The sequence below is a fragment of the Saccoglossus kowalevskii genome, chromosome 9 (genome assembly GCF_978046115.1).
Source record: "Saccoglossus kowalevskii chromosome 9, keSacKowa6.1, whole genome shotgun sequence".
In the NCBI taxonomy this organism is placed as follows: domain Eukaryota; kingdom Metazoa; phylum Hemichordata; class Enteropneusta; family Harrimaniidae; genus Saccoglossus; species Saccoglossus kowalevskii.
Window position 1 is genome coordinate 5,266,596 of NC_140649.1, and position 288,358 is coordinate 5,554,953.

The following is a 288,358-nucleotide window of genomic DNA, read 5'->3' on the forward strand; positions in this document are numbered from 1 at the left end:
ATAGACAGGCAACTTGTTGTCATCAACCCTGATTTAACAAAACATGAAGTGTCGCAGCTTCCAGGATCATATAATGATGTACAACCCGTCTTTCTTGCAAAGGGGAACCAGTATGACCCTATGATTTTGGTCCAGTAAAACCCCAAACTCTTCCACAGAACTGCACATTCGCCAGCAATGATGCTGCACTCAATGAAAGTCATAAAAAACTCAGTGGAATACCTCAACCCTGGACAGACTCCTGTTGTGGTCATGGATCAACCACTGTTTGCCACTGGACTCTTTTCGCAACCAGATTTTCTCGGCCAAATTTGTCTGCGCTACATTGCAATACATTTTCCGGTACATGGTTAATCAAAAATACTGATTTTAGCGACCATTCCTGACCATAAATAGAGTTTATCCAGTGAGTGCCACGGTAATTGGGATTACAAAATTCATTAAAATGCTTGATGTTATTAAATAGAATATTTCATTTATGGTTTAAATCTTGGTGTATAAATATCCATAAACCTGGAAATGTTTTATTCATTTTTTGCTGAGTAATCGAAAGCATACATTATGTTTTGAAATCAAGTGTGTGTGTGGGTAAATACACCTATAAACATGACTGGGATGCTGCTCAAATCGCATAGTCAGGCAGAAACAAGATAAACTGAGTGTTTGGACATAGATGGCGCTATGCTACTCACCTGTATTGGCAATTTGTCTCGTGTCACCAACTAGCCTATCAGAGTTGGTTCAAATATTATGGTGGTTGTTAGCCACTTTATGGTGGTTGTTAGGTTTTCTTTTGCCGATTTTATTGAGAAACTCTCAATTAAACACTTCCAAAATGACTGCGTGTCTGAGAATATTAAAGGTAGAAAGACTGACAAATGCTGTATGATTTGTTTACATCCATTTTGTAGGAGTTTGAGTTGGCTATTATGTGTTTTACTGGCCAGAATTATATTACATACATATGGTTTCAACAAAATAAAACAATACTTTATTCTTTGTAACTCTTGTTTTTGGCAGAAATTTACCCAAACGCTAACATTGTCGCCCATAGAGTTCTAGTTTGTGATATGAGACCTTAGTAGCAGAATTCAAGTTGGCTGCTATGAAATTTACTGAAAACGCAAAAAAGACATAAAACTTTAACCAGTCAAGATTAACTATCGAATACCCATACTCTCGCTCAAATCGACAATATCGATCATCACCAACACGACAAATACGGACTTCTTATAACGAACGAATGTGTAATCCTTTGGGTCGTATCTGGTATCTCTACGTGTAAGTGTTATCAGCTAATTGAGTCACAGTTCTCGGACACAACGCTAGTGTTCACTATAGTGGGGCGGGCTTGGGAGTGCGTAGTTAGTTCTGAGATGCAGTTATGTATTTCCGCTGCATTTAATGCAATTAAATATAATTTAGTCTGGCATGATCTTTATGCCAACGTCTATTTCACAAAAAGCTCTTCGTGGATGCGACATATTTACAACATATATTTGCATATGGATGACTGTAACACTGACACCCTGATATGAATGGTCCTCGGGGTTACAAAATCTAAGACAGTACAGTTCTAAGATAGTACAGTTTTGGAAAGGATTGGCTAGAAGGTATAGCTTAGTAATATATTAATTTAGTATACTCGATATTATGGGGGGTTACTTGAATACAAAAAGGTGAGAAGTTGTAATTAGAACAACTTAATAAAAAGCTGTTGCAAGTAAAATGTACAAGAACTCATAGAATGGCGTCCAGGTACACGCATTTACCGTTAAAATTGCATGAAAATTTGTCATTTTCTAAGCATTTCATCCTGTGTCATGACAACCGGGTCAAATCTTATCCAAAATGTGATCTACTGGTCCTCATGTCTAGGACACCCACTAATAAAACGTTTACGAAAGGTAGTTTTTGTATAGTTTTCCTGCTCATGAAGATCCGAAACAAAATATACCGTGATAGTGTTTAGAACATAGTGAGTATCTCATCGAATATGATTCGGCAGATTTGTTCATTAAAGTCAGAAAACTATTTCTGAAAAAAACAACACATTATTAATTGTTTCATTTGGGTGTTACGCCAAGTGTTCAAATTCTGTTAATAGGATAAAGTTTTCACTTGATTAATATATTTCCATTAAATCATAAATGTTGCATCGGTATACACTTGAATATCACTTGAATGATAAATGTCAAGTTTATATATTCTGATTCAACCATTCTTTCAAGATAACGACGTACTATGATATGGTAGCGTCACTTCATGACAATACTAGCTTTTGATAAATCACTTTAATCCGGTATATTTCACGGTGAAACGACACTTTGGCAAAATTTGCAGGAACACAAAATTTAACAGTATTTGGTATATCGTTAGAATGTATTCTGCAAAAGATAATCTCCATAATCTATTCAATTTGAGTTTGTGTTAAATTCACTGAAAGCGAGTGGGGACAAATTATCCAAAACGAATTCAACCCCATCCCACCATATCTGCCATCTATCGCCACCAAGCACAGCGTTCGATAAGCCTCAATAAAAAGCAGGAGACGTTATTTATGTATGGTAATCAAACCTCATTTATTTATAGGTATGAATATAAATGTCTTGTACTACAACGTTACGCGGGAATGTCAAGTACACGCTATTGTTATTGTGGAGCTCTTGCGCCCCAGCGATCAAATAAAGAAAAATAATCAGTATGGCATTGAGGGCGGTGTGTCTAGTACTGTATTATAATAATATAATCAAAACAAATATTTATATTTAAATTGCAAACAAACATCCCATTATGGTACATTAATATAGAGATTTATTTATTAAAGGGTGAGATATGTTTCAATTGTTTTGTCAAGTACATTTTCAGGAAATGAATTTCTACTCAAAGAAAATACATGTGGTAGAAAACTTTCTTTGTAGTATCAGGAAATATAAGTTGAAATAAAATGTTCGTCTCTCTCTGCAAACATGAATCTAAGCTGATATTAATGTCATGAGTCTTCTACAACATACGGATTAGTTGCTGAGCTGATAACTTCAATTGCAGACGTTGTATGTTCCCCACGTTTTCCAATTAACCAATAAGTACGCATATTTCCTTTACCCTGTTGAAAGAAAATATATTCATTTTCAAATTAGTAAAAAGTCTTTTTTTATAAGTCGAAGGTAGCAATCTATTATGCTGCTTTTACTTAAGCCGTTTTTCCGAAAACAAGTGTCTCTTCCTTTTACGAAAACTAGCTATATATCATATTATGCGTCGTTTATTTAGTTCGTTTTCCAAGCATAAAACAGAAATGTGGCTAATTTTCGATATTGTCTATAGTTTATATTCACAGTCTGGGGCTTTACTATTCATATTCACAGTCTGGGGCTTTACTATTCATATTCACAGTCTGGGGCTTTACTATTCATATTCACAGTCTGGGGCTTTACTATTCATATTCACAGTCTGGGGCTTTACTATTCATATTCACAGTCTGGGGCTTTACTATTCATATTCACAGTCTGGGGCTTTACTATTCATATTCACAGTCTGGGGCTTTACTATTCATATTCACAGTCTGGGGCTTTACTATTCATATTCACAGTCTGGGGATTTACTATTCATATTCACAGTCTGGGGCTTTACTATTCATATTCACAGTCTGGGGCTTTACTATTCATATTCACAGTCTGGGGCTTTACTATTCATATTCACAGTCTGGGGCTTTACTATTCATATTCACAGTCTGGGGCTTTACTATTCATATTCACAGTCTGGGGCTTTACTATTCATATTCACAGTCTGGGGCTTTACTATTCATATTCACAGTCTGGGGCTTTACTATTCATATTCACAGTCTGGGGCTTTACTATTCATATTCACAGTCTGGGGCTTTACTATTCATATTCACAGTCTGGGGCTTTACTATTCATATTCACAGTCTGGGGCTTTACTATTCATATTCACAGTCTGGGGCTTTACTATTCATATTCACAGTCTGGGGCTTTACTATTCATATTCACAGTCTGGGGCTTTACTATTCATATTCACAGTCTGGGGCTTTACTATTCATATTCACAGTCTGGGGCTTTACTATTCATATTCACAGTCTGGGGCTTTACTATTCATATTCATAACTTAAAGAAGCATAATTCATGGCAACAGTGCCCGACGGCGTATAATGATTTATTCAATAATTACTTTCAATTAAAATCAATCTAATGTATTCATGACATCGATACACTGGTATTATATAAAATTATATAACATATTTAACATAATAATAACAGAAAGTATTATACTTTTTTGGAATTATCTATATATAAGATCAAAGGTCGGGAATCCGATTGAGCAATATATAAAGACGAAAAGCTCGCAAATCAAATGAAGCAACTTATTATTATATGGTTGATTACCGTTTTTTGCAGATTGTGAACTTAATTTGAATGATTTAGAGATTTAGAGAATATCAAACATGCGTAATTAGGGATTAATATTCAGGATGGCAACCCCAAAAACTCATATTATATGGTATGATAAAATTGCTAGTGAAATGTGTACGTTAATTTATAATTACGTATGTCCGTCTGCTCGGGCGTTTATGTGTCGCAACATCATTTCTCTAACATGTTGCTTTTTCTGGGACTAAAATGGTTCACATTTGACAACAAATCAAAGAAAGAACTCCCGTGTGCGGAGTATTTGAGACATATAAAAAATAATTAAACATTTAAGATTTGCTTTTCAAACAAGAAGCTTGGCAACTAATATTTTTCTGCTATTTGAGATGCATAATATGAAAACAATGTGAACCACATTAACATAATGTATGATACTTACAAAGAATACATTTGGTTTTACACCTGATGTCTTGCCTTTGTGCGAAATTTGTGATTCAGAAGTAATGGTACTGCCACTATTGAGATTTGGGGGAATTGAAGACTCCTTATATTCCGTTACAAGTAATCTTCGATTCGATCGTCATATCCGCGAAGGCACAAAAGCTGATAGCACTGGTGGTCACTAGCTAAATATATTGACTGGCGAATTTGTAAAATGATTGACTGATAAAAAATGACATAATACCTTTACTTCTAGTACTCCTCTTTCTTCGAGCATAAATCCACCAAACGTATCAAGTAATTCTTTACTGTCTTCACTGATATGTATTTGCAGAGCTAGCAATGTGAACACAAAATTTACATTAATAACAAAAACAGAATACACCATAAACTATATTGGTGCCGGGAATTGTATTGTATTGCCATGAATATATACAACATGATCTTCCTTGTTTCTTTCACTTTTCTGCTAATGATTGCAGAGTATAATTTATTTTCTACTCTGGTAAAGCCACATTGTGATTTGAATGTTTAAATAGTATATTATTCAACATTCATACTAATCATCGGGTGTATGGGAATTACTGATTAATTCATGTTATCTCAAAAGCTTCTATGAAATATTAATCCACGTATAGAGTAATGCTCGGTATAAAAATTGAAGTGAAGAATACTCTAATTGTTAATAATAGTTTTGATACGGGAGATTGTGGTACACAATGGCTGTTCGGAAATTCGCGATTGATTGATTGACTTTATTTATTTTTCCGATCCCAGAAACGGTTTAGCTTTAGGTGGGCCGCGGATAAACTCATCGAACGGGGTTGTTGTTATCACAATGAAGCAGGTCAACTGTATGCGTAAATTCAATCAGATTTGTGTTCTATGTTATGACATGTTATGTCAAATCGACTTTTTATTAGATTGCTAATCCGATTTCATCGTTTAATTTCTTTTATAAATGCCGTGTCATTCATAATAAACCAGACAGATACACATTTGAAATAGGCATCATTCCAGATAATTGCATCGCGTAGTTTACAGGTTCTAAAGCAGAACTATATTACCGGTATACAATTCAACGAAATAGTACGACCCATAGTGATAGGAGCAAAATAGTGGTAATAGTGGTAATAGTGTATTAGCGGTATTAATCCCTGACAAGTATATATGGTGTAACAAGACGTTTTACGCAAATGTCATTTGTTCTGGATAGAAGTGTATGCACCATCGGCCTCGCCTATACTTGCTTAGTAATACATAACGAACTTTTAAATTCAATGGCCTGCAAGTTCGATGCATTTTTTGAACCATGATTTATTCTTGTTTAGCAAATCGATATTTAATTTATCTGCGGTCTCCAACCTGGGATTAAGCTGATGATTTTGGGGCAATGCATTATCGGTCGCCATGGTTACACGTCACAGTTTATTATTTAAGCATGATTGGCATTTATCATATGATACTTCGTTTTGTCCGCTCTCGAACAATATAACCAGATTTGCGAGCCAAGCAATAATTTACCTTACCATATCATATACCTGGCCCTGTTTGAGGGCCATATTTAAACAAACGTACAATTTGTATCCAACGCGCGTACACGCCAACTAACGGTACATGGTGTCACTGGGGGTTTCTCAGTACAAAATGTCGGCGTCATATTATTTGATTCACATTTGTAAAACATCAGTCACATTACATGCTCACTAGGTTTCAGTGACAGAAATATATACTCAGAGTTCAAGGTCGCTATACTGGATCAGATTTATTGAACCAAACTGCATCCGATTTTGTTGGTGGTATAATGATGTTTACAAGACCTGATTTGTCTGATTTAATTGAGCATGTCTAATTGCGATTTAAATAATCAAATGTATAACAGACTATTCTAATTGTCGTACACTACGGCCTTTTAACATCAAGTTTTATCGCAAGACTACGTCGTTTCGCGGAGTCTCGAAGCGGAAATAATAAGCTCTGGCGACGAAGGTGAAATCGACATACTACTACGAGAGTAGCGAACAAATGTTCGACGGGTCAGCGCGTTTTGTTAAGTGTGCACTCAAATATCAATGACCCACACGATATACAGTACACGTGTGAATAAACGGCAACTGAAATAAATGAAACAGTATATGTAGTTCTAAACAACTCTACATCATTCTTTTAGCAATAAAGTATTGTTGCTATCGTATATGATAAAAAAATAGTGTACACTGCTTTTCACGACCCTCGGCCTTGTGGCTATGCGCACCCTTGCCAGGTATGATGCTTCGCCGTACGACCTCGGGTTGCAAATGCCGTATTACTCATTCCATACAGATCAGTGTTCTACCACCACATATACATTACGTACGTCTGCCTGTTGACTCCATGCGCGAGGCTGTGTTAACCGTGTCACCGAACAGACAATATCTAGGCATCTTCGCTCCAACTACGCCAGCTACACACGAGCCTGTAAGTAAAGAAACACGATGTAGTTTATGTGTAGTCATGGTTACGTAATTTATCCGAACATATAATTACCTATTTTACCACCGTCAAATATTTTTTGTATTGTTACCAACATTGTTGTGAATTTTGAAATTCATTTATATTTTAGAATATTAATATTATTAAAATTAGAATTTTCAAAATAAAAACGATCTTCATTATAAATGTTTTTTATGAAGTGCCTCATATTCCAATGTTTGTTCACAGTCTAGGGACTGTGGGTTGTTTCTAAATGTAAGCCGTATCACCATATATTTCTAGCTATTTTCGATAATATTTTACACAGAATTGAATTCCTCGCTTTTTTCATGATTAATACATTGCGGAGCTTAGGATCTGCGATTCGCTGGCTCCCGGCGTCCATCATTGTGAACGTCATGTCCCCTGTGAATGCCATGTGGGCGTAGCTTATTCATTATCAAGGCAACGCCTTGGGGTGGTTCATGTGACTAGTGACGTAATTTAAAGATATCCATTCAGCGTGCCTGCTTAGACGTGATACTTACAATGGTTTCTAGTAATGTTTATGAAATAATAACGTTTGAGAGTGTAAACCCCACCTTCATATATAGCGCGCCCTCTGACGACGGGTAACGAAGGAACATATATAGAACCCCCGGGGGGGTCACTCTATATGCTGTTACTACCCCATGTGCGTTCCAAATTTAGCGGGAAGGGATGCTGTTTTTCACTTTCTAAAGCGGGCCCGCGCGGGAAGCAAATTGGCACCCTTTAAAATGCTAATGTCTGCAATTGGCCCCCAGAAATAAACTCACAGGGTTGCTGCGCCAGCTGTAGTCCCCTCTTGCAATAACCACTCCCATACACGGCCCTAGGCCCCGAATTGGCGGACCCATAGCCCCGACCATGCCGCAAACGTCCGCCTGAACTTTCCCACCGAGACTTTCCTGTCACTTCCAACACAAACATACGGAGGAGGCTTATTGTAATCGAAGAAACGAAACGAAACGAAACAGGATAACACACATAATAAAAATTAAACTGTATTCAGTGAATATGGGTTGTATATGCACAATATTTACAAAATATTTGCCGAAAATAGTATTTAATACGTATATGGCTCGTTTCGCTAATTACAGATAATCACAAATCGAAACAAGGTTCTTACACGTACAATATGTATTGTATTGTATTTATTTATTTACCCTTTTACATCAGGAGCTCACTAATTAGGAGCTGCAATAAAATTATTGGAAAAAGCACATACTAAATAAATGAAAAAAGAAGCAGAAAGAAAATACAAAATTAAAGAAAATACAAAATAATCTTAATTACAGGTACTTGACCTTTCAGTCGTGTATAAAACTTCATAAAACAATTATCTATAATTAGCGAAACTAAACATTCACTAATTAAAATCCCGTTAGTTTCGGCAAATGTTTTATGGTGTCATATACACGACTGAAAGGTAAATATACTGGTCAAGTTTTGACCGAAAATTGTGAATATTGTACGTGTCAGACCCTTGTTTCGCTGATTACAGATTTTCAATTATCTGTAATTAGCGAAACGAGCCATTTACTGATTATATTGTTATTTTCGGCAAATGTTTTATGTTGTTATATATACACTACTGAAAGGTGAATATACTGGTCAAGTTTCAACCGATGGCTGTTAATATTGTACGTGTATTCGCTGATTACAGATTTTTGATTATCTGTAATTAGCGAAACGAGCCATATACGTATTAAATATTATTATTTTCGGCAAATATTTTGTAAATATTGTGCGTATAAAACCCATTTTCCCTGATTACAGTTTAATTTTCATTATGTGTGTTATCTTGTTTCGTTTCGTTCGTCGATTACAATAAGCCGCATACAGAAAGTCATCCGCCGGAGTCATCCACACTTCCAAAACTCCTTTCGCGCCTCGGCCTCATTCGTATTCAGCTCCTGCTTTTTTCTGGGTTTTCTGCCCTGTATTCATGCCAAAGTCACTCGGAGCTGAACATAAAATTGCGTAATGGTATATGATGGAATAAGAATCATGGCAAAGTTGTGTGCATTGTGTATTAAACTATAAAATAAATGATCATATTCACAATCATGTCAATAGTTCTGATCTTTCTTCATCAAACAACGAATGACACCAACAGGAGTTGCATACATAGTAACTTGTTTGAGTTGATCACACTCCACTTGAGTGTAAAAACGGCAGCGAATGCTCGCAATAGGAGTAGGATGTTCTCAAAACATGTCTGTAATAGGGTGTGTGTTTTTTTCTTCAATATGTTAGCTCTAGGGGGTACTAAATTTACATTGCGTCCGCAATAGGGGGTATGGTTTGCCAATGTGCTGCCAGCCCTAGGGGCCTATTATCTTTAGCAAGAACGCACATGGTGTAAGGTTTTAATATAGAGTATAGAACACAAAATGAGAACGTGATTAACCAATGGCAATGCTGCTACTGTAATATCCATGTATTGGGACGACCCCTTATTTACCTGAATGTACTCCAATTCGTAGGAGGAGTCTTTCCTCCGGCAGATGAGGTACACTGAAGTCTTGAATAGAGATAAGCAAGTCTATCGCCAATATTGCAATTTCCGGTGCGTGTTTGATACCGTTTCGATGTGGCAGGCCGCTGACTACCATGTACGCATCACCTATCGTCTCTACTTTATATACGTCATACATATCAATCCGCTTGTCAAATGATGTGTACAGATTGTTGAGTAAGTCGACCACCTACACAAACAAATTTACAGAGTTTAAAGTCTGATCAAAATTAATAAAGCAAACAAACGGCAAACAAACATACTATTACATATTAAACAATTATAATGTAGTGCTAATGTTAATAGTAAAAGTTATTGGGTTAATCACGGTTAGTAACCGTGGGTTAATTGAATGAGTTTAACCGCCATATCGAGCGAACTCGAGTAGGAAATGCCACAGTGTTGCAACGTATCTAATAATATTCGCAGTTTATATATTGAGAAAAAGACCTTGAATAATATTATGAGGTAATGTCCATGTTGCAGGTCAGTCCATGTGTATAGTGCCCTTACAAGTACAGTCTGGTATAACTTACACGTGGCAATTGCGGGAATATCGCAAATGTGTAATTAGCATAAGTTACCATCCAACGATCTAACATTACTGTTTAAAATTCCCATTTTAGGTCATAATGTGGGTATCCAACTAATTTCAACTGTATCGCAAACGATAATTTCCGCATCCCGAACTTTCCGCATTGCAAAGTGTTTTTTTTAATGTTATTCGTTACTGTTACAACATACAACAAGCCTAGTCAAAAAACACCCGAGGCATTGGCACGCAAACGATAAATGACAAAAAACACGAACAGTACAAAATATCATAACCTAAAAAACAACAACTAGTAAATAAGTTAAACAATTTTTTTTAAGCAAAGAGGGTATCCATAAGACAAAGAATTGTCAACAAAGCTCACGCACACGTGTTAAAAACAAGTATTTACTTATATTATTACTGGGGAATTCCCGATTTAATATAGACATTATTTCTGAGAACGCGCCTAAAACACGAAAAGAATGCGATGAGTCGTATATTTTATTATTATATTTGAATAAAAATATTAGGTCTAGAACATGCATACGAGATTCAAGTGTAGCAACATTATTTGATAAATTCAATTAGTGCCCGTACAAGTTTAACTATTTAGTATTTTTATGACGATGTCCAGACATGAAAGCAGTATTCAATGTTACTGCGCATAATAGAAATGTACAGTGACTTTAAAACTCTTAATATCACCAATAAGAGAACATGCACGCCCAAGGAGACCTTGTAGTTTAAACACTTTGGTAATAATAACACTAATGTGCATATCGAAATTGAGATTCTGGGATACACAGGTCTTCACAGGACAGAGTTCTGTCATTGGGCGAACCATTAAAGAAGTAATTTTTAACAATTAAAAATTCTTAAGAATAATATTTATTACATTACATTTGTTCATATTGAGTTTCAGTTTCTTTCGCCAACGAACACTGTGATATGGTCGAATGCGTAGTCAGTCTTACTAATTATGATTGAATAATTAAGAATCGTCCATATAAAGTGAGATATTTGCCTACTTAACACATATAATAATGTCATTGAAAAAAACCTTGTGGTATTTCAGATGTTACTCTACCCCTTGCTGATTCGTGGTCACGTATAGCGATTCTTTGCTGGCGGTCAAAGAGGTACGAACACAACTAACTGACGTTACTGGTAGACACAAATGCATTGTGTACACCCAGTTTTGGTTATAGTTCAAGGTAAATCACAGTACGCTTATAAAATTAAGAGTATTTGCTTCGTGTTACATTTCATAGTAACACATTTCACATTTATCACTATGCGAAATTAGTTTTGCCTCAATTTACTAGTCTCGTAAAACGGAGCATAAACATAAAAATCACTGGGGATTAATCATCAATGGACTATCATCTGATCAGCTGTCAACCTTTTAATGTCTTAAGGATGAGTTACATCCTTTAAACAATGCTATTTAAAAAGCCTATAGATAATGAAGATGACATTTAAGGCATGTATACACCTGTGCATCAATTGTGTAGGCAATACTGTAAAACATGTCTTTTTAGCTAGCATGTATTTTAGCTAATTTAGCTAATCTGTAATTCAACAGAGTTTAACAGAAATTATATTCTTACAGGGAGATAGTCGACACTAAATTACGATTCTGGTAATTCATGCCAAGAGTCAAATCCGCTAAAATTGCATGCAGCTATTTCAACGTGTTCTACAGTATTTAACAAAGTTATCAACGCACACAAATATTATATACATACATTTTTGTATTACAGCATATCAAGAATGTTATTTTTTCTCCAAAAAATCATTATGAATTTTGTCTGAAAAACTTTAAAAAATAACTTGATGTTAACATTTGTATCTGTTTTTGAGCTAACTGATGTTATTCAACATTTTCGAAGATCAAAACCAGGCAAGGATAAGTTTGTATTGTTCGTCATTTCTATTCTGTTTAGGTTGTCAAATAAAAATACAAAAAGTCAGTCTGAATAGATATACCATATGGTAATCGCTAGACCATTTTAATACTCTTTCTCTTGACCACCAATTGTCATAATCACCACGTTTGCCAAATATTATAATTCTATAATTATAGTTAACGAAGCTTATTTATTTATTTATTTATTTATTTATTTATTTATTTATTTATTTATTTATTTATTTATTTATTTATTTATTTATTTATTTATTTATTTATTTATTTATTTATTTATTTATTTATTTATTTATTTATTTATTTATTGTGTTCAATATTTGCACGATTTCCATTGGGCGCACGCTACTACAATAAGATAATTGTAATTTGCATGGGGGTGACTAATACACAGGTCAAGGATAAAACAGATTTTCGTTCGTGATAACAAAATAAATAGTACATCGTAAACTCTTAGTTTCGATTGTCAAATTAAGCGTGCGAAGTTGTTATTTCCAGTTCATACTGAATAATCAATTAAAACACAATTTAATTTGATGCGATCAAAGTGAAAGAATTGTATGGCTTAATGACGTCATTCATGCATACGGTCATTTGTTTACGAATTGTTAAAAGGAAGTTGCGAATAAATCTGTCATTAACCAATTTCCTAAATCTTCCCCTCCGACAATGCAAATATTTTTTTTTGTAATGATCTCAAAGTAGTGCTTTCCATACTAGTAGCGCTAACATGCTAGTATTATTTACTACGAATTTCTTGAATTAGAAAATTATCGGAAAACCAAACAGAGAGGTAGTAACACGCCAATGTGAAGTTTATGTTTCCGTGAAATTGTACTTTATTATAGACGGTATAGTTATCTATTTCAACGCAGACCACTAAACGCAATTTTTTATTTGGCTGAGATCTGAACGATTTTTCCTTTGTTCATAGAGGGTGGACATATAGACTAAAACTTCGTATTTATGTGCTCTTTTATAAATATTTATTTTTTTCAAAATCAAACAAAACACATTTTAGCATTTGCCTTATGTACTGTCATGTATATTTTGGTTTAAAATGTTGTTGTTTTTATAAAGAAATTATGTTTTTTACTTTCATATCAAATTCACACGTTTATGTTACATCGTGGTACATTTTGTAAGTACTGAATTATCATTATTCGTTTTTGCACATAACTAGAAGAAGTTCAAGTAGGTGTGACTGATGATTAGCCTCCATGTTTGCCAATTACAAACACCTAATGATAGAATATAAACAATTGCCGTTTTCAGAGGAAGAAATCGTGAAATCGACCAAAAATACTGTCAAACTGAAATATCAACAGAAATGTTTATCTTCCATTCATGTTAACGTTTCACATTATTTATTTATCATTAACCTAACTAATTGTATGTGTGTTACAACAAGAGATAGCCTTGTTGAAAGTACAGATTCACAAAAAATGCCGTTTTATTTATTTTTGATTCTGAACAACCTCGGTTCGGTGAAATCCAAATAGCGACCCGGTTGGTAATACTACGATCATGCTGCTTGGTTGTTGAGAATATTAGCTCCCAAGTCGTATTTTGATTTTGTATTAGCCTTTGTATTCATGTAAATCATTTACTGCTTCTGTTTATTGTTAGAGTCATGTGACTCCAAAACAAACTAAATCTACGCACACAAACAATAATTTTCGGGACTTTCAGGCCAAATGTTTTTTACAAATGTATAGTTTTGATAGGATTTGGCCATTATTGGTTTTGTTACAATCGTCAACCTTTTTCTAGCAAAACGATTATCATGCTACCTTGACTATCACGTTTGAACCTATTTCAAATATGAAATATATATATCGAGATTTCACGATTAGAAATAAAAACGTGTTGTGCGTCATACTAGTGTATGTATATTACTAATGCACGTTTTTCAAATTGAATTTGGGTTTGATAAAATCAAAATCTGTTATCTGAAATGGTTACCGTATTCAATACATGATCAAGGCGTTTTTTCATTAAAACGCAATAGCACGGAATGGAAATTGATCATTATTTATATAAATACTGACGTTTTTTATCAGCTGATTTCATGGATTATACATGACTATAATATATAAGTACTGAGTATAGATAAATCATGATCACATAATTGTGTCGCTGGATAAACACTTTACTCGTAATTGTGGTTTATATGCCGTAACTACCCAGTGACCACGATTTAGCAAATTTGCTTCATCGAGATTATTTAAGACATTTTGTTGTTTAAGTATAACATAGAGAGGACCAAATGTCACCAAACTATTGTTCTAGACACAATTGCATGTACACAACTGACCGTACACAAGGCACATAAAATGCGATGTGAAAACAAACGGTCGAGTAATCGGTCACGTGATGAGGACCGTAGAAAATAATGACGTAGGACTCAAACTATTATGATGAGTGACACGTGACATCATTAGCGATAGGATACAAGAGATAAATATTTGACATGGTTTCCTTGTCACCTTGTACCGTAAACTCTAATGTATATTTGACAAAACTGAAATTCAATAGATGGCGCCCTCTAGCGAATTCGACGCAATCAAGCGGCCATTTTTCACTTACGTGTGTATTTCTGATTTCAGTGTTCACATTTCGACATAGGCGGCGGCACCAAATTTTGCATGGGGGAGGGATCTGCTCACCATTATTTGCAATGGGTCAAGCATTTATGGGGGGAGAGGAGGGGCGCCCCCCCCCGGTGCCCGGAAAATGTTTTATTAAAAAGGAAAATAGGTTTATAACATATTTGCGTATAAACATTTCGTAGAATACTTACTGTGTGGAAATAATGTGCCTGAAAAATACTAGTAGGTACATTCATCCGCGACAGTAAACTACATCTGAGTTAAAGCGGGTGAGTCGTTACCTACGAATGTGGCAGACGACTATAGCGAATCGTTGTTTACAAACAAGCGTCTACCCATGAGCCTGTGCGTTTTAGCGTGCGTTGTTATCGTCGCTTAGGACTCAATTACCGCGCGTGCGCAGGTGACGACCCCTACGCCTTAACAGTTACTGGCATGACGGCGAATTCATTCAGTCTCAAATGCGGTATCCTTTCTTGAGCCTGAACTTGAATGCCTGCAACATGCTTGAAAATTACTACACTCGTTGAGATAAATATAGTATCACAAGTCTACAGGGAAGAAATGCAATTTGTGGGGGATAAAGGAACATGGCGATCTCGTTTTAAAGTAATTCAAGCTATTAATGTGTTCCTGGAATAACGAGTTAGGCGGATTATTGCTCGTTAAGACTATTAACTCTATGTTTCCATGACTACTATAGTTCGCGTGTCTGTTGTATGTAGAGCTCCATGCTACAAACAACCCCTAAACAACTTTCTGGGCCGATCAACACCGTTCTGTATACTTAGATGTTAACAGATATGTTACAATATAATATATTCACAATATGGAGTTCATAATGGAAAAAAAATATCAAAATGTAAAATGAAACAGAGCATCGTGTGTGGATATTTTCTAGTTATTTTGAAGTTAATTTAAAGAATGAATTTTAGTTTTCTGTGACTATAAAAATGGGTGTTTTGTTTATGTTTGAAATTAACTTAAAGACAGTTAGAGACACAAAGAATTTCACATTTTACTCGTCGCTATTTAATGTTACATATCACATTTCCCGTAACCAGTTTTGTGATTGGTTCTTGCGAAACGCCTCCAATTGTGCTGAACTGTGCCCTGCTTTCTGTATAACCGTTAGTTGTTCGTAAACGCATATTTTCGTGGATTTATTCTACCGATATCGGCTTGAAACACACCAATAAATAAGAAATACTCAAAGGATAGCTTATATTCACCAATAATCGTCCAGTGTTCCATGTGCATATCATAATGTCCACAGTTTCGGTTCACGCATATGCCGATTTTTAATGGAAAACACTTTTAATTACTAATAGTGTCAGACATTGCTGAACGAAGAAATTGACTAAGTGTATAGATTCTTTCTCAAATATTGAAAAAGTTGTCCAAACTTGATTAGACCCATGTATTGGTATAATTGATTTGTCGTGGTATAAGTCGTTAATCGAACTCGTTGCCATGGTGTAGCAAGCACATGCAGAGTGTAATCTATTTACAAAATACTGATTATTTGTGACGTTGCCGTGATTTGATGTTTGTGATGTCATGTAGTAACGCCGTAACTTTGTTGATCACTACAACGAATATACCACAGAATAGAAAGATAAAACGTACTACTTGATATTCACTATGACGAACATACGAATGTTGGCTCTATGAGTCATTGTACTCAATTAAACCAAGTTGACGTCGTGATAGCGTATTGATTTGCCATGACAGTAAGACGGTCAAATAACATAGTTCCAAGCGTTGGAACTTGGTTTCTGTGATGTGACGCATTGTACGTACTATCAGCACCTGCGCTTACAATTCCAGCATAGTTGACTGTCGCCTAGCAACAACAGCTCAAAAGTAGTGTGACTTCAAAACCAACAAAGCAAGCAACATTGCTGTTCAAGAAGTTGTGACGTAACAACAAATTGAGATTTCGCACGAAAAATACACACTAGGTTGTATATAAACTTCTCATCAGATATGTCACTCTTGTCAGTTCATCACTGCATCTCCGATGTCGCCATTCATTAATAAGCAAATTAGGGCTTTAAAGATCTGAAAGTGAATTAGCTTGAAATTGCGAAACGTTATTATAAGTTAATCTATTCTCGCATTTACCACAAGGTTTATCAACACTGAATGCATTATTATCACTATCAATGTATACGTGCAATCAAGTTAGGCCCATTAGGCCCATTTAAGTACACGTGTGTGTATATTAGTATATACAATTGAATATTTTAAATACCTTGTTCGACAATGCATATGATTACAATTATTTATGGATTAACGCGGCACATGCGGCACTTATAATAATATAATCAGTTCGACGCAATACTGATCAACACAGATAATCATCTCCATTGAATTATTGGTATGTATCAGAAAGTCAAGGCACATGCGCACACGTGTGCCAAATGAATTGCCAAGGATCAATCTCGATAGTATATGTTGACAAACTAACATGTTTGTTACAGGTCACTGAATAAATACTGGCAGAACGATTTATGTATATGTTTATTGTAGATGGGAGATTCACTTGAATTCACGTGATTGTAGAAGTGATTAATGTTACGTAATCATTGACTTAGCATAATTTGTATGCATACATCCACCTATGAGACAATAATGTGTTGTTTGAATCACTTAATTACTCTATCAACTGGCAATTTAATTTGCTATCCTTGCTTCACCAAGGCCCGGCGCAGGGGCGGATCTAGGATTCTGGAATAGGGGGGTGATAAGTTGGCCGAAGGCCAAGTTCGCGAGCGCCGATGGCGCGAAGCCCCGCTTGGTTGTTAAAAACAGGCCCCCGGCCCCCTCTAAATCCACCCATGTGGCGACACATATGAGAATTTCTTAACCAAGCTGCGTTCATATGTAAGTGAACGAATCTCACCCAGTGGATTTGACCTTCATATGAAGTCCGTGGCATGCTTACCCGGGGTAACTTTTACTTTCGTCTCAAATTACGTAATCCATAATGCGACATGTATCCCATTATAATCTCATATACATCCTGATATTTATATAATAGTTGGATCGAGGTGTTATTCCTAGTAACTGCCAGATTACGTCTATATTGCATCATATTAATCAAACACACTTTCTTCCTTACCTTTATACTTTATTAAACATGAGGAATTTTCGGAATTGCATATATAATGGTTACCAACAGTCACAATACAACTATGAACGTTGCTATGCAATGTCTGGTGTGATGGATGATATAATTAAGTTTATAAAATATGAATTAAGGTATAAATACTGGTTAGTCCTATAATTATGTTTTCGCATATCCCTATACGTTAACAGTCTTGGCTTCACGCTTTACAACAAGTACAGTATACGTTTAAAAGCGGTCAATTGAAAATCGCAATGACGCTTAAAAAGTCTGCATAATTTGCAAGACTCTACGTGAATTGTGAAGTATAATTTGGTTGTGAAAGTGCTGCCAGAATCTTCATATAATTTACTAATAATAACGTTTTTTAAAAAAAATAGGAGTTATAACCACTTTATCGTAAATGCCTGTAAATTGTCACTGGGTGAATAATGTTGCAATAAAACATTCTTTCAACTTGAGTTTCATAGTTCAATCGGTCACCAAAGTTCAAATTTAAATAGCTACTTGTGTTACAGTATAACTTTGTTTCGTGTAAAACTGTACACTATGCTGGCTCCTTGTTTATCTACGAAAGAGCGTATGGGATTGTTAAATGTGTGTTTAGTTCTCTTGTAGCACTGTGTAAAAATAAGTTGTTAGCCACGTAATTAAAGTGGAGTATATAACATTCTATCATCATTATCTGAAACCAATACACAATTTAAAAAAAATCGGAATGTTAGTTTTTTGGGGAACCCAGCACCTACTACGTAGTCTGAAATTTCAAAACCAATGGTTACAATGATTATTCCTCTCACCAACTGAAGATCCAAAACGTAGATAAAACCCATTTGAAATTCTAAGCAATCATGTATACTAATAAGTATTTAATATTTTTAATAATCAATAGAATTGTACCGCGGCTCAATCGCTTTAAAACCTTTTAAAAAAATCTAAAATATATGTGTCAACCTCTGGTCAACCGTTGATGCAACATGTAATATTTGAAACGCACTGCAATAGTGACTTGCAACGAGACCCTTGATTCGACAGAAATGATGAACGAATATATGATTTGACAATTGGGCAACACTACATTGTCACAAGCACATATAGTCACTGTGCTCTAATCTTGACATTCACACATTTAAAAAGATTTATTCGAAACAAAATGTCAGCGAAAGTATTATATTGGCTCGACAATGACGTTTTGCCCGCATATAACATCGGCGATTATAAGTTGAGTCATTGAAATAAAATGAGGACATACATCGAGATAATGATGTTAATGAGTTACCACCCGGAGTGTTCAGACTCTTAAACTTGTAAGAGGAAACCATTGCTCTGACGAATTCTCTGATGATTATTCAAATAACAAGTGATGACTAATATAAATTGTTTACTAATAATTCTACAGCAGTGTTTCGATTAATTTCTGCAATATTAACTCTGCGTGACTTGGTACTCTACAATTCATTATCGACATTTGCGACGACGTTAGTACGCCATTGCGTGCGAAATAAAGATTTCAGATACCTTCGTCTCAATTTATGCAATCAATGATGCGAAAGGTATCCAGTTGTAATCTCATACGTGCTGATATTAATACAAAAGTTGAACCGAAGTATTATTCCTAGTAACTGCCAGGTTACGTCTTAATGGCAAATATATCAATCAAACACACTTTCTTCCTTATCTTTATTCTTTATTAAACATGAGGAATTTCCGAGATTGCATATATGATGGTTGCCAAAAGTCACAATACAACTATGAACTTTGCTATGCAATGTCTGGTGTGTTGGTTGATAAATACGTCTACTGGATTAACTTCGTAATCAATTTATGCAATTAATTAAATTATAGTTATATGATGCAGACAAAATAATTTTTTACTGGTGTGGTGTAAATGTAGTCAGGAAACTGCATGATACCAACTGTAATCTCGAGGTAATGACACTACATAACGTATAACTTGGGACATCACTTAGTGAGTCATTGAAATATAATGAAGGCATACATCGAAATAACGATGTTAATTTGAGTTGTTGCCCAGGGTGTTCAGACAAAAGTTCACTATTCTTTTAGAAGAATACCATTTAAGTGAGTCGATTTTTCAAATAAAAATGATCCATAGTTACAGGCATTTTATTTTATTTAATTTTTTAGCTTATTTTATTTTATTGTATAGACAAAAATAGAAATTACATACCAAACAAAACAAAAGTCACATTGACAACAATTGATTAAATAATTCACACAAAAAAACAAGACAATTGACAAATACAAACAAGTACAAATTGTAAATCACCTAACTTAAAAGCACAGCACAGTCGTACAAATAAAGTCGCATAGCACAAACGACTTACAAACAAACCACAAGCAAATACACAGGATGTCAGCCCAGTAAGAAAAAAATATATGAACCTTATGGTAAACGTTAATTGATGTCAGGTGTTTCTAAAATAATACATGTGACATTATAAATCATACTGAACCATAATTCAATGATTTTAGTTTGAAAACCTAGTAGTTACATCAGATGAGTAATATTTGTGCCATTTGGGATCATTTTAGTAACTCTTTTATTGATTAAACCACAAGCATATTATATGTGCCAGGCTTTTCCAGCAACTCAATTTAATAGTTTGGAAGAAGGCAGACAATACTTAAGTAGTTATATGCATAACATGACCATAGCAAATGAGTTTAGAAATGTATACCCCATAAGTAAATAAAGTGGGATATTGCATTGAAGGTGAACACAATTGATCATCTCTTTTGTCATGTAGTCTGGTAGAAAGCTGGCCTTCAAAGTCAAATTTAAGGCACAGACTGCACAGATCAAAGTATCATTAGAAGATAATCACTAAATTCAAAATTGTTGATTGAAAGTATCATCATCAATCATGTATCTGAATGTGAAAGTATTTGAGTTCATTGAACTTTTAAAGATAAATCAGCTTTTAATAAAACACAATTGGTTCCTATTCGAATTCCGACAGTTTTTGAGAAATATATCACCCAAACTCGACAAATATGTTGTTCAAAAGTAATTCCAGAAAACTGATAATGTTGTCTTCAGTGTAGAAATGCTACGCACTGTGTATTTGTAACGACTCGAATCATTTATATATAAAAAGGTGTGATGGATAATGTTTTTAAACTAGTAGACTTTATTTAGGGGCTTCAAAGTGAACTTCTAGCAAATGAATTTAAAACGAATGTCCAATCTAGTCATGCAGGATTGTGGCTTTTAGTATTTCCAAACGAGTAGTCCAGTGGATTTAGCTTTGAAACAGGCCGAACCGGGAAGTAAATAGTACATTAACATGTTTGGTATCAAAAGATAGGGAATCTTTTGTAGATTTACCAAAAATCCCCAAGAACTAATACACGGGTAGATGTAAGAGTTAGTGTTTTTCGTACATTTTAGATTTTTCTTACATTTATATTTTGTAATTAATATTACTTACAGCCTACACATTATTTCATATAGATATTGCTAGTGTTTTCTATACAATTTTTATTTAGATAAACTGAAGTAACTATCCGCCAGTTATAGAACAGAAATTTGCTGATGTCAGAATCTTTTTTACAATTATTTTAATCCTGTCAAGTAGTCAACCAATCTTTTGTTTTACCAGATACCTATCGGTATAACAAAATATCTTTCCTTTATTTCTAAGCACCAGCATCTAGGAAACTAAGCACTGTTTGAACTTTTAATGACTCGTTTGTAATTTCCAGGTATTTTTTAAACACCCTGTTATTCCTAAAATATAGCTGAATCCTGTTACACAAGGAAGATTGTTATGGCAAGACTTATATAAACACTTTTCTATGATTACTTCTCTTTTTCCTTTCTGTATTAATTGCTCTATTTAGAGTAATCTTATTTTAATATAGTCCTTGCATGACTGTCAATCATAATAAATTGCTCAGTTTGTAAATTAAATTTGACTTTTGATTATCATCACGTGATTTCCTTATATGGCAACCAGACGAACCTTAAGTAGCACAAAATTATGTCGCAATTTCTTTGCTTGAACACCTTCAGGCTTTCTGAATGCAAACATGACAACTTTTACCAAGATTTGAAGCCTTTGTGCGTACTAAACGCGTCTTGTTTATGCTTGTGATAAATTTAGATTCGTACAACATTGCAACAACAAAACTCAAGATCCACGAAGATGAGTGGATGCAACAGGTACAAGCCAGACTTCTCAGCATCAGCAATTTTACATGATTTCCACTATCGTGCAAAGAATGAAGACCCTGAATCCGAAAAAAATCGGCTGATTAAAACGGCTGCACAACTTATTAAAATGATATAAAGTCGTCCAGCACAACTAGTCATTTACACCCAAACACTGAAGAAATGCAATGCACTGAGAAAGAAATTCAGTACCTTCCATCCACCCTGAAAGTTTTACTTCAAGATATGTTTGTTGGAAAAAAACACTGATGTTAAGGTGGCATCCATTAGGCAGGCCATCATGCAGTCAGTTCACCCACGAGTTATAGTTACTCTACAACAAATAGGACTTGCTGTTCAAATGCATCGCCAGTTTGGCTCACGATTTCTCATTGATTCTCTCCATAATCATGGGTTTTGTTCATCATATGCAGAGGTACAGAAGTTTGAACGTAGTGCCACCTTGCACCAAGGAACTGACATTCCTGGTTTCACACCCAGACATCTTATACAACATGTAGCTGATAATGTTGACCATAATGTCCAGACCAATGACGGGCTTAACACGTTTCATGGTATGGGCATAATAACGACCATAACACCAGGGATATTGTGGAACAACACCACACCTAAAGTTCATGTCACATCCGAGGATATAGTTTCTATTGCAAAAGTCAATATTAAATATTATCAAAGGGCATGGCCAAATTAAAGTATATCTAGTTACCCAGTTTGATAGCAGGTGATGATACATTGAATGTGGATCTTCTGTGGAAAATCTCGTGGTTGTTACATCCATCTAGACCATCTTAGAATGGTTTTATGCAAATGGTACATCAAGGTCCTCATCCTGGGGTCTCATCTATAATGTTCATGCCAATTGATATGAAATCAACTAATGAAGCATGTATCTTCTCAACTATGTGCTTCATCAGTGAACAAGCCAAGAAGTATGATGTATCACCAGTGCTCACCTTAGACCAGCCTTTGTGGTGGAAATCCAACATAATGAGCCCACAAGTAGCAGTGTGAGGAATATTGTTCTCATACTGGATGGTCTGCATGTGCAGATGAGTTTTCTGGGTTGCATTGGACATTTGATGAGTGGATCTGGACTTAAGAAACTATTGGAGACAATTTATGCTGAGAATGCTACTGGACATATGTTGAGTGGCAAGGCCATTACAAGGGCTATTATGGGTCACATTTTAGTGGAAGCAGCATTATATGCATTGCTTTTGTTAATGATGTATGACCTTCCATTACCAAGAAGATCCAGGGCTAGTGAATTAACAGATATTCCAGTAATCCAAAAAAGTCACAAACAGAAGATACAACAAATGAGTTGAAAAAAGCAGGGACCATCTTAGAGAGGCTGCTTGCACACGAGACAGAGATAGAATCGGTTTGTTCGGAGGAAGTACTGACTCTAATACAAGAAAAAATCAACCAATTCAAGGAATCACTCGCTTTCCTTAGAACATCCAAGTTATGGCTACAGTACATAGAGATAATTGAAATACTCCAGCAGTTCATTAAAGCTGAAAGAACTAGTAACTGGTCTCTCCATCTAAAAGCTTTTTCAGACATGTTTCCATACTTTTCTGCATCTGGTCATAATCTTTATGCAAAGTCAGTGTACATATATCTTCAGATTATGTCAAAACTGCCAGAAAGTAATGCTGATGTATTTCGATCATTCCTTAATGGATACCATGTGGTTAGGCGGGAAGACTGGGCAGGTATATCGACTGATCTTGCAATTGAACAAGTGTTGATGTGGAGTGTCAAAACAAGTAGTGGGCTGACAAGGGGTAGAGGTATGTCAAAAATACAACGTACCGTTTGGCTACTATCAACACCTGTATTTGCAGAAGTCAATCGTGCAATGCAAGAGTTTGTGTTTCTTACATCACAAGTGAGCAACACAAAGAGAGTGCAAAGACCAGGCAAGTTAGAGCTCATAATGACCTAATGGAGTTAGTACAGTTTCTTCGTGCAAGAAACAACTCTACTGGATTTGTTGCTGATGACACAGTAAATGTCGATAATGCTAGGTTTATTGGTGCTTAAAGAATAAAGTCTATGATTGAAAAAAGCGTGAGTGATTTTTCATTCACTAAAAAAAACAGGCTGTGTGAAAACATCATTAAAGCTTGATGCAGATGAAGTTGATTCCCAGTTGATATTTCAAAGACTTGTTTCCATTGCAAGGGGAATTGTATCAACAGACAAGTTGTTCAGTCTTTTCACAAATGAGCTGTGTATTCATCCATCAGCATTGTTTGCCTCTGATGGACTGATGCGGGAAGCAAACAAGCCAGCTTTAGCCGAAGCAGTCTGGAAATGTGTTGGTCCCATTACTAGTTACATGTCCATTGAGGTTAAGTATGTTATTGATGGAGGTTCACTTTTACAGAGAATTCCATGGCCACGAGGACTAACATATAAGGGCATCAGCAAACTTTACCTTGATTACATTGACCGCAAATATGGTAAAGAATCAACAGTTGTTTTTGATGGCTATCCAGATAGACACAACTCATCTTAGGCGTTCAATAGGGAAAATGTCTGCTGGTGTTTACTTTGATTCTGACATGGTTATGAATAATGAAGAAACAACAGTTTCTTGCAAATGCAGCAAATAAGCAGCGGTTCATAATATCCTGAGAACTGAACTGGAAGTGAAGGGGAATCAAGGTTCGAAATGCTGAAGAAGATGCAGATGTCCTTATAGTGATGACAGCTGTAGACTCTGCTGTCAATGCACCAATGGTAGTTGTAGGTGAGGACACGGACTTGTTAGTGTTGCTGATCTACCATGTCAACTTAAATAGTCACAAACTGTATTTAAAACCAGAAGCAGTGCGAAATACAAAAAACGAAGTCAAAGTGTGGGATATAAACATACCAAAGACAAACTAGGACCACTTATTTGCAAAAACATATTATTTATACATGCTGTCTTGTGACACCACATACAGGATATATGACTTAGGAAAGGGTCTGTCCTTGAACAAATTCCAAACCAACAAGCAGTTTCAATGTCATGCTTCAGTGTTTGATCAAGATGATGCTTCAAAAGACGACATTGTGATTATGGAGTCAGGAGAAAAAGCTTTGGTCCTTTTATATGATGGCAAGTCCGATGAAACATTGGATTCACTCACAATGGGAAAATTCTTTCAGAAAGTTGCTACAAGCGTTACATGTGTAGGGCCTGAGAAGATTCCACCAACATCTGTAGCTGTAGGTTACCATAGTCAACAGGTATACCACCAGGTTCTGATGTGGAAAGGGCAAAATCATGTTAATCCAGAAGAATGGAGCTGGAAAGTGAAGAAGGGAAAATTGCTTGCTATCCAAACTGACAAGCCTCCTGCACCTGACAAATTACTAAAAGTTATCAGATGTAAATGTAAATGTAAAGCAGACTGTCGAACAACACGTTGCACATGTAGAAAACATGGACTAAAATGCTCTCCCATGTGTGATAAATGTAGATGTGTAAGCTGTAGAAATTCATCCAATCTGGATCTTGATGATGATGATGATGATCAACTATAATATTATAAACTTAGAATTATACTGACTTGATTTGATGATTGGCCAACCAACCAACCAGCCAACCTATTTTCATACCAATCCTAAACAGAATGAAGGTATTACAAAACACAAGTCTGATCATGTTAGTTTGAAACTGTCTCATTCTACCACAAACTTGATAAGTTGATATAATAGATACCTCACAAGTCTTGCCAATCACTCTTTTGATATTACCCATCAAACCTTGATATGAGCCCCCTTCATTATGTGATCATTGCCACATTCCACATACCTGTAACTGTGAAATGTACTTCATATATATTACGATTGTATCTTTATATGATACAATCACATATACTTTGATAAACATGATTCATTTGTATATTTTTATGCAGATGTATAATTTATGGGAGGTGCGAGTTATGGAGACCGACTGCAGCAAAGTATCATATTGATTTGGCGAATGATGGATCTAAATATGGCCCAAATATTTCTGAAATTTTGTTTTTTAATAATGAAAATGATATATGAACAATAATCGAGTTTTTCATATTGTGTAGAATTTATATTGACAAAATGCCAATGAAACTAGACTAATACCAGACCCTGTATATTTCTGAAAATATCACCACTTGGTGGCGCTGTACATGTATATAGAGGGCGCTATTTGCTTCACCATGCGCAAAAAATGTTTGGCTGACTAAATATGATAAGTGTGATAAATATGTGGATATATTGACCATTATTATCCCATATGCATTTGTATATGTACGTCTTACTGCATCAATAAAATGGCTTAATATTTCCATTATATGGGCAATATCAATACCTGAAAACAATCAACTTTCCCTTTGTCCGATTTTGGTAGACTTTTGATATCATGTTTATAGATGTCCATTGTTGCTAAATCTGCAAAGAAACTTTCTGTTGCAATTTTGTCATGGTTGACCTAAAAATCAAATTAGATTGACTGAAGGACTAGCTTTTAAAAGACATCGGCTTCACAAGGTCGACGGACTTCTGACGTCAGAAATGACGTCATCATGTATATGACGTCATTATGCATGTTGAAGTGATCTGTTACAGATGCAGATTTATATTTCATTCATTGTTTTTAAAATATTGTAGCTATACAGTAATACATTTCAATGGTAATTAGAGGTTATTGCATGGTTGGATATCTGCGGTAGGTAAAATCAGTGCTTGGGGGTTTTTTTTGGTCATTCTCAATAACCTTATCCAACTTTTGAAACAAAATTCGCTAATGTACTATTTTATTCCGGGTCAAACCCTAAATCCACTGGACTAGAGTGCGATTTCCGCCTTAACGTTAATTGACTGCAAAAAACCCTACACAATGGGTTTTATGGTAACTTGTTTTTGAGTGTGGAATTAACTCTAATAACTGGGAATGGAATGTAATGAACCATCTCCTATCGTGTTTTGCCTGTATGAACACAGAGATTACAAGCACTATAGAACACGTCATGTCGCATTGACTTCATTCAGTACGCATCGATGGAATTCATCTAATACAAACTAGTTTTGATTGTTTCCAATATCATGACCACAAAATGCATGGTAATTCAATGGCGATAGCGAGGCCGGGAGTATATTACATTAGTTTGTTATATAGTTACTGAATTTCCTGAATGTGAATCAACCATTCCCCTGACGATGATACCTCACGTACATTACAATGACAATGCACAGATCGGGTCCAAACAACGATAACAACGGTGCAAAGGTGTTGTATGCAGTTTTATCCAATAAGTTTAATAAAATATTTAGTGTAACATTATCAAATGTGACATCTGAATTTGTTATTATTAGCAGCTTACTGTTTTTTGGTTTATTGGATATTTTTTCAGCGAATCTCCTGAATATCCTTGTTCGTCGTCATATAGGAAATGCTTTCTTTTTTCTTATTGTCGTTTATAAAACGAACGATCATAATCGGGTTTAAAAATAATCTTAATACTTTCGTAAATGTTTCAATAGAAGTAATCGGGGAAAAATTGGAAATGATAATTAATCGAGTAAGCACCCTTACATATGACATGTTCAATTGCGTGCGTGTTATCTGATTGATTGATTGATTGATTAGGTTTGCATAGATGATATAAGCTTTCTTTTATTTATTTGGTGGATGAAGATGGATACATTAACTTATGTTTATCTGTCTCAGATTCAAATAGTTTCGATAACCAGGAAAGCAAATACGAATGCCTGTGCTATGAAATAATTATATTCATTTGTCAGCACGGCACGCAGTCTCTCTTACCTGCATATGATGACTCTTTAGCAGAGGACTAGCAACCACACATATTTCGAATAACCTATATTTTATTTAATTATGCAATGATTTTAAAACTTTCCCCCTAATCAGTGAGTAAACAATCAGCACTATTTTTTCTACACTTCTTGAACTTATTATGCATAGCTTTACGTCATTGATGTATATGGACGGCAAGGCATTCAATACTCTTTACAATTAATCATTTGAATCTATAAACACTTTATTTGGATAAATAGCAACATCAATTATACTGTACTCGCAAAAACCTGTCAAGCTGAGACTGGATTGAACTGGATACACACTAATATACCGTGTCATGGAGTGAAATGGGTCGGTTTTCAAATATTGGTAATGACTTCTGTATCATTAAAATGGTATGGATGTGTCCATTACTATTTCAATTTAATTGCTTAGTGCCATGAGATGAGAACATTCCCATGTGGTGCTTATCAACTACCAGTTTAATCAATAACATGGTTACCATTTCAGGGAATCTACGTCTATAGCGACGTTGCTTTATAAGAAAATCACAGAATCTGGGGTATAGTGATTTGGCGTAAACGTGGCTAAACAGTGTCTCATTGTTTCTCTGTGTAAGTTGGTGATAGTTATAAGAATATGCACTGAATATTACGACATTGATTGAACGGTTTTGGGGCTTACAAAACTGATAGTCATTGAGAATACCAAGAGGTTAATAACATACTCTTCCAATGCTGATTTCAGTTACAACGCAATAACAAAAATGACGTGTCGAGAATTCACACCACCTAGAATTGAAAAAGCAATCCTGCCATCAATGGTCTACTAAATCCACCTAAATAGAATTGCCAAAGTCTAAAATGATTGAGATAGCAGCAGGGGTAAAACGAGTTAAAATTAATCTGTGATTTACACATTCTCTACAGACAGGCTCCGACAATGGAGTGTGGGTAGTATGTCCGTAAGTTATTTGGTCATATCTTGGAAACATAAACCAGACACCATCTTCAGACCTATGCCGGTATGGGAATTATGTGAAATTAACAGAACATTCGCGTGACTAAAAGTGATCAAAAACGGTGTTTATGAAAGTCATAATAGCAAAAATGCATAACAGCGGTATTGGTCGTCATTCCCCCAGACAAATATTAATACGGCATATAAAATCTCATGTAAAACTCACAAACCTGCGTCTGTTATACATTGAGCAATATAAGTTGATGTTACATTAATTTTAAATTTCCTCACTGTCCATATATCTTTATTAGTAAAACAACATTCTGCGTATGTGTTCGACAGTTTCTATAGTTAAGTGACTCGCAAATGAACAATTTTGCATAATATTTGACAAAAAAGGTTCAGCAAATTAATAAATATGTACATCCATACACCAATAAAAGAGATATTATCGGTCCATATAAATACAATAAAATATATCAACAAATTTTACTAAATTATATAATTTTACTAAAAAAGTCGATCCAGTAAACATCATTGTATAAATATGAATTTGTAACTGGTATTTATTATGCGAGTACTGGCATAGTGATAACAACGAAGACAAAAACATAACCTTTTACATTACATTTCTCCTTGTCGAGTTAAATTTGCTGTTATTTTGAAGGGTTTGGGGGACAATACGTTCCATGCCCACGACTTGTTATGACGTCAAATTTGGATCCAAAATAGGCTTATATATTTGGGGAAGGTGTGGATTTTCATTCACAATATGATATACCACTGTTGTCGCCTTTCTACTAATAGATTGATGACTATCGTGTAGTATATAATGTAATACACAACAAATTCGTAAAAGCGATGACAAACAGACGACAAATCGTTATTTGACAAGATAACCCTGCTGCTACTTTAATTGAAAAAGCAGTGAAATAGAAAAATAATATAATAAAACCGCATGTTATGCTTTCATACCAAATGCCTAGGGGGAAAATCCATACCTGCGTGGTTGTTCGTTTTTGTGACGAAATTATATTTTTACCAAGGCTACATGCATGTTGTAAACAACGCAGGTTTAAATGAGACAAACAATTTGACGCACAAAATCCGAAATAATATATCACCACAAGATAAGGTATATTATTACCAGTAATGTGTTCCCACGTATGTAATTGTATAGTTCACTAAAATGCGTGATAACACACAACATTCGAAGCATGGGTAAAACAAATAGGAAAGATGGTATTTGTTAGGTGATGTCAGGTCATTTCATTATAGTCAATAATTATGCTTCATATCCTGTCATTATTTATGATCCTTACTAAATTTACATAATTTGTCCTTCACACTTTAAGCCGTTCGATGAACGGAAAAAAAAACACGTGAAGCATAATTACAAAAAACACAGTCCCTGTGGAAGGACTGTGCAAAAACAAATGTTCGGGGTTTCGTCATTTTCTAATTATTGTATTTATTTTGAATTAAATCTAATTATAAACCCCATCGCTCTTAAATTAATTTCGTATTAATCTACTTTATATTATTTGAATGTTTTGGAGCAGAACGCACATTTCTCACATGAGTGAATTATTCCATGGAATACACTTTTCTTAATTTAATCGTCACGCTTCTTCGCCGAAATTCAAGCACACTTTTGTCAGAATATATCAAAACATGGTAAACGTGTAATGCTCTGGGAGTAAACTAACACAGGCAGAATAGGCGTGAGAAGATTAGTCAAATGACGGGGTAAATTCCCCCTGTTAGTATAAACATTTAAACGGCATTGCTGTTAACAAGCCAGACTCGGTGATTTCCATAATACCTGTTCACACATGCCAGTCTGATAATTCCATGTCATCGCATGTACATGACCCTGGGTAATCATTAACTGCTTTCGTATAAGCATGTTATAAAGGAGCGAAGTTATATTATAATTTTCAATAATATACCCGTCTACTAATGTACGTCACGCGTTACGCTCTCTTTGTGTTGACACATTAAATTTAATGGTTCGACTTGTGCACATGTCCATTACAATAAAATGAATTATTAGTACGTTTTACCTTTGCTGGGTGTTTCTCGGACAACCCAGGGCGTTAGACGTCAGACGTAGCAATTCACAGGACTATTTATTTATTTGCTTGCCTTTGACTCGAAGTGGACATCCTAGTAATATGTGTAACAGGAATATGTTATGCCTTGTGTTCTGTGTTTATGTAAGAACATTAAAGCCAGAATGTTGTGTATGCCATGAACTCCGGCTACACGAGTAAATCTTTTTGCTCCCAGAGGGAGGAAGTTGACTAAACATGTAAGATTTTCGCCCCAGAGTAGGATTTGTTGCGCATTCGGGAATACCCTCAAGCCAGGCTTCTCCACCCCGAAGCATATAAAATTTTTCCAAAACATCTTGGATACATTGGCATTGTAAGAACAAATGGGTAAGAGAAAGTACACAGGTCAGACCCCACAATGGGAGGATTTGGTTTGGATTTGTTGTACTTGTGGTCAGAATATTTTGAGTTGAAATTCTCTGAGACGAGTGTAAATTAGTAGGGTAATTAGTAGATTGGCAACCAAGACATCAAATGTGAGATATTCAATAGTACAGTAAAATATATGTCAGATCGAGGCGAGATAAATTTATAGTTCACAATACTCTTAGCCACAGTTCTTGTAGTACAATTTTGTAAATCAGCCGATGTACTGCCGTGTAACTGGTTTATCCAAAGGGCTAACATTCTCATATCAAAATCAGAGTTGTTTAGTTTGTGAAGTACGCATTGTATTCCATACCAGTAGTTCCCCCAAAACAAAATTCCAACATTGATAAGGCCACATATTCTACCTGCTTATTTGGTGCATAGGAGTATAGAATAAAATGAATATCGGCTACCAGTGCATCGATAATCAAAATTCCACCCTCTTCATATCGGTACACATTGTTAATGTCAAAGAACCCCTCTACTATTATTTTGAACATTTGAAAAAAATCATGTCCCCTCTAATTTGCCTCTCCCAATATTTACTATTTACTGGATCATAATGATATTAGCATTCGTATTAGTTAGCCATCTAAAAGCGTTTTTTCTTTTTATGTAGTTACTCAGCCCCCTCATATTCAAAGATAAGATTTTTAGGCTAGATATAGTTTGCATAATAGTATTGTATATTCAATATCTAATAAGATGATAAAATATTTATAAATGTTTTACGTCGTATGGTGTCTAAATAAATCACAGTTGCGTAGAATACCAAATCAGAGAAATATTTGTACAGATGCCGGTTTTACCGGTGATTCAGTATGTGCTTTAGTGAAATTTTGTGTTCACGTTGTTGTAAATTATCTTGCTGGACCTGGAAATTAAGTGTCTGTTTGTCGTATACACAATTGACATGCTGCGCAAGTATTCATACTGTCTTCCATGTAGTAAATCTACATGGAATATCGATTCGATGGATTGGCTCAAGTGTAGACAAGAATGATTAAACATATGTTATGCCCACCTAGTTTTAGCTCGCTATGTGACAATAAGTGCCACAGTTTCATATATACATTCACGAGAGATGAATTCACATCAAGCTCGGTATTTTACAGTTTGTAACTGTCGTCACATGCGTGCGCGCTCAAACTTTGTCTATTTTACATACACTAGGATGCTGTGTGGCGACTTAAAGCACGATTATCGACGCATGCGCCGGCTAGTATCATGGAAAAATCGATGTTTATCCGAACCAAACTCAGGACGGGTGAACAAGATTGCCTCCTCCCAATGAAACAGTAACAGTGATAGGCATATTATACGTTTAGGTTCATAATCTGAAAATGTTATAACGATGATAATAAAATCCGTGTATGGTTAATATTCAGTATTTGTATTATCGTCATTTATACCAACAACTAAACATATATATGCAATTGGGTTATTGTTATTGTTATTGTATTAATGTGCCGATACTTGAACATCGTTGTTTACTTTCAGACATTGACGATTCACAAGGCTAACATTTCTGAATTTAATCACTGAAAATGTATTTTATTCGCACGATTTGCTAAATTTGCAACAACAAAAAATGACAGAATCCACATATACTGTATTTACAGTATACTACGAATTATTATTTCTTTTACTTAAAAAATGTAGACAAACACAATAGATTTTGAGAGCCATCCAGCTACCCGCAACTTAGCCGAAATTGCGACATATTCCTAAGTTAGACGCGACTTAGAGAGGGGGTACTCACTGTATAAATCATACATCGTAGGACATATAATTGTTATACCCGTTCTATTTACTAACGTGTGCCATTAAACTGTGCGAATGAGCTCATGATGTTCTAATTTAAATATGTCAAGTAGTTATTATGTTTTCTGTGAGACTTTCACTTTGCAGGTATATCGAAGCATAGTACTTATAGTATCATTTACCGACAACATATCCCTCTGACACAAGATCATATACTGTGAACATTTGAAATCGAATGACTCTAGGGAAGTCGTGTTTGTACTGTTGCAAACACCCGAGTCAGCCAAATAACGGAAATAATGCGAGAATTTAAAAAAAATGTGGACGATCGTGAATAGAATATGTGTGCGATTGAAGCGTAGCTTGTACTGAATATGAGGGACTGTTACTTATTTTGCTAATGGTGGTGACTATTAGAGGTCGGTTGATTCTTGATTGTTTATTTATTTAAAACATGAGTTTCAAAACAATGACTTGTGCATTTGTTTTTAATTAACGAAAATGGGTTGTCACATACTATAAAACAGCCAATACAAACACATCTATACAGCATCCCTAAAAATAATCATGCGTTGTTTGGTTTGTCTATATTATAAATTCCACGTGTGTTAGAGCAGCGGAAACATTAACAAGTGCGAAGCCAAAAACGCATAAATATCGAACAAGCGTTCGAATTTTGTTTCTGAATCAGGACTGGGTATCCACGAGACGCCATATTCATCTTGAATGAATACAGCTGTCGCGTCTGTTCCGTAAAACAGCCCTTTCCCACGAATGAGAGTTTAGTCGAAAACAATCAATCCATAACAATGAAATGGTATCGTCAAATAGCAGCATTCTCTCGTCCGTAGTTCACGTGTCTCGTTTATCTCGTCAGCGCGGTCTATTGTGGACAATTATCGAATTCCCTCTCAATTATTCATGGCACTCATGACTACAAATCGGAAATTAACATGCTACGTGTACAAGTGTACACTTAATCACGTGCTTGGAGTCACGCGTGAATAGTTTAGTTGTACACGTTATGAGAAACGATCATGCGATTTTAGATCCCTTGTATATGTGGACACGTGTTATGTTATTACCAGCAGCACATCAAATAAAATTGGAATGTAGTGTTTTAGTTAGTGAATCTCGGATCATACCACACTGCACTAGACACAAAAAGCATATAATTAGGAACATGTGTGGGGTATATTATGTGTTCACTTACCTGTAGCGGTGTGCTACTGCTTGCAAGGTCCGTAAATCCCACGATATCGCTGAACAGTATAGTGACGCTCTCGAAATACTCGGCATTCACCGTGTTGTTGCGTTTCAACTCTTCGGCCACTGTCGGTGGCAACATTTGATAAAGCAGTTTTTCGGAGCGTTTCTTTTCTTTGCTCAGCTCGGTTGTCTTTGTTGTCAGATTCAACGCATAGTGTTTGATAGCACTCGTCATTCGGTTCACGGATATAACGTACCACACGCCTATCATAGGACAGATTGTCAGCACCAAAGCCAGAATTACAAAACTTATAATGGTTTCTCGGACTGCATCGCTGACTTGCTCGTTGAACATCGCTAAGATTTGGTCTGTTACCAGTTTCTCAACTTCACCAATTATTGACATATATGATGTCATATTATAAAACCAGTATAGTCCCTGCATAACGTCCGAGCCAGATATGTTATTGGCGTAAATTTGGCTTTTCAATGAATCTAACGATTCACGTAATTGCGTAGCAGTCTCCACTGACATAAGTTCGCTGTATTTGTCTTTGACAAGATCGTAGTGCTGCATGCTGAGGCTCAACAACGTCGATGCTGAAGATGACACTTCGCAGAAAAAACGATATTCTTCCTGCGTGAAGCCACCCTTTCCAAAGTACGTCCCACCTAACGCCCTCTCAACACCAATTGCATCTTTACTGCGCAAGAAGGCATCGTAAGCGATGACTGATTGCAATAGGTCCCACTGCGCGTTCATATGGATGCTGGAGGTCACCCAGTTGATAATAATCTGGATCAGATCAGTGTAGAAGTCGATCTCGAGTTTGAAATACGTTCCGGGTTCAACTTGAGATCTATGGTTGGCCAAGAACTCTCGGAATGTTTCCTTTGTTGCAAAAACATCACCATCTTTTTGTGATCCTGGCCAAATAGTGATGTCATCGATTGCTTTGTACGTTCCCTGGTAAAATCCCAATAGTGTTTGCAACGCGTCGCTACTATTGGAGCTAACGTAAACTGAAGTCATTCCTCTTTCTTTCTGTATTTCTGTCACCAAGGCAGCGGTTTGTACGCTGATTTTAACCTCGTCATGGGCATGCTGGGCATCGTGTTTATGTCGGATTGCTTCATTCACTTGCACTCCGGTCTGAATAATGATAACAAAGATCGGGAGAAACAATATAATCAACATTTTGGCCATTCTATCTCGTCGAAATCTAGATTCTCGCCTTTCGTCCGATGTCAGATCCAGTTCTTTTGCCGTTTTCGTCATGCTGAAGAGGCTGGAGTGACTTACACGTCGACTCAGTTGTGAAGACATTTTTAGAGTTATTGTTTCCATTAGCGATGTCAAGTTATCTTTGTTTCCATTGGCAACGTTCAGTTTATGTTAGAGCTGTTTCTAAACGTTCCGCAGTGAATGTCCGTCGCTGCACACACATACACATACGCATATATATATATATATATATACATGATGCATCAAAAGTCTGAGAGCTATGTCGTGACCATGTCCACACATTGTAATACTCCCGACGAATACCATTAAGGCATGTATTCGCCTCATTGTAAAGGTATACTGTGTATCACGTGGTCGTATTCTCTGACATGCGCAGAAGGGAAAGGGGAAGAATTGAAAAACGATATGTACATGTTCACACTGTAATTATTCACGTAAACGCCTGCGATGTGAAATTGCAATTCAAAACGACGACCACGGTTAAATAAATAATTTCTTGTAACTATTCGGTGAACGAACGGTGAAGTAGCTTTTGTACTTGACATTCTTCCCATAAGCTGTAAAATAGTTCAACATAGGGGATATGATTTTATGAACTAGTGGCAGTCAAGTGATAACTTTTAATGTTATGAATGCCATTGTGGCGAAATTAACGGCAAAAGGACGATACTAATTTCATCTTAGTGCACGGATAGTAGTAAAACGTCACGGTGGGTAAAGATTAATGAATATTAGAATACGACTTGTGATTTCTGTAACTGAACGAAGGTTGTGGAGCATAGACACCTTCAGAATACCATCACAATGCGAATTATCAGTCACAGTCATATAGCCAACTTGAAACAATTAGTTATACAATTTTACACCCAGGTAAACAAAGAAATATGGAATGTTACTAAAATGGCACGATTACATGGCCCTTTTCTTATTTATTACCGTGTTTTTATTTATTATCACATTATTTAGGTAGTCTAAGAATGCCTCCCTTTAAACTGACGTGCGCTGACCCGAATCAAATATTTGTGTGGTCTCTTCCAGTATAGAGTGGGCGCTGTCATGTTAACTGTCTCAATTACATGTTTTATCACACCATTGTCTACTTCTCTTTAAAATACCAATGGTGTTTTTTTTTTTTAAATGAGAGGTACATAGCTGAAACCTACGGAGACACTATAGTAATGTATAACCACAAAGCTCTTTTTAACTCTATGATTTAATATTAATGATATTAGACAACTCGGCATTCGCAATGTCTAATTTAGCGAATTTCGCTAAACAATGTAAACCCCTTATTATAAAAAGATATGCGTACATCATCCATTAAGTGTGAAATATATAAAACAACTACATGGAAACTACGATATTTTGTGCATGCCAGAGATCTCTGCGCGAACCGCTCAGATAAACACGGAGAGACGCAAACATCCATTTTTTTTATAATTGTTGCCAGACCCAGTTTTCTCATTAAGTAACTGATCTCGGCCTTTGGCAGAGCTCCAGAAGGAGTACCTACACTTTATGCAATTTTTTTAAAATTATGCTAATTTATTCATGACGTTGCAGTTTCTGTGCTCATGAATATTCATTAATTTGTGGCTCAATACATTTTAAAAGGGGCGATATATTATTTTTGGGGGAAGAGTTAGAAAGGGGGATTAGCAATCCTTAGGGGGTCAATACAAAAGAAGGGACCCATTTGGAGAGCAGCCATGCTCCTCGTGTCTGTTGTTTCACGTGACCTACAGCTGTCAACTGTGTTCGTTCTTCGACGACTTCGACTGGCTTCCATGTGGGGTAGTATTCTTGTGTTCTGTTTTCCTGACTTGAGTTTTTGAATCCACTGTTTATGTTTTTAACGTCTTTCATGTCTTTTGTAGGAGTGTCCAATCCGTGACTCGAACTTGCGATCTTTGAGTTCCCAGCGCACTGTCTTGTCCACTGTACCACGAGTGTCTTCACACAGGAGTTAGGATTTAAGTCCTATTCATAATAGCACTGTCTTCACTAGCATTCAAAAATCTAACTAAACATACTGGATTCGAACCAGCGATCGCTCACATTGCAGACATAGTACAAATCAACTGAGCTATGTGGGTGGTCATGCAAATTAAATAATTTGTTGTCATATTTAGCTTTATTGCCAAATGGTGTTTGCGAGAAAAAGATGGGCAGGCAAGGGAATTGAACCCAGGTCCTCCTGATCACTATGTAAAGAACTGACCCACAAGACCACAATGGATTAACTGGATGTGTTTGCATTTGATAAGACTATATAGTGTGTATATATATAGAAATACAACATATTTCTATTATTGAGTTACAATTGTCCAAAAAATTGCCAATTTTGTGTTTTTACTTGTGTAAACTATATGCATGCCATAACCCGTTAGTGTACATCTTGCCAATTGGGTGTTTGCCATTTGCGTTGCCCATACCTGACCCGACCCTAACCCTAATGTCAAGACACGTTCCTGTTAATAATTCCGTTGCCCATACCTGACCCGACCCTAACCCTAATGTCAAGACACGTTCCTGTTAATAATTCCGTTGCCCATACCTGACCCGACCCTAAACCTAATGCCAAGACACGTTCCTGTTAATAATTCCGTTGCCCATACCTGACCCGACCCTAACCCTAATGCCAAGACACGTTCCTGTTTATAATTGCTCAATAATGATACTCTGTTGTGCACTGTCTGCGGGTACTGTAAAATGACTAATTTTCATTGGGTTTAATTTTCACTGATTTACCATTTCAGGCATATTAAGTGGGTTTTAAATTCACGGTTTCGTCATTTAGATAATGTGTTCTATGCTAAATTGTACATATTCACTGTGTTTTAATTTAGCGCATTTTCCAGTCAGCGAAATAAGCTAAATTAAAACCCAGTGAATAATTACCCCATTTACAGTAAGTTGCATTGATGTCAACTGATTAAACAAGTCGCATTTAAGTAATTTCCACTATTAACAAGTGGTTAAATTGTGACAATAAATGTGTGGACAAATATTTGAGATTAATTTTGGTGTAGACAACTCTCGTTTAATTATTTTACACCATTACAAGTTGTTAAATTGAGAGAATAAATGTCTCAACAAATATTAAATACTTAGTTTGATGTAAACAACTCACGTTTGATTAATTCCCACAATTACAGGTTGTTAAATTGAAAGAATAAATGTGCGGAAAAATATTTTAGACTTATTTTGGTGTAGACAGCTCTCGTTTAATTATTTTACACCATTACAAGTTGTTAAATTGAGAGAATAAGTGTGCGGACAAATATTTTAGACTTATTTTGGTGTAGACAGCTCTCGTTTGATTAATTCCCACAATTACAAGTTGTTAAATTGAGAGAATAAATATACGGACAAATATTTTAGACTTATTTTGGTGTAGACAGCTATCGTTTAATTATTTTACACCATTACAAGTTGTTAAATTGAGAGAATAAATGTGCGGACAAATATTTTAGACTTATTTTGGTGTAGACAACTCTCGTTTAATTATTTTACACCATTACAAGTTGTTAACGTGAGAGAATAAATGTATGGACAAATATTTTAGACTTATTTTGGTGTAGACAGCTATCGTTTAATTATTTTACACCATTACAAGTTGTTAAATTGAGAGAATAAATGTGCGGACAAATATTTTAGACTTATTTTGGTGTAGACAACTCTCGTTTAATTATTTTACACCATTACAAGTTGTTAACGTGAGAGAATAAATGTATGGACAAATATTTTAGACTTATTTTGGTGTAGACAGTTCTCGTTTAATTATTTTACACCATTACAAGTTGTTAAATTAAGAGAATAAATGTGCGGACAAATATTTTAGACTTATTTTGGTGTAGACAGCTCTCGTTTAATTATTTTACACCATTACAAGTTGTTAAATTGAGAGAATAAATGTGCGGACAAATATTTTAGACTTATTTTGGTGTAGACAACTCTCGTTTAATTATTTTACACCATTACAAGTTGTTAAATTGAGAGAATAAATGTATGGACAAGTATTTGAAACTTATTTTGGTGTAGACAACTCTCATTTGATTAATTCCAACAATTACAAGTTCTTAAATTGACAGAATGAATGTATGGACAAATATTGACCATTATATTTGTGAGTAAATACCTGTTGTTTAATTAATTTCCACCTCTACAAGATTGAGAGAAATAAATGTGTCGACAAATATTTGATACTTATTTAGGTGTAAGAACTCGTGTTTGACCAACTTCCACCATTGCAAGTTGTTAAAATAATGAAATAAATATACTGGTGTCATTGGATATTTGATTTAATTGTGAAACTTTCTAACAAAATGTTAACTGCTGGCTTCGAACCCTCAATCAACAATTCCGCAGACACGGTATAAATTCCACAACACCACAGAAGATATTCGTCTGTTGCCTGAATTGTTTTCGTAATATAGGGAACGCCATCGACACTTTAACAAAACTTACCTTGACTTGGGTCTTGTTTATCTCTTGTCACAATCTGGAAACTGTTGAACAAATTGCGCGTCGTCCAGTTTAAGACGTTAGTTATTTTATTATTTATTCATTCAGTTTTGTATGGTGGAGTTTTGTGAGGTTTATTATTTTTTTGCGACGTTCTTTGTTTACTTGTTTACGGTTTGAGAGATTTCAGTTTATTTGATTTACGTTTTTACGGTAGCTCTGAGCGGGACTCGAACCCACTGTCTTTTCAAGTTAATTTTGTTTTATTTTGATGGCACGCTTGTGTACCACGACACAACGTTGGTCGTTAAGTGGTGTTCATTTTTCTAACTACTCCAGTGTTCCGATGAGTTGAACGGAAAAGCCAAAACGATTGCTGGTTTCTGATTGCTTCGGTTCTGGTGAGTGTGTATCTAGTGTGATTCGAACCCATGTCGTTTGTATTGGGCGTTTTTTTATTTTCCATGTTAGCTACGCCGTAATATGCAACCACTTCCCCGTTTTATTGTGATTTTGAGTGTTTAATGATGTCTTCCTCACCCGTCATGCCATGACCCAGTTTCAACCACACGGCCATTTTGCAACACAGTTCGTGACCCTCGGCGTCACCCGACTGACTATATGAGCGTTCTGTTCAACTGTTAAGCTAGGATTTATTACCGTTATTATCATTATATTGTCACGTGATTTGTTTTACCTTATGTGTAATGTCTTAAGTATCTTTATTGTAATTTGTATATACCAATTCGTATATACCGAGGAAACGACCCCGATTGAAGGTCATGTATTTTATGACGTCACCAATTCGTGTGTAGGTACTGCTTCTAGATCTGTGCCCGGCCTTTTTATGGTGGTCGTTAATCGCCGACCGTTAACTTGACGGACCTCTCAGTCATATTTTAAGCATATGCGGTTTGTTGACTATGATGATATAACGAACGTGGTAGTAGTATGACCAACTGTCGCGCGAAATGGTATTTGCACTATTGACTTCATAATAAATAAAAATGTACCATGGCGTGTAGTATAGTAATAGTACATTGCACAATATCTTACCCTTGTTCGGATATCGGTGACTTTTGTCTTACACAAGTGGCGCTTCGTGGATATTCACGATGGTTTTTCATTACCTTCTTTTGTGTACTTTTTATTGTATTTACGCACCATTTCAGAAAAGGCAGTCAAAGTGACCTCGCGGTGATCTGCTAATCACCATGCCAAAAATGGTGGGATTACATTCACTGGGGCATGAACTACACGTATTACGCCCCTCTAGGTGTGACGCCCTTCACCAAACAGGGATTGCTACGTGCCTGGCAAGTGGGCACGCTAACTATATATTATGCCACATATCACGTATACGACAGTAATAAATATACTAATAACCATGAAGTCATGGCAGAATACATTAAACAGATATTACTCTTTTGAATAACACCTGTTTATAATATAACATCACTAACGCTGTTCAGTTTATAAAGTGCAAAATAAAACCTGTATTTTGTACGGTAATCCGTAATCCAATAAACATATGACAGAAAATGTACAACGCCCACTCAAATAATGTCTTGCGTATTTCAGATGAAATTTGTGGAGGTTGGGGGGGGGGGGGTCTTATATCCCACATTTTGTATGCATTAAACATTGGATTTTTACCAATGTTTTTTTTTTAAATTATTGGAAAAACACAATATATATATTTACTTATAATTTTGCAAATATGGTAAAATTAAATAAATACGCTAATTAAAAAAAACTTATACTAAATTTAAATAATACAATCCAATCCATCGACTTTATCTTACAGATATTAGTTTATATGTCCATGGGAAGTGATTATAATTGAATACAGTTCAAGGTTAGAATAGGAAAACAAGTAATCGAAAGAACATAAACCTTATTCCGTTACTATACAGTAAAATACATTCCTCATCCAATTATTGTTTTCATTTGCGTTTTCAAATGATTTCATCTTCTCTGGTTGATTAACTTTACAGAATTTCAATTTTCTAGATTTTTGCAACGCGTCAAAAGAGAGACAGTGCTACAGTGTCAATGTGATTTCACGTTGATAAAGTCTTACGGCTATTACATTTGTGTCAGGTGTGCTTCACGGTCATTATAACCAATGAATAAACTGTATTAAAGCTGACGTCGAAAGACAATTATTTTTTTTAGTTTATAACCACACTGCCTTACATTTGTGTACATGCAGGTAAATACAATTATTAAAAGTGTTGTTACAGAAATATAATATAATGCAGATAGGCTAGGAAGTAGAAGTTTGCTTTGCGAATTAATAAAGTAATTTCTCACAATTACAGATGTATAAATACCGGTAATTTTCCGAGATCTAAAATTCTTTTTAACACATCTGACTCATTGCTTATTACGGTACGTCGAAAATGTGTTTGTTCGAGCCAGCAAAAATAGCCGTGTATACGTTCGGCTCCAATAAACCCTCGGGGTTGCACTCCGATAGGGTTGAGCTCGACTTGGCTCCGACCGTGAATACGCGAAGGGGGCAAACTATCGGTGCCAAAATCAAACCCCCAATCGTCTTCTTCAAGTAACCTCTCATTTCAATAGAATTATGGCGGAGACAAAATCGTCTGGGAATTCGCGTAATTTCTGGCTTGACGAAAATGTACGCATCCAAATATCTATATGACAGAGTAAAGAAATAAGGCCGATAGATTGGTAGCTCAACGGGAAAAAGAAAACTGACATATAAGATTATGCAACTGAATAGATCCAATGGAAATTACAAAACGTTTTAAAAACACCGATGATAAAAATAGTAGACGCGGTCATGGGAATGTCAGACGTTTCGGCCTAAGTAGATTTTAATAGTAAGATGATCTTAGCCACAGAGTGAAAATATTCTAAATGAAAGTATAAGGGAAGGTGTTTTACAATCAATGATTTGTTTGCGTTTACATCTTCTATTCTTCTGCTCTTACATATAATAATCACAGTATCTATATCATTATTGTCGGTATACGTCAGCTTCCAGTGTGTGTTGGATTGTCGTCACCACAGACTTTTAATCTTATCTGCATTTCTCACACTCCTTTGTAGAATAACTTGAGCAGTTAACATTTAACACGGACTGATCAGAATTGATTTATCACAGCCATTTGTAAGATATTATTCGTCTATGTTGCCGATTTCACACATTCCAACCATGTTCCAACCAATCAAAGGAGTGAGCATTGTAAAAAATAGAATTTATTTATCGCATCAACTATTTCACACTTTAACATAATAGACTATGTATTAAATATTTCTGTAAACAACTGTATGCCGACATCACATAATAGACTATGTATTAAATATTTCTGTGAACAACTGTATGCCGACATCACATAATAGACTATGTATTAAATATGTCTGTAATAGATTTTGTAATAAATATTTAGAAATATAAATATATACCATTGAAAAAACAATGTATATCTAATGTGTCGATGTTTGTTGTCTACTGGCCAAAAAAATCACTATTTTTCACCCCAGAATAAACCGAGTTGACACAACAGTGCAACTACTGCCATGCATTGTATAATGCACGTCATTATCTTTACCAACAATATTTTTACCTTAGTCATTTCATTACTTTCTGTGAACAAACTTATACTGTCAACACTTATTGTTATCTTCTTCTATACATTTTCAAACAAGCCTACGTTATGTCGTCTTATGTTCATCACGTAATTAACAATAAAAGTAACCACCTATGTTTGCTTGATTTTATTGGAAAATATTCCTGTATAGCTTCACTAATGTCGGCAACATTACAGGTACCACTAATAATAATAATAATAATAATAAAAATAATAATAATAATAATAATAAAAATAATAATAATAATAATAATAATAATAATAATAATAATAATAATAATAATAATAATAATAATAAATACAAGTTTATATAGCGCCTAGTATCCATCGCAGTGATGCTCAATGACGCTTAGTTTTACAGATAGGCTTGCTGAAACAGGTAAGATTTGAGTTTGGTTTTGAAGATGTTAACATTTGGTGCAGAACAGATGTCATTTGGTAATTGATTCCATAAAGATGGCGAGGAATGTGCAAATGACTGGTCACCATAATTCTTGAGATGAGTTCTAGGCACGGCAAGTGTATGTTTCTTACTTGAGCGAAGGATTCTCTGGTTTTGCTTTTTGTGAATAAGGTCCGATATGTAGGATGGTGTCAATCTATGAACTGACTTGTACGTGAGTAGTAAAATGTTGAAGTGTATCCTATAGTGAACTGGCAGCCAATGTAATTTACAAAGAAAAGGAGTGATATGATTAAAATTTTTGGTACGTGTAATTGGACGGGCAGCACAGTTTTGATCCCTCTGAAGCAGGTGTATCTGTGATTTTGGTAAGCCATAGAGTGAGGCATTACCGTAATCTAGTTTAGCGGTTATAATAGAGTGAATGAGTTTAAGACAGGTATGCTCAGATATATGTTGGCGGATGAGTCCTATGTGTCTGATATGCATGTATATGCTCTGGCATGTACTGATGATGTGTTTACTAAACTGAAGTGAATCATCGAAGATGACACCAATGTCGTCAGTGCTTTAACCGGTTTAACGAGTGTTGATCCAATGTTGATACCATGCAAAGGGTTTGGAGATAGGTCACATTTTTTTAACGGATTAGCAATATCTCTGTTTTACCATCATTTAGCTGTAGTTTGTTGTTAACCATCCAAGCCTTGATGTCAAATAGGCAATTTTCAATTTGGGATGTGGCAGCTGAAATGTTATCCTTAGTGAAAGAAAGGTAAAGTTGATTGTCATCAGAGTATTGGTGAAAATGAAGATTGTGGTGACGAATAATTTGACCAAATGATGAGGTGTAAATTGAGAATAGTAGGAGACCGAGTACTGATCCTTGGGGAACTCCATAATGAAGGGTTGTTTCTTTAGATGAATGACCATTAATGACAATTGACAATTTAAAGTGTTGAAGATCGTTTATTTTACAGAAGAGAGCCACGGGACGATACATCCAGGCCGAAACGTCCGGGTCGAAACGTCCGTTAACCGGTCATGATACGGCGACGTGTTCCTACTAGGTTTGGGTTGATACTAGTAATTGTTACATATATCGCAACAGTTGAAAAATTACAAGATGGTTAATTTGCATGACAATAACTTATGTGAATAGGCTGTAACACATTTAGCTGCCGTATATACTGTTTATTCAAGATACCTATATCATAACACTATTACATTGTCTCAGACTAATGACTGTTCCTTTCGCTCTCCGCTCAACAGGATAATACTCTGACATGCATCGTGCCATGTAAAGAAACAACAACACAAGCACGACACCAACATCGTTTTTAGCCACGTTCAGCTCTGAACAAACTGAATGTCGGCAATAGAATGCTGCCGTGTAAACGTAGCAATATCACTTTTAGTAGTACCTTGCATGTGTATTGATTTTATTAGTTAAAATTAGATGAATCGTTGGATTGACTTAAAAGCTTGTCGTATGCATGGTCGATACTTGACACCAGTAATCGATTGACGGATTCAGGAATCGTGTCAAATTGAATTGTATTGTTCAAAAATATAAATGTTTGCACGTTGGGTCAATATTTGCCACCAGTAAGCGTATTAGTCGATTCTTTGCTGACGTTTGTAATATTGTTCAATTTCAAAATATGTCAATGTACTTTCCAACTCTTTGTCTATTTCACTCACGTTATGTAAACCTTCGTGGACAAATAAAATCGTAAATATTAACATATTCGATCTTCGTGTGAACCTTGTGTATGTATATTGTATACGTAATACCACGTCACTTTCAGTCGCACAACTACACGCAATTCATACCATATTTCTTGGTATTTGGATACTTAAATAGCGCAATGTATTCAACTTCCGACGAATTGGTGAATCGACGAAAATAACGTCCGACAAAATAGTCTTTTGAACAAATGTCGTGCATCGGATATATTGGCGATACGGCATGCAAGTGATCCGTCGGAGATTCGCTTGCACAAATTAAATGACATGTCCGTCGAAATTGCATTTTACATTGGTTTTTATTGTAAAATGATTTCTTTATATCTCAAATTACGAAAAAAGGAATGCTTATTATCGATAATATTAGTAAAACATTTCAAAAAATACATATAATTTAGTCAGTTTTAAGTATAATAGTTTTCGATTTATTACTATAGGACCTTGTTTTCTACATGTATAATGCATTGCATATATATGCACGCATGCTCAATAGTGCTAAATTTGGCCTAAATTAAATGGAATTGTGTTGCCCCTACAGATACAGCTGAGCAGTTTGACCAAAAAATCCTTTTCTGACCCACAAAGAATATTTATTTCACTTCAGTAATTTTTGTCGATATTTGTGTCTTACTATGTTTTCCATTAAAATCTTGGTAGTTTCGTGACGAGAGCAAGATTGTGGAACATGATACACTCTACAAGCGAATAAGTTCAGTCGAACAAGCGCAGGCAGATATAATGAAACATAACTAACTTTTACGGCGGTGAATAGTAGTGTACACGCATAAAGTAGTCCGGCTCTAGGTCAACGCAAAAGTGTGACGTCAAACCAACCGAGTAAGAAGCCAAAGATCGATACAAATATCGCCTGACAAAAATAAGCTAGCCGAGGGACTACAGATTTAAAGTCGAGCACCATACTGAGGCAATTAATTTTAATTTATGGTTCCAAATTTGATGATGAAAAGCTAAATGATGATATAATACAACTAAAACTATCAATGTGTAAGTATCATCAATAAAGTATCAGTATTACCATGAATATTTATACTACCTATATTTTGTATCATATGTATTAGTATGAAGAAAACAAGTACATATTGTACGTTGTCGGAATTTTAAACATCGATTCACTGGTGGCATGATTATAACCGACACCAGACACCGGCAGTAATACGGCCCCTCGGGTGAGACGCCAATCTCCAAACCGGCGAATGGCGGAATCCAAACCGGCGAATGGCGGAATCCAAACCGGCGAATGGCGGAATCCAAACCGGCGAATGGCGGAATCCAAACCGGCGAATGGCGGAATCCAAACCGGCAAATGGCGGAATCCAAACCGGCGAATGGCGGAATCCAAACCGGCGAATGGCGGAATCCAAACCGGCAAATGGCGGAATCCAAACCGGCGAATGGCGGAATCCAAACCGGCGAATGGCGGAATCCAAACCGGCAAATGGCGGAATCCAAACCGGCAAATGGCGGAATCCAAACCGGCAAATGGCGGAATGCTGAGATGACATACGGCAGTAATAAATATAATCATATTTTAATATTTTAATTTGATATATTTAATAAAAGACGAATGGTACCCATCAATAATCAACACTGTTCAATCTATTGGGTACAAAATTCGCCCAATATTTGGTGTAGTATATTTCCAAAATGAAACATTTATAGTAACTCAATTTTGTACAGTAATTCGTAATCTAACAAATTATGACAGTAAAGTTATAGTATCCAATCAAACAACTGTTTACGTGATTCCGATGTGCGTGTGTGGGTTATTGATTGGTCAGTACAATTTCAAATTGTTTAAGTATACACCATTGCATTTGTTATCAATGTATGTTATTTTTTTAAATTATTGTTGATGCACGCAATGTACATTTTTATTCAATTTCACAAAAATAGAAAATTAAAATAAATACGATAATTAGACGGTCATTTTACTTAATCCACAATATTTAATTGGTATACGGTATATATTATATCGACTTTGACTTCTGATGTTATATATGCCCAATGGGAGTGATTATACATGAATACACACAGTTCAAGTTTACAATAGAAAAGAGAGCGATTAAAAGAACATAAGCTCACTCTGTTACTATACAGGAAAGCAATTACTCCGTCTAATTGAGCACACCTGGGCGCTACATCCTCCATTGGATCATTTTTTCATTCATGTTTTCAATTGATAACACCCTCTCTAGTTAATTATATCATTCTATTTATTAGACATTTTATTAGACGATTTAACAACATAATGATATTATGCTGTTAAATGATATTTTAGGTAAATCATTTTCAAAATAATCGTCTTTCTTCATTTTTGAGAAGCAGAAAAATAGCATGTTAAACACGAGCCGACAGCGAGAAAATGTTACAATATCATCCGTGTGATTATAGGACCTATATCCTCCCGCGGCGTTATACATTTATGTCAGGTGTGTTCACGGTCATTATAACCACTGAATAGACTGAATAGTAAAGATATATGCAGCACACGTCTGATTGGTCGGGAACTTTAATTGCACGCAGCCAGAGCTTCGGCCGAATTTATCTTTACATGTCATTGTTAGCCATCCTTTCATGATTGCGGGTTCATTCCATCACGCGGCCAAAAATTTAAAAAATGGGTCACTGGACATTTTTTTTTAAGAAGAGTCCGAAATGTCATAAAAATGTCAAAATTTGAATTTAATATATCTTAAATAATGAAATTATTTCTTCGTATATTCATATCTAGGTGACATGGGTTGAAGAAGTCATACATTAGTAGTATTATGCTCAATTGCGTATATTTCGATGTATTGTGTTCTTTAAGAATTATGTGTCAAACACATTGCGGTAATTTGTTATTATTAATAAATGATAATATTTCGAATCAATTATATAGCAATCATCAATTAACTTACTTTCTTGGACTTGTGGATCACGATATTCTTTCTATAGGGTCCACGGTACAGACAGTTTGTTATTATTAATCTGTATTACGATCTCCCATTCTTACTGGAATCCAGTGCAATTGACATGTATGCGGAAGACCAAACGTTAGCATCGACTGTAAGCTTATTGGTTTTCGTTTCAGTATTCGAAGTTCCTGTACAACAAATAAACACCTGAAAATCTGCCTTAAGGAAGCACCCTTTGCTGTTGATGGCCAAGAAGAATGTCTCGGTGTTATCATCGACAACAGCCTTACCTGGGATGTCTACGTTGAGCAATTATGTAAAAGTTAGCCGGGCGTGTTGGGATTTTGTGTAAAATTTGTAATTTTTTGAGTCTGCGTTTGTACCTAAGTATGTTTCAGTCCAGTATTGACTACTGTTGCGTGTTTTGTGACAATAATTTACGTATCTGTTTTTATCTTTCTATTTAATTTCTTGTTATATTCTTTATTTGAAATGTTTATTTTCATGTTTTATTTGAATTTATGATAGAGAGTTGTAATGAACATTGCATTTGTAAATTAGAATAAATAAATAAATAAATAAATAAATAAATAAATAAATAAATAAATAAATAAATAAATAAATAAAATAAATAAATAAATAAATAAATAAATAAATAAATAAATAAATAAATAAATAAATAAATAAATAAATAAATAAAATAATTAAATAAATAAATAAATAAATAAATAAATAAATAAATAAATAAATAAAGGATTTTGAGTAAAAAGCTTTTAAGAATAAACTTCCTTAGGGATATTTCTCTGTGCATCAACATTGTTTGTACGTTACTGGAATGTGGTAAAACGTCGAAATATATAATTCCATTATGATGTGATAAGTTGGACAAACTAAACAAAATATGTAATTTGTCCTCCACTGTATTATGTGAATATGGAATGCAATATCTCGCGTCGCTTTCAATCCCACCTTCCCGACTTGTTTAAATTGCCTCGGATTGCTCAGAGGTACCAAATCTACCAGAGAGTCACTCTTGGGTGTACTTTCTCAATAAATTTCGTTTTCTATTACTTTGAAACCAAAAGCTGTATCATTTATAGACCAATCTGGATTTGTCCATTTTTAAAATGCACAGCCAATATTTAATGAAAGCAACATATTTGCCAATATTTACAGTATATAACAGTATATTCCTTGTAATTTTACCGTGTTACCGAATTCAGCTCGAATAATTTTTCATTTTTGCATTTATTTACAATGTGTAGTAACACCTCAAATGACTAATAAAAACAAGTATGAACTAACATCGACCATGTACCATACCGGTCTTTCTGCTGCACACTCCAAACACTGGCGGCGCTATCACTCACGTTTCGCTCGTTCTCGTGTCCAATGTTCTCGTTCATGAAGTGGGAACAAGTCAAACAGGAAAAAGCCTCCAGTGTTTGGTGTGATTCTGTTCCTCTGAATGAAACATACAAAAAGGCCTGTATATAAAAGATTTAGTAATAAATAAATAAATACCGTATACTGTAGTTTACTCATGTTGTTATTATTTGTGTTGGTTAAATCTCGGTGATGTGTACGATATTATTCGAACACCAGAAACGAACCATACGAAAGAACCGATGTCAGAGAACATGAAATCCCTGCTATATCAAAAATGTAAACTATAATTTTGCTAAACATAATTTTCTAAGTACATGTATATGTATTGTTTGTTTTACATATTTCTATATAATTTCATTTTTCGTAACATTAATGTCATTTTCCAATGAAGACTGTTTTATAAAAAACAAACATAGTTTTTGTTTCTTGAAGACTAGATTGTGAGCCACTCTCTGATTCTGAAAGGATGACAATATCATCAGTATACAGTGGATTGGAGTATTAAATAGTGTTAGCGGCTTGTATGTATTTAAATATATAACATTTTTGGGAAAGTGAAATAGTGTGAGGTTAGATTACAGCCTTGCTTCACTCCTATATTTGATTGACAAATTCTGCTGCCGAACCGTTTGTCTCCACTTTGTGTTTTAGTTTGCGATTCATACTTTTAATATCTTGTATAGTTTATCTGTAATCCTATATTTCAGCAATTGTAGGTATAGACCTTCATGCCAGATACTATCAAACGCGTTTTTACGTCAACAAAACAGGTATATTTCTTGTTTTTTTATAATGTTAATTCTCTAGGGGTAGTCAGTCTTTTTGGAGATATTTTTTGATAACAGTGTTAAAATGAATAGATTATCTTTAGTTATAAGATATATTCAGAAACCAAATTTAAAACTGTGAATTATAATTGTCTTATTTAGATAATTTAGCAATCCTTTAAACAGCTTTCCCAAACAAGTAGATATTCTAATTCCCCTGCAAATTTTATTTGAGCCCTGATTTGTGGATTGGAACAAAACCCGACCCGACCCGAACAAGTCAAGACCCGAACTCAGGGAATATACTTGATGAGTCGACAAAATAATGTTGAATAGTTTATGGAGAGATTCATGTAAACAATCTTTTAAATCAAGTTTAAATATATATTTACATATTCTGTCTTCGGCTGATGCCTTATTGATTGTTGTTCATTGATATTTGTCCCTCCTTATCTATTCATTAATGTGGAGTCAGTTTACGGATTGAATAATTTCTTCAATGCATAACCACACGAACAATTAGAATTTTACCCGAATTGGCTGCTATTTCATGTTTTTAAATGTTTTAAAATTCCATTTTTCAGTTCACTTTTGAGATAATCTGCACGTTTATAGGGCATTTTCTAGACATTCAGTTAATGTTTTCGAAATTTAACTGCGGGGTTGGCATGACAATGACTTAGGTTAAATATACAAGCACCTCCGCAGACTTTTCAGTCGATTTACACAATTTTGTAATATTGTTTTTCAACATTGTAGAGTAACCTAATGTGACGATCTGCTAATATAGGCTTTATTTCTCTGGATGTTATTCATTTTGTTCGACTTTACAACTGGGGGGGGGGTTAATATGCTAACAACTTGGGTCAAATATACAAATACAAATTTACCAACTTTGCAATCGTTTTGCACAACTTTGCACGGTGTACTAACGGCTTTAAGCCACTGTGTACCGACAGCATCAACAGCTTGTTATTCGATCATTAGACGGAATTTGAAAACTTTACTTGAACTTTAAAAATATATAAATTTCCATGACTTTCTGCTATGAACGATTGACATCACTGTAAGAAAGAAAGAATGCACAAAAGTTGCCTCATATCTTTTCCATGTCTGTGGTGAGACTACACAAATTCTCCAGCTTGTTTTATCAAGCGGTCTCCCATGCAAGTACTAACCATGACCGATTGAGCTAAACTTTAGACGTCGGTCGACTGCTGCATGACTATTTCATGTTTGTAAATGTTTTATAATTGATATCGTTTCACAAGTAACTTCTTGAATTTATCTTTGACCTCTACATGCTTGGAGAGACAGAACGATAATTTAACGGCAATTACCGATATATTTATTCACATTTTCGAACTTTGCAATGGCTTTGCACAACATTGTAAGCAGTTTGTCTTCCATTTTTCAGTTCTCCGTTTAGATACATATTTCTATACATTTAGTTAATGTTTTCGAAATTTAACTGCGGGGTTGGCATGACAATGACGTAGGTCAAATAAACGAGCACCTCCGCCAACTTTGCAATCACTTTGAACTCCTTTGCAAGCTTGTTTTTCGTCATTGTACAGGCACCTCATGTGACGATCTGCTAATATAAGCTGTTTCATCTTGCTTTTATTCATTTTCCGACTTTACAACAGTTGGGTTTGATATGCAAGCAACATAGGTCAAATATACAAATACATCTATAAAAATAGGGACTTACCACCTCCATAGTATTCACTCGCCGGGACGCTATTTGCTAAGCCTTCACATTAGTGACCATTCCCACATTCCCAAAGCAACAGTAATCAATGAGCCAACTATCTTAAATTCCTGCCCACATTTTATTTAACTCTTTATGTGAGAAATGTTTACGTAGAAGCATAATTACTGGTCAAAACGCGGTGCTATGAATCCCCAATCAATCAAAGCTGTACTGGCTGATGTAATATCAGGGGTAAATCTTCTTCACGGGGTTCTCCACACGTGTCAGGGGGGAATCTCGTCTCGTCTCTCTATCTCGTCCCCTTGAGGTACGGGATCGGGAAAATCACTTTAACTTTACAGTCAAATAAGGCACACACAACGAAATACGTTTCAGCTCTCGTCTTAGTCGATCTTTTGGAGCACTCTATAAGACACAGCGCCCTGGGGAAAAGTCCCCAAGACTCTCACAAGGCTGAACCAAGACTCGCCCAAGACGGGACTGCCTCAAGGCTCGCCCCTGGACTGGACTCTCGACTCGACTCGACTCTCTAGGACTGCACTCTCTCTCTACTGCATCTATCGTGGAGTATTCGCCAAGACCAACTCAAACTCTCTTTATTCATTTTCAAAACTCTAACCAATTACAAAACAGTAAAAAGACTCTAGGGCGTAACCTTCAATCATAAAGCCAATCACACTAAGTACTGAATACGTTATATCTTTTGATTAATCGTTCACTACATTAATAACTATGGATATAAACTGTCAAAATGGCGACGATTATCTCGTAATTAGTTCCAAATCACTGAGCCAAGTTCCGTCCAAAACTTCAAATAGACCTAAACGATGACAGACATAACACAGCAATTCGCTAATAATCAGTTAATTAAGTCGGTCAACAGATACGCGAAAACAAATTCATGACAGTAATGCCACTTCTAGCTTTAACAAGACACATACAAGCAATCAGCTTCTATATAGTCTATGATGCAACTAAGAAAGTCTTCAAAGATTGTTTTGTGCAAACCTGGTTGGAATAACTTGTAATTTAATGAACCTTTTCACCTCATTGTCTGGAGGTTTTTCCTTATTATATGTCCTTTAGATGGTTTAAGATGCAATGTACAAGCCTCAGATTCGACATATAGGCATAGGTTTTAGTGGTACCCTATGGACTATTCAATTCCGATAAAATTAACGGTTCCTTAGAAACCATTGTATATTGTTGAGACTAATGCCTTACAATGGCACCTAATGTCACAATTCATTCATTCAAATCACCAATTACATGTCTTACAAATGGTGTTTAAATACAAAACCTAATACCAACATCGCTGTGTGACCATGCTGCATAACACATGAAATGAACTGAAAATCACGACACATACAGCTCCAGTAAACATATCGCATATTACTCTACTAGTTTTTCATAATCTTGCAATTCGCCCGTCTCATTGTTGATGTAGTGTCATTCCACTGGTGTCTTATCTATTTATTGGCGTAGTGGCAGCAACGGAAACGAAGTCCTTCGTACGCACGAAGACATTACAGCTTTAGTATCGACCTACACGCGGCGTACTGTCTGAGTACCCCGTAAAATACCACAAAATTACGGCACGTTGTAAATTGCAGCGTCACAGATGTATAATAATAATAATAGATATACAGACAGGCTGCAAGATACATCTTACCAGTCTGAGGTTCACAATGACTGATCTAATTTTAAAACACTCTCAGAGATAGATGTAACCAACATAATATAAAAAAAGTTGTATTTAAAACAAACGGCGGATAAAACGGATTTACCAAATTGTTGCTATGGACAACGAGTATTATTCTACGTCTAGACTGTTTTACCGCCACCATTTCACGACTGGAAGTGAACAGAAGACGAGGTAATGTCGTACCTTTTTCAATTCTGTTGTTTATAATGACTTTTAAAGTGATTGTAGTATGGAATGAAAACTATTGTATGGTAGTAGGGTCTTTGGGTGTTACCGTTCAAAGCAATTATTTTGTGCTTATGTAAAATGGGTCTTATGTGTTGACTCGTGATTTATACTGAATAGCCTCTAGGGTTTGTTTGTGTGTGGTGTCTCAACTCAACCAATATTGTCGTTTAACGGAACAAATAGAACACCAATTTGACAAAAAAAGTCAATCATTAGAAAGAGAAAAGATCCCAAGATAAAATAATGCTTCGTAAGATTACTGTTCAACCATGTTTGTTAAGATTTCAAAAGTGTTCCAGTGATGAAATGTAGTAAGGGGGCTATGTCCGATGTGTATCCTATGTCACGATGTAGTAAGCCAGCACAGTGAAATGACAGCAATGCTAGCAGACACTAAACACCGAGTATATATACTTTTATAACTACTACTGCTAGAAGAAAAATATTGCACAATGTGTTGATGTAGTAATAACCTGGATTGTCTATTCATTGTTACATGATATACATTCTGAACTCGTAAATAGGAATGGGATAGAATTGTGGCGATCCCTATTAAATCCAATGCATGTCATTCTCAACAAAATGTCATTAAACTAAAACTATTTGTGGGACATTTTTGAAAACATGAGGACACTTTTTAAGGCATAATAATGTGTTCTATTCACGAACAGCTAATGATGACACTAATCAAAGTTATTAAACTACAACTATTTTGGGATACTTGAGAAGACACGGAGGCACTTTTGAAGTCATATTATTTGTTCTATTCTTATCAACTAATGTGGACATTAATGCATAATTATCAAACTAAAACTATTAAGGGACACTTTTTTAAGTCATACTAGTTTGTTTTTTATTCACGAACAACTAATGGTAGCATAATTGCAAATTCTTAAACTAAAACTATTTCTTAAACCTAATAGTAGTGTTATCCACATTGCCGTCAAGGCAGTTCGCATCAGTAGACTGATACAATGCATAATATGACATAGATTAAATTCCCAAAAGGGGTTACCACTGTAGTATCAAATAATTTGTTTGTCTGACAGGACCAGGATACATACCAAGATTAAAACACCATGTACCGCTATGCATTGTACATGTAATTTATTTCAACACTCTAAATACATGCTACATTTTAGTAGCAATACTAATTTTAGTGTCAATACTGGTATTAAAAACACAACCCAACATACATACTAGTTTAAGGTATTTTTAAACAATGGATATTCTGCCAGCATTGTAAGAATCCGATAATTGCAATTTTACTGCAAATTTACAGTTACATGTGTCTGTGTCTGAGGATATTGTACTGCTGGTCAATATCTCCCAAATCTATCGACAAATATCATAATTGGAAGATGGGGAGCGGAGATGGGTTGTAAGTATGTCTAGGTTATTGGGTACAGGAAATAATTTTGAGTTCTAATACCTTAAGTTATACAACCAAGACATACTGCACAATTTATAAATATATAAAAATAAATACTAAAACAATAGATATTGTCAGACTTGTATCTACAAGCAACCCAATCTTCACAGACTAGTGTCTCACAAAATGAACTCAGTGAGATACATATAAATAAGCATGAGGTAACTTTAATTCAATATATAAAAAAACATCTACTGATGAAATTAAAACATGTGGTAATACTCCCCAAATTAGAACTAGCTTGTGATATAATCTCATTCGAGCCTACATGTACCGGTATATGGTAGTCATCGTACTAGATTAAAAGGCAGAGCCTATCTCACACATAATACAAACAAATGTCTCTTGTTTTGTTTTTTTGTTTATGCTTGGGAAAAAAATACAGAGCATTACAAAAACTTAACCACCTGAAAATTAAATACATATTGGGGGTATCAACTTAAACGCATGTACTGAGGCTTGAACTCCAAATTTAACCCTGGTGTATTTTCTTTAATAGTAATTAGTCCTTGTTCGGACGAAGTCATTTTTTTCGTGATTCAAACAAATATAGCCGACTGGCGGCCATCTTGTTTTTCATGGTATCCATGCTGCTTTATCTTGAATGCAATGAACGTTTCTGTTTAAATTTTGTACAACGATAGTATACCAAGAGATACATCTGCATCAACATGATTTTTGTGATTCAATTCAATATGGCTGGCCGACGCCTAATTTTCATGTAAAAGTGCTAAATCATCATTTTTACATGTCCGGAGCTGTTTCTCAGAGATGACTAGGCCAATTTAGATCAAAGTTGGTATGATGATCCTACATATCGGGTTATAGTTGCATGTCATATTTTTTCTGTGATTCAAACTAATATGGCTGACTGGTGGCCATATTGTTTTTCATGATACCCATGCCTACTTTCCCATGAATGCACTAAATCATATTTTTTTTAACAAATCCATCTCCTATTAACGGTTTCAATCTAATCTCAGTGACTTCATCAGCATCAAATTGATATGTCAGATCACAAAATTTTGGACGGGGACTGTGTCATTAACAATAACTTGTTAAATCAAATTTAAACAGTGTTACACATCAAATTACAAAGTTGGTAAAAATCTGTCTGTATTCTGGACCTATTATTATGGGATATAATGGCTCAGATTAGAGAGACTGAGAGTTTGGTGAGAGGTTTTTTGAAAAGCAGCGCAATTTTATGAAAAAAATAGATAATTACATTTATGAACTGTTATTTTTATAACTAGTTGATGATCAAAGAAAGCTTAGGAAGCAAATTCTGTGTGCTGGAGACTACATAAGGGAAACATTACATTGGTCGGCCAAGATTTTAGTGAGAATTTGCGTGCAAGAATGTTACATTTACAGCTCATCTTTTGAAGTGCTTCTTAATTTATATTGTCTTCAGCCGAGTTGAGAAAATACGTTATAGGGTAAAGCGCTGTTCCACGAACTGTTTTAAAATCTATTGACTGGGATGAAAACATACAATTATATCAATCGGCCTGCATACGGTGTGCTATATATAGAATATATTTTTTGATATTTATTTAATATTGACAGTTTTTCTTTATTTTGGGTATTTTGCAGAATTTAAAACATATAAAATCAACTAAGCGATGTTGTCAGTTTCACTCCATACAGCGATAATCGGAACATGGACCCTGATCACGTGCTTTGTTTCAGTAACCCACGCATTAGGATTTCATCAATATTGCTTAATCGGCGCCGGACCAGCAGGTCTACAGATGGGTTACTTTCTGGAGAAAGATAATCGTGATTATGTAATATTTGAGAAGACAAATATGCCAGGATCCTTCTTCGAACTGTACCCAAGACATCGCAAGTTGCTAAGCATCAATAAGATTAACACTGGGAGTACAAACAAGGAGTTTAATTTCAGACATGATTGGAAATCTCTTATTGGCGATGGCGATTTATATTTCAAGTAACGTTGAATTAATTAATTAATTAATTAATTAATTAATTAATTAATTAATTAATTATTAATATTTTATTCGGGATATTCAAATCTATGAGTTTTAAATTCGTTATAATTTAAATTATATAACAGCATAACAGCAGCTACGCATCTAGTAATAACGAGCTATCAGAAAGAATGATCGCATAACAGAAATTATTCCAGTTTCTAGGTTGTACAGCATTTAATCTTGACCCAGTGTATTTTGTTTTTGTTTTATTCAACATGTTATACACCCTGTTTTATAAACAGAAAGCATGTACTATAATACAAAGAAAAGCATGGTACGCTAAACAATGGTGCGAAGACTATGTGTGATGTTAACACTAACAATTTCTGTGTGTATAAATTAAGAGTTGTCTCAATCTCCATCCCAAGCTTTTTATATTATGGATTTTGACATCCAGAGTGCCATCCAGTTCGATAGGACACCTGCTCCAATGTAAGCTATTCTATTGTGAAATGGTCGTTCTTACTGCTGAGACCAAGATAGGAGAATTATGCAAAGAAGAATCCACCAGATTGTAAACAGGGACAAGATGAAAACATATGATGAAAGGGGGTCTGAAATATACTTTTCAAATCAAAGGCTACTGACAAATTCCTGAAGGTCGTCAAATAGTCACCAAGAGTCATCATCTAAAGACGCTGCAGACAGATGAGAAGGTTGGTGTATGAACAATAAATTCCTAATCTGGCTAACAATATTAACATAGAATAGTTTCACACATACAGTGAGCACGAATCCTTTATTGTAGAGCATTGGAACAGAACATTGAAATACAAAATACTCAAGCATCTCACAGTAAACTCACACTTGGACACGTGTTTGTTTACCGTGTAGACTTAAAACACGGGTAAAATGAACCTGACATGGATGTGCTATTCTGACTCATTTAAGGAACTCGGTTTCACAGTAAAGCTTCAACGTCCGAAATTATTTTGGGCGATGAAGTTCACCTGACATTTGAGGCTATTCTGAATCCACATAACCCAACAGGTTGCCGGCTACTACAATTGACAAGAGATTTCTGTATGAAGATGCCCATTGTTTTATCAGCATCAAATACGAAACACGGTGTGAAATTCATTGGGAATCTTCATGTACAGCATCTGGGTGCTGAATGGGAGAATTAGAAATCATAAAATATCCTAAATATTCGCATCACAATTACAGGCACATAAGAACATATAAACATAACACACGAGATTCGCTGCAAATGCGCCTAACCACTGTAGGGAGATGCGCTTCCGTCACGCCACAATGCGAATTAAAGCAAATCAAAAACAACCTTCGAAGAGGTGTAGTTGAAATAAATGTCTCAAGGTTGAAATTATCCATTCATCTATTTATTGAGCGTTGGGTGATGATTATTTCTAAGCGCATGTCATGTGAACAAGTAAGTGATATAAGGGCTAACTTCATGTGAGACAAAATATCAACTTCGACTTTCGGCTTAGTCCCGAATTAGATGTTTATTTTTATTATTTCACAGGGAATTTTCAAGGGATTTTTTGCCCAACGCTGATGCTATACTAAAATATTTCCAAGCATATAAGATTAAGTGCAATATACATATACAGTGTAATACAACGATTGTGAGTGTTGGACGTGATAACACAGCTGCGGGTCTATTCTCATTAGAGACCAGAAAGATACTGTCCACATATGCAAGTTAGTCCCACCGACCATATAATATGTTATTGTTATTAGACGCCATAGTGTTTCATGTTAAATATTGGTACAACATTTTGCAACATTTTAAAATGTATTAAATGTGTGGTATATATTTTGTTATGTTTGATATCTTAGAGCCAAATGACCATAGTTTCATAATGACTTTGGGATTTGCTCAGCATTTCAAGAGAAAGTAAAAACAATTATGTGGGTTTTATACTATGAAGGATGAAACAGTTAAAAGAGTAATGAATATCCAAACCTTGTCAAGTTATTTTCTTGATTTTTATGCTTATGGTATTTTCGGATGCGATACTTTTATATTTGTATACTTTTAACCCACGGTACCAATGTTTGGCAAAATTACTGAAAATATAGCGATATAGTTTTAAGTATTCTAGATATGACGACATGGACTATTTTGGTAAGATTGTAGACCTTCACTTGTTCGCCTTTCCTGGCTGCCTTTCTGTTTGATTGGCTAGATCTTCTATGTATGCATGTTTGTCAGCCGTGGCTTTCCTTGGAACTGCTTTGTTTGTTTCTTGGAACTGTTTCTTGTATCTTTCTTCTAGCCGATTTTGTCTCGATTACTTGTTTCTTTAATGCTCTCCTGCTCTCTATGGTTTGTCATGTGTCAACGAATCCTTCTTTTTCTTCTGCTTGTACCCCAGACAGGATTTACTGGTCTTCACATAGGTTGATCTTGTTTGTTCCCACATAGCACAAATATCACTTGCATTTTGCTCTGTTTGATCCTCCATGCTGCTTGTGGTATTAGTAAACAAACTCATGCATGAGAAGATTAGATTTATATAATGGTAGCGAGAATTTCTAACATGTTCGTGTTTTGATATCTTATTTTTCAGCTCAGGCTCTTCACCGAATACTCGAATACCAGAATCACAAAAAACCGTGGCCGTCCATTAAACTGTCAATTTCGGAATTATTGAATCATATTATCAAACGAGTGAGCGAAGCATCTGGTTTGTACCAAATGTTTGGCGTATTAAGTGACGTCATGATATTATCAAGGTAGGATTTCAGCATTATAACAACCTTAGTGTAATTCCTGCACCTTTTCTTGCAGTGAATGGATTAATCTGTTTTTATTCTCAGAGATAGTTGTGACATACATTCATCATGCTTGAATTATTTCGCCGATTGTTGTCTCCAGATTTAATTATGACATTTAATACATTCAAATTAAACAAAGATTTTTTTTATTAATTTTTTGATATATCTTTGAAATATTAAGATAAACTTTTTTGTCTTGTGATTATTCTGACTTTCGCCTCTTTTACTTTCTTTTCTCCCACACAATTTTAATTATTCTTTCAATTTCAATTAGTGATGAAACATACGAATATCTGGAAGACTATCCACTACAACTGTTACCAAGATTTAGGAATATTACTGGGAAAGAAGCACAACGAATTATTGTATTCACTCTGCAGTATGGACCTTGGAAAGGTGGGGTGTGCTTACAATGTTGTTGTCGTTAATATTGATTGCTTCGTCTGTCTTATATTATATTATATTGTTTTATTATAATCTATTGACACATTGTTTGAAATTCACACTACCGGACTCTTTTTTTTGTAGAAAAACAACCAATGGTGTAAAATTTTCACACAAAACAAATTACAATTTTAATAGCTGTGTTAGTTTTAACTTGTCTGGTCTATCATAAAACTCTAGTTGTAAGGATAATGTCTAATTTGCATTCGATTGTTGCAAAATGGTATTTGTTGCGGAAACTGCATGAAGATTTTTTTGGAAATTAAACATCGTCCCTAAAGGGTTGCTTTGTATCGCATTATTTATTCAAAACAACATTGTGCAGTCACCTCAAGTGAACACAGGTTTCAGAAATATCTAGTTCCGTCATTATCGGGTATTAATCGGGATAATCAAAACTATTATAATTTGACGTGAAAGTGTAAGATAGCCTTGTATTCCCACTGGTTAGGATGATAATAATAATATTACGATCTTGGATTTTATTCAAAGTTCGTTTACTAGTAATGTTCTGCACCATACTTAATATATAGTATGTTGTATTTTCGTGGCATGGTATTTACACACTGATTACTATTTACGTGGTGTTTATCGAACCAGTATGATAGAGACAAACCTTCGGCGTTCAAAGATGGAAATAATATTATTTCACTTTCCCATTTTCTGTTGACTGTTTAATTTTTTTCTCTTTATTTTGTTGTTCTCCATATTCAGAAGTGGAATTAAGCTTAGCCAGCAAGGCGCACACGACCTTCTTTCTGCACCCGATTTTTCATTATTACGAGCAAATACCAAGAGGTAACTACCGTAACAAATGACATTCCTGACATGTACTATACAGCGTATTATGTGAAATATTTAGACTTTTTAAAAATATGTATTGTAATAGAGTAGGGTACATGCCAGTGAATAATGACGTAATTTGCTTAGAAGGTAGGAATTCTTTAGGCCACTTTCCAGTTTACTTTTGCGCTAATCGATAAAAGCATTATAGATATTATTGGTCAACAATTCAAATAAATATGTTGTTAATCCACAATTCGTTATAATTGTAGAAAATATGTGCAGCAAAGATTTCGATGTGGTGACGTAATGACAAACAAGAAAACAATTCAGCTCATCAAATGTTTCACATAACAACACTGAGACTCCAATAAGGCCATATAAATGATCCCGGAATGCAACTCTAACATTAAACTATCGTGAATATTACCTTAATTGCCAAATATGTAAAAAATAAATAAAAAATCCATCAACTGTAAACTGTAAGAGTATTTTTACCATAACTATTTGTGTATTTTGTTGATAGATATGATTATGCATAATAAGCATTTAGACAACGGACTGCCTCGGCCAACCAAAATGCACCATATAACATCAGATCTTATGACGTCATGGTCTGCACCTAACAGGTGAATTACAAATACTCTATTTATCTTACTACGCCATATATCGTAGTGCTCGAAATTTGTTTTGTGTCGGTCATTCGTGTGACAAAAATATATATTTAATGGTACAATCACATATCGACCAAATAATATCTTTACGCAACTTAGCAAGAATGTCATTTTTTCATAGTTGACGTATTAATAAAATTATTTTATCAAAGCTTAAATTCCATTATAATACAAAGAACAAGTTTGTTTATTTATTATGCGAATGGTCACAAGCTGTGGACAATTAAACTGACACGTCAGTTGAGAGAGATTCATATCAATAATAGTAAATGAATGTTTCATCAAATTTCTCCGATCAAAGTTTCGAGATGGAGAAATTAGCATAAATAGAAAAATATGTAATATTCATTTTAACAAGAACTTCTTTGGAACAAAAACAAATGTTAATTAATTTCGATTTTGGAGCAAAGGGATGAGTTTATCGGACAAATTTGGTTGTAATTTGCATCTGAATATAATTGTTATATCTTGCGTCATATTCTATCACTTCGTCGATTCCTGGAGTCCTGTGTAAGGCAGGGTCTGCGATATAATTACGACGATGAGTGTTTTCAACTGACTATAACGCACAAGAACCCACCAATCGGGTGTCAACAATCCTATGTGAGTGGTTTGAGGATTTCGAAATCAGCTGGATATAGCGAAACGAATGATACAGCTGTGTACCATGTTTCGTTAGCTTAACAATATCAAAATAAATAAATTTAATTTGATTGAAATTAATTTGCTGTATGTTGCTGTAACCCACCAATCGGGTGTCAACAATCCTATGTGAGTGGTTTGAGGATTTCCAAATCAGCTTGATATAGCGAAACGAATGATACAGCTGTGTACCATGTTTCTGCTTACAACTTTGTAAGCAGTTAGTCTTCCATTTTTCAGTTCTCTGTCGAGATATTCTGCATGTATACGGGCATTTTCTAGTCATTTATTCAATGTTTTCGAAATATAGCTGCGAGGTTGTCATGACAATGACTTAAGTCAAACATACAAGTACCTCCACCAACATTTCAATCGCTTTACACAATTTTACAACATTTTACAGTCATCTCATGTGACGATCTGCTATTATAGGCTTCTTTCCTCTGGCTTTTAATCGTTTTTTTTTATTTTACATCTGTGGGGTTTGATATGCCAACAACTGAGGTCAAATATACAAATGCATCCTACCAACTTTGCAATCGCTTTGCACAACTTTTCACGGTGTACGTATTGTCAGCTTAAAGCCACTATGTGCCGATCGCATCAAATAACTTGTTAGTTGGTCATTAGAAGATGTTTGAAAACTTGTTGATTTTTCTAACCATATCTTTTGTTATTTCGAAACAGTATTTTGCGACTAACCAACAAACATATGCAGGACACCTTTTACAACTTTCCACTCAACTTAATCATCATTCCAATCAACAATTGGGTCTTTCTAAAACGCATTTTAGATTTTTCGACCAACTTCTAATGCTTTCCAAACAACTTTTATGTCTTTCCAAGCAAAGTTTACAACTTTCTGGCCATGATTACTGACAAACCACCCAACATTTACCACTTTCTCTATATTCAACCAATCTTTTTCGTCTTTCCATTCAACTTTTTTCACACAAATTTTAAGATATTTCAATCAACTTTCATCCAACCAACTAACCACCTAAAAGTGACCACATTCAAAGGATTGTTTACATCATTATATCCTACTTTTACCATATTCACTAGCTTATCATTAAACAAATTATCACCCCCTTAACCTAAGTGCAGAAAATTTGGCAAAAGAAAGTCTGGTGGTGTGAAAAGGTTAGAAAGACAATAGTTGATCACAGCTTTCTCGACTTAAAATGTGTAGTTTCAGTACTGTACAGATGAGGTTATTATGACACTGCCAATGTCTGTATGAGCAATTAACAATGCACCGGAAATTAACACCTTATTTCATCGGCCTCGGAAACAGCTGGATCCATAGTTCTCAGGATACGATTTAACATGTCTGGCGCCTGCACACAAATGCTTCCGACTGTGGATCAAATGATACTGGTATGTGATTCACTTTAAAGGACAAAATCTGCCATTGCTAACTCAGGATGAGGTGGCTCATTACTGAATGGATTGCTCAACACTGAGGCATGAAAGCAGGACTAGCAGTGGTAGTCTCTGGCATATTAAAAGGAAATGAAATGACTTCAGAAAAGTATTGCTTATTTTTGAGTGTGGCATAGCAGAGAAACAACATATGTGGGTCATGATCGTTGTACCAATGTGTTAGAGAAAGAGTGGGCAAACTCGAGTATGCAAACTCCATGAAAACACTAGTTCTCTGGTAATGCATCATTATGAACAATCCTCTGAATTCACACTCGAAACAAGTGAACAAATTTGGTTCACACACAAAAACTTCTGGTTCAGGGAAACCATGTGGAATCCTAACTTGCTCCTCATCCAATTTCGTGATTGAATTCCTGAAGACAATAATACATACTGGTATCAAAGCCTGTATGATAGACCACAACCCATATAGAACAACAGGCATTCTCATAACAGATACAAAATGTTTGCAGCAATTCTGAGACAGTGAATCTGGTTAAACTTTGGTGGCCAGATTCTCTTCTCAAGTACATGTTTTGCAAGTGATGGAACTGTGTGATCTGACATTTAAATGGGTTTCAATAAAATTAAAAAAAACATTCACAAATCTATCCTGACAAGTTCTGGCTATTCTGGTATCGTATTAAAGTGGCAATAACTGTAAATATCGATCTTTTAATAAACCATTCTCTGTGTCATTAGTGTCAATTTGTTATGGCTATCGCAGAATTGTGGAGAATAAAAGCATAACATATACGATATATACCAACATTGTACATTAAAACACTTGCAAGTGGAAAATGATGTCCAGGTCTTCAGAGTGCATTATCTACTGAAATCCTGGGGCCCTGGGTGAAATATCAAATACCACGCCATCTTGATGGACTAAGCCTTTCTATCAAAATTTTCTGCAGTTCCCATCGCATGATTCACAAAAATAGTGACTACTCAATCTTTGGTTTTCACATTACATTTCACATTACATTAGCCTTGTGAAGGGTAACTTTGTTCATGCAATTGTGTCTAAAACAATATTTCAGTAAGACTTGATCATCTTTATGTGGTTATATTTTAACAACTAAAAATTCAAAACCACAACTATTGTCGCTTTAAATAAAACAGTTTGAAATACAACATGCCACCCATTGCAAAAAGAAGTTTTCAAAACAGAGTGGATTATATTTGTGCGTGTCCTGTTCATTGATATAAATTCTAAATATAGTGTGAAAAAGTTTACCAGTAATTCTCACATACACAGACCACATATGTTATATTAAAGGTTACTTTATTAATACGTGTATATATGTATTCTTTACACTAAAACCTGTTAACTCAATTTTTCTTCTTGGGCGGTTTCGGAGCCTTCTCTAATCCAACGATATATTTCTTCAGAATTTTGAATTCGTCTTTAAATAAAAATAAAAATTAAGTTAGAGAAAACTTTAGTTTACAATGTCTTAAGAATGGTTTAAGTACAATTGATTATCACAAACTACTGGGAGATTATTATAATCTGTGAGATTATCATGATCTTTCAGGTGATTATCCCCTACTATCACAATTTTCATGTCTTACCTAGTAAAAGCTGTGCAACATAGTTAATCTGGTTTCCTTGTATAAGAACTTGAAATCCAGCACCATTTCCTGGTAGAGGACTTATTGATGTACTTGCAGCTACATTTACTTGTACTGTACGGGCAAAGGATTTTGGATCAATGCCAAAAACCTCAAGATTCTGAACTAGTGTCACCTGAAGCAAATAAAAGGATGTGATGTTAAGCATTGTCGTAGAGGCACAGTAACTTATATTACAATCTTTGTTTCTGATAAAAGGTGATTTAGAATGAAATACTTAGCATTGATGATGGTTGAATATTACCTTTTTATTACCAGTTCTCTTTTCAACATTTATAGTAATTGAAGGCACTTTTCCTTTTTTGATTCCACTGTTTTTTGATATTGTTTGTCCAGGAAATGTCAGCTGATAACCACTCCCCATTTTTGTGTAGCATCTGAGAAAGAAAAACAAATATTTTGTATTTGAAGACAGGTAATGGTTCTTGAGGAAAATGAATAGTTTTAAACATTGGAAAAATGAAGGGAAAATGAATAGTAATAATTCTGGGTGAGTGAACAGGAAATGAAATGCTAACATTGGATGAGTGAGAGAAAACTATATATTGTTAACTTTGATCAAAAGAATGAAAATTAAGTGTTCAACAATGGCTGAATGTGGGGGAAATGAAAAGTATTAACTCTGGGTCGGTTGTGAGTGAATGAGAAATAAAATGTTAACATTGGATAAGTGAATGAAATTAAGTGTTAACATTGGGTGAGTAAGGGGGAAATGAAAAGTATTAACTCTGGGTCGGTTGTGAGTGAATGAGAAATAAAATGTTAACATTGGATAAGTGAATGAAATTAAGTGTTAACATTGGATGAGCATGGGGAAATGAATATGTGTTTGGTTTGGTTAAGTGAGGGGGAAATGGACAATGTTAATTCTGGATGAGTAAGGCTATACACAAAGTAATAAATGACAAAAGTTCTACTTGGTATTGCATACAATTGTGTGGATAGGGGCAGCGATCAATTTTTGATTTTGTAAACTTATTAAAATTATACTCATTATATATCCATGCAGTCTCGCTTACATCACTCTTGTTTATTCAAAAAAATAGCAAAAGTGTGAATACTGTGACAGACATTACCTTTGAAAGAGTGCGTCCCATTTGACATGTGATATGTGGTATTCTGATTTCTGCAGCAGAGCATCAGTTAAATGAGGATCAAGTACCACCTGACTAGGTTCAAGAACACAAAATACCAACACATCACTTTTTGAAATTTAAGTTAAAAATAATTTCCCATCATGAAAAAGTAAACAAAACAAGTAAGCAATATCCTTAGTAATGATATATAGTAGATATTTGGTAATCGTTGTCATAGGTAACCATTCAAAATAACTAAATGTTTCAAGCAATGGCTTTTTATCAAGAACACAGAAAAAAATGTTTAAATGGAATAAACTAAATATAAAATATAAAATGGAATAACTGAATAACTAGAGTATATGTGAGTTACAAAATAAATCCAGTTGTGTTATGGAACAGAATGAGGAGAAATAAGGTCCATTCATGTTCAAATCATGCAATGAAATTTGTCAATGCACGCTAATTACATATTATCTCACAATGTATGAGTACCTGCTGTAATTTTGAATAAAAGTTCTATGTAAGAACAAACTGTTTTGTATGTCACTGAATTACTGTATTTGTCCGAGTATAAATCCCTGCTCGAGAATAAGTGCCCCTCCCAATTTACAGAATTTTACAACAAGTCATTTATCCGTTTATACAAGTCTGGCAAAATTATTTGGTATGTGAATAACGGTAGTTCCCTTCCTGAAGGATGTGGTGGCCCTGAAAAAGACTGTTTGATTTGTGTTTGCACAGTATATGCAAACTTTAATGTACCTCCACTTTATAATGCGTTTCGTGTAGTACCGGTTTCTGCCGTAAATTCGCCCTGGGCCGATAAACAGCAGTTTGGGTTTTTAAAAAAATAAAATGGGACCAAGAAATATTTCGGCAGTTTTTAAAGTTGTTTTTTAAATATTTTGGCGTCATTTTTCGGACATTTCAATCTTTCCTGATGCCTAAAATGGTCTATTTAAGCTTTTATTCACGAGCTTGTTTATTGTGACTAGCGTGAATGGATAAGCTTGTTTCGACAATGAGTCGTTATCACTGTAAACAATGTTAAATTATTCTTCTAATGCTCAGTTTATCTTTTGAAAAAAAATATTTTTTATATGAATAAAAATAATCATGCCGTATTCCCATCAAAATCCAAGCCAAAAGATCATATTACAACATCGGAAAATCTCTTCTGCGTTGCGTTCAATAACATTAACATATTTAAATGAGCTATGGTAATTTGAACATGTTGGCATCATTCGGCATTTTGATTAATTAGCGGTTTGACCTATTAGGTCAACTCTGCAAGAGAAAGAACATAGCGGGTAACAACCGATCCTTTGAACAATGCTAGTCAATGAAGACGCTCGTGTACACACGACGATTTGTTTGTGAATAAATTAGCATCAATTATCACTCAGGAGAAGTTTTAACTTTTATTTGTATATAACCCCACCCCCTAATTTTTCGTGAATTTGCTGTTTTCCCCGGGGTTTATACTCGGACAACTACGATGAGTAAAAATATGCCTCTAGAGAAATACAAGGTTTATAATATAGCCTACCTTTTGTTGTTTGGATCTATCAATTCATTGCTTTTCACGTAGTCAGTCAGAGCACTGCGGACTTGTTGCTGAGTAAGCCATGAACCTTTACTGAAAATATACATAGTGACAAAACAAGAAAATAAACGTATGTTTCAAATGTCACTCAAACAAAACAAATCAACAAAACCCGTCTGCACACATGATACAAACTGACATACGAACGGAAACTAAAACATAGTTATTTTTCTTACTACGTCTGATAGGGACAAAGAATAATCATAAAACATATATCTAAGTAAGACTGTGTAGCCCATAGGAGTAAATTTTACATATGAAAATCATAACTTACAAGCATGTGATTACTAATTTTAAATAACTGCTTAATTGCATGGAAAATAAGTTGTCATGGTAACATAAATATACATTTTGATTTTGTTATCGCAAATCACACACAAAGTATACACTTAGGCAGTACAATCGATCAACACAAAGCCTGATGTATAACAATACCACATCGCTAGACATAACAAAATCATTGGAGTCCGCATAATATAGAGGAACAATACCTGTATCCTGAAGTTTGGAAGAGTGGCAAGGTAGCAGCATTCACTGCAAATAATTCTATTATCTCAGGTGAATGATATTCACCACTTGGTGGCACTATTTCTGTTTCTTCAAGAACTTCATTTGTGAAATTTGGAATCTGAAAAGCCCTCACACTGAGGAGACAGAAGATGGGAATATTAATCCTGACTTCATGAAAAAAAAACAAGTCATTGTCAATGACAAGTATTTGGCTGAAATAACAATTGAGGAACAAAATTATGTCTTGTCTACATAAAAATATTTGTAAAGAAATGACTGGGAAATTGTTAAAGGCAATATTGTAATACCATGAACAAAAAAACAAATAAACAAATAAGTTGTTCACTACTTCATGATGTATCACCTTTAAGCGAGTTACTCCAAAAAGAGAGCAACAATCCTCTGAAAATCCTTTGTGTCTCTGTGTTAAGCTCAAACATTTTAACAAAGTTCTCATTTTAATAGTGACAGAAAGCTGAAATTCAGTCTTCAAATACACCCAAACTATAACATTTTACAATGAAATACTTAATCAGAATTGTAAATGAAGGCATGTGCTTTGCATTGTGTGTGTTATAAATTGTATAAGTTTATGTTGAATGGTCGCTGGAAGGTGATTTTATTTCATTTTTCCATGATGCTCTGCTTTATTTTATATCTTGCTATTTTCTCTATGTGAACATTGTTTAATGTAGAATATCTGTGAACATATTCCCCCACTACCGCATAAGGAAAAAACAGCATTGATTGGTTCATTAAGTTATTTGGGGGGGGGGGCGCAACCTAGATCTCCATGAGTGTGTATCTTGCTGACTTGCAGTGAATGACATGCTGTTTTGTTCATGGTATTATAATGCTGGACATTGTCTTTAAGGACAATAAAATTAAAATTAACACGGCTGCCATTTTGAATATTTTGAATCCAATAATGAATGAACTACAATTAAAATCAAAGAAAGCTTAGAAAGAACTCCTGTATACTGAGAGTATTGAAGACACATCAAAAATTAATTCAAAATTACTTGTACATGAGATATTGATGGAAAAGCTGAAAACTAATTATGTAAATCAGGTAATATGAACAGAACAGAACAGAACAAAAAAATTATGAATTATTATGCTAATTAGAGAATTAATATTAATCAAAATTAATCAGGCCTGTCTATTGTCCTAGAGCATTTATGTACCAAATTTTATTCAAATGTGATGATCAGTAATTGAGATATCAGTGTTAATTAATTATGTTAATTAGGTGATTAATAAGCATAAATATTTACCAAAAACTAATTGGGTTTCTGCATAGTTCTTTTTAAAAGTTTCATTAAAATCCAATTTGTGGTTCTTAATATATCAGTGGAACATTATGCAAATTAGGTAATTAATTTCCAATTAAAACTAATCAGGTGTCTGCATAATCCTAGAAGATCTATGTACCAAATTTCATTGAAATATGATGATTACTACTTGAAATATCAAAAGCTGAAAATTAATTAATTATGTAAATTAGCTAATTAATATATACTGATATTACCCTAAAAACTATCAGGTCTGTGCAGTGTCCTATGACATCTATGTACCAAATTTCATTGAAATGTGATGATTACTACTTGAAATATCAAAAGCTGAAAATTAATTAATTATGCAAATTAGGTAATTAATATGTAATTAATATGTACTCATATTACCCTAAAAACTATTAGGTCTGTGCAGTGTCCTATGACATCTATGTACCAAGTGTCATTGAAATGTGATGATTACTACTTGAAATATCAAAAGCTGAAAATTAATTAATTATGTAAATTAGCTAATTAATATATACTGATATTACCCTAAAAACTATCAGGTCTGTGCAGTATCCTATATATATGTACCAAGTGTCATTGAAATGTGATGATTACTACTTGAAATATCAAAGCTGAAAATTAATTAATTATGCAAATTAGCTAATTAATATATACTGATATTACCCTAAAAACTATCAGGTTTGTGCAGTGTCCTATGACATCTATGTACCAAGTTTTATTGAAATGTGATGATTAGTACTTGAGATATCAGTGGAAAAGCCGAAAATTGATTAATCATTATGCAAATTAGGTTATTAATATTGCACAGATTTTTACCCAAAACTAATCAAATCTGCGCATTAGTTTGGAGCATCTGTGTGCCAAGTTTCATCTAAATCCAATGAGTGGTTCTTTAGATATCAGTGGAACAGTCATGGAACAGCTAAAAATCAGCTAATTATCATGCAAATTAGGTAATTAATATGCATGGATTTTTACCAAAACCTAATAAAATCTGCGCATTGGCCCAGAGCATCTATGCACCAAGTGTCATCAAAAACTGATGTATGGTTCTTGAGATATCAGTGAAACACAAACACACACGCACGCATGCACGCACGCACGCACGCACACAACAACACGCACACCCACCCACAAGCGCACGCACACACATATAACGCATTCCGCTTGTATAGGTAAGTAAATTTGTTATTCAATTCTTTAAAATCGTATCCATTTTGATCTTGTTTTATACAGATCTATACCATGTTTGAAAAAATGTGTGGCAGTTTAACAATTAGCCTTTAAATGCATTTAATGATAATCAAAAATAAAAGACAACTTTAATTAGTCACATGTAATGTAATGAGTCAATGATAAGTATTCAAAATGTGCAGTTGGTCACAGTAACAACATTCAGTTGTCTGTCAATGTGCTATTTTTTTTAGGAAATTGGCAAAATAGTTTCAATAACTGTGATATGAAAATAAATCCATTGAGCAAAGCAATATCTTTTATCTTCAAAAGTTTGATATAATTCGGAATTTCAAAGTACCCCATTAGTTGTGGTATATCATCGTTATGCTCTGTGTCACCACGAACTTGTTTGAGATATGGCATATATATGAAATTATATTATAGCATTATCAATGCCAGTGGATTTTATGACGTCATTGCAGCAGATTATTCGCGATAATGTATTACATTATTGAGCATCAAGGCCCTGTCCCATGGATATGAATACAATGTTGTTTTCGAAAACGAATAAAGAAGAAACTATTGAAAAAGAAGAGAAATTGTTAGATAACAAGTAATTAATACCAAAATCGGCATCAAATAAAATGGTCCATAACCAATAACAGCGGATTTCAATATCGAAATCAGACAATTGTGAGGTCATCGTCGTCGTCTGCTCTGTACGCTAACGTGCGTTCGGTCGAAGCATTCCATCTAGTATGCGCGCTTCTAGATTCCGCGACTGATGCTGGTGGCCCCCTGATTAGTTTGCCATATCGTGTTGATGAAGTGAGGTTAACCCAGGATAATTTATCCAAGCAAATGCGATAAACGAAATTGGGGTAAAATGTATGTCTACGAGTACAGAGAGATGAATTTGTTCTGTTTTTATGGTGAGTAGTACAGTTTTGCGAAACGAGATCAATGAAAGATCGATGTGACTTGTATTTCCTCGGCGTCGACTCCCGGTAAATGTAACAGTCCGGGCACAGATTGCATAAATAAATGTTTATTTATACAGTGAGATTAAGATCAATGTTGGTTCTCCTTCTAGGATGGCTAACACCCACTAGCTTTCCAATCATGTTTGTAAGTTTTGTTTGGCTAACGATGCAAGTACGTACATGTACCCCGGGTACGCACCCCTACGCACAGTCGATCCAGCTAGACCACGGCGGCAATCTAGCGTAGTGTAGTGCAAGGCCGCGGTGGACACCAATACGGCGTACCAGTCATGGTGTGCTGTTCGCTCGGGTGATCACTGCAATGCTACTCCACACCACACATCAGTCACTCATTCACTCTCAATGTAAATGAGTTCCATACAATAATATTTGATGGATTAAAACTAGTTTGCTTGCTTCGTTTGCCATATGAGATTGTGGAAACAATTTCCAGACAGACATTTTAAATTATTGAGATTCACGGGCCAGTGAATGTGAAACTATTTCGTTCACTGTAGATTTTTCTCCAATTTTTTACGCTTTTTAGAGGCAGCAAATCCACTGGTAATGACAATGCTACAAAATAATAACAACAATGAACTCCCCGACAACCCATAATGGACTCGAGCACACTTTGTGCTCCATATATGTTGCACAAAGTGAGCTTTCGCCCATTATGGGTTGGTGGGTCGTTCATTATTGTTTAAGTATTATTTAATACATGTTAAATGTAGCCCAAGTATCTTGTTGAGGTATTGAATAATTCTAATATGGAAGAAAATTTAAACTGCATCAATATAAGAAAGAAGTGTACAAATATAATAATGTTGCATGTCATGACAATCTGATGTAACTCTATGTTTTATTTGAATCTCCATTCAGATAGCAGCAAGAACATAAAGAAATACAATAATGGCTGATGACTTTCCTGAGACCTTGACCCTTCTAACAAAAAAACCTCGTCTGGTTAGTGACTGGTCTAAGTGTATAATTTGCCAGGTTTCTACACCTGAACAGCTTAGGACTGCAACTCCAGCAGGACTAAGTCTTTTCATTGTGCATATCTTGCTAAAGAGACCATGTTTATCAGAGATTACAGTCTTTGGATATTGATTCATTATTGACATTGCCACAAGTACATTATCAAGCACGATGTCACCAGTCTTACTGCAGCAAAACCAACATAAAGCCATTTATGCATCAAGGAAGAAGTTCCAGTCCATGTCCAATGGCAGAACCTAGCACATCCATGGACTCCATTCAGTGTGCAAGCTCGCACAGTCAAAGATCTACCCATCAGCCTGTTAACTGGAATGTGTGTATAATATGTCAAGAAGGAGAAGAGTCTGTCTCAAATACTAACTTTTGGAGGGCAACAAACTCTATTCGAAGCAGCTGATAACAAGGAAGATGATACTGTCCTGAAGAGGATAGCTGGATTGGACTTAATTGCATATGAAGCAAAATACCATAAAGGTTGCTTTAAGAGTTTCACCATCAAATGAAACCCAGAGTCTTAATTGTCACTTACCAGTGACAAAAAAGACGAGGATATATAACAAGAATGTTTTTGTGAACTAATTTCTGAGGTTGAAATTGACATTCTTATAAACAGAAAAGCATTTTCTATGTCCTACATGTTACAGAGATACTGTGATCTTCTGAAAGACAAAGTTACAGAAAAGAGACTTTCATACTATTTTGGTACAAACATTTTGTTTTAACAACAGCCTAACCCAAGTAAGCCTGAATTGGTCTACAGCAATAAAGTATCGCTCGAAGATGTCATAAACATTGCTGTCAAATTCCATTCTGAGTTACAAAATTAAGATGAGACTTCTGTGAACACTTCCAGGATGAGTGATATTGGTATGATTTCAACCACATCTACACTTTTCCATGAATTACAGATAATTCGCAAAGAACTCAGAAAGTGTGAGGGGTTGGAGATTAATCCAGTAGATAGTTCCACAATCACGTTAGAACAAGCAGTTAACATGATTCAAGATAATGTGTATAGATTTTTGCATTGGATCTTCAAAGGGGATGATGGTGATGAACCTATAGATGAGCACTGTCCTTTGAGAACATCCAACAACAGGAATCTACACAGATAGATATTATCAGTTGGTCAGGACATGATCCATATAGTGTCCAGAGGTGCAAAACGTACCCCTACACATGTTGGGCTAGCAATGTCCATACGACATATGACGGATCAAAGCAGGTAGTATCAATGGTACACAAGCTAGCACACTGTGTCAGTTATGAAGACCTGGAGAGAATTGACACTGCTATTGCAATGGATCAACAGAGGAAAGCAGCTGCAGATGTGTCATAAGTCCATCAAATATACAGCATGGAGATTTTGTTCAGTTTGCTGCAGACAATTATGATATCAATGAAGAAACATTAGATGGGAAACACACAACCCATGCCACAACTATGGTACTGTATCAGCGCCAGAATCCAGTAATTACGGAAGACTGTTTTGGAATAGTACCAACTGAGATGCAGGGGAAAATAATACCACCTAGACAACGAGCACTTAGTAACCCAACAATTTGTCACACAATCCTACAGTACAATCGTCATGGAAGACGTCCTAATCCTAATCTTCTTGGAAAAGTAGACAGTAAATGGTTTTCTGATATCATTGATTTACAATGGCTTATTGTTAGGTGTTGTCCTATCAAGCTATTTGAAGTTGAATTTGAAAGGCTTACTACCTCATCAGTAGGGTAAAACTAACCTGTCTCACGACGGTCTAAACCCAGCTCACGTTCCCTGTTGGTGGGTGAACAATCCAACGCTTGGCGAATTGTTAGGTGTTATCCTATCAAGCTATTTGAAGTTGAATTTGAAAGGCTTACTACCCAGCATATCCCTGGGTGGACAGCTTACAATGCAATGATTTCCTCTACAGTACCAAAAGTAACATCAATTGGGTACTGTCCAATGCTTCCAGCATCACCTACTGAATGGAGCACTGTCTATACAGTGTTGACAAATTACTGCCCAATGCTTCCAGCATCACCTACTGAATGGAGCACTGTGTATACAGTGATGACAAATGTGTGCCCAATGCTTCCAGCATCACCTACTGAATGGAGCACTGTGTATACAGTGATGACAAATGTGTGCCCAATGCTTCCAGCATCACCTACTGAATGGAGCGCTGTGTATACAGTGATGGCAAATGTGTGCCCAATGCTTCCAGCATCACCTACTGAATGGAGCACTGTGTATACAGTGATGACAAATGTGTGCCCAATGCTTCCAGCATCACCTACTGAATGGAGCACTGTCTATACAGTGTTGACAAATTACTGCCCAATGCTTCCAGCATCACCTACTGAATGGAGCACTGTGTATACAGTGATGACAAATGTGTGCCCAAAGCTTCCAGCATCACCTACTGAATGGAGCACTGTGTATACAGTGATGACAAATGTGTGCCCAATGCTTCCAGCATCACCTACTGAATGGAGCGCTGTGTATACAGTGATGGCAAATGTGTGCCCAATGCTTCCAGCATCACCTACTGAATGGAGCACTGTGTATACAGTGATGACAAATGTGTGCCCAATGCTTCCAGCATCACCTACTGAATGGAGCACTGTGTATACAGTGTTGACAAATTACTGCCCAATGCTTCCAGCATCACCTACTGAATGGAGCACTGTGTATACAGTGATGACAAATGTGTGCAAGATGACTATGATACTTGGGCAAGATTACAGTGTCCTGACATTCAATGAGGCTATATACTGTAAAGCCAAAGAAATTCAGTGGAGGTGTACTGAAGAGTTTAACAAAACAGTATTGAGAATCACAGGCATATGGCAGCAGTACAAGTAATCTACTGAAAGGCAAAACTTACAATCATGGAGTAAGAGCTCACAAACTGGTAATGGAGGCCCTGTTCAGACTGAGGTGGCAGGCATTTTGTAAGTGGATACAAGGCAATGAGATAGATTGTGATGTTGACTTCATCAACGAAAAACTTCAAGAGTGTCAGTCTGCTGTTTTGAATGATAACATACCTAGTCTGGAAGTAGTGCTCACTCAGTTTAGTGACGCCATCAATATTGTGCATGATGCACTTAGCAGATTCTGCATTACAAGAAGTGCATCATCACAAAGATTCACTTTCTGGAATGATTACATCGAAATGGTTAATATCCTATTGCGATTCATAAGAGCTGAACAAGCAAGCTAGATGGTTTATCACTGCTCATGAACGCACATCTGTTACAATATCAATGAAAGTGATGTGTGATATGGTGGGAGACACACATGCAAAGCACAAAGAAGCTACTCCAGGCCGCATACAGCGCGATGAAGGAGATGTCAATAAGATAATTAGCACTGTCACTAACTACATGGCAGACCCATTTGACATAGAAGAGAACCTGGCATGCATTGTGGTACCACCAGCAATTTCTACTCGGCTTATAAATGTCAGAGACATAGGAATGAAAGCAATGGATCAGTTTGTGGAAGACAGACTAAATACAAACAGAATAGGATAGAATAGATATAACATAAACACATTTGCATCTATGGGCAAGAAAATAAAGAAGAAGGTTGGTGGAGAGCAGACAGTGGAAGCGGAATCACAACACCAATTGCCAGCATCCAACAATCCAACAGCATGGATGATAGACGGCATGGCTATTCTGCAGATGGTTTAACAAGGAGGTGCATCCTGCTTCGGAGAACTAGCTGAGGTGCTTTTCAAAATAGTTCACCAACCTCTACAGAGATATGAATGCTGTACAAGAGTAGATATCGTTTTCGATAGATACGATGCAAAAGATTCCATCAAGGATTTTGAGAGAGCCCGAAGGCAATCCTCACAGAGCTATGAAGTTAAAATCCATGGCCCTAACACACCGATACCAACACAGTGGAGTAAGTATATTGGTAATCCTCACAGAGCTATGAAGTTAAAATCCATGGCCCTAACACACCAATACCAACACAGTGGAGTAAGTATATTGGTAATCCTAGAAATAAAGAACAACTGGTAGACTTCTTATCAGAATCATGGTGCAAAATGGCACAATTGTTACTTGAACCAGATGAGAAAATTATAGTTGCAGGAGGGTTCAAGGATGGTCTCATTGCTCGCATGGCATCTACTGGTGGAGTTGTTGATGTCGACGATCTATTCTCATCACATGAAGAAACAGATACCAGGCTTTTACTTCATGTTGCAAATGCTTCAGAATAGTCTTGAGACGTGGTGTGGTCTCCAGATACTGATGTTGCAGTCCTCTGTGTCTACTTCAATCACTCCTTGGAATCTGTCCAAGAACTATGGTTCCATACTGGTGTGAAGGATAAATCCAGATTCATACCCACCCATTCCATATCTGATGCACTAGGTCTGATGCATTGTGTAAACTGTTGCCAGCAGTACACACATTAACTGGATGTGATTCCACCAACAGTCTTGCAAGGGTTGGCAAACTTAAGCCATGGAAGCTTGTCAGGAATAACCCAGACAAGTTTGGAAGCCTTATGGACTTTGGCACACATGTTGATATACCTCTGATAGAACTGACATCAACAGAACTTCTGATAACAATTATCTATGATGCAACAGCTGACTCGGCAGATGTGAATGGTGTGCGGCATAAACTTTTCTGTCGCAGACAAGCAAAGAATGAAGCCTGACACTAATGACAGTCACCTGCCCCTGAAGATCTTCTAGAACTCATTACATGTGGGTGCAAGAAATCAAAGTGTGAGCGAAACTGCAGTTGTGCGAGACAAAGCATGGCATGCACAGATGCCTGTTTATGTATGAGTGGTGATGATTGTAATAATCCACATAAAGTCGCTATTGGTTTTGACCCAGAAGAATCAGATACAGCGGAGGACTCTGATATGGATATGGACATATAAAATACTTGTGATATTAGCTATGATGATAATGGCATTATTATATTATAGCTGTATAGTTTATAGTTTGTGTGTTATCATTTAGAATTAGAATATATCTTGTACATGAGTCATATGTATTTCCATATTGAACTGTATACAACTAATGTATTGCAGATATACACTGTCGAATTATTTTTCTATTATTTCGTGGAAATCTTTATTTTGTCATATTCTTATGTTTTGCATTTCATAACTTTACTATACCATGTAAACTATTATTTTATCATGTTTTTTTCCTTTGAAATCATTTTGCGAAATTATTCTTAAATTAGTACATAACTTGGAAAATTGTTTCTTTATTGGTATGTTAATATAGTAGTAACATAATTATGACCTGCGTAAGTTACTATCTAGAAAATCAACAAACTATGCAAAAATATATATTCAGTGCATTCTTAACCCTTTAACTAAGGGTAGACCATTAAAAACTCGGGGCGGTGATGGCAATTTTGCCAATTGGAAAAAAAATTGCACAGGAAAAAATCATTTGAAAACAAATTTTGCAAGGTTCAATAATAGGGAAAAAAGTAGCATATTGAAAAAACAAAAATTAGCACAAAACTAAGTGAAGAAAACAAATATGTTGCACAGTTGTTCTGCCAACACCCCCCCCCCCTAGCTTTTCCAATGACTCACTCCTAAGCAATACTATGTACAATAAGAAATAAATACAATACAACACCTTGATTAACAATGTTGGATGACTAGAATTTGGTTTTACTCATTAAACACAACAATATTCAAACCAGAAAATTTTCGTTATTTAACGGTGAAATTTAGAGTTTGTGTACAACAACCCTCGAAATCTACACCTTGCTACCACTTTTTAGGGACACCCCCCCAAAATAAGTTTCCAAAGGACACTTCTATGAAAAAAACATGGTTGCTGCTTTTCACAAGGGGGGTGCTATGAATTAAATACTTCCTAAACACCTTTCAAAAATTGTGAATACACAAATATAGAAAAAAAATCATGCCAATTCACCTCTAAAATCAAAGCCAACTGATTGTACTTCAATATCAGTAATTCACTTCCACATTTCCATCACCAATAATCAGAAATTCAAAGAGAACAGCGCCAATAACAACAGCATTCTGATTGGTTGATAACAATATCATGTGACCCTGACAGCCAGTTAATACTTACTCTGGATGTTCTTTATGCACATCTGTAATGCTATCGACACCTTTCTGTAACTGTTTCATTTCTATAAATTTTTTCTTTTTCATTTCTTGTAAAAATTTGGATAATTTCTTGTAACTTGATTTTTTCACATCGAGTTGTCTGCCAGCAGGACTGCAACAGAAAAAAAATTTTTTTAGGCACCATGATTCAATCATTGTTTTTTTCAAATCCAAATTCTACTTTTGAGTGGAAAACTAGTAACTATGAAAAAACATAACTATAAAAAAACACATTTGTTGAGAAAGTTGACAAAGCATAATGAAATACATGAAATTAGAACTGTCAAATCATTCATCATATTATTTTTCTACAGGGGTATTCAACATTTTCAAAATTTCTTGTGTACCATAAGTGTAAATAAATAACAAACTAATACATAGATTAACATACCAACAAGGCAAAAGGTGATTCCTAAAGAATTTACTTGTCAGTAATGGTAAATCATTTTTCTTATTAACATTAGTCTTTAAAGCATGAAGGAAACATGTTTGTAAAAGGTCATCCATTTGCTCTAGAAGAAAAATTAAAATTTGATTAGTAATGCAATGTCTTCTAAAATCTATTTTTAGGTTCTTGGAGAACAAGGTTTCAATGTGACTGACTGAATACTGTAAAATACTTTATTTTAGCTGGAATTAATTTTCGCTGAAAATACTTTTAAGGTATATTCGCTAAATTTTATTTTCACTGAATCATTCCTTCATCGAAAATAGCAAAAATTAATTCCAAGTGAAAATAAAGTATTTTACAGTATTACATGGAAAAACATAGTGAAACTATAAGAACCTTGCTATTTTTCACACTGGGAACCAAACACAAAGTATATATGCATGTATGCACCAGTGCACCCTGGATTGGATCTCTTGTTGCATACGCTTTCTAACAGTACAGTATTGGGAAAATAATAAAGTTACTGAACCTGTAAGAGTTCTGGGGTTCTCATCACCAGCCGCCTCCCACTCCTCATCAATTTCTCCCCCAACGGCGCCCTCAATATCACAATCTTCATCTTGTCCATCATCAATTCGTAAATTTTCAATCTCACTAAGTGATGTTTCTATTTTTTCTTCTGAGTCAACTTCAATATTTGGCACCTCCTCGTTATCGTCAGTTTTCAGTTCCTCTGTGTCAATCTCTGTAAATGTTTTTTCTACCATTGTGTTCATTCCAGGCACTTCCATGGGTATGACTGGTAAATGGATTTTATCTCCATGCTGCCTGAAAGTGAAACATAGCGCAATAAAAGAGGCTGTGCTCTCAATTGCACAATTGTTTCTACATGTGAATTGAGCATGCAAAACTGATTGAATGGTCTATGCAATCAACAGGTGAAAGAAGAAGATTTGCCAAAATACAATGGTGGGATGCAACTTTCAAAGTTGATGGTCGTCATGGCAATAAGCATTCAAATTTTGTGTAAATAAACAAATGATTTGATCCATAGGCGTAGTTATATGTAGTATGGGACCCACATCTAAGACTCAGTTACAATGACCATGGCACCTACACACTAACTATTATCGTCAAAAACATACCATAATTGGTCTTGATATGTATGGTACACAAATATTCCTTTTCCTCTCATTCCTGCTGCCATCATTTGACCTGTTGACATGGCAGCAGTTCCTATGGCGATAGCAGCATGGTTGCCGGCTGTGTTGATGAGGCAGACATCTCCCTTGTCAACAAGTGGAAGGCTTTGGGACTCCATCACCTTTAACACCACTCCCGGCAACATTAAATCTTATGACAAATCAGCAAAAATGTTATTATTTGAGTTTGAAATGCCCGAGGTTCACACAAGAAGGAAATATTCTCGGCTATTATCAGAAATCAATCACTGAATGCAATCTCAATCGTTCAGTAAGAACTCTATCACTTGATCATAAATCAATCACTCATAAGATACCAATCACTGAATCATCTGATAAAATACTAATCACTGAATCATCTGATAAAATACCAATCACTGAATCATCTGATAAGATACCAATCACTGAATCATCTGATAAGATACCAATCACTGAATCATCTGATAAGATACCAATCATTGAATTACCTGATAAGATACCAATCACTGAATCACCTGAAAAAATACCAATCACTGAATCACCTGATAAGATACCAATCACTGAATCACCTGGTAAAATACTAATCACTGAAGCACTGATAAAATACCAATCATTGAATCACCTAATAAGATACCAATCACTGAATCACCTGATAAGTTACTAATCCCTGAATCACCTGATAAGATACCAATCACTGAATCACCTGATAAGATACCAATCACTGAATCACCTGATAAAATACCAATCATTGAATCACCTGATAAAATACTAATCACTGAATCACCTGATAAGATATCCATCACTGAATCACCTAATAAGATACCAATCACTGAATCACCTGATAAGTTACTAATCACTGAATCACCTGATAAGATACTAATTACTTAATCACCTGATAAGATACCAATCACTGAATCACCTGATAAGATACCAATCACTGAATCACCTGATAAAATACCAATCACTGAATCACCTGATAAAATACCAATCATTGAATCACCTGATAAAATACTAATCACTGAATCACCTGATAAGATATCCATCACTGAATCACCTAATAAGATACCAATCACTATATCACCTGATAAGTTACTAATCACTGAATCACCTGATAAGATACTAATCACTTAATCACCTGATGAGATACCAATCACTGAATCACCTGATAAGATACCAATCACTGAATCACCTGATAAGATATCCATCACTGAATCACCTGATAAGATACCAATCACTGAATCACCTGATAAGATACCAATCACTGAATCACCTGATAAGATACCAATCACTGAATCACCTGATAAAATACTAATCACTGAATCACCTGATAAGATATCCATCACTGAATCACCTAATAAGATACCAATCACTATATCACCTGATAAGTTACTAATCACTGAATCACCTGATAAGATACTAATCACTTAATCACCTGATGAGATACCAATCACTGAATCACCTGATAAGATACCAATCACTGAATCACCCGATAAGATATCCATCACTGAATCACCTGATAAGATACCAATCACTTAATCACCTGATAAGATACCAATCACTGAATCACCTGATAAGATATCCATCACTGAATCACCTAATAAGATACCAATCACTGAATCACCTGATAAAATACCAAACACTTAATCACCTGATAAGATACCAATCACTGAATCACCTGATAAGATATCCATCACTGAATCACCTAATAAGATACCAATCACTTAATCACGTGATAAGATACCAATCACTGAATCACCTGATAAGATATTCATCACTGAATCACCTAATAAGATATCCATCACTGAATCACCTAATAAGATACCAATCACTGAATCACCTGATAAAATACCAAATACTTAATCACCTGATAAGATACCAATCACTGAATCACCTGATAAAATACCAAACACTTAATCACCTGATAAGATACCAATCACTTAATCACCTGATAAGATACCTATCACTGAATCACCTGATAAAAACTGAATATCGGTAGCTGTGTTCATGCAACACCAAATATGGCCTGTATGGCCTAATTTTTAGGATCATCTCGTATGTTTGCATATCGGCTAGATCCAATTGCAATCATGCATGGGATCAAATGTTGAGATTGTTGATGGGTAAAGTTGCATTCCCACTTTGCAAATCTGTGAGATACCATCTCTTAACTAATATGTGACCATAAAATGTTGAGATTGTGGATGGTCAGGTAAAAATTAGCTGCAGAGTATGAATTTAAGGTCTCCTAAATTAAGCTAAATTTGTAAACATCAGGCACCCTTTGTGTTAGAAGGATTTGTTTGTCTTTGAAGGTCAGTTACATTGTATGTATGTTTGGCTAAGATCCTCAAGTTCTCTCAAAATGAAATGAGGGAAAAGTAAGATCAGGATATCTACATTTTTTATATTATTTTTTTAGCTAAAACAAAATCATTTTACAAATGTAACACATCATGTTCTGAGAGTGATGTTTTACATAAATGCAAAGTGGGGATGAAACTTGAAATGCTATATTACTAACCTGCTCCACCAGATAGATTCCTAAATACATTTTCCCATGTTGTAAATACAGGCACAAGTGTAGGATATTTCCAAACTGTGTAAACTAGAATAAAACATTCATTTTCAAAATACTCATATTACTAATTTGACATTTATGATAATATTGAAATGTTCCCCTATCCTAGCAGGTGTATTATAAAATATTGGCATGTTTTGATGATAATTCAGGCATGTTCCTTTACAGAAGATTGAATCAAGTCAGGAAACAGGAAAATAAAACAAAAATTACTGCATGCCAATCACTCAGCACTATTTACGTTTTTAAGTGTATCAAAGGCTTAGACCTTTCAGTCAAAATTGGCTGCATACATTTATGTCAACCTTTGGGTACTGTTTGCAATAGTTCTTGTTCCAAACAAATTAATTAATGAAAGGGATTTCAATCACTATTTTCTGGACAAACAATTAAATTGTTGTTGATTAGGAAATCTACAACATAGCTCCAATATCTTCACATGTCTGATGTACATAATAAAAGTAAACGTGTAAGGTGCATACCAGTTAAACTTACCAGTTGGAAAGAGCTTTTTCTCAACTTCAAAGAAAATTGGGTTTTTATGAAGGCAATATACAATTACATTGTCTCCTGCATGAGAATATATCTTCATAACAGTCATTTCATCTTTATTAGGCACAACAACATTCAAATCATCCTCGGCTAAACGGGGAAATTGGTTTCTTACTTCAGAACGCAACTTCCGCCTGTGTTGAAAATATCAATTTTTAGCACAGATATTTTTGTGTTTGTAATCACAAGAGGATACATTAAATTTCTTACATGTGATTAAACAATTAAATGCACTTCAATCTGTCACATGGCACCAATGAAAAACTAAGTTTCATTATTATACGTTTTTCTCTGTATCATAAGTTATAGTCTACCATAATTTTGCATCGAGTATCTGCATCCCACCTTATAAAGAAATGCTAATTTTGTGGCTGTCTATCGCACACATTCGATCAGGTCCAAAAAAAACTGTAAGCACTGTGATTGTGTAATGGTAACACAAGAGACTATGGTAGACTGTAATACGTCGTTTATTTCGGAATACAAGTCTGGCATCAAAGTACAATTGGAACAATCCACACTAAACATGCACTAAAACACCCTTTATATAGGGTTAATAGGATTACACCACGGATTTTAAAATTGGAGGAAAAACGCTATGATTGGTGTGCCAAGTGAGAAGATCACTATAGAATAAACATTTCGGCTTAATCCGCTACAAAGTTGCGACTTCTCTTGCGTTCGCTGTGATAAAGGCATATTTGTGAACATTACGTAAATGGCTTACAATAAATTGATTTGTGCTTCTTTGTCATAGGAATACATGTATTGTGAGGTGAAATGAAGCATGAAACGGCTTCTAACAGACATAACTCAGAGAATAATGCTTGGAATCGAATGAAACGAAAACGAACAAATACAGAAAATGGTTGTCTATCGATACAAAGTAAATACGAATGAAAAATAATAACTATAATTAAACAACAACAAATATAATTGAATCGAGAAACACACACATGGATAAGCATCCATGATAAATTTCCATAGTGGTAGGTATGTTTAAAAAAGAAAGTTCATAAAGATCCACTAATTTTTTAAATTAACCTTGTCTATTCATAGTCTTTATATACCAAACAGTTTAATCAGAGAAATGTTTAACATTTGAGGCTTATAATACAACTTAAAGGGTGATAGTCCTTGCGCAGAGTGTGTTCTAATTTCATGTAAATAAAAACTGTATTTTACATGGGTCGTATACGTCGCTATGAGTCCCATATCGAACAGAAGGTCCACTGCCCTTTAAAAATACTGAAATGTTCAATGCACAAATATATTACAGTGCAGTATCACCTGATGTGTAATATTATTGTAGTTAAAGTAGTAGTGTTATTAGTCATTAATATTATTAAAATCATGGATTTAATAAAGTGAGGCTATGATGGTTGTGATGAAGATCTAATGACTTTGAAGATCTGGTGTAAATAGAATTTATCAAATTTACAAAGGGTCTTGTTTATATAAATACTGTAAGTTTTGTTGTCCTGAATGTTGTTGCTTTGTTTGTTGTCATTACTGGACATTACTCAAGATTTCATTGGTACGTTCCATATAAAATTCTAAATATTTAAAGGGCGGTTGCCGTAGCGTCGCGTCCTGTTCGATATGGGACTAATAGCGACGTAAAATACATTGTTTGTTTACATGAGATTCGACGACCACCCCCTTTAAAATGATTAGAATTTTTTTCCGCAAAAACAGTACCATCATCATAATTCACAAATCTTCCTATTGAGTAGTATTTTAATACAAACATCTGGCAAATGTCAGAAAGACAGTACCAACACAACAGCAGCAAGGACGAACCCGTAAATAAATAAAATGAATGTTTATACATCGCCTACCTGTCTGAACCTTTAATCGTTGTATTCGATCTTACGCGAAACGGTTTGTGGAACATTTTTGCTAAAATCTGCTTTCTTTCGTCACTAATATTACATGTGGCGGAAGTGACGTTTGACCCTTGACACTGGCCTGCTACCAACATTGTTTTTTTTTTCTGTATTTTCAATAGATTTTTCTGTTAAAGCATTCTATAAAATATTATAACAAAAATATTATAATGCATATGTAATTATTCGTTGATCCATTATGGCAATTATAATTTGCCAGAACTTACTTTATTGTACCGTAACGGGGGTCTTTAGCCTGCAACCCAATCACAACTCTGTTTAGAAACGTTTATAATTGATTGGCCAATAGAAACAGCTTTTACTTGATACGCTCAACCTCCCTTGTTGCCATGTTGATTCCGCCATCTTGGATTTTTGTTTATGTGCTGAAAAAAGTTACATCTACAGAATTGTAAAATAAAACGTTTGTACATGGATGCCAGTTACGCTATTTTGGACGTGTGATATTTTTCCGAGAGTGTAAACATCTACAATGACGCAAATACTGTGTCGCTGGCTCAACGATGAGCTCAATCTCTCAAGAAAAGTGGGTAAGTTGAGCGATCAAGCAGTCTGCCACTTACTTCAATGTACACAATTGATAGGATTCATCACAGTCCCTCAACAACGGTGTTGAGGGACTGTTGAATTATAAACTGACCGTTCATGTATCGTTCATTTAATATTTACATAGACCATAACAAGGGTTTTCACGTTCATTGTCGATTGCCATTTTGGCAAGCCACGGGTGTTACTATACACTCCTGTAATTTGTATCGTCCACTGTTACCGCACTGCATATATTCTTTGGACCCCCAGACTCACATTCCCTGTACTTTACCAGACTGTGCACACGGTTAACGTAGTAAGCATAAATAAATAAATACTTACATAAAATTAAACAATTTGCTCAAAAGACCGATTGGGCTACCAAATTGGAAAGCTGGTAGTCCATTGAGTCAATATTGGAGCCCTTCAAATGGCTTCATGCCATGACTTCATTTGACATCCACCCAGTAATGGGTCGATCTTTGCAAAAATATTGAAATCATTGTTTTCACTCTCAAAATATTATCTAGTCACAGTTTAGACCCTGTATAAATACAGTCATGTGAAAATATACAATGAAGTAAATCTTTAAAAGTCATGACATTTATTGTATGATTATTTTGAATGTTTCTAGAATATCCTGACACTGTGACAGGAGATGTGTGATAAACATAACTTTTTTTTAGAAAAGTTGTAAATAATGAGTAAAACTAAAGTCAGTTGCCAGTCCAACTTTCTGTACTGCAGTTTTACCGGTAGAATATTTTTTACAAAAAATGCTCAAAACTGTAGCCATACATGTAATTCAGGGCTTGGTATTTGCAGTCCTGCACAAAAGTATGAACACAAATAAATGGATGTCATTGCTCAATTTGTGGATAAAGAAAATAAATTTCTCTACCAAATTTGTCTGCACTATTTTTCTATAGTCTTCAATATTTCTGGAAATGAGCCATCATTTTTGAGACAACAGACATAGTTTGAATCAATTTTCAGTTTTTACACAAAAAATCTTCTGAATGAAAGTGCAGACTAAAAACGGACTGTTTTGTAAATTTGTGATGAAAAGAGGGAACTGGTGGTGAAAAGGTTAATTTTGAGCCCTGTATGGTAGTCACTAGTCTTGAATTTGTGGTTTGACTTCAAAGATATATATGTAGTAAATTATTTGAAAAGTTGAAAAAATGGTATTGTAAATAAATTGTCTTATGAAGCATGTGCATTACTTTGACTGTTTTTAAAAGAAAACAGCCTGTTTCACACAAGGTACATATGCCTTAATGCCCAATGATTCTATTTTTAGAATACAGGATCTCATTCCCAAAGACGGTTGTATTGAACCATTTTTTTTTTTAACCTGATATTAGTGCAAGTGTACTTTAACTATTTGCATTCAAATTTTAGAACTGGACAATTTTGCTCGAGAATTTTCCACTGGATATCTAGTTGGAGAAGTACTTCACAAATACCAACTGCAAGATGACTTTGACCAATTCTCACATAGCAAGTAAGTAATAGCTGCAACCATCTCTATTAAAATCACAAAAATCATGGCATGTCTTGAATTGTTATTCTGTAAGAGTCTCACTTAAAGATATCCAGCCTACCAATAACAGTGACTTTATGCTATTCAAAGTAAATCTCATGTACTGTGCTTGTATTATAATTCATATTATTATTACAGAACCACAGACTCTCGTCTCAACAACTTCACTCGTCTGGAACCCATTCTACATCTCTTGGGAGTTCCATTTGACACAAACCTTGCCCGTGACATCATGACTGAGAAGCATGGCACTGCCACAACACTCATGTACCAGCTCTATATCGCTCTGAACAACAAAACTAAGTCAAATCTAACTGGCGTTGCTATTGAGACAATGAGACCTAGTGCTCCTGTCAAACTGGAAAGTATGGAAAGACCTATTTACGTTGAGGTAACCTCTCAGTTAGTTCTTTGGTAACTGTTGATCATAATTTGTATAGTTTTTGTAGAATTTACTGTAAATCATTAATTTGTATTTACATTTAACACAATGCCTGCTGAAAACCTGCTTGGATAGCCAAAATAAAAGAGAAAAAATGATATCAGTAAACAATGTGTTAATATGAAGGCACATTTTGCGTATTGTTAATTCCTGCTTAGTGTAGGACATCTATATTTATTTGATGATTATGATGAGATTTGGTTCTCATATTCTTCCTCAGAGATTGAAAAAACTTGTACCGCGTCAAACTGATTTAGATCTGGATAACCTTGCTGGGAAGTTCCGTAACAAGAGGAACCAGCATGAAGAAGTTGAATTTCGTACACGTTACGAGGCTGAGGAGAATCTGAGAAAGTGGCAACAGGATCAAAGGCAACTGGAGCTAGAGAAGGCAAGACAAACTACAATGAGGAGAACAGAGATGGTTGCCAGAATAAAGTAAGAGTTTGTTTATTTATTTATGAAATAGTTGTGATATTTGTTTCAATTCATGTATACTAACAATGATGCATGTTTCCATAACCGACAAATAATTTCTGATTGAAGTGTTTTTTAATTTTTTTCCCACTAGGGCAGCTGCAGTGCATATACCCAAACCACCACCAAACCGAACCATAGCAGCCATCAGTTTAAGAACAGAACTGAGAAAGAAAAAAGAAGCTAAAGAGACAATGACACAAATTAGTAATTTTGAGAATAAATTAAAAAGTGTGGTACCTCCGACAGGAGATGAAATGTGAGTAATAAAGTCAAACTTTGAGATGAATGAAATAGTTTAAACTACTTTATTTTTACAAGAGAAAACATTTTCAAGAATTTTGTGATGAATGTTACGTTTAAATGATTAGGACAGTGAATACTGCCAAGTTTTGTTGTCCTAAAAACCGTAAAATTGTAAAATTTGAACAGTTTACAGTATAAACCTTCTCAGTTACCGCATCCGTGTTTAGAGTTGGTGTTTTATTATTTGCCAAGTGTGTTTTTGTATCTATTTACATGTACATGTTAGTGAAGGGTCAATTTCTGGTGGCATTGCTAATTACTTGATGCCATTCCTATATACATGAACTGTAATGCCATCAAATTGTGCCTATATTAGAGATGCCCTTCCTGTACAGCAAATATGATACGCTTCAACAGGGCTTGAAATGAATAGAGCCAATACCCAAAATTGCCCTACCTGAATGCTTTAATGCCATTCAGTACTTTCTTCACAATTTCTTCTAAATTTTGGCCTAAAAACTGAGCGCCATCAGAATACATTGTGGACATTGAAAATTACAGTTTGATTCAGACACAAAGTTTATACTCTTTTTTTTTTTTTTTTTGTTTCTTAGGGAGATAGATGAAGATCTTACACAGTATATCATTCAGGAAGCTGAAAGACCAAGATCTGAACAAATAGATCTAATAAAAGTAAATTATTTTCAATTTTTTTTTTTTTTGTCATTAAATTTAACACACATAATAACTGAGCTGATATCTTACCGGTATATGTTATTTCTTTTGTAATATTTCAGCCCGCCTCCAATGATGAGTACATCGGCAAGATTCGCAAACGACTGCAAGAAGACTCTGTTGCTCGGGAGGAAAGAGAGAAGCGTAGAAGGAAAGTGCTGGTTGATCAGCTGCAGGCACATGAAGCCCAAGAAGTGAGTTTAATTCTTTGAGTTGAATGGTGATTTTTATCATAAAAAAAGCAATTTATGGTCTCGAAAATACGGTAATAATAATAATATTATTGGGATAACATTACAGCAAAATATTTGCTTATCAAAATACAGTTTATGTACATATAGGAACTATTGTTTGGCATAAATGTTTTATTAAAGGACTGTAGTCGTCGCACCACTCTGTTGCGCAGATCATCTAGTACAAACTTAGACGTTACTTTAGCTTTAATTAGGTATTTTTGTAGATGATTGGAAGTTATCGAAGGAGTCACTGGTGGTAATTAGTGCAAGTCGCGCCCAGGTCAAACCTCATATTTGTGATTTTCATTAGAAGAGTGCATTGGATTGTGGGAAAATCAATGTTTATCAACACAAATGTCACATATGCTCAGCGCGACCACCACCGCCCTTTAAAAAAAATTACCCTGGAAGATTCTCATGCTTTATTCAGTTCCAAAGAATATGCTTCTATTGGCTTAACAAATATTTGTCTATGAGTCTTTATAAGTATCCTCAGCCACTACCTGATTTACTGCCATGCATCCATGCAATGTGTTGTGATTAGTCAGGTTGTTTTCAGTCATCATTGGAAACTTATAAACATTTTTATAAATATTTGTATAAAACACATTCTTGCCTTCATAAAATTCACTGTAGACACTGTGGAGTAGACAAAGATTTAGAATTTAATAGTTGTAAATAAGTCACCCCTCATATTACAATAAACCAGGTGCTCTTAGTAATATTTCTAATTTTGTTTATCCCATGATGTAGGAAGCCAGGCGTGAAGAAATGCTTGTTAACCGCCTCATGAGACAGTCCCAGCAGGAAAGACGTATAGCAGTCCAGCTATTACAGGCAAGACATGAGAAAGAAGTCATTCGGCAGAACAGGATATTCAGAGAAAAACAGTATGAAGAAAGACGAATGAAGGACTTCCTGGATGCTCTTGACCGAGAAGCTGTAAGTCTTCTAAAATATCTTTTCATATTTCTTTTTTGAGATTCAGTTGTAACCTATATTGTTATTATTATCATTATTAATCAAATTGTTCTTTTTCAGGAAATGGCAAGGCTAGCTAAGGTGGAGTATATGGAGCAGACTAAAAAGGATAAAGAACTTCATGACCAGATATCTGCTGAAAGAGCTGAGGCCAAGTATAGGAAACATTATGATTCCTGCATGGAGGTTTTACTGCAAATTGTTGATTTCTCTTGCAAAGTAGGAGAGTACAGGGAATTGACAGATAAGTAAGTGGTGGTTATGTTAAGCAAATAAATAACACTGAATATATTGGGAGAGTAAATACTATGTCAAATCAAAGTTGACATGTACTGAATGCATACTTGAACAAACACGTGTACGTTATCGCCTAGTTTCATGTCATGGTTGTGTTAATGTTGTTATCAAGACTCCTGGATTCTGCTATTCAATGGATACATCTCAGACTTTAAAAAATGCATTATGTATACCGGTATTGTGAATTTTAATGACTAGTTTTGGACTCTGAGAAATCTCATTATTGTGCTTATGAACACATCATATTAGAGTATTGTCACCAGCTCTATCTGGTATGTTCTGTGAGCAAAGTTGTTTTATTTTATTTTAATTTACAGATTATTACCTGAAAAATTGATGCGAGATTGGACACTGCTATTCAGAGAAGGAAATCCTATATATGAAGAAACAGATGTAAGTACAGTGTGTCGATGACTATTTTGCATTACAACCCATGGTCATTGAAAAAACAAATTGTCACAAAGTCTTGGATCTGAATATGAACTAAAGATTTAATTATTTGTTTTAATATTCACATTATTATTCTTTCCTCTCTTCTCAACCCAGGAAGAAAAAATAGAAGAAGTTAGTGAAGAGGAACAAAAACTTGAAAAAGAGCGACAACTGCTATTAAACGAGGGAGACTTTTTAGAATACAAAGTAAGAATACTTCAAATTATTAATTTTATCGTCAGATTATTATTATTTACTACAATTGAGTTCTGAACTGTTTTCATCTCCATTAATTTCAGAACCTTGTTGGCGAGTGGGAACCACCTGATGAGTGTGAAGTCAAAGAACCACCTGCAAACAACGCCATACTTGGTCATATTGTTAAAAGATTATTTGATATTGTTCATCCTCCATCGGTGAGAATTCCTTAATATTTTGTTTTTAGCTGGCGGTACCAATTCTTTTAGTTAAAGCATTTCTTTCGAATTCATCTTCAAGGATCATTTCAACCAAGTCAAAGCATGGCTAAAAACTTATTATTTTTGCATAAATGATCGCTCAGAGATACATGATCCAAACTTTAGTATCTAGAATATGACCTGTGTGGCGCTCTTTTGCTGAATCAAACGGGAAGTGGCCTATTTAATCGGTTGTAATCTTTTGATTAATGTTTGTGCATTATGAAGTGATACATTCAAGTTTAATGATGATAGTACATTGCTACCTTTTTGTATTATTTAAACTATATACAAATTTCATAACATAAATTTGTGTTCATGTTCACAGCCTCCTCCACCTGCTCCAGAATTTGCATCATTTCCGATCAAAGCTTGCTTCTTGGGGAAACTTTTCAGTGGAAAAACGACAGCGTTGCATAAAATGGCTAATGGTAAGAATTCTGTAATTTCGAATTTGATATACAAAAAAATATTATTACCAGAAACTGGTAGTTCCACTTAAAGGTGTGTGACTATATCTCACTGTGCTTTCTTCACAGAAAATGGCATACATGTACTGAACATCGATAAACTTGTTCCTGAGGCCATCGATGCTCACAAAAATGGTGAAGTTTTGGATTTACCTGATCCTAATGCAGTAAGTCTACCATGTTTAATTTTTTAACCATTTTACCACCAGTTCCCTCTTGGTCTGTACTTTCTTCAGAAGAGTGGGAAAAAAATAACCAAATTTGTTGAGTAAAAACTGAGAAATTACTTAAATTTTGTCTGTTGGCTCCAAAATTAGGGTTCATTTCCAGAAATATTGAAGAATAGAAGAAAATTTGGCCGAGAAAGTCTAGTGGTGAAAAGATTACTAACAGACTTTCAATTTTCAGTTTTTACTCAAAAAATGTGGCTATTTTTGTTCAAATCTTCTGACTATAAATAGGACTATTTTGTGAATTTGTGATGAAAGGAGGTGGTGAAAACTGGTGGTGAAATGTTAAGAATCTAAATACACAATTTTTATGTATTCCATGTTCATTTCTGCTTAAAATTTATCCAACACAGAAAGTGAATTGTGCACTATATTCGTACAGTATTAGAAAATTGCAACATCTATAATATGTGTGGCAGCGAAGTGATAAAACCATTCTACTCTGTAGACTAAATATAATTCTCATCCTATTACAGCCTGTCGAAACAGAAGAGGTTAACCCTGATGCGCAGCTGGTTGACGGATCTTCTGGACAAGAAAGTAAGTATGAATCCCTTCAGGCAAGAAACCACTCCATTCCTATATTGTTCTTAAAAATAGTTTAACCTAAATATTATACATCTAGCATGGAAAACAACATTTGGTTAAAAAGTCATATTTTCATTTGTTTGAAATGTATTTGTACATATACAATGTTTAAAATGTGCATCACACTTGAACACGTTTAAAGTTTACATTAAGTGCAACAAAAGTGTTATATTTGATGGTGATAGATTCAATTACTAAACACGGTTGATAGTACAAAAACTGGTAAGGGTTACATAAAATATATTTTTGCATTTCAGGCCAGTATCTCTTAATAAATAATGACTACAAATAAAAAAAAAGATGTATAATATTTACTAATATTACGGGATTATCACAAAGTACCTGTATGCATTCAGGCTGAAACGGGTGAATTACGCTTGATAAAATCACCGTACTACTTACTTTGTAATATACCGGTACTCATGATATCCTGAGTATAAAATATCAATAAGTTAAGACTATGAGGGTGGTGGGAGGAGTGTTGCCTGATTGCCTGTGAAATTATTTTTTTTTTTTTCATTGGATATTGAAATGCATGTTAAATTGTCTATATCGAGACTGATTTGATACAACTAATGTGCACAACTGCATTTTTATCCTGTTCTTGCTTAAATATTTTTTTTTTAGCATGATAGCATGTATCATTTAACACATAATTATAAACATACATCACTCAACGTGAATATACAATTTCATAAAGATACCAAATAATCTTCCATGAGTTCAATAAATATACATAGATAGAGAGAATAGTCTGTTGACTATAGGGGAAGTGCATGTTGTATTCTGTGCATGTTTATTGCTGTTGTTGATGTTGTTTTGTTTATTTGTTCATTTCATACCATTCTGCATATTTCTTTTATGTGAAAATTTTATTTGGTTCTACACCCAGCTCGGAAGTCGCTTGTCGGAAGTTAGTTTACCTTTCGCACATTGCATACCTTAGATAATTTCCCTTATGAGGACATTTATATTGAGTTTTAAACTGTACAAATTTAAATTTGTTTTTCAATATTTTTCAGACAAAATATTTATTTTGCCTCAGTTGTACAATCAGAGAGACTGAACAATATATAAATGTCCCAAAATTCAATTCTATTAGTTTCTTCTAAGTAGATTTAAATAAGAACCTGTCATATAAATGTGTCCATTTTTTTATCTTTAAATATATTAGAAATACTGATAATAATACCATGTATAGATAGATAAGTTATAGCAATTACTTCAAACAGTAATCAAAACCAATTTCATTTTTGTTGGAATCTTCCTCTTTTCCAGTAAATGATAACGATATACATTTTTATTTCCTCGGACTATATCCCAATTTAAAATTCTGTTAGTTAAATTTCAGGGATTGCGTTAGAATTTTTGTAGACTGTAGAGAAACTGAAAGTCTATTCATTATTCATCAATGAGTCTCACTCAAATATTGCAGCTGGGAGAGATGAGTCCATGGAGTTGAATTCAAGGTTAAATAACGCAATCCTTGAGTTTAGTTTATAAAAATAATAATAATGCCTTTATAAAAATAATAATAACATCTCATATGTCCACACTGTATATCATTAGGATATGATTAAAAAGTTTTCATCAAAATTATTTAATTTAATTTTTATGTTTATTTATTAATTATTTACACAAGACATTTATTTCCAAACTGCACATCAGTGGAAATACTTGGTTGGTGTTATTATGTTTGCAAGTTACTCCAGGTTTGTTGTATGCCTGCACTAGAGCATAAAATATAATAGCATCATTGCCTGTCATCGTTCAACTAATTTCATTATAATCATTCCCATAGCTAATGAATAACTAACCCTCTATCTTCAGTGTTTAATGTACGTGTCGGTGAATATTTCTTTTATTTTTCTGTGGTGTTACTTCTAGTTAATGTTATCCCCCCAACTCCCAGTGCTGCCGACGGGCAGCTACTGCTTCAAGACCAAGAACCAACAACAGTACAGGAAGACAGTAATAAACTACAAGAGGAGAAAGTAAAAGGTAGACTGCTGCAGTCCTCAACCTCTTACCTCCCCCGACACATGCTTTGATATTCATCATGCTTAGCTTAAGCATCTAATAAATTCACTTTTCCTGCTTTCAGTTGTACACATTGTGTTGCTTTCTTTCTTCAGTGTACTTTAGTACTAAAAATCACAGTTTTTCATTGTCAAGTTTTTTTTTTCATTTTTTAAGTTTTGAAAACATACTGATTACAGGTGGGGTAGGTAAGTTTGTGACTGACATTGTATATCTTGTTACAAACTGCTTCAATGCAGAATGTAATCTATCGTACATTGGTGTATATCACGTCGTGTATGCTTGCAAAACATGTCCATGTCTCATTTTTATAAGGATCTAAATGTAAATACCTCATTTTCATATTGATCTCATGATTGTTTTGATGAGAAAAATGTTTTTAGTTGGTTAAATTTAGGATGATGGTTCAGTGAACATCTAAAGATCTTATCATACTGAATAACTATCATTCATGATGGTAAACTGAAGTATGAAGTCATGCATGGAGATGAAGGAGAATGCTGTACTTGACGTAGATCATCCTATTAAAACTGTAAACCACTGTAATGTTAAACATTTACCAGTGAACATTTCACTGGGGTGCTCCAGTTACCCGATCTCACCCGATTTTGTCATCCTAAATGTCAGTGATTTATCAAATTACCCACATTTCTGTCAGCTAAACTACTAATTTACAACAAAACTAGACTAGCAAAATGATTTCAGTTTTCAAAAAAATGTGTTCACTTTCAAGATGGAGTGGTTCACTAATTAAAAAAATGTTGAAAATGTAAAAGTACTACAAAGTCATGATATTTTGCTGAATAAAAGGTTCCATCAAATTGACAATGAGCAAATAAAAATAGGGAGCATCAGACCCTAATTTGGTCGCCATTTTGTTTTTCAAAATAGACAAATAACATACAATCGGTAGTTATTATTTGAAATCTAGCCAGTTACAAAAAATAATTTAGTTTCAAGATATTTTTGTGTCAAAATTGTATTAGTCGTATCCACCCTCAATACAACCATGTGCCATTGTATTCAGGAATCATGAAACAAATATATCATTCTGCAATTTCAGAGGATTTATAAAGACAAGCAAAATACATGTTTGAGATTCTAAAAGTAATAACAGTGATTCATCTGTCATGTAGTCTCATTAATAATTGTAATTTATTACAGAAACAGAGAAATCAGATGCAGAAAAAAAAGAAACCGGAAGCCAAGAGGGGCTTGTGACAGAGGAAGCCAAGGAAGGTAGTGAAAATCAGACCGCTCCAAGTACCCCAGCATCACCCGCTAAATCAGGCAAGAAAACTCCTAAGAAAAAAGGCCCTCCTAAGCCAGAGGTACGTCAACTGACAGACTTACTGTGTTGTGGATCTACGACCTGTTACCAATTCAGACCCCCTAATTTTATTTTATTCATTAACTGTAACCGTTTCTGTTTAGTTTACTCCTAGAGCTAAGCTAGGGAAGAAAGCCAACACGTTCCTTCGTAAGGGGCAGCCAATCAAAGACGAACTTATGGTAGATATCATGGTTGAAGCTGTAAGGTAACACAAACATTGTGTGGTTTTTTACCTGCAATTTAATGTCTGTTTCAATCTTACGGTATATCCATTCATTTAGCATAGCAATTGCTGCACTGTGCTTTAATATCAAAATTTGAGTGTACGTTTCTCTGGGATGAATCAAACTACTAAGCACTAACCATTGGAATGAATGTTATCATATATACTGAGGAATACTGTAGGGTCCGTCCACACATGGTTGTTTTCAACTAGGTCTGTTTGATTCCTAGATAGCAAAGTGAAACATAGGAACACTGTTTGGAATTCATGAATGCTTGCATGCATCATATTTGCCATAATGCCTCCCAATATATCCAGATATTGCCCATATTCTATGCTCAATCACTTGCAAACTTATATGCTATAGTTAGTGTATGATTTTACTTTTTGCAAATGCAGCTCAAAAAATCATGAGAGACACTGCAAATCTGACACAGTAGTTGCTTACATTTCTGGGAGTACACATTTTGTTTTCTAGCAGACTCTTTTTAAAAAATTAACTTAGAGTCTCAAAAACTTTTACATGCTAGTACGGGTAGTGTTCGTTAATATATTTTTTTAAATCCATCTAGACTTAGACAATCCAAATATTTGTCTCCACTAGGCGTGTCCCAGAAGGAACAGGTTGGATCATGGATGGTTTCCCTGCAACCATCACCCAAGCTAAGCTATTAGAGAAAGCTCTGAGTGGCTACGATGCCAGCACTCGACCGTCTAGGTCTCAGACAAAGAAGAGTAGATTAGCACAGGATCCTCATCCTGCTAAGGAACCACCACCACCAACCAGTGCAATCGACGTTGTGGTGCTGTTTGACATACCAGATGAAATTGCTCTGAGAAGAGCCTCTGGACGAACATGTGAGTTTGAAGCGTAATTATGCTTCTTGTTGTATGTGAAGTTTGGGTCTTAACTGAAGGCCAGTTTGTCAAATCCCAGTCATCTAAGCATGCAAGATTTAAAATGTGTATCAGCCATAATTACTGATGTTATCACTGTATAAAAATAATTATGGGCAGTATATACATATAATATTGTGCATACTTTTGTAGATGCTTGGAACTGACAAGTGCAAATAATATTATTGCCTTTTGTTATTCCAATCTTGGATTGACTATTAATAAGCATGTTTTTTTTCTAATATGTTGTCACCTGAATGTGTGTTCTGATGTATGAGTTGTTTTCATACTGATGCATGTGTTGATTTCATTGTTTGTCAACATGTGTAATTACGAATGCATGCGTTGATTTCTTTGTTTGTTAACATGTGTAATTATGGATGCATGTGTTGATTTCATTGTTTGTTAACATGTGTAAGTACAAATGCATGCGTTGATTTCTTTGTTTGTTAACATGTGTAAGTATGGATGCATGTGTTGATTTCATTGTTAACATGTGTAAGTATGGATGCATGTGTTGATTTTATACTGATTATTTGTTGATTTCATACTGATTATTTGTTGATTTCATACTGATGCATGTGTTGATTTCATACTGATGTATGAGTTGATTTCATTGTCTTTTTTAATCTGTATGTAGGATGTCTTTGGTTGTGCACATGTATATATGCTACCAGTAGTACATATTAATGCATGTTTCATGTCTGTTTGTCCACACATATATGTATAACGTTGTTGATTTCATTGTCTTCATTATGTTCATGTACTAATAGTAATGCATGTATATGTTATTAATTTCATTGTTTGTATAATCATATGTCCTTTCTGTTTTCCTCAAATTTACCATATCCTACTTAAGGTAAGCTCATCTTTGTATTAACATCTCCACTACATTGTATCGATTGTCAGTCATCTATTATATTTATACTGTAATACTCTTTTATTGCATGTCATAGTAGTCTCCCATATGTGTGTAATACCTAAAAAAAGTTTCAGTGAATACAGTATCAACCATAGCATACTCCTTTATATACTTACATATGTACATATCATCGGCCATATTAGGGCATAGTGTTTGTTATACATCATCAGACAATAAAGTAAATATTATTCCATCGGCCCTGACTGCATACATGAAACATGTGATGGTATAATAACAATAATGAACTCCCTACAGTGTGATTTTGGATTTGGAATGAATTGTCCACTTGACAGTGTGCTTTCTCATGGCCTACACACTATCTGGCATAGAACTGTGAGTCTGTCATTATTATATAGAGTATGTGTGAATCAGTATGATTATATAATAATGGTTTAGTGACAATCCATTTCTCCTTTTAGATAATCGTTGAAGTGTTAATGCATCAGATGCACTTCTAATAGAATTACGGTAAAACTACTGGTGTTACTATTGTAGTTGTTACTGTGTAATTTAATTTGGTTTGTAACTTTTCACATCCTTAGACTCTGTGCAAACTGAAGAGGAATTCCAGCAAGAGTTCAATCCACCACCAGAGGGCAGTATAACAGGTATCGGAAAACAAGAGAAAGTCATGGCGGTGAAAGATCCGGCTCATGATCAGGAGCAAGTGCAACACAGGTGAGATGAGTTGATACATGTGAAATAAGGCAGTCAAAGATTGTTATCCGTTAGTTATCTGATGATTGGACAAGGTGGGAGATTGTGCAAGATTGTCACTGTCTTAATCACAAATTCTGCATCCTTGACCCCAAAGCGCCTTCAATTTGATTCAATTTGTGATAAAGATCAATTTAGCATTTTTTTTATGCTTTCTTGTCAGAACTCACTTTGAGAAAATAATAATGCTCTCCCTGTCTATAATGATAACTATAAAGTAATAAATTCAACTGTACTGGACATTTCTCAAACTTCTCCTTGTGACTACAGTACTGGGCAGTTAGTTCTGTTACTATGTAATACATCACTATCCTGTCCAAATAGAACATGGGATGTAGACCTGTGGAAATGATGTATCAATAAGTATTTGTAAATGTTATATGTTATATGGATATAGAGTCAAACAGTGCTCCCTCTGTTAGCATTGCATTTATAATACAACATTTGTAAATAACTACCATTGTGCAAGCCAAAAAGTGAAGAAACCGCCTTACATTTGTACGTTTTGCAAATCTCCATTGACCATGAAATTATTTCTATCGACTATGTTAAGTTATGACATTAGGTTAGGGTTGAAGAATACTGCACAGTATACTTTGAATTAAAAAAAAACTGTACACAAGTTTGTTTTTCATCTTTTCACATTTTTGTTTTTTTTGCTTTTTTCTTTCTTTCTCAGAATCACTGGGTTTTTAGATTCTTGGAAAAAACTTGAAAAATGGTTCAATGGTTTTGGTTCTTTAGTGAAAATTGATGCAAACCAAGCACGAGAGGATGTTTATAGTTCAGCCGCCCAGGCTTTGAAGGACTTCTTTGAAAAGGTGAGAGGACAATTGACATTATCGTTCATGAATGATGACAGTTAGTAGAAACAGGATGAAACCATGATAATATATTGATTTTATAAAATACTATTACTTAATCGTGATATTATAACATAGTTGTAATGAATACTTTTATTTTACTGAATAGAGAGAGGCTGCCAAGGAAGAAGAAGAGAGGAAGATAATAGAGGCAGAGGCTGCAGCAGCTGCTGCTAAAGCAGAAGCAGAGAAAGCAAGTACAGCAGCTACATCTGAGTTGCCAACAGACGGGCAAGACTCCCTTGCACCCCAGGCTTCAGAGTCTCAGGTGGTAAGATCATTTCAAATTTAAAAACTATTCTGCTTGGAAATATCTATCAGAAGCAGGATTTAGATGAGAGAGTGGTGTCCATCTAAGGCCATACTCAGCCATGATTTCATCAGAATTCACAACAACGATGATACTCAATAGTTTACTTATATCGCCTCGAGGCCAATTTATTCCAAAAAATATTTATGATTTTTGTTTATTCTACAGTTGAGTGAAACCGACAAAAGACCAGGTTCTAAGAAAGGATCCAGAGGAGGTAAAGTTTTATTCACAACTTTCATTTATTCCTGAAGTAGTAAGGTTTTGAAATTGCAACAACATGTTCACATAAAACTACACATTGACAACAATAACATAGCAAAAACATATAGAGTTTAGACCTTGTGATAAGATGTTGCTGACTAATGACAATTTAAAAGCCTTCTTGGTATCTTGATATTTTGAGTGAAAGGTCCATGAATTGAATGAACAGCAAATAAAAGGTGGTTATTTCTTGATTCATAAACCTAGTTTGGTCACCTTTACCGGTTTTGTCGCCTCAAATTCTTTTTCAAACAGCAAATAAATAGTGGTTACTAGTATTTCATAATTCATAACTCAAAACCTAGTTTGGTCACCTTGAATTCTTTTTCAAACAGCAAATAAAACGTGGTTATTTCGTAATACATAACTGAAAACCTAGTTTGGTGTTTTTTTTTAAATAGCCAAATTAGAAATGAGAAATTTATGTGTCATAAATGGCTTATCTTTGTCTTTACATCTAGTAAAGATTCATGTACTTTATTTAATCCTGTTAGGATCTCCCAAGAGAGGAGGCTCTGCTAAACGAGGCGGCTCACCGAAACGAGGTGGTTCTCCAAAAAGAACTGGTTCACCTAAACGGGAGGCATCACCCAAAGGAAGCGCCAAGGGCAAACGTGGTGGCAGTGCCAGTCCTAAAAGAGGGGGGAGTCCAAAAAGAGGAGGTTCAGCAGATAGGAAAGGTAGGCAATTTCATTTTAGCATTAAAATGATCATGACACTTTGACTAAATATATTTCTCACCTGTTATGTTGTCATACACCATTTTGCACCAATAATCTGTAATCCCACTTTCATACAATCTATACTTTAAATCATAAAGTGTAGGATACCGTGTCAGGTTTTATTCTTAAAGCTGTATTGCCTCATATATTTTATTTTGAATGACCTAATAATAATTTGCAGGTAACAGGTTATTAACAGTTATGACATTCTCAGATTTGGAGATGACTGTATATTTTACACCCATTCTGTAATCTATTGTGACACATTGTTCCTCAAGATTGGTCTGTGATAAACATCACACAATATACTTCCCATGTTAGTTAACTTTAGCAAGCATTTGGAAATTCAAAACAGGGATATACATATCAGAATTGCATGTTTGTCAAGCGAGCGACACAATGCATCAGATTTTAACATGGATTAGACGAATTACTCAAAGCCCTTGTTACAAACAAAATATAGAAGGCAATACAGCTTTAACATAATTGTATTTCAATATAATCTGCATTGACACTCACATCTAATAACACTGTATTTTTATCCCACGCATGCACCTCATAGGCAAAGACAAAAACACAGGAGCTAAGTCACGTAAGTCATTGCCATTAATCAACACAAAGGCAATAATAACTAAGTACTTAGAATACTAAATGCAGCTAACCCTCTGAAATGAATCCATTCCTGCAGCAGTTTCTTACCAAGTGTTTAGAAATGCCTCTATTCCCTCTGCTATATTTTTTTTTACATATATACTATGCAGCTGAATTTGTTTCTGATTATAACTATACTTTCCTTACACCTGTGGTGACACATCTAATTACCAATAAATAGAATTGATATCTGACACACCTGATGTGATATCAAATGGTAATGTGTTATGATAATTGAAACTGTCTGTAGTAGCCACAGCAACGACAACTATTCACCATCAACAAAATTGTAGGCCGATTTTTTTTTTCAATACCATACTGCACAGTGTCCTCAGTGGCCCTCTGTTTTTTCTAGGGTTTTTTGTGAGGCCTCAGTGGGATGAAGCAATTATATTTAAAAACGTTTTACAATCTAAACAAGTAAAAACAAATTTCTATGTTTTTTTTATCATAAATTCTTTTGTTTTTAATTTTAGTAAAAGTAATTGAGCCATAAATTTGTTTGTCCTTTTCTCTCATTTCTATGCTAATAATGAACAAAGCATACGCAATTTACTGTCATTACCAAATTGTTACAAGCACCAAAAAAGCAACATTGGGAGCTATGTTGCTAACTGGTTGCTATGTGTGTCTCAAAATCTGTGATGGAGACAAAGAAACTCAAGGAGACATCAAGCTAATATTGAGGAACACATTGAATATTTCATCATATAAATTGCTGTGTGACAAATGTGAAAGTTATTCAACGAAATTTAACAAAATACTGGTGTATGTATTGCCGCAGTCTCACATGTCATGACACATGGTTTATGTCTAATGCAAGACATAACATTAGTAATTGCACACAGGCATTTCGCCAAATGGTGGACTCGAGTGGTTTGATCTAACCAGCTTTTTTTATGATGCTTGAAATACACATAGCAAACCAGTAAGCAACTTAGTTAGAATATTTGCTGTTTGGGTGTCACTATGATTGTGACAGTAATAGAAACAATTATCTGATGTTGTGTTTGTTTGGTGATATTTATGAAATGTAAACAGCTGACAAGTTTGTTCTGTAGAGCTTCCAGTGTGTGCATTTGATCCTCCATACACCTTATATTTTGCTATTAATTTGCAGTGAATTGCTGTTTAAATACAAGTAGCTTTTCTATCAGTTGTCTACCATTTACTTGTTTCATTTCAGGTTCACCAAAGCGGGGCAAGTCTCAATCGCCGAAGCGAGGAAAGGGCTCAGGGAGAAAGTCAAAAACTCCTGAGCCTGAACCTGAACCTGAGCCTCAGGAACCACAGGGTCCACCACCACCGCTACCTGGATCAGAAGACTGGGAGTATGTGAATGAAGCACTTGCTGATGTAGGCTATTATCAACTTTTGTTGGCTCTGTCTTTTATTGAAATAATTATACACGTTTATGAAACTGCAGCAAATGAACGTCCAAATACAACACATCACCTTTGTAACACGTTTGCCTGCATATTAAATATTGTTTCATTTCATAAATATCTATGTAAATATCACCATTGTTTTGAATTTGTATCATCACAACATTTCTACATGCATATAAGAAATACCTAATCCTACAATGTTTAAATAGTTTAATATCAGAAGACTATGATAGCTTAGTGATTGGACCACCACTAAACCATGATGATTTGCGATTTGTGATTTTAAATTAAATGGCAATTCTATATAAGATTGCAATTTAATAAAACTCAATAAAAATGCAATACTATCGGTATTTAGTTGACCTAAAAAATATTTTTTTCAGTTACGCGATTCCAGTCCTAATTTTATAGACAAACTAGTTTTTGCTTTGCTTGTGAGAGGATCACAAGTCGCAAATTATACATAGCAAATGGCAATTCGTAAATCACAGTTTAATAGTGACCCAGTAGCTATGTATACTGAGATTAAACTGTAAGAAACTTTTATGCAAATCTTGTGCATTAACAGATTTTTTCATTTGCAGGAGCTTGCTAAAATCTTAGCTGATCACTGGGACACAGTGGAGAACACATACGTGGATGGATGCAAACATGTATTCCACAAGGTGCGAGATGAAAGAGAAAACATCTACCGATACTTCCACAAGATTCGCAACAATTACATAGAATATCTGAAACGACCTGACAGCAAGCAAGAATTTGTAACACAATGGCAGAAAGATTACAATGAGATACCGGATGATATGCGAGACGACGAGGAAACCAAAATGGAGCTGCATATGAGAATTGATGTAAGTTGACATGTGTTCGATTTGCAGTTATGACAGAGTAAATCGATAGGTTCTTTTCTGGGATAGCTAAAAACAAATTGATGATATACAAAAATATCACATGACACTGAAACGTACATATAGTTTATGTGATGAATGAAATGGTGGGCTTGATAATGTACTCAGACAAAAATATCACATGACACTGAAACCTACATACATGTATAGTCTATGTGATAAACAAAATGGTGGGCTTGATAATGTACTCAGACAAAATGTGATGTGAAACCTACAAATTGTTTATGGGATGAGGAATAGAAATTAAGGTTGCATCTGCATTCTGAAGTTCTTGTTTTTATAAGAAACTGTTATGTATTTCTGTGATAGGATTTGAAAGATCGATTATGGGATATATGTGACAAGCGAAAAGAAGAAGCTGAAACTGAACGCACCAATGTAATGGAAGAAGGTTGGTTAGAAGATAGGATGGGGTTGCTGACAAATCATTATGTTACATTGATACAGGTATACAAGCAATAATAAAGTAAACGACTTATGCTTACATTGTCTCCCTGCTTTATTTGTGCCTTACTGAAAAATGTCTAAAAATAATTGCATAATTGAAAAGTTTATACATTAACAATCAATTCTTTGGCCCAAAATATAGTGTAATTCATTATGTATTATTAAATTTGTTTACCAAAGGCGGAAGTTGACAGATACCAAGACACATTACGATTGTTGAAAGATTACTACACCGGTATGGAAGGGAAGATACCGGACGAATTGAATGAGGAATACGTTCGAATACCATTGATTGAACTTCCAGCTACTGAGAGACCGGAGTCGGTCGCAAAGAGTGTGACAAGCGAGTCTGAGGTACCAGGGCCACCACTGACTCCATCACAGACTTCTGCCTCTGCTAAAGGGAAGAAAGGAAAAGATGATAAAGATGATGGAAAAGATGATGATGAAGAGGATAAAAAACCAAGGTGACCATTCTCTGTTAAAGTATTATGTTGTTTCCATTATATTTTTATTGGTGCACATTTTTCTCCTGTTGAATATGCATCACATGTGCATTTACAATATAATACATTGTTTGTATTCATAGAAGTTGAACATGTGCTGTACAACAACCACCATGGTACAGATAACGCAGGAACAGTCTTCATTTTAAACTAGCTGTAACATCTCACATGCCTTTTGCCTTTTCATGCTAAGTTAGGTGGCCTTATTTCCACTGAAAATGATGACTAATTACTTTTTCATAGGATTCCTCTGGTTCCTCGTCGCCCAACTTCCTCAGAAGGATTCTTTCCTCTTCAAGCATCAGCTGGTAAAGGGGATAAAGGGAATAAAAATCGCGCTCCAAAAAAACAAGACAAGGATAAAGCAGGGATGTCTGATGAGTCTCAAGAAACTCCTCAGCCACCCAGTGATCCTGATGAAAGGGTGAGTCACTTATGTCCTTTGATGGGTGCACAGACAGACATATTATATACTGATATTGCATATTGTATTTCAAAAAATGTGGCAATGTAAATTTGAGAAAGTAGTAGAATCACACTGCTTTGAAATTTCTTGTTGATCGCTGTATAAGTTTAGAAAGTATTTATATGAGAATGTTCAAATTTGTTTTCCATTTTTTTTTTGCAGATTCTGTTTGAGGTTCACCAGTTTTCTGTCTTCAAAATCAGTGAAATGGTATGTTGTAATACCTGTTTACGTTGAATAAGTGTGAAGCTTTGTATGTTTACAAAATACTCATTTCTCTGTTAGACACTTCACTGTATGAACAAGATTTCGATTTTAAACCAGAGAAACACATTTTTTTACACTTATTCTTAAATTTGAATCAAAAAAAGCTGTCTACCATGCCTGTGTTGTAGCTTACATGTTTCCACACTATAAGTTAATGTTTTGTAGAACAATTCAACACGACCTGCCACTGTTGGGTACAGAATTGCTAACACATTGACTAGCTGCACTCTCAGATGTACCCCTATTCATCACCACTCTTCTTTCTTTTGTCTTTGTTTCTTATTTTTATTTTATCACTCTTAATGCTTGCATACTAATTCTAGTGCAGTGAGTTCAAAGCATTGTACCTGGTAAGTGCATGTGTGTTTTCTTTATGTTCAGCATTTTTTTTTTCTCTAACACCATGTTGAGTAGACTGTAATTAATTATCATATGTTTTCATTCATGATTTCCCATAGTTCCATTTCATAATCCTTGGTTACTTTTATTATTTTTTGATATTGGTAACACCATACTGGGTGATTTTATGTCATGTATTTTTTCTAAATATTGATAAGGATGGTGGTCATTGCGACCACATGCATTCAAATGAGTTTGAATTTTGCGTATATTAATAACATATTTGATTCACATGCATATATTTTGCTATGCATAGTGTGGGACCCATATTGGTCGTAATGATCACCGCCCTTTAAATGGTAGATACAAAATCAATACGTTTCTCTCATTTATTAGTATGAAAATAAAATGTATTACTCATAATTCAACTTAAACCATTTTAAGTAGTTTAAAATTATCGTAACAATTTAAAATTAAACATTTTTATTCCCATTTAAAACAATCAAATCATGGCCAAGATTTATCTTCCTTTAAGTTTCAATAGTAATCCAAATATCAAACTTATTTCACACTGTAGTAGGTTGCAACTAATAAGGCTACGTTTTTACTATTGTTAATTAATTATGTGTTTGGGACTGTAGATGAACCAAAAAACACAGCACATGAGCACAGTGTAGTTGAAGTTTAGATTGACCAGCATGGTACTGTTATCACTATGGAGAAAGAAATGTGTTTTGTGATCACTGATCACTGAAATTCAGTAAACATCCGTTTAGAATTGTTGCTTGCAGTGACAAAAATCAACCAGACAATTCCATATCTATCAATTAAGAAAGTCCAGCAGATAATAAGCGTAACATAAAAATCTTAGCTTTAAAGAATTGAAATTAAATGTTTATTTGTTTCTCTCAGCCAAAGTTTAAAACTGATGACATCATGTCAAACACTGATAAATATTTTAGAATTGAGGCTTCCAAAGTATCATTGGTGGTTGAGCTCACTCTCATAAAGCACCAGTCTTTACAACACGCTGTGAAATGAATCCCATATTACACATGCATGTGTGGGTCCCATGCAACATCTACAGCTTGTATAAATAATTATTTACACAAAATTACAATGCTTGTACAAAACTATGGCACTTTATATTGCATGCATTGAATGCTGGCTTTTGAAAACAATTGTTTGTTGTACATTTCTGATTTGGAGTGCCCTTTTTATTTGGGTTGATTTCATTTTAAAACTTTGTCTTGAAAATTCTGTTCCTGCAAGACCCGCATTTGACCAGCATCACAAACCACTAGTAGAGACGTGTGCAGATTATAAATTTACATATTGCTAATTTGCATACCTTCTCCTCCAATCAGGCTGCTGCTGAGCAAGCTGCTAAGGATGCTGAGGAAGAAGCTGAGAGACTGAAAGAACTAGAGAAGGAGAAAGAAAAAGAAAAAGCTGCTGCTACTGCCAAGAAAGGCGGTGGTGGCAAGCGTGGCAAGAGCCCTGCCGGGAAAAGAGGAAAGAGTTCCTCTCCAAGGGCAAGATCTAAATCTCCCAAGTCACCAAAGAAGGGGAAACGAGCACCATCTGCAGAACCAGCTCCAACTCCCCCACCGGGTCAGTAAGAAAATAATAGATCAATTGTCAATTCTGTAATACAAGTGGGATTGTAGTTTGTATTAGATTTCATTTCCTATTTATAATAAATTATTGTGCAGCTTCCCCTCAAAGTATTCCTGGTTCATAAATATGCATATATACCAAAATGACATCAATTTTGTTATCAATGAATAGATAGTCATTTTTCAAATGTTAATAAATTGTATCTTTTAAAGATGGATGGCATGTTCCCACAAAACTGAAATTGTTATTATGGTGAATACTCTGAGTATAGCACCCCCCTCTCCAATGAAATTGTCACTAACTGTTGCATAGCCCAGTAGCTTGCCAACTCACAATTTAGCTTTATTACTAAAAATATCCACTTTTGAATTTTTGGAGACAATCAACAAATTTTATTTTGCTTTTATTGAGTAGAAGAAAGCCCTGAAGAGAAAGCGAAGAAGGAACTGAAAGAGAAAATGAAGCAAGAATATTTTGCTGCAATCGCTGAAGAAGGTGAGATATTGTTGTGGGTAACTCATACCAATAAGTAAATAATACTTTCTTCTGTAATTCAGTGTTTATTCATGTATTTATACCAACCTTCAAAAACTTCAATTAGAACATTGACAAAGCCATACAGTAGCCTGACATGTAGGCATCAGATCCCACTCTGACAGAATAGTGTATGTCTCGTCAGAAAGTTCAATACTGCGTATTCACAAAGGTCACGCCTTCTTGCAATGAGTTTGAATGAATATTTATTTTGAATATTCAAAGCCGTGTTTGCATTGTCGGCAAAAATCACAGACTGTTTTCAACAAGATGATAAATATTAAGCGGAAATTATGAATGGTTACTCTTTGATGGCTGTCACTATCTGACATTCCTGCAATTCGATTGATAAAAAACTACATTATTCTGTCAGTTGTGTGTTGGGTTTGGAGCACCACAGAGGGCGCAACTCATGTGACCTTGTCAGGCTAGCCATACTGCAGCATTGAATATTTATTTCATACATTGTTTTCTCATCCAGAATCGGCTGTGAAAGTGCGTCTTGATGTGATTCGCGTACACGGCATTGATGTGCTACAAAACTTAAAGGGCAAAGCAGAGAGTGTCTATACCAGTATGAATGATTGGTTGGGTGCTAGATTCAATTCTGAGCATAAGAGGTAATGCATTATATCAACACTGCAAAATTGTAACTTACTTTATTTCAGTTTTCAAACATTTTCCATAATTATAATATATACTAACATAATTGTATGCATGTGAAAATTTATCTGAAATTCTGTATGACCTTTAAACGCAATAAGTACACATGTAGAATAGGTGAATATAACTACTTTTATCACATTCAACTTTGACCCTTTGAGCACCAAAGTCAACTTTTTTTCAATAACTTTGATCAAGAACTATATAGCCAATAGAAAGTTATGTCCATTTTCACCAAAATGATCAAAAAATTTATAAAAAAATATGTGAAAATTAGCCAAAGTTGTACCAAAATTTTGGCAAGGAAAAAAGATGCGATCAAAGTGTTCCATGGATTTTTGCCAGGGACACATTTTCGCAGTAAATGAAAATCATGGAATTTGCCTCACATCTTATGACACAGAATGTCATTTGCTTTCAAATGACATTAAATCCTGAAATTGCAAACATTTCTATTAGTGAAAATTAAGTGATTCATAGTATTTTATAAATACTGTAAACCATTTATTTTCACTGACATTTAATTTCACTATTTTGATATTTTGAGCAAATTCACTGTTTTATTACTGGGTTCACAAATTTGCCAGTGAAAACAGTGAGTTCTATTGTTATTTAATATTAATTAGCATATTTTACTTATTTGCTAAAATAGTGAAATAAACTAGCATATAATTGATGCATTCACAGTATAATAACATAAAGTGGTTCTATTGTTTGATTTATTGAAATTAAATTGTTTTACTCATTTGTAAATAAATACTTTATTAAGAGATAGGAAACATTTCCCCCATCATTGTGTGTTACTATGGTTACATTGGTGTGTGACATTGATTCATAGTGTGCTTGACATCATGTTTGTAATACAACAACCCTTGTTATTTGTTATTTCTTCCAGTATTGAAGACATGTGTGTCATTGCACGTGAAGCTGTAGAAGCCAAACAAAAGATGAAATCTGAATTGATAATCAAACAAGAAGATTTTATTATTGATGAGGTGAGTTTATAAACTTTGCAATCATCATAATTGGACCATGTGTTCCACTCAAATAATGTCAACCTCATGTGCCATGTTCTCTAGGCAGAGGGTCTTTACATTTGTCAAATAAATTCTTGATTATCATAAACGCTATGCAATGTAGAATTTTTCTGTACATGCAATGAATTTTTTTGCAAATGGTTATGTATTACAAGGCTATTACAAGAATATCACAAAGTATGCAAGAAGGCATCTCATCAACTGATGTGTTTTTGTGACAACATTATTATCGTACATTATTTTCCAGTTTGTAATAATAATATAATGAGAAATATCATTGACAACGTTCAGTGATGATATTTTATTTCTGTCACGCGCTATAGTACTGTGTCTGATGTGAACAAAAGAAAGTGTTCAAGCGTGATGTAAATGCGACACACATTTTCCAAATAAGGAAGACATTCAATGGCCTGCATAACACTTTCAAACACATCTGTAATGCGTTTATTATTTTTGTATTGGATGTATATTAATACCTAGTACTTCTAAATTAATAATATGTTCTAAAATTGTATTAATTCATTTGTAGAACATACGTGTATTACGAACACCTAGTCCACCACCAAGACCACCTCCGATGGAAGATGCGACGTCTGATGTATTCACTGTGGACCAAATAAAGAATTTGAGAAAGCAGTTCTTGAAAACAGCGCCCTCTGGGTTCATTTCAAACAAAGGATTCATCGATACCATGTCTGATTTGACAGCATTAACAGTACGTTATAAAAATATTCATATTGCTGTTTAAAAGTAGTAAATAAATAAACACTGCTCATACCGAAACATCTAACATATATATTAGATAATATTAGATAATTATGTTCTTAGGTAATTATTCAAAATAGCTATCTAGCTTTCTTCTATGCTGTCGATAAAATACTTGAAATTAATGTCTAGCTATTTTGAGTAGTTTCTCTGGATACCAAATATTACCTACAATATATCATATTGTCTAATTTGCTTGTTGAAAGATGTCATAGCCAACTTAACATAACACACCAAAATTGTATTACCAATTTGTTCAATGTTTGCAAGGATATGACTCATATGATCCACATTTCATGAAAGCTTGCAAATTTCTAATCAAAGCACTGATCTTTCTTACAGCACGGTATGGAGTCCCTTCCTGATATGTGGATGCATGCTTCACCATCACAGGTAAGTGTTCAACAAAACCAAAAACATTTATTTCTTTAAAAAAATATAATTTTATAGCAGCCATTAGTAATGTATGTTTGAGTTCAAGGGTATACTAATTAATGCCCTCTAACAGGACTAATTTTGTCAAAATGGAATCCCAAAAATAAAGTTCAGTCACTTTTTTACTGCTAGAGAAAAAGGTATTTAATAAAAAATTCAAGATTTTATGTAGCTGTGAGTGACTTCTAAAGACGCAAACATAAATGTTGTGGTCACCGATTCCTTCAATCTTACACTCGTTTTGTTTATAACATTTTTTTTTTTACTAAATTTCTTAATCATAGCAAGATATTTTTCTAGGTATAGTTTTCTATTGAGTCAGTGATGCACCATGGAATGAGCATGATTAGTTGTTTCATGAAAATTCTCAGTGTGTCTTGTTCATATTGACTTAGAGGGTGCACTGCTATGGATACAAGACTTGTTAATAATAATAATATTGTGTATTTGTACTTCAGCTGGAGCAGGTTGGATCGCATTTGTCACCAGACTCAGAATACATAGATTTCAGAACGTTCCTGTTGCAATGCACACATCCATGGCCACAGCCAACTCAAGCTCAGCTGCTGGAAACGCTGGAGAAATTCAGAGCTGTTGATACCTCGGGTGAAGGCAAAGTTACAAGAGAACAATTTGAAGAAGTAAGAGTTTGTGAATTTTCATAATTTAGATCATAAGAATTCTACAAATTAAAATTATATTATGAAATCATCAAAATGTTATATTCAGTATTTGTAGTAAATACTTATTTTTCTCTTTAGGTGGAACTATGGTTTGGTGCGGATGAACGACTTCCATCACCTGAAGGTCCATCTGAGCCATATCCTTATACTAGAGCAGCTAATATTAGTCGTTTGTTGTTTGATATCTTCGCTGATAACAACTCCTCACCACTAATGTTAGACTATTTAGAAATGGTAAGGAATTCCATGTTATTTATTGTTGGCTAAATTTTTCTTGAAGCCTTTGACATGACAAGTAATATGTGTACTGTAATAAATGCATCAACTCTGTGTTTTACAAGATATCGTGTAAGACGTTATATGTCAATAGCTGAACATCAAGCAGTTCTGTGTGTTCATTTGTGTTTTTAGCAACTTAGGGTGTCATCAATTCACCAAATCACATGCAGAGTTCACTACCAAACTATACAATATGCGATATGAAGCATGTTCCATTAAGATTAGTGTAAGATGCACAACTTTCAAATTCATAGAATGACTATTTTACTTGTGTTACCATTGTGTTTGAGTGAGTGCAAACATTGTGTACTTTTCAATTCCAATAATGCGTAACTTATTTATTGTAGTGAAGACAAATAATAACTTAATAACTAAAAACGATGCAATATATCAGTTGTCTTTCAGCATATTCGCAAATGCTGTAACTTTCAGATTTGTTATTGGAAGTTTTTCAAAAATGAATAGGCTTTCAACTGAGTTTTGTCGACTATACAACTGTAAGGTCAAGTCTGTTGTAATCTTGTTGATTGGTTATGAAAAATTTACACACATTCATGACATAACGTAAAGTTGATCAGTTACTCAGTTCATTCATGGATACTTCTGGACTTTTTTTCAAAAAAACTTTTGACTTATGTAGCTGCCTTGATTGTTCATGAGAAGATACCTTATGTAGACCTCAATCAGATTTGTTCATTTCATGAGAATAACTATTTTCTTAATTTTTTTTCAAAACGCCTTATTCTATTGCTCAATTTTTGTGTATGTACTGTATTTGCTGCACTAGTAGCACATCACAAAAAGGAGCACTTATACACTTTGAATTGATTTATTGTGTTCGGAATCATAAAAATATGTGATACTGATAATAAATATGTTTGTGAAGGATTACAAAAGTCAACTTTAACATTCAAATCATGAAAACAAATGATTTCAAATGATTTCTGCCATTCAAAAACTGGTGTCTTTCTAACATTGTGATTCCATAAACACTTATGTTTTTGTAGTTGTTGTACTATGCCATTGACCCTGATTACCAGATTGGTTTCTACCGAGCACTGAGCATTGCGTCCGGCACTCACATGCCAAGACCAAAGAAAGATGAACCAGAACCAGAACTGGACCAGTCACAGAATGAGAAACTAGAACATATGAAAGAGGTAAAGCATTGCTATGTGCATATTCTACTCCTTGTTATAGTGGTGAATATAGCTGCAATAATAGACATAGCACCAGGACAGTGTGCATTCCACCAGTCATATAATGTATTCTAACACTGATACACCAAGTATGATACTAGACTATTGAAATTAAAATTTTGTTTGGCATCTGCATAAGTTGAGTATCTGTTTATATAACATTTTACTATGTTTTCATTTCTAGTTTTCAAAACTGCCTCTTTGCTTCTTTTTTTGTCACAGGCTACTATTAAATTAGAGATTATGTTAAAATTAAAATAAATGTTATTCAATGTAATATTACAGGTTGTCGATGAAATTGTAGGTGAAGCTGGCGAGGTTTCTAAACCGGAAAATTTGATCAGTGAAGAAGCACCTGCACCACAGCCTTCAGAAGAAATACCTGAGTCAGCCAGTATGAGTAAAGTTCCACTTGATGCTTTGTACCGGGTAAGGTGTCACAGGCTTCTGGTGTTCTTATTTTCAACAATAAAAAAGTTGATTTCTGAAATATCATCTTGTTTGTGATTGATTATTTATGCTTGTGCAGTCCTAGTTTTTTTTTAAAAAAGATCGATGTATGCCAAGACCCTTAAGGTAGAAGTCTTATTATGATTTCAAATACATGTAGCCAAAATTTATTCATTTTCCAATAAATTGTACTTCCAGGCAATATAAGGATATTGACTTTAAAATGTTGGCAGTCACCTGCTTGATTTTCAAGAAATTATGGTTGTATTTTAGCAGATATTGGCCATTTTGGCAGTATTATAGTGTCTTTACCACAGATTCCTATGGCAGAGATAATATGTCATATCTTAAATTGTAGGCTGATGACATAGACTGAAAAATTATATATTGTGAATGATGGGGTACTTTATGTTGTTCTCAATTATTTCAAAAATCTGGGTTTTAAAAAGTGGCAATTTTTCTTCAACATTGTTTTAAAAATAGCGATTTTTGGAAAAATATTAAGACAAGTTTTTAAAAATATGTCACTATATCACACAAAAGAATGCTACCTGTATTTCATAGTTCCATTATAAGTAGGCCTCTACTTTAATTCACTTGTGTCATTTGCTAAAGCTTAACCATATTAATATTCAATATTTCCTAAATTTGTTTGACATGAATACCTCAAACATGTGTTAACAGTTGAAAATAAATTGACCTATGATACTTACTGCTGTCAACTTGTGGTCACTTCTTGGATTTGTTCACTTGGATGTGTGGGGGTGTCATGCAAGTAAAGAAATCAAGTTTCTGCGTCTGATGAAAGTAGTTTTAGTCTATATGGTGTTGCCTAGGGTGAACACTTTATATGTACATCTTTGAACACCATAATTTTTCTCATCCTTTTGTTGGGGTTACATTTTACAACATTTTTTCAAATGAACACATGTCCCCATTGATCATTTTGTGAAAGATTTATTTCCACCCCCACTCATTATAATAATGGTCTATTTTTAGGTATTACATCATGGACAGCCTCGACTAGGTGATAGCCATCGCTTTAGCATATCCTCTGATCCTCAAGATACTTTCTCTCGAGAGCGTTTAGCAGGTGTATATCAAGACTTGGGAAATGAGACTCTGGAACCAGTGTTGTTTACCACATTAATAGAACACCCTATCATCCAAGATTGCTTACAGATGTGTAAGAGATATCAAGCACCTGTAAGTAAAACCTGGATTCATTTATTGTTTTCAAAATTTCATATGACTTACATATAATGATCTATAACTTGGTTTATATTTTTACACTACAGTATAGATTCTTTAATTTGATGTTCCTTAAACTGAGATTAAATGCACTAAATTGAAACATATGTGTGTAGGTAATTATAAAATTATGCCTGTCATAAAACTACTAGTTGTGAATATAAAACATAGTGAACATTCATATAACATATAATCGACGAAACTAAACGAGCTGAACGTTTCTTTTTTTACTTTAGTTCACTGATAATTCCCATTCCCTCTAGCAACACTATAACTTTGGTTGTATTATTACATATCATTAGTTACGGTGTAAACAGCCTTCCTATCACATGTGTGATACCTAGTTTTACTCATTCTAGCAGACATTACATATATTTACTTTTATGTTTTCTAGGATCTGAAGTCAGTCTTTACCATTGGCAGTGCAGCACCGACCGCTGATATTGACACGCATAGTATGAAAACAGCGATTGAATAGATCAATTTCAATGTATAGCAATGGATTTAACCAATTTTGCTGTGTTCCGTCCATGTAAATTACGACGATTTTTTATCAGTACCGAACATTCCATCCATCCACAGTGTGTATATTGTGTATGGATTTGTATGTTATATGGTATCTATTCTGTTTTGTAAATTTTATCTTGATTTTTTTTTATCTGAATAAAAAGTATCCTCAGTGTTTATTGTATGTTTTTCTGTGATTATCTTCTCTGAAAATGCTATCCAAACAAGCTGAATGACATTCCCCCTTCCAGGCACAACTATAGAAATATGATAATGTAAACTCATAATTTAATCACACAAATTAACAAAATATTTTCCCGAAAAAATGCAAACAGTTGATATTGAGTAACACAGCAAAAATTGAGGTAGCAGTATATGCTTGTCGTTGCTCTGCTGAATTAAAATCACTCTAAGGTGCAGAGGGATTTTTTTACCCTTGTCATGTGGTTGTTATAATGGTTTAGACAATTATCTGTTTTTAGATTCAGAGTTCATAAACCACAGACTCCAAAAAGGTTCCACACAGTACAACAGGTGGTACATAACCTGATTCCATGTCCAGTTTGTCACAGTGAATGGTAATAAACAATACTATAGCAAGATAGTGAGTCTCATTATCAATATGTGAAGGTACCAGCATTAAAAGAAAAGAAGTTGACACAAATAATCCATGAGGGATGACGGAAGATCCTAAAGTTTATCTAAACTCTGATCTAAGAGACATTCTTAATTTCTTCACATACAAAACAAAAGGGATAACGTTTTGGGAGAGAGATGTCAAGGGGTGTTTTGTCTAGGTACTAAAATTCAATTTTTGTGGTTGAATTTTTCAAGAAATAAGGAGTTGTTGACAAATTAAGAATACTTGTTGAAGGCTTTAGGTGGCATGATGTTGCTCGATGTAAGACTACATAGAACAATAAATTAATATATTTCTCTCCAAAATGGCAGTGACAATTTCAAACTGAAGTGGTAGAGTTTCGACAATATTCAATATGCGACATTCTTTTAATGGAAATCTATAACTTTAACATATACAGGAGTTATTTGAAAAGTTAACTGAAATGGTACATAAAAAACAAAACACAAAACTTATTATTCTAATTTTAGTTAATTATTGAGGCTTGTTGGTAATCTCCATGTAACACACAGACATGGTTTGGTAAGTCATCTCTATATATGTTGAAGTTAATATTAAATCTGATCTTGGGAAAAAAAATTCTTTGGCCATATTGCATTGAACTAGCAAAATACATGTAGGTAGCAACTAGACTTAGATGGAATAAAAAATGTCATACTTAGAAAATAACAAACTGACCTTAGAAACTCTGGGGAGATGGTGGATTTATTTTGAAGGAAAAGTTTTTAAAAAATTATTAAAAGAAATTACACCAAAAATGTCTTATAAAATACACAGTTCAAAGCTTAAGTGAAAGAAAAATTAATATTTGTTCAGTTGTATATCATTTGTTAGCTCTAGTGAAGTGATGTGAGGTGAAGGTAATGTGCCACCCAAATGGAAATTACATCATTTTTTATTAAAAAGTATGTGTTCGTCCCAAACTATAAACATTTGTTTGTCATTTACAGACCAATCTTTTCCAAAAAACATAGTAAATGTTTTGAGTTTGGGCAGCCAATAATTTTTTTAAATTATGTTCCCAGAGGTTTTAGTAAAAAATGTATGTTTATTGTTTTGTATGAACTACTTTTATTCATCCCTTGAATATTTTTACAAATTGTTTGACTTTCTTTCGACATAGAGGGCAGTATTTCACTTTACGAGCACATCGAGTACACATACACAGGTGTTTGCAAGGCACTGTCACTATGTCTCGTTCGTGACCCATGCAGATGATACAGCGATCGCTACGAACAGTCAATATGTCGTCTTCGACTTCTTCGTCCGAGGTGGCACTGTCTGTCATTCTCTCCAAACAAGTTTCGAGGGAGTGGATTTTTAGTTGTAGAAGCTCAATTTCCCGCCATAATTTTTGGTTTTCCATCTTTAGGTAGTGCTTGTCATTTTTTAGAGCGACAGTCATTTCTCGGAAATGGCCAGATTCTTCCATCGTTGCCTCGCCTGACGCCGTTTCCATGGCTATTGAAATTTTCAAGTGCTCGCATTCCCCTTTTTTCTGCTCCAACTCCACGCAAAGATGGTAATACGACGAGGTCAAAACGCCGAGTGATGTCATGGCGATGGAAAGGCAGGAATACAGAACAACTTTGAGAAAAAACTCTTCCAGGAAAAGTGGTAGCGTGAGGTATAGCACTGCGGTCAGCGTGAACGTAAAACTTACTGTAACTAGGAACTTTCTCAGTCGATTTTCCCATTCTTGCTCCCAACTATCCGATGTTAGGATCGTTTCCTCGTAGCTAGTCTTTTGTCCGTCCCTGTGACAATCTTTGATTCTGGGTTTAACAATTGTTTCCATGTTTAGTGTGCGTGTTGTGCTGTGAAGAAATAAAATAACAGTATTGTAATTGTAATGTTCACGCATGCGTAGTTGTGGAATAGCATAATTTTCAAGTCGTTTCTAATAATAATAAATTGAATTTAGTATACTACTATCCATCATAGCTGCTATCATCAAATATTTATTTCGGTGTACTAGTATCTTTTTTTTATTGTTGGATGGTAACGTAGAAAGGCGTTTCATTCTAATGTTTTGACTGGGTTGGTGTACGTTCTTCTCGCCATATACTAGTACTAGTACTTGAAGTAAAATAAAAAAGGTCAGTGCTCGCGGAAATGTAATAACAAATCGGAGCACGTCAACTTTAGCAGATATCATTCGAAGTTGAAATTGACAGCCATAAGAAGGAAATGCAATAGCAAGTGTAACTTTCCCGGCAAAACTTCCGAAATCGAAATGCCTAGACTGAAAATCCGCCAGTTGTAATTAAGGGAAAGAAACCACCCGCGGTAAACTAGGTGTATAGTATATTGAATCACAGTTTTTAAAAAATGAAAATTCAACTTTCTTATCTTTTGATGAAACCCAAAAAAGTGTAATTGTATCACAATGGGATTTTTTGTCAATATTTGACAATTGAGAATCTAAAATGCAATAGCGATTGACAAGAGTAATTAGGACTGGTTTGCCCGAGCATGGAGTTAAAAAAGTTGTTTAGCTCCATGGCCCGAGTAAGCAAATACAGATGGAATCAACAATGCCTTCTCCCACTAACATGAACAAATAGAAAGATAAACTCTTGTTCTTAGAAAGACAATAGAATCATGTTACCCCTTTTTTGTGTTTGTATACAAACTGCTGTGAGCTAAAGCCATAGACCATGGTTTGTAGGTCTATTCTTAGGTCCATGGTCCCTAAACTATAGATTTGTTAGCTCCAATAAGTATTTGTTTACAATTCGCTACCAAGTATAAGCATAGAACTATGTTGCATAGTTGTTGCCAATAATAACAAGTCAATTTTGTTGAGTTTTTGTATGTCTTCCAGGTTCCTAGTTTAGTTTCCTCGAGGTTTCTCTGAATCATTCGTACAAAGTGCAGTCTGTGACGTCATTGACTAGCGACCCTATAGGGTACATAGTGATTCAAATAAAGAGTGCATAATGCTATGTGTACAAAACAAAGTTATAAGATGCGTCACTTACCTGCGATTATTTCGAATGCCTTTTTTCATCTATATTTAATACCAATAACGTTGTTGTGTTTTATCGGAAGACCAAGAACGATGTAGAAACTTGGAATCAATCGTTTAAATGATAATATGCACGACCACGAGTCAATGTTATCCCTTCTATACCGCTGTTAACATCCACGGTGAATATGGACTCACGAGACTGAGACGGGACTGTGGTCGACAGCAGACTACGGGTGTCCTAATCAAAGCGTCGCTTAGTTGTAATTGGACGGTGCTATTTACTCAATTATAGATGATGAGCAATGTCTTTGTTCTAGTTAGTTACACCCACTATTGTTACGTAGGGATGAGTGACTGTAGTTTATTTACCGAGATAGTATGGATTACGTTAGCCATTGGAAGAACCACAGTCCCTCTATCAGAGAGAGGTAGTGTGGAAGAACCGTGCATCCGTACATCTAAGTATATACATTGTACATGGATTTACACCGGATTTACAAAGTGTTTGTTGGCTTATGGTATATACGACTTCTCTATCCATAAATGCAACTACAACACAAATCCACGGAGCAGACATTGAGTTACATATTCAATACACAGTGAAAATTCCATTGCTGAAGTGAAACGTATGCTGTATTGGTGTTGGTTTGTTCATAGAGGGTCTATGGTTTGTTTTAATTATTTATTTGCTATTTTTTTCCAACAAATTGGCAGCTTTCTGTTAATTACCTGGAATCACAGTGGAAAAAACAATAGAAAGAAGAAACATGGAGAGAACTCAATACACATATCTAACTTGAAAACCAAAACGCACACACCACCACGCTTTTTTAGTAACCGTGCACACACAATGGTCAATCCCAAAAGAATACCCATAATGCCCGGATGTAATAACACCTTCCAAATCACGTGTATAAGCAAATTATCCAATGTTCATATTTATAGCCTCGTTGAAATGTCTTATTCCGGAATTGAACACGTGACATGTACCGTTCGTATCTGCAGCAGGGCACAATTTACAAAAGTTGCTCCCCAACCACCAATAATCTCGGACCACATGCGGACATACGTCGTTAGTTTTTTTGCTGGTACAATCACAGTCCAAGGTTCTCTAGTATTACAGGTGCATGCTCTGAATCACAAAAATTGTGCTTTCTACCGAACCCAAAACAGAGGGCGCAATTCACAATTCAAGACAACAGAAAGACTAAATATTACAATGTCAGATAAATCCTCTCCTTCAATTTGAGTTAACTAATAAAATATAGAATATTTCATCTGACTGTTTCTTTATATTCAAACATGATTACTATACCTTATTTGTTACTAATGCGCACATCAGTGTTTTCTTCTGGTAAATGGGGGGGGGGGTCTGCAGGAAGAATGTGACATGTCTGTTTTTTTCAACCATGACAAATTCCCTAGTGTATAATACATGCCAAGTGTAAATCTTGGTAGGCCTAGGATACAATCAATGTAACCATCTTTTTTGGAAGAGGAATTGGGCATACTCAAATATAGAATGGTTAATTCCTATCATTTAAAATGAATCTATATATTTATATTTACAACACAATGTACAACAATAGAAAACTTTTTTTTTTTTTCATATTTATTTGTACCTGTACAAAGTATATTAAAAAATTAAAAAACTCGTATACTACATTGTTAATAAGTAGTGAAAAACTGTCTTTAATAACAATATATACAGTATAAATGAAACAGCCTCATACCGATTACTACTCATGTAAAGCTTGACAATTAAAAATATTGTCTTGTCATACTAAATATACATTATATACACACACTTGCATGGATAGGAATTGAAGATTGAGAAAATTTTAATTATAATGTTTTAGATTCCAGAATCCACTCTAACACAAACTTTGAAATCTCACCAACATTTTTACTGAATGATCAATGGGCTGTTCAGTATTATCATCGTACTTCCCCGAGCATAAGCCCCTCCCCGAGTATAAGCACACCTCTCTGTTTTTAGGCATTTAACGAGTATCGTCCCAGAGTGTTTTTTCGAGTGTCGATGACATTTATTAAAACCCTCATGTTCCAATACTGAAGTAATCCATAAACACCAAATCATATTCATATTCTTTGAAAAGGCAAAAATGTGGTCATCAAGTCGTGAAACCTGGTCATTGAACATCGTTTTACTTTTTCAAACAATCGTGTCCATTGAGTCTATCGAGTAAACTATTCTTTGACATAACTTGTTGGCGACCGTGAAAGGTTTAAATACTTCCTCAACCATCAGTTTACCTTTCAGAAATTGTGAATCAACAGCTTTAGGGAAAAAATCACTGGTTTTTTGACGAAATCAGTGTTGACAGATTTCATTTTAACATCGCGGTAATTCAAGTAATTATCAGAAAGAAGTTTCAGAATACCTTTAATCAAACCAAAATCATCAATCACGAAATTAAAGATAGAAAATTTGAATTTAATCTCCAATTGGAATATCATTGACAGGTTGGAATTCTTGGACGGAAACAAAGAATTCAGTTGAATGCTCAGAATCAAATCTGCTTTAATTATTTTTAAATACCTTCAGTATTTTCAAAGTGAGAGTAAACAGAATATTTAAAATATTTGGAATTTGTAGAGCTTTAAAAATATTCACATTTTTTTTTACTAGTTTGCGTGTCTATCATTAATGCAGAATTGTAGAAAAAATGCAACTGTCTATGTTACATGATTTCCAATAAAAATAGTAGAAATATGAAATCTTTGAAGCCTGAATAATGTCCAGCACCTTCAGGTTTAAACAATATATTATTAAATATTACACAATTTAATAGACCATTTTAGAAAGGGTATCATGGGACTTGCATTATAAACTCTAAAATGCTTTATTTTTGCTTGGAATCAATTTTGTTATTTTCGCTGAAGGAATGATAAAATAATGGAATGAGAAAATAAAATACAGCGAATATACCTTTTTCCAATATTTTACATTCAACTTGTCAAAAATCAGTGAAAATAAATTCCAGCTAAAATAAAGTATTTTACAGTACAGAGTTTGAAGTTAGGCACAGAAAACAAAAGTCTCTGGTCAATTTGTTTCTAAAATCAACATTATTTTAAAAATATTTTGAATTATTCTTTCATTTTTCCCCAAATTCAGACAAAAGCATACACAAAAGCAGTGATGTGCATATTTTCACCTGACACAAAATGACCCAAAACAAATATAATACGTTTTCTGAGCCTAAACTGTTATCCGATAATTTTACATTTAAGAAGTGATTAATACATCTATAATTGACAGAATACTTTTCCTAATTTGGTTATATCAATCTGAGTGAACTGTTTATCATACATAATGAGAGCACATAATTCGTACACATAAATTGAATTCTTCACAGGTTTTGAAATATGGACAACCACAATTGTGAGAAGTCTATGAGACAGCTTTTCTATACAGTTTGTAGTTCTATTGTGAATTTCTTAAAAGTTCCTAATTCTTTGTTTCTATAGTTACCAATTATCTCATCATTGCTGAAAAACAAATAAAAAACATTCAAAAGTTTAAAGGTTTATCAATATCATGGACAACAGATTATTTGTTATTGATGTTTTATGCTGCTTTCCCACTCTGAAAAAAAGTGTAACATCACTCCCAGTGCAATAAAACATAAATGTGTTATGAGTAAAATGATACCGTTTCAGTTAAAATTATGATATATTAAAAGTAGATATGCTGGCTTCACTTTGTCACTCATTTCATTTTGAGAGTATTGAAAGGTCTTATCCTTTTAGACAAACATACCTACAATGTCACAGACTTTCAGGAACAAACAAAGCCTACTAACTCAGTCGCTTGAATGCAGTTAAATTCTCCATGCACCCAATCTACAATCTCATACATCCTACACATATTGGTCAGGGGAACATTTTTTGGGGGGGATGAAATAGTAATGTGCGTGTAATTTCCCTCAAAATGCATGCACATTAGCATCATTATTTTTTTTCATCAAACACATATCCTTGTGTGTGCTACAAAAATGTAATTTTTAGTTCATAATAAATCATATTGACATTAAAAAAGTACCGGTACTTAAGTTGTTAAATATTAGATTTTCAATAATAATTATGTGGATTAGAACAGATATACATGTAGTGTATTTGGTTATCCATTTTCAAAGCCTGAATTTATAAAAAAGGCCTTAGCATACAGAAATTACATAAGAATTATCCAAGGACACAAAGGCAAACTCATTAAGCCCTGATTATGAAATGTACAAAACTAACCTGAGTTCAAGTTCATTATAACTGATATGTATATTGGATACAGCAATCAGAAGGCGCACTGAAATTCTTCTTTTTAGACTCTCCACAGTGTCAACATCTTTCATACTAAATCTACCAAATAAATAGACAATAAGAAAAGTCATGTACTAGTATTTTTCATTTAACCATTTCATTGGTAAAAATTATCACAAATGTTATCATTCGGGGGCATTTATTGTAAAAACGATAAATTTCATTGAACACAGTCAAATTGTGTGAAAGAGATTTTCAAAAAACTAACCTCATATTATCAACAGTCTTGGTTCCAGACTCTTCAATATCAGTTAAATCTTCTCCTTCACTTTCCGAGTCAGACAATTCCGCTTCTAAAAGAAAATTACAAATACCCAAACAAGAGATTACAAATGTTATGCTATTAAATTAGATATTGCAACTCCACACTGAAATTTTCTAATTAAATGTTAACAAAACAACATCCAGAGGTCCAAAACCCCATGTGCTGTTGATAGTATATAAGACATATGAATTATTTGTATTTCAAGACTTGTCTATATACAAGATAAGTATTACAATTTGAAAATAAAATTTACAGTTTAAATTAAAATTCATCTTATTTTTGCATTTTTATTTACAACATTTGCTCTATTGGGAGCACATATCCAATAGAAGTGCATATAAACTAAAAATCACATTGGCTGTATACTAAATAATTAAAATATTACCTTTTTTGATCACAGAAAAATCTCTGTAATTTATGTAAGCACATGCACTACTAATAGAACAAATATAATAAAACTGACAACTGGTTGATAATAGGAAGAAATATGAGCTTGAATACTAATTACAAATATTAATTATCTCATTACAGTAGAGGGATCTTAGAGCTCCCTATTTACATTGCAGCACACAACCTGAATTCATGTAATATATTTTTCCTTACCTTGTTTAACAAAACAGAGTTCACAGTATACATGGTTTGATTTTCTGAATGAACTTGGCCATATGTATCCGTGCCCCTTGGGTCTGTAGTATGGCTTTTTAACCATCTTAGCTTGGTCTTTTGACTTCAAACCAACACCATACACATAGAACAGTCTTTTATCATTGGCTCTCTTGGGACCTTTGTAGACGTATCGATATTTGAAATTGTCCTCGGCTCGTTTTCTAGCCTCTGATGAAATAAACAGACCTTATTGATCAGTTTAATGTAGACCTAATTTACTTATTTCAATTTAGAGAGATTAACAGACAGACTGAAATACTATCTGCCTACCATATAATAAATTATTCATTTATATCTACATTCTGAATGATTTGAATAAGCAAATTGCTGCATGGTTTTAGATTTTCTCAACCTTCATTGAAAGTAACTCATCATCACACTTTACTAAACTGCACGTTAATGGTCAATTATTTACACATTTTGTGGCTGGTAACTACTGCAGACAGTTACTATGGTGTCTGATGTTTTTTTTGAAAATCGATAGAGGATATTGCTACTATACCTTCACTGTAGTCATCTAGTCGTGGGTGATAAAAGTATCCAGCTCTTAATTTATCTGGTTGGATAGATGGATTATCTTCTCTTCTGTATCTCACTGTACCATGCCCTAGATCTATCAGCGCTGGTGTATCTATCATCAAAGCCTGATCACGTAAGTAACAGTAAATGTTGAAATATATAATATTAGCCCATTGTGACTAGCCTCTAGTTCTCACACAGAGACATGATTGAGGGAATTTTGGTCAGGGAAAATGTTTCTACTCGTTTTCAGACTTGGTGATTGCATTTTGAAAATATCTGGTGAGCTAGAAATAGCTCTCCAGAACATAGTAACGTAACAGATTTTGGCAGATATGTCATTTAAAATTTCCTTAAAATGATCTGAGCAATAATCAGCTATTGCCTGACTCAAATTGGGTGAGTGATTATAGGTAAACAAATCACTCGTCTTAGTTTGTTGTCTTGTATTATAATAAATGATAGCATTAAATCTCTGCGTATGTGATGAATGAGATAAATAAATATATCGGGTTTAGTTTTCGATTAAACAACAACAAGACAGATCGGTGTATTATTATATAGATGTTGTCACTAACACCTGACCGTCATCCTCGTGTCAATAACAACACATCAATCCTTGTCATCAATTCGATCAGAGACCATCGTATACTACTGACCTGTTCTCCTTTCGGTGCGTGTTTCTCGGCAAATTCCGCTCTCGGACTCATGGGGAAGCCGACATTCTGGGTTTTACTGGCACCAGAACCCATATTTGGGCCCTGGGTACAAAACTTGAAGGTAAATCCCGAATTTCGTCAAACAGGTGTCAACACTTTCAGGGTTTCTTCTCCTCGACGTCACGAAACATACCTGCATTCGCCGTTGAGGGCGTAAACAATTGTCAAATTTGTACGTCCTTAAAACGACAATCGATATTAACAACCTCTTAAAATGTCATTTCCTAAAATCTTTGTGAAATATGAGTGTATACATTTATTTGTTAATCTATTTCATTTTACCAATGAAATCTAAAAGAAATATTTTTAAAATTGTCATATTCAATTATTTCGAACTCACAGACTGCAAATACCAAATAATTATGACTGAAATTGACTAGAGGAAAAAAGATTGCGGGATTTAGTAGCTTGTTTTGTCGCAGTATTTGTTGTCCGAGTAGTTGTAAAAATGCGTCGCCGAGGTGGTGGGGTTGGAGCCATTAATAAGAAACGATTAGCGGAAGCGAAATTCAAAGACAAGGGAACGTCGATTGCGGAAGACCAATTGGCTCAAATGTCAAAGCAACTCGAAGCTTTCCGTACCTACCTGGAGGACTTCGCTACGAAACACAAGAATGATATTCGCAAAAGCCCAGAGTTTCGAACGCAGTTTCAGGAAATGTGTGCCACGATTGGCGTCGACCCTTTGGCGTCGGGGAAAGGTTTTTGGTCTGAAATGCTCGGTGTGGGTGAATTCTACTACGAACTTGGGGTCCAAATCATCGAGGTATGCCTGGCGACACAACACAGAAATGGGGGACTGATGTATTTAAATGAGCTGCTTTTGAAAGTGAGAACAACGAGAGGAAAGTCGAAGCAAGCCCAAGACGTGAGCGCTGACGACTTGATGCGAGCTATAAAGAAACTAAAAATTCTAGGCAATGGTTTTACACTGTTGAAAGTTGGGGATGGAAATAATTATCTAGTGCAGTCTGTCCCAGCAGAACTAAACATGGATCATACAAGTGTACTGCAAGCTGCCAAGGACACGGGAAACACTTCTATACCACAATTGAAGCAAAAATTGGAATGGGAAGAAGAGAGAGCCAAGTTAGCCGTTGACTACATGGTAAAAGAAGGGCTTGCATGGGTTGATATGCAGACCAGACCTCAACTGTATTGGTTCCCTGGACTTTTTACTGAGACATCTTAAAGGTCTTGGTGATGTTTATCAGATTAATTTGTGGGGAAAACGATAATTTCTAGCAGAATACAAATCATGAAAATGTAGTAACAGTATTATTTTATAAAGAATTCCTGTGCAACGATTTAAAAATGAATTACTCTCAACATGCTAACCCATGTAATAATGTTTTTATATCAAACCAGGGAGTAAGGTGCATAAATAGGAGAAACTTAGCAAATGTACCTTGGTAAGAAAATAATTTGTTCTCCCCACGATACCAACCATGTGATGATGTCCATCTCCAGAAAAAACATACACAACAGATACAAACTGTTAATTTTGTCTTTATTATTGTAAGTACATAATAACACCAATATTTTACTAAAATACTTTACAATCTAAAAAAAATGTACATACTTGACAATTGTTAATAAATGAATGTCATTTTCAGAATGGTTTGTCTTTAATACACTGAACTGTGTGGAAGTCTATTACCACTTCACAGAGGGGAACAAATGAATTCCCACCTCCTAATTTGAAATGCATGCATGCATGTAAATATGTATATTGTCATATCAAGATTTCTCTTTAAAAAATATACTTGTACTTTTTGGAACGCAGACCAGCACAGTGGCTTTAATGTGTGCATTTACCGGTATATTGGACGTCACATGTTTATTGGAGATATAAGATTGTAAATAATATTTCTGAAAACACTTCCTTAGGCACACTGTGACTAAAGCATTAATGGCACTATTAATGGACGGTAGATTTTGTCATAGTTTGTGCTCTAGCTATCGCATAAAGAAGTCTTTGTTAGTTTAGTCCTAGTGCTTTTGCTTCCCACACAACAACTCCACATTTGATTGTGTACAGAGTATATGGTATCACTCAAATAAGGAACACCAGGGATAACAAAGAAAACATTTATCTTACTTGAAAACAAGCCATACACATTACCACAAATAAGATATATAGAATTAGCTTGATCTATCCCTTAATTTATGGAGAAAAACTTGGAAATAGGGAAATATATTCTCAAATATTGAAACTACCAGTATACCACAAGAGCTATTACATGTTTGTGACTATGCTACTGTGCAGGCAGCGTGATAACAAAACAGAAAAGCATGTATTGTAATATTGGGCATTGTGTACATCTCCCTAGTTCAGTTGATAACCATCCATACACATTGTTCACTGAAATATGCAAATGTTACAATTATAAACCTTTGAACTCTATTACTTTACCCACCAAAATATGGGTGCACCTTTTTGCACAGTTTTATTTTTCTACATCGATAATTTCTTTATTAATTTTGGTCCAAATATTTCATTAGCTGCAAGTATTGATCAAATGCAAAAATATGCATGTTTATATTGTGAGAAGTTGACTGGCATTCAAAGCGTTAAATTTAAATCAAATACACTACCACATGTTATGGTGTCAGTATTAATACACATAGATCATATTCTCTATAAACGTGAATTATTACATAAGGTTTGTTTCTACCTAAGTATGTATTAGCTCAGAATATTAGTTGATCTAAAAATTACCGAAATCTGGCGTGAAGAACTTTGAACAATTTATTCCTATCTCGTATACAAATTTGAGGTAAATTTGAGATTTAAACCCAATTGACTGTAAACTAAGTTATGATTTTATTCATTACTAATCCTTCTTAAACAAAACACCACTCATCCTATAAAAGTTATTATTATAGATCCATTACTAGTCACTTTTATAATATTTCCTTTCTCAATATGGAATGGTTTTGTTCAGAAAGAAAAGCATCATGGCCACCGTTCTTGAACTTGTTAGAACAAGAAAATCAATCAACAAAGCAAAATAACACATTTTATGAAAAATTGTTGTGATCCTTCAAGTCTTTAGCAAGGAAGTCACTGATATAAATTGTCAACCGCAGTTAAAACATTAAGTTTTTCAACATTGTGTGATGTAACACGTTTCTTTACCCTGTTCACGCAAGGTTTAATATTCACACAAACTTGGTGTAGTACTCGGCTGAATGTTCTTGCCGAGGTCTCCCAGGGACTCTCCAAAACCACTAGAAAAAATAAAAGCCATGGATGGTCTTGTAGACCAAGGATAGCGTAATGTACTCTTCAGTGCACTTATATTATAAAAGCCGCTTTAATTAAAAAAAAGACTGAAAAATAGAACATAGTACTAATTTAGTTTAAAGATAGAAGCCTCTTCTCTAACTGATTGTCCATCAGATAAGGTCATTGGTACGCCATTGTTAATGAGATATGAAACATATTCATATTTTTGTGTCAATCATTATTTTGTACCAAGCTCATTGTTTGGTTTGTGATGTTTCATGTACTGCCACATTCTTGACATCACACCATTTTGTACTCTATGAGGTAAAGCGGCAATGCTTGCGAGGCATGAAACACCACATACTCCTGGCATGGTCCACTTGATAGATCGCCTATACCACGTGATAAACGCCCAGGAGTCTAGAATAAACAATGATCAAGATGTAATAGGTGGAAAAATGAAGAAGGTTATTCTTTTCTTGTATAATAGGCGAGTGTGCTTGGGGGAAGGCGGCATTCATTAGGCTATTTGCCCTAGTTTTTTACAAGTTCAATTTCCATACATGTATGTTGTCCCAAGATATATCTTACAAAAGTATGTATGAATAGCAGAGTGGTATAAATTATACTTTATTCAACAACCTTGTGTGTGTAATAATAGCTGTTCAGCTGATTTCACTGTATGCAACAGGGAGGCCAATTTATAATTCCAAATATGCAAATATTGTCGCCATTTTGGATCCATATAAATACTAAATCATTCTAAATTTTAACTTTTTGTGAGAAATCACTAATATGGTGACTTTTGTGTAAATAAAGTGTATTTATGCAAATAAGGCATGTTCAAATGATCACATGACTGGTTAATGGACATTCCAGTATCTTTGAGCAAGAATGTGTTTTTTTCAATCACTGACAAATTTTAATTTAGAGGTGGAGATGGTTTTATGGTACTATGGTGGCCATTTTAGATTCATGCAAATTAGAAAAATTGTCTGAGGGTGACATCATGCAGGTTTATCAAATGTATGTTCTAAGAGATCAAAATCTATCAAAACAATTTGTATAGACTTCAAATTCCAAGTTGGTCCCCTTGTCTGTCAGACTAACATGGTCACTAAATCGAGATTCCAACTACTCTAAATTCTGTATTAGAAATCATGGCTTCTATAACAAGCCATGCATGGCACAGTCCCTGTTAGTTATGAAATTTAAGATATATAGTTTTGTTTATAGTAATATAGCTGGAATATAACCATATCAGGAATATTATTTTTTTAAATTAAAATGATTTACATTTGTATTAGATCGTCAAAAAAGTACTTGTCCATATTGAGAGATATTGCTCTGGAACAGCATTCAAAATCAGCCATTTTGAATACATGTATATATATAACATGATGTATAACGAATATATAAAATTTAAATATAATAAGTCAAACCAATATATCTGTTTATCTTAACATAATGTATAATGAATATTAAAAATTTGAAAATATTATCAGTGAAAACAAGTCGGAGATATGAGTCTAGAAGCCCATTCATTAAAACAAAATGGCCACCAGACAGCCATTTTGAATCCGATCTGAAAAATAAATGATGTGCATCAGGAACCTGTAATGTCTAATATATGTACCAAGTTTGAACGAAATCCATCCATAAATGCCAGAAATGCTTGATATTTGATGATTGTTTAAGCACAAAAAAGGCTACCATTTGGCCATTTTGAATAGGATCGTCAAACCAATATATCTGTCTATCTATGACATGATGTATAATGAATATTTAAAATTTGAACATAATCAGTGAAAGCAAGGCAGAGATATGGCACGAGAACCACATTCATGAATACAAAATGGCCGCCAGTCGGCCATTTTGAATCTTATCTGAAAAACAAAATTATTTGCATCAAGGTCCCATAATGTCTAATGTATATACCAAGTGTGAACAAAATCCATCTGTAAACAGCCGAGAAATGGTTTATTTTGATGATTTTCAGCACAAAAATGGCCACCATTCGGCCATCTTGAATCAGATCGTGAAACAAAATCACGTGCATATGTATAATATCATGTATGATGTATGTGTGAAGTTTGATTGTGATTGGTCCAGGCATTTCTAAGATACAGGTCCGGACGCACGCACAGACGCATGCACGTACGGACACACGGAGGTCAAAACATAAGTCTCCGTTTTCGGACTGCATCCGAACGGGGACTAAAAATGATACAATGCAACAGAGAGAATGCGACTTCTATTTGAGCATTTACACATATGAGAAATGGTCAATTTTTGGTTCTCATTATTTCAAAAAGAATAGGTATGGCTTCTATTGGGAATGCAGCCTCTAATACAGATTTTACAGTAATTCATGCATGGTATTCATTAAAACATATTCAGATACAACAGACATTTTGAAAATATGAATCAACACCATATGAACTACTAATGTTCATTAAGCGTCCCACATGACTTTTTACAATGTGTAAAAAAACATGTTTCTTTACATGAACTTTGACCCAAGTTGCATGATGACCACCAGCCTTTGAAATGTTTCTACATAAATGTGTGTGAAGGCGCTATAAAACTCACCAGTATTGAGTCGTATCCTTCCGGAGGTTTACATCGAGTCACTTCCTTGTTGATAACAGTTTCTGTTTTACCAAGACCAACCTCGGCAACTAATATTTTTCCAAGCTGTAATAAAAGTGATATTTTTGAACTTCATTCACTATTTATAAATCCTTGTCAGCAGAATAAGACAAAAGAACATTGTCTTCCCCAAAGCAGTTTAAGAACTAAACAAATTTTATTTGTTCCACACATCAATGTTCTTTTATTGTTTTTATACTATAAGTATTGAAGTTTCATTTCAAATTAGGGTTAATGGGGGGGGGGGGGGTATATACCACATAGTCTAAAATCAAACAATGTGATACCGGGGTGAGATAAGCCAACTAGAAATCAAGTTTTCAATTGGTCAATTTATTCAGTTTTTCACACATTTATTTGTAACAATACATGTTGACATTTCAAACAGTATATACTTATACGAGTGTTAATGGAACAGTCAGACACTAGAGAGGGCGCTTCAATCCAATACTTCCCAGGTACTTACTGTACTTACTTCAGAGAACTGAGCAGCTTTATACGGATACTGAGAGAAGTATAAACCAACTCCATATTTACCATGAGAAAAATCTGATGAGATATAACAATTATATTTATTTATTATAGTCACTATAATCACAATGTGTAATTCAGGCTGGATATGGTTTCTGTGCACACCTTATGTATGGAACCCCCATACATCCTATAATAGCAATAATTTATGATATTTTGACTTAATTTTTGGCAAGTTAAACTGTTTCTAACATCAGTGACTACTTATGAATAAGGGAATATTTCCAAACTTCTACGAGATGACACATTGTGCATGAATAATGTGGACTAAACATCTGCCGCAAAAATTGTATGATTTTGAATTTCTTTTTTTTTTTATATAGTTCAATGTCAAAATTCCGATCTTTCAGAGGGGAACATGGCATTGGGATGCATCAAAATTGAAAAATGCATCACATGTGTATAGCCAAAAAATTCTTTTTTTGTATTAACATCACTACTGTAACAATGCTATGAACTTTGTTTGTCTGATTTTCAAGTTTGATTTCACGAATAATGCAGGATTTCTAGAAGTTTAGAATATGCATTATTGGGGAACACTCATTAATAATGCCCACTGTGCACAATCTTTGAAAGGACATGAAACTTACCTTGCTCTGAGAATCCATTTTTGAGATTGAATTGTGTCCTATATGGTCTTTCTAAGCTTCCACAGTAGTAAAGTCTTGTACACATGCTTGGATCTACTAAACTGTTTATTCTACTCTTAAATATTGACTTTGCACTCAGTGTTAAATTGGCCTGTGAACAAAATTGAAAAAATATAAATAAAATGTTAACAACTAGAGCTTTTTTTAGACAATAAATATCAACAATCCATGCCTAGGGCATGTACGTTTCCAACAGTTAAGAGACATCGAAACAGATTTAGTCTAATTAAAATATTAAAAGAGAATGCCAAAATACAAAGCAATGTCACAATATTCAACAAGAAGCACATTGACAAGAAAGAAAACCAATTTTGTTTTTGATATAACATAAAACCTCATTTTAAATTCTTACCTTTGTTAACAAAGTAATTTCACAATCCTGCTCCACTCTCTCATCTGTTGTCATGCCGATTTTGAATTCTTCCATGACTTCCCAATCATTGGGAGAATACAACACATCATCATTAACATCTTCATCATCACCATCTTCCTCCTCTTCTTCTTCCTTCTCCTCCTCCTCTTCATCCTCCTCCTCATCTTCATCCTCCTCCTCCTCGTCATCTTCCTCTTCCTCATCCTCATCCGTGTCATTATCACCATCGTCATTTTGGTAAACTGATAACTGTTGTGCATTATCACCGATAGAGGACACTGTTCCAAATAAAGAAAGTACAATGATAAGTTCCTGTAATACGGTTAACAAACACAAATACAACTGAATACATGACATGGTAAATATTATTGAAATCAAAGTAAACATGTACTGTGTCTGCATGCATGGCTCAAACCAATGCTTGTGTAGGGCATCAATTTGCCCAGCTACAGATCATGGTGCATCTTTCCCTTGGCCACGGCGCATCACAAAAAAGGATGCCTAATAACTAAGTTTTTTACAAGCAGACTGTGACGTGCCATGTAGCTAGGCGATTTTGTGCCCATACCCAGAAAACTTTAATTCATATTTACCATTCTGTGTATTTGGTCTTATTTACTTAATTCCATTCAAAAAAAGTTCCTGTTTTAACTCATAGTTGTGGATGCTTAAATTGATTTAATTTTGTATATTTTGGGTCACTGAAATTGAACATATTTTTATATTTTTGGGGTGTCTATTATTGAATAAGCCTTTATTTAAATGTCTTGCATACCAAACATGCTTTATTAGTAGAGTAGGTGCTTACATAACAGAGCTGTGTCTGTGGTTAAAGTATTAAAGTCATGTGTTTATAATCCAGTATACAATTAATGGTGAGTACATGATTGTCACTACTCAGTGGTTATTTATTCTATAGAGTACTTACCAATGTGACTCTCATTCGCAAGTATGTGATTGTCATCGCTGTGTTTCTTGGCTATTTTCAAGACATCAACTTGTTTCTCAAGATCACTAATTAAACCTTCGCCACTCTCATCGTCTGCTGGAATTATAAAAATATTAAATTTGTCTGTCATCGGTTATTGTCATTGTTTTGCAACAAGTTTGATTAAGAGAAAACATTCATAATAATTTTGTTTTCACATAATTTTGTGCCATTTGACAGTTCCTTGACATTGAATGTCACTGTTGTCTCTCCAGCTGTTCTAACAGTAAATATAGTGATTAATACATATAAGTTATTGCACTGTGTCACTCACAGATGAACACTACTTGTAATATGCTGAGACAGTGTTACACATATACGTACATGTATATTTAATAACAACAACATTGAACGATGTCATTATTTTATCTTTTGGCTGTGAACCAGTCACTGTGCACGGAAACAAAACGTTGCGTGATGGCCTTGAATTTAGATCAACCAATCATGAGGCTGATCCGCCAACTGCTATGCTACAAGTCATACTCCAATGAGTGCAATAAAAGTGCATTAAAATAAAAACAAAATTTCATAGCAAAAACAACAAGATTGTGAAATTGATATAAGTATCAATCTCGAATAAATCCTTTACACAGTGATTTATTACTACCAAATATTACCGGGGGTATCATAGCTTTTATAGGAGAGGGGTTTGGGAGGGGTTAGAAGGGGTTGGGGGTGTACTTGAAATGATTCTTTACCATATGCATCAGCAAGAACCCCACTTAACGAGCTTGAGAGTCCTGTCTTTAATGTCAACAACCGGTATTGTAGAAATTCTTTTTCTGAGAAAAAAAAAATACAGAGAAAGAAATATATATACTGAATATTACAAAAATAACAATTTCTTTGTAATAATTTTTGTTACTTCTTTTATTTCATTTTCCATACCATATTTGTTCTATTAAAAGCCAATCTGCAACAGAAATGTGTATAAACCAAAAATTGCATTTGTTTTATACTGAATCATGAAAATATTAGTCATTTTGATAGAAACACATCTGAAATTTACATAAGCACATGTGATACTAACGGAGCAATTATTTTATAGTATATTATTTTGGAACAAAATTAATTTATTACAAGCATAGGAAAAGACTTGACAATATTACAATACTCTAAACTTTAAGCCGTGAAAGACAAATATTCAGGAATTCCATGATTCAGGGAAAATCAAAAAATCTTGTGGCAGTTGTTGTTTCTTATTTTTACATAGATTATAAAGAATGGAGAAAAATATGCAAGTTCTGCAGCACTTTCTAGCTGTCAATACATCATCTGTTGAAAGCTTCCATGGATAGCCAAAATGAATGAGAAAAATTGGCATCAGTAAGTAATGTTATTAACTTAGTATTCACACACATGACATGATTTGAACTCACCCATTTTGAATTTGGATCTCTGTAAATTTGTGACTTCACTCTGTAGGTATGATATGACGTCTTGTTGTGAAGCGGCCTAAAATTAAACACAATTACCGTAACAGATTTTGTCAGTCAATAGCATTTTTCCCAAATCATGAAGGACAAACAAAAAATAAACATTGGCAATAAATTCTGGGATAGAGACAGCAGAACTAAACTAGGGAGAATGATTTTCATTTACTGTAAGGTAAAATACTTTATTTTCGCTATTTTGCTGCTGATGATTCAAGGAAACTAGATTCCAGTGAATATACCTTTTTTTTTATACTTTGCATTCAACTTGTCAAAAATCAGTGCAAATAAATTCCATACTGAGCATGAAAAATGTCTTTTAAGCAAAAATCAATTCTGGCTGAAATATTATCAACTGAGGTTTTGTGTAAAAAATTTTGTATTTTTATATTACACATTTATTTAAAAATGAGCTTTGTGATATGAAATGAGAATAAAAAGGTTAATGTCAGGTTATATATTATCCTAATAGTGCAAATGAACATGCATAGCTAGAAATGAATTACCATTGAGTTTTACATGAATTTAAAAAATAGACAAATTTAATGGTATTCATAGTGGTAAAATTTGCTGATAGTCGCTGTGGCTCCAACTTTTTAGGACCTTTAGGTTTTTTACAAAATTTCATGATTTTTACTGACTCTCAAAAGTCAAAAAAATTGAAGCAACATGTTCACAGTGATAAACAAAAAAATGCACACCATCCCCTTTTAAAATGGTCACTGCTAAAAAATTTATTTTCACAGTATGTAAATTGGTTTAAATTAAATATTTACCAATGCTTTGAGAGCGATGACTTCATTCTTCATTCTAGCCATGCATGCATACTGTGCCTGGTACGCCTCTTTGCTTCTTTCTGACCATTTCTGCATTTCAAGATCCAACAGTTTCAGATCGAATTCATGGTCTGTTTCACCAAGCACTGTCTGGGCTGTAAGCAGAGTAAACAGAAATTAGAGAAAAAGTTGGACCCAGATAAGTGTGAATAACATTGCTCACTATTTGATGATGATAAAACTTTACTTCTGTACATAGATGCTATGAGTTACAAAGTTTAAGAATTTATTGCATGTCAAATCACCCTGAAATACACTTTAATTGGCGTGATTTCAAATTGAGCAGCTACAAAGCATAGTTCACATAGAAACTATATAGATGTTTTAAATAACTGCAGAGAACTGCTTGATCATCAGGATTTGAATAAATCATCATTTTACTTTGTTATCTATAGTGAAAGGGTGTTACCATAGCTATGCTGATAGAGGGCAGTGTTCATACTTATCTCTTAGAGAGGTTTTCATACATAGGGTCACGTGATAGAGGGAATGTGATAGAGTGAATTTTGGACGGCTAGAAATAGATGTACATTTCTTGATGAGCAAAGATAAAGATACATAGCATTTGTACATCTCTATTAGAAGGACACATGTAATACATTCAGATTATTTTAGGTGTAGAAACATTAAAATATCTGGTTTAATAGTACATGAAAAACAGATATTCACTAAAATTAGAGAATTGAAAATATCATGGAATTGACATGGTCTACTCAAAGTACACCTACATACCAAGTATTAAAGCAATCAGGATAGTATTTTTCATATTAATTTGGAATATAACTGCATCAATGACTGGATACTTAGAATTACATGCACATTTAATAAGGTCATATTTATTCATGCTGCATGAGAGAGAACAAACTGGCAATGGACTGAAAAGTAGCTGAAGACAATCAGAAGAAAACATCACACATCATGGAAAACCCCATTGACTTGCACCATGGCAACAACAGTTACTTGCACCATGGCAACAATATCATTTGTATTATGGCAGCAGTTATTTGTGTGACATGGTTATCAGCCTTCTGCAACCAGAGATGGAAGTTCAGAGAAATCAAATTATTGTATGCTGGGTAATTCAAGCACAGATACACCTATGTCATTTATAGAAGTGTACACATTACTAATAACGCAAGTATTGAAACTGTCATGTACTAATTCCACTCCAATGTACTTACTTGTAAATGGTGGAATGTAACACATTAAAGTACTATTTGTCCAGTTATCAGCAATTTCTTTATATTTACTATTAAGGACATAATCATCACTGAAACCATAGTTTGCAAAGAAATCCATCGCAGAATGGTCCGCGTAAACTACTATTGAATCGTATAAACCGACCAGTGATGTGTCTTTCATGCTCTGAAAGTAATGCAAAATTGCAGTTTTATATGAAAGTATTTTAAAGTGGCAAAATCAGGGATGAAAAGTTGATAACTCTATTCAAAATAACTAGACATTTCGAACAATGGCTCTTTATCGATGCTATTAAAGTCAAAAGTAACAAGTAACAAGTAACAGATATATGATTTTGATTTTGATTTTTTAACACAAAAACCATGATCCTTAAACTTGTTTGAGACTTGTTTGAGAAATTTTAAATAAAATCAGAACAAAAGTGAATTTTTTATAGTAAATTTCATTATAGATGCTAATAACATGCAAAATTATGCTAATTATATGCAATTATGCTAATCATGTGCATATATAAAAGAATATTGCTATATATGGCCATACCTGCAGTAAATATTTGCCAATTCCCCACTTTCTGTATCTTTTCCTCACAACTAATAAATCAATCTGGATTATTTTTTCGCCGGGTCTCCTGAAATTAAAGGTATTCATGTTAATATGAGATGATGTGAATAATTACATTATTTCTCCCAGTGAAAATTGTTTGGGAGTCATCCAACTACCTGTGACTTAGCCGAAATCACGACTTACTGAGGCATGACATAGCGAAAGGGCCCTGTATATACTAGTACATTCTTTTTAGCCTAATACCATAGGTTCTGAAAAACATAACCTTCACAAAACGTAGATAATAATACAGCAACAATTTTCAAGTGTCTTTATAAACAAAACTGATTTGTTTTTCACCTGAAAACTGCATAGTGGATTTCCTGAATAACATGAGAATTCAAAATTGTGCTTGGTACTCACACATGTGACTTTTCCCATGTTGCACACCCAACCAGTCTATTTTCAATTCCCACAAACTCTGGCTGAATATCTTGATCATGTGTTTTCCTGGAGTTTCTGTTTTTCCTTCTTTTTCTCACAACTTTTAAAAAATCCCCAATGCCTTCAGAGTAATCTTCTTCCTCACTTTCACTACAAAATTAGAGAATGTAATGAAGGATTAATGGATGATGACATATGTAACACAGACATGCACCTGGGAACACCAGAAATTGATTGATGTTCTACAGGAGAGACTATAAAATAATTCCTGACCAGCCTTGACATACATCTGCATTATCATAAATACATACATACATACATACATACATACATAGTTTATAATTTTTTCTGTTGAAAACTATATTGCAACCTAGGTATTAACATGTAGGCCTAGGTCATGTGATCACCCTGGCAGAGTCAGAGGTATCAGTGAATTAAATATCTACAAGGCAATATTTTTGTAACTTAGAAAAAACACCTGTTAGCTGAGAAAGGAGCTTGAATTGAAAATATCAGTATGTGTTGAAATGTACAATGCGATCATCATCATCATATATTACCATATCTTGTTTATTCAAAATATTTTGCTCATAATTACGATTATGCACAAGTAGGTCATATTCAGGTAATTAATTGATTTCAACCAAAAACTCAAAAGACAATGTCTTCGCTTAGGATAGTCAAAAACACAAGTCTCCAGGATTTTATTTTCAAATGAATCTCCATTCAAAATACTAAATAGATTTCAAGTAAAATTAGTTGATAACAAATCTCACCTATCATCGTCTTCTTCATCTTCACTATCAGTATCACTGAAGACATCAGCAAATCTACCGACACGTGCTTCTTCTTCTTTGTCCTCCTTTTCAACTTTCTCCTCCTTATCATCTTTCTCTATGTCTCCATTCACAATGGGTTCTTGCTCACTTTTCTCTTTCTTATCAAATTCTCGGCTATTTATCTCAGCTATTACATCTAGGAATGGTGTGAAAAATAAATAGTATTAAGTACATTTTATTCACTAGCTTTTATGTTATCATAACTATAACAAATCCATACACTGTATTTACTCTATTAGTAGTATACATTGTATAAACCTATGTAATAGACAGAGGTACGTCTATTGTTGAAATAGGTCGCATTTTAATGATCCAAACTACAATACTGTATTTTCTCTGCTTACATAAATAACAACAATTTGTCTATTGTTATAAAAAGCCATATCTGAATGATTTCAGAATACAATAAATGTCTTTGTTCTTTTATATATGCTTCTATTGAAGATACGCTAATAACGCAAATACAGTAAGCAAATACTGTAAAACCATTTGTTTTCACTGGCACTACTTTGGTACTTTGATCATGCTCACTGGGGTTTAAGTTCATCAATTTGCCAGGGAGTTCCATTGTTATTTTACATCTTCATGTGGATTCAATTTAGCAGATTTTACATATCAACAAAAATAACAAAATTAAAACCCTGTGAATAATTAATGCATATATTCTAAATATCTCAAAAATATATGATATGATATATGAAAATGGCATTATAACATATAATGCCACAGATAGATGATGTCACTGCAATACCTGGGGACACCTTCCAAGGCCATACCACTTAATGTAAAATCATTTATTTTCACTGACATTTAATTTCACTTTTGATGTTTTGAGCGTATTCACTGCGTTTTAATTCAGAGAATTTAGCAGATAAACAATGAGTTCTATAGTTATGTTCATGTGGATTTAATTTAGCAAATTTTACTTATCCGCGAAAATAGCGAAATTACAACTCAGGGAATAAGTTATGCCTATACAGTATAATTAATAACATTGTCTGTTTAATGTGATCTTAAATTGATTCCTTATTCTTAATTTCCTGATAAGATCTCATGAGGCCTACCTAATAAGACTATTTTCTTGACCTATAATGTAGATTTCTTCTCAATTTTTATTCGTTCGTTTAATTTGTTTAACTGAACAAAGTCTGGGTGTTTTTGGCCATGCTGAGTTTTGTTTCTAAAAAATCAAATTTTGTGAGGGACTGTTGCTAGATTTTTTTTTAGCAGTGAACAGGAAGTCCCTGGACAGATAGCAACTATAATGGCTATCAAAATACATTCAAGCATCCTGTAGAGAAATTTTCTTATAAAAACAGACAGCTATTATCTAATTTTAACCGTTCAACCACCAGTTCCCCCGATTTTCATCACAAAATAGTCCCATTTACTCAAATTTTGTCTGTTGGCTACAAAATTAGGGTTCAGAAGTGCAGAAAATTTTGGAAGAGAAATTCTGGGAGTGAAACACAGTTTAAGTAATGTTTTAGGCTGTATTGGTTGTTGAATTTCCAAAAATGTAAAATTTTCCTTATAATGACATAATGTTGATCCACTCTACTAGGATTGCCCTTAAAATCACTTTTGTGTGCGTGTGTTTGATTTACAGTGTCTTCATGTATTAATGTGTTTTTTTTATTTTACCCAAACTTGGCAGGCAGGTCACACCTCCACTTTAGTTAGGTGGTAAAATCTGGGGGGAAATTCTGGTCCACTGTAGCCATGGCAACAGAAAAAAAAAGAAAAAGATTTTTGAATAGCTTCGTGCCAAATGTATCCCCCCCCCCCCCACAAATCTAGGAATACAAATCTCAGACATAGCTCATTCTACTCAGCTTGAGTGTGGGAACAAAGTTACTATTTGTTTTTTTTATATCTCTTTTTCATTACCAAGAAATTTGATCTCAAAGTTGGGATAATTTTTCACCAGGAACAGCTTTTTAACTCCTCTGTGATTTTTTTGGCTGGGTCGATTTAATGTAAGTCCCAATGCAACTTTGATTGAGATGTAAATGCTGCATTCAATCACAGACAGTATACCGCGGTAGTAAGAAAGACATGCAACTGCAGCAAACATCAAAGTCAAACGCCAGATGCCAAAGCAAGCTGGGCTGGAATATTACAATGAGCAAGTAAACAATGATGTCATATTTACTTCGATGCTATGTCAGTACTTTCGTATCGAACTACAAGTATCTCTCCATAAACGATTTTTTTTCTTCCCGGAATACGCATCTTTCAAACACACAATAGTTATCAGTTGTTCTTGTGACCGTGGTCCTCTAGTAAATATTAATTTTAATATATATGTTCCTGTTTAATAAAATTGAAAGTTAGTTTCAGACAACAGTGATGTTTCGTACATGTCAACTACCGGTAAATGTGGTGGTAGCAAAATGTTACTTACAGTTTGTACCCCATTTTTGATAAAATATTTGAATATTTTTGTTTTCATGATGCATAAATCTTCTTATTATATTATTTTACACCGACTATGTTGGTGTTTATTGTTCTCTGCCTTGCAATTTTTTTCAAATGTACTTTCAATCCGTCTGTTTTCATGTCAGTAGCCATCTTGGCTACACATTCAGTCCTTAAACCGAAACGAGTGTCTAAGTTTGTACCTGTGTTTTCAACAAAATAACTCAAATACTGTTAAAAAAAGGCACGATTCTCTTTATTATGTTATTTTCACTGACACTATATTCGTTTTTTTGTTAGCATTTCAAATTGTTTCAAAGTTTTTTTTTACGTGATGATCAAGAAAACGCAAATCTCTACTACTTTCCGGGTTGCTGCTCAAGCTCTGAATCCCAAACAGGGTTGTTAGCATGAATGGCTGTGTCTACTGTGTTTGGATCTTCTTCACTGTCATTTCGACCATCATCGAACATCGAGCAAATCATCTACATATGCAAACTCATGATCAATAACCACCATTTTGTAATATATTCGCAAAGACTAGAATACCTTAGGCGACTCGTCAACCTAGCCACCTAAAAAACACGCATTTTACGAGAAATAAAAATAAAAATTTTGTTTATGCTAACAGTTAGCGTAAATCAGCTTAACTTTTTTCCAGCCCATTCTGTTACAGTAGAATCACTGGAGTTGCTTGTATTTCCTACTATACTGTCTATGATTCAATCAAAGAATCTAGAAATACAATCGCAAAACAGTCAGAAATAAAAAGTTATGCACTACCCGGTAGTAATAAAGTGAAGTGACTTCGGAAGACTGAATGTATATGGGGCCCCGGTTTTAGTTGTAAACCGACGTTAGCTTCATGTTAATGTCCTACCATGGCAACAGCCGAAAACATGTTGTTTGTATTTTGAGCGAAGCGGATCACCAATCAGCCTACCGGCTTGTCTAAGTTTTCAAAAGGCATATCCTTAAAAGATTATTTCACAAGAGCTGCCTGCATTAATTATGCAGATGCTACATTTATATACATCCCTTTTACAATTTTGATGCTATGACTCAAAAATCAGGTCTTTATTTCAAAAGTTTATATATATAAAGATGTGTCTTTGAAGGCAAAAATGACAAATCATATTTTAGACCTCATGGTCTTCCTTCGGTTATCCAATCACTGTAAACAGTAAACAATCAAATTATGACATCATAGTTGCTGATTATGACATAACTGATGACTGATTATGACATCATTGATGACTGATTATGACATCACAGTTGCCATATTGGAAGTGCAAACCAAAATCCAGTGAAAATATTTATTTTCCCTAATGATTGTAATTTATGACAAATCAGTGAAAATACCAAAACAGTGATTTTCAGCAGAAATTAAACTAGTAAAATGAAAGTAATTGGTATAGTAGTCTTAATTCTGTATTTATACAAGCAAGTAGTTCAAGACAAAAATAATTTAAAAGTTATATAATTTTCTTATTTATTTAATTTGTGTGATTTGAACCTAGCAACTGGTGCAATATTATCTCTGGTCATAAGCATAAACCACAGTTATCTTATTTGGTAACCATGCAGAAACGTAGACCCTACAAAACAGATATATGGCATGAAGTAATAAGCAATGCAATACCTTGAGTGTCCCTGAGAAGTAATAATGTCCTGGCCCATTTATCACACACTGTTGCGTATAACACTTCTGGAGTAATGTCTGGCAGACTGTTATCATATAAAGCTACTACAGTGTGTAGTAGGTGCTTATTTGAAACCTGAAAAATAGATAAATATATAAATAAACATTTATATACATGTAAATATTTATAACAAGGATCATTGGATGCACTTCTGTCCATAGCAACCAATCACAGAACTTATTGCTATATGTATACAAATTGAAAACTAGAGCTGGCGAAAAAAGTTAATGTGAAGGAAGAAAAGAAAAGCAAACATTACCATAATGACTATGCAATGTAAAAACAAATGTGAATAAAAATGTCGTCTGGCATATTTGAGTAAAATATTTGCATAAAACCTACTTCAGCAAGCCCCTCCTGATTTCAAATGAAAAAAAACCCATAATCAAGTAAAATTTTATAAAAGAATATTCTAGACTGATGCCTTGCATATTCACTGTGTTTATTCTGTCAGTGTGAAATACATGATGAAAAAAAAAGGTATTTTAAGCATTTTTGGTCATTAATTGTTTGCAGATATAGATCAATATAGAATATTAATTTTAATGACACAACATTATCGTCACATAAAGGGTCATGTTATTTGTTTCTCTATTTGGAACGAAACAAAAATTAGTTTTGCTTCTCGTTATTATACACTTCCATTTGATACCTGCACATCAACTGCGCTTTTGTGTACAGGTAAACTGCACCACATACAGCACATTGGAAAAATGTTTGTTTTCTGTTTCAAAGGAAGATTGATCGGTCGGTCCAAATAAACCATTAATCATAGTTCCTAGGGTATATGCTTTAATGCCTGTATTTGCTAAGAAGACAAGAACCAAATTTTCTTTTTTTGGCTTTAGAAAGTCTCCAATAGAGGCACCTGCCAGAAAAAAAAAAGCATTTTGGTGGCATTTCAAGTGCATCGAACCAATATGCTAACAATTTTAAGCTTGCAGCTTTTAATATAATGACCACAAACCCATTTGCTTGATTTTTATCAATATTTAAAAATTTCAATGGCAATTGGAATAAAACCAACCAACCAATCAACTACCACAGTGTGCAGTGACATCATTTGAAAATGTTCTAATGTTATTCCATTGGTCAGTTGAAATGTGAAATTTATAAATACTGATAAAAATGAAGAAAATGGGTCTGTGATCATAATAATATTTTTTTTTTCTTCAAGTACTAAAAAAACCAGTGTTCTCCCCAGGATGTAAACAGCGTGGCGGTCCCGCCACAGTGCTTCGATTTGCCGCCACACTGGTCTGACACCGCCACGGTGATTAGCAAGACCGCCACAGTGCTTTTTTCATTAGGGATCTCGTCACACTTGTCGGCCCGACCGGCACTCAAAATTAGCGACCACCACGGAAACGCTTCCGACCAGGACTATTGCCATATTGTTATTATACTTACGTACCGACCGACATGCATCCTGCCAGTCGTGGATAATAATTTGTAAACAATAGACATAGTCCCGCGATTGAACAATACAAGTCAATTTTGTAAAATTAGCACCTCTTTGTTTGTAAGTAAATACTTTCTGACGATAGACGCAGTCTTTAAATTGAAAGCTAAAATTCTTTCAAAATCAATTCCACCCGATGTAACATGGGCAAAGCGGAGTTCACGATCAGTTTACGCTACTCAAGAAAAAACAACGAATAGAATAGAATAATGCTTTATTAATACTGTAAAGAAAGATTTAACATTTCTTTTTAGGTTTTCAGATTAATAAAGTAAATAATAAAAGTACATGAAATGTTAAAATTGATTTAAAAAGAACGTGTTTATTGCGTGATTGGGTAAAATACATTTGAACTGTTATCATCGTGAATCATGTAAAAACTCTTCTTTCAAGACTTCTTTTACCTTTTAAAAATTTCTAATCACCTCTTTCGAAAACCATCATGCAGTTTTCATCTGAAATTCATACCAACACATCGTGCTACGACATCGCTTTACTTCCGCAATGTAATTTTTATGATCACGATCATTCGGAAAACTTCGGGTTCTACCGGCATTACCATGCGGCATTCTGATTCGTTAATGGCGTTTTTGACCCACCGGGTCAAAGGACACATGCCGGTCAACTAATGCGTCATAACTATCATGGCGGGTCTGTGTTTTTCACCGAAGTGATCGAGTGATCAAAAATAACTTCTCCCGATAAAACTCGTTCAAATTTTATGTTTTTCTCATATAAAAAAAAAGTATTTAATTTTTGCATGGCATCATGACTGAGTAAGAGGAATTATTGGTATAACCTGTGTATAACATCGCGAAGTAAGTTATGTCACGTCGTAATTTTGATGATCGTTTGGAAGTGTTATTTGTTCGTTGTAGAAGCTGATGATCGGAATAATAACCAGGAATCCGCCAAATAATTACGTGGTCGATTTTTTGAAGGAGAATTTTGTAGTAATTAAGATCATGAAAGTCGTGAACAATATCCTGGCTCAAACGTTTCAAATTAATTTCATTTAACCTTTTACAATTTATTTGTTTCTTTTTAGTCTGCAGCATTTGCATTTCGAGAATGTTAAATTTTTAAATTCAAACTCTTCTATATTGTGGAACGTAATATTTTGACTCCAAAAAAAAATATATTTCCACTGTGACGGAGCTCATAATATTACAAAAGTGCCCAAAATAAAAGTGTTTATAACACTGTGTGAAGCAAATAAATATCTGCCACTTTGTTTTTTAAATATATGTTGTTTATTGTGTGGGTGTGAATGTGCTTTGGTCAATTTCTATTATTATGTAAATGATATGCAAATTATATGCAAATTAGGCCGCAACAGTGGTAAAAATTCCTGGGGAGAACACTGATTTATTTGTAATTGTATAAAAACATCAAATGATGATTGAAAGCAATTGTGAATTTAACGTTACTGTATGGTTTATCAGCCCATATGCACATACTTCAATGAAATAAGTATGTCATATGACCAATCACATCGCTGTAGTTTATATAAATTGCTTATTAAATGAATAGTTAAGTAGGAAGGAGAGTAGCACATGGTGCTAGGTGGTATTGTTTATTTATATAATACCAATACATGTTATATGAATGAAACAGCTGTTCCAACTTCAACAAATGAGCAATTGAATAATTCAGACTGGATATAATGTCTCTGATTCATCACATATAATAATAAAACACAGACAAATAATAAATTTTGGAGTACAGTTGTCTCAAAATTGGCTTAAAATATTTTGTCCAAAATCGCAACTAGCATCATGGGACATTTCTAATTATTATGGATATTTGTCTACAAAGATTGAACAAATTTAGGATATTTTGTGAAAATACTATTGAATTGTTGAGGTCAAGTTAGCATCTGAATCACTGAAATGAATAAATATTTTCAGTGGCTAGTGGAATTAGACCATATATAGAGCTGTAACACACAACATGTGTTACTGTGATATATTTCTGTTTATGTACTTCTATTGGTGAGCTTCTAGTTTAAAAGGGTTGAAATAAATAAATAAATGAATAAATGAATAAATGAATGAATGAATGAATGAATGAATGAATGAATAAATAAATAAATAAATAAATAAATAAATAAATAAATAAATAAATAAATAAATAAAAATAAAAAAAATAATTAATTAAACAATTAAATAATTAATTAATTATAAACATATTTATAACAATTTGTAAATACCATATATCAGCTTTCATTCAAATCCAAATATTTCACAAGCCATGCATGGCACAGTCCCCGTTAGTTATCAAATTTAAGATATATAGTTTTATTTATAGTAATATAGCTGAAATATAACCATGTCAGGAATATGATTTTTTAACATTAATTAAAATCATTGACATTTGTATCTGATCGTCAAACAAGTACTTGTCCATATTGAGAGATATTGCTCTGGAACAGCATTCAAAATCAGCCATTTTGAATACATGTATATATATATATAACATGATGTATAATGAATATATAAAATTTGAATATATAATCAGTCAAAGCATATAAGAGATATGGCTCTAGAAGCCCAATCATTAAAACAAAATTGCCGCCAGTCGACCATTTTGAATCTTATCTGAAAAACAAAATTATTTGCATCAAGGTCCCATAATGTCTAATGTATATACTAAGTTTGAACAAAATCCATCTGTAAACAGCCGAGAAATGCTTGATTTTTAGGATTTTTTAGCACGAAAAGTCGACCATTTTGAATCTTATCTGATATAATAAAATTATTTGCATCAAGGTCCCTAATGTCTAATGTATATACCAAGTTTGAACAAAATCCATCTGTAAACAGCCGAGAAATGCTTAATTTTTAGGATTTTTTAGAACAAAAATGGCCGCCATTCGGCCATCTTGGATCAGATCGTAAAACAAAATGATGTGCATCAAGGTCCCATAATGTCTAATGTATATACCAAGTTTGAACAAAATCCATCTGTAAACAGCCGAGAAATGCTTAATTTTTAGAATTTTTAGCACAAAAATGGCCGCCATTCGACCATCTTGAATCAGATCGTGAAAGAAAATGATGTGCATCAAGGTCCTATAATGTCCAACATATATACAAGGTTTGAACAAAATCCATCTGTAAACAGCTGGAAAATGTTTGATTTTGATGATTTTTAGCACAAAAATGGCCGCCATTCGGCCATCTTGAATCAGATCGTGAAACAAATTGACATGCATATGTATAATATCATGTATGAAGTATGTGTGAAGTTTGATTGTGATTGGTCCAGGCATTTCTAAGATACAGGTCTGGACGCATGCACAGACGCACGCACACACACATGCACGCACACACGCACAGAGGTCAAAACATAAGTCCCCGTTTTCGAACTGCGTTCGAACAGTACTTACATATTGTATAGATAACTTAGATATGCTGTAGATATTTTTATGATTGGATGAAATGAACTGAAAGGTAATTGCATCATAATCTTCTATATTTGACGTGTTTGAATCTGTCACTATTAGTTTGATATCTCTGGTTGAGGTTGGTTTAACCTAACTTGTTCAAATCATGAAACTAGCTCCAGATACACACATCAAACCAGACAACAACTTAACTTGCAATGTTGCTGTTTTGGTGATCGAAACAAAATGGTGGTGACAGTAAATAGGCTATAGTTTGGATCTAGATGGTACGGAAAACAAGTCTTGATGGCTACACATCTAGATTGACATGCACTCTGCAAAGTGCAACCCCTCCTAAAAAGAAAACGCTATAACTACTATTATTAGAAGCCGCGGTTTCTATTAAAATGATATAATGCAACAGAGAGAATGCGGCTTTTATGAGAGCATCTACAAATATGAGAAATTGTAATTTCTTCTTTCTAAATTGTACAAAAAGAATGGGTTTGACTTCTAATACAGATTTTACAGTAATACAAATTCAAATACCATATTTCACCATTTTTTTTAAATTTTTCCTAAGTTATGCATGCACAAAATAGCGATGATGCTTGAAAACTGTGTAGAACTCAGCAAATTTAGGACCGGCTTTTAACACAGTGCTCAACACTGGATATTAGGCAAGTTATATAATTACAAAGAAAAGAGTAAACAAAAATTTATCACAATACTGGTAAATACAGTAACTAAAAATGAGTATGTTATTAAATGGCTCCTATAGAAAGTGAATGCATCTTCTTTGGTTTCAAATGAAGTTTGGGAGGGTGTTGTAAATTGTAAATGGCAATAAAAAAATGAAATTTAGGGTAGTTTATTTCAAATGAAACAAACTAATTTTAAGTACACCAGTAAGTGATGATATAATTTTGCATTATCAGATCTGATGTTATTTTAAAGGGTGATTATAACAAATTATTTCTTCATAACAAAAATAACTACTGCTCGATCTTCATCCCAGCACGTGGTATCGCGTCTTTTAGCATGTGGTTTCCATGGCAACATGTGTTCAGTAACTACGTCACTCACGTAATGTTTTGTGTTGTGTTATGAGAATAGTACCTCAATAAGTTACAAATACTGCCGAAAACTTACCCCTGGTATAACATCGAGGGAACTCTTGGAGCTTTGAAACAAACGACGAAAATCAACAACGACTGGCGTACATTCCATGTTGGAGGTCTTCTTTTTAGATTTTGTCTTGTCATTTTTACCGTTCTTGACCTTTCTCTGTTGGAATTTCACGCTAGATAGAGTACTTGTGATCGTTGCGTAACTATCGCTACTCGCCATTGTACTGATTGTATGGTGTTAGTGGCGGTTCCGATGTACTGGAGCTGAACGTAACTTCCGCAGATAATTTCAAGTTGTGTAAGTTTCTCGGGTGACCCAGTCAGTGTCATCGAGCAAATGCTGTTACAATTGTCTTCTGTTTTCAAATAAATCGCAGGGTATGCACGGAGTCATTTATACACGACGTTACAGTAACAAATGAATAAACTTTACCTCGCTCTGAACAGTCACTACATTTTGTCATGGTCCCAACCGGCAAAACTGAAGTCGTGGATCTATTTTGATCGAACAGGAATTCGCGAGAAAACAAAGTGGAAACAAGCAACCAATTTAGTTAACTCCCTAGCACGGTGATTATTTTGACGGACCCATTTTAGTTGCACGCCCAAGGTGTACACTTTCAACATGGCGAAGCCCACGGTGGCGTATTTTTACGACGCTGATGTCGGAAATTTTCATTACGGTGAGTTACTTTTTAAGTATATGGTGCTTTAGCTTTAAATTTGAATAGTTGAATAACCACTTGATTGTAAAATATTAAGAAATTTCCACCATTTCTAGCAGTATGAATGAAAGACGTTGCTCAAAAAAGGCTTCCGCTTTTTAAGTTTTTGCAAAAAAAGTGACCAACAGTAACAAAGGAAATTCGCCGGTTGGCGCTTGTTTATACTCTTTGTCCATCCACCGACGCGCCAACTTCTCCCAAAACAAACAATTCTAGTAAAGAATTGAATTTGTCTTAAAATGTTTGAAGATTTTTTATTTTTTTTTTCAGTAAAAAAATTAAAAAAAAAAAACATTTCGCCGATCAAATCCGGTCAAGGCCGCGCCGGTGCTATGAATGTTGCAATGGCCTTCGGCTTCCTGCTTTGAAGATGGCCTTGTTTCAGCTGTATCGTCGTCATTTGCTTCTGTAATTTCGCGATGTCTGTGTAATTTAAGTCAGTTGACATTAAATTTAACTTTTTTTTTTCTAGTTGATGCACTATCAATTTTCCATACGGTTATGTGTGACGTCACATTATTACATATTAATGCCAAAAACAAACAAAACAACGACTATGCTTTGTCTCGTATAGCAATATTTTTTCCCGGATATCGGTATTCGATAGAGTGAGATATTCAAACGCGTATAATTTTAAGTTGTTATTATTCAGACTTGAGTCATTTTTCCCATGCGATGTTATTCATAACTGATTATATACAACACAGGATCTTAGTATTGTTTTCAGATATTGTAGAAGTTATTAATAACTACAGGATTATTTTTTTTTAACAATTTTTTTTTTATTCAGTTGAGTTTTATTGCTCAATTTAACCAAAGGCAAATACTATAGACAGGGCCTCGCACCTGAGGCAAACATCAAAAAGAACATTTTGATCCCAAATTGTCTGGGTCTGTTAATTTATGCATTGAGTAATATCTGCTAAAATGTAGCATGTAACATTTAAACATGTTTCACAGTAGGTAGATGGAGTCATCGAAAACAGAGGATTTACTGTATGTGCACAATTTTCAAATCAAATTGTTATTCATCATAGTCTGCTGCATATATATTTCATTTCAAAATGAATTTTTAGTAGCATATATTCATCTATGTTAGTCATTGAGTGCATTTCTGAAGTCTTTGTTTGTCTTTTGATTTTTCAGGACCTGGTCATCCTATGAAACCTCATCGTTTAGCTTTAACACATAGTCTGGTTCTTAATTATGGATTGTACAAAAAAATGCAGGTTAGTAAATAATTTCATTTTGTCAATGTAGTCAATGAATGAATTTAGTGTTAGAACTCTTGTTAAGTCAATGTAAAAGTACATGGGTCTGCATGATGAGTTTTAAAGACCTTTATGAGATTAAGGTATTTCACAGCCATTCAAGATATTAAATATGGGAAACAATCATTTTTATATGCCATAATCATCAATTTTATATTATTTGTACTAAAGAATATTTTTGGTCGATAAACTGGGCCTTTTGAAAATATTTTCATAAGAATCCATATTGAGTAGTTTCAAGTTGAATTTAAGATTATGTCACGTTTGTCATACTTTCATTGTTATGAGTTCGTACTATCAGGATATCGAAAATGAAAACAAAAATTAGGATTGCCAGACACAAGATACAAGTGATTCAAATGTCATGGAAAATTGTCAAAATTAACATTTTTACAATGGTTTCTATGGTGGGACTATTTTTTCATATCTTCATATATATGCTGTAGGATGAAAAAGTCAGTTGGAGTACAGTGTTTGTTGTCTCTTACTAGGTATATCGTCCATACAGAGCATCACAGCATGATATGTGTCGGTTTCATTCCGAGGAGTATATAGATTTCCTATCTAGAGTAACACCACAGAATATACAGAGTTTTACTAAGAGTCTTAGTCACTTTAATGTTGGAGATGATTGTCCAGTTTTTCCAGGACTCTTTGATTTCTGTGCTATGTACACTGGTGCTTCATTAGAAGGTGCTACTAAGCTTAATAACGAGGTAAGGAGTAAAAACAATAATCACATCATTCTCTTTTACACGTAATTTATTATATTGCACTGTAGAGCTTTGTAGACAATTAAATTTATTCCTCACATGCAGAATTATAGACAGAAAAAGAAAAACACCTCTCTAAAATTCATATTTAAATTTTTGTGAAAAAAATTAAAATTTTCAATCCAAAGTTGGTAAGGTTGTGGAAATTTAGCCTTTCAAGTAAAATTTTTCACCTGTCTAAAATGACAGGGTAGACACGTGGCTGGCTAATTCCTGCTTGCAAGGCAAGTGACCTCACCAACAATGGTTTGCTCTTTATGTTCTTTAGGTATTCAAACAACTTCTTGCACATATTATAATAAAATTGTGCAATAGTGACAGATCATGTCTATGATGGTGCTTATCTGATGCTTGCACACAAGTTATTTATTGTCTCTGCACCCAATCTCTACATTGAAGAATCAAATATTATAGAATATTGCAATAACACTAAGAACTTTAATACTGTTTGAAAAAACAGACACGACTTACCTTCTTTGACATGTACATCACACTTTTTCACCTACCGGTAGGTCTTGCTTACATTATTAGTCCCCGTCCGGCAGCAGTTCGAAAACAGGACTTGAGGATTGACTTCTATCTTAGACATGCCTGGACCAATTACATTCAATCTTCACACATACATCATACATTATATTATACATATGCACATCAATTTGTTTCACGTTCTGATTCAAAATGGCCAAATGGCAGCCATTTTGGTGCTAAAAAATCATCAAATATCAAGCATTTGTGGCATTTATAGATTGATTTTGTTCAAACTTCTACATACATTAGACATTATGGGTTCCTGATGCATGTCATTTTATTTTTCAGATCAGATTCAAAATAGCTGACTGACTGCCATTTTTTTTAAATGAATGCGCTTCTAGAGCCATATCTCTGACATGCTTTGACTGATTACGTTCAAATTTTATATATTCATTATGCATTATGTTATAGATATATATATGTATTCAAAATGGCCGATTTTGTTTTAATTAATGCTGTTCAAGAGAAGTACTCGTTTGACGATCAGATACAAGATGTCAATCATTTTAATGTTAAAAAATCATGATGACATGACATGTTTGTATTCCAACTATATTACTATAAACAAAACTATATATTTTAAATTCAATAACTAACTGGGACTGTGTCATGCATGGCAAAAATGTTGTGAACATAAGTGGGTGTAATAACAGTTTAGTAACCTCAGTAGTATTGTATGTATATCTATTAGTATTGCATCTCAAATAGAACAATTGCATTTACTGTATTTGCTCTATTAGAAGTGAATCCCCAATAAAAGCGTAAACTCAGAGATGCCCCTGTTATTTATTTATGTATGTATGTATGCATGCATGCTACTAATAAAGCAAATACAGAAGTATTTTGTATCATTAAAATGTGACTTATTTTGACCGCAGATACTGTCATTTTACACTAACTGTAGTAACTATGAAGATCACCCATATGTAAAATTTGAATACACAGGCAGTGGTATTGTTTTACTTTTTTCTATAGTTATGTGACATAGCAGTTAACTGGGCTGGAGGATTGCATCATGCTAAGAAGTTTGAAGCATCAGGATTTTGTTATGTAAATGATATAGTAATATCAATCTTAGAACTCCTCAAGTAAGTAACTTATTTTCTCTATAGCCTCCACTGCTATAACACATACTGTAGGGATCAATGAGTCTAATTTAACCTTTCCACCACCAGACTTTCTTGCCCAAATTTGTATGGAGATGGGCCCTAATTTTGGAGCCAACAAACAAAATTTAGGTCAATTTTTATTTTTTATTTCATATCCTCTATTTAACCTTTTCATCAGCAGTTCCTCTTTTCATCACAAATTGGGATAAAAATAGCCTCAAAAAGCTGAAAATTGACTCAAATTTTGTCTGTTCACTTCAAAATTATGGTTCGTTTTCAGAAATGTTGAAAAATAGAGAAAAAAAACAGTGATGACTATCTTTCAGTGCCAGCCAATAAGATCCCACCAGGGTATTATCAATATTTGTTATGTTATATAATGTTTTTTTACACCATGGCAGTTCAATACAGCAAGAACGAATATAAGAATTTTGTTAAATCTGCTAGGTGTAATCACAGATTATCTCTTTTTGCATTCATACATGTACATGCTGATATCGATAATAATATTGATAGTAAACTGGTATATTGGTGTAAGAACTGGTCAGCTGTTTACATTACTTGATAGCATTTTGAACGTTGCAAATTGCTGTGTCTCATTAAACTATGTGTGCTATATTGACATCACTTTATTGTCTGAGTAGTCTATCCAAAGTTTTTTACCAGATAGTACCTGATTGACTACTCAATAAGTTCATACCAATAACAGAGCAGCTTTTAGTTGACAGGTTTAATCTACCTTGTATATATGCTTTGTCTAAACTGTATCTACCGGTAGCTACTATAAGTATTCAAAATCAGACCAGAGCAGAGCATTATTTTTAGGATTAGTACAGCTATATTTGTAAAGGGTGTAACCGTTACTGATTTGTCTGTGTAGCCTGTACTTTTAATATGCATGTTTTTCTTGATTTATTTTTGGAATTGTTTTTATCATTTCAATTCAAATTTACCTGTTATAATATAATAATTAAAGCTGTAAACAGCATCACAGGAGTTTCATATTGTGATTAATTGTTAAAGGATTCTCAAAATTTATTATAAATTAATGCACTTTAACATGCATTTTCAAATAGCCTTGAATGGGATTTTGATTTCATGACAATCTGACTAATCCTGTATTTGCATCCAGTATTCAGTAGAATACTCTTTGTCTGGCGGTTGCATACTGAAATTGAAAACTGCACTGCAGAATTTTTCATTTGAAATAGATGTTCTGACAGTTTGTCCTTTGTTATTTTAAAGACTAATGTAGTCAAAGCTCAAAATAGAAAAGCAACTAATATAAAATACATGGTGTCCAGCTGCCACAAAATCACTACCACCATCATCTGTATTGTGAATTATTCACCTGGAGCATGGATGGCAACGTCAGTGACTCTACATACTACACCCAACCACTCGCATGCAAATATCCTAATCCCATTAGTTTCAGCTCATGTTTCCAGTTGATTGCCAACACACCTTTTGATAATAAATTACACACCATGGATTGCAACATTTATTATAATTATTTAGAAAAGGAATTTAGACAACTGTAATACAAATTTTCCATCACCTGGACCACTAGAAGTATGATAGAGTAGTTCTTTTGAATTCTCATTTGCCATTAAACAATTACTATGGTAGTTGCTGAAAATTGTTCAATCTTAATGCACTTGGAAGTACATGTACTTTATTTCCTGTCACCATAAAAACAAATGTCAGCATTCCATTCAGTTCCAAACAAGCTTTCTAAAAATAATGATGGAAAGAGGAAAATCAGAACAATAACAAAATGGCTGAATGAACAAATATAATATTGTAAAATTATAATTTTAATATTTTAGGTATCACCCCAGGGTACTCTACATTGATATTGATATACATCATGGAGATGGTGTGCAAGAAGCATTTTACCTAACAGACAGAGTAATGACAGTGTCGTTTCATAAATATGGAAATCATTTCTTTCCAGGCACAGGTAAGTTTTATTTTATATGTTCTTTAATATAATTCCAATAAATGGTACTGAATTTGTATTTTAACTGTCTTCATATATCATGGGAAACATTTAGTGCTATATGATATAAAATACTGATAGTTAACTTGATCTTACGATAGTTTTTCAAGCTATGCCACTAAATACAATTGTGATGCAGTGTTTAATCCAAGCATAAATTTAAACAAGTACCGCTATCCTAGAGTATGCATGTACACAATTTACTATTGACTTTATTGATTTTATGACTATATCAACTTGTCTGTTTTTGCTGTCGTTGAACTGAACTGCAGTTTTGTAATATAACAATCTCAATCAATTACTTTCCTTATTTTGTCAAATCTATTACCAAGAATAAGTCAGAGTTCTTTATGATAGATCTGCTAAGTAAATTTCTAGAATTGTATACGATACTGTAAATTACTTGATGACTGTAACAGAACATAATTAATTACATTTATGAAATCTGATGTTGTTTTTGTAGGTGATATGTATGAAGTTGGATCAGAAAGTGGTCGTTATTATTCCTTGAATATTCCTTTGAAAGATGGTATTGATGATCATAATTATGGATTATTATTCAAACCAGTTATACAAATGGTGGTGGATTATTATCAACCAACGTGTATAGTGTTGCAGGTGAGGACAAGACTGATCCTTATCAAGACTAGTCATTCGTATTGGTTTGAATCATAGAACTAATTAAACAAATTAAAACCAAGCATGTCCATTAGACTGAATACACTCAACATGTACTGTACTGTATTTGAGTATTTGCTCTATTACTAGAGCATCTCCAATAGAAAATCACATTTGCTGTAATGTGAATCATTAAAATACAACTTATTTGGACCACCATAGAAACACCTGTAATTTATGTATGCATATTCACTGCTTTCAGAGCAAATATGTACATGCATTTACAGAAATGAGTCATTTAAATTATTAATTATTCATGTTTATTATCAATATAAGAATCCTTAGAGGTTCAGTTTAATCTGGTTTCATAGTATCGTATTTGCTCTACTAAAAGCAGATCTCCAATAGTGCACATGAAGAAAAAATTGCATTTACCCGGACCATTGAAATGTGACTTTTGATCATTGATATATACCTCTGTCATTTCACAAGTGTATGCACTACAAGAGCAAATTACAGTATACTTTGCGTTTGGGAAGCGTTAGTTTTTTTGACAATTTTTTTTCTCCCCTACTCGACAGTGTGGAGCAGACTCACTAGGCTGCGACAGATTAGGCTGTTTTAATCTCAGTATTAAAGGTCATGGCGAATGTGTGAAATTTGTTAAAGAATTTAATATACCACTACTTGTGCTTGGAGGTGGTGGATATACTGTACGTAATGTCGCCAGATGTTGGTAAGTAAATAAAATTCATTGTGATACATTTATAGCTTTCTGATACTTCCATTGTTGTGGTATTTACATGTCTTGTGCTATATTCATTGTATATTTATATACCCTCTCCATAGGACATTTGAAACTGGTTTACTATTAGACCAAAGAATCAGCAATGAACTACCATATAATGGTGTGTATATTTGTTTTACTTCACCAGCTAAACCTCAGTTTGGATAACCTTGATTAACATGTTTGAATTGTTTGCATATTTGGGGGTGATCTCATTCTGATTTGTTAATTTCTGACAATATGATCAATTTTCAATGTTTAGCAAATATTTTTAGTGTAAAATGCAATTTTTGATGACTTCTTAAAAAACTACTATCCCAATTGCTTTGATATTTCATATGTATGTACCTTCGGCGGACTTCTATTAGATCGTAACTTCTCTAATATTTAATGAATATTTTTGTCAATTATATCAAATATAAATAATTATGGACTGCTTTTTGAAAAGTAACATCAAGATTGCTGATGCTCTTCAATATTGAATTCTGGAAATCTACTGATGATAGGTTGCATGTTAGAGCCTTTAGTTGATGATTTTTTTTATTGTAAGGTTTTATTTATTGAGTAATATTTGACACATGGATTTATGTCTAAGCCAGCATTAACCAATTTATTGGGTAGATAAGGCATTCATGGACACCTAATAGAAATATCTGTTTATTCTAAAATCAGATTTACCCTTATGTGGTCAAATTAATGTAAAAGTACATGGAGCTGACAAGATCAGTTAAAAATGGCCGACTTGTGCCCAATGTCAGGCTAGCTAGTTCAAAAATAATCTCGCTTTAATCTAAATTTAATATCATGTTATAAAATCACTGCTGTTAGTATTCATAGCCACTTGTATTCAATTTAGATATATGTAGGACCTGCATGTACAATCAGACAAAAACAATTTGACCAGAACTTGATAGGAGCTAGGCTTGATCCTGAGCTTCATTGTCAGAGTTTAGTATGAACCCTAGATGGGTCCTTAACTTTTTAGTGCCAAACTTTTGTCGCCCACTCACAAAATAGTCACATAATTTTTTTTTACATCTGTTCAAAAATTTAGATCGAGACTTGTAACAAATTTGATTCAAAACAACAAAATTATAAAAAAACTACATAAAAATGTACAAAATGTTTAATTAATATTTTGGAGGAGAAAAATGTGGCCCTCAAAACATTACTTATATCCAGCATCATTGCATACATGTATGCATTGTGATTGAAAGTTTGTACATTTTGGACAAGCTCAGCTCATTAAAATGTTCGCCAAGAAACATGTGGACTAATCACAATATAATCATTATTATATACATGTAGTAATAGTATAGTAGATTTTTCATTTAGAATTTATTTTTGTGAAAGAATAGATTAATTAATACCAGTCCTGTAAAACAAGTTTCCATGCATACGAAAAGTAATCATTGGGTTTTATTTTTCATTAAAAGTGCTAAATTAAAACTTGCGACTATCGGTATTCTAAGTTAATAATGGAACATTGTTTCCTTCACAATCCATTGAATACTCATGCAACTTATTAAACCCAATGAAAATCTTTTACACAATATGCAAACAGTGCCACCAATATGCTATTTTCATTGAAAATTAATTTATGTATATTCGTTATAGCATTAGCCTTCCGTAAACATGTCGATCAGTTTTATGTAAAGTTCCCTACTCTTGTTAAACAGTTTGGTGATACTTAAAAAAAATTGAAATATTTCTTTTTTTCAGAATATTTTGAGTACTTTTCACCAGATTTCACATTACATCCCGATGTGAGCACTCGGATAGAAAATCTCAACTCTAAACAGGTAAGCTGTTATTGTCATTTGTGTAGAAAATTATTTATAATAAAATGGTACAATGCAATAGAGGGAATGTGATTTCTATTAAAGCATCTACACATATGAGAAATGATGAATTTGTGATCCTCATTTCTTCAAAAAGAATGGGTGCGACTTTTATTAGAGGTGTGGCTTCTAATACAGATTTCACAGTAGTACCGTAAAATCTGTATTAGAAGCTGCATCTCTAAGAGAAGTTGCACCCATTCTTTTTGAATAAATGTCATTAGCTCAATACCTATATCGTGACTTTGTTTTGCAGTACTTAGATCAAGTCAGGCAATCAGTGCATGACAATTTAAAAAGCTTAAACCATGCACCAAGTGTACAGATGCAAGAAGTGCCACCAGATCTACTCAGCTTAGACAGAATTGAAGAACCTGATCCAGACGTCAGAGATCCACAAATTGACCAAGATGGCAGGTAATACAAATGTTACATGTATCCTTGGTTTCCTAGTATTTGGTAGGAAAATCTTCATAATTATGAGGAAAAACTTTTTCTAGCCTTAAAGATGTTGCCCTGACGAGGACTTATAATTTGGTCTGCGTCCGTCCGGAGTCGTATCTCAGAATCCCGTGGACTGATTCCGTTCATTCTTTGCATGTGCCTAGTACTTTATGTGGGACATATGCACGTGCAGTGTTTTAGCAATTCGATTCAAAATGGCTGACTGGCAGCCATCTTGTTTTTTGAAAATGTTGTATTTTGGACATGCTTTGTCAGTTTTCATTCAAACTTGGTACATAGATTATACATGTTAGAATACATGTCCATGACAATTTATTTCACAATTGGATCAAAGATGGCCGACTGGCAGCCATCTTGTTTTTTGAAAATGTTGTATTTTGGACATGCTTTGTCAGTTTTCATTCAAATTTAGTACATAGATCATACATGTTAGGACACATGTCCTCGACTGTCCGTCCGTGCATCAGTCTGTCCAGAGTCATATTTCAGAATCCTGTGGACTGATTCCGTTCATTCTTTGCATATGCACATGCAATGGTTTAGCGATTTGATTCAAAATGGCCGACTGGCAGCCATCTTGTTTTTTGAAAATGTTGTATTCAAATTTTGGACATGCTTCGTCAGTTGTCATTCAAACTTGGTACATAGATTATACATGTTAGGATACATGTCCATGACGATTTATTTCGCAATTGGATCAAAGATGGCCGACTGGCAGGCATCTTGTTTTTTGTTTTTTATGCAGTATCTTGGACGTGCTCTGTCAGTTTTCATTCAAATTTGGCACATACATGTACTTTATACATGTTAGGATGCATGTTCATGACAATTTGTTTCAAAATCTGGTCAAGGATAGTCGATTGACAGCCATCTGACTTTTTGGCCTTACTGCTATATTTCCACAATTTATGTACCATTTTCATTCATATTTGGCACATACATCATACATATCAGTGTGTTTCATAATCAGATCAAAGATGGCTGAATAACGGCTGTTTTTATTTTTGGCCATATTACTACTACACGGAACACGAGTTTTGATGTAAATAAACAATCTGTTGTATACGCCACTTGGAACTCAAGTTTCAAGGACACGCTCGCGACAACCCCTCCGCTTTAATATGACAAGCACAAAGAGAACTTTCAAAAATTTAACGGGGACTGTGTCATTTTCAATGACTTGTTCTTTCAGTTTTTAACAATATTTTGGTAGAAACTGGTTTGTACACTGACTAACAAGTCATTTAATTTTTTTGGTGTGATAATTGATATTTATTTATTTATCATCTGAAAGCTTGTGCAGCCTTTCATTTGAAAAGGAATACAGAAAAACAAAATCACTCATAGTGGGTTACTGATGCATGTCATTTTGTTTCATTGTTTTTCAAAATAGTGATTAAAATGTAAACTAGGCATAAAGTTGATACTTTGGGATACCTTGGGATTTAACCAACAGGTGGTCATTTTAACAAAAATTAAATAAAATCACAAAACTTGTGAACATGTCATTAGCTGTTTCTCAGGCATGGCAGGACAAATTTTATTCAAACTTGACATAAATGTCACACATGATTTACTGATGCACACAAGTTTTTTTTTATTTGGTTCAAAATAGCCGACTAGCAACCCATGTTAGTTTTATTCAAGAGTCCAATCAATTTTAGACTTGCTTTAACTGTGACATTTATGTCTTGTCTTGACTACATTCTAACTTGAATTGATTTAAACTGAACTGTTTTTTTTAATTCTAGAATTGAGCCTGCCAATGAATTTTTTGAAGATGATAAAGACCAAGATAAAGACAATGAAGCTGACTTAGATGTGTGACACTTGTAATTTGTGAAATTTTTAGACACGTATAACTGCAGTGTAGATTGGTGCCTTTACAAATTTGGGATCTTGCATGTTTTGACAGGCCCATGCCACTTGTAGACAAAACAATAGTGTTGTCAAATTGTATATGCAGATACGCACAATCTAAAGATAAATTTCCTATGGTAAATTCTTATTTGCTGTTATTAATTAAACAGCTAGGACCACCAATTGACTGAAATGTTTTTGAGAAACAATTTGGAGACATACACAAGTATTGGCATGTGTATATGATAGGCTTAATATAATTGTAATTATGAGGTCTTGGTCATGGTATTGAAAGTTGCTGCTGTTTTAGAAGTATTCATAGGGATTCATAAGGATTTTTGCTTTGCCTGCTCTTATTGGACATTCACGATGTTTAAATGAGAATCAGGGGGATTTCTGTAAGCTGCCAATTTAGTTGAACAAAGACGCCAACCAATGCTGTTTGTATAATGTAGCTTGCAAATCACAATAGGACCTGATCATATTAGTCTGAAAACTGGTAAACAGTATCTAGAATGCCACACTGGTTGGTGGCACATCAGATCTTTCGGCTGTTTGTGACACATCAGGTCTCCAGTTTGATAATAAACATGAATGCCTTCAATAGAATTGATTACCTACAGGTTAGTGGCACTCTGGGCATCACTGATTTTTAAATAATTGCATGGTGATCCATCTTCAATCTGAAATGTACTGAAAAAAAATTGCTATTCAAATACAACAAATCTTTCCCGCTTGTGTCTATATTTTTCTAGAACTGCCATGTTGAGTTACTGACCATGCGTAATTTTTAACGATTTCATTCTAAAGCCTGCCATTGACTTTGCTTTTGACTTTTTTCCCGCTACCACGGCTAGATCAGAGTTGGATGTTGTATATATTATATTTCGTGTATCTTATCATGACTTTGATTCAACAAAATAGAATATTTTGATATTTAAAATAATTATGAAGACGATTGTAATCCTAAATTTTTGTAAGGGGAAGGTCATCCCTTACAAAAATTTTAGGATCTACAATCGTCTTCATAATTCATTTTATCATACTCCCCTAATGACTTCCATAGGGCTAATATTTCTTTCGACATCAAAGTCTATTACGACACCAACAAGCTGTATTTAAATTTAAAAAAAAGGTTAGGTTGAATCTGTATTGAAGTTATTGAACATACAAATTGCATTTTTAATATCAGAATTGTTGCCATGGTTATGTAGACAAAAAACGCATTTTCAAATTAAAATTATTAAAAAAAATCTTTTCAAATAAAATTAAGCCAAAAAAACCCAGATTAATCATATTCAGGGCTATAAACTTTGTATTTTTAAAAGGATTACATGTATGAATGTTGTCTTTTAGTATTATACAAATGTGTTTTGATAGGTGTTTTGTACAGAATATTTAAGGGATTTACACCAAGGGAGAATGTATTTATAGAATTAACTCTGCAGATGTACCCATAATTATTTTATTTTACAGGTCTGAAACAAATCTTGCTCTGCTCTGATTGACTACTAATATACAGTAGACTGAATACCAGTTGCATTTTTTAAAACATTTTTCATTCTTAGCTCAACTTTCAAATCACATTGTTATAGTGATGTAATGTAATGTCAATGTGGTTTGCAGTGGCCACCATCCACAACAGAATCCATGCATAGTTACATGTGAGCTGTCAAGACTAGTGGATAAGAAAATGTCAGTTGATCACATGGTGCATGAGCTTTGATGAGAACTTTACTATTTTGTGCATTATATATTGTCCCCTGAATTTGCTCTGGGAGATAGTTTGCCCATCGCTTTTAGGAGACTAGAAATGGTGTGCTTTATTTATGGTAGATCAGTAGCAAGAATCTGTTGCTTGACAACCTTTGATTTGTCAATATTTGTAGTAAAAAATGATTTTTTTTTTCAGCACTTTATCTTAACAATTAAATAACTCTGCATTTAGTGGAGAATGTGGCAACATATTATGTATTTATTTTAGTACAGTATTTCCACCCCATTATTGTATAAATTAGAACAATCCAGCTTGATTTGTTTAATGTTGGTCTTGTTTGCTTTACCATTTGTGTTTATTTTATATTTATACAAGACAAAAATGTTTTGTTTCACCCTTATTATCAGATCACATTCAATAGAAGTATCCCATGTTTTATACCTACATATATTTGCAAGCTTTAGACAATTTAATATTTTGAAAGTGGTGTAATTCTTACATTGTCAATAAAATTCTTGATTTTTTTTTTCAGTGTACATGTTGTAGAGTTTGTCTGTGCATATGGTATATATGCTTGATCACCACCAAATGATACAGGGGACACGAATATTGGCACTCTTTGAAAGCCAGTTTTGTTACCTTTCACAATATAAACCCCTTTTTAGCAATTTTGATCCAGAATTGCACCAGGGTTGTTTTTGTCCAATCATGATTGTAATTGCATGTTTGATTATGCTCAATCATGATTAAAGATGAAAAGGCAGCCCTCTATCAATAGTGCAAATATCCAAATACCTTCAAACATTTTCAATTTTTAGCTAGTGGAATACAATAATTCTGCTTTTTTTTTGCGTGATTTTGCTCATGCTTTTGACTTGTAAACTTGAATGAAATTGTGAGGGAACAAAAAATATAAATGCACCTCTGAAGGTAATGGCAAATTATTTATATTCAAATTAACCAAGAAATTGTAAAAAAAATGTTGCATCAAATATTTGCTGTATAAATAATATATACGGTATTACCAAGATTTATCAGATGCCCTACCAATAAATTCTGTCATTTGGATACAATGCTTTTTTGTGCAAAGTACACAATGCGAGTCATTGCAGTTGCCCTGTATGTGTGTATGTCTTATCTCAAGTATCAATCACATTTCAATGGAAGTTGGTGCATAGATGCTACGGGACAATGTACAAACTAGATTAATTTTTGGTTAAAATCTGTGCATATTAATTACCCAATTTGCAATAAAAATGTTTAGGGGTAATGACAAATCCTGATTAGTTTTGGGTTAATTTTAATTACCTAATTGCATAAAAGTATCAATCATTGCATTTCAATAAAACTTACAAAGCTGCTCTGAGATACTCCACAAACCTGTTTAATTTATGATTGAAATCAGATTATATTAATTGTTTAGCTTTTTCACAGTTAGGATAATCCATAAAACTGATTTGTTTAGGGTTGAAACTATGCATATTAAATGCCTTATTAAAATAAATGTGGCAAATCTCAAAAAATCCACAGATTCTTTTTTTTCTGTATTATAAACTTCAGTACTGTGGATCACATTTAGCGTCTCAATTAGAAAACCCACATGTCACCAGTATTCTTGTTTAAAAAGGCTAACAAGCTTAAATTTTTATTTCATAAGCCTCAATCAGTGCTTTCAGTTGTGTCCCCTAGTGACAAAGCCTTGCAAATATGTTGCACCCTCTAGTGACAAAGCCTAGCAAATATGGTGCGCCCTCTAGTGACAAAGCCTAGCAAATATGGTGCGCCCTCTAGTGACAAAGCCTAGCAAATATGTTGCACCCTCTAGTGACAAAGCCTAGCAAATATGTTGCGCCCTCTAATGATACAGCCTTTATTTGCATCCTGATGTTACCAGTACTTTCTTTTTGTGTATCAGAAATGTCACAAATTGGAGAAAAGCTGAGTAATTGTTCATTTAGGATACAGTAAACATTTTTGTCTTACCCTTCTTCAAAAATAGCAATAATCTGATGTGTTGATTTTACCTAATACAGTCAATTCTTTAAAAATATGGTGATGTAAAGCAACCACCCACGGGACTTTATAAAAATGTTTAGAGACATGTCTGATGGTACTGTTGCAACAATAGCACATTTTATCAGAATGAAATATGTTTGACATTCGAAAATTTAAAATGGTTTTAATAGTCTCTAAACTAAGGCAAATCTGCAAAAATTTTGCTTGTATGTTATTCTTTCAGGACTGCTTAAAAGTGGTCACTATCGAGGTGGTCACTAACACGGGTAAACCATTAGGAATTTAAACTGTTCATAAAAACTAAATTTCCCATGTTAATGTGATTTTTATAAACAAAAATAAGGGAATTTACAGATTCAAAAACCAAAACCTTCATATCATTCTAGCCATGGTTTTCACACAATGCACATTACTGCTGCTTTGAGCATCAACTGGAGATCTAAACGTTGCTGAACCAGGAACTGTCGTCAAAATCTGTCACCAGCGAGCAAATATAAAACACTTCCCATGTAAAGATTACCATGATAACTTTATTTACATGACCTTATAAAATAACCAAGTATAAATGCATTTGCTTTATTAGTAGCACATACGCTTACATAAATATTTTAATGATTTAGTATACACATGCACTTCTATGAGAGCAAATACTGTATGTATAATTTGAATTCATTCATCAATTGAATTAGGTTGCCATAACCTACTCTGTCTCATGTGTGTTGTATTCAAATTACAAAACAAGGGTAGATAAGAGTATGCAACTGTGGTGATATGCAATGAAGACCCCTCACTTGTTCACAAAATTGGTTATGTGTCGAATCTACTTGTTTTTTTGTGCACCTGTCATTGCCATTTTATCTGCTTCATAGTAATTTAAGCTGAATTCAAATTTTGCACAAATGAGCAGGTTACTGTACAAATATGTATTGCATTATGGGAGAAAAAATCCTAAATCTCATTAAACTCATTTCTGTTTCTGCAATCAAACCATCCAAGACATTCTGTAATGCTCTTGTCAGCAGTTGACACTCATGTGGAGCAGGATCTTCATCATAAAATCACCATACATTGTTATAAAAGTTGCATAGTCTTATCTCTGTATCTACCTTGGGAATAAATAAACCTGTACTTAACTTTAAATATATGATAATGGGACAAAATATTCTGTGACTTGCCAAAGATGATCTATTGGTGCACAATCCAGGTCAGAATGTTTCAATTAATTCTGTTATTGTACAACGCTTTAATACCCCTAGTCTTGGGAATATTATGTGACATATTTGATGATTTGTGAGTAATAAATATTCAAATTTTGTAATATTTTCAGCACGTCTGAAATTTGGCATTTGTTTCAGCTTCTCAATTCAGCTTAATCATGCTATTTTAGTCCCTGGATCTCATCTCGGTGAGGGCAAAGTTTGAATTCTGATGTTCAGCCTGAACACAGAGATACAGATTTGAAAAAAAATAATACCTTAGGTGATTGATTCAAATTTCATTTCAAATTAACAATTAAATTATTATTAAATAAATACTATGAGAGTTGCCTTTGTGTTGAATTTGGTGATCACTAAGTGTGTACCTTAATAATCAGTACACCTGTATGGCGTAAGTAGAATCACATGTAATAAATAGCAATTTTTTGTATAAATTAGAAAAATACATTTACCCTCATTCCTCAAACCAACATAACCTTAAATATCTCACATTCCCTCTGTACTTCTCATGATTTACCTTACCTAACTATGAATATTGAGCTTACTACATTAGCCTTGAATCTATTCACTTTCAGGGGTTGTTTGACTGCCTTATAACCCACACAAGACAAATTGCTGGTTTTACCCTATTAGCTATGCAAATATATTCAAACTACCTGTAGTTACCATTCATTGGCCAGTTTAAATACTGTATGCTGGGAATTCAGGTATGAAAATTCAGGTAAAGCCCCCTTGCATTTACATCATGCTTTTTTCCCATTTTTTTCACTAGAAATAAGTCTCAAATAAAATCATGCTATGTACAAAAAATATTTTCATCGAACAACCCTGTGTTTGTTATACCATTAATATCATGCATGAATATATGATAGCTTGACTCCTTTTTAACACTCAATTTGGGTATATTTTCTCAAATATCGTGAGTTTAAATCAGTGTTTTAAATTTCTCAAAAGGTAACTTTGCCAGCTCTGCCAGAACATTCCAATCCCTGCATTAAATAGCATTTTGAATTACCTGTGTTCCCATTGCAAGTAAGCACCACAAAATGGAACATTTTGTTGACACACATAACTGAAAATGACCAGCCTGACTTCAAAAATTTACCTGTCTTAGATGTAAAGTAATTTCAAACACTGTTTTTTTTGGTAAAAACCCCAATCTACAGTATTTGAAACCAAACAAGTGTTATGCATGCAGATGTTATGTTAGATGATACAGCTGACCAGAGACCTCATATTCCCTCCGCTAGCTGCTGGGAATCATTAAGTCTGTAAAAAAAACAAAGAATATTCAGATTACTACTAAGTACTTGTACAGGCTACAAATACTATCACTATCTCAGACTCAATTTTCTACTTGTTTGTTCTGTTTGGTGTATATGTACAGGTATGCATGGTTATTATTTGGACAAACTTGCTATGTTGCAGTCATGAATCAAAACATTGACATAAAATTTCAATAAAATAAACAACAACAATTCAAATTTATCTTGAGCAACGAATCCCTGTAAACTCCTTTAGGCCAATATTTGTGAATCTGTTTTGAATCTAGACAGCAATACCTCTGAGACACGATTGACACCTAACTTTCAAAATTCTTGGATTATCTGTCATTTTCATTTTCAATTGTTGCTTTTTCTGTGTATGTGTATTTGCTTTGTCATGATACTTTTCATGTTTTTTTTTGTTTTTGTGTATCGTATCCATTATCATCCATTCCAATGGATGTTAAGTGATTAAATAAATAAAATAATAAAGGTATCTCTGAATTTGAAGTTGCAATTAAGTTTGACAAACACTTTGCCGTTAACAGAGACAATAATTAATATGAAAAAAGTAATTCTAATACTTTATTATATAACTCACTGGATGTTTTCTTGTATATGTTGAACAGGTTTTGCAACAACCGTTTTTGCAGGCTGCATACCAACAGGTTGCACTGGTGGCAAGTTAGCAGATTGTTGCACATTGTTAGGCTGCACATTGACAGGTTTCACAGGTTGTACAAGTTTAGCGCTGTCAGGAAGCCCAGGTCCGATATTGGATGGTATTTTGACTGGTGTTTGGTCATTGTGCTGGTCAATCGGCATCCCTGGTGGTGCGAAATTTGGCTCTGTTGCATGTGCTTGTCCTTGTAGCTGCTTTGAATGTGATGGTATTACTGCAGGGTGAGTCGCTGGAATGGATGGGTGTTGAAACTCTGGTGCTTTGAAAAAGTAAAACTGTCATAGAAATAAAAAATAAAAGTTATGCTTAGATATGTACTGCAGAGTACTCAGATTTTCTAAGTGATAACGTTGTTGTTGTCTACAACTGATATGTAAATTACATAAAATAGTTGCAAAACTTGAACTATCAAGATATATTTCAGCACATGATAATTATTGTTATGCTTGTGTAATTTAAATAATAATACCTCCAAAGATAAATTCTTGTACAAACAAGAGTATTAAGATCCATGAAATAAGTATTCAAATTAGGCTCTTATCAATGTAGTATTTTCACTGCAAATTCTGCAAATATGACTCATTCACAGTCCTGGACCATACAACACAAAGTTAAACCAAAGTCAACACCAGGACGAAGAGCCACTGCTAAGATTAATCATGGTTTTCTTCCGAATTTGAGCAACAAAACAAATTAAAAATAAACTTACAAGCTTTGAAAAGCATTAAAAAGCATCAAAAGTGAACGAAAATGTTTGAAAAGTCACATTTATTCTTTGATATTGATGTCAAAAATACATACATGTCGCAAAATATGTAAATGCTGAAAAATTTAAATTTGTTTCACAGCAATGAGTTGGAGATTTTTTTCCTACCCAATTAATGCACAAATACTTTCCTGAATTGATGAGAAAAAACAGACACTATATAAAATAATGTAATAAATAATCCGAACATCAATAGATTTTCCCAAATTAGTCTAGATACTGTTTGACATACTGGTACGTGTAATTGAACACAAGAAATTTACAAATGATCGATTGATGATATGCTTTACCTTAAATCCAACAGCTAAGAGAGCATGAAAGATGAAAATACCGGCTAAGATACCAATAGCAAACTTCTTGTCATCATCCTTGACTGCCGGCCAGAATGTGAGCAATAAGACAGCCCCAGACAGTAATAACGCCAAACACATCAAAACCCACTGCACCCAGGCTACTGGTATCACATAAAGAAACTAAACGGAAACAAACAAATTATTAAACAATATTGTATTCACAGGTAGTGACATTAACTCATGCCAAAATAAAGTCATTATTACATGTTTGCAAAAAAAGAGACACCTTACAAATATGTAAAAACTTTTCAATAATACTGTAAAATACTTTATTTTGGCTGGAATAAATTTTCGCTGAAGACTTTTTGGGTGTTATATATGAAATTTCTTGTCACTGATTTTTGACGAGAATATGAGACAGTACTCAGACAGTACGCCGCGTAGTGTCAGTCGATACTCCAGCTGTACTGTCTTCGTGCATACTTCAAGGTATCCTCGTAATAACCTTATTATTATCCATCTTTTCCTTCCAAGGATACATCATGGGAATGCGAAATCCAAAACATTTAGAACAGAATCAGTGAACTTCTTTGTGTGGAGTGCGGTCAAACTCTGCTGGCAGCCATGTTTGTTTTTATTATTAGAGGATGCTTACTGCATACTGTAACTTATAGGAACAAAGGTACATTTGTTGGATTTTATTCCTTCAGGGAAATAGCGAAAATTAATTCAACAATTTTCACATGACTTAACATTTTTAACTGTTATGATATCATACTGCTGCAACACCAAACTTTGATTTAGAAAATCTGTTATAACGTACTTCCCTGGTCTTAAACCCCTCCCTGAGTATGAGCCCACCCCTCTATTTTTTGACATTTAATGAAAATAATAGTGTCAAGTAAAAATTGTATTTCATTCCATAGAAACTGTGACTTGTATGCCAGTAATTGCTTTGTGTTTTATGGTCTTGACAAGGTTAGTGTTTTTTTTTTGCATACATTTCACAGTTCATCGCGAACAATGCAACATGGTTCACACTTTTTGTGAAGTATCCCATATCCTTTAGAGTGGTAGCTTTTGAAACACCAAAAATGTGGCTGTCAAGTCATGAAATCAGGTCACTGGACCAAAGGGAGCCCAGGAACTGTAATAAACTGTACACCTAGTCTGTATGGTGGGTGGGGGACTTATCAACTGGTAACTTATGTTTAAAAATACACAAGGGCTGAAGGCTCTGACGATCCCACATTTATGAAACCTGAAGAGCCATGTTGTTTAATACCAGTTTGAAGAATATTAACGGTAGCTGCTCTTTTTGAATTTACAAATTCAAGAATGGTTTGTACAGTTAAAGGCACAGTGGAGGCGTGGCCTATTTAGAATTGTCATGCACTAATCACATGCTGAGTAACTGATTCGTGCCCATGGTTTCCAAGGTTGTGGAAATTTTGGCACATTTGCTAGTAATAACGAAACCAAAAAAACTGTCTTTGCTAGAATTAGAATTTCTCAACATCAATTATATCAATACTCACTGATACAGGAATATAAATAGCGAGGGAATAGCCATAAACACAGATAATCTCTAAATATGTATAACCAGCTTGACTTCGTCGCCATGACAACATACCCCATAATATAGAAGCTATCAACCACCAATAACAAAAGACTGCAGTAGCTGCTATTGATACTGAAAAAACATATTTCAAAAAAATGTAGACATATAATCAACTATATTTACACTTTGTATGATATTATATTGTATGTCTGCAAGTGCTAAGCACTACAATAATTGTTGTTATTGTACATCAATGAAAACACAAATAATCACGGAGGATATATGCTGAACAAACAAATTTTGGTATTTTGTAAACCTTATTACTTTTTTTAACATATTGCTTTTGTTTTTTGAGTTTGCCAACAGATGTTGACAGTGACATTTTTGAAATTTGCATAACCAATTTGTTTTTTGATGTTTTGGCCACAAAAAGGCATATAAATTTGCGTCCTCTTACATTATGCACTACAATATCAGTGTTCTCCCCAGGAATTTAAACCACTGTGGCGGACTAATTTGCATATAATTTGCATATCATTTACATAATAATAGAAATTGACCAAAGCACATTTACACCACACAATAAACAACATATATTTAAAAAACAAAGTGGCAGATATTTATTTGCTTCACACAGTGTTATAAACACTTTTATTTTGGGCACTTTTGTAATATTAATGAGCTCCGTCACAGTGCAAATATATTTCGTTTTGGAGTCAAAGTATTACGTTTCACAATTTAGAAGAATTTGAATTTAAAAATTTAACATTCTCGAAATGCAAATGCTGCAGACTAAAAAGAAACAAATAAATTGTAAAAGGTTAAATGAAACTCATTTGAAACGTTTGAGCCAGGATTATGTTCACGACTTTCATGATCTTATTTACTACAAAATTCTCCTTCGACCACGTAATTATTTGGCGGATTGCTGGTTATTATTCCAACCATCAGCTTCTACAACGAACAAATAACACTTCCAAACGATCATCAAAAGTACGACGTGACATAACTTACTTCGCGATGTTATACACCGGTTATACCAATAATTCCTGTTACTCGGTCATGATGCCATGCAAAAATTAAATACTTCTTTTTTTATATGAGAAAAACATAAAATTTGAACTAGTTTTATCTGGAGAAGTTATTTTTGGTCACTCGATCACTTCGGTGAAAAACACAGACCCGCCATGATAGTTATGACGCATTAGTTGACCGGCATGTGTCCTTTGACCCGGTGGGTCAAAAACACCATTAACGAATCAGAATGCCGCATGGTAATGCCGGTAGAACCCGAAGTTTTCCGAATGATCGTGATCATAAAAATTACATTGCGGAAGTAAAGCGATGTCGTAGCATGATGAGTTGGTATGAATTTCAGATGAAAATTGCATGATGGTTTTCGAAAGAGGTGATTAGAAATTTTTAAAAGGTAAAAGAAGTCTTGAAAGAAGAGTTTTTACATGATTCACGATGATAACAGTTCAAATGTATTTTACCCAATCACGCAATAAACTTGTTGTTTTTTTCTTGAGTAGCTTAAACTGACAGTGAACTCCGCTTTGCCCATGTTACATCGGGTGGAATTGATTTTGAAAGAATTTTAGCTTTCAATCTAAAGACTGCGTGCGTCTATCGGCAGAATGTATTTACTTACAAACAAAGAGATGCTAATTTTACCAAATTGACTTGTATTGTTCAATCGCGAGACTATGTCTATTGTTTACAAATTATTATCCACGACTGGCAGGATGCATGTCGGTCGGTACGCAAGTATAATAACAATATGGCAATAGTCCTGGTCGGAAGCGTTTTCGTGGTGGTCGCTAATTTTGAGTGCCGGTCGGGCTGACCAGCGTGATGAGATCCACTGTGGCGGTCTTGCTAATCACCGTGGCGGTGTCAGGCCGGTGTGGCGGCAAATCGAAGCACTGTGACGGGACCGCCACACTGTTTACATCCTGGGGAGAACACTGCAATATTGAATGATCACACTGAAGTAAATTCTGGTATTTTGAAAATATCATCATATTATGTGTTAGTCAAGAAGTTAATTTGTGATTGGGTACAATTTAAGTTATTCCTTTATATGATTTAATCAGAACAATCTAGTATATTTGCTAGTATGGCAACATGTTTATGTAAATGACATAAGGTACATCTATAATCAAAAGAAGTTATATGCAAAAACAGTAGATACAAATGCTGGTTTCTCATGTTTTTCACAATAAAACACATTTTCAGATTTCATATATTATTAATAATACATTTTCATCTCTAATAATATACCACAGAAAAACTTATTTCCTTCTTGGTCAGCAGATAATCAGGATATCGATTGGCCGAGGAATACATCATGCTGATAATTTTCCAAAAAAATATTTATACCTTTTCCCCACATAGTGCTCCAACTGATAGTTGCCATAGAGATGAAAGTGTGGCTATGTCATTTGATGTTACAATACATTTATATGGTAAATAAGCAAAATCTGATCAGTACCCCCGGTAGGTCAATTCTAGTGAAGAAGGGTGAAATGGTAGTCTGGCATCAAGCTTAATTATGAGATGGTTATAGTAAATTTTCATCATTTCAATTAAATAACAGTTAGGCTCACCTTTTTTAAAATCCGGCTTCCATATTAGTTGAGAGTTTTCAGTGGTTCTAAAATAGTTTGCCATATCTCCTGTGATTGCGGTTGTGAAAACTAAAGTAATACACACCCAAAATGGACCTGTGAAAGAGGCAGTCAGAGTCAGAATAAACAACTGGAAATAGGAATACTGTGTATTTATAACTCATAAAAAAACTACCACTTCAATATATTGACAAACATGGTGGGAACTGCTGGCTTTTTTAAAGGCAGGTAAATTGACATCAACAAATTTTTCAGCATATTTTTACTAAAAAACATGGTGTCTTCAACAAATGTACATACAGGTATTTCATTGAAATATAGGAGTTGCTCATGTTATCCCCAGATATCCAAGCATGTTCTTTTATTCAAAGTGATTTGAGTCAGTGAAAATACATGAATATAGAGGCCACGTAATTTATACAAGTAATTAAACAGATTCACATTGAAGGGGAAATTGACACTGCAATGTAGATTTATTGTTTTTTAGCTTATACAATTGCACTGAAATGATATACTGTAGGTCAATTTAATAGTGCAGTTCACTTGCACTGAAACAAAGATGACTAAATAGTCATTCACATGAATATTATTTTGCAAATCTCTCAGATGTCCACCAAAATAAGATGAATCACTGGAGTATCACAATGTGCATAGGGATTTCATTTTTAAAATTGTTTTACATTTAGATATCAATTTTGTATATTTTAAGTATGCAATTCTCAATATACAATGCTACTCACCATACAAATCAGGATTAGGTCTAATATCACTGATAGTACTTTTGCCAGGTTTGGGGACGAATGATGCAAGAAGCCTTCTTAAAACCTAATTGGAGAAGAGAAAAGTTTACACAAAAATTTCTACTATGTATCATGATGCAAATTGAGACCACGAAATAATTCACATCCATGTTATTGTCCGAAGACCCCAATAAAGCTACATAAATTGCTCACAAAGTACAACTTTAAAGGTACTCAAACACCAATATGTCACTGTCATCAGATGTACCCTGTAACCACTTGTTGTAGATTCATGGTAAACAAACTGAGATGATAACAATCCTTACCTGATAAGTTTCTACATCAAAGAAACTCTGATAGTATTCAAACGTCCAAAATGAATGGGACTTTTTACGACCTGTCAATAACTAGAGAAAATTTATATATTTAGTTTTAGATTAAAAGATATTATTTTACAGGAAATATAAACATAAGTTAATACGTATTATAAACATGACAGAATGCATGAATTAATAGAATGTTAATTTAGCTGAATTGCCAACAATCTCATAGTGAGAATATAATTTTTTTTAACTCGGCTACATTTTGAATTAGCGAAATTACAGATTAAAAGACAGGTTTAATGTACTGAAAGAATTGAGCACCCTCTATTTGGAACAAACATATTACAAAAGTCAAGTCAACATGGTGGAAATACCGTAACCAAGAATTCAAGTGTATGGGTAAAGTCTTACTGCAGAACTTCATTAAATCTATTTGCACAAATACTCTATTTGAAGGCATTCATTCATATTCATGTTTTTCATTATTGATTGCTAAATACATCATCAATACCGGTATGGCATTTTTTAGGGGTTCACATATCCATGGTCTTAGTTTTATGTTTAATAAACATTTTTACTATAAAAATAACCCTTCTTACATAGATAGCCACAGATAGCCGAAATGAATGGAAAACAAAGCTAGCAGGTGATGTGTTCATGTATTTTTTTATCATTTCTTAGCTGATTTGGGAAAAACAGATATAAATGTTGATTACCTGTCTTGATCAAAATTCAAAGAAATACGAGTTTATTTTGCAGTAGGTGTTGAAAGACTGGGGTTCAAAGTCAGCAACAACTGGTACATTATTATGCAAAGTAGTAATGATAAATCAGTATTAAAGTTGCCTACCTCAGTGTTGTCCTCTTCATCTTCGTTGTCGCTTGGATAATTATTAAAAGTGTGCGTCTGTCCATCTGCATCTGCTTCAATGTTACTATCACCGAAATCTGGAAAATGTATAATTTATTGTGAAACTACTGCATTGTTTGAACAAAGAATATTAATTCTTTACAATGAATGCGTATCAGTCAATGGTAACAGCTGATGAAAATAGTCTGATGCTGTAAAGTTAAAATCTTTTCCCCAAAAAATGTACACATCTGTACAGAATTATCCAAAAATGTTCAAACTACCGACATTTTGTGAACAAAGTGGATGACTGATGATTAAGTTAAATCCAGGGACAGGTCAATGATATATGCGTGCTACACACAGGAAATTTATTAATCTCAGGAGAATTTTTCAATAAATTGAATGAAAACCCTGAAACTATTGAGAAATATTTGTTATAAATATTATTAAACACATAAGGTTGGCCTTGCGTGAACATAAAATCACACAACTTACGAGCGGTAACGACAGATTATATTTTTAACACCTGTTAGTAATGTCCCTGGTATCTCCTCACTTAGTCCTAGCTCCCAAATTATTATGAAAAAGTCTTCGAATTTTGCATTTGTAAGCTTACCTTGAAATTTCAATTCTTCCCCGTCATCTCTGTCCTAAAATTAACAAAACAACACATTTTCAATTAAATTTAAGTTGTTATATTTCATTGCTACAACGCCAATATGACGTGGCAAGCAATGTGTTGCCATGTTTATTTGATGCGACGGCAATGTCGAACGTCCTCACACATGGATGGTCTATTCGGTCACAGCGTTTTTTAAAAACTTCCAGCAATATGGAGAGTGTAGTAATATACTCCAGTGTGTTAAAAACATTATTTTGAGTTTAGATAATTTAAGAAAACGATAAAAATCGGAAAATTACCTTATCAATATCGAGCACAGTATCATTCGTGAGCGCCATGATGATCTTTTAGTTCAATACTTCTCTCCTCCAGTAAGTAATAACATGCGCTTCCGTGTTTTGAGGAAATAAACAACAAACGAACGCTCGTCTCCTTGATTGTACAGTTAGCGTCAGATTCGGATTCTTCTTGAAAATGAACCAACAGAGAAATGATTCAATATCACTTGGAGGTGTACTATTCTAAATCAGCATCAAATAATGCACATGACGTAAATTACTTAAAATATATTTATGCGTTTGTTTTTGTTATCAAAAGACAACTTTCAGTTATCATTTAATTATGGATATATCTCTGAGTGTCAATCACACAGTCACTCGGGGCTGATTGAATATTAGAAAATAACTGTATTTCACGGTAGTATTCTAATTATGTATAGTGTGGACATCTACATTCCCAGCGTCAGTCACCAACATGATTGGGTTATGAAATACAATTTGACATTTTTACCATTCTACCAGAATCAACTATTTGTATGACTTGGCCGATGCTTTTCGGCGTTTTATTTAACTTTATGTCTTTAATTCAGTAATGAATACTGAAATTGCAGGTCTCTGTCATACATGCTTTTGTAAAAAAAAATGGGGAGGGGGGCTATTATATACACCTTGGCTAAAAAGGAATTATATATGGTGGCGCGTTTGTATATACAGCTTTCCAAAGACAGTACCACCCCCAAAGTTTTATCGTCCGCAGGAACCATTTTTTACATCAGCAAGACTTTTTTTACGCCCGTAAGTACGACCCACTTTTCTCATATTGTGGTCCGCACTATAAGTCCACACTATTTTCGTAATTTAGAGGTTTCGTGTCTTGCGTTCTTGTGTTCTATTCGACGGAGGTCTCGAAACTGTCGGCTGAAATAGCTCCGCTGCTTAGTTGGAATACTTTAGTAGCATTTATACCAAAATTAGCAAAAACGAAATGAATAAACCAGTCAGAGATCCACCCAAATTTAAAAGAAGAAGTCGAAAATAGCAAAACTTTAAAATGTCAAAAATTGACCTCTTGCCCACTTTTTGAAACATAATTTATCAGATTTATAGACCCTTTGGTGTCTCGATTCTCGTTGACAAGTTTGCGCAGGGGAATGTGCAATATAACACGTAACTCGTGGACATAAAACATTCGAGTAAGCGAAAAAACAAAATAACTCTTTGGAAAAAAATGTTCTTAACATTCTAATGACTTAACCATGGTTTTCATTTTTTTGATAATTATTACTCCGTCATGAAGGGCTTCGCCACATTAATACATACTAGTTCAGTCTTACTCTACCAAAACCAATTATTTCATAAGTTGAAGTTTGGCAAGTTTGTCCTTTCATGCAAACATCGTTTTGTCCATGTTTATTCGATCATGGTCCTTCTAAATTAGCCACCTATTGAAATAGTTCGCTATCATTAAAAAAATACTCAAACAATTCACGAAATCCAAACTAATTTTTATCACAAAACATCCTCGAAAATGTATCAAAAATGCGAGTTTTGAGTAGTACATGAATTCTTAATTTTTTTTTTAAAATGGCCGATTATTTTGCATATGACTTTTTCAAATCACAGCCATCTTTTTCCATACACATTTTTAATATGTATGGGAATAATCACACAATAATTTTCGAATGATCGTTTTTTCTATATTTGTACAATGGAGTTAAATAAATGAAAATAGTTCAAAGTCTAATCTGTAAGTTTCTAGTACTAGTTAAACAAGATGTCGATGTGTAATACGCCTGATTTAGTTCTCTCATGGAAGGTACTAACGGAGTACCTTACATGGTTCTCTGCAAAAAAATGCTAACAATCGCAAGACGAGTTTTGATTTCGTTTTTCTGTTTCTAAGTAAATCATATCACCCTGTGACGTCAGTAGGATTTATAGAAAGCATATTTGAAGGTGTGTCACTATGTTTTTGTTTTTCCAGTCTTACGTAATCATAATACAAATTAATTCATCACTATTGCAGAGTGGTCGTGGGTTGGAAAGGGGCGGTACTATAAGAGATTATTATACAACGTTTTGTTTAGTGCTCCATGATCTACATACCGTTCTTACAATAGAAGTTTGTTGGGCGGGGCATATTTTAATTACAGCACACAGTTAATTTTTTTCTTGGTCCTTCATATTAAATAATAATACATAAGCAGCATATGACTGGGAGTTGGGGTTATGGGTGGACATTGTGTTTATTCTTATTACAATGCATATTTTTTAGTCCAACACGTAAACCACATTACGAAGTATATTATAAACAGTACTATGATTGTGACAGAGATGAGTCATTGTCACTGTCATAATTACATAGTGGCTTTATGGCAAATCGTGCAGTAATTTATAACCAGTGCTATATAAGTGGGGTTGGTCAGAGCATGGAAGGTACTCCGTTAGTACCTTCCATGGTCGGAAGGTAAGGGTATGAAAGAACAACATACGTTTTTGAACAACATACGTTTTTTTCCTTGATTCTGTTGAAAACATGTTTAAACGATCTCATACTCATCATTTATAATACTACAAGTTGGATAGTGTGGACAGTTAATCACACTACAATTTTTTCTGGTTTATATTCAAAAAATAATACACAGTATTGACTCATAATCATTATTGTGCTAATTAGAGGATGGGCTGATGTGACGTCATCAGACATCGTGTAAGCAATCTTCACCATGCCGTTTTATCGCACAGATAGCGTCATGTAACAGACCATATAAGTTTAGGTCACTCAGGATACACATTCAGAAGCCTCGATAAAAAAAATAAAATTAGTCATTATAATTGTATGTGGACTAATAATAATTTTAAAAAAATATGGCCATAATATTATGTCTGTTCAAAATTAATGACATGCTATGTGAATTGTTATAATATGTAATGTATGTGCCCGTGATAATAGTTTATAACATAAAACACCGAATAATACGAAACAAGCCATATGATTGCGCGAGTTGCACACTGTGAAGTACTGGGGTACCTAGTTTTATAAAAATCTTCAGTTTTTCGGATTTGGGCAAATCTTCATCAATGATAACAATCAAAAACACATTCTTATCGAAAACTTCTTAAATGTTGAAATATATGTCTATTATTTGGATTAAATACTAATAATCAAAATCTGCATGCCATGTGAATTATAATGAGGTAAATACATTGGTCTTTTCCCATTGAAACATCCATTAATGATATTTCAGGGGTACGATTGGCTTGAGATACCGAGGGCAAAGAAAGTCGTGGAAAAATGGGTTCGAAACCTTTTCCGAGGTTAACCTGTTTTAATTTAATCGTGATTAATTTACCCTTTATGTTAATCAAAATTTACTTTCATTTCATTTCATTTCAACGGGTGTGCATTTTCAAATTTGATCAAGTAACTTCGTTCAGGGTCTATGGTCAAATTTATGTTGTTCTTGTCTCCTGTAAAATGATTTTCTTTAACCAAATTCCAAAATACGAAAACTCGGTGGATAGATTACATTATTATAATCGCAGAAACTCGAGGGTCCAATAAATGTCGGGTGTATCAGGATATGAAAAAGTTATGTCATTCAGTTTGAACGCAGCCGCAGCGAGATTCAGTGGCGGATGCATAGGGGGAGGCATCCCCCCCCCCCCCAAACGAATGACGATTCATATGATCTGGACACAGTCCCTCTATCATAGAGGGACTGTGATCTGGATTACGCGTAGCTTCTCTGCGATTTACTGGTATATCTTAAGCGAAGCTTGGAACCCCCCTCCCCCCCAATACATTTTGCTGGATCCGCCACTGGCGAGATTCACAATGAATTTGATTCTAATAGCCAATACGAATATCGAACTAATTCCAGGATTAAATTTTGACTTGAACTGCTTGATTCGCGTCAAATCTGCAAGTGCGCTGTGTTTACAGGACATAATTTTAACGTGTTGTTTTGGCAACCCCAATACTATTCGACTGATTGTGGCCGGAAAGAGCTGATCGTCACAATGGCTCGCCGTGGGGCTTGCAGGGCAGTTGCTGAGGCAAATAGCCAACTTCTCACGAACCAATCCTTGGCAAACAGCGAATTTGGTAAACTTCCCGATAATATTATGCTGGATATCTTTTCCTTCATGGATACACACGACAAATGCCGTGTTGCAAGGCGAGTATTTATGCACGTCATACCAACATATATGGGAGCAGTGGCTTGGCGATAGTCATCTTGTCATGGCGGCATTTTAGTGAGTGGGTGAATGAGTGGGCGACAACCGACCGATTCTAAAATATCGCCCTCTCTTGTAACGCCGCGAGTTCGAAGCCATCAACATGCACTTGATGACTGAACGTCAAATTATTTAAACAAGTACTACTATCTTATAATTTCTGAGTATACTAGGGGAAACAGCCCAACACTAACCTCCTTCATTACACTCAATCATTTGCAGTTAGTATTTTGTGATTTTAGGCACAATTTATTTGACTGAGGTCTTCATTACACCTGTTGCCTTATATTAAATCCCTGTGCAATGGATCTGTTACTGAAAAAAAAATTCAAAGGCACAGTTCCAACAAATGTCGCCAATGGTGAATTTTATTGAGATTCATTTATTTGTTATCACCCCTTTTAACCAGGGGCATTCTTTTACAACTTTTTGCAAATCATACATGAGCATCTCGGAAAGTATCAATGAGTTTGCAAAGTTCACTGCTTCTAGAGAGTATGTAGATGAGTATGTATGCATGTTTGTGACTACAAGCAAAAATGCATAATTACTATGTTTTCTTTCAATTATACAGAGTCTGCAAATCCTGGAACCGTCTCATTAATGACAAATCACTATGGCAACATGTTGATCTTCAGAATTGTCGTGTAAACTTGCGGAATGTTTGGAAAGTTGTTAGAAATCATCTCTCAACCTCCCTCAAATCATTGAAATTGAGAGGATTTTTAAATTCTGTCAAGAATACCGAGTGCCTTTCTAATGCTGTGCTTATGGATCTTAAGGAGCGCTGTCCAAATTTAAAATACTTAGAGGTTGTAGAGGCTAATTTTGGTGCACTGGAAGTGACTAGTTTACCAAAGAGTCTTGCTACCTTAGTTCTAAGATCGTGTCAGCTTCCTATGCGCTGGTTTAAAGGAATGAAAGAACACAATGCTCTCCCGGAGCTGGAGTACCTTGATTTAACCAGATGTACCCGCATAGCCCAGTTTGATCTCCGGGACATAGCTATCCGGAAACACATCAAGGTCCTGAAACTCAGCAACTGTTATCGGATAAATGACACCGGAGTGCAGCACATAACCGAAGAATTCCCAGATTTAGAAGTATTAGAGTTGAATGCCTGCGACATAACAGATCTGAGTCTCCATCACATTAGCAGACACTTGAAGAAATTAAAAATGTTGAACTTGTCACAGTGTGTCTCACTGTCAGATTCGGGCGTCGTTAGTTTGAGTACGCTGAAATCACTGCACTGGCTCAGCGTGTATCAATGTCATAAACTGTCAGAGGATGGCATAGTTCAAGTTGCTAGGTCCATGAAATCACTCACATATTTTAATGTATCCGGCGTGAAAAACGTTACAAATGAGACAAAAGAGTTGATCAAGGTGGCATTGGCAGGCTGTGAAGTCTGTGTTGATGGTGATGAATGTCCATATATACGCTGCATTTATTAAAACCTTTAAAACCGGACAGTAAATACAACAACATCAAAGCATAGTTGAATTACCAGCACCCATTAAAAAAGTTTTTGTTTTGTATTTGTTCTCCCTAAATAACAATGTTATGACTGTCTTCAACACAAAAGGGATAGGATAATAGGACTAATGCATCCTTTTGCTTATGGCTACAAACCCAGCAGTACAGTCCACTGGTCATTACTTTGATGTGGCCTAATATTTGCATGTTTCTCAATACACAAAAAGAATAACAAGTTCCAAAGTGTTTTGCAAACTCTAAGGGCCTCTCAGTAGTTTGGTGAGAATTAATGAGTGAAAATAATTGAAAAGGAGAAAAACATAAAAATCTGAATTTTAATAATGAAAAATGAACTTGATATTTGCATTAGAAATAAGAAGTCAATGTAAAGCAACTTACAACATTGTACCTGATTGGCTACCCAACCCAATCCCTAATAATCAGACCAATCACAGAGCAGCTTGTTTCTTGACAGTTTTTTTTCGACATATCAAATTAGATTGAACCTAGGATGTTAACATTTGCCAAGATGATGAGATGGCATGTCAACACACAGGGCATGCATGATTGGTATCACTAGGATGGCTTTGGGTTAAATAAAGTGTTACAGAGGGTGGTAACGAACACTGTTCTGTTTTCTGGTAATCATTACTTTGATTATTAACTGTAGCCATGTGTGCATTGTGTAACTAAATTGAGGTATGGTGCAGTGTACTCACGAGAATAACAGACGAATTACTGGTAATGCTCTAACATATGTGTGATATGGAAAATCCTATTTTTTGTGTAACATCAAAATAAAAGCACAATTTTGTTAACATGCTGTTAAATGAAATGCACCTTAGAAGGACTGCCATCTTGTAGGGTTTCATTAATAGAGAGAAGATGTCTTTGCATAAATTTTAAATGATTTTTATGCTTGCATGAACGATTCAGTGATTGATGCTGAATATGGATAAATCTTGGGTTGTCTGATTTTGGCAGTCTTGAATATTATAATTTGAATTAAACAAAAAAAAAATCAAATTGCTGCAAAATTACACAAATTATTTATCATATTTTAATTATTGCTTTAATGAGTGATTTATAAATATTACTAGAAATATATATCTTGGCATTGATAAATAAATGTATAATTAAAAATTCATAAATTGCAATAGTGTGTGGGTGGAGTAGTCTATGAGTATACTAAAACATGCCTTGTAGTCATATGGGTAATACATTTCAATCCAAACCTTGTATATATGTACAGTCATTATAGTGGAAATACTTTATTTTAGCTGGAATTAATTTTCGCTGAATTTTGATGAGTAGAATGTAAAATATAGGAAAAATATTTGCTAGATTTTATTTTCACTGAACCATAAATTCCAAGTGGAAACAAAGTATTTTACAGTAGCACATTCTATTTTTTTTCATTCCTGCCCATTTTCAGTCTTCTCACTACAACTATCAGTACTATTATATTGTACAGATACTTTATTTTGCACTATATTTTCTTATTTAAAGATTTAGTCTTTCAATATCAAACAGGATTTTGCTCAAGTTGATTACCAGTAATTTTCAATGTATCAACACAGAGATCGCACTCTTCAATATTTCTAATGAAATAAATATTGCCAATGAATTGTAAATAAATGTTATGATGTATAATTGTATACGGATATATTTCTCAATATTTGATAATCTGCATCAGATCAAAAACCTCTGCATGCGACAAATACGGTAAGCATTTACCCGCAAGTCTTTGTTATTTTTTCGCATACATTGTCATTGTTCAGGTCTCAATTCCTGTGGGTGCCTGTCAGATGATGATCCTTCTACTTTAAGCAATAGATGCTTGCTCTAACCTATCCCACTTTTATAAATTTATTCCATTCTGTCTTGTATAAATTGTACAGAGAAGTAGTAAATATTATTAATGTGTGCATAATAATGAGTTGTGAATAATTTGTTAAACTGTTGACTACTATCCAATGAAATAAAAGTGTGTGTATGCCATTGCAGCAACACATTTTGAATTTATTCCATGTTTATTACCGGTAATTAGTGTATTTTCATACCATATTTTGAAATACAAATTTTCCATTTGTTTCATACAACGGCCCAGTGATTTTACTCAGAAGTGCATGTTAGTGAATTTTACTAAAGCTATTATATGTGTTGTGTTACATCAAGATGACTTGATATCCAATTATTCAAGCAGGACTTCACAAACTGAGCATTCAGTACAAATACTTCTTACTAGTTTCTACAATATGAGTTCCTTCTATCAAACAAGATTTTAAAACTAATTCTGTTTAAATAATATTCAATTGAATGATAATCTTATCAATAACCTGTGAGTTGCCACATGTAGTTTGGGTAGTTCTGTTATATACATTAATTGCCACAAATACCACTGATTTTAATATTGTAATTGCCTTAGAACACCTGTTTATTGATATGCTGTTTGTAGCTGTATGATATTTAATCCATCAAAGATTATGTTTATCCACTGGTATTTGGAAGTGTTTCAAATTCAATAAATTGTCTTATTTTCACCAAAAGGAACAGTGTCTTCATTCTTTTACATACCTTCATTAACATTGCAACTGATCAGTTGCATCAAGGCTGATAAAATACCAGACGTGCATTTACAGGGAAAGCTAAATGTGAAGACAAGGAACTAGATACGTCCTCAAGCCATGGTTCTCTATCTCTTGTCACCATAGTGCATATTTAATGAACTGCACTGCACTGCAGGCATTGTGGATTAATAACAATCAAAGAATCATGTGTGCAGTTATGACACCATCCTTTTAAAATGAGCAATGGATGAGGCTGGGTGATTGTAAATTCACCGTCCAGTGAATATATCTGGATACTGGCCATTCTGATTTCACCTTCTGAATTGTGTAGCAGCTAGTGAATAACAACTACAGTATCATTTAAAGATCTTGTCAATAAGAAAAATGCATATGTACCAGTCGGCCTCATTATTATCTTCATTGCAGACAGAATCAATAGAAGTTACACAACTGGTAAACTTAAAGAAAAATAAAATGCACAAACGATAAGTTATATATTTGGCTGTACGTACAAACACGTACACCAAAGTTGACAAATATAAAAGTTGTAAAAATTATTACCTGCAATTAATTTATTACTCTGCGGGATACTACAAGAGAAGCCATAACTAATTTTTCTAAGTTTGTCCTCAAAACTATCCATGTACGATCTAGCAAATGTCTTGGAAATATTCAGTAAAAAAATATCCTGTTCACATGTATTTTCTGTCCCTTTAAGCCAATGAAAGAGAAAAATAAATACTGTAAAATGACTAATTTTCACTGGGTTTAAATTTCACTGATTTACCATTTCAGGCATATTTAGTGGGTTTTAAATTCACGGTTTCGTCATTTAGATAATGTGTTCTATGCTAAATTTTACATATTCACTGTGTTTTAATTTAGTGCATTTCTCCAGTCAGCGAAATAAGCTAAATTAAAACCCAGTGAATAATTACCCCCTTTACAGTACACTGGGGGGGTTAGGCCCTTTTTACAATGGGTGAACCAAAGCACATGCACAAAGAGAATCACATCACGCCTGTCAGTAATTCAGAATTCTTATATGCATCCACTGCAAGTGACAGAGAACTAAACTATTTTAGGAGGTTTTATTAAAGCAGGTAAAATTGGGTCACTGTCACTGTACGGTACATTACGTAATACTTTTTCCCCCCCCAAGGACCACTCATCATATTGAAATGATCAAAACATTATGTGACATGCATATATGCTCACCAGAACAGACGCGATTTGGCAATCTTGGATCAGATCATGAAACAAATGTATAATAGGCATCCTTCGATGGGTTTGCGCCCAGTGAGTCGCTCGTTCAGTCTTCGTGGTCTCTACAGGGCGCAGGCCTGGGCATGTGTATATGGAAACCTAGTGCTGCCCAGTCAACAAGGTTCCCCTCTCTTCCACATCGACGAAGTCCAAGGGAATGCAGAGCACCACGTTTGGAGCCGGCCAGGCGACTAGTAGTCAATCCAATTGCCTTAGGGTGTCCACTCCGGATTTCTGTGGGCTTTACTCCTTAGTCAACCCTTCTCCTCAAGACAGTGGAACTCAGTTATACCGCCGAGCACCCAGTCAGGTTCCCCCAAAGTCGCATTCGTTAGTGAATGAAACTCGGCCAGTGGAATTGGCCTTCCCACACTTACCCAGGGTAGGGGGGTCGACCCTTTTGATGATAAAATATGATAAAACTCCCAGACAACATGAATGTTTCATGTAGATGAATTTATTTTTTTATGCAAAACTGCATACATTCAAAATCACAATTGTACTTTTATAAAAAAAAACAAAAAAAACAGCATTATGGTACAAGTATACCCTGTAAAGACTGAGCTGATAGGTAGGTGAAAGTATATTCAATCACACAACTAGAAGAGAGCTCCTTTGATACAAGCAGTGCTTATTTCGGCAAAATAGCTGCATTACTAGAAGACAGATAGACTATAAATAGTTCTATGCACATTTCAATGTGGTTGTGGTACATGGCCATCTACGTAAAAATTCCTGGTGACTTTTGGGAGTGAGACTTCAAGCCCATCCAGTTCCTTTGTTAAAATAATTTGGCAGCCTGTAAATTCAAGATATCACCAGAGTTTTAATGATAAATAAAAATCTGTACAGTTCAATATTTGTACTGATATGCCAGTACTAAAACGAGATTTATCATCATCAAACTTGGAATGAGATTGGTCTGAGAGAAATGTAGACTGCCCTCTAGTGGTGTAATAAAGTGCAATAATGGGTTGGTTGACCTTTGAAGAGGTACGTATTTTTAATTCAAAAACGTGTTCATACTTGCTGTGACTAATTTTAAAAGCAAGTTGAGGGATGGTAATGTATTTTCCTCATGCACATGTATATTGACAGTCTTTAATATTCATTTTTAATATTTTTTGCCAACGCATAACAACTTTCAAGAGGAAAGGGTAATTAAGGTATAGATGTAGGTTTGTGGGCACTTGGGAGTGAAATTTTTTTTTTTTTGCTTTTTATTATCCAAACAGTATTGGCTATAGACTGTTAAAATTTTGTAGAATTGTGAATAGTGGAACATACTCAAAAAACCATTTTAAAATATAGATAACAGGTGCAAACATTATCTCTTTTGAATACTTAGCAAGATTTAGCAAGGCTGTACATAAATAATAAAAAAGAAACTTGGTGAAAAAAAGAAATGACGGGATCTCCATATTATGCACTATATTTAACTTGTAACAAAACGATAATATATTTAAATTTGGAACTGTTACAGCCATTTTAATTATGAGCATTAGCAAACTTCTTACTGAGTGAATTGTTATGCAAATTAGCAATTATCTCAGCTTTTTTTAAGTGCACATCACAGAACTTTAAAAAAAATAGCTCCTAGACGCTTTGATTCACAAATGATTGACAATGTGTTTATCTTCAGAACGCCGTCGGGACATTGTTTCTGGTTGAACAATGTTACAACAATCATACAGACAACTAGCCTTGGTGTTAATTTTTGCATAAACTTGAAGTAGTGAAATTTGAGCTGCTGCCCTGCAAAATTGACAACTGGTAGACAGTTTTCAAGACGGCAATATCTTCATAGTAAACAAATGTACCCATAAACCAATTTTGGACAGGAAACAGAAGAATGGTTTAGAAGCAAATTTTTTTAAATCACTTTTGACCAAAAAAGCACATTTTTATGCACATTTCGAACTACAGTGTCCATAAAAAAAAAATACTAACAAAATTTCAAAATTCATACAATAAGCTTTTCGAAAATATATAGTTTTGTGGATAAGGGAGGTCATCTTGGTTTCCTAATTAACTAATTAAAATACCTGTCAGATAAACTGCATCTCTACCTTAAATGGGAAAATACAAACTAACCAACAATTTCTGAATTCCAGATTTCAAAAGAATATAAAAATATTTAGATAGGTAATCATACAAATTGTACTTCATAGGTTATATGCAGCATTTACCTCTATAGTTGTAAAATGTACTTATAACTTTTTGTAATTTTTAAATATTTTTCTATTAATTATTAGTTAATTTTGCACCAAATGAACATAATTTCCCATTGGCTGCATTTTTGAAACAAATATGGAAACAATTATGCAGGTTTATTCAGTGAAAGCTGACAAAAATTGATTTGACTTCCATGTACTACAACTTTTCCCGCTGAAATTTTAGTGCAACAGTTTAGCTATTTTTTTATGGAAATAATTTCTTATGGCTACAGGTCTTTATCATAATTTTGGACATAAATAAATAATTGATGTGCTATTTAATTTATGAATAGTGGCAAAACTTGACTTTGGTGTCCAATGGGTTAACAAGAACAGGCCTGTTAGTAAATTATCATGATCATGAATGTACTTTACTTTATTATATACAAAACAATGACAAATAAACAAGGGAAGTAATCCACAAACTACCGGTAAAAACTATTCATGGAGGGTTCTGATTTATAATTTTTAAAAAAGAAATATATTTTTAGAGAGATTGAATTAGAATGATTTTTAGTCAGTGGTAATATAATTGTAAATGTCAACAGACGTGTTACTTCAGATAGAAAAGTATAGAAACAAAACACAGAAAGATTCAACGGTGTAACAAGTTGTATGTGAATAAGAAACATCAAAGTGAATTGATTGCATCTGCATGTAGTAATGGTAACCCAGGTAGTGTATGTGACAAGGCCATAGCAAAGGAAAATAGAGTTGTTTCTGGTTGGCATGTATGTCAGTTTAAAACTACCACATCTTTTTTTGCGAGTGGGGAGCAAAATTTTGTGAAAATGAAAAACAAAATTATTGCACCATTTTTTAGAACATTCTAGGACCAGAAAAAAAATATTGTTTAGAAGAGATTGCATATACTTGCCTAATCTGGATGTACTTGTTAGAAGTGGTGCCATGTCCAGCATGTCATCTTCACTGCAGACACGAAAACACACAGTATAGTCATAATTTAATTGTCATAAATCGAGTAAGCTGGCAATTTTGCTGTTTTTGTTATTCAAAACATTATGGCAATGACATCAAATTTGCCAAAATACGATTGCTGGGCCTACAATATCTTTTTTTTTTTAGAAAATACATTCAATGATGGTTTATTTGGATACTTGAAAATAGTTACTCAAATGAAAATGGTTTAAAAAATCCCCAGTGAACACTGCTGCAATGCAGTTGTCAGATAAACACCATCCTAAAAAACATATCGTACCTTTCATCGGGTTCCGGCAACTTATCATAATAATCATCATGGACAATAACATGACATGTAGAACAAGCTAAAGATGCTTCACAGGCACCTGAAACAAACAGAAATAATCAAGTTAAAACATGTGTTGAAGACTCAAAACAAAAGACACTTCAGAACTCAAAGCATTCAAGAGGCTTTAACTTTTTCACCACCAGACATCCTTGCCCAAATTTGTCTGCACTTTTTTCTTATATTCTTCAATATTTCTAGAAATGAACCCTATTTTGGAGCCAACAGACAAAATTTGAGTCATTTTTCAGTTTTTACTTTAATTTGGCTAATTTTCTCTGAATCTTCTGAAGAAAAGTAAAAACTATAAACGGAACTATTTTGTAAATTTGTGATGAAAAGTGGAAACTATTGGTGAAAAGGTTAACTCTTTAAATGCCAACTTCTGTTACCTTTCATACAATAAACCTGCACAGATTTACAAAATTGTTTCTGATTGGCTACACAACCCTAACATCTAACATTCAAACCAATCAGAAAGCAGCTTATTTGTTGAAAGGTTCTGCTACTGTAGAATACTTTATTTTCGCTTGGAATTAATTTTCGCTATTTTCGCTGAAGGGATGATTCAGTGAAAATAAAATCCAGCGAATATACATTTTTTCCTATGTATTACATTCAACTTGACAAAAATCAGTGAAAATAAATTCCATACAAAATGCTTAATCAAAGAAAGCTTAGAAAGAACTCCCATGTGCTGAGAGTATTGGAGACACATTAAATATAATTCGAAATTACTTAGCTGAAAAGTAATTATGCAAATCAGAAAATTAATATGACCAGATTTGAGTGTAAAACTAATGAGGTCTGCGCAATGTAACAGAAAATCTATGTCTCCAAGTTTAATTGAAATGTGATTAGAACCAAAAAATTATTAATTATTATGCTTATTAGGGAATTAATATGAACAGATTTTTACCCCAAACTATTTAGGTTTGTACATTGTCCTAGAGCATCTTTGTACTAGGTTTCATTGAAATGGAATAATTAGTACCGTGAAAACTCCAAAATTTCGACCCCTCTAAAAATTTGATCGCCTATTTATTTGCCGGGTTTCGGTGTTTTATTTACCTCCAAATTTTCGACTCCACTAAAAATTGCCGACTCATTCTTATTCGAAAATTGCGACCAGTTTTAGTTTTCCCCCAAACGAAAAAAAACCCGATGTGAGCGTTCAAACGGGACCTTCCTCAAAGGCATGAATCCGGGTTTCTGATTAACTGAGAGATTTTTATTTTATTGGTAACGAAAATATATTCTAAATAAACGAAGTTTCAAATAAAAACGAACACAAAAACCTCGGCATGCTGCGTTTCTGAATTGTTGATTATTACTGTACTCAGTAGTGATTATAATAATGTACACAAAATAAATTTGTTGAATGGTTATGAAATACAAATAAAAGTCAACTTAGTTTCATCGTAAGCGAATGATTCCGGTCTCGTATAAACGTTTGATGCTGTAGGATATCCGCCATGTTCTCTTAGGTCAAATAGGTCAAATCGCTAATTAACCAATCAGAAAGCTGGATGATGCCAACGTGTTCAAATTACCATAGCTTATTTAAATATGTTAATGTTATTGAACGCAATGCGGAAGAGATTGTTGTTGTAGTACGATATTTTGGCTTGGATTTTGATGCGAAAACGGCATGATTTTTTTTAAATAAAAAAATTAGTTGTTTTTAAAAAATAAACTGGTCATCTGAAGAATAATTTAACATTGTTCACAGTGATAACAGCTCATTCTCGAAAGGAAGCTTACCCGCTCACGCTAGTCACGATAAAAATCATACACGTGTACTCTTGAATAGACAGACGTCAATGACTACGGTAAAACTTAGACTCTATTTTAGCCGGCAGGATTGATTGAAATGTCCGAAAAATGACGCCAAAATACACCTTAAAAGTCCCATTTTATTTTCTTAAATCCCATTTTATTTTTTAATCCAAGGGCGAATTTACGGCAGAATTTGGTCCCTCAAATAAGGGACACGTGAGCTTTGATTCTAACCGGATACATTGCACTGGGTCGGGGAGATCGTTTGCTAAACTTCCATGTATCTTTTGTCCAATGGGTACCTGTACTTCGAACATTCGCAAGTTTTCCTAGGTAGTGCGAGACAGCTTTGTCTTTTGACCTATTAGTTTTGTGCTGACCTCTTCTCCGCGTCTTGATGTTTTGTTTTGCTTGTCATAATACTCACTGATTGATGACTTTGTTTAGATTTTGAGTTACAACTCGGCCACGACCTTTGCTTTTACCGTGAAACATGAGGAAGTTTACGTCAATTGACGGACATTGCATTTTTTAAAAACTAATGAAGCACACTGTCTATCTTCCCCATTTTTTTTTGCTGATTTCTATTCTGAAAAATTCGACCGTCCGAAAATGCATCTTAATTTTGACTCTAAAAACACGTCACATTTCTAACACCAATTTCTAAAACCGGTCGAAATTTTGGAGTTTTTACGGTACCTCAGATATCAGTGTGAAAGCTTAAAATTGGTTAATTATGCAAATTAGGTAATTAATATGTACAGATTTTAACCCACAATTATTCAGGTCTGTCTATTGTCCTACAGTATCCATGTACATTCATTGATATGTGATGTATAGTACCTGAGATATCAGTGTGAAAGTTGGTTAATTATGCAAATTAGGTGATTAATATGCACAAATATTTACCGGAAACTAATTGGGTCTGCATAATTCTAGATTCATTGAAATGTGATGATTAGTACTTTAGATATCAGTAGAAAAGCTGAAAATTAATTATGCAAATTAGATAATTAATATGCACAATTATTTACCCTAAAACTAATCAGGTCTCTGCATAGTCCTAAAGGATCTATGTACCAAGTTTCATTGAAATGCGATGATTAGTACTTGAGATACCCGTGGAAAAGCTGAAAATTAACTAATTATGCAAATTAGGTGATTAATATGCACAAATATTTATCGAAAACAATCAATCTCTGCATAGTCCTTGAGTATGTAAGTACCAAGTTTCATTGAAATGTAATGCTAACTACTTATATCAAATGCTGAAAATTAATTAATTATGCAAATTAGGTAATTAATATGTACTGATATTACCATAAAAACTATCAGGTCTGTGCAGTGTCGTATGACATCTATGTACCAAGTTTCATTGAAATGTGATGATTAGTACTTGAGATATCAGTGGAAAAACCGAAAATTGACTAATCATTATGCAAATTAGGTAATTAATATGCACGGATTTTTACCAAAAATTAATCAAATCTGCGCATATGTTCAGAGCATCTATGTACCAAGTTTCATCAAAATCCAATGAGTGGTTCTTTAGATATCAGTGGAACAGTCATAGAACAGCTAAAAATTAGCTAATTATCATGCAAATTAGGTAATTAACGAGCATGGATTTTTACCAAAACCTAATCAAATCTGCGCATTGGCCCAGAGCATCTATGCACCAAGTTTCATCAAAAACCGATGTATGGTTCTTGAGATAGCAGTGGAACAGTCGGACACACATACACACACACACACATACACACATACACACATACACACATACACACACACATACAGACACACTAACTGCAAAGACTCCCATTTTGTGCTTCGCACATGGGAGTCAAAAAGTGTTTTCAGCGAAAATTAATTCCAGCTAAAATAAAATATTCTACAGTATATGTTTCCATTCAACTGCAGTTTTGTTCTTTCACAAATTTTGATCAAGACTTATAGCCAATGAGAAATTAACAAAAAACATAAAAATGTGCAAAATATTGCACCAACTTTTAGCAGGCAAAGTTATGGCATTTAAAGAGTTAATAACATGATGTAATGCTTTGTGACTTCATTCTAACCTGACACTATCACAGTCGATTAGATCTATAAAGGCATATACAATATAGCAAAACACTGACAATACAGCTGTGTCACCAAACACCTTTGAAAGTGAAACAAACCAAAACAGAGAAAGTAAGGAAAAACCGATATAGAAAATACAAATTATTGATCACTGATCACAATAACTTGTTATTTATTAAAATATACCAAGGATAATCAGATGAGGATATGCAACACTGTTGTGGGAATTAGCTGTTTAATAGTAGGTCAAAACTATGACCCACTTTGAATAAAATACCAACTATTTTTTGCTTTTTAGCTGTAATTAATAAAATATATAATGTACATGTAAACAGATAGTGGCTTTCCAGTTTTGTTGTGACTGCATTTTTTCCTCGAAACAAGTGATGCAAGTGTGTTATACGCAATGAAGAAATTTACGCATACTAAAGAAATCACACATGTTGAAAGATGACAGACAAACATACATTTCTATAAATTCTAGGCCAAATTAGTGAGTCTGGTTTCAATCATCTCAGTGTCCTTGTTTATGAATGAAGTTGAATGTTTGTTATTTCTGAAACAGAGAACGCATCAATTTGAAATGATCAATAATCAAAATAACACTAAAATCATTCAAATCATTGTCTACTTTACTGAATAAATAAATTGGTGCACTTACTTGAATTTAATGCAATGCTGGTAAATTTAATGCAGGGCTGGTGAAATATGAAAGTTACCTGCTCTGGTGTCTGTTACCCAATTTTGAGAAATTTCAATTGCTGATGAAGAAATCAAAACTTACCTTCAATCTCAATGTTGTGCCTATGTGCTAGATACATAACATTATCCCCTACTTTGCCTTTGACATTAATTCTTTTATTCGATCTATCAATATACGTTATATTAACACTGAAAAAAAGTAATAAAACTGGACAATAAATGATCAAGGTGTAATGGCATGAAATAGCGCCCTCTATAGTCAGTTGTATTTTTCCATCAGCAGAAAGCACGTAATAGTTTTGAATCTGACAACTAATGATTTGCCATGGATGACATCCAACATTTTGTAGCTAATTTATATAAAATTTGATCAGTCAATATTTCAACACATTTTCTAAAAACCTGACTATTTTTCAAAATCAATTATTTAAATGGGCTCAACACGTTTTTACGGTACCCGATATTTTTGCTAATTCAAGATGAGGATAATTCAATTTTCTCCATACATTATTGACAGCATTTTTTGTTACCATTTTGTTGTTGCTGTTATCTCTCATTAAATTATTGTACAGCAGAAGAAGGATGTATGATCATACGATTATCATGAGAATTCGGCAAAGTATGCAATAAGGCAGTATGAGGTCACATCAAGCTCTGCTACATGTCTGTCAATACAATCATTGCACTACCTTTGTGAATATTTTGCGGTATTCATGAGATAACCTCATAATATAAAACATATTATAGAGTATCATAAAATCTGTATTAGAATTCGCATCCCTAATAAAAGTCGCACCCATTCTTTATGAACAACTGAGAATCAAAAATTCACCATTTCTCATATGTGTAGATGCTCTAATAGAAAACACACTCATCTGTTGCATTGTACCATTGTAATAGAAGCAACATTTTACAGTACCAGTACTCTATATAGATTACATAATATATAAACCTTCAATGCAAGCTGGTGAAAAGTTATGCTTTGACTATAGTGTAATTCAATATAAGAAAGGCAATGTACATAGATACTCTAGTAGGGTGTTAGAGTATACTTTTTCACATGATAAAAAAAAAAAATATTTCCTTGAGATTCTTATTGCTGAAGAATTGACTACAAATGAATGAAAGACAGAAATGTTAAGCAAATATTAAATGTAAATAATAGATAACTGCAAAGAAAGATAGGAGAATTGAACCTGGATCCTTAATGTAATTATTCCTGGATTCCACCAATGGGAATGGTTACATTTCAGCATTTTGTTTGAATTATAATAGATATAAACCTGCTGCTGATGTGAAGCTAGTACAAAATATCATGGGATTATACATTAATCACATGCATATTTCTACAGTACGAACAGTGGAGTGGAGTATTGACAGTGTAACTATTGCCAAAATAATACCAAATACAAATATATCATTGCTTGTGTTTCACATGCTTATTTATTGACATTGCAGTGTTCTATTCCATGTGAATGCCTTGCATAGACTCTGCTGCGATTCTGCTTGTTCACAATATTTGTTTTAATTTGCTAGAATTTATTTTATTTAATTCAACTAATATTTAGAAGAGACTGAATAATAATGCAAAACTATGCATCTGTCCTGTATTACGCATCACTGTGGATGTTATGCATTTGACATTTAATGTGAAATATTTGATATTTCACTTTAACATGGGGATATGCACACTAAAAGTCATCAGTCTGCGTGTGCTCAGACATCACATAAAACAAAACCAAATAGTGTAACAGTACCAAGTTTATTGCTCCAATACGAGAATTTCAGCAAGGATAACTAGATGACTGCAAATACATGTTCATTTTGAGTGAAAACCACCCAATTCTATTGCTTTGAGGAAGAAGAGTGAAAAACACCAAAGCTTCGATTTTGAAGAAAAGAGTGAAAAACACCCAAGCTTATGATTCTGAAGAAAAAGACTGAAAAATGATGATGAATAATCAGCAAAATAACAGCAAGGTTTTTGATCTTTACTTTTTATGACGGGAATCAAACAATTTTCTAGTAGACCATTCTTTTTGCATTAATGAAAAAAATAATAACTTCATTATCTATGTGATGAATAGGCATACATGAACCAAGGACAATTCTGGAATAATAATGTATTCATCAAACTACACATAGGACAAACAAAAACATGTGGTTCCAAAGAAAGTAAATCAAATAGAATGCAGCAAAGTATTTACTTACACATCTTCCTCTGATTTGGGATCTTGCCATTCGTAATCACCGTGTCGAAAAGGTCCTGTTGAAAAGTAAATAATTATAAATGTTGTTTATAGAAAAAAAGGAATATTAATGCAATCATGTTATTCACTAAAGGCAGTGTGGACAAATACAGTCTAATGACTCATGGTTCAATCAGTATACTTTCAGCCAATCACTGATGCAGTATCTGTGGGCTTCAAGTTGGTGGGGGTAGAGCTTCATACAACAACAGTTCTCAGAGCTGATATCAGGCAACCCGACAGTGCACAGGATGAAAATTTCAATTCAAAGACATACTCAACTAATTAATTAACTCAAGCTGAAAAGATCGAACTAAGAATCTCCATGAAACGGAAAGATTATACCCCCCCCCCCCACTCTCCCCCAAAACAAAACAAACATATGAAAGTTGTTGATACCTGCGCTGACTTTGAACCATCTTTTCGACGTATAATTTATGTTGGGTATTTTGATAGTTCTTATCTGCGAGCACTTTAGACATATGCCCCTTTCCATAAAAACATCGGCAACAATCCTTGAAACACGCATTAATTGTTGTACAGACGTCTTGAGTGCCATTTTCTTTCATAGCTTGACCTTTAACCCATGCGTACATTATTAGTACCATGTTTCGTCCCAGCTGTTTTGTATATTTTTCACAGATTTTTAAAATATCTATAAATTAATATCAAAACTGATTATTGTGTTTACGTTTTTAACAAGATTTCTAATGTGTCTCGCTTGCAACAAGAATTATTTAGCATTGTAAGAGACGTGACAAATACAATGTTCAATTTAGTTAAAGGAGACAATTAGCATGTAGAATTTAGAAAGAATAAAAATAAAAAATATAGTTTATAATTGGTAGTGTGTAATGAGATATTTACACAAATGTAGTTTACAATTATGCCAAATAAAGTAGGGAAATAATGCAAGCGATTTTACGAGCTTAAGCTGTTTGTGTAACACTACTTTCTGTGTCAAGACCGCAAACACTCACACACTTTGTTGTGACAGCGTGAAGCTGGGCATTCCCAGCACGGCAGAATTACGCCACAAAACAATCTCCATTTCAACCCACGGGATTTTAATACCTTTCTACATGTGCCAGAGTTATCAACTTTAATGGAATCTAACGTTTTCGACGTTTGGAAAGACGACAGAAGCGTGCGATCGTGAAGCATCGAAGGGATTTGCGGCACAGTCTTTGAGACTGCAGCCTGAAGGGGAAAATGGCGGCCGCTCGTTTGATTTTATTTGTCTGTGCGCTAGTGATTTGCCGAACTGAGACGACGGACTCGAATAACGAAGACTCCGTTTCACGGAGGGAACATCCTGGAAGACGAGTAAATCGTTTAAAGACTGGCCAGAACGGTATGATCAACTTTAACAACCCCGAACTGTTGGAAGAACTCGTTTCAAATGGTTATCAAAACGGCGATAACTTGCCGCTATCGTTGTTGGATTTATACGAGCAAGAACAGCCGGAAAATCCAAAAACAATTATGCGTGATGCGTCGATCCTTGCGGGAAAACTACGCGATCTTGCAGACCGGGAAATGGGTTACAGAGCAATGCAGGTAAATTTACATGAAGATCAGTGGAATGTTTTGGTCTGGGCAAAGTATGAACGTATGAATACATGTGTTGGACGTTTTTTGTGATTGATGATTGTATGTTCGTTCGGGACTTTTCTTCGCACAACTTGACCTCTTTCAGCACAGTGGTAGCCGATCAGATCTTACTTTGCGCTGTGTATTGAAACGAAATCCGTGTTTTGTTACTATTATCGTATACAATTAGAATTACATTATTCTGTATTGCATTACGATCATTTATTTTTCCCCTTCCTGTGTGATTTTGGTGCAAAGTATGCGGCTCGGGGAAGTTACAGTCCCCGAAGTTTAACGAGTTTCCCGTTGCCGTTATTTCAGTAATTCTCATCAAATGTTACTATGCAGCTTAAATCAAAGGTTTTTTTTGCTCGTTTCCGCAAAATATATTATATAAAAATCGTAAATGCATCCAAGAAACTAATAGCTTATCGTAAGAGTCAGAGAATTGGCAGCTAACCAGGTCGTTGTATTGTGCGTTTGCGTTGTGAAAAGTGGCAGATATGGGCTCTGTAAAGGCCTCCATTGTGTGCGCTTTTGAGAGAGAAGTGATCTGCATTGCAATTACGTCCACACAGTGACCCGCAGTGAAATATATCCAATAGACACACACACTGCCACAATGCACACAGCCAACAGTGTACATACCGTTGCCGCAATCTTTTCAATAAAAGTGAAACTCCTTTCCTCTTGAGAGGTAACCTGTAAATTAAATTGTTTATCGATCCCTGGTGTAGGTGTGAACTAAGTAATTTACACATTTCAGATTACTATCATTTCATTAGTTTCAATCAATAAGGTGACAACTTCATGGTTTGTGTTCTGCAAGTCGATCTGTTTTCGTGTTTTGCATGTTTCTGCTTCTGTTCATTGTAAAAGTTTCACGTCACCAGATGATTTATTATGGCTTTCCCAATTTGAAATTATCTTATTGAAGACTAAAAATCTTACTTTAAAATAAATGTTGTTTTTTCTGCATTGATTTTCACTCAGTTTGGCTAATGAATATTTTTATGTGGATAAGTTAATAAAAAGAGTGTAGTTGTATCGCCTTAGTTGGTTGACTAGGGTTTTATTAAATTCTTTTGGTCACTGATTCAACCACCAATGCAAGGTAATGCGTGAAACAGTATACTCATGGCTTGTTTTTATTTCATTGAACCGGACATTAGGTTTGTGTTTACTGGATCACAATTTAATAAAAACACTGCGTACCAGCAATGACTCATAATAAATTTAGATATAGTCCATTTCATTCAGAACACTTGTAAATAAGAGAAATTAAATGCAACAAAGTTCGACATGATTAATCACACCCATGTTGGTTGGTACATGTACATGGCGTGTAAGTAACAGATTTCACCTGATTACTGTTAAGTTTCTCTGAATCTTGAGAGGTTCAGAAATATATCAATTCTTTCCAGTTAATTTGTATTCCGTACTCACAGTCTTATAAGCGCATACACCTTTAGTAAGATGACACAAGCATGGAATAATGGAGAGTTGAAGGGATTTGTGGCACAGTATAGGAAGCACTTGCATGTTTAGAATGACGACACAAGCGGGTGATCGTGAAGCTTCAAATAGATTTGCTGCACAGTCTTTGAGACTCCAGCCTTACATGAATTACAGAAATATTTCTGTGGTAAAAATAAGTAATACTGTATTTACTCTATTAGGAGTGCATATAATGTAGGGAGCGGAGCGCATATAACTCTTAGAACCACACTATTCAACACATATTAAAATTGTATATGTTTAGGGAATAAATAAAACATAAAAAAAAAACTTATTTTCTCCATAGAAACACACCTGTAATGTACCTAAGCGTATGCACTTCTAATAGAGCAAATATGTTATTTTAATGACTTTTTATACAGCCAATGTAATTTCTGGTTTGTATGTACTTCTGTTGAAGATGCGTTTCTAATAGAGCAAATACGATATTATAATTTTGCAGTATCCTGTTATTCCGTGGAATTGGGATGTTCTACGCCTAAGGGGACCAGATAATGTGTACACTGTGTGAAACATGCTTCAAATTAAACTTTTTTTTTTCAACTAAGAATCTTGCCGAGTTAAAAACAAAGGCACTTAGATTTCAAAGTCTATGTTACGTACATAATTTAAATCATAAAAATGAAATATTCACTGACAATGCAGGTTGCAATGGCTTATTATCAAGCCCATTACCCGCTAGTGTTTTTCTCATGCTCAGGTTATCTTAAGAGACGCTTGATGTGAAACCAATGTGACATATGCTGTATATTAGAGTACTTAGAGTTCGCATTCGTGTGAAAGGAATCTCTCCCAGAATCACAGCGTACTTTGCGCCTAGTGATTAGTACTGATTTCCATTTCGTCTCTTGGCTGTTCTGCAAATGCCTTCATCTAGACACTTATCTGGTCCACCTTTGACATTCGATCAGTGTATTTTGCTTTAATTTGCTGTTATCTATCATGGAACTATAAACCCCAGGAAGAACAACCACTTCGTTTCCTTTGAACTATGATAGTTGCCGCGATGTCGAATGTTTATTTTGACTGTTTATTTTGTCGCATTAAAAAATAAGCCGATTTACGCAAATGAACGTTTATCTCCGACTATCGGTCATTTTCGGAGTCAATCGGACGACTCCGGGAGATCACGTGACCGAGTTGTTCCGGTTATAGCATAAAAAAACAATGGCGCCAAGACAAAAACACTGATAAATGATCGACATTCAACGGGAAAAAAAAACACATTGCCACTTCTGGCGATCGAAGGGAAACACGGAATTAGTCGGGATATCTCAACAACAAACAGCTCACCAAACCCCATGTTTCGCAAACTTTCGCAACCTTATTTTTTCGAGGGTTGAAAAAAACAAGAAGTAATCTAAAAACGACATTAAAAATTATGAAAACTCGCTAAAACTCCGACCCGTTGCATGATTTCCGGTACACTGAAGGTCACCCTGCAGACCGACTTGTTTGCGCATGCGTAGTGAACGAAATATTTTACTGCGCAGATATGACATTTTTTTTTCAAGTTTTCCGTTTCCAGCAAAGCGGTTGAAACGGGCGTATCGGCGGCAACTAACATGGAGTATGACTAATGTCGTGGAAACAAAAGCGAAAGCACTGTAAGATAAACTAAGACAAAGGTTTTTTTAATCCTCTTAGTTTCGTTGTTCTTCCTGGGGTTTATAGTTCCATGTATCTATCAAGGAGCAAATCCCTATCAAGGATCAGTTGTGCGGACGTCAGAGAAATTCATTTCTAAGTACCTTACTGAAGTGTATCGTTAATATGCAAAGCCAAAAGCTTGATTTTTGTGCAGGAAATGAGGTTGGGACTCCCGCTATCGCTTCAAAGACTGCTGCAACTGCAATAAAAAAGAAACCAGAAAGACTGTTAACAGAGACAAGACATTTAATCACTTGCAGATACAAAACAATTAGTGTTCAGCGTTTTTGAAATGTTGTTATGACAACTGTTAAAAAGGATTAAACATAGCTTTTAACACTTAGCATATAATATTAAAATGCATGGTTGTGTAATATCCTTCTTTCTCACCACTGCCTTTCTTATGGTCATAATCCTTAAAAACAACCAAATTGAATGTACCCCATATTGCTAGGTCATCAAAAATGGTGAAAAATGTTATAAAGCCAAGGCTTAACAGAATTTATTTTTTATTTTTGAATAAATACATTTTTCTGTTTCTATCCCATTTTTTAATCTGATTTAGGAATTCAATTATAATCTGGATTTGTATTAGGAGATTGTGTATTTCCAGGGACACGTTTTCTATGGCTTCTGAGATCATTTATTTTATGCCATGTAGTGTTTCTCTTGTTTGTCTCAGTACTAGGGTGTGTAGGTAATAAATATATCACAACATTTAATGAGGTTTTTGACAGGAAGAATGATAAATTCCTTGTACTCTTTCCATACAGAAACCTCAAATAGATGTTATCACTAATATAAATAATTATTAATAATTAAATGTCCTTCATATATTATGTAAATTAATACTAGTGAAAAATATGTTATAATTTAGCTTCAAGGATGTGTACAGTTTGACCCTAGGTTCATAGATTGTCGACCTTTCACCTTTACATGTCTCTTTTTGCTAATGGATGCATACCTAGTATGGGTTTAATAATCTGTTCTCGATCTAGTGTTGCAAAGCTGTGGTCATGCTTTCCAAAATGCTTGCAAATGCAACACACAGATTATATTTCTCATGTCGGTTGTATCTATGCTGACTGTTAAGAACTTCTTTATAAAAATATAAGGGGAAATCAAAATGTTTTAATACAACATAAATTACCCTGTATTAGTGCATAGTAAATTAAAAAGGGTTTTAATGCATTGGGTAGTTTATTCCGTCCGTAATGCATGAAGTAAAATTGCGTAATTTCCATTGTGTTTTGTTTGAATATCACATCTCTTCATAATACATCTTGTTAATTTTGTCAGTGTAGCCTAAATTCAAAAATTTGGTATAGTATCGTTACTTATCATCAGTTGGTCAGGTGTCTTTCAAAAACTATTGTTCTTTTGAGGTTGTTTCATCAGAAATAATTTGATTTAAACACCTCTATGTCTGACAGTTTTTTGTGTCATGCACATTCACTCAATAATATTCATTTGTGTGTGCAACTCCTCACCGATCATTTTTTGGACACTGTATTTCTCACTGATTTTCACACTCATATTTGTAGTAGTTTGAATTCATCTTTCTCCACTGCAGCCTGCTTGCAATTATGAGGGAAATTTGATCAGCTCATCTGATTGACCTCTGCTTGTTGTCACAAGTGTAGCTGGACAAGTTCAAGCTGGTAGTTCATTTCCACTGGTGATTAGCTTGGTTAAATTGTACTGGTACTGATTCATGGATCAAGGCTGTGCAAACAAGACAGTGACCTTTCTAAAAGTGGCAACATGATTATGTTTGCTAGAGATACATACGGATACAACATTGTAGATTGGCAATGGGAAACAATAAAAAAAAAAAGGTTTTTCTTGTGACTGTTGTGCTATAGTATGTCTCACACAATTGTTGTACGTTTCTTGTCTCTCAAAAGGGTTGACAATGTGCTGTGTGCAATACCCGTGACATTGAGTCAAGTATTGATATTGGTATATGTGGCTTATGGGTAGAGGGGGGTGCTTGACCTTACAAGGCTCCAGTATATTCTGAACATAGAAACATCCACCACTAGAGAGAAAATCTGAGAAACCCTGTTGGGTTCAGAATAAAATTCCAAATGCTAAGCACATTGGAAGCCATGCTATTATATCACGAACTACGGTGACTTCAAACTGTAAGGCATGGCGTTGGTATTTCTTTACACTCTGTCACCCAGCATGTGTTTGCTTGTGTAGAAATATAATCAACTTTATTCAGTACTGCGATATTTAGATGTCCAGTTGTAATTGTGTTATATTTAAAATAGTCTATATTCTCAGAACATTTCATGACCAATGGAATGAAATTAATTTTTTTAGTGCCTTTCCATAATAACAACTCGTCCTCTCCAAATGAATTTTTTACATGCAGAATGAATTTGTCAGCACAATATAATTCTCTGATACTTATTTCCAATTAGCCCAAATAATTCCTAGATCTTGGAGAGGGGTGTATCAAGGTCGTGTGTTGAATGTGTGGCTTATAGTGTTTTTATAACTCTATTTGTTTGACTCTATCAAGGATGCTTGCAAACATTTAATTAACATTTTCAACATAAAAGTTTATTTTCTTTGTATATTTTTTATTGCAAATCTGAGTGTAAAATTTTCAAACTCAGTCATGTAATTTTGGAATTGACCACTGGTCTGTAACAATTTTATAAGAGAAATTTCAATTCAAGATGGCCACTATGAAAAATGAAGTTGCAGTGTTTCCATGGAAACAGAAGAGATATGCTCCTTCTGTTTGTTACTTGATGCGTATAGCACCAAAAAAACTATTAAAATTCTACCGTGCATAAATTTTAATTCACATTAATTATTTTGCTCCAATTCTGATATCGAAACCAAACCACCAATTGTAGCTGTAATGTTTTGACACTGTTTTATTATTTTCAGTCATGATTTCATCTATGTTCTATGCCTGGAATCCAAATTGTCTCAGTCGGCTGTCATACATTCAAACACACATTAACAGGTGCCGCATTGCAATGTTTGAAATTTAGGCCATCATTTATACATTAGAAACATTTTTCATCTTAATTACATAATATATTTTTACCATTATCCCCATACCAATGGTGTTTTCACTTATTACATCTGTACACTAAACAATGCACTCTTACATACTTTCCATGCTTGGCTTTATTAAGAATCTCGCCTTAACTGCATCTTCTCACGCACTATGACAATGCTATCTCTAGATAATTTACGTTTATTTATTTAGTGTTTTTTTTTGTTTTTTTTCTCAGTAACATGTTCTCTACTATAAAGTCTGTTGAAATGATCATGTAGAAAAAAGAAAACACATCCTAGATGCTGTATATGTTTTTTTTTTTTTTTTAGTCTTTGTCTTTGTACATCACCGGTTTTAAAGATTGCCTTATTTGAGCATAGAGTTCCCTTTTTAGCTTCAAGATTAAAGCAATGTGAATTGCTGATTTGTGTGGACAGCACTTTTTCTTTTACACCTTCCTCCCCCTCAAAACCAAAACAATGTAGGTTTGGAAACTTCTCTTCGTTGGTGCAAAACAAAATCTCTCCCATTCACAGTTTGGTTATTGCTTGCCGTCCAACACCTTTATTCCAATCCTATTCTTTATGCTACACTGTTTCAAGGCTTTTTGTTTCAGTCAAAGCCCCTTGGTTTTAAAATTTGCATATTCTGAATGAAAATAAATTTGCAAACTCTAGCTTTTTTCACCAAGGATTGTTGTTCTTCACATAGTTCGGTTCCAATTACCAGTCTCTCTCTTTTTTTTGTATTCATTACTGCTATTCAAGAGTTGAATATGGTCTCCGCATTTGTTTACACATGGTCGAACCACTTTCAGCCTTAGCAAAGTCTTTGTTGAAACTGCTTGTATCGCCTATGGGCAACGTCCATTTATCTAGCCTCCAGAGAGCACCTCTCTTTTTGCACAGCAAGCACACTTGAAATTTTTAAACATAGCTCTTGTGCTAGTAGTATCTCTGGATAGATGTATTTTTATATCACTTCAAGTATTCATGGAGGAAAAAAAAATGTGAGAAATGATTTTGAATATTTGATGATCAAGAGTTGGAGTCATTTTGTCTGAGATTAGTTGGTATTTCAGTTGAGCTTGATCCCTCCGGGGCATGAGATAATAGAACTAATAGCAAATTCGGTTGTGTATTGTAAAGCCTGCATTTTATCCCTTCCCCTTAAGTATGTGTATAATTAGTTGTAGGGATGAATTCATGCCAAGATTCACTCTATGGCCGAGGTTCTCACATTACAGGGCCCATGTGTCTGCAGCACACATGCATCTCATCCATGTGACTTGATAGTTTTATTTTCAAGTCTCATTCTATGTATATTTCGAAATCGTAGATGAAATTATAATTCCGAACAGTGTCTCCTCTAAGGCAATTTGATGCATCACATTTTTGACGCAATCAATTGACCTAATTTACTGTCAACATGATACAGTGATCTTGAAAAACGTCTTACTGTAGTTACAAAATTTGTAATTTGAAAAAAATGAAATTCAGCATTTCGTTTACACCTTCAGTATTTCCCTACAGCTACTTTCAATGTTTATTCGTTTCAGAATACTTTCCTCCCAAGTTGTCAAGCTGACCTAACTTCATTTTTGAGATTTCATTTTGTCTTGGGATTTCCACAAAATCAGTTTGAGTGCACAATGATTCTAAAGTTTTCACCTCCTTACACGTATGTATTACTTAAACGAAAATGTAAATCACATGGTCCATCCCTCTATATCAATGCCACTGTCCCACACAAAAAAATGTGCATGAAATCAAATGATTAATCCCTACTGTAAAATACTTTATTTAAGCTGGAATTAATTTTCACTGAAAAGACATTTTGCGTGATTTGTATTTAATTTATTCTCCCTGATTTTTGTCAAGTTGAATGAAAAATATAGGGTAAAGAGTGTATTTGCTGGGTTTTATTTTCACTGAATCATTCCTTCAGCAAAATTAAATTTCAAAATAAAGTATTTTACAGTATATATTAATTTCCTACCCATGAAACCACATACATGTAGTCCAACACTGTACATATACAATGTATATTAATGCCACTGTCTCACCCAAGAAATCACATGGTCATCACTAACCTACCCAAGAGGCATATTGACAGAAGAGGAATCAGAATGCTTCTGGAATGAGATATAGCTATTTTATGTTGTAGCAATGATTGATGTACTTTGATGTGTGCTTCCAGCAGATTATAAAATTAGTTTAATTATTTCTGTTCCTAATTGGTGTTCAGTTTGATGCCTGGCAGTTACTTGATATCATTTCAAAACATCCTGGATCTTCTTGCATTATGTCTTGCATGCTGGTTTTTGCAAAGTTGTTATCTGTGTTGATCCCTGTTTCCTTGTGCCTTCCCTGTTGCACAAAAGTCACATTTCAAACTGTCATATGAGAAAATTACTCATCCTTGTGGAACTACCGGTACAGACAGAAATGAAGTCTTGTTCCCCTTATAGTGGAGACAGTGTACTCAAATGTTTATTATGCTTGAATTTCATTCTACAGTTATATATTGTATTTTCTTACATTTTTGTGAGACAATTTGTCTATGAGAGTAAAAAACCTGGGATAAAAATGAAACCATGAGGCAAACGTTTCATGTGTCATTTCTGGTGTGAACACTGCAGTATACTGTTTGCACAGATAATTTAATTAATTCTACTGACTGATCAGAGTAAAGCTATTAGATTAGATTTTTCGATTTATTTGAAAGGTATGCAAACATAGATCAGTGCTCTTCACTTTAATGTTGATCGAGTGCCAAATTTTCCAAGAATTTCAACTTATGTGAACAATGGCAATTTTCTGCCTATTTTATCTAAATTACTATAACAAACTTATAAGACAAAGAATGTTCAGTGTAAAATGTATGGGCAGAGATGAAACAAATGAAGTAAGTTACATTTATCATCCAATAGTTTGTCAGTAGACAATAATATCACATTTTTAGTTGTCCATTTAAGCCGTAAGTACCATATATTGATGTTGAGCTTTTAAGATGGGGACATACTATGACAAGACACTGTGGCTTTGCTCCCCGATGTTTGTAGGATATTAACCACCAGATTTTCTAGCCCAAATATTCTGTACTTTTTTTTCTAATATTCTTAAATATTTCTGGAAATGAATCCTAATTTTGGAGCCAACAGGCAAAATTTGAGTCAATTTTAAAATTTTTAGCCAAAAAGATTTGGCTATTTTTGTCCCATTCTTCTGAAGGATAGTGCAGACTATAAATGGGACTACCAGGTATTTTGGTGAATTTGTAATGAGAAGAGGGAACTGGTAGTGAAAAGGTTAATTAGATTTTCATGAGTGATGCAGTGTATCCTGCGGACAGATTTTTACGAATGAATATAGTGAAAACATAGATATACCATATCAAGAGTGAAAATAACTTTCATACTCCACAAGCATGAGGGTAAAACCATATTGTTATTATTGCATATGTTCCCAGACTTTACGAAATGTTTTTTAAGAAAGTCGTAATCACTTCATCCAAGATGTTCGTATGAATGCATACAATAATAGTGATCGATTTAAAATTCTATCCAGTGATTGGTTGTTTCGGTGTTCCAATCTATTTCTAATTCAAACATGGCAGATGCACTCTTGTTGCAGTGTTACTTTTAATGAGTGATGATAATTGCAGTACACGGAACAATATTCAAAAGTTTTTCCAAATAAAAACAAATTCATTATATCTACAGACATGTATTGTGACACAGGGTTCTGTAAGCATAGTTTTAGATCAATATGAAAGAATACATATAATTGCCATGGCGATTTTCCAACATTTTCAATTACTTTCAATCTGAGTTTTTGATTTGTTGCTTCTGAAGGAAACACAAATGATTCTGATTTTATCAGAAGTGCATCACTATGATGTTGATATTCTCTTTTACTTCGTGCTGTACGCTTCCAGACTGTGAAGGTGGCTTATTTAATCAATTTGCTGTGAAAATACCCAAAATTATTTTTATTTCATGTGAATAAGTTGCATAGTTATTTAATTGTATATTATTTGTGCAAAAATGTAACTTTTTAGGTTTTATTCAATGCAAAAAAAAACTCAACTTTAGAAGGGACTATTTTATTTTTATTTGCATATCCAGTTGCAGACAATACTGTAAAATACTTTATTTTTGCTTGGAATTAATTTTTTGCTATTTTTGCTTAAAGAATTATTCAGTGAAAATAAAATCCAGCGAATACACCCTCTTTACTATATTTTACATTCAACTAGTCAAAAATCAGTGAAAATAAATTTTATACAAAACACCCAAAAAGTCTTTTCAGCATTAATTAATTCCAGCTCAAATAAAGTGTAACGAATGTTATTCCATGGCAAATTGTAATACATATGTAATATTTGTTAGCATGGTAGTCAACAGTTATGGGAACCAGGAATCCAATAAAATGGACTGATCTATCTGGTGGTCAGTCATAAAATGACCTACCCTGGTTTTTTATTGGCCAGACAAATGACCAGCTGTTGGTGTGAATGTGACATGAAGGTTGTGTGGTGATTACAACTTTTTACATGTGCATGTCAGATTATAGCATGTTTTTGTTTACTGGATGTCTGAAATCCCACCTACCCACCATAAACAAATCTAAATTGGGAACATTCATCAAAAGCTGGTGGTGGGGGGTGGGGTGGTGTGGGGGGATGGGGGTGAACAAGTCTCTGTGATTAAACTTGAAAGCCCTCAACGTTTTTCTGTAATTTGTTTGATAATTTTTCACCAGGTGAATTTTCAATTGGCTCTCGGTCTGAATTTAAAATATTGCAAAGAATGAAATCATAATTATGTACGTTGTAATTTGTGAGCGTTGACTTTGGATTAAAGAGTGAAACACTGTAAAATACTGGAATATCTGAAATTAGTTTTTGCTGAAAAGACTCATTTGCTATTTCGTAGAACGTTTTTCAGCTGATTTTTAATGAGTTGAGTGTAAAGTATAGGAGAATGGGTATTTTCACTCGATTTTATTTTCACTGATTCATCCCTTCCGCAAAAATAAATGTTGATTTTGACTGTTGCGCAGATCAACGAGTACAAACTGAGACGCTACCAAGCTTTAATTAGGTATTTTTAGGTGATTGGAAGTTGGAAGGTATCAAAGGAGTCACTGACATTAGAAGAACGCATTGGATTATGGGAAAAATCAATGTTTATCAACACAAACATTGCACATGTGCAGTGCGATGACTGCCGCCCTTTAAGTATTTTACAGTACATGTATGTAATGAGTACTAAGAAGTTGAATTTAAAAAAAAATGTTCACACTGTGGTTAGATTTTGTGTTCAACTGCATGTGTTGGTAATTTCAACATTTTGCATGGAATTCATTTAATAAATATGATACCACAATATTAAATGAAGGTTTGGAGTTGTAATTGAACATTTAATGAAACTTGCGCTTTTACAAGGAGTACTTTAGTTGTCTAATTTTTATTTTTTAACTTGGCTAGTAACAGTGCAGTTACTTCAATTTCGTGTTTGTGACTTTTACTGTGTTTTTTTTCAACTTTTTAAAACTTTGAACACTCATTGCAGTTTAAATAGCCATGCTTTTTCTTGTTTTCACATTGACATCTATGGAGTCTAATTGTTGTGTAAGATGCAATGTAAGTAACAGTGTTAACTGCTTTCAATGCCATTCTATGTTGACTCTAAGGATGAGGCAATCACACTGGGTATTGGATGCATATAATTTACCCTGTATCTTCACTGTGTTTGTGTTTATATAGACATTTCCCAATGACCTTCATTTTCACAGGTGTCCTTGTTTCATTGAATTTATTTCTTTACACCATGTTTCCATTTTTAATTGCATCATTACAGGCAGTCTATTGGCTATCAAGGCTTTGAGTGCTACATGTAGATTAGGGCATTATTACCGGCAAGAAGAAACTAAAAGTTGTCGTGCACAATTAGCAAAATGTGATTGCTAAGCTCTGCTCTGTTAAAAAGCTGGGATCAAATTGTCTGTGGAGAAGGACTCTGAAAAAATATTCAATCAAAAATGTTTTCAGTGCCGTCTTTCAGAAAGTTTCAGAAAATGTTGAGTGTAATTTTAAGTGAGACTGCCTGAATCCACGCCCCACGTTTTTGTATTTGTCACCTAGTCACAACATTTTTTACATAATGTTCGCCAATTGTTTGTTGGAAACGACCTTCGCAACCATCTGTGAACAAGATTTCCCCTAAAACTGATAAGTATGTGTCAACATTCTTGATTAAGCTTTCAAGGATGGGAATATATCTCCTGAGAAAAGTTATTTGCATAAATTTGCATAATTTATTGTAGCATGTTTAAATTGCATAAATTTACATAATTTATGCATAACTCTACTTCTCCAAGCTTATTTGTTGGTACTATCTTTCTGATTGGTTTTCTTGTGGCATACTGTAAAATACTTCCACCATTTTCGCTGAACGGATGATTTAACAAATTAAAATCCTATATTCTACACTCAACTTGTCAAAAATAAATTCCATACAAAACACCCAAAAAGTTTTTTCAGCGAAAAATAATTCCGGCTAAAATAAAGTATTCTACAGTATATTGACGCCCTAAAACAATAAGACATTAGAAAACAATATAAAATACAGATGAGGGTGATAAGAAAAAAAAAAATGTCAACTGATCTCTGATTGGTCTGACTGTCAGGTGTTGAGGTTTGGTAGCCAATGAGATACAATGTTGTAAGTAGCTTTGGATTGACTCCAGGAAAGCAAGAGGTTTCCCGGTAACTTTCACCTCTGTTGAAACACAATGTTAAAAATATTGAAAACTTGCAACCTAGTGAGACATTGCGAAGCGGGTAAAATGTCTGTCAAATTTGCATGGGAATTCCGTCCACACTAATACTCTTGTTGTTGATTTCTGGAGGGGTTTACTTCAAAGATGTTGCGTACGCTTGGTTTAATTTTCCAGGTTGATGAACAGGGCGACAGCATTTTTGCAACAGCTTGTAGGACGCCGAATTAAGCTCTTACAAACAATTGTCATATTGTGTACGGTCAGGGGGCTGAAAGGTCTGCTAAGCTACTGTGTCTAGCTAAAAAAATGTTGCCTGTTCTTGCTGCTGGGAGCCGTGTGTCGTTTGTTCAGACCCACCAAATATTCTCCCTGCTGTATTTTGTCTGCTGGTGTCACTCAAGAACTAAATTTTCTCACTGAATATCGCTTTTAGTTTTACTTTATTCATTGGTGCATTTTAAGATATGGTTAGGGGGTCAGAGACTACCTAAGCTACTTTCTAGAAAATATGAGAAAAATAAACAAAATTTTTGTTAATTTGTTGTGCAAATTTAAGTGCGCATGACTTGATGAAACTTCTTGTTCATATTTGTTATTCAACCTAAATTTAATGTAATAATCTCGCAATTTTTAATTGCAGAAATTGAAAGTCTTTCGAAAAAAAAATTATACGGAAATAATAAAAATTAATGTTCTAAAATTGTTACTTGGCAAGAACAAAAATGGAACTTTATGTGAGGTTCTAAAATCAAAATGATTTGTGTTACAATGTTTATCGAGAGAATACATTAATCTTGGTACAAAACGCAAATCATGCTCTTAGTTTTATATTCAGTTTTATTTTAAAAAAAAGCATGGCAAAAATAAAATACAATGTTATATGTTTGTGCACATATAAAACGTGATTCTAAAAATGCATGCCATTAGCTCCACCTGTTTCATAATGTTGACTCAGTGTAGGTGACATTTTTTTCATCAATTACCCAAAAAAAACTTTATAATTCCTGCTTTTTATAACGGCTACATGTATATTTGCCAGCTTGTGTTGGGCAAATACGCCTTACTACTGCGCATATAAATTTTTAAGAAAGCTCCCTTCTCTGGCCGCTGAAATATCAAATTGCCGTTCTCATACAGGTATAGGCCCCCGTTTATGTACCTTATGGGGATTGTTCCCAAGTTATGACTGAGTTACGAGCAACACACGACTTTTTATTAAAAAAATGCTGCTTGTTAGTGGTACGAAGGGAGCACTTGTGCCAGCACTAAAAATTGATGAGACGTTATAAAATGCAGTGATGCAACTGCCGCTGCCGTACTAAAAGGAAGTTGCGGTGATAAAGCCGTCTATTCATCTTGCCGACACCACAATAGAATTGAAAGTAATATTCAAGAAATATAGGGTTTGTGTCTTCAATAAAAAAAATGGAATGGAGTTCCTACAAGATACATAGAATGGGTAGATGCTGTATGAAAATAAATAAAATTGTAACCCAAGATAATTGGCTTTTACTGTTATTGTCTGCACTCCCGCCATTCTCTATGAAACTTGTGTCTCATATTTCCTACTTGATTTGATAATAAAATTATCTGCATTTAAATACAAACCTACACATAAGCTCTGTAGCAGTTGTGAGAAAGTGAATATATTTATGCTGACAATTTCCAAACACTTTTTTTCCAAAAACAACATTGCCAATGGAGGGTACTTGCATAAACTGCTGTCAATTGGTCAGAAATTTTAACATTAGTGTGCCATACTGCTTCATGGCATTGCCAGGCTCTATAAAAACTGTGCTCATAAAGTATCCCCACAGGGAAGAATGACACTTTATGGCATAGCTTTTCAAATCTCTCTTGTCCCAGGCGGTATCTGTGAGGACTCGTATATTACAAAGTCTTCAATTTCATATCCAACATTATCTTGATATTAATAAAGTATTAATGAGCAGGAATTCAATTCATGTTATATATATTCACACTAATAAATATTTACCTATATAGAAATATTCACAATTATGAAATATCTCCTTATTAAAATAGGAATGCTTTTGTTCAAAATATGTGTCTTTAAAAAAGAGTTTTGGTAAATTTTGTTTATCATTAATTAGACTGCAGAGAGCTCTTTTTTTTAGCTCCGCTGTCGACTTTGTCGAGCGGAGCTTATCATATGAGTGATTGTCCGTCGTCGTCGTCCGTCGTCCGTGTCAATGTTTTACTTTTTCGACTTCTTCTTGAAAACTACAAGCCTAAATGCTTTGATACTTGGTGTATATGTACCTTGGGTAGACCTCTCTTAGGTTTGTTCATTTTATGTTGATATCTTTAATTCTCTAATTTTGGTGAATATTTTTGTCATTTTTGGTAAAAACTGATATTTTCGACTTCTTGTTAAAAACCGCAAGTGCAATTGCTTTGATATTACATCTATAGGTACTACATGTGGACCTCTCTCAGATTTGTTAATTTTGTAATGATATCTTTAATTCTTTAATTTTGGTGATTATTTTTGTCATTTTTGGTAAAAACTGATATTTTCGACTTCTTGTTAAAAACCGCAAGTCCAATTGCTTTGATACTACATATATAGGTACTACATGTGGACCTCTCTCAGATTTGTTCATTTCGTGATGATATCTTCAATTCTCTAATTTTGGTGAATATTTTTGTCATTTTTGGTAAAAACTGATATTTTCGACTTCTTGTTAAAAACCGCAAGTCCAATTGCTTTGATATTACATATATAGGTACTACATGTGGACCTCTCTCAGATTTGTTCATTTCGTGATGATATCTTCAATTCTCTAATTTTGGTAAATATTTTTGTCATTTTTGGTAAAAACTGATATTTTCGACTTCTTGTTAAAAACCGCAAGTGCAATTGCTTTGATATTACATATATAGGTACTACATGTGGACCTCTCTCAGATTTGTTCATTTTGTAATGATATCTTTAATTCTCTAATTTTGGTGAATATTTTTGTCATTTTTGGTAAAAACTGATATTTTCGACTTCTTGTTAAAAACCGCAAGTGCAAATGCTTTGATATTACATATATAGGTACTACATGTGGACCTCTCTCAGATTTGTTAATTTTGTAATGATATCTTTAATTCTTTAATTTTGGTGATTATTTTTGTCATTTTTGGTAAAAACTGATATTTTCGACTTCTTGTTAAAACCGCAAGTCCAATTGCTTTGATACTACATATATAGGTACTACATGTGGACCTCTCTCAGATTTGTTCATTTCGTGATGATATCTTCAATTCTCTAATTTTGGTGAATATTTTTGTCATTTTTGGTAAAAACTGATATTTTCGACTTCTTGTTAAAAACCGCAAGTGCAATTGCTTTGATATTACATATATAGGTACTACATGTGGACCTCTCTCAGATTTGTTCATTTCGTGATGATATCTTCAATTCTCTAATTTTGGTAAATATTTTTGTCATTTTTGGTAAAAACTGATATTTTCGACTTCTTGTTAAAAACCGCAAGTGCAATTGCTTTGATATTACATATATAGGTACTACATGTGGACCTCTCTCAGATTTGTTCATTTTGTAATGATATCTTTAATTCTCTAATTTTGGTGAATATTTTTGTCATTTTTGGTAAAAAACTGATATTTTCGACTTCTTGTTAAAAACCGCAAGTGCAAATGCTTTGATATTACATATATAGGTACTACATGTGGACCTCTCTCAGATTTGTTCATTTTGTAATGATATCTTTAATTCTCTAATTTTGGTGAATATTTTTGTCATTTTTGGTAAAAACTGATATTTTCGACTTCTTGTTAAAAACCGCAAGTCCAATTGCTTTGATACTACATATATATGTACTACATGTGGACCTCTCTCAGATTTGTTTATTTCGTGATGATATCTTCAATTCTCTAATTTTGGTGAATATTTTTGTCATTTTTGGTAAAAAGTGATCTTTTTGACTTCTTGTTAAAAACCGCAAGTCCGATTGCTTTGATATTACATATATAGGTACTACATGTGGACCTCTCTCAGATTTGTTCATTTTGTGATGATATCTTCAATTCTCTAATTTTGGTGAATATTTTTGTCATTTTTGGTAAAAAGTGATATTTTCGACTTCTTGTTGAAAACTGTAAGTCTGATTGCTTTGATATTACATATATAGGTACTACATGTGGACCTCTCTCAGATTTGTTCGTTTTGTGATGATATCTTCAATTCTCTAATTAATTTATTTTGGTGAATATTTTTGTAATTTTTGGTAAAAAGTGATATTTTCGACTTCTTGTTAAAAACTGTAAGTCCGATTGCTTTGATACTATTCATATTGTTCATTTTCTAATGATGTCTTCAGTTCTTTAATTGAAATGTGCATTGCTAACAGCGGAGCTATCTCAGCCGATAGGCTGCTTGTTTTTTTATCATGTCACATTTTTTTTTATTACTAGTATTTTAAAGCAGCAATCGCATTTTTTGTCCTCCAAATTTTATTTTTAATAAAACAATTTCTTCATCAATAGTACCAGTTTGTAACGATCATTGTCGAAATGTGGACACGAAAAGCATTACATATACGCTATATAACAATGTTGTACATTAAATCACTTGAAAATGAAAAAAGATGGCAGGATGTGACCAGTTCTCCAGAGGGCGCCATCTATTGAAATCCAGTTTTGTCAATCAAACCTCCGGGATTTCGGTATAACAATTTCAGATGACAATTTACCAGGACCCTGGGCAAAATGTCAAATACATCACCAGATTTCACTGGTGATTTTATGTGTCATTTCCCATAATAGTGTGCGATAATAATTTTCTATGGTTCCCAATAAAAATGGTGATTTCTCAATCTTCAGTTTTCATGTGACATTAGCTTGGTGTTGTACATGCAATTGTGTCTAAAACAATATTTCGGTAAAATGTTCAAAATCACAGCTATTGTCGCTTTAACAAAAATTAAATTTGTTTTATTCTGCCAGCCCCATGTACATTGTACTTTTACATTGACTTGCCCAGATTAGAGTTAATGCTATATTTATTTAATCATACCGATAATTCTTCAAGAATTTCTCTAATTTATTTGAGTAACAATGTGATTCTATTTTTAATTGCAGGCCATTTATGACTCGTTGTTGTACGTTGATCGGGCTCCAAATGAAGAACAACAGATACAGCAGCTTGTGAGGCGGATTCGCGCCAAATTTAGTCAATATTTAAGAATTTTATCTAGCAGTAAAGCATCAGTAGAAGATTTATATAAAAAACACAGAAATAGCGCCATGACGAGCAGAAACGATTGCTGCCAATTGCCAATAGATGCCACCAAGTAGGTTTTTGCAATTTAGTTTATGCAAATGAGTGTTACATTTGATATCAACACCCTGTCCAATCCCCAAGGCTAACAATATCTGGTTCTCAATTGTGCACTAGTCAAAATCAGTGAAGTGGATATTTCTCCTCCAGCCAGTTGCATTTTATAGAATGGTGTTTATGAAAATCATAAATGGTCAAAAATCTGTTAATAGTAAATAATTAATCTATTTACTGCAGTGGGTATGATTACCTGCTGGCACAAATGTCTCGCTGTTGTAAATTTTACTCTTGTCTTTTTGTAGCCATATCTACTCAATTAAAATTAATCATTAAATAACGTATCTTTCTCATTTATTTTCTTAGATATGATGGTGTATTTCAAAGCAATATTTCTAGGACTCAAGTTTGTGACAGAATCTCGACTGTCACGCCGTCAGGAGTCTTTAATCCCGGAAAAAATCTTACACAAGGTATTTTACATTGATCAGTACCGTAAAATCTGTATTAGAAGCCGCATCTCTAATAGAAGTCGCACCCATTCTTTTTGAGCAATTGAGAATCAAAAATTCATCATTTCTCATATGTGTAGATACTCTAATAGAAGCCACATCCCCTCTGTTGTATTGTGCCATTTTAATAGAATCCGCGGCTTTTAATACAGATTTTACAGTAGTCCCAATGCAGGGTTCCCTCAAAAGATGGCTATATCATCGAAATGCACTTTGGTGTTAGAGGGTTAAATCCTGTGGCTGTCAGTACAAATGTCATTATTTAACAGTTTATGGGGAACAAATGAAGTTTATTGAAAGCCCAAAAGAAAAATCCAAATCTGGATCCTGCCAAATTGAAATTCTAAACTGGTACATCAGGAATATTATTACGATATTAATTATAGTTAATCTTCATAACTTACATGGAACTATGCTACTTGTTATTTTCAAAAATAGAATGAAATAACTGTGGTTTGATTAAGTGTTTTGAAAGTTTGTTAGAATTTAACACATATTGGTAGCCGCATACTGACACCACAAACAGTTTTGACCTTTTGGCTCTCATGTTGGATTCCAGGTTAAACTTGGCGTTCCAGCTTGTAGTCAACCTGTCAAATCTTGCCTTTTTCTGTGCTCAATGGGATTGACAACTCAACAATACATGTATATCAACACGTTTCAAAAATCTGTCTATACCAACTTAATGGTAAATGTTATAACATTTACTTACCAACTGTAAATGTAAAATATTTACTCATTGGATGAGACACAAACATAATGAATATATTGAAGATTTCTGACCAATCATGAACTGGGTTTCATATTGTATATTTTAGTTGTGCAAATTTATCAAGTCATATTCTAATGCTTGTTTTTAATTAATATTGTTATTTTTTCTTGCAGTTTTAGCCAATAATTTACGAAGTTATCCGTCATTAAAATGGCAGTATTTTAGTTCAGAGGAAGGCATCAAAACCATTTTTCCTGCCACGTTGTTTAACAGCGCCCACTGCTCTATGTCTTGTAGCAAAGATATTGATCCAAGGAGCAGGTAAATGGCTTTTTTTTTATTTTTTATGTGAAAAACTGATGAGATTTATACATTTTGTATCTCAGGGATCATTCCTGGTTCTGATGTTGTGAGATATTTCTAGCATGGCACAGTAAATCTGAGCAAGCACAAAAAGATAAGTGATGGTTATTGTCCATTGTCTGTGTTAACTTTTTACTTTTTTGACTTCTTCTTGAAAATACAAGCCTGAATGCTTTGATACTATGTATATATACCTTGGGTAGACCTCTCTTAGATTTGTTCACTTTGTTAGGATATCTTTAATTCCCTAATTTTGGTGAATATATTTGTCATTTTTGGTAAAAAGTGATATTTTTGACTTTCTCTTAAAAACCACAAGTCTGATTGCTTTGATATTATATATATAAGTATTACAGGTTGCTCTCTCAGATTTGTTCATTTTGTGATATTTTCAATTTTTCAAATGAAATGTACATTGCTAAGAGCGGAACTATCTCAGGCTGCTTGTTTCAAATCTTTGTCATTTCTGAGTCATTTTATGTATTGCATCTTTCAGTGCCCTGTATGCATCAACTGTAAGGCCACAGAAGAAGCATGTGGTTGTTGTGATAGACAGGGGGTCTATGGTCAGTGATGATTTACTGAAAATTGCCAAAAAAGCTGCAGAGATTGCGGTTGAGACATTGTCCGAGAAAGATAGGGTAAGAACACAATCACTACTTCCAGTTGTCTGATTCCATCTATGGACGAGAAGGAGCATAATGAGCTTGAACAATTGGAAATGGAATTATTGCCATCACTATGAATAACCCTCTGCATCCAAGACTTGGCTATAATACCTCTCCTTTATAGTTTGGTATTTCTAGATATACCAGACAAAGTTGAATCTAGAATTCATTTGAAAATGAAACATTGATTTTATAATGTTTTTTCTTGAGGGTTCTGTGCTGACATAGTCAAACATTTTAACAGTAACTGTCATTTAATTGTTCCAGAGTGGTGGTGGTCTTTAAAAACCTATTAGCATTAGATAATTCTGATTTTTTAGATCTGATTGTGCTTCATTGATTGACACTCTTTTTATCTGTTTTCTACAGGTTGGTGTTCTCAGTATTGCGTCCACTATACATACTTGCAAAGACGACTCATGTTATTTAGAACAATTAGCGCCATCAACGGTGGAAACAAAAAAACAACTGAATAAATTCATTCAGGGAATCAAATCGGATGATGGTAAGAATTAATTATTAATGTCCCTTAATTTTATATTTTCTCTATTCTTCCTTCATTTTAAAATTTGTTGAAGTAAAACATTGACTAGTAGTTGAACCTGCATTTAGGATATGTCTGTTCTGAAACGTTTTTGTCATTGTCAGTGTAATGATCGTGGTCGTTATTTCTCATTCTCTCACAGGAGCCACCAATCATACTCAGGCTATTCTCCGAGCATTCAAGTTAATCAAGAATTCTGTAAAGTTCCACAGTCAAGGCGGTATAAATTCAGGTATAATATTTACATTGACATATTGCAAACAAATAATAAAATCTATATTGATGAAAAGTTGGAGGACAATTTAGTATTTTTTAAATGTGCATACATGAGCTGTGAGTCAAATGATCTTCATGGTGTTGAATGGATAATAGTAAAAATCATGAAATTTTACAATATGGACAATTTTTCTGAAATAGTATGTGATGTCTTGACTCAAGTTACAAATTTTAGTAAATCTTTCAATTTTATTTTTTTTAAATTTTATTTTCATAGATGCATTGATAATCCTTTACATCAGTTCAGGACATACAGCGGGATCAGACGCAGTGAAGACGGTTATGAACACGATAGTAGAACAGAATACTCTACTTAATAATAAAGTTATTATAATGACATACGCCCTGGTAGAAGGTGAGATAATGAATACTGAATATTAAAGTATACATCAGTATTTATTTATTGATTAATACAGAAATACAGTTCAAACATGTAAAATTATTATTTCTTTACACCAACTTTTAACACACACTGCATGATTAGGTTGGCACTTCAGAGTAGAATGCTACTACTGTGCACATGTTTCAGTTCATGCAGCAGTAAGAATATTTTGTGACAAAATTTGTTTATAAAATAATTATTTTATTATTAATCAAAAGTATGTACACTTCATTTTGACATTGTAAATCTGTTTTTTGAGATAAAATATGCACAAAATTGTAATTTAGGAGCGGTTTTCGTACATTACAATGAAAACTCATTTCTTAATTAAAAAACAAACTACAATAATATTAATTTTGTAATTTTTTCTGGCATGAACTTTGTATACAATGGTAAAATACCCCAAAACAGACAAAACATAATATTTTCAGTTCATTTTTGTCTACCTTGTGACATTTCATTCATTAAAAATAAAGAAAATTCCATTATTTTGATTATTGAGTAGTGTTGTAACTTAACTTGATGACAGTAGTGTATTAATTTTATATACATCAGTATAGAGTGCATTGAATTCAACCTAGTCAAGCAATGTATAGTCACAAACAGTAAGGTAACCACGGTTTAACTATGTTATTCTTTATAGATGGGAAGACTGGTTTAGATGAGTTGGCATTCCTACGTGATGTTGCTGAACAGAACAGTGACAAATACGAGGTGATACCAACCTTGCTGGACACACAGCCAAGAAAGGTAAACCATCACCACAAATACTTATATTGCTTAGAAAAAAGTTATTAATTTTTTTTTGGTCATTTTGTTGCTTAAATCAAAAATGAATGTTTTTCCAAAAATTTTGTTGACAAAAATCCATCATTTTTCAAGACAAACACCAATATACATGTATTGTTTGATTTCATAATAACACTATGAAGGAGGTTTCCTGATATTAACATATATCTGCATATAATTTGCATATTGTGTATCATATTACCAAATATGGAAATATCCTCATTGTCATAACTTTGTATTTGATTTTTTTTGTTAACAGAAGGGTATTATGACAGTATTGAACATCATCAGTAATCTTCCATCCACCGTCGGTAGATTCTACTCTATTCTTCCCAATAATATGAGCAGTGAACCCATCTACACATTGCCTTATATGGACCAGATTGGCAAAGGTAATCAATCATATGTATACACTGTTACTAAAAATTATTAGTGATTCAAAAATACTATGAATGGGTTTTTAATTGAACTATTTTCAATGGAAAGTGAAATCTGCTAAATTGAATATTTTTGTACATAGAAAATTACAGTAGAACTCATTATTTCACTGACAAATTTATGAATTTAGAACCTAGTCAATATGCTTGATATAATGAAATATTCTTTGTGTAATAGTGATTAAAACTCAGTGGAGAAACATTTCTTAGCGACTTTCATGATTTTGTGATTGTATCACCCTCAGTTATCACACCATAATTATTTTGAGGGACAAAAATCTATGTTTTCTTGGCTGCTAATATGTATAAAGCCATTATAAACTGCAGTCCCAAATATTGTAAAACAATTAATTATTCACTGGGTTTTAATTTCGTTAGGTTCGCGGATAAGTAAAATCTGCTAAATTGAATCCACATGAACATGTAAAATAACATTATAACTCATTGTTTCTCTGCCAAATTTGTAAACTTTTAAACCCCAGTGAAAAAGCTCAAACATCATAATAGGTAAATTAAATGCTATGTCAATCCCAAGGTAAGAAATAGGGGGGGGGGCACATACAAAAATGCATTATAAATTTTTTCTTCATCATTAATTAAGCCTGAGATGCCATGGATATTTTATTTGTAACCATAGCTAAATTCTTCTTTTTATCTCAACCCTCTAGGATTAGTGATGACCATCACTCAAGCCTGTTACTATAACAACCGTCTCCTTGGTATTGTTGGCATTGATCTCAATATGGGAGATATGCTGGAAGATATAACATATTTTGAAGAAGGAGAACTCTCTTATGCGTTCATGGTGGATGACCAAGGTGAGTATTGAGACGTCCAAACATGAAACAATTAAAAAAAACATGAAAACGTTTTATTTATTTATAAATAAATTCTAGATTCAACCAGATCCGATATATCTAGAAAGTCCAGAATATAAAGAAGAGGAAATAGACAACATCTTTCCCCAAAGATTTTGAGGAGATGTTATATTTCATTTCGGGATTGTGAAAATAATGTATTTATAAACAAGTGTAAAGCAAACAGCCAAGAATATTTATTTGTATTTGCTAAAAAATTTAAATGTTTATACTCATCTTAAATGTTTTTTAATTGATCTACAAAATGGAGAAACTTGTAATGCAAACATTCAAGCAGACGATCATCGACAGTGAACAATGGCTATGTATGTGTTTTGGAAGATGCGCTGAAAACTCTCAGCTTAATGTCTTGCATCTTGCATCTCTCAGCGGCAATGGTTTTGGTAAATTCAGTGAGATCTATGAGCGCTTCCAATGAACACAACAAATTTTTGTTTGTCTGGCTTCAGTTTTAATTGTTGACATTGTTTTCCAACAGGTTACACATTGATGCATCCATCGTTACCAAGACCAACGTTCATGAAATCCCAACCGATGCATGCTGATATCAGCCATTTTGAAAATGTGGATGGTTTTACAGAAATCAGACAGTCTCTAGCAAGGTAAAACCTTACTGTCTTTGCCTTGAGCTTATATTTCTAGTTACAATGTGGAAATATATCATTTTCACTCATGTGAAATGTAGAAAAAAAAGTATTGTCACTGTATAATCGTGATTCAGCAGTGAAATTACCAAAAAATGAAATTTCAAGGAGAAAAGTTTTCTACAGCACTGTATATTATCAAGGATTTATAAAATGAAGCCTAGCAAATATGATAAAGATCTCATGAGAGTTGAATACAAGGCGTATGAATGGCGAGATGATCTCACAGCTAACTTACATTTTTAGAAATACTGAACGAGTCTGTAGAAAACCCCATTAATTTTGGGCTGATCACGAAGTACATAATGCGTTTTTATTTTTGTTTACCGGCATTCTGTGATCCCATTTATTTGTAGCATTGGAGAAGGATCTTCATATTAATTCATATTTAAGTAGCCACTTTTATTATCCCCCAGTTCAGAGAATATAGTGGTTACCACTGTCTGTATGGTGTAATAACTAAAGAAATTCAATATTCACTACTTTAAAACTTAGTTTGTGTGATGGTCTTACAATTCTTGAGTGATTTTCATATTTGCATATAATTACATAGTGATAAAATCTTATACTCCATTAATCTCCAAATTTAACTTGGTATACAGTTCTGGTGACTACAAGTTGTGTAAATTTCTGCAATTCAAAAGTGTACCTTCTGTTAGCTAAATTCTGTTATAGTACTTGGTACACCAAGTCCTTTCATCAAAACAGTGACCTATACTCACTACTTGTAAAATCCATGTTGAGTATCTGCCAAGTGGAGCTTACTGTATGAGTGATTTTCTATTGTTCAGGTCAACTTTTGACTTTTTCATCTTCTTTTTGAAAACTACAAGCCTGATTGCTTTGATACTTGGTGTATATGTACTTTGGGAAGACCTCACTTAGATTTGTTCATTTCATGATGATATCTTCAATTCTCTAATTTTGATAAATATTTTTGTAATTTTTGGTAAATTTGTGATTTGTCCGATTGCTTTGATATTACATATATAGGTACTACAAGTTGATCTCTCTCAGATTTGTTCATTTTGTAATGATATCTTCAGTTCTTTAATGGAAATGTGCATTGCTAACAGCGGAGCTATCTCAGCCAAGAGATTGCTTGTTATTAGTCCCCGCTCGGACGAAGTCCGAAAACGGGGACTTATAATTCGGTCTCCGTCCGTCCGTGTGTCCGTGCGTCCATGCGTCCGTCCGGAGTCATATCTCAGAATCCCTTAGACCGATTCCGTTCATTCTTTGCATGTGTCTAGTACTTTATGTGGGACATATGCACATGCAGTGGTTTAGCGATTTGATTCAAAATGGCCGACTGGCAGCCATCTTGTTTTTTGAAAATGTTGTATTTTGGACATGCTTTGTCAGTTTTCATTCAAACTTGGTACATAGATTATACATGTTAGGATACATGTCCATGATGATTTATTTCACAATTGGATCAAAGATGGCCGACTGGCAGCCATCTTGTTTTTTGAAAATGTAATATTTTGGACATGCTTTGTCAGTTTTCATTCAAATTTAGTACATAGATCATACATGTTAGGATACATGTCCCCGACCGTCCGTGAGTTCCTGAGTCTGTCCGTCCGTCCGACCGTCCGTGTGTCCGTGCGTCAGTCTGTCCGTCATATTTTAGAATCCTGTGGACCGATTCCGTTCATTCTTTGCATGTGCCTAGTACCTTATGTGGGACATATGCACATGCAGTAGTTTAGCGATTCGATTCAAAATGGCCGACTGGCAGCCATCTTGTTTTTTGAAAATGTTGTATTTTGGACATGCTTTGTCAGTTTGTCATTCAAACTTGGTACATAGATTATACATGTTAGGATACATGTCCATGACGATTTATTTCACAATTGGATCAAAGATGGTCGACTGGCAGGCATCTTGTTTTTGTTTTTTTATGCGGTATCTTGGACGTGCTCTGTCAGTTTTTATTCAAATTTGGCACATACATGTACTTTATACATGTTAGGATGCATGTCCATGACAATTTGTTTCAAAATCTGGTCAAGGATAGCCGATTGACAGCCATCTGACTTTTTGGCCTTACTACTATATTTCCACAATTTATGTACCATTTTCATTCGTATTTGGCACATCATACATATCAGTGTGTTTCATAATCAGATCAAAGATGGCCGAATAACGGCTGTTTTTATTTTGGCCATATTACTATGACACGATACAATCTGTTGTATACGCCACTTGGAACTCAAGTTTCAAGGACACACTCGCGACAACCCCTCCGCTTTAATATGACGAGCACAAAGAGAACTTAATGGGGACTGTGTCATTTTCAATGACTTGTATTATACTAGTATATTTGGTTTACACAATGTTTGACTTATGTTTGTTTTTTTAGGGGTGGAAGTGGTAGTTTGACATTGACAGTGCCAAATAATTTAACAGTGGTTAGTAATACCAATAAAAAAAGTCATAAGGCATTATATACATGGAAGAAGATAGAGGGGACACCATACTCTGTTTGTGTTGTACTGGTGGAACAAGATTTTTACATGAAACATCTTCGACATATCAACAGTAAGTTAAGGGGCATCTTTCTTACAACTGGGGTTCTTTAGATGTGAAGTCGTGCCCAAAGCATATTTACAGTATTGTATCTTCTGAGTATTGTAAACCGCTTAATTTTACTCCAAGGAATTTTTGCAATTTAATGGTTTTATGGCATTTGTGTTGTATGACCACAGAGGCATTTTCTCAGCTACAAAATTTTGCAATTTCATTCATTGACTCCATAAGTTCATTCAAATTTGTCTCTCGTACTTAAATCGTTTTACAGTATTTTATGATGTATGCCTATGTGAGGTAACACGGTCTGTTTTGTATTGCAGTTCCCACCGATGACAAAGTATTGTATCATAGAATTGACATTCTACCCCCAGAGAATCTTTGTCTACATCTGAAGCAGCTGGCCACTAAAGGTAAGCAATAACTACATGGCACTTCATTGTAAATTGGTATATCTGTAGAAATACCAAAATCCAGGATTTGACATACCGTTAAAATCCTATTATAAACCGCATATCTAATAGTAACCGCACCCCCGATTTCGGCGTTAGTGTTAAAGAGTTCTCAACAAAAATTGAAAACATGAAAAGTACCTATTACTAACCGCACCCCCAATTCAACAAGACCGTGACCGACTTTGTTTCAACGAGCTGGTACATTGTTCCTAATCCTATTCATTTGTTTCGACAACGTGCCTAAAAATATTCACACCTCTTTATTGTTCAGTAGTGTTAGGATGTCAAACACGCAGTGAAACTGCTTTTGTCTTGTGACAACTTTTGTCAATACTCCTTATGAATACGTCCGTGTGTCGCAAGTTTTCGACAATGAGCTGTTCTCACCGAAAAACTGTTAAATTCTTTTTCAATGCTCAGTTTATCTTTCGAAAACAACTAATTTCTTTGAACATGTGGGCACCATCCAGCATTTTGATTGGTTAATTAGCGACTTGACCTACCCGGTCAAGTAATGTCTCGTGTGCATTCAAACTACATGGCGGATGTTGCATCGATCGTTTACATGTGGCCGAAATAATTCGCTTACGGTTAAACTAAGTTGAATTTTACTTGCATTTGATAACAATTCAACGAATTTAATTTTCGTGCGTTGGTATAATCACTACTGAGTAATAATCAACAATTTCAACAGTTCGAAAACAAGTAAGTTATTCACTTGTGAGCCGAAGCATGGCCGGATTGCGTTACCGTACTCACGGTATCATACTTTTTTAGTGCCGTACCATGATCATTTTCTACTAAGCAATGCATTAATGTTTGTTTTTATTTGAAACTCCTGTCAGAATATACTTTCCGTTACGAAGAAAATAAAAAAAAATGCATATTACATTAAATATACAGAGTATTTTTTTTTCATGTGAACAGTTTTTTTGTGACGTGACGCTTATCACTCTTTCCTGACATCTAAATTGGAGTTACGCTTATATTCAAAAGATTGTACGGTGTATTGTTTGTTTTGTGTGAGTGATGTGGGGGGAAAATGACCACGCCCATTTAGTGATTGCAATATGTCCCTAATATAAACCGCACCCCGAACTTGACCTGTTGATCCCAATTTTTTATTTGATACATTGTAATATAAACCGCGGTTTATAATAGGATTTTAACGGTACTAGACAAACACTGATACATTTCTACCATTTACATAAGTGCATGAGCTAATAGTGGAGCAATCACGCTAATGACAAATTTGGGAAATTCTGAATTAAGCTGTTTGGAATTAAAATTTTTCTTTTAATATATTGTCTGCACCTTCTCACACAGACTCCAACACCATGATGTTATCTGCTGGGAGTTTTACGGCACCGTTTGAACACCTAAGCCAGGAAGAGACGAAGAGAATGGTACAGCATTACATGGCATATCTAAATGATAATACAAGACTTATTGCTAATCCCGGCCTTAAGGTAAATATCCTCATTAAGTTTGCTACGTATGGGATTAATTTCACTCAAGTATTCAGCATCGATAAGCTCTTAGTGTCACGCAGGGTTTGCGCTAGTGTCTTAGCAAGACGAGTCCCACTTACAAAATTTTAAGAAATTAAAATTTGACCCTGGATAACTTTATTAGAGATTGGACCCCAGCTTGCCTGAAAAACTGGGTCCCTCTTCAATTATTGGAGTCCCGGAAGCAAAATATGGGATTAACACAATCCCTGAATGTGTACCGTGAGATTAGTGGATTTTTTAGCATGGCAGCTAACGACTGAAATACAAAAGCTTATTTCTGTTGAAGGAATGTTTCAAATACAGATTGCGAGTTTCTGTGATGTCATAGAAAAAACAGCATTGTGTTAGATGTATGGCTTGAATGACGTTCTTAGCTCAAACAATTGCACAATCTTGTAAATAGTCCTGTTAAAAATTGATTGATAAATTGTTAACTGAGTTTTTTCTTTCTCATAACAGCCTGCAATAAAGAATGATGTGGCTGCCACTAGTGGAATTGACAAACACTGGAAGAACCAAGTAGAAACCAGTGATGTGAGAGACTTTATTGTCAGAAGATATGTAGCAACTACAAATGGTGTATTTAGATTATATCCCGGTACTTTGATGGATAAGAGTATGGATCCTACGAAACAACCCTGGTAAGCATTACATTAGTCGTAACACCACGATATATCCCGGTACTTTGATGGATAAGAGTATGGATCCTACGAAACAACCCTGGTAAGCATTACATTAGTCGTAACACCACGATATATCCCGGTACTTTGATGGATAAGAGTATGGATCCTACGAAACAACCCTGGTAAGCATTACATTAGTCGTAACACCACGATATATCCCCGGTACTTTGATGGATAAAAGTATGGATCCTACGAAACAACCCTGGTAAGCATTATGTTAGTCGTAACACCACGATATATCCCGGTACTTTGATGGATAAGAGTATGGATCCTACGAAACAACCCTGGTAAGCATTACATTAGTCGTAACACCACGATATATCCCGGTACTTTGATGGATAAGAGTATGGATCCTACGAAACAACCCTGGTAAGCATTACATTAGTCGTAACACCACGATATATCCCCGGTACTTTGATGGATAAGAGTATGGATCCTACGAAACAACCCTGCTAAGCATTACATTATTCGTAACACCACGATATATCCCCGGTACTTTGATGGATAAGAGTATGGATCCTACGAAACAACCCTGGTAAGCATTACATTAGTCGTAACACCACGATATATCCCGGTACTTTGATGGATAAGAGTATGGATCCTACGAAACAACCCTGGTTAGCATTACATTAGTCGTAACACCACGATATATCCCGGTACTTTGATGGATAAGAGTATGGATCCTACGAAACAACCCTGGTAAGCATTACATTAGTCGTAACACCACGATATATCCCGGTACTTTGATGCATAAGAGTATGGATCCTACGAAACAACCCTGGTAAGCATTACGTTAGTCGTAACACCACGATATATCCCCGGTACTTTGATGGATAAAAGTATGGATCCTACGAAACAACCCTGGTAAGCATAATGTTAGTCGTAACACCACGATATATCCCGGTACTTTGATGGATAAGAGTATGGATCCTACGAAACAACCCTGGTAAGCATTACATTAGTCGTAACACCACGATATATCCCGGTACTTTGATGGATAAGGGTATGGATCCTATGAAACAACCCTGCTAAGCATTACATTAGTCGTAACACCACGATATATCCCGGTACTTTGATGGATAAGAGTATGGATCCTACGAAACAACCCTGGTAAGCATTACATTAGTCGTAACACCACGATATATCCCCGGTACTTTGATGGATAAGAGTATGGATCCTACGAAACAACCCTGCTAAGCATTACATTATTCGTAACACCACGATATATCCCCGGTACTTTGATGGATAAGAGTATGGATCCTACGAAACAACCCTGGTAAGCATTATGTTAGTCATAACACCACGATATATCCCGGTACTTTGATGGATAAGAGTATGGATCCTACGAAACAACCCTGCTAAGCATTACATTAGTCGTAACACCACGATATATCCCGGTACTTTGATGGATAAGAGTATGGATCCTACGAAACAACCCTGGTAAGCATTACATCAGTCGTAACACCACGATATATCCCGGTACTTTGATGGATAAGAGTATGGATCCTACGAAACAACCCTGGTAAGCATTACATTAGTCGTAACACCACGATATATCCCCGGTACTTTGATGGATAATAGTATGGATCCTACGAAACAACCCTGGTAAGCATTACATTAGTCGTAACACCACTATATATCCCGGTACTTTGATGGATAAGAGTATGGATCCTACGAAACAACCCTGGTAAGCATTACGTTAGTCGTAACACCATGTCTCTTTCATTATGGGTCCCATACAACAACCCTGGTAATCTTTCAAAACACGTTGAAATGATACAGTCGTCATACTGGTTTGCTTACACTATAGGTGCTATGGAGTGTATATAAAATATGCATAAAGTACATAGTTTGTTTACACAAACTTGCATTGAATGACAACAACTGCCCTTTTATGTGTGACTTTCTAAACAAAGGCAAGGTTTCTTTGGTTTTACTATGCTTTATTGACACCCTTTTCTCACCATTTGCAGGTATATCAGAGCAATGGAAAACCCAGGGCAGGTGACCTTATCTGCTCCCTATCTAGACGTTGGTGGCGCTGGTTACATTGTAACGCTGAGTCATAGTGTGTATGAAGGAAAGTAAGTAGCCAATGTCATCTGCACAATGAAGTTAAAATTCAGAGAAGAAGGGTTTAATAATAATATTCCAAAATCTAGGCTTCAGAGTGCAAGCTTACTTTTTCCATACATAATGCAGATAGCTTTATGTAAACATCGATATGAATGAGAAGTACTTTATTAATGAATTGTTTTTTTTCTCTTGATTCACAGATCAGACCAACGTCATACCTCAGCTGACCGTGTGGTTGCTACTATGGGCATAGATTTTACAATCAAATATTTTTACAAACTACTGATGGAAATTTTTCCAATTTGTGTCGAACAGTATATAAGGTGAGAAAATCTAGAAATCTTTTAAATAAGTCAAATATCAGTCAAATTTAATGAGGCCTAAAAAGTTGTGTGCACCTAGAATAGAAGTGTGTTTCAATCTTTTTTTTCATTGATTTCACTGCTGCACAGCGCCTTCTGTTGATGAATTGATGAAAGCTACAAAATTTGTGCCTTGTTGAATGTTTTAGCAAAAAAAAAATCATCTCGCCAACCAAATTTTGAAAAATAATTTGACCAGAATTTTTTTTTTTCTCTCGGGGGACTAAAAGTTTTCAGTTTGTGACTTTCTTGAAGACAAAAAATTCTAGGAACATTATCTGCCCGTTTTTTTGTGTGAATTATTTTGTTCATATTGTTTTAATTATTTTTTTCAGATGTTTTATATTTGACGATAAGGGTTACTTAATTGCACATCCTGGTTTGATAGAACCAGCTGGTACTGGACCGTCTGAACAGACACATATAACACACAAAGTAAGTGTTTTTGAATGAGCTAGTGCTAATAATCACCTTCTTAAAGGATTCAGGACTCCCTAGGAGTCTTGCATGAAACTGATTTTTTTTTTAAATGACAGAAGTGATTGTGCAGATTTTTCATATTGCTCCATTTGTCATAATTACATAAAAAGTTGTTGCTTGATTCCAACATCGTTTCATTTTAATCACCAGGAACCACTGGTTGCCAATGATATCCTAAACCACCCTGGCTTTGTGCGCAAGAAACTCTGCAATGGCTACAATGATCGTACTGTACAGCGATATTTCCATTTCAACGCATCCTTCCATGGTATACTTACCAATCTCAAACATGGTGAACACTGCTCTAAGTATGAAATCACACAGATACCCGGTACAAACTCATTTATGGGAATAGTGAACCAAACATGTGAAGACTTCACTGCATTTTGTCCTTGCAGTATGGTAAGTGATTTACATTCTACCTTCAGATTTCTAGCCAGGCTCTTATTTTTCTCCATGAACATTATTTTCCAACCTTTTTTTTTCAAAGACTGACATTACTTTGCCTTAGAAACTTATGTTTTTCATTTTTTTTGATAAGTTTATTTAATTTCACTTCGAAATTACATGAAACAAATGTTGCATCATGTTGATTTGTTGTTTTTTGTGCCAGGAGACAATATTTTGACACACACTGAGTGTTTGTCTTTTGGATTCCAGTGAAAATGTTACTGCTACAAATTTTTATTTGTCTTTTTAAAGAGATTAATTAAGATTCATTTTCTTTCTGTTTTGTATTTAATATTGACTCTCCATTTGCGTTTTCGTAGGTGGATCGTTTATGTCTGAACTGTTATCGCATGGAACAGACGGAATGCGAATGTCCGTGTGAATGCACGCTAGAAATGGACCAGTGTAATGGAAGTCTCAAGCATCATGAAGACAGGTCAGTTAAACTTCTCTGAAATACAGCTTTTCTGAGTTCATAGTCATACAGTTACCCATCCTTTATATATATATATATATATATATATATATATATATATGTATATGTATATGTATATATATATATATGTATATGTATATGTATATATATATGTATATATCAGATGTTAATGATAACAAATGATTTGACACAGCTGACTTTGAGGGAAAAAGAAAAAAAAAACTGTATGCTTAGCTCTGTCATGGTGGGAAAAAGTAATATGATGATGATGTCTGTCTGTCTGTATGTGTGAAACTGGTTTGGCATTTTTATATGCCTGAATTGGGCGTCCACAACTTTGTGGATGTTAGAGTAAATGTTTGTGTTATGTTTTCCCTGTAGGAACCCAAGCTGTCAGCTGGCTGTGGAACCCACCAAGTTTCCTGAAGTAGATTTGGAAGCCACTATAGATTTACCACAATGTTTTGATCCAAAGTGTCATGAAAGGAAAACGAAAAGGTATTATCATTATGATTTGAATTTGAAGCAAATTTAAAGTTTTATGAATCATTTATGAATCGGTGGTCGGTAATAATAATAATATTCTGTTAGCATGTGTTTTTTCAACTTTATTTAAAAGTTTTGATGTCTTTTCTTTTTACAGTGATTGTTTTGGAGTACTGGACTGTGAGTGGTGTGAAATTGAAGCAGACGGCACGTCTTCAGTTACGACCCCGTACTGTGCTAGTCAAAGAGTCTGTTTTGGTGGCGTTATCGGTGCATCCACACCGTACGCTGATCAGATCAGTAAGTGGAATAAATTTCTCATTTTTTTACCATCAACTTCATCTACACATCATTATCTTTGAACACAAATGTATGTGTGCATGTAATGGTATATGTGTGCATGTAATGGTATATGTGTGTGGAATAGTATATGTGTGCATGTAATGGTATATGTGTGCATGTAATGGTATATGTGTGTGGAATAGTATATGTGTGCATGTAATGGTATATGTGTGCATGTAATGGTATATGTGTGCATGTAATGGTATATGTGTGTGGAATAGTATATGTGTGCATGTAATAGTATATGTGTGCATATAATGGTATATGTGTGCATGTAATGGTATATGTGTGCATGTAATGGTATATGTGTGTGGAATAGTATATGTGTGCATGTAATGGTATATGTGTGCATGTAATGGTATATGTGTGCATGTAATGGTATATGTGTGTGGAATAGTATATGTGTGCATGTAATGGTATATGTGTGCTTGTAATGGTATATGTGTGTGGAATAGTATGTGTGCATGTAATGGTATATGTGTGCATGTAATGGTATATGTGTGCATGTAATGGTATATGTGTGCATGTAATTTTTTTAATGGTATATGTGTGTGGAATAGTATATGTGTGCATGTAATGGTATATGTGTGCATGTAATGGTATATGTGTGTGGAATGGTATATGTGTGCATGTAATGGTATATGTGTGCATGTAATGGTATATGTGTGCATGTAATAGTATATGTGTGCATGTAATGGTATATGTGTGCATGTAATGGTATATGTGTGCATGTAATGGTATATGTGTGCATGTAATGGTATATGTGTGCATGTAATGGTATATGTGTGCATGTAATGGTATATGTGTGCATGTAATAGTATATGTGTGCATGTAATAGTATATGTGTGCATGTAATAGTATATGTGTGTGGAATAGTATATGTGTGCATGTAATGGTATATGTGTGTGGAATAGTATATGTGTGTATGTAATGGTATATGTGTGCATGTAATGGTATATGTGTGCATGTAATGGTATATGTGTGCATGTAATGGTATATGTGTGCATGTAATTTTTTTAATGGTATATGTGTGTGGAATAGTATATGTGTGCATGTAATGGTATATGTGTGCATGTAATGGTATATGTGTGCATGTAATGGTATATGTGTGCATGTAATAGTATATGTGTACATGTAATGGTATATGTGTGCATGTAATGGTATATGTGTGCATGTGTGTGTAATAGTATATATGTGTGTGTAATAGTATATGTGTGCATGTAATGGTATATGTGTGCATGTAATGGTATATGTGTGCATGTAATAGTATATGTGTGCATGTAATGGTATATGTGTGCATGGAATAGTATATGTGTGCATGTAATGGTATATGTGTGCATGTAATGGTATATGTGTGTGGAATAGTATATGTGTGCATGTAATGGTATATGTGTGCATGTAATGGTATATGTGTGTGGAATAGTATATGTGTGCATGTAATGGTATATGTGTGCATGTAATGGTATATGTGTGTGGAATGGTATATGTGTGCATGTAATGGTATATGTGTGCATGTAATGGTATATGTGTGCATGTAATGGTATATGTGTGCATGTAATGGTATATGTGTGCATGTAATGGTATATGTGTGCATGTAATAGTATATGTGTGCATGTAATAGTATATGTGTGCATGTAATAGTATATGTGTGTGGAATAGTATATGTGTGCATGTAATGGTATATGTGTGTGGAATAGTATATGTGTGCATGTAATGGTATATGTGTGCATGTAATGGTATATGTGTGCATGTAATGGTATATGTGTGCATGTAATGGTATATGTGTGCATGTAATGGTATATGTGTGCATGTAATTTTTTTAATGGTATATGTGTGTGGAATAGTATATGTGTGCATGTAATGGTATATGTGTGCATGTAATGGTATATGTGTGCATGTAATGGTATATGTGTGCATGTAATGGTATATGTGTGCATGTAATAGTATATGTGTACATGTAATGGTATATGTGTGCATGTAATGGTATATGTGTGCATGTGTGTGGAATAGTATATATGTGTGTGTAATAGTATATGTGTGCATGTAATGGTATATGTGTGCATGTAATGGTATATGTGTGCATGTAATGGTATATGTGTGCATGTAATAGTATATGTGTGCATGTAATGGTATATGTGTGCATGGAATAGTATATGTGTGCATGTAATGGTATATGTGTGCATGTAATGGTATATGTGTGTGGAATAGTATATGTGTGCATGTAATGGTATATGTGTGCATGTAATGGTATATGTGTGCATGTAATGGTATATGTGTGTGGAATAGTATATGTGTGCATGTAATGGTATATGTGTGCATGTAATGGTATATGTGTGCATGTAATGGTATATGTGTGCATGTAATGGTATATGTGTGCATGTAATGGTATATGTGTGCATGTAATGGTATATGTGTGCATGTAATAGTATATGTGTGCATGCAATGGTATATGTGTGCATGGAATAGTATATGTGTGCATGTAATGGTATATGTGTGCATGTAATGGTATATGTGTGTGGAATAGTATATGTGTGCATGTAATGGTATATGTGTGCATGTAATGGTATATGTGTGTGGAATAGTATATGTGTGCATGTAATGGTATATGTGTGCATGTAATGGTATATGTGTGTGGAATGGTATATGTGTGTGGAATGGTATATGTGTGCATGTAATGGTATATGTGTGCATGTAATGGTATATGTGTGCATGTAATGGTATATGTGTGTGGAATAGTATATGTGTGTGGAATAGTATATGTGTGCATGTAATGGTATATGTGTGCATGTAATGGTATATGTGTGCATGTAATGGTATATGTGTGTGGAATAGTATAAGCAACCTAAGATCTACATTATTTGGTGACATAAGCTGCATTTGTAATTTCACAATGATTGCCTCACAATGCTTATTGTATATGTGTGTGTGCACTCAACCCCTCATTCATAACAACATCTTTTTAACCCAAGCTCTGTTGAATTCTCTAAACCTTACTTAGTTTCAATGTGATATTTTGATGCTGTGTACAATTCCAGTTAATCGCATTTTTCATTTTTTCTTACAGTATTGTCAGATGAGGCAATGCCTGCGCTCATACAGAGTGCCCCTGTAGGTCCAGTGGCAGGTGGTATTATGGGATGTATTCTCGTGCTGGGTCTAATTATGTACGTCTATAGGCAGCATGTACAGCGGCTAAGACGTGCAGAGTTTTCACACACACCAGAGACGTCTGTACGTATGTCGCAATTGGATAATGAGAGGGACCATGATGAAGACCCGCCAGATGAACAAAGAACCGGTAAGTTAGATCATGTTCAGTATAAATATTAATGTGTGCTGCTCATTGCAACATGTGCTGTGTTGTGACATAAACTAATTCATTTTAAAACGTGCAAGTTCCAAAAACCACCATTATTCAATTTCAACATGTGTTGTGTATATTATGACGAAAATTAATCGTCACCATGGTTTTGAGTGTGTCCGCTGTGATTCATTTAGTCTGGCTCTATTATTTGGCTTATTTCTAATCTTCACTTTCACATTTCTCTCACTGTAGTTGGACACACAAATATCATCATAGCAACAATAGAACACTCGCCTCATTACGAACACAGACGACAGAGTGCCCGAATGTGGCGGGGAGGTGGTGCCGAGAGTGATCACGGCTACAGTACCATGACGCCACACGAAGACAGCGAGTACATAGAACCAGAGCCTCTTTCTGTGGAGAAAAATCTCATTGGCCCGCAGCCCACCAGCACTCCACAAACTGTGCTGCCATCAACTTCAGGAGCAACTTGTCACCAACTGCAAGCACAGGTTCAAGTTCACATGGTTGATATGTCATGTTAGTGTGCTTCAAAACACCCCACCAAATGGCTTGGATGGAAATGATTCCTTGACTGGTTTACTTTTGCTCCTTATTCTAACATCAAACAATTGAAATACGTAGTGAAAGAGTGTAATCGAACGATTGAAAGGGCTAAAGTGGAAAGTAACTGATGAACTATAACCAGTCGAGACCAGTTTCAAGCAGTCTGATCCACTTAAATATATCACCTGGATCAAACCAGTAAAATCCAGCTCCTCCAGCCATTCATATTTATATAAAAAATATACTTAAGAAATTCCTAATCCAATGTAAATATTATGATAGTGTATATTGAGAAAATATTGATAATTTTTTATACAGGGTAGATTTTAAAAAAAAGTTAGACGATAGTTTATTTTTTCGACTTATTTATGCAATGTTACATTGTGATTGAAGAGCTCAGAATGGAAATGTTGTTTGGGAAAAAATTCATGACTTTATTTTGTTGATTTTTTTTTTTTTTTTTTCAATTTTGTGTCATGAATTGAGTATCATGGTGCATTGTTATCTGTAAGGGTCTTTGCATAATACTGCAGTGATCGGATCTGCAGTTTGGGGTATGGTTTTTAAAGATATTATCATGTTCCATATTCGGTGTTGTATTTGTTTGGACCTGTTGTTTGTTCTCGCACAAAATATTTTAACATGTACAGAAAATGTCTACCAGAAGGGATGTTTACGAGGAGAAGGAGGTTGTCATATGCTTCTTAGTAATGCTGATACAGCTCACACTGCAAAATAATATTCTCTATAACTCTTCTTATATTTGAATCTGTGGAAACACTTTTTCAGGTGGAAAAATTTTTCAATTTCAAAATTTTTTATAGTACAAATTTTATGGCATTTTTACTCAGAAACTGTTTTTATCATTGTCATTTCTCTGTAAACAAATTATATGCATGCGTTTCTTGTGGCTGGAAGTATGTATCACCCAAAACTGCTTTATTTCAGCGGCATTGCAGCGTTAACTTCCATATTAAGGATTTGGTCCTGCCGTCCGTGGATTCACCAATCAATGTTCCTTCAGTGGTTTTATATTTTGCTGTAAGACCATGACACTGGAAAGAAAATACGATTAACATCTGGGATCCATCTACAAATTTGTCTTTTGTGTTTTTGTTATTGTTTTTATTCTCAGGTGTTGCTATTAATTGTAAGAACCCCACCTATTATCTTCTGTTTACTTTTGAATTGTATATACCAGTAAAGCATTATGGGTAATAAAATAAATAGCCTAGCCATGTTTCAACTCCAGAGGGCAATCTGTTCTCTGCAATAAATGAAGTGAGCTATGTTGTGAATATATATGTTTTTTTTGTAGAAATCTTTGATACTTTTCTCTTTGTTTGATTTGTAGTCTTGTTTCTTTTTGTGGCCTTTGTTTGTAGGTATTTTCAGCATTTTGTACAAAATAACTTCACAAACCAACAAAAAATATGAAGATTGTCTTTGTTTTGTAATAAAACATTGTATGTAAATTTGATGTTGTATTGTTTATGTGTTTGCTAGTGAAATTGACACTTTCTTTCCATTGTCTGCTTTTATTACAATCGATTAGACTGTCGACAGTCTAATGTGTATCCTAGACATTCAAATGATGGGAAATGTTAAGCATTTCTAGCGAGGGACTCCATATTGGTTGTCTTGGCATTGCAATTTATTCACATCTATTACGTTTATACATAATATTAATAGTAATAGATTAATATTAGGTACGACTGACTGTTGACAGTCTAAGTTTCGATCAGTATCAATTGCAAAAAATGATGGCTCAAAATGGAAAGTAATTTTGGCTGATAGTACAACATTGATGCACTTACAGTAAAACATATCGATTGTGTACCTGTATGTTTCCTTGGCAACAAGATAACTATTTGATATTTTGTTGCATCACAGATTTTCAAAAAACATCTACTCTAAGAACATTAGAGGTTGTGTTTAGATACTATAATCACCAAACAAAACTGTTTGTAGTAAGTTTGACATGTGTCACGATTTTCTGTGTCCTTCACAGGAATTTTTAACAAAAAGCTGATGTGAATCCTACGAATGAGGGCACTTCATCTTCAATGTGTTGTATGCGTTCAGTCAATTTTCAAAACAATGTTTCAACTGTTCAATTCATATTACAATAAAGCACATCGCTGAAAATGTTAAAAAAAATAAATAGACCAGACACATAAACACCCAGGTTTCGAAATAAAATTTTAATTTAAGCGTCTTTGGACCACTAAATCATTTTGTCTCTGTTAAAAACAATCATACTCAAAATTCGCCATTTTTTTGTGACTGACATATGTAGCCCTCCTAACACTACATATGTTTATTAGCATAGGTCACCAAACAAAATGTTGAGATATGGTATGTTTTTGCCAACTATTCAAAATATGCATTTTTGTTACATTTTCTTGGTTGTTTTGTTGAAAAATTAGTATCCATATCTTTTTATTTCAAAATTTTAACATTACAGTAACTTAACCACTCTTGCTGGATTTCAAAGATCTCTGAGTATTATTTAGGCCATCATGGCATATCGAGTCAGCGAAATCGTAACGATGAAGAGGAAGCTATAGAAATAACATTTTGAATAGCTTTGAGGTTCTCAGTGTTTTGTCGCTCGTGTAGTTAAGGAATATGCGAAATCATGGAAGGCAGTGATTTCCCACTACCAGTTAGCTCGCACACCGCATCTCGACAAGTCGTTTGCTTTTTCGCGGACATTCCATTATGTTTTTATTATTTCTATGGCCATTATTGTAATATCTGCTTTTTACTTGTTTACGAAAAAACAGGAATACCTGTGAAGTACACGTTCAAAATAATCATGGGCTGTCTAGGGTAGGTCTCGCTCTAGGCAGTGTTTATGAAAAGTTAAGACTGTAACCTAACGATTCTCTAAATCAGGGGCCAACGCATTGAACATTATTGACATGAACAATATACCTCGTGGAAAACTAACATGAAAGGGGAGGCTGTCAAACATGGTAGATGAAAACTCAACAACTGAAGTATTCATTGTGTCACATGGGTCAACAAAGATATGAATGAATCTCGTGCCATCTGTAAAACCAGTACTGAACACTTTCACACACAACATACGTTCATACTCAGATCAAGAATCCGTTTTTTTTTTTTTTGTAATTCCGATAACCAAAACAATGTTACAATTTTACAGTGTTTAAAATGTCAGAAAACTGCAATACACGAAATGGCGTATGTAAAACTCAGCATGTCAGTTTTCGGACGCTATTACTAACATGAAATGCCACTTCGGTAATGCCACTTCGACAATGTTCAAATAATGTCAACACATTTTATAATTTGAATGTACAAAAAATATGATTGTATGAGAACTAACACAGAAAAAATTCTAATAACAACCGAAATAATGCAATGTACGAAAAAAAAAATGCTAGGAGTATTGGTTCAGTAATAAATAAACAAAAGTCACTTTGTCAATATTGTTCAGCCAGTTACAAACACACACGTTATCTAATACTTTTTATCCCCTTTTTTCATTTTTCGTCACATTTCTCTGATTTCTCGCAGCTACTTTTCTCATCACCACAGCAAGGTGGATGTCCCATCATGAATGGTGGGTGCATCATACAACCAGGCATCATGAAAGCAGGATGCATGCCGTATCCCATCATTCCCATACTGTGATGAGGGTCTCCGTGTCCAGAGTGATGAGGATCTTCTACAACATCGGCAGTCGCTTTCTTCTTGTCATCACCGCAGCAAGGTGGATGTCCCATCATGAATGGTGGGTGCATCATACCGCCAGACATCATGAAAGCAGGATGCATACCGTGTCCCATCATCCCCATACCGTGATGAGAGTCTCCGTGTCCAGAGTGATGCGGATCTTCTTCACCATCGCCAGTTGATTTTTTCTTGTCATCACCGCAGCAAGGTGGATGTCCCATCATGAATTGCGGGTGCATCATCCCACCAGGCATCATGAAAGCAGGATGCATGCCGTGTCCCATCATCCCCATACCGTGATGAGGGTCTCCGTGTCCAGAGTGATGCGGATCTTTTTCACCATCGCCAGTTGACTTTTTCTTGTCATCACCACAGCAAGGTGGATGTCCCATCATGAATGGTGGGTGCATCATACCACCAGGCATCATGAAAGCAGGATGCATGCCGTGTCCCATCATTCCCATACTGTGATGAGGGTCTCCGTGCCCAGAGTGATGGGGATCTTCTTCACCATCGCCAGTTGATTTCTTCTTGTCATCACCGCAGCATGGTGGATGTCCCGTTATACCCATACCGCGGTGGAGATTTCCATGCCCGACATCAGACATCAAACCAAATGGATGATGTACCATTGTCATAGTATGATGGAAAGGACCGTAGTACCCGTACATAAATGGTGTACCACCGTACGGAAAGCAGGAACCATGACCCATCATGCCCATACCGTGATGTGGATCGCCGTGACCATGTTGATCGCCGTGACCGTGGTGTGCATCGCCTTGGCCGTGGTGTGCATCGCCGTGACCGTGGTGTGTATCTCTGGGTCCGTGGCCGTGTTGTTCATCGCCGTGGTCGTGATGTTCATCGTGTCCCTCGCAAACGATCGCTTTTTCGTCACCACTTGCCATTTTCAGTGAACAACGTAGTATACAATACTTCCAAGTATAGTAGTAACCGGTAGTACGGTGATGTCTCAGGTATCGGTGTACGTGTAACTTGGCGAGCTTTGCAGAAGATATTCGGTGTAGACTTGAAGTGTGTGTTGTCTAGATACAAACTGCAGAATGATGTATTTCGGCATGGCTTGTCCATTTTTATACGTTTGAGGCTCACTGCAGAAAGAGCTGTTTGTGCAAGGGAAGGCAGCGCCTGATTGGTCGAAGAGCTAAAAATAAACCTAAATTACATGGAATTAGGTCAGATACACGTCACCACAGGATAGAAAACAACGGAAGTAGAATTATTAACATTTAAAATAAACCATTAAATTTAGAAATTTGGGTAGATTATTTATTTTTATAAAAAATTACTTAAATACTTTCATAATTTGACTCAAATACCACGATAATTTGAAATACAGGCATTCACCCTTCGACCGTTGTCAGGGCGCGTAAATAATGACGTCATTCGGATTGTTCATGAAGGTCGTCCAATGACAACAGCAAAAATTACCTGCTATAATTTTGTTTAGTTCTAGTCTAAATATTGCAATTACTATTAATTTCATTCATAGTTTTAATAACTGTAAATAATAAGTCTCAAATAAGAAAACAAGTACCGAACATACCCTCAACTTTGACCCTACTTATACTTCAAAATCGTTTGACGCTTACCTTGGTAAGGTCACCAAAAGGTCGCAGTTATTCACCTTTTTTACGTCGCAATTCTATTTTTATACTTATATTTTTATTTTAGTTTTTCAATTTCTGATCAAATAAATGTGATTTCCAGATAAGTCTACTTCGACTTTTATAATGGGCGGTTTATTTTTAATAGCAGTCATAACATAATGGCTTATACGGATAAAGTTCACGTAGAGACTGTGGGGTTCCACTCGCCACTCGGTGATGGCGCACTAAAGAAACATAACAGCAGTACCAACCCCAATCTGATTAAAATCTGATGTAGTGTACGGGCTTTAATTATTTTGGCTATAAACTTATTTTAATTTTATTTGTTATTACTTTTGTTACTAATGCCCTTTTATTTTATTTTATTTTATTTTATTTTATTTTATTTTATTTTATTTTATTTTATTTTATTTTATTTTATTATTTTACTTTGATTTTGATTTTGTGATTTTTTTAATTCCGCAGTAGGTAGGGCAGAATTAAAAAAAAAAATCACAAAATCAAAATCAAAGTAAAATAATAAAATAAAAGGGCATTAATAACAAAAGTAATAAAAAATTAAATTAAAATAAGTTTATAGCCACAATAATTAAAGCCCGTACACTACATCAGATTTTAATCAGATTGTACCAACCCAGTCGAAGTCAAATCTCAACAACTTATTGCGAACTCATTCCACGATGGTGATGAAGCGGTCAGTACGCTACATTTGACTGAATAATAATAAATGATAATAATGATCGATTGATTTGAATTTTAAGCCCTCAAGTGACCGTGGACAGTCCCGACGCTAAGTTACTAATAACCACTCATTTATTTCTTATCTTACTTCTGACCATTTTCCTATCGTGTCAGATTGTTGAAAATTACAACCAATCCTGTTTCTGACATCAGCTGTCATAGCATATGCAAAGTGTGCAACACCCTGAATCGTAGTACCAATTTGACGCAAAAAATACATCAGTTGACCTACGACCACAGGGAGCATAAGCCCTGAGAACTATAATCAATCATTGTACGCAGTCTCTATGAGCGCGGGGGGGGGGGTATCGGCTGGTATCTCATGTAAAAAATATACAAGGGAACTCGCAGTGGTTTGTAACCAGTCTTGTAATTGGTTTTGGACAAACTCTGAATAGGCCACGCCTCCAATTGTGCAGAGCATTACATTGACTGTTAGAATATTCGTAAATGTAGTCAATTTGTGTAGTTTTCTTGATTTATTCTGCAGATATCGGTACCGGCGAAATTTAATATTTTTTAAGTTTGTATTTTTTATAGATTTTATTTTTCTTTCATTTCGTCTATTTTTTCCAGTTTAAAATATCTGAGCTGGCTGGAGCCTTCACCCCTTGTCTATTTCTTAGTATACACAATATACCAGCTGATACCCCCCCCCCCATAGAGACTGCGTACAGTTGATTATAGTTCCTGGACTCCCTGTGCTACGACATGTATATCTTCCATATCATATTCATCACGTAGCGCCCTCTCTCGGTGTACACACATTCTCCATCTTCCTGGAATATAGGGTATCCAGAATTCGTATTTCGCCTTCCACCTTTGACCAGGTGTTCTCTTCACAATGGATCATATCAAATGCCAGTTTCCAAATTATTGACACTTTATTACAAGTATACACGGAATGGGATAAGTGAACAAATACTTAAAGGGTGGTAGTTGTCGCGCATGTACGACATGTGTGTTGATAAACATTGATTTTCCCACAGTCCAATGCGCTCTTCTAATGGCAATCACAAGTATGAGGTTTGACCTGGGCGTTACTTGCACTAACTACCGCCGGTGACTCCTTCGATACCTTCCAATCACCTAAAAAATACATAATTAAAGCTTGGTAACGTCTCAGTTTGTACTCGTTGATCTGCGCATCAGTCAACGTCGCCATATTGTTAATATGGGACCCATATACCTCGCGCATGCGTGGCGCGACGACTACCGTCCTTTAACGCAACGTAACACAATGGCTGTATTTTTAAGGCGATATTTTTTTCTGCCTATCTTAAAAACAATTCTTTAGATTGACAACATTACAACCGAATGTGGTCTGCAATCGTAACATTAATTATATAAACAATTAGTCAATATTTTTATGTCCTAACATTTTGGATGGTAAAATTTTACCAATTTATAATATTGGTAACAATGGCGTCCAATCGTTACATTCACCACGCTTACTTCACACAACATGATATTTTTAAAAGCAACATAGAGTGTTAGGTTTCTCACTTAAACACAGTTATTATTGTTCAATTTCGTTTTTGCTCAAGTATGGTGCAACAAAGTGGCTTCGAGTGTGTCCATATTCCTACGCCAATTCGAACAACGTCGTTTAGATATCGAGTGCGCCCTCAAGCGACCATAACAACTCTTACAAGAAATGGAACGTTTATGTCATAGCAACTTGATGTTCCAAACTTGCACGTTCTCTCCAGTGCTTTTCGCTCTGAGCAACAAAGCTATACACGTCGTTATTTTACGAGCTCTCAATTCGTGCCGATATTACAAAAAATATCTATCTCTGCCGCCTTTTGATATTCGGTTACACTGCACTGTATTATGGGAATGTGCAACAGCAAGGTTAAACTCTCTTTTCCTTCATTGGGAAAGTGTTTTAGGAGAAAATCCAGGTGAGAAAACGTAATATATTAGTATGTTACGTGTTACAAGGCACTTGTCCAGTACGACGATATTTCCAGCCTGACCAGTTCTCACGGGTAATGTTTTATTTATTTGCCATTTCATGTTAATTAGTTTGCGTTTCTATTCTTAATCACAGGAAAGTCGGACCCAGCATTGCAGATGTACTTCCATTACGACATGCCAACGGAAGTATGGTAAGTATTGGTCGTCAAAGTGCAGAGGTAAGTATCGGTAGATTGACATGTAATAACAAGGTGCAGTTAGAAATGTCGTTGTCAAGGTCAGGAATGGTCATTGAAACATCAAGGGACCACTCTTTGGAGGAAACTAGAGACGACATAGAACATAAAAATAATACTGTAACCAAGGTATCGGAAGGAGATACCGAAATCTTATGAGAAGATGTAGAAGATGAAATCGTCCATCAAATTTCCTCCCCTTCCGATACAGAAATACTAATTGAGAGACGAGATGCATTATGGGAAGGTAAAGCAAATATCGATATGAGTTTTGACGCTGGAGCCGAATTCGCACGTGCTCTGGAAATTTACCGCAAATCAGAAGAATATACGACAAAGAGACAGAACTACAACAAACAAATTACATACGCGAAAGCAAACTTCTCATTTTCAGCGATTTCTGAGATTTAAGAAGAGACTCCGTAAGGATCGGAATCAACATATTTTCCTAATGATAATTATAAAATACATACAATAATAAATTATACGTTCGTTTATTATTATTGGCCAATTTGAACATATTCCACGTAACCTTTAAGAAATAATATTAACATAGCGTGAAATTTAACTCCTTAAATGCCAAACTTGAAAATCTTATTCAATACAAACATTTAATGACAACGTATATTCATTTTAGTCAAAATTTACAACGAGATTTTAGAAAAATGATTAAAAACGATCTTTTCATATAGTGCAAAAAGACAAAAGTCATGGTCAAATAAGGGCAGTTTAATCAGGGTACTATGGGAACTATAATTTGTGTACCATAATAAATAAAATAAAATAAAATAAAATAAAATAAAATAAAATAAAATAAAATAAAATAAAATAAAATAAAATAAAATAAAATAAAATTAAATAAATAAAATTAAATTAAATTAAATTAAATAAAATAAAATTCATGCATGATCTGGTGATTCAGCTTACTAGTAATCGGTCATTTAATTCTGGATTATCTCACACCACTATGGACTCGAAATAGGTTAGCAATTACTGTACGGTTGAATGCCGTGCACTGCGCATGCGGCGGGGGGGGTGTATTGAGTACACATAACACAATATATGCAAGACTGGCCAAATATATTTCATGTTAATTTAGTCACAACGGATTACTAGAATATAACCATCTGACGTTTATAAACTGTTTTCTGTATGACGGTTTATTTTGTACGTATCGTCTCCTGATTTGAACAGTTAGCCATTTATAAACACTTTATAAACAATTGACCTCTAGAGTAACCTGTCGTGTATCAAAATTTAGTGGATATTTTTTCTGTCCTGATTATTATTGTATTTTGATATTGATTCAATTTTTTGAACATTTAATTTCTGATTTGAGTATGGTTTTTAATTCCCACTTACCAATTCTTCTTCTACTTATTATTTTGACTTCTGTTATTCCATATTATTGTTATTTCATTATCTGTATTTATCTACATTTTCAAATTAACCCAATTGATATTTATGATACTTAATAAACTGTAATTTGTATTTCTGATTTCAATATTTTGATTTTATATTTTATCTATATATTTCTATTATAATTCTATTTTCATATTATTTTTATTCGGGTATGTTTTGAATCCCATTTTTATTGTAACGGGTTTTTAATCTCATGCATTATCGTTTTTCGACCAAAATTCTTTCGATTCACAGTTTGTAGTTCATATTTTATATTCTTAAATATTATAACGACTATTGTTTTGCTATATTATGTTCTTTATAGTACAATAACGATGATATACATTGCTTATTTGTAATTTATAGTTTTGAATTCTATTTTAATTTTTATTTTCATGTTTCGGTTATTCGATATTATTACTTTTGTATTATCATATTTATTTATTTTACCAGTACTTTTCACTATTTGACATTTTGAACACTATTATTTCGTATTAATTTATTTGCTCTTTCATTCCATTTGATTACCGTTTATCTCTGAATTAATAAGTTTAATTCTGTTATTGTGGTGTTAATGTTAATTTAAATTCATATTATTATTTATTCAAATTTATACATTATTACTACTTATGCCTGATTGTATTGTATCGATTTATTTTTGTTTTCAGTTTCGAATTTGAATTACTGCTTCATTGTAGTAGTATTATTTTAATTTTGTTTTCATGTTATATAACTTTTCAAATTCTTATTATTCCTATTTTTGATGATAATAATGATGACGTTTCTAATTCAAATTGACTACAGTCGTTCCGTGAATTAGGTTTGTATTTTTTTATGTGATTACTATTTTTCAAATCCACATATTATTTATATTTTTAATGATTGATATGTTGAGTTTTATGATGTTTTTAATTCAATTTAATGGCACTGTTCATTGAATTTATAATGGGTTTAATTTGATTTTCAACTGTATTGTATTGTTTTGTTTTAATTTTGTTTACATTTTATTACAAGTGCTATTATCTATTTAATTATATTTCTTACAATTTTTGAATTTCAACTTATTTTTCGTTTCAAATTATTGGTTTATTGTAAATTCATAATTCAACGCATGTATTCCAAATATTGTTTATATCAGTTTAATCGGCACAACTTTTTGTTCCACATCTGAATGTCTCGTTCTTTTTTTGTTTTTCACAACAAATGTTCGTTGGCGTACTAGTATTTTGCAATGTTGAATATTCCTAGGACAGTGTGTTTTCTTAGGACAGTGTGTTTTCTTAGGACAGTGTGTTTTCTTAGGACAGTGTGTTTTCTTAGGACAGTGTGTTTTCCTTTATGTCGTGATATATAGTGTATCAAACAATATTACCATTTTATGACGTAACTCGAATTTATCGGGGTTGCTACATTTATCTCTTATTTGTATGAATTCGTAAATTAATAAAAAGATACATTTTGTTTATTACTGAATTAAATTTATATCCAGAGCATCTATGTACCAAGTTTCACCAAAATGTGATTAGTGGTTCTTGAGATAACGGTGGAACAAAAAAAGTGACATACATACATACATACATACATACATACATACATACATACATACATACATACATACATACATTTCTCTCTTTTTTATTACTCAAGTATTAAAAGTAACAATTATTTACAGTTTAAAAAAAACTCACACGTAGGTGAGGGGAAAGGAACAATTAAACTAATATTAAATCGAATAATAATTAACGAGTGAAGTGATGTCGATTACAATTGTGAAAGTTACTGATAAACGAATGTATATATAAGGTAAATGCGAATGAATAAAGCGAGATTGAAATGTGCGAAAAATGATGATATGTTGAAATTAAACGGGTACATAAACGAGTTGAATTTTGCGATTGTTCCTTTGCCAATGTCTATTTTGCGTTGATCTTCTGTAGATTTGTTACGTGATAAGTAGTCTAGCCATTGTCGATGACATCCGAAATTCTTAGTGCGTCCCCATCTAGTGTAGCCACTGCACCATTAACACACCACTGTAGTTCAAATACGCCCAATGTCTTCATAAGTAGATGGTAGTTGTAATCGCACGTTATTCTATATTTCAGGCGAGAAAAGAAGCACTGTACCACACTGACTTGAGCTGAATCTTTCAGTTTGTTGTATCTGGTTATATGTATAGCTGTTTTGAGTGATGAAAGTAAATAGCACAACAAGCGATGTGACTGAGTGGTGGTTTTCCCCCTCGGTGGACCAAGAACATAGTAGGCAAGAGGTACATTTTGCCAATCAAGTAATTTATAGATAATTGTGTTGAAAATATCAAAAAGTGGTGTAAGCCGTGGACACTCGACAAAAATGTGAGCTATATCCTCCTTTTGTTTACAGAATGGGCAGTTATCAGTATTTTGGAGACCAGATTTCAGTAGGAAGCTGCCAGTGGGGTAGGCGCCATGTAAGAGCCGCCACTGGAGGTCGCCTTCCTTTTTGGTAATAGGTGAAATATAGCAGTCGTTGTAATTTGGCCGATGTTCATCTGTCAGAGAGAGTACATCTGACCATATGTTGTAACGGTAAGTAGTGTGTTTCAATAGGTAATTTGTAGAAATGATAAATTTGTAGATGGAACCTTTCTGTAACTTATAAAGTGGGCAGTTGAGTAGTATATTATTGTCATCATCACGATAAAGAAGCTCAAGATGATAAGATGACTCAGTGACTTGTGTGCTAACATTACTGTAATTGTTGATAATTGTTTTCATTCCTACTGGTATCTCACACACACACACACACACACACACACACACACACACACACACACACACACACACACACACACACACACACACACACACACACACACACACACACACACACACACACACACACACACACACACACACACACACACACACACACACACACACACACACACACACACACACACACACACACACACACACACACACACACACACACACACACACACACACACACACACACACACACACACACACACACACACACACACACACACACACACACACACACACACACACACACACACACACACACACACACACACACACACACACACACACACACACACACACACACACACACACACACACACACACACACACACACACACACACACACACACACACACACACACACACACACACACACACACACACACACACACACACACACACACACACACACACACACACACACACACACACACACACACACACACACACACACACACACACACACACACACACACACACACACACACACACACACACACACACACACACACACACACACACACACACACACACACACACACACACACACACACACACACACACACACACACACACACACACACACACACACACACACACACACACACACACACACACACACACACACACACACACACACACACACACACACACACACACACACACACACACACACACACACACACACACACACACACACACACACACACACACACACACACACACACACACACACACACACACACACACACACACACACACACACACACACACACACACACACACACACACACACACACACACACACACACACACACACACACACACACACACACACACACACACACACACACACACACACACACACACACACACACACACACACACACACACACACACACACACACACACACACACACACACACACACACACACACACACACACACACACACACACACACACACACACACACACACACACACACACACACACACACACACACACACACACACACACACACACACACACACACACACACACACACACACACACACACACACACACACACACACACACACACACACACACACACACACACACACACACACACACACACACACACACACACACACACACACACACACACACACACACACACACACACACACACACACACACACACACACACACACACACACACACACACACACACACACACACACACACACACACACACACACACACACACACACACACACACACACACACACACACACACACACACACACACACACACACACACACACACACACACACACACACACACACACACACACACACACACACACACACACACACACACACACACACACACACACACACACACACACACACACACACACACACACACACACACACACACACACACACACACACACACACACACACACACACACACACACACACACACACACACACACACACACACACACACACACACACACACACACACACACACACACACACACACACACACACACACACACACACACACACACACACACACACACACACACACACACACACACACACACACACACACACACACACACACACACACACACACACACACACACACACACACACACACACACACACACACACACACACACACACACACACACACACACACACACACACACACACACACACACACACACACACACACACACACACACACACACACACACACACACACACACACACACACACACACACACACACACACACACACACACACACACACACACACACACACACACACACACACACACACACACACACACACACACACACACACACACACACGTACACGTGGATTGCTATATGTTGTGAGGACTAGGTAACAGCACCCCCCATGCGAGGACACCATTTTCCCCTGTACCTACTGCCATAAAATTAAAAAACATATCATCAAATCTATTAAGGATATGCCCTGTTTACGCATTTTTAGAGTATCTCAAAATTTTGCTGACCTGGTTTTTCCTATGCCACAGAGGACAAAATTCCGAGGACTGTGATTTTGTTGCGAGGACAAGGAAATTTCAGGGGGTGTCACTCATAATCTTGTTGCAAGTCCTCGGAAAACATGCAAATAAACAAGATATTTCACTGCTCATCTAAAGCAGAGGTAACTGTTTCAAACATAAACCATTCAAGGCGATGACTTTTGGATTGTTTTTTTTTTCTAAAACAGAAATAATTACACTATATTCCTTTTTGATTAGAAATGATTATTGCAAGACAATCCTTTTATATTCCATGTAATGAAGTGACTGTATATATTGTTGCCACTATTCATTGATATTCTATGCAATGAATTGACTGCATTTATTGATGTCAAAATTTTCATTGATACTCCATTCAAAGAAGTGACTTTATTTATTGATGGCAAAATATTCATTGATATTTCATTCAATGAAATGTCTGCATTCACTGATGACCCAAAGAATCTCCCCTCTAGATCTGCCACTGAAAATATTCATTCATATTCTCCATGCAATGAAGTGACTGTATATATTAATTTCACAATATTTATTGATATTCTATGCAATGAAATGACTGTATTATTGTTCGTAAAATATTCATTGACATTCTATGCAATGAAATAATTGCATTTAGTGTTCGCAAAATATTAATTGATATTCCACACAATGAAGTGACTGTATATATTAATGTTAACTATTGATAATCAGTGTATTTAAGTGACTTTATTTTTTCCAAACCAAAATATTCCAAGTAATGAAGGGACTGTATTTATTGTTGCCAACTTTTTCATTGATATTCCATACAAGGAAGTGACTGCATTTATTGCAGCCAACATTTTCATTACAGAGAGGGTAACCTCATACTCACTTTATTAGTACATGCTTCACACAGAAGTCAATACTGTTGTTTTTTAGCATATTACCAAGGCTGAAGTCATTCTCAAATTTCCAAATTATACACATATAAAGTGAATGTTTCAAACATAACTAAAACATAATCTCTACATAATAAATCATTACTGAACATAAAATTTGTTTGAATACTTTTTTTTTTATTCTTAATGGTACACACTGAATACATGTACATTAAAAAAATCAGCAATAGTCACATAAAGTAAATGTCAATGGTGGATAGGGGGTGGGGCGACAACACATTATCAAATATTCAGGTTTTAATATACATGTATGAGGGGCACACAATGAAACCATCCGTACTTAAACACTAAAAATATGGCAATGCTGCGTGATGGGATGGGTTGTTGTGTGCCCAACAAGTGTTGAACAAGGTGTGATACAGGTTTGTGAAACTGATATAACCATCTTTTAGAGCCCAGATTTCATCATATTGTGAAGCTTTGAAATTATGTTCATAGTTTATCTATTCATATGCAAACAAGTTTGATCTTGCATACTGTTATTACCTATAATTGAAAATTTATCTGCTCTATTTGAAGTGCATCTAGACAAGCACATAAACCAAAATTAATTTATACTGGATCAATATAAATTGACTTGTTTTGACCATAACCATATATGAAAGCACATGCTAACAGAAGCATTCAAGACACATGTAAGAAAGATGAAACTCATTCTTGCATGTATTACATATTTGATAACCACCCCCAACCAACTAAATGGCATACCGAAGACCTGTAGCCAGAGTTAAGAATAATGCTGTTTTGACTTTGATTGCCTTTTATATGTTGTTATCAGATTGTACACACAATACTTTATGTTTTTCCATGACCTGCTGGCCAGTACTTGATTCTCTTTCAGACAGTTAGTACATTCAATCTTTCCAGGAACTTTTAACATTCTGATATTTCTCATAAAATAGTTTTTAACTATTGTCCGTTCTTCTGTGGTCCACATCTTTTTCCCATCACTCACACCTAAGCACAAGAGAAAATGTAATTAAACCAAAAGAGGTCCAAAAGAACTTAGTGCATGGAAATAAAACTGTCTAGTATTCAAGACTTAATGATAGCAAGCAATGTAGAAACCACAAGAAAAATTAATTTTTAACTGAGAGCAAAATATATATGACTTCGTGCTTAGGAAGGGAATACAATCAATCAATTATAATACCTTTATCAGGTTCTCTCTGTAAATAAGCTTTCTTAGTTTCTGACTGAATAGGGTTATCTGTGGAAGTTCTCTTGTTATACAGTGATGACATGATTACATCTGGAATAAAAATAACACAAATCAAGGCAGTTAGTAAATAAAGCTGAAATCACAAGTAATGGAGCACTGAAAACAAACCCAAAAGAATGACACCCTCGAAAGTTTCGCACACTATACTTTGTCTACATTCACTAGGAAAGTACTTTTTTGTTGCGAGCAGTTCAAATTTATGAGTTAAGACGTTATTCAGGAAATTTCTCCCAAACAAGCATGGATACTCTACTCCTATAAGCAGGAGATTTGTGATGGAATGCAACAACTAATGATACTTTCTGCAGAAAACCCATTTACCAGACATTATTTAGCAATAAGAGGTCAAGTACTAGTACAGGGATGTGTTCAATGAGCGAGATGCAGAAAAAACACATTATTTAAGAGGCCATTTCCATCCATTATATGGCAGCGAGAAATCCATTATTTCAATTATAATGCCCAAAATGTAGTGATGTGCTCAAGAAAAAGGACAACAACTCTGTTGTTATTGCGTCCTGACTTTAACACGTTCACAAACAAATGGCATACAAAAACATGTTTATAGGTAATTTTGCAATTAAAAAGACCAGGATTTTCTAACTTAAACGACTAGTAATGGATTTGTTGTTTAAACAATCTTCACAAGTGCGGACAATTTGGTATATTGCTGATCTTTTTTGTGCATTGTCCTCAAGCACTACCCTGTTATTGTCTGATAATGTTACAGCATCTGGTACTGATCAACCAATGAAACCACACGATAACTAATAAGAGATAAAATAAAAACAATACCTTCCGCTGATTTTTTCTTCTTTTTTGGTGAGGAATCACTGGTAGAATATGTGGAGGTTCTTTTATTAGAAACTTGTGTCTTGTTCACAGCAAGATCTAGATTTGAATTAATAGATATAAAAATATAATTAAAGAAAATTTAATGCTGTTTAATATTAATTGTCATTTTATCATTTCCCATGATAAATATTGTGGTGGAATACAATTTCTGTAGGTATGGGATGGGAAAATACTGATATAGAGATAACAAGCAAAGCAGTGACCGTAGACTTGAAGAGAACGTACACAAGTGTTATTATGACAAGTGTGTAGTGTAACTTGCTGAAAACTTGGTCAGAATAAGTAATGACTTTGCAAAGACTAAAAATTACGTGACCAACTAGGACTGAGTAGGAGAAATCGCCTGTACAGTTGTGTTGACTAGAGTGATATTTAACACATTTTATAGCAAGTCACTGTCAACATTGTTGGGAGTTTAATAGTTATGGTGTACTCACTTTGAACCAACTTGGAATCCTGACTCCAACAAGTGAGGATTGACTGGGGATTTGTAGATGTGTGTACCAGCCACAGAAAGCCGATACCAGCTTATCTGTCACTTGACTATTGTAGGGGTGCACCCATAGGAAAGCGGATTGAACCAGACCATTAACGTCAATGTATTCCTACATTGTTTATTAGTTGGAATAATACTGGTGTACTTTGGATTTAACACTGGTACCAGTGGTAATCGCACAGGAGGAATGGTTAGAGGACTCTATTGACCCCTAACTCAACCACAGACACCCAAATGTGACCCTGGTAATCTGAGAATAAGCTCGTTGTAGACCACTCAGGAGACCCTGTGGGAACCCTATCCACTGAACCAATAAAGTGCTACCAGTGGTGTTAGGAAAGCTGACTCACCGCTGACTTATTTTATAACCGGTGGCCAGTTATTTAATAAAGTGCTAGAAAATATTTCTTGGACGAGTTGTTTCAAGTTAAAATTGCAACTGAGAACACAGATTAGTTACAGTTAAAAATAAGTTTAGTCTTACGGTAAGGGAAATAAAATTACCTTCAACAGATTTCTTCATAGGTAAAAGGAAATCCGTCTTCTTAAGTTCTAGGGATGGAGTATGCACAGAAGCTCTCTTTGACATGTGCGTCTTAGAATCTTCTGAAGCTAAAAATAAAAAAAAATACAATTTTATCAGAACAATCAATATGGCAAATGCAATTAATTTTGAACAAAATTATACCATGCATGTCTGGAAAACAGTTAAACAGATAAATTGATGTTATATTCAGTTGTTATTTCAAGTACTGTCTTTGTCCCAAATACCAATGAATCAAATCACGTTCAAGAATTCAACAAGTCATTGTCAATGACACGTCCCCGTTCTGTTCATATTTGAGTGACATATACATTCAAAGCAGATCATGACCGAAATGCACCTGCATATGTACAACACATTGAACAAAATCCATCCATGCATGACTGAGATCCGGTTCTGGAATTGGGAAAATACATGATTTTGATGCATTTTCAGCCTTAAAATGGCCATCATTCAGCTATTGTTAAGCGGATCATGAAACAAACGCACATATCTATTTGTGACATGATGTATCATGTGTGTGTGAAGTTTGAACTTGATCAATCCAGACATGTCTTGGATACAGATCCAGAACTGAATTCTTTAAAACAAAATGGCCACCAGTCGGCCATTTTGAACTTGATCTGGAAAAAAAATGACGTGCATCAAGGTCCTATTATGTTTAATGTATGTACCAAATTTGAACAAAATCCGTCCATGCATAACTGAGATCCGGGTTCGGAATGGTGAAAATGTGCGATTTCAACCTTAAAGCGGCCGCCATTTGGCTATCGTTAATGAAATCATGAAACAAATACACATACATATTTGTGACATGATGTACCTTGTGTGTGTGTGAAGTTTGAACTTGATCAATCCAGACATGTCTCGGATACGGATCCAGAACTGAATTCTTTAAAACAAAATGGCCGCCAGTCGGCCATTTCGAACTTGATCCAGAAAAAAAATAACGTGCATCAAGGTCCTATTATGTTTAATGTATGTACCAAATTTGACTGAAATCCGTCCGTGCATAACTGAGATCCGGGTCCGGAATGGTGAAAATGTGTGATTTCAATGCATTTTCGGCCTTAAAGCGGCCGCCATTTGGCTATCGTTAATGAGATCATGAAACAAATGCACATACATATTTGTGACATGATGTACCTTGTGTGTGTGAAGTTTGAACTCGATCAATCCAAGCATGTCTCAGATACGGATCCAGAACTGAATTCTTTAAAACAAAATGGCCGCCAGTCGGCCATTTCGAACTTGATCCAGAAAAAAAATAACGTGCATCAAGGTCCTATTATGTTTAATGTATGTACCAAATTTGACTGAAATCCGTCCGTGCATAACTGAGATCCGGGTCCGGAATGGTGAAAATGTGCGATTTCAATGCATTTTCGGCCTTAAAGCGGCCGCCATTTGGCTATCGTTAATGAGATCATGAAACAAATGCACATACATATTTGTGACATGATGTACCTTGTGTGTGTGAAGTTTGAACTCGATCAATCCAAGCATGTCTCAGATACGGATGCAGAACTGAATTCTTTAAAACAAATTGGCCGCCAGTTGGCCATTTCAAACCCGATCCCCCCCAAAAAATATGACGTGCATCAAGGTCCTATTATGTTTAATGTATGTACCAAATTTGAACGAAATACGTCCATGCATAACTGAGATCCGGGTCCGGAATGGTGAAAATGTCTGATTTTGATGCATTTTCGGCCTTAAAATGGCCGCTATTCGGCTATCGTTATCGGATCATGAAAAAAATGCATGTGCATATGTCCCATATAATGTGTGATGTATGAGTGAAGTTTGAACTTAATCGGCCCATACATGTTCGAGATACAGGTGATCACGGACGCACACACGGACGCACACAGGGCAAAACATAAGTCCCCGTTTTCGGACTACGTTCAAACGGGGACTAATAAGCTCACTTCAGAAATTTGTTAATCACATCATGAAAAAAAAAACTTTGTGAGATGATCATACAGAATTTGAGTGAAATAAGTACAGCCATGACTGGGAACTGTAAAATGTCTCATTATGTCTAAAAATGGCAGCTTACCTGCTTCTACAATACAACGTGATATATCTTCTCTAAATTGCACTATATTGTCCATGTCATACATTAATTTTGTAGACTGTCCATTAGCAAACTGCTCTGCAAACTGAAAAGTATTATGACATTATCAGCAATAAAATAAACATTGCTGTCGATACAACGGCCTGATATATGATACATACATTGAGAAAGTACTGTAAAACCATTTATTTTCACTGACATTTAATATATCACTATTTTAATTTTAAATGCAGCTGAAAGTCCATAATTACCTTGATGACTAACACACCACATGATACAGCATCATCTTGCATTGTATGATCCACTTTCAATATAGTATAAGTACTGACTTCACCCTTCTTACTTGCATAATTACTAAAAGATAACAGATATTTTAGTTGTTGAAAATGAAAAATCTTGTGCAAGAGTTAGGTGCATTTTTTGTGTTACGGTAAGTAAACTATGGCACGTAGGTGGCACAGGATCCTACTGATAATTTATAGCAAACACTTGTATCAAGAATAATACTTGAAGTAGGAGTGCATATGGATTCAACCTTATTCAATTCTTGGTAATTTGCTCCACAACTACATGTATGTCATATTTTGTTATAGCAACAAAACACTCTTGGGGACATAGTTATGTTCAAACAATAACTACCTATTTCTCATACTACAGTATATCCCAGAACTTTGAGTTAAGGTAGAGATGCACTTTATTTGTGAATTTCAATCAAAAATAGTTTTTTTCGTTTTTTATATAGATTTTTATCTAAAGAACATTCTGTGAAAATTTGACCAATGAATTCTTATGGGAACACCGTTAAAATTGCTGTTTATTTTCTGGTTAAAAATAAAAAACACTCACACGTGGCAATGTTTATGTCCAATTGCCTAATTTGCATGAGTAACCAAATAACAAGACCTTTGATTGACAATATGCAAATCGAGATTGTACGGGTCATAGTTCATTCAATTCACGCGCATGTGCAATTATTCTCAAATCAGTTCTCGCTCGCTAGCAAACCAAACATATTTCCTCAGCGTTTTTTCTTAATTTTTATCATTACATTATGCGTGGTGTGAAAAGAAAGAGAGGTAGAAAGAAGATTCAGATGATTTCTATGTCGGAAGATGCAAAAGCTACACCGAAGGCATCAGCCCACCGAACGAAAAACAAATCGATGTGAGCGTCCAAACATGACTTTCCCTGAAGGCATGAATCCGAGTTTCTGATTGACTGAGAGATTTTATTTTTAAATAATTGTTCTCAAAAAATAAACTGAGCATGTGAAGAATAATTTAACATTGTTTACAGTGATAACTGCTCATAGTCGAAACGAAGCTTACCCATTCACGCTAGTCACAATAAACATCATACTCTTGAATAGGCGTCAATGACTACGGTAAAACTTAGACTCTATTTTAGGCATTAGGAATGATTGAAATGACGCCAAAATACACCTTAAAAGTCCCATTTTATTTTTTTTCTAAATCCCATCCCGAATTTACGGCAGAGTCTGGTCCCTCAAATAAGGGACACGTGAGCTTTGATTCTAACCGGATATATTGCACTGGGTCGGGGAGATACAAACTTTTGTGTATCTTTTGTCCAATGGGTACCTGTACTTCGATCATTCGCAAGTTTTGCTCGGTGGTGCGAGACAGCTTTGTTTGCAACCGGACAAACTCCGTTTAATTCAATGAAGCAAACAACTGACAATGCTAAAATAAATTGCAAAGGTACGCTAAAATTAATTGAAAACAAGCAAATAATTTCAATGAAAAATAAATCACAGGGAGAGGTAACTTGATACATTACGGTAACAACTCTTTCGACGCGCTGACCGCTTCTCCGCGTCTGATGTTTTGCTTTCCTTGTCATAATACTTACTGATTGATGATTTTGTTTTGATTTTTGAGTTTTTTAGCCTGCAACACGGCCACGACCTTTGCTTTTTCCGTGAAAAATGGGGAAGTTTACGTAAATTTGACGGACATTCCATTTTTTTAAACTACCAAAGCACACTGTTTAACACTCCTGTTTTTTTCATTTGCCGATTTCTATTCAGAAAAATTCGACCGCTCGAAAATGCACCTTAATTTTGCACTCTTAAAACATGTCAGATTTCCAACACTAATTATTTAAAACCGGTCGAATTTTAAAACTTTTACGTTAGGAGCTGGAGCTCTCTTCTTGCAGGCGACCGTCGCCGGTAGTACAACAGCATGTTTTGTACGTACACCCGTGCGCTGATTGTCTGCGACTGTCTTAGAAAATCCCTGAATAAGGCGTTGTCAAAATCGGAAAAATAAAAAAATGCCTCCTTAAAAAACGAACATAATTCAAATATTTCTTTTAACAAATATGTTGCAGTGGGAAAAATGGGATTGGAAACGATGAACAAAACTTCTGTGCCTCGCGTTTCGATTCTAGGATTACGCGATTATTCATTATTGTGCGTTCGCTTCCTGGAGTTGGTTCTCAATACTACATAAAAATCATCAAGGATAAATAATTTAATATCCCACTTTGTACTCTTCACGGTAAACCATAGGCTCTGAAATACTCGTAGATTTTTTAATGAAAATACATCGAAGAGAAGCCATGTTTTGATCGTAATAAAAGGTCACCTTCCTAGGACCGCCCCCTGTTTAATAATTCATGAGATGACGTCATATTTACTGGGCATTGCCACGTGTTTTTACCGACCCCATCAAAACACTGGTATGAATGACGTGTTTCTGATTTATATATTCAAGAGCAGTTGTTCTGGTCCAACGATTTTACATAAAATGTCTATGTCTATACGTCAACTTTCAATTTCAATAGTCTAGAAAGTATGACAAAGTATGACAAAGCAGTAAATCCCGGTTTAACGCGCAAATATGCAAATTAGCCTTTTTCTCGTCTTCTATTTTTGGTGAATTCTTGGGTTTTAAATTAAAATAGCTGATAGACGCTTTGGCCATTTGCCTCGAAATTTTCACACATTATTGACAAGGTGTTCCCCCTTCAAAATGCGTCCGGACAGTTTATTACGGCGAGTGGAACAAAAATAACAAGTCCGCAATTAACATGGATATATAAATTATGCAAAAATAGAAAAGAGTGAACTTTGAGGTCATGCTGTGCGACTTTGAAAGTCGTTAGAGAGATGAGTGGACGCATTTGAATTAGTAGTATACCAAGGTATCCAGTGATGTAATTTTACCCACAAATGGACTTGAAGTTTTTAAGCTAATTTTTTTTAAACCACTTTTGTCCAAAAAAGCATATTTTTGACCCAAAATCAAAAACGCATTCTGGATATTTAAAATAAAGACAAGTTAAACAAAGTTTGTATAATAAGCTTTCAGAAAATATATAACATGTTGGATATATAATACCATCTTCATTGTCTAATTACTCAATTAAAAAGCAAGCCAAATAAACTGCATCTCTACCTTAAATTAAAAATCTACAAAATTATGCAATAACAGAAAAAAATAAATTATAATTGAACTCTTCCTACTTACTTCCAATTCTGCTGAATTGTCACCATTGTCTCTTTACTTTCACCAGTAGAATTCAGATATATTATTTCATGACTTTTTTGCTTAACCACCTGTAAAGCATTACAAAAATCAATTCTCATATTGGACAGAAATAAACTAGTCATTGAAAATGACACAGTCCCCGTTAAATATTTGAAAGTTTTCTTTGTGCTTGTCATATTAAAGCGGAGGGGTTGTCGCGAGCGTGTCCTTGAAACTTGAGTTCCAAGTGGTGTATACAACAGATTGTTTATTTACATCAAAACACGTGTTCCGTGTAGTAGTAATATGGCCAAAAATAAAAACAGCCGTTATTCTGCCATCTTTGATCTGATTATGAAACACACTTGATATGTACGATGTATGTGCCAATACGAATGAAAATGGTACATAAATTGTGGAAATATAGTAGTAAGGCCAAAAAGTCAAATGGCTGTCACAATTTGTCATGGACATGTATCCTAACATGTATAAAGTAAATGTATGTGCCAAATTTGAATGAAAACTGACAGAGCACATCCAAGATACCACATAAAAAAAAAAAACAAGATGCAAAATTCAATTGATCCAATTGCAAAATAAATCGTCATGGACATGTATCTTAGCATGTATAATCTATGTACCAAGTTTGAATGACAACTGACAAAGCATGTCCAAAATACAAAATTTTCAAAAAACAAGATGGCTGCTAGTCGGTCATTTTGAATCGAATCGCTGAACCACTGCATGTGCATATGTCCCACATAAGATACTAGGCACATGCAAAGAATTAACATAATCGGTCCAAAGGGATTCTGAGATATGACTCCGGACGGACGCACGGATCATCCGAACGGGGACTAATAAAATTGTTCAGTACTGATGGATTTATGCAAAGGAAATGGAAAACAATTATACAAGAATTTTAGAGTCAACTGTAAAATTGAAAATGGTGCCTGAATTATTTACAGTATTTTACAACTTACCACAAGTGTCCAATGTCCATTTATTATGCCAGAATTAGTTGTTTCTCCACCTTCAAACATAGCACCTATTACCATCTCATACTTGGAAAGATTTATCTGTAAATACATTGTATGCATTAGTAATAATACACATGACTAGTAACAATTGTTGCTAAATGGAAGAAACAAATTTCCACTAGCTGACTAGTCTGGAAAATATTAAATGATAATTACCTTTTTTGGTTTGGCCATTTCACCCTTCAAACAAATAGATGTCATTAAATTGTGGTCAAAAAAAAGAATGGCCTGAAAACAATATAAAATTACATTGTCAGCAATGAAATAAAGGAGATTATGTTTAATGATAAGCAATGAATAAACTGTGGCAACAAAGCATAACAGCAGACACCAATGGAGGAAATAAGTACTAAAAAACTGTTGAAGTGCACTACACTTTGGATATTATGCACTAATGAGAAAAAAATATATTTCAATACATATACACTGTATTTTACATAATATTCACGTCAGATAGCATCAGAAAGTGATGAACAGTGCATGAATAACTCAATCTAAATAAATAAAATTCATTTTGTCCGATTGTGAATGCTCAACACAGACCTGACAAACTTTCATAGAGAATGGTCAATCAGAATACATCTTTAAATAGTAGCACAAATTATTAACAGATTATAGGAGTTACTCAAGTGACTTATAAATGAATGAGTGTCATATGTTAAACACTTTTTTAATCTCATTGATGATCATTATATATCCAAGGCATTCCCATTGAGGTCAGGTCAACAAAGAAGTTGTGAATCAGAGACCCCCCTCCCATCCCCTCCATTAATCTGCCATGCTGTTATGTTGACAGAAAAGAGAATCAGAGAGACCCACACTCCACAATCATCATAAACAAACACAGACTAAATAACACAAATACCAATGGTAACCAGTCAAATATCAAATTACAAAATCAATATTGGGGAAAATACAACCAAATATGTTATCATACCAATTTAAGTTTGATTGAAAGTGACATTGATATGTGAACAAAGTCTATCAATTTTGAACAAATTATCACAGTCAGGGTCAGGGATACCCTGTACCAGAATATCTACAAGAAAAACAAGATTTCTTTCCATTGAGCAGCAATAAGTAAAAGTTTACCAAAATCTTTATCATTCAGTATGCAATTAAATCTTAAACTCAGCTTCCCAATTCAGCCATCACCATTCCATCTGTTCAGAACCTTTCAACATAAAATAAATACCTTTTTCTCTCTTGTGGCAATATAAATAGCAGAGTTCACAATATCATCTGACAGCTGTTTTTTATGGCCCAGGTCCAATATACTGTTCTTCATTATCGAGTAGGGCCCTACTTTCATTGTATCTACATCACCTGTAAAACAACATAAACCATTCAAAAACCCTATTACAATAAATACTTTTTCTATCAGGTTGATGTGGTTGTATCTTGTAGATCTGTATAAGCATCAGTGGCAGTCTTTTTCAGATACGCATGTTTACCTTCACAACATCTTCAACTAATGGAAGAAATTTTGGCATGTTCCTCTTCCTTTCATTCATAGTATTAAGTGCATGTAAATACTGAACACCAAGTGCCTTAGGAAATGGTGAATTAAACTGAACACTAAATATATGAACAAACCTTTAGAAACATCTTCATCATCAATATGCATACATTTGTCTTGTAGTTTTCCATTTATATCTGTATTATTATTATTCATTTCTTGAAATTCCTCATCTTCAATGATATTACCAGTATTCAGTAGGTCTTCATTCTCACATTCATCTATAATTCACACAATTTTGAAAAGTTAGTAAGCCAAATGACAAATATCATACGACTTATTTCAATTCTCGTCCTAAGACAGTGCTCAAAGAGATTACAGCATAACTACTGCAAAGATTGTTCAGTGTCATTGATAAAAACTATTTCCTGAACAAATACTAACCTAATATCAATACACAATAGACTGTTCATTCTATCGGTCATTCAGGTTTTTCTGCTGGCATATACAAGGGGACAATTTTTGTTGTTATCTTTAACAGTGTCAGCAAATACTGATAATCGTTGGCTAGTGTATATTTGATACTAATAGCAATTCCCCATAATCATTGATTGAAATTCCATCAACAAATTCAGGCATTTCAATTTAGGGAAAGGTGACCAGCCTATATGCTAGTTCCATATTTGACATACAACTAAAGAAGGTGACGATGATTGAGTAAAAACAATAGTTGGAGTGTCATAGCAGTGAAACGCAGAATTTATCATGGGATAAAACACTACTCACCATCTATGTTGATTTCTATTTCATCAAGTCCTTTGTTCTTGAATTCTCCAATATTTCCTTTCTCAAATGCCATCAGAATTCTGCTGACCTTTGCAATTTGTAATGTATTCTGTGGAAGTCTGTAAAACTCTCGATGGACTCTTATGTCATGTCCCAAAAATCCAGCAAGGATGTCTTGCTCATTGTCCTTCAAATTGAAGATTTGTGACATTGTAGCAATTTGTTTCCTTAAATTTGTAGAGGTGAACCGTTCAGCATGTTCAATGCCACATTTTGTTACAAACTTTCTCAGGCATACTGTTGCACGTACTGGGCGCAGTGAGTTTTGTAAACACGCAAAAATGTATGGATTTGCCACATTGACTTCAACAGCTTTTCTTTTTTCGATAAGTAATTTTATCTGATTACAGTGATCCTTGGTTAATAGAACAGGCACATTTCTTCCTCTTTTGCCTTTTATTTCAACTCTATCAATCAAACGACACAGATTTTGCTCCCAACTTGTCAAAGATGAACCAGCTTCTTGATTGACTCCTCTTACTTCTTTAAAATCTTCTAGAAGCATTCTTTCCATTTCCCCACTCCTCCTCCTATTGAATAAAATCAATTGGGCTAACGTTATCTCGCTCAAATTCTTCCAGGTTGATGTGGTTGTATCTTCTTGTAGATCTTTATAAGCATCAGTGGCAGTCTTTTTCAGATACATGTTTACCTTCACAACATCTTCAACTAATGGAAGAAATTTTGGCATGTTTCTCTTCCTTTCATTCATAGTATTAAGTGCATGTGAACTTATCGACTGTGCCCACTGTATCTCACACAATTTAAGGAATTTCTTAGCTGCTAATTCGTTGGTAGAGTCTTCATTTTTGATTGCCTCAGCCATGCAGATTGTAGTACATTTCTTCAGAGAATGACCCAACTTTAATGCAAGAGAAGGTTTTCCAAGAACTCTGTCGTCAAGGTTATAGTCTGCCAACTGCTGTGTTGCCTGGATTACAATTTCAAACTTTGAAGGATGAATATATTCTTTTAGGGAGGATGCATTTTTCTTACTGATCTTTCTAAGTTGTATTAGAAGTTTTGCAAGTTCTCTCATTTTCTGCTTCACGTACTGAATCTTTGCAGATTCTGTACCAACTTTCATATATTCCCTGGATCCAAATTCTATGATAAGATCATCATTTCTTGCAATTACTGCCACTTCATCCTGAGTCATTTTAGATAGCACTCTGTCCGCCATACCCTCTGTAACATTATCACTATGTGGTAATAACATTCCTGCTACTTGTTGTATTCTTCGGTGAATTATTTTTGGTGTTGCATTTTCAAACAGTTTGACAGGACATATCTTGTTGTGTTTATACAGTTCTGCTTTGATGAACCAACCCAAACATTCAGGACAAGGGAGATACTGCGATACAGGAACTGTAAATGATGGTCTTCTGTATGGTATGATATAGCCATATCCATCTTTAAGTATTTCAACATTATGAGCATGGTTGCCTTTATTTGTCAGTTTCTGCCATAAAATTTTCCTTTCGGTACTTCCCTTTCTGAAACTTAATGCATAGACAACATCTTTCTCTGTACTGTGTTTATTCTCAAAATGCCTTGGTAACTTTGGATATTTGTTCATGCAGTAAACACAGTAAGCAAATTTGTCCCATTTTCTTTTCCTATTGGAATTATTTGTTGTTTGAACCTGCACCGAGGAAGGATTCACAGAACTGATTTGGATGTCATTCTTAAGATTCTTTGTAGTAGACGATGTACTAGGCAGATTTCTTTTTTCTGAAGACTTTACAAACTCTATGCTCATTTCACCTGCAGAAGTATTTTGATGATTCTTGTTTTCTTTCCCATGAAACTTTGATGACAATGGTGACACAGTATTGAATTCAACGGACTCACAATCCGACAGATCAGGAACAATGATACTATTGGAACAATTATCACTACTTTGACAGATAGCAGCTGATTGGCAAGCCTTATCTTTGGGGCTTATGCTAGATTTCATCCATGGCTTGTCATTTCCTGTAGTTTTCACATCACTGATACTATGCATATCTAATTCACAAGAAAAAGATACATCCGACTCACAATCTGAATTTGGTTCATAAGTAGGGTCAGCATCAGAATCGTCATAGTCTTCTTCAAAGTTTTCACTATCATTTTCATCTTCATTGTCATGAGTAGCTGCAGTTTTTACTTCCATTGAAGGATGTGTTTTAACCTTAGTTTGTACAGGTGTGAGAGGCCTAACTTTAACAACATTTTTACTTCTATCCCATTTAGATTGCAGAAATGGAAAAGAAATTTCAGAATCAGAAATGTCAGATTCACAGTCTGATTCCAAAACAATGTTTGAATCATATTTTTTAAACAAAGTTGATGATTTACGTACATTTTTACAGGAATTAGTATAACCTGGGGTGAGAAATTCTTCTGGTGAGGTTATAAATGGCAAAATGACTCTTCTTTTTAATGATTTTGTCTTGCCTCTATCTGACCCACCATTGACATCATTATGTACCAAACATGATTCTGGTTTCAAGTTGCCACCATCTGGTTCACTTCTGGCAGTTAAAATACTGTTCTGTAAGATGAATGATCCTGAATTCAAATTGCCACTATCTGGTTCATTTCTGACAGGTAGCACACTATTCTGTATTATACACGATTTTGGTCTCACGTAGACACCATCCGAACCATGTGCAATATACGATTCAAGATTCACGATACCACCATCTGGCTCAAACCTGCCAGGCAATATACATGCTTCTGGTTCTGAGTTGCAACTATCTAGTTTACTTCTGTCAATCTGCGTGAAATGTGATTCTGGTTCAGTGTTGCAGTCAACAGATTCACTACTGGCATTGTGGGTAACATGTGACTCTGGTTCAGTGTTGAAGTCAACAGGTTCACTACTGGCATTGTGGGTGACATGTGATTCTGGTTCAGTGTTGCAGTCAACAGGTTCACTACTGGCATTGTGGGTAACATGTGATTCTGGTTCAGTGTTGAAGTCAACAGGTTCACAACTGGCTTTGGCATCATTGTGTACCAAACATGATTCTGGTTTCAAGTTGCCACCATCTGGTTCACTTCTGGCAGGTAAAATACTGTTCTGTAAGATGAATGATCCTGAATTCAAATTGCCACCATCTGGTTCAGTTCTGACAGGTAGCACACTATTCTGTATTATACACGATTTTGGTCTCACGTAGCCACCATCCGAACCATGTGCAATATACGATTCAAGATTCACGATATCACCATCTGGCTCAAACCTGGCAGGCAATAGACATGCTACTGGTTCTGAGTTGCAACTATCAAGTTTACTTCTGTCAATCTGCGTGAAATGTGATTCTGGTTCAGTGTTGCAGTCAACAGATTCACTACTGGCATTGTGGGTAACATGTGATCCTGGTTCAGTGTTGCAGTCAACAGGTTTACTACTGGCCTTGTGGGTAACATGTGATTCTGGTTCAGTGTTGAAGTCAACAGATTCACAACTGGCATGGTGGTTAACATGTGATTCTGATTCTGTGTTGCAGTCAACAGGTTTACTACTGGCATTGTGGGTAACATGTGATTCTGGTTCAGTGTTGAAGTCAACAGGCTCACAACTGGCTTTGGCATCATTATGTACCAAACATGATTCTGGTTTCAAGTTGCCACCATCTGGTTCACTTCTGGCAGGTAAAATACTGTTCTGTAAAATGAATGATCCTGAATTCAAATTGCCACCATCTGGTTCAGTTCTGACAGGTAGCACACTATTCTGTATTATACACGATTTTGGTCTCACGTAGCCACCATCCGAACCATGTGCAATATACGATTCAAGATTCACGATACCACCATCTGGCTCAAACCTGGCAGGCAATAGACATGCTTCTGGTTCTGAGTTGCAACTATCTGGTTTACTTCTGTCAATCTGTGTGAAATGTGATTCTGGTTCAGTGTTGCAGTCAACAGGTTCACTACTGGCATTGTGGGTAACATGTGATTCTCGTTCAGTGTTGAAGTCAACAGGCTCACTACTGGCAATGTGGGCAACATGTGATTCTGGTTCAGTGTTGAAGTCAACAGGTCCACAACTGGATTTGTGGGTAATATGTGATTCTGGTTCTATATTGCAACCACCTGGTTCACAACTCGCATTGTAGGTGCCGTGTGATTCTGGTTCAGTGTTGCAGTCAACAGGTTCACAACTGGCATGGTGGTTAACATGTGATTCTGATTCTGTGTTGCAGTCAACAGGTTTACTACTGGCATTGTGGGTGACATGTGATTCTGGTTCAGTGTTGTAGTCAACAGGTTCACTACTGGCATTGTGGGTGACATGTGATTCTGGTTCAGTGTTGTAGTCAACAGGTTCACTACTGGCATTGTGGGTAACATGTGATTCTGGTTCAGTGTTGAAGTCAACAGGTCCACAACTGGCATGGTGGTTAACATGTGATTCTGATTCAGTGTTGCAGTCAACAGGTTTACTACTGGCATTGTGGGTGACATGTGATTCTGGTTCAGTGTTGTAGTCAACAGGTTCACTACTGGCATTGTGGGTGACATGTGATTCTGGTTCAGTGTTGTAGTCAACAGGTTCACTACTGGCATTGTGGGTAATATGTGATTCTGGTTCAGTGCTGCAGTCAACAGGTTCACTACCAGCATTGTGGTTGACATGTGATTCTGGTTCTGTATTGCAACAATCTTGTTCACAACTCGCATTGTAGGTGCCGTGTGATTCTGGTTCAGTGTTGCAGTCAACAGGTGGTTCACTACTGGCATTGTGGGTGACATATGATTCAGGTTCAGTGTTACAGCCATCAATCTCAACACAAGCAAGTAAGGCATTACTGTTCATGACACATGATTCTGATTGTTTGTTTCCACCACCAGGAACTTTTTTCTATAGATAAAGAAATAATCCAATGTGATTTAGGTTAAGCATACATCTTGCAATAGTGCATTGATAATTATAACTGTACACCAGGAACTAAGTGTATTGCAAATAGTACCTAAAGACTTGTTTTTCCCAACTTATTCAGGGAGATTACAAGATTACAAAAGCATATACTAATTAGATGCATGATATTTATGTTTGTCACTTCTCTCAGGTACAGACACATGTGCTTTCTGTGTTACTACTGACACTAATCTACACCAGCTGATATGAATACTATTTTGCACATTATTCTCAAAACAAAAAGTTACCCAAAAGCCAAAACATAAGAAATCCAACTGTGTAGATATAATACAGATTAAATATTTAATAATATTCAAAAGATAGAAAATATGGGCAGTTTTGGCCAAATATTGAGAATGGTCAATGAAGGCAGAGAATTATGCAAAGAAAGACAAGGAGGAACCAGAACAGAAAATTACCTAAACTTCAAGAAAAAATCACCAATAATGCTCTGAAAACAACAAAACATTTTGATGTTTTGATATGACAAACAAGTCAAAATACCACCACTGTCAAGCAAATAACAAATTTACAAAACAAGTCACTGTCAATGCCCTAGTCCCTGCTCAGTTTTTAGTGACCGCATTAAATATAAACAATGAAAATGTAGAGAAATTACAATAAATGTTAGGAGATTATTCAGCATGTTAAAATATGGTGTTACATCAAATGGCATCATATTCATGTTTTGTTCAGTCAAAGTGACACCTCCTATGAAAAAATCCACATAATCCACACATAATACAGTTGGACATTTTGAATCAAATAGCAAAACAAAACATATATGTTTTACATACCAAAATCTGTTAAAGCATAAAGCATATTTATGAAACTATGAAAAAAAAAAAAAGCATAGCTGCCAGATTGAAGCAAATCACCAAACAGATTCACACGTGATAGTGTCATGTTCTCAAGTTTGAATAAAACTGACCCAGACATGCCTGAGAAACGGTTTACGAGCGTGTGAGGGAACAAAAATGTATACTAGTCTCTCAAAAGTCATTGAAACAAAAACAAAATAAATCAACTTGTGTAATGTATTGTCTTTGTAATGATTTTCAACAAAATTGTTGAAATGTTGATTTTTGGTGTGTTATTGGACTAAAATAATCACCAGTTGGCCATTCTGAATCAACAAAACAAAATAAAGTGATCATGCAAGGAGTAAATGAAATCAGCAAAGGCATCCCTGAGAAACAATGACAATGGCAGGTACAAATTTTTGAGATTTTATTGTTTTTGGAAAAGGATGCTAGTCAGTCATAATTTCAAAAAACAACATTCGTCTTGCGTTTGTACTAAATTTGAACAAAAAATATCTTGGAGAAATGAAGACCAGTCAGCCATTTGAATCAAACCATGAAACTATCATAATGTGCATCAGTCACCTGATGTTCATACCAAGTTTGAACAAAATCAACATAGGCATGTCTGGGTAACACTTCTTTTGAGACAGAAATGGCTGCTAGTCAATCAAGATCAACAAAATGACAAACAAATCCTATGCATATGTATTTCATTATGACTTGTCAATGAATGAACATATACACGTATACACAGACGGAACCAAAACACAAGTCCCTATTTTGGAATTTGTTCAACAAGGCCTAATAAAACGCAGCTTAATTAATTAATTTTGAGTTAGTAAAGTGGTTTTTATAGGCCATCATGAGTGAAGCTAATTCATAGAGGTTGACCAAATGTTTTAAGAACAGAATTACATAGTCAAATTTACATGAAGCAAAACATTTTTTTTTCTACTATACTATTTATAGGAAATGAAGTTCACACACAGATGATCAAAACTGAAAACACAATCTTCCAACCAAGAAAGAATCTCAACAACATTTCCCAGTCAATATATGTACAAATATGTACAAACTATCAAGTAAACAAAACTTTCATTGTAGCCAATATCATCTACAATATATGATTGTGTAACTATATCTCAACAGTAGTTAAGTGTAAGTACCACTGTACGTACCACTGCAACGCCTTTTACAGCAAAAAAGTGGCTGCCAGTATTTCAGACATCCAGCTAATTCCAGTAAGAGTATAGATATTTACCTTAACTTCCCAAGGTAATCTAGTTGGTCCATAATTATAAAGAATCTCTTCATCAACGTCAATGTCTTTGATTGCAAACAATGCTAGGTATGGGCGACTCCTTAGTTCTATTACTTGCATTCTTGAATTTGGGTGCTTTCTTTCATGATTAACCAATCGTCCATATTTAGGACCTTTTGAAGGTTCATCAGTTGCATCGACACTAAAAAACAAGTTTTAACCAAGTTTGAGTTTATATAACCTTTCAAGCCTATATAGTGCTTTACAAACTTATTCTTGTAGTCAGCTTTACATACATGATTATGATTAATAACATTCTAAAACAAAATGGACATGGTCATATGAAAAATAAAACATGGGGTCAGTAGCAAAATTTGAAAAAAATATTTACATTCCCTAGAGTTAATACAAAAGATAATAATAATAATATACCTGGTAATAATGGTAATAATAAGGGTAATAATGTTCTTGAGCGATCATGAATGGTTTTAAAAATATATTGGAACTTTCATCAATTTTACTATTTATAGACAACAATACTCAGGTAGAAACAAACAGTATTGCCCATTGTTAAAAACAAATTACATAGCTCTACAAATGTACATCTTACTCTGAAGTTAATACTAATTCTTTATACTAGTAACCAACAGTATTTATTATGTAAAGTGCTGTCAGATTAAATTACCATTCATAATGTATATTGACTTATAGATATACTCAGAAATCTGCTATCATGCTCAAGCTCCAACCCGAGGAAGCTGCAATTGGTAAATTTTCCAGAAAAATATTTATTTTCCTGAAAATTTTATATGTAGCAAATTAAGGTATACCAAAACAAACAAAAATTATCAAATTTTGCATCACTTGTCACTACAAATACCAGTCTAAGATGCAAGGAAACTTGAGACTGATAGACAAAATGATGTGAACAGTTATGGGTCATCTCTATGAATTTTCTATGCATGAATTACAAATGCTATTGCAACGGCGGGGGATAGGCAAAAAGCATTCTGGGTAGTAATTTCAACAAATGGATGGAAACCTTAGTCAAAAAATAAAATGTCAAACGTGCCAAAATATTAATAGAAAATACTAACCAATAGCTTTTTCCTTTATGCTTGAAAAAGTAACGAAATACACTTTCCTTGCTGTCTTCACGTCTTTCACCCTCCCTTCCAGTTAATAGCTCACCATGATATTCTAAAAGGAAATCACCTTTTGTAAAATTCTTTGCAGCAAATACACCTCTTCCTGAAAATAAAACAGTCAAAATACATCATCACATTGGATTTCGACAGCTTTTATATTTCCAGTAAGGCAATTGAATTGCATGTTCAATTGTTCAGCGACCAATATTATATTATATGAGTGTTCTCAATTAAACGCGAAGTCGGTACAACACCGGAGTATTAGTAAACTTGCTGCCAACTTGCAATGCAACGTGTGGGCGTGGCTACCCAAGATTTCACATGCCACCACTTTTCAGTGGCGTCAATGTTTTATCTGAAAAGTTGATTGCTTTATAAGCATGGATGGCACCGAAATACTTTCACAAAGCTAGATTATTGTTGACCTACAAATGATGATGTCCATGCCCGCAAATCTGAAAATGATCAATTCAAGTAATAAAGCGACACTGCTGAAACCACACTGTAGTTACCGCGCCACAAATCACACGAGAAGACAATTTGAATATAATCACCTTTCCACAAAACCATGTGTTTGTAAAACCCAGGCTGGTCTATTCCTTTTTGAATATACTCTTCGGCCACATTAAAACGGGTAATTCGGCCTTGATCCGTCTGACAACGACTTCTTAGTCTACCAGCAACCAGTTTACAACTCGCGCTCGACACCGCCATTTTAAAAACTTAACAACTATGCGCATGCGCGTCCTCGATTAAAAAAAATACAGCGCCACAAAAATGTTAATCAACGTCCAGCAACACTTTACCAAACGCATAATTTTTGTCATGCTTAACATTTTATTTGTAAATACAAAACAGGGGAGGCACTCGAATTGGAGTACCTATGCTCAATAGTGGTTTTTGAAAAAAAAAACGCTAAATGCATGCAAACATTTTCAATAAATAAGCCATTCCACTGCATGTTCATACTAATCAAAAGTAAAACCTCTATTTGCGAAGGAGGGCGGAACGTATGATTGGATACTAATTCATATCGGGAATTCACCTAGGAGATTCACATAAGAATTAAGACATTGCGATTGAAAACCAAATATACTCTTTTTTTTTCATTTTTTTTTGTAGGCAGACATGACTTTCTGTTTGAAAACCACTCATAAAACGGATTTTTTCGTATTGCAGCATGCGTATAAGGCGGCGGCACGGAATTTTACATGGAGGGGCGAGATCTGATCACTAGCCTCGCGCCGAAAACGCGACCTTATTAGGGAGTCTGGGGCATGCTTCCCCTTTAAAAGTTTGAAATCTAGACACTCTGAAACGCTATATCCTGTATTTTGAGGGGCAAAATTTGCTGACATAAAGGGTTTCAGCTTGATTTTGGAGAGGCGACGAGGGCACCCCCCCCCCGCGCGTGTTGCCGCCACTGGTACAGAGTTAAGGAATATTTAAACATTTTGAAGGGCGGCAAAGCAACATCATTTGCCTCCTGTGATACGCTTCTGTTAATTTCGAACCCTGTGCTCAAATCAGACATCAGGGAAAGACGGGTAAATGTGTAACGTTGTGATAACTGCATTTCTAGTCGGGATCACTCGCATCATAAGCTACTAGCACGTGCATTGTATATTGTGACATTAAACAAAAAATCATGATCCCTTATTCGTGGTTCGGCGACCCTGTTTTTGCCAGGACGAGGGAAATGTATGCTTTTTCAACAAGAATATCTAACAGAACCGGGCATGAGACTAAGATATTTCTGTAGCAACCACACCATGTTCTAGAATAATTTCAGAAAGTTAAATGGACAATACCTACCCTGAAACCAAAGTCTTTTAATCCGCCAACTGAAACGATGATACAGTTTGCAGAGAAAAGCGCCACTATCCAAACGCAAACAGAAAACGCATCTAAGAAACATTCGCGCTGCATTCGGTACAAAATGGTAGTTAGGATAATAAAGTACTTTTAATTGTAGCTTAGAGGTAATGGACCACACGCGTGTACCGGGAACAGTCTGTACAGGGTCCGGGGGTCACTCGGCAGAGCCGGTACCCTAATTGAGATCTGCCGCATCGATGATCGTCAGTCAGACTTTGTCGTGGACATCATACCCGTTGCAGGCGAGATAGAAGTAGTATCAGCCAAAAGCAGCATAGAAAATTGTAGTGATACAAAACACAACTTTATATCATACTTGGCCAGATTAGGAAAAAACAGCCTCTCCCATGAATACTACCAGTGTAGCAAATAAGCGACAGGTCGATTCAAAACCTCGTCTGAAAGCTGGTTCAAAGTGAGACTCTGTCGACAGTAATCTGTAATTCTTGTGAATGGTATTGCTCAAAGTAGTGCTTCAACGGGGACCCGGGATGTTCACCTCAAATATGAAAATCAACACCTTTACCAGCATTTTACTGCACTGTAAGGCTTGCTCGCAACAAATCCAACTCCTCCGAACCCAGCATTAGCTTGCAACATGATTCGTGTATATGCCGGAATGATGTAACTAGTTGCAGCCGTGGTAAATGTCAGTTCATTGGAATATAAATTTGCTCAGGGCAATTTCTGAATATGTAATAAATAAAAGGTCGAGGGTGTGTTGATGTGGTCGGTAGGTATATAAAGTGCTGGGGCAAATGTGGGTATATCGGTAAGAAATGTATTTGAATAGGTAATATATAGACCGCCGATTTACAAAAAAAGGAATAGGTATTACAGCTACACACCTTCAACTACTAACAAATAATAAGTCAATAACGCGGGACGTTTTACTGTAAACTGGAGCAATAATAATGTAATAACCACGAGATGACATTCAAATATAACCACAAATACTACTATGCACCAATCACGTCGAACCCCGATTCCCCAAGCCACAGTCCCCCTGTCATGGGGACTGTGCTTAAGCCCAGAACATTGCTGAGACAGTATTCGCAATGATACGCACAGCCCGGGCACAATACATGCTCTAAGTTGATTACAAATAAAGTGTATGGACTTTACAGTGACACTCCGGCGTTTGCTTAAATTTGTCCAAGACCCATTCTTGCTTTCATCTACATACTGGATTTAACAGAACACTTCATTGTCCAATTTTTTTGGACAAAGTTACGATCTCAAAAAGTTTATTGAGCCGCCACAAAATGCAAATTTGCATTCTCAAGTGTTCAGTATAATGTGATTTCACACTATCCAGATCCAGAACAGAATGATATTTCATTTTCAAAATGAAATGAGAACTAAAGCGGTTATGTGAATGTTGTCACCCTATAATAATACGACGCATCATGGTGTGATACATAACACATATAACTTCAATTAGTATTCCGTTCAGTAGTGGGAATCTCACCCGTTTCATAGACAAAGTATAAGTATTCACTAGCTGTGACACACACAATCTTGTTATCAAATGTAAAACGTAACTAAAATTTAGTACGGATTGCTCTGGTCAGAATCAAGTGGGATACTCGCCTTAAAAGTGACTGTTTTATAGTATACTCACTTTATTTCGAAGGTAGTTCTGAGACGCATAAATCATCTGAAATGCTATATTTGCAACCATGAATCAATGTAATGATACCCAGTCCTAGAACTAGCATGCATCGATTGTAAATTCATTGAAAACTAGCTCCTGTTTTTCGGCGTTACAAGTTCAAATAGTTTCTTGTTAAAAGATAATGTGGATATAAAATCGTCTTTTAAGAAAAATCACGGGCGGCGGCCAGCGCTTTCGCCCGTTTGCGTTTCGGAGATCGCCTAATTCTTCGGGTCCACGAGCGACCACTGCAACGGCAGTCATTTGCTTGGTGGCGTCTGCGTAATTCTGGAAGAATATGTTCTCATGCTTCTCTTGTGAGCCCGAAATACCCATGAATGTTCTTCATTACACGCTATGTACTTTGCAAAAAATAGTAGCCTTTTTTCTAATTCCAGTAAAGTGTTAATCAGACGTATTCATTTGAAATGCTGGTATAATATATTAACAAATGATCGCATCACATAGTCCTCGTAGTTAAAAGTTTGAAAGTTCAGAGTATGTCATAGATAAGGAATGGTCCCATAATGTTCAACGTACATACATATATGTTTTTTGAACGGAATTCAAAATTCGGCTACCACCCGACCGTATACATATCTCATCAAATGAACACATATGCACATGTGTGACATTATGTATATATAAAGTTCAACATAAATGGTTTGGGAAAGTCAGAGATATTACAACATAGCAGCATTCGTTAAAACAAAATGACCACCAGTCTGAAATGAGCCTGAGGTAATGAATAACCTGAATTATAATGTCTAATATATGTGCTAAATTTGAACTAAATCAAACATGACCAAGATATGGTCACACATGGCAGAAATTCTTGATTTATATGAATTATCAACATACTATGGCCACTATTCTGACATCTTAAATCATATCGCAACTCAATATGATGAATGCCGTATATATGAAGTTCACACATGACTTGTCAGCACAGGTTAAAGATATATCCAACTATTCACAACTGAGAAACGGTACCAGAATGGCAGTGATGGTTAATTTTAATGATTTTTTAATATTAAATTGGCTGCCATTCGACATTCTTGACTTAGATCACCAATGAATAAATGTTCATATGTACGACATGATGTATGTACGAGATTTGTAATGATGTGCTTGAGTTCGGACTGTTGAGAAAACCATATGGTGCAAATTCACGCAATAATGAACTCTGGAGAATGCAAATGTGTATATTGTGGTCAGTCGCATCCTGCAGGAAATACTATATTGAAGTTTCATGTTCCCAGACGATCAGATAGTGTGCAATAGCGCATCTCAATTCATTCAAAAGTGCAATTTTGTACCTCTCAATTAATATAAAAGTACTAATTTGCACATTCATTGGTACTTTCCAGATGTAGGTATATCTGCGCATATAAATTTTCATTGTAGCTTATGATATTTTCTTTTACTCTGGGATATTTGGATAAACGCCCGTTTGCTGTTAGTTTTGCATCATGTGTGTGGATTGTAAGTAGGAAATCAGCATGTTCCGGGGACTAACAAACACACTACCATTGGGGGACAAATAGTCCCAATAGTCCCAATATTTTGACAAAAAAACAGTTTGTTGTAATACATCACGTGTGTCGATTGCAAGTAGAGATTCAGCATGTTCCGGGGACTAACAAACACACTACCATTGTGAGGACAAATAGTCCTAATATTTGGAAAAAAACAGTTTGTTGTAATACATCACGTGTGTGGATTGCAAGTAGAGAATCAGCATGTTCCGGGGACTAACAAACACACTACCATTGCGAGGACAAATAGTCCCAATATTTGGAAAAAAAACAGTTTGTTGTAATACATCACGTGTGTGGATTGCAAGTAGAGAATCAGCATGTTCCGGGGACTAACAAACACACTACCATTGCGAGGACAAATAGTCCCATTATTTGGAAAAAAGCCAGTCTGTTGTAATACATCATGTGTGTGGATTGCAAGTAGAGAATCAGCATGTTCCGGGGACTAACAAACACACTACCATTGCGAGGACAAATAGTCCCAATATTTGGAAAAAAAAACAGTTTGTTGTAATACATCATGTGTGTGGATTGCAAGTAGAGAATTAGCATGTTCCGGGGACTAACAAACACACTACCATTGCGAGGACAAATAGTCCCAATAATTGGAAAAAAGCCAGTTTGTTGTAATACATCATTTGTGTGGATTGCAAGTAGAGAATCAACATGTTCCGGGGAATAAAAATCACACTACCATTGTGAGGACAAATAGTCCCAATATTTGGAAAAAAAACAAAACAGTTTGTTGTAATACATCACGTGTGTGGATTGCAAGTAGAGAATCAGCATGTTTCGGGGACTAACAAACACACTACCATTGTGAGGACAAATAGTCCCAATATTTGGAAAAAAAGCCAGTTTGTTGTAATACATCATGTTTGTGGATTGCAAGTAGAGAATTAGCATGTTCCGGGGACAAACAAACACACTACCATTGCGAGGACAAATAATCCCAATATTTGAAAAAAAAGCCAGTTTGTTGTAATACATCATGTGTGTGGATTGCAAGTAGAGAATCAGCATGTTCCGGGGACTAACAAACACACTACCATTGCGAGGACAAATAGTCCCAATATTTGGAAAAAAAGCCAGTTTGTTGTAATACATCATGTTTGTGGATTGCAAGTAGAGAATTAGCATGTTCCGGGGACAAACAAACACACTACCATTGCGAGGACAAATAGTCCCAATATTTGAAAAAAAAGCCAGGTTGTTGTAATACATCATGTGTGTGGATTGCAAGTAGAGAATCAGCATGTTCCGGGGACTAACAAACACACTACCATTGCGAGGAGGACAAATAGTCCCAATATTTGGAAAAAAGCCAGTTTGTTGTAATACATCATGTGTGTGGATTGCAAGTAGAGAATTAGCATGTTCCGGGGACTACCAAACACACTACCATTGCGAGGACAAATAGTCCCAATATTTGGAAAAAAGCCAGTTTGTTGTAATACATCATGTGTGTGGATTACAAGTAGAGAATTAGCATGTTCCGGGGACTAACAAACACACTACCATTGCGAGGACAAATAGTTCCAATATTTGAAAAAAAAGCCAGTTTGTTGTAATACATCACGTGTGTGGATTGCAAGTAGAGAATCAGCATGTTCCGGGGACTAACAAACACACTACCATTGCGCAGACAAATAGTTCCAATATTTGGAAAAAAGCCAGTTTGTTGTAATACATCATGTGTGTGGATTGCAAGTAGAGAATTAGCATGTTCCGGGGACTAACAAACACACTACCATTGCGAGGACAAATAGTCCCAATATTTGGAAAAAAGCCAGTTTGTTGTAATACATCATGTGTGTGGATTGCAAGTAGAGAATTAGCATGTTCCGGGGACTAACAAACACACTACCATTGCGAGGACAAATAGTTCCAATTTTTGGAAAAAAAAACCAGTTTGTTGTAATACATCACGTGTGTGGATTGCAAGTAGAGAATTAGCATGTTCCGGGGACTACCAAACACACTACCATTGCGAGGACAAATAGTCCCAATATTTGGAAAAAAGCCAGTTTGTTGTGATACATCATGTGTGTGGATTGCAAGTAGAGAATCAGCATGTTCCGGGGACTAACAAACACACTACCATTGCGAGGACAAATAGTCCCAATATTTGGAAAAAAGCCAGTTTGTTGTAATACATCATGTGTGTGGATTGCAAGTAGAGAATTAGCATGTTCCGGGGACTAACAAACACACTACCATTGCGAGGACAAATAGTTCCAATTTTTGGAAAAAAAAACAGTTTGTTGTAATACATCACGTGTGTGGATTGCAAGTAGAGAATTAGCATGTTCCGGGGACTACCAAACACACTACCATTGCGAGGACAAATAGTCACAATATTTGGAAAAAAGCCAGTTTGTTGTGATACATCATGTGTGTGGATTGCAAGTAGAGAATCAGCATGTTCCGGGGACTAACAAACACACTACCATTGCGAGGACAAATAGTCCCAATATTTGAAAAAAAAGCCAGGTTGTTGTAATACATCATGTGTGTGGATTGCAAGTAGAGAATCAGCATGTTCCGGGGACTAACAAACACACTACCATTGCGAGGAGGACAAATAGTCCCAATATTTGGAAAAAAGCCAGTTTGTTGTAATACATCATGTGTGTGGATTGCAAGTAGAGAATTAGCATGTTCCGGGGACTACCAAACACACTACCATTGCGAGGACAAATAGTCCCAATATTTGAAAAAAAAGCCAGGTTGTTGTAATACATCATGTGTGTGGATTGCAAGTAGAGAATCAGCATGTTCCGGGGACTAACAAACACACTACCATTGCGAGGAGGACAAATAGTCCCAATATTTGGAAAAAAACCAGTTTGTTGTAATACATCATGTGTGTGGATTGCAAGTAGAGAATTAGCATGTTCCGGGGACTACCAAACACACTACCATTGCGAGGACAAATAGTCCCAATATTTGGAAAAAAGCCAGTTTGTTGTAATACATCATGTGTGTGGATTACAAGTAGAGAATTAGCATGTTCCGGGGACTAACAAACACACTACCATTGCGAGGACAAATAGTTCCAATATTTGAAAAAAAAACAGTTTGTTGTAATACATCACGTGTGTGGATTGCAAGTAGAGAATCAGCATGTTCCGGGGACTACCAAACACACTACCATTGCGCAGACAAATAGTCCCAATATTTGGAAAAAAGCCAGTTTGTTGTAATACATCATGTGTGTGGATTGCAAGTAGAGAATTAGCATGTTCCGGGGACTAACAAACACACTACCATTGCGAGGACAAATAGTCCCAATATTTGGAAAAAAGCCAGTTTGTTGTAATACATCATGTGTGTGGATTGCAAGTAGAGAATTAGCATGTTCCGGGGACTAACAAACACACTACCATTGCGAGGACAAATAGTTCCAATTTTTGGAAAAAAAAACAGTTTGTTGTAATACATCACGTGTGTGGATTGCAAGTAGAGAATTAGCATGTTCCGGGGACTACCAAACACACTACCATTGCGAGGACAAATAGTCCCAATATTTGGAAAAAAGCCAGTTTGTTGTGATACATCATGTGTGTGGATTGCAAGTAGAGAATCAGCATGTTCCGGGGACTAACAAACACACTACCATTGCGAGGACAAATAGTCCCAATATTTGGAAAAAAGCCAGTTTGTTGTAATACATCATGTGTGTGGATTGCAAGTAGAGAATTAGCATGTTCCGGGGACTAACAAACACACTACCATTGCGAGGACAAATAGTTCCAATTTTTGGAAAAAAAAACAGTTTGTTGTAATACATCACGTGTGTGGATTGCAAGTAGAGAATTAGCATGTTCCGGGGACTACCAAACACACTACCATTGCGAGGACAAATAGTCCCAATATTTGGAAAAAAGCCAGTTTGTTGTGATACATCATGTGTGTGGATTGCAAGTAGAGAATCAGCATGTTCCGGGGACTAACAAACACACTACCATTGCGAGGACAAATAGTCCCAATATTTGGAAAAAAGCCAGTTTGTTGTAATACATCATGTGTGTGGATTGCAAGTAGAGAATTAGCATGTTCCGGGGACTAACAAACACACTACCATTGCGAGGACAAATAGTTCCAATTTTTGGAAAAAAAAACAGTTTGTTGTAATACATCACGTGTGTGGATTGCAAGTAGAGAATTAGCATGTTCCGGGGACTACCAAACACACTACCATTGCGAGGACAAATAGTCCCAATATTTGGAAAAAAGCCAGTTTGTTGTGATACATCATGTGTGTGGATTGCAAGTAAAGAATCAGCATGTTCCGGGGACTAACAAACACACTACCATTGCGAGGACAAATAGTCCCAATATTTGGAAAAAAGCTAGTTTGTTGTAATACATCATGTGTGTGGATTGCAAGTAGAGAATTAACATGTTCCGGTGACTAACAAACACACTACCATTGCGAGGACAAATAGTTCCAATATTTAGAAAAAAAAACAGTTTGTTGTAATACATCACGTGTGTGGATTGCAAGTAGAGAATCAGCATGTTCTGGGGACTAACAAACACACTACCATTGCGAGGACAAATAGTTCCAATATTAAAAAAAAAACAGTTTGTTGTAATACATCACGTGTGTGGATTGCAAGTAGAGAATTAGCATGTTCCGGGGACTAACAAACACACTACCATTGCGAGGACAAATAGTCCCAATATTTGGAAAAAAGCCAGTTTGTTGTAATACATCATGTGTGTGGATTGCAAGTAGAGAATTAGCATGTTCCGGGGACTAACAAACACACTACCATTGCGAGGACAAATAGTTCCAATTTTTGGAGAAAAAAAAACAGTTTGTTGTAATACATCACGTGTGTGGATTGCAAGTAGAGAATCAGCATGTTCCAGGGACTAACACACACACTACCATTGCGAGGACAAATAGTCCCAATATTTGGAAGAAAGCCAGTTTGTTGTGATATATCATGTGTGTGGATTGCAAGTAGAGAATCAGCATGTTCCGGAGACTAACAAACACACTACCATTGTGAGGACAAATAGTCCCAATATTTGGAAAAAAGCCAGTTTGTTGTAATACATCATGTGTGTGGATTGCAAGTAGAGAATCAGCATGTACCGAGGACTAACAAACACACTACCATTGTGAGGACAAATAGTCCCAATATTTAGACAAATTTATTAATTATTAATATAATACAGAATAAACAGACTGAACACAGTTAATTAATAAGCTGCTAAGCTAATTATCTAAGTTTCAATTTGTTGGAAAAAGCGTTTACTATGATACTGAAATTCGTATGCAAATTAGCTAATTCATTTGCACATATTAATTATTAGATATTAATCTATACAAACACTGTGCATGTACTAAGTTTTAATGCACTGACGGAAAATGTTACATTACAAACAAAACGTGATAAAAAAATGTATTAGTATAGATGGATTAATTACAAAACTATTATCAGGCAATCAACTTACACATGTTATGGTGAGGAATAAACAAGCTGAAATATTTAATTAGTATAAAATTAGCTAATTAATTTACACATACTAATTAGAAGCTGTTATTATATGTTGATCTACACACTCAGCAATCATGAACCAAGTTTCAATGAATGTGTGCAAACAAATGCAAAGATACAAATGCTTAGACAATTATTATGCTAATTATCTAAACCATGCATAGGTTTGTAAATGTAATCCAGTATATGCATTGGTTCAAGCAGAATATAGTAACCCTGTGCCAAGTTTAATTTCAATCTAGCCAGTGGTTCTTGAGATCAGTGGAACAAGATTTGAAACACAAACGGAAGGAAGATGGACGGACAGACATATTTGCAGCATTAGCTTCTGTTTGTGCTCTGCAAATAATCTTTATTATGCTGTAATCCTGTGTGTTAACAAATGATTAACATTTGTTCAAATGATTTGCTGATGTCAGAATGAAATGACAATACAAGATACTCTTGAAATAAACCAGTATAGGTATAACTTATCAAGGGCACATTTACCAGATATCTGGTAGGTCACACTCAAATAAACAGTACACAGTCTCACAGTGCACAGCAAGAAAGTCAGACAGTCATATTATTTATTCAGTAAAAATAGACTTATCAGAGCACAACTTACAGTACCCCCAAGGCACACACACTAGAATATCTTGTCCTGGGGCTATATTTTTTTTGGAAATTAGTAGCCCAACCAGACTACCAGAGTTTTTTTAAAATTTTATTTTATAAAACTAGTAATATCTATTGACACAACACTGACTTTGGAAATTACAGAAGTAAGGTTTCAAACAAAACAAAATAAAATAAAAGCAATCATAGAGTAATAGTATCATCGTGATTAAGTAAAATCATGTCTAACACTGTGGAGAAAAACACACAACACTTAATGGCGTGACTATCACAAATGGAAGTTATACCGCTAATATTACTCGCATTAAGTTATCACGTACGTCATGAATCGCCATGGTTATATAAAAAAAGGTTTCGGCTTAAGTTTATTTTTATATTTAGATTATTTAATATCACAACAACAAATTATATATTCAATGTTTAACTATTAATATAAAATTCTTTCGAATACATGAATTGAAAGTTTATTTGGATCAACAAAACCTAACCGTGTGGTAGTCATTAACAAGACAGTGGCTCGCTTGCAGCGTGTGACTCAGTACAAAACCAGTTTAATGTTTATTCGATTTGGTGAACATTTGTGAAGACCTGCAGAAATGTACTTACTCGTTTATTAGCAAATATAAGCCAGGGGATGGTTAATATGTTTAAAATTCCTGAATAACAATGAACGAGACACTAAATGCCACAAATTCAAACTATTCTGTATCACGAAGGCGGCCATGTTAGTTTTTCAATCGCAATGCATTATGGGGCGTTCACTATGACGAAATCAGGGCATGTCAAATGTAACAACCAGATTTATCATACAAGTTTCATTTTCAAATGATTTGTACTTTTTAGGACTGTTATGTAAATTAACATATGTTCGTTATCTGACTGTATTTGAAGCTGGCATACATCAAATTGCCAAATTAACGTTATGTAGGTCAATCCGGGGGTGTCCAGCTCGATAACCTGCTGTATGCGTTCACAGGCTGTGAGCAGCTTTCAATCCTCGGACGTCACTGAAATAAGGTTACACCATAGATTTATTTTTCTGTAATAAGTTTTTTTTCAGCAATGGAGTTGTTTCAGTGTCGAATTTATGAATGATTGGGGGCTTTGAAATTATTAAACATGAATAAACGTAAATTATTCTTACAACAAAGCTCAAAAATCAGTCTAAAAGCCTTTTCAAAATAGTGTGTGTATTCACCAAAAAACTTTGGTTGGTGGCGCTCCCACCTAATTAGCGCAGTTAATTCCGCGTTCACACACGTACAGTGTGTATGCCTAAGGTGTGTGGATATGCTAATTTGGTGGCGCTGTGAGCCACAAAACACCTCCAATGAAAATGTGCGGATTTTAACCACACACATCAATGTTTCTGTACCTACCGAGGACCCCTGTCAGAAGAACGCCAAAGGGTATTTTATCAAATTTCTTTCGTTTTTAAAGGGTGTTTTTCCGAGGACAGTCAAAACGTCCTCGGAAGTCTCCCTAGGTCCTCGCAATAAAGGTCGTTTGACCATGCAAAGTCCTCGCAACATATAGTAATCCACACACACACACACACACACGCACGCACGCACGCACGCACGCACGCACGCACGCACGCACGCACGCACGCACGCACGCACGCACGCACGCACGCACGCACGCACGCACGCACGCACGCACGCACGCACGCACGCACGCACGCACGCACGCACGCACGCACGCACGCACGCACGCACGCACGCACGCACGCACGCACGCACGCACGCACGCACGCACGCACGCACGCACGCACGCACGCACGCACGCACGCACGCACGCACGCACGCACGCACGCACGCACGCACGCACGCACGCACGCACGCACGCACGCACGCACGCACGCACGCACGCACGCACGCACGCACGCACGCACGCACGCACGCACGCACGCACGCACGCACGCACGCACGCACGCACGCACGCACGCACGCACGCACGCACGCACGCACGCACGCACGCACGCACGCACGCACGCACGCACGCACGCACGCACGCACGCACGCACGCACGCACGCACGCACGCACGCACGCACGCACGCACGCACGCACGCACGCACGCACGCACGCACGCACGCACGCACGCACGCACACACACACACACACACACACACACACACACACACACACACACACACACACACACACACACACACACACACACACACTTCTGATTTTTATTATACTTACAGTTCTATATACATGTTAAAAACTCGCACAGCGATGGGAAAGGGGCGAGTGAAATCATATCGAAGAAGCTATAATTAGAATAATATCGATTGAAACAAAAAATGACTTAATGTAAGCGAGTAAGTGCGAAATGTTTAAAGTAATGTAACGAGAATCAAAAGTACAAACCATTTTGTTTGGAATAGGTCCATGGATTTCACCAGTAGGTGGTAGTTGTACTCATCCTTGACTCTGCGTCTCAGACGGGATTTGAAGCACTGCACTGCATTATTCTGTGGTGAATTTCTGATTTTGTTAAAGCGGGTGATGTGTATAGCTGCTTTCACAGAGGTAAATAAATAACAAGACAGACGATGTATATCTGTGATTGTTTTATTTCTTGGTGGCCCGAGAATGTAGTGTGCCAGAGAAATGTTGTTATGACCAGTCAGCCTGTGCATAATTGTTTTGAGTATATTAAAAAGTGGAATGAGTCTGATGCATTCACAGAATGTGTGAATCAGGTCGTCTTTTTCACCACAGAATGCACAGTTGTCAGTGGTTTGTAATTTTGATTTTAGTAGAAACCCTCCTGTGGGGTAAGCGCCGTGCAGGAGGCGCCACTGAAGGTCTCCATCTTTTTGTGTGATCGGTGTGATATAGCAGTCGCTGTATATGGGTGTATGTGCGTTCTGTAATGAAAGAATATCTGTCCAAATGTTGTAGTTGTTCTGGTGTTTTGACAGTTGACTTGCATGTATCAAGTGTTTATAAATAGCCCCCTTGGTGAACTTGTACAGTGGGCAGTTCAGTATAATGTCATCTGCATCGTCTCTATATATTAGTTCCAACGAGTAGCGGATTTCTGCATCTTGGGTGTCATTTTCAGCGTAATTAGCAATAATTTCTTGGAATTTTGCGGGGATTGCTCTTCGAGATATATCTAGCGCTATATTTAGCAGTCTTTTTGAATAGATTGTTATTTTATTTTGTAGCGCATCACTGTCTAACCAGGAGTTGGATGAAACAAGGTCACCAATTTTGGTGATACCCGCATCACGGAAGTGAGTGAAGGTAAGTGGTGTATTTTGAATAGGGTGTAGGACTAGTTTATTATATAGGAGGGGTTCTTGACATACTTTATTGTATGTGGTTGGCATATCTTTCCTTATTGTTGTTATTGAGGACCAAGTATTTAATAGGTCACAGTAGTATTCGGGGGTGTTTATAAAAGAATATGGGACATTTGTAATAAATAATTGTTTATCGTATTTCAGATTGTTTACTTCATTGAGGAAATGGGAGGTAAAGGTGAAACATGGATGGTTAGAGTCAAGATATAGATATCTCTGGATGTACTGTATTTTGAAAGAGGAAATACGTGTTGGGAGATGAATAAGTCCTTGTCCACCAAGAGAGACAGGTAAGTAGACTGTTTCAGCTGGAAGCCAATGGCGCCCCTGCCAAACAAAAGTCAAGAAACAGCTTTTGTGTCTGGTTAATGATATATTTAGGGGGACACAGGCAAACAAGTTTGTGTATTAGTTTAGAGGCGACCAGTTGATTAACAACTAAAGCTCGCCCTCTGTACGACATTGAGGACGC

General features: G+C 34.8%; 13 protein-coding genes across 16 annotated transcripts; 5 read left to right on the top strand and 8 right to left on the bottom strand.

Annotated features, from left to right (window-relative positions):
• Positions 1–2,921: 2,921 nt before the first annotated feature.
• LOC100370187 (atrial natriuretic peptide receptor 1-like) lies at positions 2,922–7,268 on the bottom strand. Its single transcript, XM_078006185.2, has 3 exons — positions 7,186–7,268; positions 5,074–5,165; positions 2,922–3,106 (listed from the first exon to the last, which is right to left on the bottom strand). Exons 1-3 carry the CDS (start codon positions 7,250–7,252, stop codon positions 2,993–2,995), a joined length of 273 nt encoding a protein of 90 aa, XP_077862311.2. The 5' UTR covers positions 7,253–7,268; the 3' UTR covers positions 2,922–2,992.
• Positions 7,269–9,221: 1,953 nt separating this feature from the next.
• Positions 9,222–35,746, bottom strand: LOC146738069 (uncharacterized). The gene is made up of 3 exons (XM_085503544.1): positions 34,472–35,746; positions 9,790–10,033; positions 9,222–9,289 (listed from the first exon to the last, which is right to left on the bottom strand). Exons 1-3 carry the CDS (start codon positions 35,744–35,746, stop codon positions 9,222–9,224), a joined length of 1,587 nt encoding a protein of 528 aa, XP_085359670.1.
• A 30,349-nt stretch (positions 35,747–66,095) lies between these two features.
• Positions 66,096–86,891, bottom strand: LOC100370041 (eukaryotic translation initiation factor 2D-like). Its single transcript, XM_002742019.3, has 13 exons — positions 86,804–86,891; positions 84,906–85,096; positions 84,354–84,437; positions 81,797–82,004; positions 81,181–81,479; positions 80,652–80,772; positions 80,223–80,372; positions 69,639–69,791; positions 69,091–69,180; positions 67,539–67,631; positions 66,707–66,839; positions 66,403–66,577; positions 66,096–66,233 (listed from the first exon to the last, which is right to left on the bottom strand). Exons 1-13 carry the CDS (start codon positions 86,857–86,859, stop codon positions 66,160–66,162), a joined length of 1,827 nt encoding a protein of 608 aa, XP_002742065.2. The 5' UTR covers positions 86,860–86,891; the 3' UTR covers positions 66,096–66,159.
• A 314-nt stretch (positions 86,892–87,205) lies between these two features.
• LOC100369894 (sperm flagella and cilia-associated protein 2-like) lies at positions 87,206–117,408 on the top strand. 2 transcript variants are annotated; one of them, XM_085503076.1, is made up of 44 exons: positions 87,206–87,402; positions 88,805–88,907; positions 89,085–89,337; positions 89,609–89,826; positions 89,960–90,124; positions 90,726–90,804; positions 90,909–91,040; positions 91,836–92,024; positions 92,124–92,311; positions 92,678–92,753; positions 92,907–92,999; positions 93,092–93,208; positions 93,579–93,681; positions 93,790–93,887; positions 94,427–94,490; positions 96,426–96,539; positions 97,743–97,909; positions 98,013–98,116; positions 98,739–98,992; positions 100,496–100,631; positions 101,350–101,491; positions 101,643–101,804; positions 102,012–102,060; positions 102,602–102,787; positions 103,392–103,421; positions 104,667–104,836; positions 105,453–105,719; positions 106,086–106,223; positions 106,404–106,690; positions 106,973–107,153; positions 107,358–107,405; positions 107,786–107,812; positions 109,169–109,415; positions 109,836–109,916; positions 110,437–110,575; positions 111,514–111,613; positions 112,185–112,370; positions 112,763–112,813; positions 113,314–113,496; positions 113,617–113,772; positions 114,825–114,977; positions 115,302–115,445; positions 116,466–116,672; positions 117,112–117,408. In XM_085503076.1, the coding sequence occupies exons 1-44, from the start codon at positions 87,345–87,347 to the stop codon at positions 117,193–117,195; spliced, it is 6,129 nt and encodes a 2,042-aa protein (XP_085359202.1). In that variant the 5' UTR covers positions 87,206–87,344; the 3' UTR covers positions 117,196–117,408. The 2 variants fall into 2 exon arrangements, with proteins under 2 accessions (XP_085359202.1, XP_085359203.1); XM_085503077.1 differs by lacking the exon at positions 107,786–107,812 and having other exon boundaries at positions 87,207–87,402.
• Positions 117,409–124,129: 6,721 nt separating this feature from the next.
• LOC100369744 (uncharacterized) lies at positions 124,130–127,478 on the bottom strand. The gene is made up of 6 exons (XM_002742018.4): positions 127,289–127,478; positions 126,613–126,754; positions 126,048–126,278; positions 125,388–125,472; positions 125,108–125,218; positions 124,130–124,354 (listed from the first exon to the last, which is right to left on the bottom strand). The coding sequence occupies exons 1-6, from the start codon at positions 127,379–127,381 to the stop codon at positions 124,273–124,275; spliced, it is 744 nt and encodes a 247-aa protein (XP_002742064.1). The 5' UTR covers positions 127,382–127,478; the 3' UTR covers positions 124,130–124,272.
• A 240-nt stretch (positions 127,479–127,718) lies between these two features.
• On the top strand, positions 127,719–128,966 carry LOC100369594 (vacuolar-sorting protein SNF8-like). The gene has a single exon (XM_002742017.3). The coding sequence runs from the start codon at positions 127,797–127,799 to the stop codon at positions 128,538–128,540; it is 744 nt and encodes a 247-aa protein (XP_002742063.1). The 5' UTR covers positions 127,719–127,796; the 3' UTR covers positions 128,541–128,966.
• On the bottom strand, positions 128,842–151,719 carry LOC100369444 (uncharacterized). Of its 3 annotated transcripts, none has more exons than XM_085503079.1 (15): positions 151,196–151,719; positions 145,133–145,268; positions 141,007–141,205; positions 140,210–140,380; positions 139,784–139,871; positions 139,225–139,408; positions 137,984–138,138; positions 137,154–137,229; positions 136,473–136,556; positions 135,715–135,828; positions 134,766–135,064; positions 134,354–134,504; positions 133,699–133,781; positions 133,173–133,277; positions 128,842–131,000 (listed from the first exon to the last, which is right to left on the bottom strand). In XM_085503079.1, the coding sequence occupies exons 1-15, from the start codon at positions 151,391–151,393 to the stop codon at positions 130,881–130,883; spliced, it is 2,163 nt and encodes a 720-aa protein (XP_085359205.1). In that variant the 5' UTR covers positions 151,394–151,719; the 3' UTR covers positions 128,842–130,880. The 3 variants fall into 3 exon arrangements, with proteins under 3 accessions (XP_085359205.1, XP_002742062.1, XP_085359204.1); XM_002742016.3 differs by having other exon boundaries at positions 133,708–133,781; positions 135,715–135,831; XM_085503078.1 differs by having other exon boundaries at positions 135,715–135,831.
• Positions 151,720–151,743: 24 nt separating this feature from the next.
• LOC100368863 (histone deacetylase 3-like) lies at positions 151,744–164,141 on the top strand. The gene is made up of 11 exons (XM_002742012.4): positions 151,744–151,856; positions 153,045–153,127; positions 153,661–153,885; positions 155,449–155,561; positions 157,412–157,545; positions 158,048–158,202; positions 158,784–158,938; positions 159,052–159,110; positions 160,712–160,791; positions 161,087–161,247; positions 163,047–164,141. The coding sequence occupies exons 1-11, from the start codon at positions 151,799–151,801 to the stop codon at positions 163,120–163,122; spliced, it is 1,299 nt and encodes a 432-aa protein (XP_002742058.1). The 5' UTR covers positions 151,744–151,798; the 3' UTR covers positions 163,123–164,141.
• A 4,758-nt stretch (positions 164,142–168,899) lies between these two features.
• Positions 168,900–178,233, bottom strand: LOC102809477 (protein YIPF1-like). The gene is made up of 10 exons (XM_085503080.1): positions 178,143–178,233; positions 177,838–177,871; positions 177,219–177,316; positions 176,372–176,452; positions 176,046–176,130; positions 175,285–175,401; positions 172,650–172,804; positions 171,109–171,291; positions 169,972–170,327; positions 168,900–169,374 (listed from the first exon to the last, which is right to left on the bottom strand). The coding sequence occupies exons 1-10, from the start codon at positions 178,179–178,181 to the stop codon at positions 169,338–169,340; spliced, it is 1,185 nt and encodes a 394-aa protein (XP_085359206.1). The 5' UTR covers positions 178,182–178,233; the 3' UTR covers positions 168,900–169,337.
• A 3,882-nt stretch (positions 178,234–182,115) lies between these two features.
• Positions 182,116–186,391, top strand: LOC102809368 (F-box/LRR-repeat protein 12-like). Its single transcript, XM_006825552.3, has 2 exons — positions 182,116–182,302; positions 182,938–186,391. Exons 1-2 carry the CDS (start codon positions 182,145–182,147, stop codon positions 183,818–183,820), a joined length of 1,041 nt encoding a protein of 346 aa, XP_006825615.1. The 5' UTR covers positions 182,116–182,144; the 3' UTR covers positions 183,821–186,391.
• Positions 186,392–188,118: 1,727 nt separating this feature from the next.
• On the bottom strand, positions 188,119–198,557 carry LOC102808409 (adrenodoxin-like protein 1, mitochondrial). Its single transcript, XM_006825549.2, has 6 exons — positions 198,373–198,557; positions 197,936–197,990; positions 195,807–195,913; positions 191,114–191,201; positions 190,772–190,824; positions 188,119–188,477 (listed from the first exon to the last, which is right to left on the bottom strand). The coding sequence occupies exons 1-6, from the start codon at positions 198,530–198,532 to the stop codon at positions 188,374–188,376; spliced, it is 567 nt and encodes a 188-aa protein (XP_006825612.1). The 5' UTR covers positions 198,533–198,557; the 3' UTR covers positions 188,119–188,373.
• A 389-nt stretch (positions 198,558–198,946) lies between these two features.
• LOC100369300 (VWFA and cache domain-containing protein 1-like) lies at positions 198,947–239,228 on the top strand. Its single transcript, XM_085503081.1, has 25 exons — positions 198,947–199,533; positions 217,660–217,871; positions 218,222–218,328; positions 219,253–219,400; positions 219,939–220,083; positions 220,480–220,615; positions 220,797–220,886; positions 221,148–221,285; positions 221,956–222,062; positions 222,361–222,493; positions 223,207–223,356; positions 223,895–224,018; positions 226,429–226,607; positions 226,919–227,008; positions 228,377–228,519; positions 229,024–229,205; positions 231,221–231,331; positions 231,524–231,646; positions 232,021–232,120; positions 232,316–232,567; positions 232,936–233,051; positions 233,433–233,549; positions 233,695–233,837; positions 236,944–237,177; positions 237,436–239,228. Exons 1-25 carry the CDS (start codon positions 199,186–199,188, stop codon positions 237,729–237,731), a joined length of 3,924 nt encoding a protein of 1,307 aa, XP_085359207.1. The 5' UTR covers positions 198,947–199,185; the 3' UTR covers positions 237,732–239,228.
• Positions 239,229–253,280: 14,052 nt separating this feature from the next.
• LOC146738070 (uncharacterized) lies at positions 253,281–266,903 on the bottom strand. Its single transcript, XM_085503082.1, has 12 exons — positions 265,164–266,903; positions 264,515–264,658; positions 264,114–264,244; positions 263,075–263,146; positions 262,862–262,957; positions 261,879–261,967; positions 258,633–258,735; positions 258,364–258,466; positions 256,262–256,369; positions 255,202–255,297; positions 254,338–254,436; positions 253,281–254,141 (listed from the first exon to the last, which is right to left on the bottom strand). Exons 1-12 carry the CDS (start codon positions 266,800–266,802, stop codon positions 253,912–253,914), a joined length of 2,910 nt encoding a protein of 969 aa, XP_085359208.1. The 5' UTR covers positions 266,803–266,903; the 3' UTR covers positions 253,281–253,911.
• Between the last annotated feature and the right edge of the window lie 21,455 nt (positions 266,904–288,358).

Coding starts and splice junctions, on each gene's coding strand:
- LOC100369444 (XM_085503078.1), bottom strand. CDS start 151,393: ATGGCGAGTAGCGATAGTTACGCAACGATCACAAGTACTCTATCTAGC. Junction 139,409..139,783: donor TTGGCAAATATTTACTGCAG/GTATGGCCATAT, acceptor CATTACTTTCAG/AGCATGAAAGACACATCACT. Junction 135,832..136,472: donor GGTTCTTGCTGATGCATATG/GTAAAGAATCAT, acceptor TTATAATTCCAG/CAGACGATGAGAGTGGCGAA.
- LOC100369300 (XM_085503081.1), top strand. CDS start 199,186: ATGGCGGCCGCTCGTTTGATTTTATTTGTCTGTGCGCTAGTGATTTGC. Junction 223,357..223,894: donor GTTCATGGTGGATGACCAAG/GTGAGTATTGAG, acceptor GTTTTCCAACAG/GTTACACATTGATGCATCCA. Junction 233,052..233,432: donor CTCAAGCATCATGAAGACAG/GTCAGTTAAACT, acceptor TTTTCCCTGTAG/GAACCCAAGCTGTCAGCTGG.
- LOC100369594 (XM_002742017.3), top strand. CDS start 127,797: ATGCGTCGCCGAGGTGGTGGGGTTGGAGCCATTAATAAGAAACGATTA.
- LOC100370041 (XM_002742019.3), bottom strand. CDS start 86,859: ATGTTCCACAAACCGTTTCGCGTAAGATCGAATACAACGATTAAAGGT. Junction 81,480..81,796: donor ACATATCAAGACCAATTATG/GTATGTTTTTGA, acceptor TTTCACTTTCAG/GCAGCATGGAGATAAAATCC. Junction 66,234..66,402: donor TGTTGCACAGCTTTTACTAG/GTAAGACATGAA, acceptor TTTTATTTAAAG/ACGAATTCAAAATTCTGAAG.
- LOC100369744 (XM_002742018.4), bottom strand. CDS start 127,381: ATGGGTTCTGGTGCCAGTAAAACCCAGAATGTCGGCTTCCCCATGAGT. Junction 126,755..127,288: donor ACGCACCGAAAGGAGAACAG/GTCAGTAGTATA, acceptor TTACGTGATCAG/GCTTTGATGATAGATACACC. Junction 125,473..126,047: donor ACTCTGTTTTGTTAAACAAG/GTAAGGAAAAAT, acceptor ATTTTCTTTTAG/AAGCGGAATTGTCTGACTCG.
- LOC102809368 (XM_006825552.3), top strand. CDS start 182,145: ATGGCTCGCCGTGGGGCTTGCAGGGCAGTTGCTGAGGCAAATAGCCAA. Junction 182,303..182,937: donor GACAAATGCCGTGTTGCAAG/GCGAGTATTTAT, acceptor TCAATTATACAG/AGTCTGCAAATCCTGGAACC.
- LOC146738070 (XM_085503082.1), bottom strand. CDS start 266,802: ATGAACAAATATCCAAAGTTACCAAGGCATTTTGAGAATAAACACAGT. Junction 262,958..263,074: donor AAATGGCCAAACCAAAAAAG/GTAATTATCATT, acceptor ATGTATTTACAG/ATAAATCTTTCCAAGTATGA. Junction 258,736..261,878: donor ACAATTCAGCAGAATTGGAA/GTAAGTAGGAAG, acceptor GTTATCTTTTAG/TAATTATGCAAGTAAGAAGG.
- LOC100370187 (XM_078006185.2), bottom strand. CDS start 7,252: ATGCCTAGATATTGTCTGTTCGGTGACACGGTTAACACAGCCTCGCGC. Junction 5,166..7,185: donor CATGGAGTCAACAGGCAGAC/GTACGTAATGTA, acceptor TCACATTGCTAG/CTCTGCAAATACATATCAGT. Junction 3,107..5,073: donor GAGGAGTACTAGAAGTAAAG/GTATTATGTCAT, acceptor TTCTTTCAACAG/GGTAAAGGAAATATGCGTAC.
- LOC146738069 (XM_085503544.1), bottom strand. CDS start 35,746: ATGACGAAAACGGCAAAAGAACTGGATCTGACATCGGACGAAAGGCGA. Junction 10,034..34,471: donor GCAGTAGCACACCGCTACAG/GTAAGTGAACAC, acceptor TTGTTTGTGTAG/GTGGTCGACTTACTCAACAA. Junction 9,290..9,789: donor ACGAATTGGAGTACATTCAG/GTAAATAAGGGG, acceptor TTTTATGTTCAG/CTCCGAGTGACTTTGGCATG.
- LOC102809477 (XM_085503080.1), bottom strand. CDS start 178,181: ATGGCGCTCACGAATGATACTGTGCTCGATATTGATAAG. Junction 177,872..178,142: donor CTGTGCTCGATATTGATAAG/GTAATTTTCCGA, acceptor TGTTAATTTTAG/GACAGAGATGACGGGGAAGA. Junction 176,453..177,218: donor ATGAAGAGGACAACACTGAG/GTAGGCAACTTT, acceptor AATTTTCTCTAG/TTATTGACAGGTCGTAAAAA.
- LOC102808409 (XM_006825549.2), bottom strand. CDS start 198,532: ATGGCACTCAAGACGTCTGTACAACAATTAATGCGTGTTTCAAGGATT. Junction 197,991..198,372: donor ATGGTTCAAAGTCAGCGCAG/GTATCAACAACT, acceptor ACTTTTCAACAG/GACCTTTTCGACACGGTGAT. Junction 190,825..191,113: donor TTGCCGGAACCCGATGAAAG/GTACGATATGTT, acceptor TCGTGTCTGCAG/TGAAGATGACATGCTGGACA.
- LOC100368863 (XM_002742012.4), top strand. CDS start 151,799: ATGGCGAAGCCCACGGTGGCGTATTTTTACGACGCTGATGTCGGAAAT. Junction 153,128..153,660: donor GATTGTACAAAAAAATGCAG/GTTAGTAAATAA, acceptor GTCTCTTACTAG/GTATATCGTCCATACAGAGC. Junction 158,203..158,783: donor CAACGTGTATAGTGTTGCAG/GTGAGGACAAGA, acceptor CCTACTCGACAG/TGTGGAGCAGACTCACTAGG.
- LOC100369894 (XM_085503076.1), top strand. CDS start 87,345: ATGACGCAAATACTGTGTCGCTGGCTCAACGATGAGCTCAATCTCTCA. Junction 101,492..101,642: donor TGAAGGACTTCTTTGAAAAG/GTGAGAGGACAA, acceptor TTTACTGAATAG/AGAGAGGCTGCCAAGGAAGA. Junction 112,814..113,313: donor TGCATGCTTCACCATCACAG/GTAAGTGTTCAA, acceptor TTTGTACTTCAG/CTGGAGCAGGTTGGATCGCA.